At 37.7% G+C, this 288,358-nt stretch overlaps 5 protein-coding genes, 1 long non-coding RNA gene and 2 pseudogenes across 8 annotated transcripts in view; 3 read left to right on the top strand and 5 right to left on the bottom strand.

Annotated features, from left to right (window-relative positions):
• Positions 1 to 21,478: 21,478 nt before the first annotated feature.
• Positions 21,479 to 22,457, bottom strand: LOC101719496 (maspardin pseudogene; annotated as a pseudogene).
• Positions 22,458 to 35,811: 13,354 nt separating this feature from the next.
• On the top strand, positions 35,812 to 54,166 carry Birc3 (baculoviral IAP repeat containing 3). Of its 2 annotated transcripts, XM_004870797.3 has the most exons (9): positions 35,812 to 36,027; positions 40,190 to 42,412; positions 42,513 to 42,612; positions 45,619 to 45,697; positions 46,474 to 46,522; positions 48,969 to 49,211; positions 52,390 to 52,644; positions 53,209 to 53,250; positions 53,830 to 54,166. In XM_004870797.3, the coding sequence occupies exons 2-9, from the start codon at positions 41,461 to 41,463 to the stop codon at positions 54,021 to 54,023; spliced, it is 1,914 nt and encodes a 637-aa protein (XP_004870854.1). In that variant the 5' UTR covers positions 35,812 to 36,027; positions 40,190 to 41,460; the 3' UTR covers positions 54,024 to 54,166. The 2 variants fall into 2 exon arrangements, with proteins under 2 accessions (XP_004870854.1, XP_087068459.1); XM_087212333.1 differs by lacking the exon at positions 35,812 to 36,027 and having other exon boundaries at positions 41,539 to 42,412.
• Positions 54,167 to 57,239: 3,073 nt separating this feature from the next.
• Positions 57,240 to 60,461, top strand: LOC147827901 (uncharacterized). Its single transcript, XR_015451636.1, has 2 exons — positions 57,240 to 57,357; positions 59,320 to 60,461. It is a non-coding gene; the product is annotated as an uncharacterized LOC147827901 (long non-coding RNA).
• A 2,242-nt stretch (positions 60,462 to 62,703) lies between these two features.
• On the top strand, positions 62,704 to 94,129 carry Birc2 (baculoviral IAP repeat containing 2). Of its 2 annotated transcripts, none has more exons than XM_004870796.4 (9): positions 62,704 to 62,856; positions 63,967 to 66,013; positions 66,104 to 66,203; positions 83,131 to 83,209; positions 83,825 to 83,873; positions 87,538 to 87,780; positions 92,688 to 92,942; positions 93,191 to 93,232; positions 93,332 to 94,129. In XM_004870796.4, the coding sequence occupies exons 2-9, from the start codon at positions 65,119 to 65,121 to the stop codon at positions 93,523 to 93,525; spliced, it is 1,857 nt and encodes a 618-aa protein (XP_004870853.1). In that variant the 5' UTR covers positions 62,704 to 62,856; positions 63,967 to 65,118; the 3' UTR covers positions 93,526 to 94,129. The 2 variants fall into 2 exon arrangements, with proteins under 2 accessions (XP_004870853.1, XP_087068460.1); XM_087212334.1 differs by having other exon boundaries at positions 92,865 to 92,942.
• On the bottom strand, positions 89,288 to 90,129 carry LOC110346941 (chromobox protein homolog 3 pseudogene; annotated as a pseudogene).
• Positions 94,130 to 107,429: 13,300 nt separating the features above from the next.
• On the bottom strand, positions 107,430 to 157,110 carry Tmem123 (transmembrane protein 123). The gene is made up of 5 exons (XM_021249030.2): positions 156,718 to 157,110; positions 153,192 to 153,248; positions 112,425 to 112,691; positions 112,059 to 112,206; positions 107,430 to 109,892 (listed from the first exon to the last, which is right to left on the bottom strand). Exons 1-5 carry the CDS (start codon positions 156,803 to 156,805, stop codon positions 109,868 to 109,870), a joined length of 585 nt encoding a protein of 194 aa, XP_021104689.2. The 5' UTR covers positions 156,806 to 157,110; the 3' UTR covers positions 107,430 to 109,867.
• A 48,997-nt stretch (positions 157,111 to 206,107) lies between these two features.
• Positions 206,108 to 225,950, bottom strand: Mmp7 (matrix metallopeptidase 7). Its single transcript, XM_004870795.2, has 6 exons — positions 225,787 to 225,950; positions 222,803 to 223,029; positions 222,571 to 222,719; positions 212,127 to 212,255; positions 209,480 to 209,641; positions 206,108 to 206,356 (listed from the first exon to the last, which is right to left on the bottom strand). The coding sequence occupies exons 1-6, from the start codon at positions 225,901 to 225,903 to the stop codon at positions 206,340 to 206,342; spliced, it is 801 nt and encodes a 266-aa protein (XP_004870852.2). The 5' UTR covers positions 225,904 to 225,950; the 3' UTR covers positions 206,108 to 206,339.
• A 23,766-nt stretch (positions 225,951 to 249,716) lies between these two features.
• The window catches only part of Mmp20 (matrix metallopeptidase 20), a 43,584-nt gene continuing 4,942 nt past the window's right edge, over positions 249,717 to 288,358 (bottom strand). Inside the window, exons 2-10 of the mRNA XM_004870794.4 lie at positions 286,786 to 287,033; positions 282,844 to 282,992; positions 280,701 to 280,826; positions 279,804 to 279,965; positions 277,519 to 277,660; positions 267,289 to 267,425; positions 266,107 to 266,263; positions 252,252 to 252,355; positions 249,717 to 250,963 (exon numbers count right to left, since the gene is read on the bottom strand). Coding sequence (XP_004870851.1) covers positions 250,863 to 250,963; positions 252,252 to 252,355; positions 266,107 to 266,263; positions 267,289 to 267,425; positions 277,519 to 277,660; positions 279,804 to 279,965; positions 280,701 to 280,826; positions 282,844 to 282,992; positions 286,786 to 287,033 — 1,326 coding nt within the window. The 3' untranslated portion in view covers positions 249,717 to 250,862. The remainder of the gene's footprint in view (positions 250,964 to 252,251; positions 252,356 to 266,106; positions 266,264 to 267,288; positions 267,426 to 277,518; positions 277,661 to 279,803; positions 279,966 to 280,700; positions 280,827 to 282,843; positions 282,993 to 286,785; positions 287,034 to 288,358) is intronic.

Here is a 288,358-nt window from a genome sequence, read left to right on the forward strand (position 1 = left end):
CTAAAAGTAATTAAGAGAGACAAAGATGGTCACTACATCCTTGTAAAGGGAACAATCCAAGAGGAAGAGATGACAATCCTAAATGTATATGTACCAAATATGAATGCCCCCAACTATACAAAACAAATATTAATGGACATGAAAAACCAAATAAGCACTAATACAATAGTAGTGGGGGACCTCAATACCCCTCTATCACAAATAGACAGATCATGTAGACAAAAAATTAACAAGAAAATTCTAGAACTGAACCAAGCTATTGAACAAATGGACTTAATAGATGTTTACAGAGTGTTCCACTTCACAAAATCAAAATACACATTCTTTTCAGCTGCACACATGTTATTCTCCAAAATAGACCACATGCTAGCTCATAGGACGTGTCTAAATAAATGTAAAAGAATTGAAGTTACTCCCTGTATATTATCAGACCATAGTGCAATAAAATTGGAGATCAATAACATAAGAAACTGCAAAACCCCCCAAACACATGAAAACTGAACAAAACCCTCATGAACAACCAATGGGTCCCAGAGGAAATTAAAGAAGAAATTAGACAGTTTCTACAAGTAAATGATAATGCCAGTACAACATACAGGAATCTATGGGACACAATGAAAGCAGTTCTAAGTGGAAAATTCATAGCAGTGAATACTCATATTAGGAAAACAGAGAGAACTCAGGTAAAAAACCTAATGCAGAACGTCAAGCTCCTGGAAAAAGAAGAGCATAACAAACCCAAAGCTCATACAAGAGAGCAAATTATAAAGATCCAAGCAGAAATCAGTGCAATGGAGACTAAGAGAATGATACAAAAAATTAATGAATCAAAGAGTTGGTTTTATGAAAGAATAAATAAAATTGATAAACCTTTAGCCAAACTTATCAAAGAAAGGAAAGAAAAGGCACAAATCTATGCAATTAAGAATGAAAAAGGTGAAGTCACAACAGACCCAGCAGAAATCCAGAGGATCATCAGTATGTACTTTGAGAACCTGTACTGTAATAAAATGAGAAACAGAAGAAATGGACAGATTCCTAGATACATATGAATTGCCAAAATTAAATGAAGAAAATATAGAAATTCTAAACACCCCAATTACAATGAGTGAAATTGAAAATGTAATAAAAAATTTACTAAGAAAAAAAGCCCAGGTCCTGATGGCTTCACTGCTGAATTCTACAAGACATTTAAAGAAGAACTATCGCCATTACTCTTTAAACTCATCAAGAATTGAAAGGGAACCATGACTTCCAAATTCATTCCTAGAGGCAAGTGTTACTTTGATTCCAAAACCAGGGAAAGACCCAACCCAAAAAGAGAACTACAGGCCAATCTCCCTAATGAACATAGATGCAAAAGTCCTCAACAAGATACTTGCAAACAGAATACAGAGGGTCATCAAGAAGATCATACACCCTGACCAAGTCAGATTTAGCCCAGTGATGCAAGGATGGTTCAACATCCGTAAATCAATAAATGTAATACACTATATTAACAGAGTGAAGCACAAAAACCATATGATCATCTGAATAGATGCAGAAAAGGCATTCAACAAAATCCAACACCCATTCATGATAAAAAAAAAAAGCCATGTAGAAAATTGGAATAGAAGGTCTTTATCTCAACCTGAATAAGGCTATCTATAAAAAACCAACAGCCAACATCATACTAAATGGTCAAAAGCTGAAAACTTTCATGCTAAAATCAGGAACAAGACAAGAATGCCCACTATCACCACTCTTGTTCAATATTGTTCTGGAAACATTAGCCACAGCAATTAGAAAAGAGAAAGAAATAAAAGGAATAAAGATAGGAAAGGAAGAAGTTAAATGGTCATTATTTGCTGATGATATGATACTTTATATAGAAGACCCAAAAAACTCCACCAAAAGACTTCTAGACTTAATTGACAGATTCAGTAGAGTAGCTGGATACAAGGTCACCAATCAAAAAACAACAGCCTTCTTATACACAAATAACAGACTCACTGAGAGAGAAATTAGGGAAACAATTCCTTTTACAATAGCATCCAAAAAAATGAAATATCTAGGAATCAACCTAACAAAGGAAGGAAAAGACCTCTACACTGAAAACTGCAGCACTCTGAAAAAGGAGATCAAGGAGGATATAAGAAAATGGAAAGACATCCCTTGTTCCTGGGTAGGAAGAAACAATATAGTGAAAATGGCCATACTTCCAAAAATACTATATAGAGTCAATGCAATGCCAATTGAAATTCCAACAATATACTTCACAGAACTAGAGAAAACAACCCAAAAATTCATTTGGAACCAGAAGAGACCTAGACTAGCAAAAGCAATTCTAGGCAACATAGACATGGCGGGGGGTATCACAACCCCCAACTTGAAACTATACTACAAAGCTACTGTGATAAAAACAGCATGGTACTGGCAAAGAAACAGACCTGAGGATCAGTGGAATAGATTAGAAGATGCAGAAACTACTCTAGACATACTCAGCCACCTCATCTTTGACAAAGGAGCCAACCACCCTCATTGGAGGAAAGATAGCCTCTTTAATAAATTATGGTATTGGAAAAACTGGATTTCAACCTGCCAAAGATTAAAACTAGACCCATACCTATCACCATGCACTAAACTAAGATTGAAGTCGATTAAAGATCTAAATATTAAGACAGAAACAGTAACCTTGCTGGAAGATAAATTAGATAGAACCCTTGAAGACATTGGCATAGGAAAAGACTTTATGAACAAAACCTCAGTAGCACGGGAACTAGCCGAAAGAATCAACAACTGGGATCTCATCTTATTAAAAATCTTCTGTGCTGGGTGTGGTGGCACATGCTTGTAATCCCAGCACTCAGGAGGCTGAGGCAGGAAGATTGCTGCGAGTTCAAGGCCAGCCTGGGCTACACAGTGAGTTCATGGCCAGCCTGAACTACAAAGGGAGACCCTGACTCAAAAAAATAAAAAAATAAAAAGCTTCTGCACTGCAAGTGAAACCACCAACAGAGCTAAGAGAACCTACAATGTGGGAAAAATTTTTAGCAGCTGTACCTCAGACAAAGGACTACTATCTAGAATATATAAAGAATTGAAAAAAATCAGACCCCTCAAATTTGAAGACCCAATTCAAAAATGGGCATGTGAAATGAACAGACATTTCTCAGACAAAGAAGTAAAAGCAGCAAATAAATATATGAAAAAATGTTCAACATCATTGGTCATTCGAGAGATGCAAATGAAAACAACACTGAGATTCCACCTCAAACCAGAAAGAATGGCTGCTATCAAGAAATCAACCAATATCAAATGCTAGTGGGAGTGTGGGGAGAAAGGAACCCTTTTCCATTGTTGGTGGGAGTGTAGACTGGTGCAACCACTGTGGAAATCTGTATGGAGACACCTCAAAGAACTAGGACTGGAGGTCCCATTTGACCCAGCTATTCCCCTGCTGGGGATCTTCCCAAAAGAATTAAAAGAATCTTACCACAGCGATATATGTGCAACGGTGTTTATAGCGGCACAGTTTGTAATCATGAAAACTTGGAAACAGCCCAAGTGCCCATCAACTGGAAACTGGATAAAGAAGATTTTTTTTATAAAATGGAGTACTACTCAGCCATAAAGAATGAGAAACTAGAGACATTTATAGCTAAATTGATCCATATTGAGGCCCTACTCTTAAGTGAAATAAATAGGACACACATGTGTAAATACCGAATAGTTTCTCTAGTGTGAGAAATTGAAAGTGTAAATAAGGATTAAAATGATTAAAGTGAATAATTGTAATTTGAAATAGGAAGCAAAAGTCTAAAGGGGTAGAGGTGGTCTGAGGGGAAGGAGAAAGGAAAGAAGGGAAAGGAAAAATTATGAGAAAAGAAAAAAAAATGGACACAAAGTCTATGTAAATAGGGAAGGGTGGAGGGGGTGAAGGGCACACAGGTAATGGGGAAAAAATAAAAACCAAGATGCATCATGTACAGGTACAAGCACCCAATGATAAGTGTAAAAGTATTGTATACCTAAACTGTACCAATAAAAGAATTTAAGCAAAAAAAATTTCATTATAATTACATATGTGTTTTTATATTTATTTTAAAAGCAGAACTGTTGTAGCTACCCTAAAATGGTGGGCTAGAGCCTCCCAATTTTGTTTTGGGTGCAAAGATTGATGATGCTCTTCCCCCATCTCCAGCCCCAGGAGGCATGAAAGGTTTATTAATCATATAATGAGGCTTTCTGGGGAGAGCAGGTCCAAGAATGGTTGGAGAGAGCGGCAATCAGTGACTGGTTCCAGCTCTATTGAGTTAGGGGCGGGGTCCTCGGGGACCAGGGCTCGTGCAGCTTGGAATTCACTGTGTTGAAGGAGGATGCACACAAGGTTGATCAGCTTGCCTGCATGTGGGACAGGAGAGGGAACAGGTGGGGTCCAGAAGCTGTCAGCAAGCATCAAAAATGGAGCCAGATTCTATAAGGAGACTTTTAAAAACCTCGTGTTTGGGCTGGGGAAGGAACTTAGTAGTAAAGGATTTGCTTGTCATGCATGACGTCCTGGGTTCAATCCCCAGAACCTCAAAAAAAAAACCCAAAACATTCAACAAAACAAAACAAACAAACAAACGGACTGTAATCCCAGCACTCTAGGAGGCTGAGGAAGGAGAACCCCAAATCTGAACCCAGCTTGGGCAATTTAGTAAGTTAGCAAGAACTTGTCATGAAAAACAGAAAATTGGGATGCAGCTCAGTGTGATGGCCCTGAGTTCAATCCCCAATACTGCAAAAAGCAAAACAGAAGTCTAAAATGTTTACACTGTAATTTATTATTTTAAGGTATTTCCTAGCAACAGAAAAACAAGCACATTTTATCAGTTTATACTCTTAGAAATTTTAATTGAAGAGAAGGAAAGTACTTGAGATAGTGTAAAATAAATTAAAATACCATACAAAAAGGACTTTCAGAAGCTGCTTTACCCGACATGTAATCTGTCCATCTTTTCTCCATTGAAAGATAATTTTCACTTTTTCCAAAAAAGTAAACAAATAGCTCAATGTACTTATTTTTTACCTTCCAAGTTTTAGACATCTGAACTAAGTCAGTTGCCAAATGCTAGACTACCACTGTGGCTCGGGCCTCCTCTGTTCTCCTTTAGAATGTAAATCTCGCTAGGGACTAGAGTATAGAATCTCTTCTATTCACTGTTTACAGTTAAATAGTATCTGAAACATAGTAGATGTATTATAAATGTTGAATGATGAATAGGTATTACTGATGGGTAAATACTGATGGGTAAATACCGACTGATGGATGGAGAATGGCTGAAGTTCAAGTGAGCTGCCACTAGATGGCAGTGTTTACCTGTGTCTGTGCCACAAATTTTCACAGTATCTACATTACTGTCCAGAGTACAGTGGTGTCTACTTCAGGATCACATCAACCACAAATGCCTGAACTTCCCTAATTCAATCCCTTGTTACTGCTCCTTCCTCTCCATCCAGTGTTCCAGTGTGTTTAGAATAATGAGGTTTTTCCCTTTGAAAATAATTCTAGGTATTATCTACTGTATTTCAAGTCTTCAATTTTTTAGGCTGATGAAATGGAGGACAAGCAAGGCTCAGGCCTCACAGTGGTAGGATAGCTCTCTGAAATTAATTAAGTTGAGATATTTTAAGTTTGGGAACCAAAAATAAAGATAGTACCCCCAGGCCAAGTGCATTGGTGCAGACTGATAATCCAAGCTTCTCGGGAGCCTTAAAGCAAGAGGATGGCAATAGGGCAAGAGTCCATCTCAAAAATAAGTAGACAAGATAGTACCTTGAGCCGTGTCTTCATGAGCACACACTACAGATGATCTCCTGTGGCACATCTGCCATCTCCGTCCTGGACACAGCTAGGTACCCTGTTCCCCGTGTGCTGTCACTGACTTGGGTCCATCCATGTCTCCACATCGCTTTCTCCCTTTTGTGAGGTGCTGGGGATGGAACCCAGGGCTTGGGAATGCTGGGTAAGCCCAGTCCTATGTTTATGTTTTACTCCTGGAGAAGCTATGAGATTACCTTGCTTTCTGCAAATCAACTAGCTCTGCCATTTTCATCCTTAAACTGAGTCTCTTTCTCCAGTGTTACCTCAGGGAACATGAGTATATTTCTTAGTACAGCTTGCAGCCCACAATAAATGTCTGATAATGAGTAATTTCCTTCTCTTCCTCTGTAACAGAGATAAAGAAAGTTTTGTGGGAACACAGAGGAAGGAGCAGCTAACTATACCAATTTCCTGAAAACTCTGCAAGGAAAGTGATACTGGAATTGGGACTGGAACGATGGAGAAGTTTGGAGACAGAGAAAGAAAGTCTTGGGCGAAGGCAAAACAGAGAGGCACCAGCTGGATCCTTCAGGGAGTGGATGCTGGGAGGAGTCTAGAGTGTAGGAGGCTCATCAGGAGGTAACACTGATGAAAATAAAAGGCGCTGTAATAGGTGCTATTCAAATTTTATATTTCCTCCAGAGTTAGTTTCATTAATTTGTCTTCCAAGGTACTTCTATAGAAGTTGTCAAATTTATTTCAAAACAGATTTTTGAAATATGCTTTCTATATCCTTTTAAATTCTGTAAAATCTGTGGTAATGTCTCCTAGATCTTGATACTGTAATTTTAAAAAGACATAATTGATATTGTGTAACAGGAAGAAAAGGTCTAAAGGTGCAGGGGAAGTGGGAGGGGTAGGAGAAAGGAAAAAAGGGAAAAGAAAAAATATGAGAAAAGGAAAAAAATGGAAACAAAGTCTTTGCAAATAGGGAAGGGTGGAGGGAGTGAAGGGAGGGCAAGGGAAGGGGAAAAAAATAAGAACCAAGAAACTCATGTAATGCTACAAGATCCCAATGATGAATGTAACTGTATTTTATACTGAAAATGTACCAAAAAACTTCATGAGAGAAAAAAAAGAAAAAAGAAAGAAAAGGCACTGGAATCGGAATCGGCAGGAGAGCAGCAGACAAGTCTCCACCCACCCAAATAGAAGCACTGGGGCTGGTTGGCCTGTTTGATGAAACCTGTGTTTTGTAGAATGTCCAGGCCAAGGCCCTGAAGAGGGGCAGGGCAGGGTCCTGAGGGCAGCAGCAGCTGGAGGCTGTCAGCCAGGCACACTCTTGGTCCCATACAGCAGGTTTGCCCCTGCAGGGAGATCTGTGGTGCACACCCACTTGTCTGCTGCAAGAAGCATTTTGTTCTACTTGCTCTGGCTGTGGAAAGCGTTGTCACTAGGACAGACCCTGTGTGAAGAGCTTTCTTCATGGGTTCTCTTCTGGTGCCACTTCAGGCTTACATTGGCAGTGGCCGTAGGCTGAGCCAGCAGAAGTTCCTCCAGGGAGCAGCCTCGGTGAGATCTAGAGACAGAGAAGTAGAGGATGAAAGATGAAATGGAACTGGCAGCCTCTAGTCAATGTGTTAGTGATCACTGGGCATGGTGGTGCACATCTGTGGTCCCAGCTACTCAGGAGGCAGAAGTGGGAGGACCACAAGTTCGAACCCAGCCCAGGCAACTTAGTGAGACCTAGCTCAAAATAAAAAATAAAAGGGGTAGGGGGGCCGGGGATGTAGCTCAGTGGCACTGTGCCTGCCTTGCAAGTGCAAGGTCCTGAGTTTGATCCCTGGTACCAAAATAAAAAGGGCTAGGGATGTAGCTCAGTGGTAGAGTACCTTTGGGTTCCATACCTAGTACTGGGGAAAAGGAAAAGGAAAAGTTAATGACCATAACTGTTCAGTACTCTTGAAAGGGAACCTTTAGAGGTAACCAGGGTAATTGCTGTGATGTAATTGTCCTGTCTGGAATTTTTATGCCTTCTTATTTGTCTTGGTCAGGTTGTTATGACAGATTTTGGTATCCTGGGCACCTAAAACAATGAACACTTATTTCCAACATTTCGAGAGGCTAGAACTCCAAAACGGAGATCCTGGCCAGTCCCATGGCTGGTAAAGGCCAGTTTCCTGGTGTGCAGATGTCCATGGTATCCTGGCATGGCAGGGAGAGGAAGCGAGCTCTCTTGTCTCTGAAGGGCACGAATCCCAGCCGTGAAAGTCCACACTCGTGACCTAATTTCCACCCATCAGTCCCGCCGCCTAGTACCATTACACTGGGGACTAGGATTGCCACACACGAGTCTGTGTTGGGGACACCAGCATTCGGCCCACAATGCCACCGAACTAAGAGTTAAGTGAAGGCACCTTTCCATGGCCTCCAAGGTCCTGCCCAACTTGGCCTGGCCTGGCCTGAGCCTCTGGTGCTGTGCTTCTCCTCCAGGGTGGTGTGGCCCCCAGGGGACACTTGGCAATGTCTAGTGACAGTTTTGGTTGTCAATTCTGCTAGCTAGTGGGTTGAGGCCAGGCTGCTTCGTCCCATCCTTCCATGCACAGGACAGCTCCCAGCCCAGCTGTCCCAGTGCTGAGGCCGAGACCCTGCTCTCCCTGCTTCTCCACCTTTCCCATCGCTGCCACACTCCTCATACATGCAGCCACGTTTCGCCCACTAGCTGGAAGCTCGTCTTCCCCTTACTCTGCCAGTTAGTGCTCCCTCGGGTCTCAGCCCAGCCACAGCTTCTCTGTGAGGAGCAAGCTCTGCGCAGTCCACAGAAAGCCGCCTTCCAGAGAGAAGGGGCAGACCCTGTCACAAGGACAACATTCATGAGCCACTTTAAAGCTTGGCACCTGATACAGGGAATGCTGTGGGAGGAAGCAGGAGGATTGGTCTTCTCCAGTACTTTCCAGTCAGAAGAAGGCCATATGACTTTTCCTTCCTTCCTTCCTTCCTTCCTTCCTTCCTTCCTTCCTTCCTTCCTTCCTTCCTTCCTTCTATTTTGTTTTGTTTTGTTTTGGTTTGGTTTGGTTTGGTTTTTGAGACAGGGTCTTGCTATGTAGTTCAAACTGGCCTCAAACTCACTATGTACCCCAGGCGAGCCTCAAACTTGCAGCAATCCTCCTGCCTCAGCTTCCTGAGTGCTGAGATTACAGATGTGCACCACCATATCTGGCATTTTCTTCTCTCTCATTTGTTACTAAATATACAGTGTCACATCTTCTATTCTTGTCACTCAGAGGGATGGGATTCAGCACAATATCAACTCATTAGTATTTCTGTCTAAACATTATGCTGAGCTGTAAACTACAAAAAAATAATTAACCACAAACACAATTACAGTTTATGTAGGTGTTTAGAAATCTGAGACATTTAAAAAAGCTAACATTTTAAAAAATGCTTGACATTTCCTAAAATAGCTTGACCTTTTATAACTATATGTGTTTTCATATTTAGGATGAAATTATGCTCTGGATTTACTTTGAAATACTTCAGACATTTTTTTTTCTTGAGTTTCAGTCTAAGGCTATACATATTAACAAAAAGAAAAAAAACACACCAGGAAGCTGTAGCACTTTTTTTTAACATAAAAAAACAAACAAAAAACACTGGGTGTGGTGTCACATGCCTGCAATCCCAGAACTCTGGGAGGCTAAGGCAGGAAGATCACCAGTTTGAGCCCAGACAAGGCAACTTAGCAATTTAGCAAGAGTTTGTCTCAAAATAAAAAATAAAAGAGCTAGAGATGTAGCTTAATGTAAAGATCCTGAGTTCAATCCCTCATATGAAAAAACAAACAAAACAAAACAACAAAAAAAATACCACAGACCTGAGCCATCACAGCCAGTTTTTGCTTTCTGCTAGTAGGTGCTAACAATACCATTAAACAAAAGTTCACTGTTTCATGTTTTAAGTGTAACAAACTATGTGAAGAAGTCCATTGAGCTTGTGGGAGAATACATTTATAGGTTTATTTTTGGAAAATTCACTGCTGGTAGTTCGATTAAAATGACAACATTCAGAGGTCCATTTTTGCTGTAATGCTCCAACAGAAAATACCTAATCATAAATGTAGTTATTAATGTCAGAGGACAGAGGGGGGGGTGGCCTTTCCTGTCTGTCATGACGATTCATGACTGACTCCCTGTAACAAAACCCAGGTGAACAACAATAGCACGTTTGCTTGATCACAGTTTGTGTGACACAGGAGCCTTCAGCTTGCAGATCCAACCATAATGGGGAAAGCTGTCTGACTTTATGCTTCAGTTCACTCCAGTGGACAGCTGGGTAGAAATGAGATTGGACAAACAGGGTGTGAGCCAGTGGAAAGCCAGAGGTTTGTCCATTCAGATTCTTCCTGGCCCCCTTGGTTCAGTATTTTTTCCTCCCGGGTATGAACGTATTAATGGGCTTACGACCAACTCTTAACCAGAAAGGTGGGAAAAGGCTAAAGTAATAACTTTAGTTTTTATGGGTGGCTTTGGGGAAAATGGGTTCTAATTCTGTGCTTCTTCTAAGGGTAGAGATATTCTGGTTTCTGTGACTCACTTCAAGGTAGAATGAAGGATGAGAGAGGTGGGCAAGAGAAGCTCAGAGAAAAGCTGCTCCTGCAACCTTCACGCTGGGTGTTGTTTTCTGAGTCTCAATGATGGTCCATCTTCAAAAATGGTATCAAGAAACAATGCATATAAAAATAAGATAAAATTCTGTATGTCACCAATATATTAAAGTAACTTGATATGGACTCAGTGACGCTGCTTCTTGAAATTTGTACCAGCATACAATATTAGACAAATGACCAAGAAATGATTGGATAAGAAGTTTATCCCTGTTTAAAACACTATATTAGTGGCCATACCATGGCATTCCCATCCAATGAATCATTGTGTAAGCATAAAAATGATGGTGTAGCGCTGTGTTTATTGGATACCACGGAAAGGTATCAATGCAATATAATTGAATTACAAATGGAGACCACATTTTTGTGATATAATACCTAATTTAAAGAATTGAATGATGTGAAATAGTCACCAAACTGATGAGTGCCTCAAGATGATGTGATTACTTATGATTTTTATTTTCTGATTATGTGATCCTGACAAAAAATACAGCCTTTGGGGCCGGGGATTTAGCTCAGTGCTTCAGGTGCCTGCCTGAAACTACAGGCAGAAGCAACGGAACCTACAGGCAGAACCTACAGCCTACCAGAACCTACAGCTGAAGCTACACCGCAGCTTTCTGAGTGGCAAGGACTACATATGCCTGCTGCTGTACCAGCTCATGGTGATGCAGTTTTAAACCACAAATCTCAACTGTTGGAATCTTCTTGAGTTCTAAGAATATTATATAATTTCCTGGTTATAAATTATAGATTTCTACTGTCTGTAAAATTGGTGTGTAGTGTCCTCATCCAATCTGTTTATTTTGTGATTATTTTATAGTGTTAGAGATTAAACTCACAGCCTTGCTCATGCTAAGCAAGTGCTCTACCACTGAACTCCACCCAATCCCCAATGTGTGTGTGTGTGTGTGTGTGTGTGTGTGTGTGTGTGTGTGTGTGTGACTGGGAATTGAAGCCCCGGCCTTATCACTGAGTTACATTCTCAAACCTTTTTTATTTTTAATTTTGAGGCAGGGTCTCACTAAGTTGGCAAGTTTCCCAGACTGGGCTCTTACTTACTTACAACCCTTCTGACTGAACCTCCTAGAGTGCTGGAATTATAGGAGCATGCCACCATCCCTGGTCCCAGTCTATTTTAAATTCTACTTGTGTATTACAAAGGACAGATTTGATGTCAGACTCTGAGGCATTTTCCAAATCTTCTTTAGGAGAAAAGAATCTGTTGGATTGAACATAGATGCAAAATAGTATCTTCTACTCTGTGTCCATTTTTGCCACAAAGATATGGTAAGAGCTGTTATCAAGTGCTTTGATGAAATTCAGACATCTACAGCATTACCACCAGTTTCGTGAGTTTACCAAAACAGGAAGTGGGGTGTGTTGGGTCCAGATTGTTCTGTATGATTGCAAGTTATTTGTTATCTTCTGGTGATCACTACTTCATTTTCTAAAACCTCACACCTTACCCTTTGATAAATGCCTAGGATGTTTATTAAATTTATTTAACCTGAGTTACCTGAGAATCTCCTTTTTTTCTCTCACTGAAAATTAGAATGATGGCTCATTTCCAGTTCTGCTATTTTGTGATTTTAAAAAATAATTATGTCAATGGTTAAGTAATATCTTCTGCAATTTTTGTTCTTTGTTTTTTGTTTTTCTTTTGTTTGCTTATTTGTTTTGTTTTTTTTGAAAGAGTCTTACTACATAGTCCAGGCTGGCCTTGAACTCACTATGTAGCCCAGGCTGGGCTTGAACTTGTAGTGATCCTCCTTCTCCAGCCTCCTGACATTAAATCCCCTCCTGGGATTACAGGCATGTGCCACCATGCCTGACGTTTTTGTTTTGAAAGTCATTTGTCCAAGAGAAGAAACAAGAATTATTCTTTGCTTTTTCATAGCCTCCCCATTTATCTGGATCTCTGTTTCCTTACTAGTGTTTGCTCCACCCTATTCACCTGACCTTGCAGGGGAGTTCACCTGGTCTGGGGGAAGAAGCATTGACCAAGTAGCTGCTGTTGGAAGTTGGAGCCAAACACTCAAAGATGGACAACAGCAGCCTGAATAAGCTGAACGCAGTGAGGACAACAAGATGAGTCTGAGCCTGTATCCCTTGAAAGGATGAAAAGTCCACTGCATAGCTCAACGTTTAATCCAGAAGCAAGCCAGGACCAAGCAAATATGGTTTAAGGCAAGTGTGTCACATACGGTAGCCACTAGCCACATGGGCTCGTAAGAACTTGAAATGCAGTTGGCACCCCTGAGGAAATAGACTTTTAATTTCAGTTTAATTTTAACATACTTAAATTAAAAATTGAATAAATTAAAATATTTTCCCATTCATAGAACTCACATCACGTTGATAGGACCACCTTTTACACTAATCATTGCATCATCATACTGTACTGTGCATTCACATCACATAAACACATCACCAATGTATTTGGTGTGGACGAAATGGCTTAAATGATTTTTATGTGATTATTTGAACATTTATGCACAAGTTCCACTGATACGTATATAAATTGTACATAAAAATAGATGAAATAGAAACACTTTAATACATATTTATATTTAATACATATTTATAACAATTATATTATTGTTGTAGATTTTAAAATATGGAAGAACCTTAAATTTAAAGTTAAAGTGTACTTGGGCTGGCGACTTAGCTCAGTGGTTCCCCCACCTGCCTCACAAACACAAGTTCTCGAGTTCGATCCCTGGTACCCAAAAAAAAAAAAAATTAAAGTGTACTAATGATATAGACTCAAGAGAAGATGCAGAAACCAGTACTACAACTGGAACAATAAAGACAAAAAAAAGACTGGAAGAAAATCTCAAATTTCACATGAGTGCCAATTGCAATTTGTTGTGGCAGAGCAAAATGAAAAATGTGTTTGCTTGTATAAAAACTTTTAAAATAATAGATACTACTAGGGACATTTTAAGAAACTACATAGTAAACTTGATGAGTTTGCTCTAAGAGTCAAAAACAGAAATGTCAATAGATGAAATTAGTCCCCTGAAGTCCAAATTAAATATCCAACAAAAATATTAGAAGGTCTCGAGTGCTCTTCATTTCTTCAGTGATGCTGTATTTTAATGAGTACACAGTGCTTTTCACATGGCATCTATTGTGAGTTGGTTTTGAAGCCATTTGGTATTATTCCAGCTGGAGTGATTGCTACTCTCTATTCCTTTGGGGTGGCTTTGCCAACAGAGAACAGCTTCCATTCTATCCCAATCTGCGTTGCTGTCTATGTCCACACAGCATACAGAACACGACTCCATTGGTGAATATACCATTACCATATTTGTCATGGAAATAAGGTGTGGCTTTCTAGTGGCTGTGCCTTGCCACTGTTTGCCAAGTGCTTCAAATTCAGAGGTGATTTAATATGTTCTTGGCTTGTATTCTAGCACAAAAACCAAAACCATTTTTAGATGGTGACATGTTAAAAGAAATTTTGTTAGAAAATTATTAGGAAAAGAGTAATAATAATATTTTATAAGAAGTAAAATATTTCCAACTAAGCCACCAAACAATTGCCCATAGCATAGAAACCTTTAAAAATAATATTAAAAAAGCAATTGATTAAAAATTCAAACAAGTCCTTTAGTTTTAAATGAATCATGCCCAATTAACAATTTTTTATGTTTTGTCTCAAACATGCTCAAATTTACAAAGTGCTTTCACTTCATAGACTAAAAAGTTCAAGGTGTAAAGTAGAAATAGCTGAATCTTTTACAACTGTCAAAGAAAGATTTCGGTTATATATGGAAAAAAGTTTCTCTTGTGATGGAGGTACTTCACCTATTAGATCAAATTTCTGGATTTATAGTATTTTGTTTTGCTTTGCTTTTTGTTGGGTGTTTCTTTTGATGTGGTGCTGGTGCTTGAACCCAGGGTCTCATACATGCTAGGCAAATGCTGTACCACTGAGCTACAACTTCAGCCTTAGATTTACAAGAATTTTGACAAAGACTATTTCCACTATTGTTTTCTTTCATCATTTAATACATACTGAAATTACATGTGCTTAGTTTTCTGAATTAGATTCATGGAAGGTGTAATGTGTACAATTATTAAAAGTGTTGAAGCCAGGTACCATGGTGTAAGCCTGTACTCCCAGCTCCTCAGGAGACTGAGGCAGGAAGATTCTAGGTTTGAGTCCAGCCCAGGTAACATAACAAGACCTGTCTAAACAAACAAACAAATAAACAAACGAACATTGTTCAGTATAGACATGCAAATGGATCAGTGCCTGTTTATGGACCTGTTGAAAGAAATAGAAGACGAATTTAAAAATATTGTACTGTTTGCTAATTGGTGGAGTTGTAAAAGAATTTTACTCTCTTGTTAACTCCAATTCAAAATTTTCTTGAAACAAAGGAATATTTGCCGAATTTTTACTTATCAATCAAAGACAAAACCTGGCAGCTGGATTTTCTTTTCTTCCTCATAGCCACACAGACTCATTACCCCAGCAGCAGGCAATGTTGGTTCCCAGCAGTGATGGCTCCCAGGGGAGATTTTCCTAAGGCTTCTCTCAGCATCCTGAGGGGCTACCTGATGACTTGATATGAAAGTACAGGACCTGACCCCTTCAGTTAAAGAAATTTTTGCGGTGTTATCTCAGTTTCAGAGTTTCCTGTAAGACTTGAGACATCTGTTTCAACTGCATGATGATTCAATTTCTACCTTTGCTCAATCAATCTTGCTTCATTCATTCCTTTATAGGCATCCTCTCTGGGATCACTCCCGTATAAGCCAGGTTATGCCCACCATCTCGATTTCAGGGGCTGTTTTCCGGAGAAGGCAACCTATAACCTATAACAGTCACACACACACAGACAATTCTGCTCTTTTCTCTCAAGGTCCCTGTTTCTTACTTTATCAGTCACTTCTTCCATTGGTTATAAGGAAGGTCTAATCTTACCACTTCCTCTGTCTAATAAGATGAAATTTATCAACAAGGTAAGACAAGAGCTATCTTTAGAATATTCTTAAGAATGATCATCATGGATGCATTTAAGTTTGCTATCAGATTTCTGAATAGTTAGAGCCCATGTAACCAATATGTCTTACTATTATGGACAGTTAAGTTAGGTAGTAGAAATATTATAGGCAGTCAGACAGGGCTAGGCCCTCGAGGAAGTCAGTGTAGAAGTTGAGAACACATTACAACTGTGGCTGGATGCACATCTGTCAAAGGTCAGGCCTCAAGATAAAGATAGAATGAGCAAGCTTACATATCTCCCCAAGGGATAAGAAAATTGGTATCACCTGGTTCAATAAAGTCTACATAGACATCAGTCACCCGGGTGGGTGACTAGGACCTCTTGATCCATCTCTTCCTAAAAACGTCTTTGTTCTTTCCATGTACACTTGCTACATGACCTACTTCCCTGTTGTATCAATATTACTTAAGTGGCTATACTTCTTTTTTTTTTTTTGGTGTCAGGGATCGAATTTGGGACCTTGCGCTGGTGAGGCAGGCACCAGAACCACTGAGCTAAATCCCCAGCCAATACTTCTAATCTTATTGGTTGATTATAGTTTTGACCCACCTTGTGATTTTGTTCTATAAAACTTCTCTTGAGAAGTGGATTCTTTGGCAACCCACTTTCATGTCCCTTCCTGTCTCTCAGGAGCTATCTCGCTCAATAAATTTTTCCTACTCTTAAAAACTGTGTTGTTCCTTAGAATTCATTCTTTGATTTTGGGGAACATGAACTTGGTGTATCTGATATCTAGCAGCTTGGGAGTTACATTATTTCCTGTATATCATCACCACTTTGGGTTATAATGTTGATATTTTTCCTATGTCATAGCAGTGCATACTTACTAGGATCATTGACCTTAGCCACATTCAGAAATTTTTTTACCCATCAGACAAAAATTGTTGGGCAGAGTCGAAAGACTCCTAATCATGTCAAATAACAGCTGTTTTCACAATCTTTTACTAATGAAACCTGACATTTCTAGTGTTCTCAGCTCTAAGTCAATGTACTGTCATTTTAATTTATATAAACAAATACTTTCCATTTGTTTCTACAAATTTTCCAAGGGAAAATGTGTGTCAGTATACCCCTAAAGCAAGTTTATTTACTTTCCCACTTCCTACACCTGAATTTTCAAGTATAAATAAGATAATATGAAGTCACTTTTAATTATTGTATCCTGTAGACCATTTTTAAAAACAAAGTCTTGCTCTAGACTCCAAGCTAGCCTCGAATTTCAGGCTGGTCTCAAATTTGTGATCCTCCTATCTCAGCCTCCATAGTGCTGGCATTACAGTCATGTGCCATCCTGCCTGTCTATAGAACATTGTTGACAAGTTCAGGGCAGGAGCCAGATTTCTTTTTTTCTTTTTTTTTAAATTAATTTTATTGGTACATTTTAGGTATGCAATATAATGATATTTATCACTGGAAATTTGCACCTTTACATAATCTTTCTTGGTTCTTATTTTGTCCCCATTCCCCTGCCCTCAATTCAAACCCCTCCATCCCGCCCTATTTACAAAGACTTTGTTTCCATTTTTTCATTTCCTCATATTAATTCCATTCCCTATTTTCCTTTCCCCTACCCCTCCCACTTCCCCTTCACTTTTGCCCCTTTTCTTCCTATTTCACATTATCTATTATGCCTTTTAGTCCTTATTTACACTTTCAATTTCTCACACTAGAGAAACTATTTAGTATTTACACATGTGTGTCCTATTATTTCACTTAAGAGTATCGCCTCAATGTGCATCCATTTAGCTATAAAGGTCTTTAATTTCTCATTTTTTATAGCTGAGTAGTACTCCATTTTATTTAAAAAAACACATTTTCTTTATCCAGTTGATGGGCAACTGGGCTGTTTCCAAGTTTCAGCTATTACAAATTGTTCTGCTATGAACATGGGTGGACATACATCCCTGCAGGATGATTCTTTTAATTCTTTGGGAAAAATACCCAGCAGGGGAATAGCTGGGTCAAATGGGACTTCCAGTCCTAGTTCTTTGAGGTATCTCCATACTGATTTCCAAAGTGGTTGCACCAGTCTACATTCCCACCACCAGTGGAGTAGGGTTCCTCTTTCCCCACAGCCCTGCTAGCATTTGTTATTGGTTGATTTCATGACAGCAGGCATTCTTTCTGGGGTGAGGTGGAATCTCAACATTGTTTTCATCTGGATCTCTCTAATGACCAGTGATGTTGAACATTTTTTCATGTATTTATTTGCTATTTCTACTTCTTTGTCTGAGAAATGTCTGTTCATTTCAGATGCCCATTTTTGGACTGGGTCTTTAAATTTGGGAGGTCTGATTTTTTAAAGTTTTTTATAGATTCTAGATAGTAGACTTTTGTCTGAGGAACAGCAGGTGAAGATTTTTTCCCCACATTGTGGGTTGTCTCTTCACACTGCTGGTGGTTTCTCTTGCTGTGCAGAAGCTTTTTAATAAGAAGAGATCCCACTTGTTGATTGTTTGTGCTAGTTCATGGGGAACTGAGGTTTTGTTCATAAAATCTTTTCCTACACCAATGTCTTCAAGAGTTCTGCCTAACCTCTGTTCCAGCCTGTTCAGCATTTCTGTTTTAATATTTAGATCTTTAATCCATTTCAATTTTATTTTAGTGAATGGTGAGAGATATAGGTCTAGTTTTGACCTTTGGCAAGTTGAAACCCAATTTTTTCAGCACCATTTATTAAATAGGCTGTCTTTCCTCCAGTGAGGGTGTTTGGCTCCTTTGATGATGTGGCATCTTTGACAATGGAGCCAACCACCCTCATTGGTTGACTACCACAAAGAATCAACCACTGGGACCTCATCTTATTAAAAAGCTTCTGCACTGCAAGAGAAACCACCAACAGAGCTAAGAGACAACCTACAATGTGGGAAAAAAATTTTATCAGCTGTTCCTCAGACAAAGGTCTACTATCTAGAATCTATAAAAAACTAGAATATATAAAGAACTGAAAAAAATCAGACCCCCCAAATTTGAAGACTCAATCCAAAAACAGGAATCTGAAATGAATAGACATTCCTCAGACAAAGAAGTAGAAATAGCAAATAAACATGAAAAAATGTTCAGCATCTTTGGTCATTCGAGAGATGCACATGAAAACAATGCTGAGATTTCACCTCACCCCAGAAAGAATCGCTGCTATCAAGAAATCAACCAATAACAAATCCTGGTGGGGATGCAAGGAGAAAGGAACCCTTCTCCATTGTTGGTGGGAGTGCAGGCTGGTGCAACCACTGTGGAAATCAGTATGGAGATACCTCAAAGAACTAGGACTAGAGGTCCCATTTGACCCAGCTATTCCCCTGCTGGGGATCTTCCCAAAAGAATTAAAAGAATCATACCACAGTGATATATGTGCACCCATGTTTATAGTGGCACAGTTTGTAATTGTGAAAACTTGGAAACAGCCCAAGGGCCCATCAACTGGAAACTGGATAAAGAAGATGTGTTCTTTTTATAAAATGGAGTACTACTCAGGCATAAAGAGTAAGAAACGAGATATTTATAGCTAAATGGATGCATATTGAGGCCATACTCTAAAGTGAAATAAATAGGACACACGTGTAAATACCGAATAGTTTCAGAAACTGAAAGTGTAAATAAGGATTAAAATGATTAAAACGAATAATTGATAATTTGAAATAGGAAGAAAAGGTCCAAAGTGGTAGGGGAAGTGGAACAGGAAGGGGAAAGGAAAGAAGGGAAAGGAAAAATTATGAGAAAGGAAAAAATGGAAACAAAGTCTTTGTAAATAGGGAAAGGTGGAGGGGAGAAAGGGAGCACTGGTAATGGGGGAAACAAATAAGAACCAAGATACATCATGTACAGATACAACCACCAATAATAAATGTAAATGTATTTATTGTATACCTAAAATGTACCAATAAAAGAATTTAGGCAAAAAAGAAAAAGAAAAAAAAGAAAGATGAGGTGGCTGAGGGTGTCTGGAGTTGTTTCTTCATCTTCTAATCTATTCCACTGGTCCTTGGGTCTGTTTCTTTGCCAGTACCATGCTCTTTTTATTACAGTAGCTTTGTAGTACAGTTTCAAGGTGGGGGTCGTGATACCCCCTGCCATGTCTCAGTTGCCTAGAATTGCTTTTGCTATTCTAGGTCTCTTCTTGTTCCAAATAAATTTTTGAAATGTTTTCTCAGGGTCCGTGAAGTATGCTGTTGGGATTTCAATTGGGATTGCATTGAATCTATATAGCAATTTTGGAAGTATGGCCATTTTCACTATATTGATTCTGCCTACCCAGGAGCAAGGGATGTCTTTCCATTTTCTGATACCCTCTTCAATCTCTCTTTTCAGAGTGCCATAGTTTTCAGAGAAGAGGTCTTTGATTTCTTTTATTGGGTTGATTCTTAGGTATTTCAGTTTTTTTGATGCTATTGCGAAAGGAATTATTTGCCCTATTTCTCTCTCAGTGAGTCTGTTGTTCATGTAGAGGAAAGCTATTGATTTCTGTGTGTTGACCTTGTATCCAGCTACTCTACTGAATTTGGTTATTAAGTCTATAAGACTTTTGGTGAAATTCTTGGGGTCTTCTATATAGAGTATCATATCATCTGCAAATAATGACAATTTGACATCTTTATTTCCTATCTTCCTTTTATTTCTTTCTCTTGTCCAATTGCTGTGGCTAATGTTTCCAAAAACTACATTGAACAGGAGTGGTGATAGTAGACATCCTTGTTCCTGATTTTAGTGTGAAGGATTTCAGTTTTTGATCATTTAGTATGATATTGACTGTTGGTTTTTCATAGATGGCTTTTATCAGATTGAAGTAGAGACTGTCTGTTCCAATTTTTTGTAAGGTTGTTTTCATAAATCCATGTTGGATTTTGAATGCTTTTTCTGCATCTATTGAGATGATCATATGGTTTTTGTCCTTGGATGTAGTATATCACATTTATTGATTTGCATATATTGAACCATTCCTGCATCCCTGGGATGAATCCCACTTACTTGGTCAGAGTGTATGATCTTCTTGATGATCTGCATTTTATTTGCCAGTATCTTATTAAGGATTTTTGCATCTATGTTCATTAGAGAGATTGAGCTATAGTTTTCTTTTTTGGTTGGGTTTTTCTCTGGTTTGGGGATCAAGGTGATGCTTGCTTCCAGGAATGGATTCTGGAGTATTGCTTCCCTTTCAATTTCATTAAAGAGTTTAAACAGTAATGGCAGTAGTTCTTCTCTAAATGTCTTGTAGAATTCAGCAGTGAAGCCATCAGGACCCGGGCTTTTCTTAGTTGGTAAGTTTTTAATTACACTTTCTATTTCATTGATTGATATTGGGTTGTTTAGAATTTTTAGGTCTTCTTTGTTCAACTTTGGTAATTCATATGTATCTAGGAATCTGTCCATTTCTTCTGTGTTGTCCGTCTTATTGGTGTATAGTTTCTTGAAGTAGGTATTGCTGATCCTCTGGATTTCTGCTGGGTCTGCTGTAATTTCTTTTCTTTTCACTGACATTGAATTTTTATTCCAAATGACTGTATGATGTCTAGAAAGACAACTGCTGACAGTCAAAACAGTGCATTTAATTAGAAATTAAAAGTAGTTGATTTGCAAGTGAGCCAATAACAGAGTGCTAGTCTGGCACTGTGACAATGGTTATGAGCCAAAAGCACTAAAATAAACCGTGTCCTTCTGATACATAATCCTGATGTGTGGCATTTATGGTAAATAACATAAAAAGCAAGAAAGAAGACAGGAAAGGAAAAGAAAAAAAATCCCCAAACCTCAAAAATTAACATTCACTTAGGAATACAGTAGTGAAAACTGCTGGTAGCAAAATTTTCACTGTTAAAATGAGTCTTCCAAAGGACTTCTTCAAATTGAAAAGCTAAAAAAACTGAAGAGGGAACTGTTACACTGGCTTAGAAGTGCTGCCCCCGTCAGTCCCACTTCCAAAGCACAGTGAGAACCCGGGCCTCAAGGAGGCCAGCGGTGGCGCTGACATCACTGATTGTACATGAACACGCTGGGCCACCTTATTCACGGTGACAGCCACCTCTACTGCTCCTCCTGGCTGATGCTGAGGTTGCCCTTCTGCACCTCTAGCTCCTCCACACTGACCATGGACGGGTCAATGGCAGCATATTTGGTTCCGTGGATTGCAGCAAATGTATCTATACGTAAAGATTCACCTCTGCGCTTCTGCACAGGTAGGGGAAGTTGCCTCCTGTTTTAAGGTGCGCTCTCCGGGCATTAGGGTACATTTTGTACATTTCTTCTTTAGCTTCAGTTGAAAGCGCGCTCTGGTCAAACACATCCATAATGGTTACAGGAATGCCCCAAATTTTATGAGGTTTCACATAAGAATTCTGACAATTCAGGGTCAGACTTGAAGCCAGGTCACTCGGACCCAGACTTTCCAGCCTGTCCACCATGAAATCAATGGCATCAGCCATCATAGGGTCCACTGGGCCAGATGAAAAGTTTCCAAGAACTATTTTTTTGAGCATGAATGCAGGCATCAGCCAAAAGCTGTTTGCAGTCCAAGTCTGGTTGAAGATAGAGGTGTCACTGAAGGAATTGGAGAGGATGAGGGAATGGACTCTAGGAGATTTGAGTGTATTCAGCAAATTTCTGGGCCAAAAAGCCTTCCAAAGAAGCCCCAAACAGATGGTCTTTATCCACTTGTCAATGGTCTAGAAGTTTTCTGAATCCATCACAGAATTCAAGGTGGTCCCAATAAACCGGATACTGCAAAGCTATAACCCGGTAACCCCATCCAGTCAAAGCCAAAATCTGCTGAAAAAATACGTCCCCCGTTCCCCTGACAGGAGGCAGAAATATGAAAGGACACCTGATATTTCTGGGACCCGCATCGTAGAGCGACCATATTTTACTGTCATCATCATCTACGATAATCTTTTTAAGGGGAACTGTACTTCTAAACCAGTTATAATCAAGAGAGTCTTTAATCTCTCCCATGATTAGCTGAAATGGAGGTTAACCCTGCTGTGGCCACCCCCACGTCGCCTTCCCTCCTGCCGAGGGCAGCTCCAGGGTACCGCTCCAGCGTGGGTGGCACCAGCTGCTGGAGTGGAAAGCCAAATACCCGTATGCGGCTGTGGGGTCACACAGGAGGCAGGCTTCCGGGGGCGGGGCGAGCGGCTGAGCTGCCCAGGCCGCTGTGCTCCCTCCTCCCCAGCTACCCAGTCCCACTTCTGGTTCCATTGTAATTTCATCCTTTTCATTCCTAATTGCATGGATTTGGGCCTTTTCTTTCCTTTTTCTGATAAGGTTGGTTAAGGGTTTGTCAATTTTGTTTATTCTTTCGAAGAACCAACTCTTGGCTTCACTTTTTTTGTATCGTTCTTTTAGTCTCCATTATATTGATTTCTGCTCTGATCTTTATGATTTCTTCCCTTGTATGAGCTTTGGGTTTGTCCTGCTCTTCTTTTTCTAGAAGCTTGAGGTTCAGCATCAGGTTGTTTAATTGGGCTTGTTTTCCTAATGTGAGTATTCATTGCTATGAATTTCCCTCGTAAGACTGCTTTCATTGTGTCCCATAGATTCCAATATGTTGTACTGTCATTGTCATTTAATTGTAGGAACTGTCTGATTTCTTCTTTAATTTCGCCTGTGACCTATTGGTTATTCAGAAGGATGTTTTTGATTTCCATGTGTTTATGAAATTCTTGCATTTCTTTTGCAATTGATCTCCAATTTCATTGCACCATGGTCTGATAATATACAAGAGATAACTTCAGTTCCTTTGCACTTACTTAAACATGTTCTACGAGTGAGTATGTGGTCTATTTTGGAGAACAACCCATGTGTAGCTGAGCAGAATGTGTATTTTGATTTTCTGGGGTGGAACACTCTGTAAACATCTGTTAAGTTCATTTGTTCAAGAGTTTGATTGAGTGCTAGTATTCCGTTGCTTATTTTTTGTCTAGTTGATCTATCTATTTGTGACAGTGGGGTACTGAGGTTCCCCGCTACTATTGTATTAGTGCTTATTTGATTTTTCTTGTCCGTTAGTATTTGTTTTATATGGTTAAGTGCACTAGTGTTTGATGCATATATATTTATGATTGTCATCTCTTCCTGTTGGATTTTCCCTTTACAAAGATGTAATGTCCTTCTTTGTCTCTTTTAATCACTGTTGGTTTGAAATTCACTTGATCTGTAAAGAGGATAGCTACTGCTTTTTTTCGAGTTCTTGTCACATGAAGTATTGTTTTCCACCCTTTAACTTTCAGTCTATGAGTTTCTTTTTGAATTAAGTATGTTTCCTATATGCAGAATTTGTTGGATCTTGCTTCTTGACCCATTCTGCTGGTCTGTTTCTTTTGATTGGTGAATTGAGCCCATTAACATTGATGGTTATAACTGATACCTATTGACTTATTATTGTCTTGACTTTTTCTTTTTGTTGGATTCTCCCCCTTTGCATTTAATTTCTTGTCATGCCTGATGGTTTCATTCTGCTGGGCTTCCTGGGGTTGTGATCCTCATTGTCTTTTCCTAGGATATTGTCTAAAAGTTTTTGGAGTGCTGATTTGGTATTCATGAAGTTCCTCAGCTACTCTCTGTCATGAAAGTATCTTATTTCTCCATCAATTTTGAAAGATAGTTTTTCAGGGTACATCAGTCTGGGTTGGAGGCTGTTTACCTTTAGGGCTTGAAATATATCACTCTAAGCTCTTCTTGCCTTGAGGGTTTGCATTGAGAAGTCTCTTGTGATTCTGATAGCCTTTCCTTTGTACATAATTTGTTTCTTTTCTCTAACTGCTTGTAGAACTTTGTTCTTCTGTTGGGTTTCTGGAATCTTAACTATTATGTGCCTATGTGTAGATTTTTTTTTTTTTTGATCAAGGCTATTTGGAGTCCTATGTGCCTCACTTATCTGTATGTCAAGTTCTTTTCCCCTCCTTGGGAAGTTTTCTGCCATCACTTCTGTGAACAGTTTTTTTATGTCATCTGCACTCTCTCCTGTTTCTTCATTGACTCCAATCAGCCTTATGTTATTCTTCTTTGCATCGTCTAGCAGCTGCTGGATTGATTTCTCATGGTCCCATACAATTTTAAAGAAATTTTTCTTTTCCTGGTCACTAATTGCAATCTTATCTTCTATATCTGAAATTCTGTCCTCACATTGGCTCATTCTGCTGCGTAAACTTTCAATTGAGTTTTTAATCTCCTGGAAATCTGTTTGCTTCTGTTTTATGGATTCCATTTGTTTCCTATGTTGGGGTTCCATCATGTTCCTCAGATCCTCTAGTTTTTAATCTGTGTCCTCTCTAGATTTATTAATTATGTCTTGCACTATGGGCACAATCTCTGCTGTTGTCTGAGAAATTATTTCTGATTTCAATTTTTCCAGATCCTCTTTTGTTGCCCGTTCAGGGAGTCCAGGTGTTTGTGTATTAGATTTTTCCATCTCATTTCCCTTTGGGGTTGCTTTAGGTGATCTGGAAGTTTGGGACTTATTTACGTGTCTTCTCATTTCAACGGGGAGGGGGGGATGTCCTGCTGGCACTTGTGTGGCTTACCTCCTGGGTGCTGTGTGTGTGTGGGGGGCTCTGGTCCTCCGCGCTGGGGGCAGTGGTACAGCAGCCTGCAAGGCTCCTCTCTTTTTTTCTTTAACAATGGCTTTGCCACCTACCAAAATAAGTGACATTTTCCTAGTTTAATCTTCAGGCTATACAGGAAATCATATGAAATGAGAAAAGGTAAGAATTTGATTTATTTTCTATTTTCTGGTCTTTATAGGAGAGTAAATGTCAGATTTGTAGCTATTTTGTTGACAAATGATTTATGGAAAACACTGTTACATGTTTTACTCAATTGTGTAATATAGAGTATTATTATAAACACCTTATAATAAATAAGAGACTACTCGGATGTTTGACAGCTACTCTAGTTTTCACAATATCCTTGTGATACAGGGTGATGCAATCTTTTGACCCAGAGATGGTAGAAACTAGATTGGGCCTATTATGGCAAGCATGCATGCTCCTATAATTTAAGATGGGAAGCCATTAAGAATGGGGCAGGAAGTCAGCATTAGAGTTTTTCTCTACATATACAGCTCTTTGGATGTCATCTCTCTTGTGCAACCTCCTCCAGTCTTAGCTCAGTTCTCTTGCTCTAAACAAGCATCCCTGGTCTGATAGTGCCATGTTCTAACCATCAAAGGGACTGTAAGTCCCAGCAGTGGAACTGTCAGAGGGATCATTAGTCCAGCTTATTTGGCTTCTGTAAAAATTGGTTGGTGCTAGGGCCAATGCTTAATGCTTTTAAACCTTAAATCATGAATGAGCCTTGTAGATCTTCCCATGTACCTAACCCCCCAAGTGCTATGAAAGCTACTAACAGCTTTCACCAATGACCTACTCCAGAGACTTATCTTTGGCAGAATGTGAGGCTAGAACTACTACCACAGCTGCTGCAGCTCTGATATTCTGCTAGTAAAAGATATCGAAGGACATAAATGGAATAGATATACTTTATCATATGTTTCTCTTCATTCGGCTACAGGTAACAATGTTTCATATAAATGATTGACTTTTCTAGCAGTTGAGGCCCTGAATTTAATTCCTATTATTGCAAAAACTATAAAAGTTGTTGACTTTTAATCAGTTCTTATATCCTCTACATACTTAAGTATTATATCCTATCTGTGTTATTTTGGTATTTTAATTTTCTTATTTCCATGTTTGGATATTCTTTTTCATCCTCAACTAATCTTATCATTTCTCTAATATTTCTTCATAATTTGTTTTATGTGAAGATTCATAGGAAAAGGGATTATTTGTTTCATCTTTCACTCTTGAAATATTCCAATATTTCTTTCTTTCCAGTTTTCTCCTCCTCCTCCTCTTCCTACTCCTCTTCCTTCTCCTCTTCCATCTTTTTTTCTGGGACTGGGGATTAATCCAGGGCCTTCACACTGAGCTACATCCTAGCCCTTTTTTATTTTGAGACAGGATTTTGCAAAGTCTCTAAATTGCCTAGGCTGGGCTTAAATTTGTGGTCTTCCTGCCTCAGGCTCTCAGAGGGCTGAGACTGATTCTTATTCTTTATTTGTGTTTCTTCATTATAAACCACTCCCTAATCTTTAGGGGTTTTTTTTCATTTTCAGCTTCTGCTAATGCAGTTCTCCCTTGGTACCCATGGAGATGAGGATTGGATCTGGGACTCCCTGTGGATATTAAAGTCACAGATCCTCAATGTCGGTTACATAAAATGGTATAGTATTTACGTATATTCTGTGAGCTTCCTATATATTTTAAATCATCTCTGGATCACTTATAACAACTAATATAATACAAACACTAGTAGATAGTTGTTATACTATATTATTTAGGGAATAGTGACAAGAAAAAATTGGTACATGTTGAGTATGGCTGCAATTTAAAAAGTTTTTTTGATTCACATTTCATAGACTCTGTGGTTGTGTAGCTCAAATCTCACAGGGGACAACTGTAGATAGCACTAGGCTTAGAGACAAAGACTTTGGATTTGAAGTTCAGGATTCTCTTCACTGTACTACACTGAGAATCAGAGTTGCAGTCAAAGGATCACCTGTACTCTGCTCTTAGAACTCCTGGCATCTCCAGAGTTCCTTTTCTCCACACTATCTAAAGGGAGATAACATAATCTACAATTTCTGCAGTTTGTCACCAAAACATCAGTCATAGTCAAGAAGTAGCTCCGTGGTAGGGTGCTTGTATGATTCCTGGGATCCAATTTCCAGAAATGAATAAAGATGACAGCTATATGGAAAAATTACTTTCTATGTGAAGAAACAATAGAATAGGCCTCATGTTCCAAAGAAGAAAATGTACAGACTCATATGTTGACATTAATGGATAAAAACTTTAAAATAATTATTTAAAATATATTAAAGAACTTACTTGGTAAAAAAAAATGATGAAAGTGCCTGAAGAATTGGAAAACAGTGGCAGTTTTCAATTTTTTTTTTGAGTCAGCATTCAGGTCTGTACCTAAGAGTGGGATTGCTAGGTCATGTGGTAATTCTATGTTTAAATTTTTGAGGCACTGTCAAGCTTTTTTCCACAGTGACAGAAACATTTTCCATTTCCACAAGCAATGCTCAAATGTTCCAGTTTCTCCATATTCTTACAAAGACATGTTCCACTTCTAGATCTTCTCATGTCAAAATAAGATGTATAAAAATGAATGTATAAAAAGTGAGAGGAACATAAATGACAACTTTATAAGGCTCTTTGCCATACCAGAACTAGTATAATATTAATTCCAAATAGACATTGATAAGTTATGGATACTATTGCATGAACATGTAAAAAATAGCTAAAACATCTATAGAAGAGTCAAATGGAAAATTATAAAATAGCTAACCCAAAAGGAAGCAATACAAAAAGAACAAAGATCATATGAGAAAATTAGTATAAATAAAAAGATGGTAGACTTCAATCATATCAATAAGTATATCATTCATATCAATAAGTATATTAAGCATAAATAAAACTTCAATTATAAGACAGAACTCATAATACTGGTTTAATAAAAGATAAGACCTCACATATGTACCATTTTATGAGATGGACATTTTCAGTATAAGTAGATACATCAATTGAATGTAAAAGGATAGAAAAAGATAGGAAAGGCAACATTCCTCAGTGAAGAAGAATGATGGTGTTCCTTTAACCTCAGACTAGACTTCAAGAAAAACAATATTACCAGAGTCAAACCATAACCACACATGATGATAAGAATTTATCAGACAGACACAGCAGGCCTGAGGACATAGGTACCCCATAGCAGAAATTTATAATACAATAAGCAAAAACTGGCAGAAATAAAATAGTAGATAAATCCACAGTCATTATTAGGAAGATACAACACCAATACAAGACAAATGCTTTCAGAAACTAAAGGAAGTAGACACACGTATTTTATATACTTTTATGAGGCCATCATAGCTTGGCTGCTAAATCCTATAATGGCAGTAAAAAGCTATTACAGAATAGAGATATAATGATTTTCAGCAAGAAGCTGGACGTGGTGGTACATGACTGTAACCCCAGCATTCTTGGAGGCTGAGGCAGGGGGATCACAAATTTGATCTCAGCCTGGGCAACTTAGGGAAACCCTGTCTCAAAGTAAAAAGTTAAAAAAGGACTGGGGATGTAACTTAGTGTGAATAGGTTCAGTCCCCGCACTGGAAAAAAAGAAAGGAAAATTTAATTGTTTTTATCTCTAGATGATAAGATTATTTACCTAGATATCCAGAAGAATCTAAAAACAAAAATAAGTAGATTTAGCAAAGAAAAGGGAAATATGAAAGAGAAATCCATTTTATTTCTGTATACTAGCCACAAACAATTGAAAACACAGTGAAAACCATGATTAACATTTGAAAAGTTAAATTAAAAAATAGCATGTATAATAGCATTAGTAAATGTGAAATATTTACAAATAAACAAGAAAGTTGTAGAAGATACTTGCATTGAAAATAAAGAAGTTAAAGAAGACAAAACTGTACATGGGAGCACATCCCTGTAATCCCACCTACTCAGGAGGCTGAAGCAGGACAATTACAAGCTCAAGGTTAGGCTGAGCAATGTGTTTGTTTTGTTTGTTTTGTTTTTTGCTTAAATTCCTTTATTGGTACAGTTTAGGTATACAATATGTTTACATTTATCATTGGGTGCTTGTACCTGTACATGATGTATCTTGGTTCTTATTTTTTCCCCATTCCCTGTGCTCCCTTCACCCCCTCCACCCTTTCCTATTTACAAAGACTTTGTTTCCATATTTTCCTTTCCCTTCTACCCTTTCCCCTTCCTCTCCCACTTCCCCTACCCCTTTGGACCTTTTCTTCCTATTTCAAATTTTCAATTATTTGTTTTAATCATTTTAATCCTTATTTACACTTTCAGTTTCTCAAACTAGAGAAACTATTCAGTATTTACACATGTGTGTCCTATTTATTTCACTTTCGAGTATGGCCTCAATATGCATCTGTATAGCTATAAATGTTTCTAGTTTCTCGTTCTTTATGGCTGAGTAGCACTCTATTTTATTAAAAAAACCACATCTTCTTTATCCAGTTTCCAGTTGATGGGCACTTGGGCTGTTTCCAAGCTTTTGCTATTACAAACTGTGCTGCTATAAAAAGGGGTACATGTATATCACTGTGGTATGATTCTTTTAATTCTTTTGGGAAGATCCCCAGCAGGGGAATAGCTGGATCAAATGGGACCTCTAGTTCTAGTTTTTTGAGGTATCTCCATACTGATTTCCACAGTGGTTGCACCAGCCTGCACTCCCACCAACAATGGAGAAGGGTTCCTTTCTCCCTACACCCCTACCAGCATTTTTTTTGGGGGGGTACCAGGGATTGAACTCAGGTCCTTGTGCTTGCGGGACAGGTGGCAGAACCACTGAGCTAAATCCCTGGCCCTCCATGAGCATTTGTTATTGGTTGATTTCTTGATAGCAGCTATTCTTTCTGGGGTGAGGTGGAATCTCAGTGTTGCTTTCATGTGCATCTCTTGAATGACCAGTGATGCTGAACACTTTTTCATATGTTTATTTGCTGCTTTTACTTCTTTGAGAAATGTGTGCTCATTTCAGATGCCCATTTTTGAATTGGGTCTTTAAATTTGAGGGGGGTCTGATTTTTTTCAGTTCTTTATATATTCTAGATAGTAGTCCTTTGTCTGAGGTACAGCTGCTAAAATTTTTTTCCACATTGTAGGTTGTCTCTTCACACAGTTAGTGGTTTCTCTTGCAGTGGAGAAGCTTTTTAATAAGATGAAATCCCAGTTGTTGATTCTTTGTGCTAGTTCCTGTGCAACTGAGGTTATGTTCATAAAGTCTTTTCCTATGCCAATGTCTTCAAGAGTTCTACCTAACTTATCTTCCAGCAAGTTTAGTGTTTCTATTTTAATATTTAGATCTTTAATCCACTTTGATCTTAGTTTAATGCATGGTGATAGGTATGGGTCTAGTTTTAATCTTTGGCAGGTTGAAATCCAGTTTTTCCAACACCATTTATTAAATAGGCTATCTTTCCTCCAGTAAGGGTGGTTGGCTCCTTTGTCAAAGATGAGGTGGCTGAGTATGTCTAGAGTTGTTTCTGCATCTTCTAATCTATTCCACTGATCCTCAGGTCTGTTTCTTTGCCAGTACCATGCTGTTTTTATCACAGTAGCTTTGTAGTTTAGTTTCAAGTTGGGTATTGTGATACTCCCAGCCATGTCTCTGTTGCCTAGAGTTGCTTTTGCTAGTCTAGGTCTCTTCTGGTTCCAAATGAATTTTTGGGTTGTTTTCTCTAGTTCTGTGAAGTATATTGTTGGAATTTCAATTGGCATTGCATTGAATCTATATAGCAGTTTTGGAAGTATGGCCATTTTCACTATATTGTTTCTTCCTACCCAGGAACAAGGGATGTCTTTCCATTTTCTTATATCCTCTTCGATCTCTTTTTTCAGAATGTTGTAGTTTTCAGTGTAGAGGTCTTTTGCTTCCTTTGTTAGATTGAATCCTAGATATTTCATTTTTTTGGATGCTATTGTAAAAGGAATTGTTTCCCTAATTTCTCTCTCAGTAAGTCTGTTATTTATGTATAAGAAGGCTATTGTTTTTGAGTGTTGACCTTGTATCCAGCTACTCTACTGAATCTGTCAATTAAGTCTAGAAGTCTTTTGGCAGAGTTTTTTGGGTCTTCTATGTATCATATTATCAGCAAATAATAACAGATTAACTTCTTCCTTTCCTGTCTTTATTCCTTTTATTTCTTTCTCTTTTCTAATTGCTGTGGCTAATGTTTCCAGAACTATATTGAACAAGAGTGGTGATAGTGGGCATCTTTGTCTTGTTTCTGATTTTAGCATGAAAGTTTTCAGTTTTTGACCATTTAGTATGACATTGGCTGTTGGTTTTTCATAGATATAGGCTGAGCAATTTAGATTCTATCTCAAAAAAAAAAAAGTCTTAGGTAGTATCCTTGCTTAGTGTGCACAAGGGCCTGAATTTAATCCTTAGCACTGCAAGATAAATAGATTGATAGTAAAAAAATATGGCAGACAAATAGCAAGAAGGATACATCATGTTCCTTTATAAGATTGAATAGCTGGACAGAGTAGCATGTGTCTGTAATCATAGCACTCTGGGAGGCTAAGGCAGGAAGATCCAAGTTCGAGCCTAGTCTGGGAAATTTATGAAGACCTTGTCTCAAAGCAGTTTTTAAAAGGCCTGAGAAATATAGCTGTCAACATTCTCAAATAGATCTATTGACTGATTTGAACTGAATGCTAATTAAATTCCCAACAGCTTCTTAAAAAGATAGTTATAAGACAGTTCTAAAAGGTATCTGAAAACTCAAAGGATTTAGAATAGCCATGACAATGGTGAAGAACTTATACTGATATCATTGTTCACTAAAGAGATACAGTGATCAATACAGTATATGTTATTGGCAGAAGGATAAATAAATTAACAGAACAGAGCACAGAAACAGATCTGCATATATATGTTCAGTTGATTTTGTGGGGCTGGTGGTAAGGATTGAACTCTGGGTCTTTGCGCTGAGTTACATTCCCAGCATTTAAAAAATTTTTATTTTGAGATGAGATTTCACTAAATTAATAAAATTGCCCAGGCTGGGCTTGAACTTGTGATCCTCCTGTCTCAGCCTCCCAAAGTGCTGGGATTACAGGCGTGTATCACTATGTGCTGCTGTTCAGTTAATTTTTGACAAAAATACTAAAGCAAGTCAAGGGGAAGTGGCTCTTTTTAAATAAGTTGTAACATCATTTAGAGAAAAAATAGACATTGACCTTTGCTTCATAGTATATGCAAAAATGAATTTGTGATGAATCATAGCTCTAAATGTGAAAGTAAGTATCACAAAGTTTCTAGAAGAGATCAGAAAATTCTCATTATCTTGGGTGCAAAAAGACTTCTTACATAGTACTGAAATGCACTGTACATGAAAGATAAAAATTGTAAGTTGTACTTCATAGGATTAAAATAACCTACTCATCAAAAGAAACCATTAATAAAGTAGTAAGGGCAAATTGCATATGGGGAGAAAATGTTCACAGTATGCATACAAAGAACTCATATATAGAATATGAAAGAAATTCCCTTAAAACAGTAATTAAGTCAATTCAATTTCAAAAATGGGCAGAAGATTTGAACAGGCACCTCGTGATGGCCTCATGGTAAATTCTGCTAGACAATTGAATGATATATCTGAATTGTTAAGAAGTAGGGCTGGGGATTTAGCTCAGTGGTTCCACCGCCTGCCTCGCAAGCTAAGGACCTGAGCTCGATCTCCGGTACCAAAAAAAAAAAAAAAAAAGGAAGTATATGAAAATATGATCAACATCATTAATCACCAGGGAACTAAAAATCAAAAGGATAATGCAATGTCACTTTATAGTTGAAGAGCTAAAATTAACAAAGCTGATGGTACTAAGTCTTGGAAAGAATGTGTACCAACCACAACTCATACATTGCCGGTGGGAATTTAAAATGCTGCAAATACTGTAAAACTTTTTGCCATCTCTAATAAAAATACACATATCCAGTGGTAATTTCTTACTCAGATATTGAACAAAAATGAATTCATAGATTGACAAAAAGACTTGAACTAAAGTGTTCATGGTTTCTTTTTTTACAATTGATTGCCCCAAGAATACCTCAAATGTCCATCAGCTGGAGAATGGATAAACAAACTATAGTGTATAGAATAGTGGAAAACTACTATGTAATAATAAGAAAACCCTACTGATACATACTCCAGTATTGATAAAGCTAAAAAATATGGTGACTGGAATAAGCCAGTATGAATACCTTCTCTATTATCCCAAACTAAATTTATGGTGATTGAAACCCAAATCGTGGTTGTGGATAATGGGGTGACTACTGGGAGACAGGTAGCTTGATGTGACTGGAAAAGACCATGAAGGAATTTTCTTTTCTTTTTTTTTTTTTGGTACCAGGAATCGAACTCAGGACCTTGCGCTTGTGGCGGAACCACTGAGCTAAATCCCTGGCCCCAAAGTTTATTTTATTTAATTAAATTAATTAATTAATTTATTTTTGTTTTGATACTGGGGATCAAACTTGGGTCCTTGTGCTTGCACAGCAGACGGCAAAACCACTGAGCTAAATTCCCGGCCCTTTAAAGGAATTTTCTGAAGTGACAGAATACGTTTCTTTTTTTTGTTTTTTTTTCCTTAAATTCTTTTATTGGTACATTTTAGGTATACAATACATTTACATTTCTCAATGGGAACTTATACCTTTACATGATGTATCTTGATTCTTATTTTTTCCCCATTCCCTGCTCTCCCTTCACTCCCCCTTCCCCATTTACATAGACTTTGTTTCCATTTTTTCCATTTCTCATAATTTTTCCTTTCCCTTCTTTCCTGTCCCCTACCCCTCCCACTTCCCCTACCCCTTTGGACCTTACAAAATGTTTGTGATCTTGACCTGGTCAATCGTTATGTGAGTTTATTATTCATCTATCAAAAGTCATGGAGGTGTGCACTTAAGATCTGTGCACTTGGCACTTCTGAGTTATATTTCATTACCATATTTAGGAGAAATTTCAAGTAAGCCACAATTTATAAGAGACAAATTTCATCATTTTGAGAACAGGTCTAGAGTAGTGTTTCGTCCTAAATTTGATCTCCGTTAGCTCTTATTTAAGGCTGGTCTCATTGTATTTTATTTACAAGTTGCTACAAAGTTGTCAACAGACCAGGAAATTCCTAGCATTTACAATGACAGTGTTCCCTGAGAGATTTCACTTTCACTTTTAGATCTAGATTCCTGAGCAGAATTTTTCTTTCACCCATGCTAGGCTAGCACTCTACCACTGAGCTACATCACTAGACCTGGGTAGAATTTTTATATATAAAAATTTTTTAAGTGAGAAAGGATTAGGCTGAAATTGAAGCTTTTACAGCATTCTTGTAGACAAAGCTCCCATCAACAAAACATGAGTATCTTCAAGGGAAAAATACTTTTGGTTACATAATAATAGGACATTGGTGCAAACACATTTATATTAGGAGTTTATCAGAATTCTCAAAGCCGGGAGTGAAGCGAAAACCCTCTTCCTCCACTTGCACACACATTGATTGGCACTATAAGAAAACTGCCAAAGTAGAAGTAATAATGGCTTTGTGTCTACCCTGACATTGTTAAGAAAATTAACATCTCCTTAATTATTGTTGTCTCTAAGGCAGGAGGATCCCTTGAGCCCAGGAGCTTCAGGCCAGCCCAGGCAACATAGAAGACCCTTGTCTCTCCAGCCCACTCTCCCCGAAAGGCAAGGGAATACAGATATTTTTCACAGTTCTTCTGGTGAGTATATGACCAAAACTGTGTGAGGACCTCAAAATGTTTTCAGTAATCTCCAGTGAGTTGAAAATGGCTTTGAGAAAGTCTTGAACTAAGGAGGCTCAAAAGTGGACTGAAATCTCCCTGTGACGCATAAGCTTAGTCTTTCTGATGTAATTCCAACTGGAAATGTAGCCAAATCCACCCAGACCAGAAGACACCCAGTACAGTCTGTTTTGTTCTGAATGTGCTGGATTCCAATTCCACAGGATAATGAAATCCAGAATAACTTCATGGGATATGTCTTTGATTTACTGGAAGATAGAAAAATCACATGATGAACTCTGCCAATCACCTTGGCACAGTTACCTTGGGACAGTTGGCCTTAAAGTTGCTTAAATTTACTACTCAGAGAGAGATTGTGGAGTAAAATAGAGCAATTCAGTTAGACTCAAATAAGTCAGGCTTCTGTCAGAAAACGTTAATGAAATTTAGAGACCTCCCCTGTAAGATAAAGGCTCTAGAAGGAATTTTGGTTTTTCCATCTCAGTACATCCCAGGACTTTCACACTGAGCTCCAGACTAGCCCTTTTTATTTTGAACAATGTCTCACTAAGTCACCAAATTGCCCATGCTGGACTCAAACTTGGGGACCTTTTGCCTCAGCCTCCCAGAGAGCTGGGGTTACAGGCCTGACTCCTTTCTTGATCAAAACAAAAACTGAAAATAATCAGAACGATTTAAATTTTTTTCAATTTTTTTTTAATGTTGAACTTTCTTTAGCTTTAGAAGAAAAGAAAAAAAAAATCTAGCCTTTCACCTGTTAAGTACCGGGCGGATGGAGACTAGAGGATGGGGGTTCTGGCCTCTTCCCGTCAGGCTGACCGATGATCTCTATATCTGTTGTCAAGATTTCCTCTGACCCACGAACCAAGAACAGAGGTCTTTCAGTAAATGCCACGATAACACGCTACGGTTGAGTCACGCCTGTAGGGTCATGGAAATCCCCTAATGGGCCTGCTAGGGGAAGCGTGTGTGGTTAGTACCGCTGGAGTTCCCCTAAGTCTAAAAGGAAAGCACCAGCGCACATGCAAACCACCGGGAGAAGGGCAGGACGTCAAGCTTTTAAAGGCAGCAGGGGACTCGGCCCACAGCGGACAGGCCTGGCGACAGGTGTGAAGAAGACGCGGCTCGACCTTGCTGGTGCGCCGCGGCCGCTGGACAGCGCTGCTGTGAGGGTACGCGCGTGCGTGTGCGCTCCTCGCGCGCGGGCCTGCGGCTGGCTGCGGGGCGGGAGGGCCTGGCGGTGGCGGATCCGGGGCGCGGGGGGACGCGCGGTTACAAGCACCGCGTAGAGGTTGGTTCCTGCTTGCACGGGGCGGTTAGGGGCCAGCACAAAAGTGGTTCCAGGTGCGCCCGGGCGCCTCTTCCCCTGGCGCGCTGTCCCGGGGAGGGTGACCCTGAGGGCTGGCACCGCGCCGTCTTCGCCCACCCCCACTTCCCTTCTGCCTTCCTGCTAAGTGCTCAATTTCCATTTCACTTTTGGGGTGAGCCTGTGGAATGTTGGAGCCTTGACGTTTTAATTTGATTGTCAGTGTTACTGGCCCTTTGTAGGTGCTAGATAAGCTTCAGGACAGAGCTTAAAGCAGAGACGTGTGGTGTAGCGAGGGCTCAGTAAAATATTTAATGATCAAATGGAATAGGGCTCCCAAGTAGTGGCAGGAAGACAGCAGGTATGTGTGACAGCAGATATGTTATTTTCCTGATGGACACCCAGCATTGTTCCGTAACCAGTCAGTAAATTGCTGGAGGTATTTACCTGATGCTAAAGTAACAATAATATTAAATTTGTATTTGTTGGTAACAGTGTTGCTACCTGCTATAAGCTAGGTTGCCCTCTGAAGATTTTACATGTATTTTAATGTTTAAATTTTGACTCTCTTAAGCAAGAACCAAAATGTTTCCATTTGACAATAAGGAAACTGAGGCTCATGGAGACTTATTCGCCCAAGGTCAAACTCCTGGTAAAGAGGGACTAATATGTACTGGAAATCCAAACACCTGACTTTAAAACCTGATGTTAAAGCATCACCAAGCACACTCTCTGCTCATGAATGTAAAGCTGATGTCCTTACTGCTATGTAAATGAGGATACTGTTTCCATGCAGGACTCAGGCAAGTCTGCTGACATTTACTTCCCCAACAGAAAGTCCGCTATGCCAAGCTCTGTGGATGTCACAGGCAGGGAGGCTGGTACAAAAATAAAACACTGTTCCTGTTCTGAAGGAGTCACAGGCTAGGAAGAGGCAGAGAGGAAAGACATTCTTACCCTCCAGGGTGGCAGAGATGGACATGCTGAGTGCCCCAGAGAGTAGGGACAGTCAGCTGCTCTGGTGTCAAGTAAATTGCCCACCAGAAATGGTAGAGTAAGGAGAGGAGATTGCAGACCTGAGCCCATCTGAGAAGGAACCACTAGAAAGGAAAGAGGAATTCTATGACAGTTGAATTGGAGAAGCCAAGGGAATGGAGCGTTTCTAAAAGGAAGTCTGCCTCAGTTACAGTTTCAAATTTTTTCATTGGTTTTGTCAAAGAGTTTTTGGTTTTGTTTTGTTTTGAGTTTGCAATACTGGAGATTAAACCCAGGATCTTTGCACTGAGCTACATCCTCAGACCTCTAAAGAAAAAACAATTTTTTAAAAAGATTTTGAGACAAGGTGTCTCTAAATTGCTAAGTTTTCTAGGCTGGGCTCAAACTTGAGATCCTCCTGTGTCAAACTCCCATAGCACTGGGATTACAGGAGTGTGCCGCTACACCAGTTTAATATTTTTTTTTTTTACTGCCAGTTTAGTTTTAGTTTTAGTTTAGTTTTAATTTTTTGAGACAGGGTCTCTCACTTTGTAGTCCAGGCTGGCCCTGAACTCACTATGTAACCCAGCTTGACCTAAAATTTGGACTCCTCCTGGCTCAGCCTCCTGAGTGCTAGGATTACAGGTGTGCACCATTGTCCCTGGCTGAGGGTATTTTTAAAGGATGCTGGCTTAAGGAGTAAGTGGGAGTTGGGGAAGTGGAAACATTCACTATGGACACAAGTTCATTTTGTTTGGCTGCATGAGATACAAGAAAGTTGGTAGAGTGGAAAGCAGGATTGAAAGACGATATTTGTTTGCTTGATTTCATTTGAAAGCTGAGGTAGAGTTCAGCATGATTGTTATGTGGAAGGAAAAGGACCAGGAGAGAGTGAGAGTTGAGGAAGTGAAGGGAGATAGAAAAGAGTAAGAGCAAGATTTCTGAGGTAATGGGAGAGGATGGGATCCCATAAAGAGGCAGCAAGTAAGTTGTGAGCAAAAAGCATGGATCCCAGAATGTGAAAGGTTACTGCTCAGCGATGTCTCTGAGAATGAAATCCAGTGAAGTGAAAATGGGGATAGATGCTGAAGGGCTGCATGGGGAAGGGTTCGGAAGCTGACCCGGGTCAGGTGGAATTACTACGGGACTAGGAAGTGGAAACTCCACCGAAGGTCCCAGCTGCCAGGGTTCATCATTCAGAAGGTGAGGTGGTGGGAATGGCTAAGACAGAGGTTAAACTTTCATTTTGTTACTTTTGATAGGCACAGTTATTACAGTGATTTTATGCTCCTCCTGATTCTACTGTCAAAGAAACAATAGAGCTCAGTCACTGATAAATAGCAAGTAGCAGTCACTGTAGCAGGGAGCCAGAGTACAGTGCCCAAATGGGGAGCGCGTGCCCTTTCTAAAGAGTACGGCTGTCCCTGGCTCTATGTGATTGCTGCTGTTCGAGAGCACAGAGCCAGTGCTGCCAGCTATTCTCACTTCAGAAGTGCGAAATCTAGAATGCTATGGGAAGTCGCACATTTAAAAATGTTAGTAATTAACTATAAGATTTTAAAATAAGGATAGTAGTGCATGCCTATAATCCGAACACTCTGGAGGCTGATGCAGGAGGGTCTCCTGTTTGAGGCCAGCACAAGTTATGTAGTGAGAACCTGTCTCAGAAAACAAAAACAAACAAGCAAAACTGTGCATGGTGCACACTCAGGATGCTGAGGCAGGAGGATTGTTACCAAGAGGGTAGCCTGAGTTACATAGCAAGTTCAAAGCCAACCTCAGCTACAAGACCTTGTCTCAAAAAGAAGAAAAAAAGATTAAAAAATACTATGGCCTGACAGGTGTGGTAGTGCACACCTGTAATTCCTGTACTTGGGAGGCTGAGGCAGGAGGATCGCTGTGAGTTTGAAGCCAGCCTGAGCTGTATAGTGAGTTCAAAGCCAGCCCAGATTACATAGTGAGACCCTGTGTCAAAAAAAAAAAAAATATATATATATATACATACGTATATGTATGTGTATATATATATACTGGCCCAAGAAAAAATTTATTTAGTAATCTGGTGAAATTCAAATAAGGTATGTGGATTAATTAACAGCATTGTATTCATGTTAATTTTTGTTTTTTATAATTATACTAGGGTAATATAAGATTAATTTTGAAGAAGGTGACTGTAGAGTTGTGTTTCTTCTAAGCATAAATTAATTTTTTAAAAGTTTAAAAATTGGCAAACTACTGTAATCCAGTTTTGTGGTGGCCAAATATAAGATGTCTACTGGTCACCAGTTTGAAACCTTTAGTCTTTGTATGGGATTTCCTGGCCCTTCGGTGCCTAGTACAGTTCTCTTTTCTGTTCTGTTCTATTCTTTTTTCTGTGTGTGTAGCTGGGGATTAAACCCTGGGCTTTGGGCATGTTAGGCAACCAGTAGGCTATATTTTCAGCCCGAATTACTATAGCATCTTGTATGTGGTAGACAATTAATCAACACTAATACTCTATTTTGGAGAAAATAGTTTTAATTTTTTTTTAGTGTTTAGTTTATACATACATGTGAAAGCAAAATCAATCACCACTATGAACAGAAAAAAATTCCCTTTTAAATTCTATTCTGTCGTGGGGGAGGGGTACCAGGGGTTGAACTTAGGACGTTGTGCTTGTGAGACAAGAGTGGTGCCACTGAGCTAAATCCCCAGCCTTTAGTCTGTGATTCTTTAAGGTAGTAAAACTGGTGCTAGCACGCAGCTGAGGCTTCTGGATGGTAACAGCTAAAAGATTTCCTGATGTGCTGCAGGACTCACAAATAAAATCTAATTACATACTACTTTGTCCCCCACCTGCCACCTCTGAAAGCAGCTTTAAGGGCATCTTTGCCGATGATGCTTTGTGTGCTTGAGTCCCACATTGTAGACTGACTGAGAAAGAGATCAATTGATAAGTCCACACAGACAGGTGAACACATAGTGCCTGGAGAAAGCGTTTTAAGAAAAAGATAATTGTGTTACCTTTGTAAATTATTTGATTTTTAAAACTCTCTCTCTTTCTTTTTAAACAGGCTTACAAAGGACGAAAACTATTCTACTACTTCTAGGCTTTTTTTCAGTTTCTTCTATAAATCAAAACACTTCAAAATGGAGGCCTAAAACTCTAAAAAGGGACTTAGTCTAATCTTGGGAGGTAGTTTTGTGCATGAAAAAACAAATTAATAGCTAATTGGATTTTTTAGTTTAACGTCCAAACAATGTTAATTTAAAAATATAATTATATGAGATATAACTGTAATGATTTTGATTTTCAATTTGATTTGTGGAAGTAAAGCGATTATAGTGGAGGCATCTTATTGAAGCACTCTTTTCACAGTTGGCTGGGCAGTCTCCCACACACTTCTCTATAGAGCTGAAAAAAGTATGTGCATTTGGTAAAGATTTAAAAATGAGTGACAGTTACCCAGAACAAAGAGATGATCAACCTTCTCCAAGATTAGAGAAATATTCAAATGAAGCCTTTGACATATTAAAGGACTTCTGCGATGACAAAGAATGTCAAGATCAAAAGTTTTTGATAGATAGCACAAATTTAGAAAAAGCAAAAAAGGTAAACATGAGGATTAGTGAAGAAATTATCCACTGTGTACAAGTTTAAAATTTATTTTGTTCAAATCGGCTGTTATCTCTGGGGATGATGAACCTGAGAATGGATGGTTCAGTGGTTACATCTGGGGAAATGAACAAATTTACTCAGAAAGAAAACTTATATAAAGAAAAATTTTGTAACAGTGTATAAAAGTTTTGGCCATTGAAGGGAATAATAAAGTTAGGCACAATAACTTATTGTAAGGGAAGTAATCATTGGTAACAAGCTGTGATGTTTCTCTTGCTACCTGGAAACCAAGTGTTGAAATCGGCACCATAGTTGCAATTCACTGGTAGGAAAAGCACAATGACTTGTCTATTGGTAGTTGCTAGAACAATGGTAGAACATAGCTTTCCATCATGAAAATCTAGCTTTGTGAGTCAGACACCTGATATGCAGGTTGAGTGAATGCTATGGGGATGCATCCTTGAGACCTGGAGAAGCTGACCTACTCCTGAAGATATCCAAAACAAAATGGCATACTGATGACCTAAAACACTTTATGCTTCCATGCAGGATTTTAGTTTTCATCACAGGTTATTATGTAGCATCATATGTACATTGTACATATAAAGATTATGCAAAGGTACACTTGTACATAATTGTCCCTTAAAATATAACTGTATAGGATTTAGAACCTCACCAAGCTGAAACCCTAAATGTACAGAAGAAATTAAAGAGTTCTCATTTTTGATGTTCAGCTTAGTAGTCACACTGATTAAATCAAAAGCCATGCACAAAACTACCTCCCCAGAGAAAGACTGGTCCCTTTTCCTCCCCATCCACTTCATTATGAATGTAGTAGAAAATAGCCCCTTCTTATCAAGTTTGATGAAAAGTGCCAACATGTTTGAGTTGAAGTATGACTTTTCATGTGAACTCTACAGAATGTCCACATATTCAACTTTCCCTGCTGGTGTTCCTGTCTCAGAAAGGAGTCTTGCTCGTGCTGGTTTCTATTACACTGATGTGAAAGACAAGGTCAAATGCTTCTGTTGTGGCCTGATGCTGGATAACTGGAAACAAGGAGACAATCCTATAGAAAAGCATAAAAAGTTATATCCCAGCTGCATCTTTGTTCAGAATCTAACTTCAGTTAACAATTTGGAAGCTAACTCTCAGCCTTCTTATTCTTCTTCAGTAACAAATTTCACACATTCACTACTTCCAAGTTTGGAAAATAGTGGCTATTTCAGTGGGTCTTATTCAAGCTTTCCATCAAGTCCTGTAAACTTCAGAGCAAATCAAGATTTTTCTGCCTTGAGGACAAGTCCCTACCACTCTGCAATGAGTACTGAAAAAGCCAGATTACTCACTTATCAAATGTGGCCATTGACTTTTCTGTCACCGACAGATCTTGCCAAAGCAGGCTTTTACTATATAGGACCTGGAGACAGAGTAGCTTGCTTTGCCTGCGGTGGAAAACTGAGCAATTGGGAACCAAAGGATGATGCGATGTCAGAACACCGGAGACATTTTCCCAACTGCCCTTTTTTAGGAAATCAGCTTCAAAATACTTCCAGATACACTGTTTCTAATTTAAGTATGCAGACCCATGCAGCCCGCTTCAAAACATTCTTTAACTGGCCTTCAGGTGTTCTAGTTCATCCTGAACAGCTTGCAAGTGCAGGTTTTTATTATGTGGGTAAGAAATTTAATTTGACAATTTAAACAATGCAAAATGTTCTATATATTTTAGTGGACAAATTATATGTATTCATAAGCTTTGGTGACATTAATTTTAGGTCATAGTGACGATGTCAAGTGCTTTTGCTGTGATGGTGGACTGAGGTGTTGGGAACTGGGAGATGATCCATGGGTAGAACATGCCAAGTGGTTTCCAAGGTAATTGTTTTGAAATTCTCTTTGCATACTTTTTTGTCATCATATGGGTTTTCTTTGTTTACCTTATAATCAGCTGTTAGATTATTCTGTCTTTGTTCCAAAGATACATTTGTGAGTAAGTTTAGATCAGGTTACTTAGAAAAATTATAATTTGAAAGATTTTAATGGATTTAAGGTGAAGAAGAAATAGGTTTGGGATATTTTGAATTTTTTAGAAATATATTTAAAATGTCTCTAATTTCTCATTTTTTATGACTGAGTAGTATTCCATTTTATAAAAAACTCACATTTTCTTTATCCAGTCTCCAGTTGATGGGTGATTGGGCTGCTTCCAAGTTTTAGCTATCACAAATTGTGCTGCTATGAACATGGGTGCACATATATCACTGTGGCACAATTCTTTTAATTCTCTGGGGGAAGATACCCAGCAGGAGAATAGCTGGGTCAAATGGGACTTCCAGTCCTAGTTCTTTGAGGTATCTCCATACTGATTGCCACAGTGGTTTAGAAATTAGAGACATTTATAGCTAAATGGATGTACATTGAGGCGATACTCTTAAGTGAAATAAATAGGACACACGTGTAAATACTGAATAGTTTCTCTAGTGTGAGAAACTGAAAGTGTAAATAAGGACTAAAAGTTACAATAGATAATGTGAAATAGGAAGAAAAAGAGCAAAGGGGAAGGGGAAGCAGGAGGGGTAGGGGAAAGGAAAGAAGGGAATGGAATTAATATGAGAACATGAAAAAATGGAAATGAAGTATTTGTAAATAGAGCAGGATGGAGGGGTTTGAAGGGAGGGCAGGAGAAAGGGGAAAAAATAAGAACAGAGAGAGTATGTAAAGGTGCACATTTCCAATGATGAATGTCTTTATATTGTATACCTAAAATGTACCAATAAAAATTTTTAAAAAGAAAGAAATATATTTTAAAAATAAAACATACTCATAAAAAGTCACACATTGAAATAAAAGTACAGAGAAAATTAAAATGTCCAGCGACTAGCATCCATCCCCCAAACATCTCTTTAAATATATATATGGAAATGTATATAATTTTACATAGTAGTAGGACTAGTAGTAAATCAAACTCATTTAAATGTTATAAATAGTTTTGGACTTTTTTTTCCAGCCAATATCTATCTGGGACATATTTCATTCAATAGGCATTTAGTATTCTTTAATGGATCATCTATTGCCAGGCACTGTTCTAAGGGGCATATAAAATATTCAGCTCAACAAAACAAAGAACTTCTGATCTCATAAGCTCATTTTATAACAGAAAAGGACAGACGATTAATAATAAGTTATATAGCATTTGGAAGATAATTAGTCTCATGAATAAAAAGAAGAAAGAGGGGCCAGGGATTTAGCTCAGTGGCACCACACCTGCCTCGCAAGCGCAAGGTCCTAAGATGATCCCCGTTACCAAAAAAAAAGAGGACTGGGATGTAGCTCAGTGATAGGATACTGGCTGGGGGTTCAAATGCCACCACTGAGGGAGAAGAAGGAGAATAGAGTAAGGGAGAGGTGTTCAAAGCAAATTGTAATACTAAATAGGGTGGTCAGGGTAAATATAAATACATCTCATCTATTTTAATTATTACACAGCATTTTGTCTTACCATTTTGATTATTCTACACTCTTGAATGCTCTCCAATTTCATTTAAGACAGATCACCTATAATTACACTTTTAATAGTCAAAACTCTTATTTATTGATCACCAAACTCAGTATTCTAACATTTTCATTATATACATTTGTATATAGGACATTATTTTCATTTATAGCAGCTCTGTGCTCCCTCCCTCCCTTTTGTAAAGTTTTAAAATTGTAAAGATTATAAGGATCACATGCATGGTTTTAAAAAATTTCTTTCCATTTTGGTAGTTTTGAGAATATACAAAAAGAACAATAAATTTGCTTTAGTGGTATCGTTAATTCATTTTGTACTTAAGTTTGATAATGGCTGCATATTTTCTAGGAATTGAAAAACTTGTGATTATCTGACATTGGAAGATGTTTTGAGTTTTTTCATTCTTTCTCTGTTGTTCTTTTTTGTATATTTTCAGCTTTTAGACTGTCATAATTATGACTCAATCACTTAGAGAACTTTCTGTCTCCATGGTCTGTTTTCAAGGCATATTCTAGGGTATTTTTAAGAACCCTAGAATAACTGAAGAGAACAATGAGGAGTCTAAGTGGAGACAGCCTCACTTGACTGCAGTAAGGAGGCTGCAAGGTTCCTGACACCCACTTCAGCTGTGGCAAAATGTCAGTCACGCCCTCCTTGTCCACATCAGATTGCCTTCACTGTAGTTACCACTCCCTTGGGCTAAATGAAGAGGAAAGTGTTCATATTCATGTTTATTCTCATTTGAAATATTTACTAGTTTACAAATGACTAGATTTGCTCTGTTCCGATTAAGATAAAAATTTAGGGCTTTTCAAAAATTAGCTCAAGCAAGATACATGCCTGAGGCCCGGGGATTTAGCTAAGTGGTTCCACTGCCTGCCTCACAAGGGCAAGGACCCTGGTTCGATCCCTGGTACCAAAAAAAAAAGATACATGCCTGAAAATATAAGATAATAAAACTAATTTTGTAAAACATTCAAACCAGATGAAAAAAGTACTTGTAGTAAGATAAATTCATGTTAACTGCAACAGGTAGTACCTTAAAGAACAAATTTAAAAATTCATACTCAAAACAATTTGAATCCTATTAAAGGATATTTTATAGGTCAATTTTACAAAAAGAAAACTTTAAAAAAGAAAATAGAGTTAGCACAGGACTAGGATTTATTTATTCTTTAAACTTTAAGTTTAGAATCAGTGATTTTAAATGGTTCTGTGATTCGAGACAATCAGATTTCCAATGGAATAAACACGGATGAGGAATTTATTTATTTTTAATGTATTTTATTTTATTTTAATTTTTTAGGAATTTGTTATTAAATTCTTATTTTGCTTTTATAAAATAACTCTTTATTTTGTTTACATTTTAGGTGTGAGTACTTGATAAGAATTAAAGGACAAGAATTCATCAGTCAAGTTCAAGCCAGTTATCCTCATCTGCTTGAACAGGTAAAGAAGGGAAGGTTTTTAAAAAATTCATTGGTTACCAATAAAGAAATTATTTTCTGTTCATTACAGAGCAGTGTTTTAGTGAAAAGATAAAAGATATTTTTAAAACACAAAAGTCATTTTAAAAACATATTTTCTTTTTTCACAAAACTTAACATGATCCTAGAAAGTATTATTTTTCTGAGAAAAATAGATTATTAGTAACCTCCTGAAAAATAATATTTGCTGTGAAATTCAAGAATTTCTCCAATTAAGTTGCAATACTTAAACTATTTGAGGAAAAAGTAAGTTGGGATAGTAGCATTTAATAGCTTTGTTATATAAATTTTTCTTTAAAAGATTAAAGAAAGAGATATGAAATAAATGAATAAATGAAATAAATGAATGAAATGAAATGAAAAGAAAGTAAATAAAAACTTATATAATAAGTTGACGGTCAAAAACTTCCTAACCATGGTCAATGGAATCCATATAAGGTCTAATCTATCCCAAAGGGTAACACAGGGGACAGAGACTGGATAAAAGGCAAACTAACCATCTCGGAGACAACTGAAAAGCTATAGCCCTTTTTCTGCCTTCACAGACACAGAAACTGTTAATTTATGGCCTAGGGAATAACTTGTGAATGTAAATGAAATACTGCTTTTGATTAAAAATGATTGCTAGTGAGCAAGTCAGTTTGTAATTAATTGAATAAAATAGGCCTTCTGACTCATTTTATTGCAATGGGAACGATAAAGTTTATATTTTAACTTACATGTACTTTTTTTCTGTAGCTGTTGTCTACATCAGACACCCCCGAAGATGAAAATGTGGAGTCACCAAGTATGTACAAATGATAATTATTACTGCATTGAAATAGAACTACTTGGTATTGTTAAGATTGAAAGGTGATAATAATGTATATTTGTGTTGATCTGTAATTTGCAATGCATTTTCAAATGTACTATGTTAGGCCAGGGATTTAGCTCAGCAGCACAGCGCCTGACTGGCAAGCACAAGGTCCTGAGTTCGATCCCTGGTACCAAAAACAAAACAAAACAAAAAATCAATCAAAAGTACCATGTTAAACTTCACTGCATGTCAGAGTTGCCTGGAGAACTTTAAAAAATAGTGCAGATTTCTAGTTTAAGCTTTAGACCTACTGGATTCAATCCAGGTATATAAGGGTGGGGCTTGGGTATCTGTAGTTTTTCAGGGAGGGGGGTGTCCTGGGGATTGAACCAAGGGCTACATCCCAACCTTGGGCATCTGTAATTTTAACAAATAATGTGCACCTAGCCTAACCCTTGTCCTTGAACCAGTGTGGGAACAGATGTGCTGTGACATTAGACTGCTTATGTATTCCTTCTCTGGAATGGAGAAGTTAGAAAATACTGTTTCCATTCTTTAATAGGAAAACTATTAAATTAATAGATTCAGAGAAGTTAAGAGGTTTGTTTATTATCTTAAACCTTAAAGGGAATAAAGCAAATATTTGAACAAGTATTTCTATTCCTTTTTTTTTTTGGTACCAGAAATCAAACTCAGGACTTTGCATTTGCCAGCCAGGAGCAGCACTACTATTCCATTTTTAGTATGTGATTCAATTCAGTAAATATTTATTGTATTTTAGCTGTTCCCAGGGAAAGAAAACAGGATATGCATGACTCCCGCTCTCATGAGCTAATAATCCTAGGGATACTGATAAATACACAGATAAAAGGGATCTGGTAGGGGCAGTAGAGTGAGCTATGACAGTTCATGAGTGACAATTAACCCAGACTTGGAGGATCAGCAAAGGCTTTCTGGAGGAAGTACTTGTCTTAGCAGAGAACCCAAGGGAAAAGGACTCAATCAAGTGAGGGGAGGAAAAATACATTCCAGGCATAGGGAGCAGTATGTGAAAGGCCTAAGTGACATGGAATAGGCACATTGGATGAAATGAACAAAATTGTGTATGGACAGAAGCAGGAGTTGCAAATAGATAAAGGTGTGAAGCAGGCTAGCCATTAGACTGGTCAGCATTGCAGGGAGAATTTGATGCAAGAAGCGTCAGTTTGTGACTTCTAGGCTGGAATGCAGGATGCAAATAAGAGGCAAGAGATGAGGCTGAAGAGGTAAACTGGGTCCAGATTGTAGGAGAATTTATAAGCTGCAATTAAATTTTTAATTACAGTTGGGCATGGTGGTGTACATCAATATTCCAGCTATTCAGGCAGCTGAGAACTGAGGATCACAAATTTGAGGATAGCCTGGAAAATCTAGTGAGACCCTGTCTGAAATAAAATATAAAGGCACGGTGGCACCCACCTATAATTCCACCACTTGGGAGGCTAAGGAAGAAGGATCACTGTGAGTTTGAGGCCAGCCTGGGATACATAGTTCAAAGTCAGCCTGAACTACAAAGCAAGACCTTGTCTCAAAAAACAAACAAACAAAAAAACCCTAAAAAAAAAAGATAAGGGCAAAGTGTGTAGTTTAATGGTGGTGTATTTGCTTAACATGAGCGAGGGCCTGTGTTCAATCCCCAGTATCTCAAGCAAATAATCAAACACAATCTTTGAATTATATCCTAGCACAGTGGAATCTAATGCAATTTAAGGAATGTGACACAATCAGATTTGAAAAGTCATTCTGACTGCAGTGTTGAGAATGAGCTGGAAGGGAGCAATATTGTAGGAGGCCATTGCAGTAACAGAAGTGAATGATGACAATGGCCTCTTTTAAAAATATGTGAAAATGGGCTGGGGATTTAGCTCAGTGGTTCCGATGCCTGCTTCACAAGCGCAAGGATCCTAGTTTGATCCCCAGTATCCCCCCAAAATAAATAAATAAAATAAAACAATAAAATATGTGAAAATACATATTTGATTTATAAAGTTCATTTGTTCATTCAGTGTAGAGAAAATGAGTCTCAGTTCTCATGGGAGATGATCCTGAAATTTATGTTTCTTTCTCCTTCACTTGTATACTTATCCAGGTATGGCAGATAATGCATATTTTAATCTAAATACAATATTTCACATTCTTATTTTAGTGATGGAATATATATAGCATTTTAAATTTAACAATATTTGTATAAAATAGTATGTATATATTTTCTACATTTTTGATATTATAGTAATTTTCAGGGGTTTATTTGTTTTTTGTTTTTGTACGGGAGATTGAACTCAGGTCCTTGAGCTTGTGCAGCAGGCAGCGAAACCACTGGGCTAAATCCCCAGCCTATTTTCTGTTTTAAAAATGTACAGACTATCCTAACATGTATCAAATCCTGTGTTCCATACAGTTGTTCATTTTGGACCTGGAGAGAACCAATCAGAAGATGCAGTCATGATGAACACACCTGTGGTCAAAGCTGCTTTGGAAATGGGCTTTAGTCGACGCTTGGTAAAACAGACAGTTCAGAGTAAAATCCTAAGCACTGGAGACAATTATAACACCATCAGCGATCTTGTGTTAGATTTACTTAATGCAGAAGATGAAATAAGGGAAGAGGCGAAAGAAAGAGCAAATGAGGAAAAGGAATTAGGTCCGTATATTTATGAATATAGTTTCTTTTTCCATAAGGCTGTGCTATTACTCAGAAGTTCCTGAAAATATGCTTATCAGTGAGTCAGATTTTTCTTACATTTATTATCCTGAATTCAAATTCTGAAAATTTCTTCACATTAAAATCTATTGGAATTGCTCATTACATTGAAAATGTGTACCTTGAGTGAAAGTAATGCATCCTTTTCTTTAATTCATACTCTGGTTAGTTGACTTTGTATACAGTTACTCATAGCTCATTTTGATCCCGGGCTAGTTCCTCACTCCTTATGTTGTAAATTAGAATGAGGTCAGGGACTGTTATTAATTTAAATATTAGCATAAAAATATTCTCAGTCTTTGATTATAAATTAATGCACCAATTATGATTAAGTCCTCTACCTACCCACACCAGAACTGAGTTCCCGCTCAGTGTTTTTTCAGGTAAGTCCTAGAGTTCTGTGTTACATTGTGTCACGATAAGTTAACCATATTCTTCCACATTAGCCGCCTACTGTCCCATACTCTGTTCCTCTTGCAAAATCTCTCTTCCTCTGGGTAGGCCCATTGCCACCTGGGTGCTTTGACTGCTATTACCACTCTGACCTAGATGAAAAGAAATGCTGATCTCTCACTGCCACTCTTGCCCAAACATGGACCAAACCCCAAAATCCCTTCGGTATAGCTCAAAATAGACTGCCTCTTTTAACCAGTTCTCACGGAAGATTTACAGGTAACATAGGAACTATATCACAGATGACAATTTATAACTCTAAGTAGGTATTGATTTCTCTTGGTGCCCCTAGGCCCATCCTCCTAAATTTTTCTGCATAGCTTTTGATTTAGCTCTGTGTAGGTCTGACCAATTTACACAAATGGTTAAGAAAGTCCCAAATATGTTGCTGTTATCAAAGCTCAGGCCTCCAAGAAAGAGCAAAAAATTTGCACTTATCTTTGTTCAAGGCCATCTGGGATCCATTCCTCTGATAACTGACAGTCAGATTGTCCATTCTGTCCAACGATAAACCTCTCCAGCCCATAAAGAGAAATGTACCAGAACCTAGTAATATATCACCATACATTTACCAGTGTAAATGACTCACTTTCATATACCTCCCATACAGCAGCCACATAATTCAAGTTAATCCTCACTCAACTAGTCAAGCTTTCCTTTTCACTATAAAGATTAGGTAAGTACTTTTTTCCTAGTGTCTTCTCAGTCCCAGCCATCGGTTGTCAGCCTACAATTGCTCAAAGAAAACATTCACCTTCACATTTGGTGAGAGACCCGATAAAATCTAAAATCATCCACCAATATAAATATTTATATTTCTTTCATAGAAAATCAATCAAGTCTCCAGAGACCATTCCAAGTCAATAATCTACCAGGATTTACATTGCCAAAGAGAGCTCTTAGTGTCTCAGCCCCAGCCTCTGCCTCTTCCACCTGGCGTACTGTCTGTGCATAGCCCAAGCTCAAGAAACATTGTTTGATGAGTGAATGCTTTATAGTTTCCCAAGAACAAAGGGTGATTAATTTCTTGATGAGTATATAAATAGAGGTAATATTTTTCCAGAATAAAATAATAATGCACTTCAAAGATATATTCAGATCTTTATAACTTGTAAGCCATAATACAGTCTCTGACTTAAAAATGAGACTTTCGGGCTGGGGATTTAGCTCAGTGGTTCCACCACCTGCCTCACAAATGCAAGGACCTGAGTTTGACCCCTGGTACCCCCCCCCCAAAAGAGAGAGACTTTACCCAGGTACTAGCAATCAAATTGTATGAATTTCAGAGGGGCCGAGGTACAGCTTAGTAGTAAGGTACATGCCTAGCATACTTGAGGCAATGCACTGGGTTTGATCCTTAGCACCCAAACAAAATACAATTAGAAAAAAAAGTCTTAGACTGAAAAGCCAAAATATTTCAATACCAAGTATAAGTTATAGTTTTCTAATGCACGGTATTACTACTTCTCTAATGTAGATAATTTGACAATATATTGTTCTGAATGTTCTATGCCTATGGATATAACTTTTTTATTCCTACTCTTTAAATTACTGAGGCTTGGCTTTTTTCAACAGTTATTTATAGAGCCTTGATTTTGTGCCAGGCACTATTCTCGGTCCTAGTCCTTTCCTCATTTATTCTCAGAGTTTCAGTTACCTTCAAAATGGATATTTCTGGCCTTGACTTTTTGACCAAACACCATTTTTTCCCCTTTTGAGATAGTTCTATATTACTAGACAAAGTCAGTATATCTAAAACCTAACAGTCTCCCGAAGTGGTTCTTCTTCAGCCAGCCCCATTTCCGTTATGTTACAGAAATAACATTGTGGTAGGAAGTAAAAAGTCAAAACTAAATTAAAGAAATAGCTAATGGCTCATGGTAAGCTATATGGCGATTAATAAACATAGGTAATAAAATTATAGTCTCAAAGTATAAAATCTTTTTGCCAGTAGATACAAATCTAGGTCTTGAAGAAGAATAAGGAGATCCAATAGGACAAGAAGGTAGCTATTGACAAACAGCATATTGTTCAGAATGTGGTTAGTGCCTTTCTGCTCTTCCTGTAAATTGTTTAGGGAATGCCAATATGTCTGGTCTTGGCAAATAATTAAAATTTCCACTTAAAGTAGAATTAAAACAAATTTGTAGAAGAATTTATGGAAAATATTTTAATTCTCTTGATTTTACATTTCCCCAATTTCATTAGATTGGATTAAAATTTTGATTTGATTAGACTGTAACTTTCATTTGGTTTATGGTTTAAGGACAGGTACTACAGAATAGTTACAGCACAGATCATGACACCAGTCTGCCTCCGACTGAACTCTGTTAGTGAAGCATCGTTTGGCAACTTGTCTTACTGTAGCTTTATTTTCTCATCTGTTAAATGAGGGAATAAGTACCTATTCAAAGGGTTGTTGCAAAGATAGTGAAATGTGGCAATACATGCAAAATGTGTAGTGCAAGTGTTCAGGAAATGTTAGTCCTCATACTTAACATTATTTCTAGGTACAGAGAAGCAGGTATCCCCAAGCCTAACAGTCAATATCAGTGCTTGATTGTGAATTAAAGATGGTTTTCATTTGTTGGTGTACGTTGGTATGGAAAGAAGTTTGTGAGCACTATGAACATGTTTGTATTTGGATTTTTTTTTTTATATACAGAAGATCTATCACTAATCCGGAAGAATAGAATGACACTTTTTCAACACTTGACTTGTGTAATTCCAATCTTGAATAGTCTACTAATTGCAAAAGTGATTAATGAACAAGAACATGATGTTATCAAACAGAAAACACAGACATCTTTACAAGCAAGAGAACTCATTGATACTATTTTAATAAAAGGAAATATTGCTGCCACCATATTCAAAAACTCTCTACAAGAAATGGACCCAAAGTTATACAAGCATTTATTTGGTGAGTGCAAGAAAATTATTTTGGGAACTTTCTAGGACAACTGAAAATATACTCATGAATAATTGGCGATTACAGAAAATAACTTGATCTAATTTATAAATGTTAATTATGCAAAATTAAAGGCTTTTGTTGCCTTAAAATTGTGAGTTTTGGCCAAATATATGTGTGTGTGTGTGTGTGTGTGTGTGTGTGTGCGGGTGCGCAGGGATTGAACCCAGAGCCTTCACACTGAGCTACATCCCCAGCCCTATTTTATTTTTAATTTTGAAACAGAGTTTCATTACGTCTTGAGGTCAACCAAACTGGGCTTGAACCCCAAACTGGGCTTGTGAACCTTGTGCCTCAGCCTCCCCCAGTGCTGGGATAGAAGGCATTTAGAATCCATTTAGAATTAATGGATTAGGTAAATCATAATTTTAACTTTTATATTCATTGGGTTTCCTTAAAATTTTTTATTTGTTTACAGTTTGCCTGGCACCCAATATATTTTTTGTTAAAGCACACATTTTGTGGCTAAATAATAACCTTATTCATCATAGTAATATTTCTGTTTTTTTCTTTTAGTGCAACAAGACATAAAGTATATTCTCACAGAAGATATTTCAGGTAATAGTATTAACCCTTTAAACCAGTAGAAAACATTATTTTTATTTTTTTTCATTTAAGAAAAAGAAAATTGTTTTTTATTAAAAATTCTTTTTTCATGTGGTATTTACATTGGAGTACTACTCTGCCATAAAGAAAGATAAACTTGAGTCATTTGTAGGAAAGTGAATGAATGCACCTTATGATGATAATGTTAAGCAAAATAAATCAGACATACAGCTTAAATATCACACTGTTTCTTTTATATTAGAAACCCAGAGTAAACATAAAGACCAAAATAAAGGATAGATAATCGAAAATAGGGAGATCGATTATTCTCAAAGGGAAGGGGATCAAGAGATGGAGCAAGTGGGCCAGGGATTTAGCTCAGTGGTGTCGCTGCCTGCTATGAAGTGCAAGGACCCGAGTTCGATCCCCGGTACCAAAAAAAAAAAGAGAGATGGAGGAAGGGATAAGGGACAAATAAAAAGGAATTGGCATGTGTTAAATACATGTACCAACTCCACACAAAGAATGTAAACATTGTGTACTACATTCATGTACTAATAAACTAAAATAATAAAAAAATTCTTTTCCTAGATCTACCAATGGAAGAACAGTTGAGGAGACTACAAGAAGAAAGAACATGTAAAGTGTGTATGGACAAAGAAGTGTCCATAGTGTTTATTCCATGTGGTCATCTAGTAGTATGCAAAGATTGTGCCCCTTCTCTAAGAAAGTGCCCTATTTGTAGGAGTACAATCAAGGGTACAGTTCGTACATTTCTTTCATGAAAAAGATATAGAAATTTTTCTAAACTCTAGAATTAATCGATTAAGTGTATTATAATTTTAACTTTTATACTGATTTTATTTCCGTTAAAACTTATTTATTTATAACTCAGAAAATTTTATATAAAGACATTTATATAAATATATATGTCTTTGTCACTTTCCTCATTACTGGAGTAAAATATCTGACACCTGCAACTCAAAGGAGGGGAGGTTTATTTTGGCTTATGGTTTCAGAAGTTTTCAGTCCATGTTCAGAAGGCTTAAATAGAAACAGCATGGCTTAATAAAGGCTTAATAGAAACAGCATTGTGTAAGGATCATAGTAACCAGGAAGCAGAGAGAGTGAAGGAAGGAGCTAGCGAGGGAGATACACCCTCTTTCAGTGACCTGCTTCTTCCAGTCAGGCACCACTCTCCAATAGCATACTCAGCTGCTGAACTCATCAGTAAGTGATTCCAGTAAATGACTCAGTAAATGATGAGTACAGTGCCTCCATGATCCAGTCACAGCCTGCAGGTCCCACCAGTGAGCACATGAAGCCTTTGGGTACATTCTTGGTCCAAAACATAACATTCTACCTTGGTCCCCAAAAGACTCGTGTACATTGCTTTTTTCTTTGTGTGTGTGTGTGTGTGTGTGTGTGTGTGTGTGTGTTGCTAAGGATTTTGTACATGATAGCAAAGCATTCTACCACTGAGCTATATCCTTAGCCCCTTCCACATCTCTTTATGAAAAATGTACTTAGCCCATCTGTAAGAGTCACCAAAGTTTTAATAATTCCAGCATTGCTGAAAAGTCCAAATCCAAAGTCTTCTCCGAGACTGAAGGCAAACTCTTATCTGTGAGCCACTGTAAAACTCAAAAGGAAAGTTAAACACAGCCAGTATATAATGGCACAGGATAGACATTCCTATTCCAAAAGGGAGAAATAGCAGGGTAGAGAGGAATGGAACCAAAATGAGACCTAAACCCAGCATGGCAAACATGAAATCCCATAGCTTTGTGTCAAGCACCCAGGAAAAATGGTGACAAGATGTGAGTCCAAAGGGGTTGGGTGGCCCCTCTCCTATAGCATTGCTGGTTACAGCCCACATGGCCTCCCTCTTGGGTTGGCTCTGCTCACTGCCTGCAGCTTCTCTCCGATGGTCAGATTCCTGGCTTCACCATTTTCAGGGATCTCCACTGCATTTTTGGCTTCACACTCACATTTTCATGAAAGGGCCTCTCAGGGGCACACTGCCTGGCCTTCCAGGCCTTCTTTTGAAATCTGGGTGGAAGCTTCCCTGACCCATAACTATTGCATTCTGCATGCCCATAAAACTAGCATCAAGTGAATGACACCATGGTTTGCTGCCAATTTGCTCACCATAAAGGGTCGTGACCTATACTCTCATCACAATAGGCAGATTAATAAGAGAAAAACATAACAGACCTATTTGGCATAGTTTTATGTGACTTGGGAGCCTTCAGATTGAAGACTCCAAAGACCCAGGATGAACTATTTTTATACTTGAGTGAAGTAGAAACAGTGGGTAGAAATGTGATTGGGCAAAATGGGTATGAGCTAATGGATATATTCTGACTGTTCAGATTCCTATTGGTCCCTCAGTTGTAGTATTTCTTCCTCTATAGTATGAAAGCTTGCCCTCCCTCTCTCCTCTCCTCTCTTTTCTTCTGTACAAGGGATTGAATCCAGAGAGTTAGGCATACTAGGAAAACACTCTATTACTTAGCTACACTCCAGCCCTTTCTTCATTTTTATTTTTTATTTTGAGGCAGGGTCTCCCTAAGTCACCTAGACTGGCCTTGAACTCAGAATCCTCCTGCCTCAGCCTCCCAAATATCTAGGTTGCACCCACCTAGGTTTTAATGTCAAACTCCTACACAGAAAGACAGAGGAAAGTTAATAATTCTAGTTTTGGGGAATAATTCTGGCTTTGGGGAAAATGTGTCCAGGTTTCTAGGATTCACTTTGGGGAAGAGGAAGCTCAGGAGAAGTTTAGAAACTACTGCAGAGCCCTTCGTTTTGGCTATTGTTTTCTGATTCCCAATAACCAGAATGTTCTTTCATTTCCTCTTTCCTTGGCAAATTCCTTCATACTCCTCAGCCTGTTACTTTCTCAGAGTGCTTCTATGACTTCTCCCTTTTTAGTTATATCCCTTTGTCCTGTAATGGACACTTTTTTTTCATGACATATCACAATTTATATTTACACATTTATTTCTTCAGTGCCACATTCTAATGTCAAATAGAATTTTCACTAGCATGAGAAGTATGTGTTTTGTTTACTCCCATGTATCTAGGTCCTAGCAAGACTGACAGAAGAGGATCTTATTGAGTAAATAAATGAATGTCTTCCTGTGAGTGGAGGTTAGCTGTGAGGGGGGATTTCTTCCTCCTCCAACACCATTGTTGATAAAATACTAAGGCATAATCATTGAAAAACTGAGAATCATGGCCCAAATTCTGTAATCCTTTGGCTATTAAAAGGCATCTTTAGAGGGTGAAAGATAAACCTGGTTCAAAGAAAGTGGGACTTGGAATTATTTCTATCTGATAAGGCATGGCATTTTAACTCTGGAAAGAGCATAAGAAGGCACAGATATGCGCACTAGAATGTTAATATTAACAATAATACACTGACATTTATTGAACTGCATTGTACTGTCTTTATATTATCTTGAGACTTACTGCAATTTAAGAGAGAAAGAAGCAGAGATAAAAGGTGCAGGCTTTGGGTTCAAATCACAGCCAAAAAACTTGGGCAAATTATGAGAAGGTAATTTTTTTTTTTTTGGTCACCGGGAATCGAACTCAGGACCTTGCTCTTGCCAGGCAGGCACTGTGCCGCTGAGCCAAATCCCTGGCCCTTGGGCCAATTATGAAACATTTCTGTGCCTCCGTGTGTTCAGTCTCTCACACGATTATTTTCTGTGAAAATAATCACAGGAAAGGCTCTTCCTGGACTTCCATCAGCTTTTTGGAATTCTTTTTTATATCACTTGATAGGAAGTATATATAGAAAGAACAAAGTTCTTTCTCCCTTGTGTTTGCCAGCATGACTTCTATCTCCCCATTCCCGTCCCATCATGAGGGTTTTTAAAATTGAGTTCGGGGATCTGGGCGCAGAGGAAAGAGAAGTCATGACCACAAGGTGGCAGTAGCAAGGCAATGTGCGCCACAGTGGGCGGTGCTGGACAGGTTCCACGTAAGGAGGAAGTCTCACAGGGAACGCCTTTCCGACTCAGAGGTGTGGAGACACAGCCCGGCAACGAAAGAAGGAGAAGCAACTCCCTGGGAAGAGGGAACCACAGAGGAGCGTTCCTTGTCTAGGTGATGTTGCACAACAGAAAGATGAGAAGAGAACTTGGAAGGGCAGCAGAGGCTGGGGTCTCAATGGCCCCAGAATTTGTCTTTTCTTGTCTAGCAGATGTTAGATGCAGCTTCCTGGGGTATGGACAGCAGGCAGGCTCTAAACGGCTAAACATATGGTTATTTGGGTAAAGTAATTGGATGTGTACAAATCTGAGTGTGGAGCCAGGCGTGGTGGTACATGCCTGTAAACCCAGCAGTCAGGCAGCTGAGGCAGGGGGACAGTGAGTTTGAGGCCAGCCTGGGCTACATGGCGAGACCCTGACTCTGAATAAATAAATAGAGTTAGTTTACTAGTTAAGCCTGTAAGTAACATTTCTGTAAATTTTTAAAATCTGGCTTTTGATACAGATACCAGAGTTTTCAAACCACACGTATGTTCAGATTCTCAATATATCTTTCTGATAGTCAACTTGGCTGAGTCTTCATATATAAAATAAATAGATTAAATCAAGTGAGCTATGGGGTTCTTTCTAGTTCTAAAACCCTAATGAAAAATTTTATGAAAAAATTTAAAGACTTAACAAGAATTATATAGTAATTTTTTTAAAAAAACCGGATGGGTAATGCTTCATACGCTGTGACTAAAAGTTGGGGGGGGGTAGTCTGATGTGCCCAAATTTGCAAATTCTCATGTTTAGAATCCTGTTTATTTGAATGTTTTATATAAAATATGTTAAATATTCAGGAAAATATCCATTTGGTGTATGTACGTTCTGACAGAGTCTCCTTGACTAAACTTTAGTCAAGCTCCTCTGTTGATCCTCTCCCCCTCTTCACTCAGGCCCCATTAATCTGTCTGCCTTGCCTAAGTTAGTTCAGTGAGTAGCTCTCCCCCTTGATGTCTGATTCTTGATATCTGATCAGATTTCTCATTCTCTGCCTTTGATGTATAACCCTTCTGTCCTCAGCAAGAATCCTTCTACCTTCTATGTCTCTCCTCTTAGTACTTTTTTATCCGCTGATCCTTCTCACTGTGTATTAGTTTTAAATCCCCAGTTATCTTGGCTGTTTCAGAGTTGAGCCCAATCTCTCTCCCCATTGCAATGTTCTTACTGTAATAGTCATGAATAAAATCTTTCCAACCATTTTAACAAGTGTCAGAATATTTTTTCTTTAATAATACCATGTAACCAATCCTAATATTCTTTTATCTTTGCTTAATTTTATTATTTTTTTTTTGGTACCAGGGATCGAACTCTGGTCCTTGTGCTTGTGCAGCAGGCAGTGAAACCACTGAGCTAAATCCCCGGCCCTAGGTAATGTTTTATTTATTTTTAAAAATTAAGCAAAAATGGGATTTAGCTCAGTGGTTTCGCTGCCTGCTGCGCAAGCACAAGGACCCGAGTTCGATCCCCAGTACCAATAAATAAATAAATAAATAGATAGATAAAAAAAAAATTACCTGTATAGTTAATGCATAGGAAAAAATCTTCAGTCTCATAACAGGACAATGAAATTAAAGCTACTCTGAAAACTACAGTATCTTCTCACCGATTGGTAACAATCCAAATGTTGACAACATACTCTGCTTGGTGAAGCTACAGGGACAACAAGCCATTCACATAAATTACTGGCTGCCTTGCAAAATATCAACAGTCCCATGATGAGTATTTGCCTATATCCAGCAAAATTAATGCATGGTTTTATATTTAACAATTCAACTTCTGAAAATAAATCCAAAATAAGACATATGCCCATGACTATTTGTTCTAACACTATTTATAATAGAAAAGAACTGGACACCATTCAGATACTCAGGCATAGGAAAGTAGTTGAAAGTGTTGTGATACTAGTTTTGTATCAGATCAGAGGGAGTCTTCTGTATGACCCTAGTAATCTCTGCTTTTTGGTGGGGTGGAGAGGTGGAGAGCTCTGTAGATCTCGGTGGGGTGGGGTAAATTCCTTTCCTCTTTATTACAGACTGGCTCCCGCACAGATCTGGGCAGTACCAGTTCCAGCAGATACTTTCTCTGGTTGGATCTCTGCTTCAAGCCCACCACGGCATCTCTGCTGCGGGTGCAGCTCCAGCCTCACAGACGTGGAGTGGGTCAGCCTGCTGTGCTGTAAGGAAGTGTGGTCCTTCACATTATTTGGCTTAGTCCTCTATGACTGCTTTTTTCTCTTCATCAGGAAACAGAGCAGTTCTGCAGGACCATCCATTACAGATGGTTGTGCCAGTGGTGAAGACAAAAGAAGGCTTTGATTGCATTTTGAACCAGATTGTTTAAGTTGACTGTATTACAGTACTTCTTCACAATGGAGCAGCAAGCACAGATGAGAAATACCTTTCTACACTAGTACTGAGGGATCTTCAGATTTGAATATTAAGTGAAAAAGGTAGAGGGAATAGAAAAATATATGCAATTTTATTTTTAAAATGAAAAAATAAATCATAAAAAATGTTGAAGTCATTATGGAACAGGAAGGAGTAGAGGGGAGATAAGGATTTTGGAACAAAGGAAAGAGCTATACAATCAAAAGGGGTTAGAGCTGGAGGTGTGTAGCTCAGCAGGAGAGCACATGCTTAGCAAGTGTGAGGCCTTAGGCTCACTCCCCAGCACCAAAAAAAGAAAAGAGAGGAAGAAGTTGGGTGCAATTAAATAAAACCTAGAATCCCTGAATTTAAGTTGGAAATTTCAGTTTAAATAATGTATTTTATTAAAAAAAGAAAAAGACCAAACCAAACCAAATCATTTTACCCAGCACTGTCCACCAAACAAGTAACTCATTTATACCACCACAGTCCTTCAGATTGTGGTCTTTAAATAGTTTCCCATTAAAAGAAACAGCACTGTGATAAGCAGTATATGATATAATTTTTATACTTCCCCAGAAGTCAGTGTTATTCTTTTATAGTACAAAACGGACATGTTTGGGACACTGAGACTGAATAGGTGTCAAAAGAGCTGCAAAATGAAAAACAGAGAAATGTTAGCATATCAGAGACAAAAAGTCTGTGTTGTGAAATGGAAAGACAAAAAAGACATCTCCTTATTGTCAACTGTTCATAATACAGAAATGATAGAAATTGAAAGAAAAAAAGAAACAAAAAAAATACATTACTTATTGACTAGTTATCTTTTTCTCACTAATATATAATACTGATGTCATATAGCAAATTCGTATATACATATATGTGGGTGTCTTTAAAAAATTTTTCCTTTAATAAGTCTGTCTCATTTACTGTGGTTTTATTATATAACTTATCTTGTAGGCCATCTTTTCAGTCTTAGCTCCCTTCAAAATTGTCTTGGGTCCTGTATTTTTTTTCTATATAAATAGGAAAGATGTAGCCAGGTGTGCTGGTCAATACCTATAATCCCAGCACTCTGGGAGGCTGAGGCAGGAGGATTGCAATTTTGAGGCCAGCCTGGGTAACTTAGTGAGACCCTGTCTCAGAAAAAGAAAAAAAAAAAAAATGGGCAAAGGATATAGCTTAATGGTAGTGCACTTTCCTAGCATGTGGGAAGCCTGGGGTTCAATCCCCCCCCCCCCCCGCCCCGCAAAATAAAGAAAACCAGCAACTCTACATTGGCAGTATGAAAAGAAAGACTGAATAAAAGGAACAACTGAGTAAATGTTAATACTGGACTCCAAAGTTGTACACAATTAAAGACAATCAAGTACCTGAATGATAATCTATTTAGGGAGGCACTTGAGGCTTTTCAGTTTTTAAAATGCAAATTTCCCCTTACACTGAATGACATTTATTATCTTACTTTTCTTGGTCAGGACAACAGTGGAAAAAAAAAATCTTGAATTCAAAATGAGTATTTTTTTTTGTTAGAAAAGTGGCCCAATTTTTTTTTTTTTTTTTTTTTTTTTTTGGTACCAGGGATCGAACTCTGGTCCTTGCGCTTGTGCAGTATTTTTTTTTTTAACAAATGTTGCTATATATGTTTTCCCACATATATGAGGAATGTTCAGTAACTTTCCAAGAAACAGTAACTTGAACTAAATGCTGAACTGCTACTGTGACCCATATGCATTTTTTGCAAGTGTTTAGTCATTGGGAACCAGTGCATTTCTTTTCTCTGTATCACAACTGTTACGGAATACTTCTTACTATAAACATTTGAACAGAAGACCTCCTGTTCTATGACTGACTGGCAGGCAGAAATGACAGGGACCGGAAGTGGGAAATGGTTCAGGGTCCTGGAATTCCCCTGGCTGCCTAATCAAGTGGCTTATTTGTAAATTTTTGAAATGTTTGCCCCCTGGAGTTCCCCAGAGAAGAACGCATCTGATTTCATTGACAAAGACTGTCTTCCGCAGACTTAGAAGTTATTCAAAAAGTCGTTCGTACAACAAACACTGAATTCCAGGGGTCACATGACTAGAGAGAAGGAAGACAAAAGGCCTATGACTGTTAGTAAATCCAAGCATTTTTATTCACAATTTTTCTATCAGTTAACTAAATTTTTGATAGGCTTCTCGGTGGCTTATACACGATTATATGTATATGTGTATGTACACGACTGAATAAATTCCATTTTATTCAAATAGTCAAAAAATATTGAGAGTGAATATGGTTGCTGATGAGAATTTAAAATAAAGCCACTTTTAAAGATCAGTGTCGAGCCGGGGATTTAGCTCAGTGATTTGGCCGCCTGCCTCGCAAGCCCAAGGTCCGGAGTTGGTCCCGGTACCAAAAAACCCCCCAAAAAACCAGTGTCTCCAGAACATAAAACCAAAAGTTTAAAAACAAAATATACACTGATAGAGTATAACACACACTAAGTCTTCAACACTATTTGATGCTCTTTCCCAATGCTTCGCTTTTTTCAATTTATCTAGCGTTAGTGTGCTGAAGAAAAAACGGTTCCATTTACTTTATTGACGCCAAAAAAACATCCAAAAACAAAGAACCGCCAGTGCAGTAACTCCGCCGCACGGGTGGGGCTCTCAATCGCGGCGGACCAAGGCGCGTCCCGCGAGCCTCGGGCCTGGGGCATCTCCGCCGCGCGGCCCAAGACAGACGCAAGGGCTCACGGTTTGCCACGTCCCCTCGGACAAGGCTAGGGACACAGGGAGAGGGACGCCGGGAAGGTGCACTGCGCGGTTACACCCCCAAACACCTAATGGAGCGGAAGACCGCCTCGCCTAGTGGGCACACAGCGCAGCCTCCGGTGGGTGGCCTCGCGGCGCCGGGCCCGAGACTCCGACATGGGTCCCGGACGCCTGGTCTTCTCATAGTGAGCCGCGCACCACGCCGCGCACCACGCCGCACACCTCCGAGCGCCCTCGCGCGGCGTCTGGTGTAACTCCGCGACAGGACGTGCTGACGTCAGCGTACGTCGGCGTCGGCCCAGCTGGGGCGAGGGGTTTCGGGAACGCCCGAGGCGAAGTGGAGCTGGTGGATCCAGGCTGCGCTCTGGGCCTGCGCCGCTGCTCCCCAGGTCTGCGGAGGCCTGCGGGCGGCTGCCCCGTTTTCGTGTTTTCTGCACCGGCCCTACGGTGAGTGCAGCTCCTTCCGGGCCTGGGGCTCGCGGGCCTGAGGGGGTCCGCTTCCTTGAAGCTATTGCCAGGCGAGGGAGAATGGGCTTGCGGCCCCTCGGCCAAGCCAGGTTTGCCTGGGCGCTCTGCTTGTTACGCGCGCCCAGGAGTTTTTTTATTCGGAAATCCTGATTACAGGGCTTGGCGTCGACAAGGCTTTTTTTTTTTTTAAATGATTTGTTTTCCAACCTAGTGTGGCCACTGCCCACTTTTTCAGCCCCTGGACTTTTGACCAAAATACCGAAGTGTTTGCTTTTTGTGTGTGTATGTGTGTGGCAAGGCTTTAAATTTAGCCCTTGGTATTCCTTTAATATCTTAAAACGAAGACGGTTTTATGGCGGTGAAATGTCATATCTCAGATAGTTACCACTGCGCTATGCCACGTTAGTAGTATAGTGTGAGATACAAGAACTCCGGGAAGTTAATGGATGAATCCCATAGTTTCTTTTGATTTCCTTTCCAGTCTGTCTCCCCCACTTTCTCCTGCTACAGTTTGCCTATTCATATTGCCCGGACCAGTGTTTTACACACCGTCGTATTTTTGTTTTTGAGTTGCTTCCTGTGGTGGTTTTATGATTGTGAGGGAATGAGAGTCTTTAAGGGTTTACATTAGCTGAGTATTTCCTGATGTCTTTTAACTAGGCAAACCTGGAGAGACTTGACTTTAAAGAGTGCCATTCCCATCTAATTACTGCTGTGGGTTGAAGGGGTGTAGTGGAATCTTTTTTTCACCGCTGTACTTTTTTGCCTTCTGTAAATTACCAGAATTATTATCTTTAAATCAGAAAAGGGGAGTAGACCAAGGAAAGGTAATTTCCTGTGTGGAAATGTCCATCCGACTTTAAAGTTGTGTGTTAAAGACGTGCATAGTTAGTGCTGTGGGGGTTTTACGTGTATTTATTTTAATGAAGAGCTTTTCCAATTAGAAAGTTTTGATGACAAGTTGCTGGAATTCAGAGGTATCATCTAAAGTTTTAATCATTTTTTACTTTACTGAATAACTTGAGACTGTAAATTTTATTCGCCATGCCAATTATAGTTTTCTGAAATAACTTGTTTTTTTCTTTTCAGATTTACATCTCTGAAGAGTCTTCCTCTCCCCCATTTTCCTCTCTGCAGAAATAAATCCCATTGTGGAGACCCTAAAACTTTAAAAAGGGATACAATTTGAAGTTAAATTTTGTTTTCAGAAAGAAGCTTAGTAAATTACTGGTACATTATGTGTATGTAGTACTGTTGGTAATAACGATATTTTGTTAGACATTAATGATAAGAAAGATATGTCTTTTGATAAATTGATCCAAAATTACAGCATGCCCAGTATTATAACTGAATGGTCCTTAAATGAAAAGCAGGTTATTTAATTTTTAAAATGCTGTGGAAATTTTATGGTTAACTAGTTAAGTTTATGGATAAAATACCTTACTTAGTTGACCAGTTGTAATTGATACACACAATTAGGAAGAAAGACAATATAATGATACTTCAGGAAGTGGAAACAAGTGTAGATAATTTTAAACAAGAGTTAACAGTTTATAAGTACTAAGCAAAATTCATTTCGTATCACATAGATTCAATAAAGCTTCTCTTCCCCAAAAGTTATTTACTGAAGCTAATGTAACTTAAGTAAATACTTTGATGATAAGCTATGTGGAATTAGACTTTAGATAGTATGAGCAATTACTTTTGTTTGTTAGAATAAAGTGAGATTAATTTGGATGTCATATCAAAGAGCTTATAAGGGAAAAAAGCCTGCATTATAACCTTATTCTGGTGGCTTATCCAGTAATTGGCCTGATATTCAGACTTCATAGCTTATAACCAAAAGCACATTAAAGGCATAATTTAAGTATTTTATAGTTACCTAGAATTTTAAGAATATAAACTTTTTTGAAACATCAAAGAGTTTTAATATGTTCAAAAGTGTATAAAATTTTTCAGGTCTTTAGGTTAGTTATGCCAAATTATGAGCAAATATCACCTGGGTTACCTAAAAGAGTTAATCACCCCAAAGAGTACTAAGTAGTATCTTGGTAATTTAGGAGAGCGATTCATCATACCTGAGTGTACACAGATATAAATCCCATAAAGAAGGTGTAGTGAATTCTACATAAGTAGGAGTCTGTCATTTGATCCCTTTTTTATGGTAAAAATCTTAAGTGTGAAGAGATGAGAAATTTTATATGAAAAGTTTTAGCCATCAAAAAGTTCTATCATGCACTCATGAACAAAACTACCTCCCAAAGAGTTGTCCAAGGTCCCTCATATCAAAAAATTAAAAATATAATGGAAGAGAGCACAATCTTGCCAAATTGGACAGATGACAGCAAACAAAAAATGAAGTATGACTTTTCATGTGAACTCTACAGAATGTCTACGTATTCGGCTTTTCCCAGTGGTGTTCCTGTTTCAGAAAGGAGTCTTGCTCGTGCTGGTTTCTATTACACTGGTGTGAAAGACAAAGTCAAATGCTTCTGTTGTGGCCTGATGCTGGATAACTGGAAACAAGGAGACAATCCTATTGAAAAGCATAAACAGCTATACCCTAGCTGTAGCTTCATTCAGAATCTGATTTCAGCTAGCCTGCAGTCCACCTCTAAGAATAACTCTGCAGTGAAAAACAGCTTGGCACATTCATTATCTCCTACTTTGGAATATAGTGGCTCATTCAGTGGTTTTTGTTCCAACCTTTCACCAAACCCTCTTAACTCCAGAGCAGTGGAAGACTTCTCTCCAGTGAGGACTAACCCCTACAGTTATGCCATGAGTACTGAAGAAGCCAGATTTCTTACTTACAAGATGTGGCCATTAACCTTTTTGTCACCGTTAGACTTGGCAAAAGCTGGTTTTTATTATATAGGACCTGGAGATAGGGTCGCCTGCTTTGCTTGTGGTGGAAAGCTAAGTAACTGGGAGCCAAAGGATGATGCTATGTCAGAACACCGGAGACATTTTCCCAACTGCCCATTTTTGGAAAATTCTCTGGAAATGCTGAGATTTAGTATTTCAAATCTGAGCATGCAGACACATGCTGCTCGAATGAGAACATTTATATACTGGCCATCTACTGTTCCAGTTCAGCCCGAGCAGCTTGCAAGTGCTGGTTTTTATTTTGTTGGTGAGAAACTAACAAATAGCTGTACATTTTATCTAGTTCATTTTGATTATTGGAACATGCATTAGTGTTTGGTCTTTATTTTCCCTTTAGGTCGAAACGATGATGTCAAATGCTTTTGTTGTGATGGCGGTTTGAGGTGTTGGGAATCTGGAGATGATCCATGGGTAGAGCATGCCAAGTGGTTTCCAAGGTAATTACTTTTTTTATTTTTCTCTTTTTTTTTTTTGGTGCCAGGCATTGAACTCAGGACCTTGCACATGCTAGACACATGCTCTTCCACTGGAGTATACCCTGTCCCCAGACAAGGAAATTGTTTTGAAGAAGTGTTCCTCTACAAAAGTTTACCCCTAAGGGAAGTAGATACGCTTACATGATTAAGTCAGATTTTAAATTACATATAGCAGCCTGTCATATCGTTGCTAAATTAGTCTTTTGAAAGACCAGATTTTCATTAAAATGTTCTGCAGTCTTCTGTATACTTCTTTTGTAAGCCATGCACTTGGTATATAATTTAAAATTTTTGTTGACACATTTATAGTTATGACCATTTCTTTTACAGAGGACTTACATATTGCAAGTATGTAATCAGAAGAAAAAGAGCATAATTTAGAAAAAAGATAAAGGAAGAGGAAAACAAGAAAAAATATAAATCTGGGTGTGGTGGCGCATGCCTATAATCCTAGCACTTAGGAGGCTGAGGGGGGTGGATTGCTGTGAGTTCAGGCCAGCCAGAACTGCATAGTGAGAACTTGTCTCAAAAAACCAAATCCCCCCCCCCAAAATAGATGTGGGAATAAGGCAGATATAAAAATGCATAAAAATAAAATCTTACCTGACTGCTGATTTATTTATAATTATACATTATCTTTTCTTTGCAATTTTACCTTATGATATGTCACTCAGCCACTGTGTCTCTAGCAGTCTCTCTCCTGAATTTTTTTTCAGTGCTGATGGTCAAACCCAGGGCCTTTTTTTCTTTTTTTTGTACTAGACTGTACTCTGCCAGTGAGCTACTTTACAGGCTATTTACCTGTTACTTATATTGCTGCTAGGGGTTGAATCCAGTGGTACTATACCACTGAGCTACAGCCCACACCCTTTTTCAAAAATTTTTTGAGATAGCATCTCCCTAAGTTGCTCAGGCTGGCCTTCACACATTTTCAACAAGGCCATAATTTATATGTCTTGCTGCCAGGTGGCTTGAACCACTAGTAGTACATGCATGATTACCCCACTGGGTGGCTTTTTATTAATTTTATTAGTAAAAAGACTAATAAAAGTGATTAGATCCATTTGTATCACCAGTGCTACAAGCTGCCCCATGGGACCATCATGTATGTATGGTCATGTATGGTGGTTCAGGCCAGCAGGAATGTGTTAAACTTGTGATCTCAGAAGACCTCAGTCTTCTGAGTAGTTGGGACTACAGACATGTTTTACTGTGCCTGGCCTAGCTCTTTATTCTTACTTATAGCCTAGAAATAAGTTGGAGTGTTAGTTGAGTAGAATTACAAATTCTATCTTTGTGATTAAGTAGCTACGTGAACTTGGACCTCACTTGTAAAATGAACAGGTAGGGTTAGGTGTTTTTATTTCATTGTGATAAAATGTACATAAAATTTACCATTTGAAGTATTTATTTCCGTGGCAGTAAATACATTCATACTGTTCTGCAGTCATCACCACTGTCATCTGCAGAATTTTATCTTCTCAAACTGAAACTCTTTACCCATTACACACTAACTCCCCATTACTCCCTCACCTTTCCCCCCAGTAGCCACTGTTCTGCTTTCTGTCCCTATGAGCTTGACTACTTTAGGTACCACATATAATTGGAATTGTACAATACAATGTTTTGACCTGTGAATGTATTTCACAATACTGAAGAATTTTTGGAATTTTTTCAGGAAATTAAGAAATCCTTTTGTCATTTTTATATGATTTATGATAAAAATTTGAAGTAACAAATATTTTTGTAGATTAATACATTTCAAGTCTGGGTTTTTTTTGTTTTTTTTTTTGGTACCGGGGATCAAACTCGGGTCCTTGCGCTTGCACAATACATTTTAAATTTCCATCACTAATGTGCATAATATTTAAAGCAAATTTTGATTTTTTTTTTTACTTTAAAAAGTGATGTTAATTTACTTAAAATTATTAATTATGTAAGACAAAACATGTTAGAATTTCAAATGACTTAATTATGTTTGGCTGTATGGAATTATATATGTATAATTTCTTCTTTTTGCTGTTTTTATTAAGATGAGGTCTCTGTATTGCCCAGAGTGGTTTTGAAACTTGTGGACTCAAGTGATCCTCAGCCTCCCAAGTAGCTAGGACTACAGGCATGTGCCACAGTGCCTGGGTTATATATGTGTATAATTTGAAATTTACTTCGTGTTATAATTAATCAAAAAGACAAAAATAGCTTCCAAATTCTGATGTGTGGTGTATTTTGTGATTTATAAAAAAATTCTTGGTTTTGTAATTTATATTTTGTTTTAAATGGTTAACTAAAGATTTAGGAGTGCTTTTTATAGGTACTTCTTTGAAAACAGTAGATTTCAGTTGTAAATAATCTTTAATCTCAGTAAATGAAAAACCAAAATGGAGAGTCATTATCACTATATTTTAGCACATTTATTAAATGTTTGGGTGCCCAGATGTTCCTACTATTTTAGATGAGGATATAACAGTGAACAAGATGGACCGAAATTTGTCCTCATGGGATTTATTGGAGCAAAGGGATATATGGAGCAACCAGAATTTGTTATACTTTCCATCTTTAATGATTATAAATATAAATCTGTTGAACAATAAAAATAATAGAAAAGTATGTAGAGGTCAGACATGCAGAGATGACTAGCTTTGTCATTGGAGCGATCATCTTGAATCTTGAGCATGTGTATATGTTCTCTGTTAACTTGTATACATATTTATTATATTTACTTTGAACCTCTCAAAGTACTGTTTTAAAGGGGAAGGAATAATTTTGTTTATTCACTTATAATAAGTTAAGGTTATTGATTTATAATTTACATACATTTCAATTAATGAGGATTTTCTTTTCTTTTTGGGGGGCAGTACTGTGGATTGAACCCAGGGTCTTGCACCTGCTAGGCTAGCCCTGTACCACTGAGCTACATACCCTGCCCTTTCCCTTCTTTTTAACTTTGTTTTGAAACAGGGTCTCTCTGAATTGGCAAGAACTCTTTGAACTTGCTAGCCTCAGCCCCCTCATGTAATTCGGATTACAGACAATGCATTGTGCCTGGCACTTTCAGGTTTTTTTGTTCTTTTTGTTTTGTCTTGCTGTGTAGTCCAGGCTGACACCCATGATCTTCCTCCTTCAACCCTTAGTGCTAGAATTATATGAGTTTTAATGCATAGTGTCATATGACCACTACTAAGAAATAGAACAATTCCATCACCTCAGAAAACTTCTTTATGCTCTTTTATAGCCAGTCTCTCCCATCCCAGATCCTAGCAACTGCAAATCTATTCTCTGTTCCTGTAGTTTTGCCATTTCTAGAATGTCATATAATGTCATATAAATGGAATAATGTCATTCAAAATGGAATAAATCATATAGTTTGTAGCTGGAGTCTGATATCTTTACTTAGCACAGTGTATTTGAGACATATCCATGTTTGTGTTATAAGTAATTTTATGTTTTTGCTGAATTGTATTCTGTTAGATGATTATACCGGTTTGCTCATTTACTAGTTGAAGGACATTTGAGTTTCCAGTTGAGAAAAATCATAAAGCAACTCTAGACATATATAAACATTATGTAAACATGTTTTAATTTCACTTACAGATGAAATTGTTGGGTTGTATAAGTGTTGCTTTTATTTATTTTTTAATTTTTTAAGTGTTGCTTTTATTCATTGTTTTTTTTGTTTTGTTTTGTTTTGTGGTAACAGGGATCGAACTCAGGGCCTTGTGCTTCCAAGGCAGGCACAGTGCCACTGAGCTAAAGCCCCAGCCCCAAGTGTTGCTTTTAAACTTTACAAGAAACTGCCAAATTGTTTTCTGACATGACCGTACCATTTTCAATTCCCACTGGCAGTGTGTGAGACTAAAAGGTGTTACACCTTCTTGCTAATGCTTGGCATTGTCAGTCTTTTACTCATTCTTGTGGGTGGATAGTGGCATCTCCTTGTGATTTTAATTATTTCCCAAAGCATACTGATTTTGAGCATGTTATGTGCTTATTTGCCATCTGTACATCTTTAAAGTGTTTGTTCAAATGTTTGCCCATGAAAAATCTTTAATTAAATTAAAATTAATCCTGCTGGGGATTTAGCTCAGTGGTGCTGCACCTGCCTGCCAAGTGCAAGATCCTGAGTTCCATCCCCGGTACCAAAAAAGAAAAAGAAAAAATCCTAAAAATCTAATTAAAGTTAGTGAAATTATAAAAGGTTTTAAAGAGTTAAGTTTTGGGAGTTGATGTATTCTGGATGCAAGTCCTTTATCCTTGTTTTTTGCACACTTTGTGTTTTTTTTAAAATTAATTTTATTGGTACATTTTAATTATACAAAATAATGGTATTCATCATTGGAGATTTGTACCTTTACGTAACATATCTTGATTCTTTTTTTCCCCCATTCCCCTGCACTCCCTTCAACCTCTCCACCCCTCTCTATTTACAAAGAATTTGTTTCCGTTTTTTTTTCATTTTCTCATGTTAATTCCTTTCCCTTCTTTCCTTTCTCCTACCCCTCTTACTTCCACTTCCCCTTTGCACCTCTTCTTCCTATTTCACATTATCTATTATACCTTTTGATCTTTATTTACACTTTAAGTTTTTCACAACAGAAACTATTCAGTATTTACACATGTGTGTCCTATTTGTTTCATCTCAGAGTATGGCCTCAATGTGCATCCATTTAGGTATAAATGTCTCCAATTTCTCATTCTTTATGTCTTGAGTAATACTCCATTTTAGAAAAAAGCTACATTTTCTTTATTCAGTCTCCAGTTGATGGGCAACTGGGCTGTTTCCAAGTTTGAGCTATTACAATCTGTGCTGCTGTGAACATGGGTGCACCTATATTGCTGTGATATGATTCTTTTAATTCTTTTGGGAAGATACCCATCAGGGGAATAGTTGAGTCAAATGGGACTTCCAGTCCTAGTTCTTTGAGGTATCTCCATACTGATATCCAAAGTGGTTGCACCAGTTTACACTCCCACCAGCAGTGGAGCAGTATTCCTCTTTCCCCACAGCCCCGCCAGCATTTGTTATTGATTGATTTCATGATAGCAGCCATTCTTTCTGGGGTGAGGTGGAATCTCAGCTTTGTTTTCATTTGCATCTCTTGAATGACCAGTGATGTTGAACATTTTTTCATATGTTTATTTGCTATTTCTACTTCTTTGAGAAATATCTGTTCATTTCAGATGCCCATTTTTGGATTGGGTCTTTAAATTTGATTTTTTTAAGGTCTGATTTTTTTAAGTTCTTTATACTAGGTAGTAGACCTTTGAGGAACAGTTGGTGAAAAATTTTTTTCCACATTGTAGGTTGTCTCTTCACACAGTGGTTTCTCTTGCAGTGCAGAAGCTTGTTAATAAGAAGAGATCCCACTTGTGGATTGTTTGTGCTAGTTCACATGCAGCTGAAGTTTTGTTCATAAAATCCTTTCCTACACTGATGTCTTCAAGAGTTCTACCTAACCTCTGTTCCAGCCAGTTCAGCGTTTCTATTTTAATATTTAGATCTTTAATCCATTTTGATTTTAGTTTAGTGCATGTTGATAGGTGTGGGTCTAGTTTTAATCCTTGGCAAGTTGAAACCCAATTTTTCCAGCACCATTGATTAAAGAGGCTATCTTTCCTCCAGTGAGGGTGTTTGGCTCCTTTGTCAAAGATGAGGTGGCTGAGTGTGTCTGGAGTTGTTTCTGCATCTTCTAATCTGTTCCACTGGTCCTCAGGTCTGTTTCTTTGCCAGTACCATGCTGTTTTTACCACAGTAGCTTTGTAGTATAGTTGCAGGTTGGGGATTGTGATACCCCCTGCCATGTCTCTGTTGCCTAGAATTGCTTTTGCTATTCTAGGTCTTTCCTTGCTCCAAATGAATTTTTGGATTGTTTTCTCAAGGTCCGTGAAGTATGCTGCTGGGATTTCAATTGGGATTACATTGAATCTATATAGCAGTTTTGGAAGTATGGCCATTTTCACTATGTTTGTTCTTCCTACCCAGGAGCAAGGGATGTCTTTCCATTTTCTGATATCCTCTTCAATCTCTCTTTTTCAGAGTGCTATAGTTTTCAGAGTACAGGTCTTTGATTTATTTCTTCAGGTTGATTCATAGGTATTTCAATTTTATGGATTCTATTGTGAGGGGAATTATTTGCCCCATTTCTCTGTTGTTTGTCTAGAGGAAAATGTTGACCTTGTATCCAGCTACTCTACTGAATTTGGTTATTAAGTCTAGAAGACTTTTGGTGGAGTTCTTGGGGTCTTCTATATAGAGTATCATGTCATCTGTAGATAATGACAGTTTGACTTATTCATTTCCCATCTTTATTACTTTTCTTTCTCTTGTCTAATTGCTGCGGCTAATGTTTCCAAAACTATTGAACAGGAGTGGTGATAGTGCACATCCTTGTCTTGTTTCTGATTTTAGTGTGAAGGATTTCAGTTTTTTGACCATTTAGCATGATATTGGCTTTTAGTTTTTCATAGATAGCTATTATCAGGTTGATGTAGAGAATGTCTGTTCTAATCTTTTGTAGAGTTTTTTTTATCATGAATGTGAGTTGGATTTTGTTGAACAATTTTTCTGCATCTGTTGAGATGATCATGTGGTTTTTGTCCTTGGCTCTATTAATATAGTGTATTACATTTATTGATTTGCCTATGTTGAACCATCCCTGCATCCCTCGGATGAATCCCGCTTGGTCAGGGTGTATGATCCTCTTGATAATCTTCTGCATTCTATTTGCCAGTATCTTATTAAGGATTTTTGCATCTGTGTTCATTAGTGAGATTGGCCTGTAGTTCTTTTTTTCGGTTGGGTTTTTCTCTGGTTTGGGGATCAAGGTGATGCTTGCTTCTAGGAATGAATTTGGGAGTATTGCTTCCCTTTCAATTTCATTGAAGTGTTTAAACAGTAGTGGCAGTAGTTTTTCCCTAAATGTCTTATCAAATTCAGCAGTGAAGCCATCAGGACCTGGGTTTTTCTTAGTTGTAAGTTTTTAATTATGTTTTTAATTTTGTTGATTGGTATTTGGTTGTTTAGAATTTTTAGGTCTTCATTCAACTTTGGCAATTCATATATATCTAGGAATCTGTCCATTTCTTCTGCGTTTTCCATCTTATTGATGTATGGGTTCTCAAAGTAGGTATTGATCCTCTGGATTTCTTTTGAGTCTGCTGTAATTTCACCCTTTTCATTCCTAATTGCATGGATTTGGGCCTTTTCTGTCCTTTTTTTGATAAGGTTGGCTAAGGGGTTTGTCAATTTTGTTCATTCTTTCAAAGAACCAACTCTTTGCTTCATTGATTTTTTTTTTTTTTTTTTTTTTGGTACTGGGGATTGAATTTGGGACCTTGTGCTTGTGAGGCAGGCAGCAGTGGCACCACTGAGCTAGATTCCCCAGCCCTGCTTCATTGATTTTTTTGTATCATTCTCTTAGTCTCCATTGCGTTGATTTAACTCTGATCTTTATAATTTGTTCCCTTCTATGAGCTTTGTGTTTGTCCTGCTCTTTTTTTTCTAGAAGTTTGAGGTTCAGCATCAGGTTGTTTATTTGAGCTCGCTCTTTTTTCCTTATATGAGTATTCACTGCTATGAATTTCCCTCATAAGACTGCTTTCATTGTGTCCCATAGATTTCAATATGTTTTATTGACATTGTCATTTAATTGTAGAAACTGTCTCATTTCTTCTTTAATTTCCTTTGTGACCCATGGTTTATTCAGAAGTGTGTTGTTCAATTTCCATGTGTTTATGAAATTTTGCAGTTTCTTTTGCTATTGATCTCTAATTTCATCGCACTGTGGCCTCATAATATATAGGAGATACCTTGAATTCCTTTGCACTTATTTAAACATGTTCTATGAACAAGTATGTGGTTTATTTTGGAGAACAACCCATGTGCAGCTGTAAAGAATGTGTATTCTGATTTTGTGGGGTGGAACACTCTGTAAACATCTGTTAAGTTCATTTGTTCAAGAGTTTGAGTTGTAGTATTTCGTTGTTTATTTTCTGTTGAGTTGATCTATTTGTGACAGTGGGGTATGGAGGCCCCCCGGTACTATTTTATTGGGGCTTATTTGACTTTTCATGTCTGTTAGTATTTGTTTTATATAGTTGGGAGCCCTAGTATTTGGTGAGTATATATTTGTGATTGTCATCTCTTCCTCTTGGATTTTTTCCCTTTAAAAGTACATAGTGTCCTCCTTTGTCCCTCTTAATCAGTGTTGGTTTGAAATCCATTTGATCTGCAAATAGGATAGCTACTTCTGCTTTTTTGGGGGCTATTGTCGCATGGAGTATTGTTTTCCACCCTGTAACTTTCAGTCTATGAGTTTCTTTTTTTTTTTGGTATCGGGAATTGAACTTAGGACCTTGTGCTTGCGAGGCGGGTACGGTGCCACTGAGCTAAATCCCCAGCCTATGAGTTTCTTTTCGAATTAAGTGTGTTTCTTATATCCAGCATATTATTGGATTTTGATTCTTGACCCATTCTGCCAGTCTATTTTATTTTTTTATTTTTTTTTTGGTACTGGGGATCAAACTCGGGTCCTTGCGCTTACACAGCAGCCAGTGAAACCACTGAGCTAAATCCCTGGCCCCAGTCTATTTTTTTTGATTGGTGAATTGAGACCATTAACATTAATGGGTATAACTGATATGTGTTGACTTCTCCTTGTCACGATTTTTTCTTTTTGTTGGATTCTTCCCCTTTGCATTTAATTTCTTGTCATGCCTGATGGATTCATTCTGCTGGGCTTCCTGGGGTTGTGATCCTCATTGTCTTTTCCTAGGTTATTTTCTAAAATTTTTTGGAGTGCTGGTTTGGTATTCATGAAGTTCCTCAGCTACTCTCTGTCATGAAAGTATCTTATTTCTCCATCAATTTTGAAAGGTAATTTTGCAGGGTAAATCAATCTGGGTTGGAGGCTGTTTTCCTTTAGGGCTTAAAATATATCTCTCCAAGCTCTTGCCTTGAGGGCTTGTGTTGAAAAGTCTGCTGTGATTCTGATGAGCTTTCCTTTGTATGTGATTTGTTTCTTTTCTCCAAATGCTTGTAGAACTTTGTTCTTCTGTTAGGTTTCTGGAATCTTAACTTTTATATGCCTAGGTTTAGATTTTTTTGATCAAGGCTAGTTGAAGTCCTATATGCCTCACTTATCTGTATGTCAAGTTCTTTCCCCCTGCTTGGGAAGTTTTCTGCCATTACTTCTGTGAACAGTTTTTTTGTGTGTTGTCTACACTCTCTTGTTTCTTTATTGACTCTGATCAGTCTTACATTATTCTTTACATCATCTACCAGCTGCTGAATTGAGTTCTTGTGTTGTTTTACCTTTTTGGGGGGGAGGGGTACTGGAGATTGAACTCGGGTCCTTGCCGCTTGCGCAGCAGGTGGCAAAACCACTGAGCTAAATCCCCGGCCCCCTTACCATTTTTAATAAATGTTTTTTTCCTGCTCACTAATTGCAATCCTATCTTCTATATCTGAATTCTGTCCTCACATTGGTGCACTCTGCTGCATAACCTTTCAATGGAGTTTTCAATCTGTAAATCTATTTGCATCTGTTTTATGGATTCCATTTGTTTTCTGTGTTGGGATTCCATCATGTTCCTCAGCTCCTCTGCATTTTTTTAATCTGTGTCTGCTCTAGATTTATTAATCACGTCTTGGACTATGGACACAATCTCTGTTGTTATCTGAGAAATTATTTCTTATTTCATTTTTTCCAGATCCTCTTTCATTGCCATTTCAGGGAGTCCTGGTGTTTGTGTATTGGATTGTTCCATCTTGTTTCTCTTTGGGGTTGCCTTAGGTGATCTGGAAGTCTGATTTTGAGACTTGTTTGCATGTCTTCTCATGTCAACAGATGCAGGCTGCTGCGCCTTTGTTGAGGTGACTTTTTGCTCACCCAGTGGCTTTCAATTCTCAGCAAGCCACCAAGAGGCCTTTTCTCTGCTGCTCACCCTGACACCAATTCCTGGGTTCAGTGTGGGGGCCTTCTGCACCCCTGTACTGTCCTGTTGTTCCAGCAGGGTTCTGGCTGGGGCCTGTGAACACTTGGGATGGTACCTAGGCATGCCTCTGGCTAGTGCTTGCCCTCCTACATGGCTGCTGTCTGTGAGGGCCTTTGGCTGGGCGCTGTGTACCCCAGTTGCTGGTGTCTGGGTGGGCTTCTGTCTAGGGTCTTCGCACAGTTACTAGTGCTATCAGGGTGGAACTCTGGCTGTTGCTTGTGTGTCTGTGCAGCTCTTTTCCAGGTGGGTCTTTGGCTGGGGCCTGTGGGCCCAAGCAGCCAGGGTCATGGTGGGGCCCTGACTGGACCTTCCTGCAACCCTGCTGCTCTGGTCCACACTGACTTCTTACTGCTTTGTGTTTGATTTTTCAGTTTTACTGAGATATAAGTAATAAAGTATATATATTTCAAAGAGTACATGTGATGGTTTGATATATGCATACATTGTGGATATGCATATCCATCACTTCACACAGTAATCTTTTGTGAAACTGCTTAAGATCTACTCTCCCCAAATTATACAGTATTAAATATATCACCATGTTATACAATTTGGTCTTCATAACTTACTTGTCTTCCAGCTGAAGATTTGTATTTTCCATCTACCCATTTTTCATACCTGCTGACATTTCTGTGAATTTGACTTTTTTTTTACATTGCACATATACATATATATATATTTGATTTATTTCACTTAGCATGAAGCCCTTTGGGTTCGTTAATTTTGTTGAAAATCACATTAATGTTGTCGAAGAGATCTCCTTTTTATGACTGGATTGTGTATACTCCATTGTATATATACACCTCATTTTCTGTATATGTTCATCATTAGTCATTGAAATTATCTTCATTCTTGACTATTGTGAATAATACTGCAGTGAACATGGTACTAGAGATACATCTTCAATATACTGATGTCATTTTCTTCAGATATTTTCTGAGAAGTGGTATTGCTGGATTATATGGTAATTCTATTTTTGATTTTTTAGGGAAGCTCTGTATTTTCCATAAAGGCTGTACTTATTTACCCTCCCTCCACAATATGTGAGGGTTTTCTTTCTTTCATAACCTAACCAGCGTCCTAGTAGGTGTGAGGTGATATGTTATTGGGATTTTAATTTGTGTTTCCCTCATGGTTAGTGACAGTGAGCACCTTTTTCATACTGTTCATTTGTATGTCCTTGGAAAAGTACCTATTTAGTACTTTGACCCAGTTTTAAATGTGATTTGTTTTTTCTTTTTTGCTCTTGAGTTGTATTTGCTATTAAGTTTTGTTACTGAGTAGTATGAATTCCTTACATTTTGAGATGTTAACCCCTTATCAGACATATGATTGGCAAATATTTTCTCCCATTTTAAAAGGTAGCATTTTGGTTTTGTTGAGTGTTTCCTTTGCTGTGTAGAAGTTTTAGTTTGATATATACCTCTCCTCTTGGTGTCATATCCAAAAACCTCATTCAAAGACCAGTATGAGGAAGCTTTTTCCCTGTGTTTTGTAGAGGTTTTTTTTTGGTTTTGTTTTGTTTTACAGTTTTAGATCTTAGTCTTTATTCATTTCAATCCCCACCTCCCCTTAAGTACTGTGGATTGAACCCAGGGGCCTTCACACTGAGCTGCTACATCCTCAGCCTTTTATTTTTTGAGACAGAGTCTTGCTGAGTCAGTAAGTTGCCTGGACTGGTCTCTAATTTGTGATCCCTCTGCCTCAGCCTCCCAACTGGGATTACAGGCATGTGCCACCATGCCTGTCTTCCAGTTAATTTTTTTGGAAGTGATACAAGATAGGAATCTAGTTTTTTCTTTTTTTGTCTGTGATACCCAGTTTTCACAGCACCATTTATTGAAGAGACCATCTCTTCTACATTTTATGTTCTTGTCAAAGATTATTTGATGTATGTAGGTTGACTATGGATTTATTTCTGTGCTCTCTTCTCTCTGTTTTTATAACTGTTATGATTAATACAGTTTTATAATATAGTTTGAAATCAGTAAATGTTAATCTTCAAGTTTTGTTATTTCTCAAGATTGCTTTGGCTGCATCCTGCCTTTTGTAGTTTCATATGAATTTTAGGATTGTTTTTTCTATTTCTGTGAAAAGTGACATTGGAATTTTGATAGGGATTATATTGAATTTATAGATTGCTTTGGGTAGTATGAATGTTATAAAAATTCTTTTAATCGACAAACATGGAATATCTTTATTTGTGTCATCTTTTAATTTTTCATCAGTGTCTCATATTTTTCAGTTTCCAGGTATTTCACCTTATTGGTTAGATTTATTCATAAATATTTCATTGTTTTTGATGCTGTTATAAATAGCGTTGCTTTGAGATATTTTGCTGTTGACTTGTATGTTGATTATGTGTTTTGTAACTTTACTGAATTCAGTTATTCAAACAGATTTCTTTTTTGGTGGAGTCTTAAGGCTTTGGTATATATATATAAGATCATTTTTTCTACAGATGATTTTATTTTCTATTTGATTTAGATGCTTTTGTTTTGTTTTGTTTTGGTTCTTGCCTAATTAATCTGGCTAGAACTTTCAGTTCTGTGTTGAATAGAAGTGGTAAGTGTAAGCATTCTTGTCTTGTTCATCATCTTAAAGAAAACGTTTTCAGCCTTTCATCGTTGCTTATTGCTTTCTTTTTTTTTTTTTTTTTTGGTACCAGGGATTGAACTCAGGACCTTGCTCTTGCAAGGCAGGTGCTGTGCCACTGAGCTAAATCCCAGCCCCAATATATGGCCTTTTTGTTGAGGTACATTCTTTCTATACTTGATCTGTTGAGAATTTCATGAACGGCTGTTGAATTTTGTCATGTTTTTTCTGCATCTCATGAGATGATCATATGATTTTTATTTTCTCTGTATATGTGGTGTGTCACATTTATTGATTTGTGTATATTAAATCATCCTTGCATCACAGGGATAAATGCTACTTGATCATTTGCATATGAGATGTGATTGAAAAATATGGTGTTTAATTTTTTAAAAAAATTTACAGCAAATGACACAGAGCCATTAATCCACTTCAAAATACTCCCCTTCACTGCAAACATACTTATTCCATCATTCTTGGCATTTTCTGAAGCAAAGTCTTCTTTCATGAGGGTTTTTAGTTGTGCTATTGTGACTGCCTCTATGCCTTGAATCAGTTCAAAATGCTTACCTTTAATGGTCATTTTGACTTTGGGGAAGAGCCAGGAGTTGTGTGGTGCTAGATCCAGTGGATAATGTTTTTTACAAGTCTGTCTTTCTGTTGGATGGCACTCAGCAGCATTATTCACCTTTTTTTTAAATATCTCATAAAAACACTTACAAAAAAGATTTCCAGAACTGCTTCCAAAAGCAGCAAAAAATGTGTTTGATGGGGGGGGCGATATTTTGAGGGGGACTAATGGCAATGTGTCTTTACTATAATAGTATTTTAAAAATTTTAACTATGCATCATATATTTTGATCAATTCATATATAATACTTTTAATATGCTAATGAATTTGGTTTGTTAGTATTTTATTAAGGATTTTTTTGGAAGTAATGAGGATTAAATCAAAGGCCTTTGCACTGGAGTAGCTATGTCCTCAGCCCTTTATAATTTTGAGACAGAGTCTCATTAAGTTCCCTAGCCTGGCCTGGAACTTGGGATCTTCCTGCCTGAGCCTCCCAGAATGCTAGAATTACAGGCATGTGCCACCATACTTAGCTTATTAAGGATCCTTATATCTTTGTTCATTTGGGGATAGTACCCTATCGTTTTCTTAGAGTATCTTTATGTGGCTTTGGTATTAGGGTAATGCCAGCTTTATAAAGTGGCATTAAAAGTGGTATATAAAGTATTACTTCTCTTCATTTTTTCTTTTAAGAGTTTGAGAAGGCTTGGCATTAATTCTTTAAATGTTGGCTGTGATTCTGCTGTTAAGCTATGTGGTCTTGGGCTTTTCTTTTTTACAAGATTTTTGATTACTGATTTAATCTGTTTACTATTTATAGGTCTGTTCCGATGTTCTATTCCATGATTTTAGTTATGAAAGGTACATTTCTAGGAATGTATCCACTTTTTCTAGATTATCCAATTTGCTATATATAAGTTTATAGCAGTCTCTTAAGATTTTTTGTATTTCTGTATCATTTTTTGTATTTTGTGTATCTGTCCTTTGTTGAAGTTGTGGTATTGAAATCCCTATTATTTAAGGATTTCTAACCTCTGTTGAACTTCTCGTTTTCTTAATGTGTTATTTTCCTGATTTCATTGTGTTGTCTGTGTTCTTTGGAAACTCACTCAGCTTTCTTGGATTTCTTAAAACAATTATGAATTCCTTGCCTAGCAGCATAGATCGCCCTTTCTTTTGGGTTGGTTCCTGCAAAATTGTGTTCCTTTGGTAGTGTCATGTTTTCTTGTTCTGTTTTGTTTTCTTTTTCTTGTGGCCTTCCATTAATATCTGTGCATTTAATGGAGCAGTTACTCTTCCAGACATTAGGGTCTGGTTCTGTTGGGGAAAGACCTTTACCTGTGCATAGGTGTAAAGATTCTAGCTTGTAGGGTGTTGATGCTTCTGGCACCATGGGAGATCCAGTGGCAATCTGTGGAGCTCTATTAGCTGAAGTCAATTGTCAGCAAGGCTTATAGGGACCTTAGAGTCCAAAGCAGCAGCAAGGCTGTTGGACAGTTGATCTCTTTTTCTCTCATGGGTAATATCATGGCTTATGGGGTCCATTCTGGCACCATTTCTGACTTGTGGACAGTTATGATTGTGTTTGTGGTGGTGTCTGATGTATGCATTCCTCTAGAGGAGTCACAGAGCCAGGGTCCAGTATGTGGGTCCATGCATACGGAGAGATAGTTTCTCTGAGGTCCAAGGTAATGGCTGTCCTGCAGCAGTGGTAACTTCTGCCTGAGGCATAGGTACCTAATGAGCAGTCTCAGAGCCAGGTCTCGAGCACAGATGTGTGCAAAGCTGGGGGCCTCAAGAGCACATGAGTGGCTGTGGAGCAGGGATCTGACATGCCGGTGCACATGGAGTATGTGCATGTCTGGGGTCCAAAGCATGCATGGGGGAGTAACTGGGCTGCCTTCCCCTGGATGGTGCAGCAGCTGCTCCTTTTGGGGCGGAGACATATAACAGCCTTCCTCTCCAGGGAGTCTGCAGTAGCAGTACTTACTCCTTATCACAGTGATAGAAGCCATCAGTGTATTCTGGGTGTTGCTGGGTTCAACACTAATGAGCACTATAAGATCCTTCACTGTGAAACCTGCAGGAAATCTGTGGTTGTCTCAGGCTGTTGGTGTCATCAGTGGCAAAGGCTGTAGGGGTCTTCCCCAGAGTAGTCAGCTGGTGACGATGATGCATCCAACCCATAGTTGATACAGATAGCTCCTGCCCGTCTTTATTCCTGTTTCCAGGTGTCTCTGCTAAGGTCCTCTCCCCAGTGATCCTTTTTGTGTATTCCGTTGTTCTATTTTTTTCCTTCACTATATTGCTATAGGTTAATTAGACTATTGAGACTTCCCAGGATTATCTTTATTCATAGATAGCTGTCTTGTTTTTTGTGGCAGGAAGAAGGCTAGCAACTGTTATTCTGCCATCTTGCTTATGTCATTCTTGTAAACTTTCAATCTTTGGCTTGTCATTTCTTCAGTAGTGTCTCTTTTTTTTTTCCAATAGTGTCTTTTGAAGATATGGGGTTTTTTTTCTTTTTCTTTTTTTTTTTTTGGTACCAGGGATTGAACTCAGAACCTTGTGCTTGTGAGGCAGGTGGCAGAACCACTGAGCTAAATCCCTGGCCCTGAAGATGATATATTTTTAATTTTAATGATAACATTTTATCAGTTGATGGTAAATTCCTCCCTCCCTCCCTCTCTGCTTCCATTCTTCCCTTTTTCCCCTTCTTGCCATCCTGCCTTTCATGCTGGGGATTGAATCCAGGGCCTCATGTATGCTAATAAGAACATGCTCTACCACTGAGCTATACCATACCCAGTCCTAGTATCTTAGAATTTTTCACCTAATGTAAGGGCACAAGGATTTTTCTCTTATATTTTCTTCTTGAAGTTTTCTTGTTTTATGTCTTATGTTTTAGTTTAATGTTATGTATTGTATGAGCATAGTTCAAAGTTTTATGCTTTTGTTTGGGGAGGGTTTTTTTGCATATACATATTCATTTGTCTAGCACCATTTGTTGAAAAAAATAGGTAGAATGGCAGTAGATGTTACATGAACTTCCTGGAAACACCTCTGAGAAGACTCTGAGTTTCAAGACATGTACTTGAGAAATATTGTCACAGTATGTATAGATGAAAATATTTGATTTTATATTTTCTGAAAAGAGTGAGGTGGATTGTGCTTCACATGAAATAGGACCATGAACATTGGAGAAAGATTAGCAGTTCTTATATTTTGAAGGATAAAATTTTAGGGGCATTGAGTTACAGTTTCTGAAATAATTAAACCTGGAAAGTAAATTGTCTGCACTTGATCTTAGCCAAAAGGCCCAAGAAGCAATTGAAAGTAAATTGTCTGTAACAGAATTTTTCAAGAGTCAACTTGTGCCCTTTTCTAGGTCCAGACCTTTTCTTTTTTTGGTTGCTGTGTTAATGGAATGATAATATTGGAATTATCAAAAACACAGTAAGGGGCCAGGGATTTAGCTCAGTGGTTCCAGCGTCTGCCTTGCAAGCGCAAGGTCCCACGTTTGATCCCTGATACCCCCAGAAAAACACAGTAAGAATGTGTGTTTTATGATAACTTTTTTCTGTTAGTTACATATAGCTACTGGATTGTGATATAAAATGTTTTTGTTTGGGTTATAATCAAGAAGGTTTGTAAACCACTTAATCTAAAATGATCAAGTTACATTTTTCATAAGAAATAACTTAAAATATTTTTCCTCTTATATTTTAGGTGTGAGTTCTTGATACGCATGAAAGGGCAGGAGTTTGTTGATGAGATTCAAGCTAGATATCCTCATCTTCTTGAACAAGTAAATACATTTTAAAAATTAACAATTTTGAATTCTATATAATTCAGAAATACTACTAGAAATGATACTTGGATCTTCTTTCTTTGTGCTGAGGATTGAACTCAAGGCCTTATACATGCTAGGCAAGATTTCTACCATTGAGCTACACCCTCAGGTCTTATTTTCTTACTAACTTTAGTTATATATTTTGTATTCATATTAATGACACCTCTGATATTTATTTTTGTCACCAACTTGTTTCTTCAAAAAGTATTTTTTGTTTCTAGTTTTTAAAAAAAATTATTCCTCCTGCCGCTGTGATGGAGTTGAAGAAGGAGCTTTAGTCTCTCTTCTTTCTTTTCGAGAATACAAACAAACAAACAATACTTGAGACCTTTTGAGAGTAACTCAACTGAAATCTTACTTTCCAAATGGATCAAGGAACCATTATGTCTTCCTACTCTCCTTGAATCAGGAGAAATAGATGAAGTTTAAGGAAAGCTGTATGCTAATTATTATAAAACAAAGCAATATGAAGTGTATATATTTACTTAAAGTAACCTTGTCTGATGCTATTCATATTATATTGTTCAAGGTTTCTGACTTTTACCCATTAACTTTTCTTCTGTTTCATAGCTATTGTCAACTTCAGATACTCCTGGAGAAGAAAATATTGATCCACCAAGTATGTATGAAAGTATTTCAAGTATAGAGTGAGAATTTTTATAAGAATGTTCAGTCTAAAAATATGTAAATGTATGGGCTAGAGATTTAGCTCAGTGACACTGCCCCTGCCTTGCAAGGTCCTGAGTTTGATCCCTGTTACAAAAAAATATATATAGGGCCAGGGATTTAGCTCAGTGGTACCACTGCCTGCCTTGTAAGCACAAGGTCCAGAGTTCGATCCCTGGTACCAAAAAAAAAAAAAAATAGTAAATGGAAAAGGTGGTATTTCTGAAGTCACAGGAAAAAATACTGGGCAGTTAACTAATAAAATATTAGGTATCGGGCCGGGAATTTGGCTCAGTGGTTCTGCCGCCTCCTTCGTAAGCGCAAGGTCCTGAGTTTGAGCCCAGGTACCAAAAAAATAAATAAATAAATAAAATATTTTAACTTCTAAGATTTTAAATTCTAAGATTTAACTTCTAAGATTCATGGCATTTTAAAGTGTCTAGTTTTACTTGTCTTCCAAGTGCTGACATTTCACCTGGGAGACAATTCACAAGCAAAAAAACAGCATCACATAGCTCACACCAATGAAATGACAAGTGCAAATAAACCCTCTATAGAGGAAGTGGTGGCTGTGAGCTGGCATGAGTTAGAAAAGGCCCAGTTCACATGATTTAAGAATTGAGCTAGATGTTAGGTGGTAAGATCAGATATATAATATTTCAGTGCAAGGATGTCTTTGGAGTAGAATTTAATTTTAGCCACCTCCTTGAGTAGTTAAATGTCTGCTATGTACATAATAGTAATCCTTTGATATGCTAATCACATCTAGAAAGAATATTGGCAGATTTGTAACTGGAACAGAGAAAGGTAACCAAGATATATGAGTCCCAGATAACCTGACTCACAGGGATCAGGTAAAGGATTGATATTTGAAAGGAAGGAGTAACTGGGTATGTGATAACTATCTTCTATGTAATGGAACTGTGAAAGATTAAGTGGAGGTGCTAACTGTTCTTACTTAAAATTTATAACCACTGCTGTAAAGTGGGCTGCCTTGCAATCCCACCATAGTTCCCTATTAAAATCACTTTGCCTCTCTTGAAAATGACTATTTCACATTTTCTTCATAAGTTGCCGCTCTTTCCCACCTTACTCTTAGTTCATGGCCTACCTTCACAGAGAAAATAAAAACTTTTTTGTCTTCCACCAGTAAAACTATCAGTCTACATTATATATCCGTGTTTTCTTCTTTTGTAAAGCATGACTGTTCTTGCCCTTAATCTGAGCCAACCCTTCCACTTGCTCTGTGGATTCTATTCTCTACCATTTACTTAGGAGTGTTCTTTCCCTCTTGTCATGGACACCAAGAACTGCTGTGTTAGCAAATCTGTTACTTGTTAACATTTGATATAATTCTTATTTAAGAATTATATAATAATTATATTAACACACCCTCTTAATACACCCTTCTTAACACATCCTCTCTGCTTGACTTTTCTGATACATTCGCTTGGTTTTCTCCTACTTCTTTGGTTGATCTTGAATAATTTCTTTGCTGACTGCTGCTTTTTCAGACTTCTAAATAATGGAGTACCCTTCATGCCCAGCGCAAATTTTTCTATTTCCTAGCCTCAGACTGAAGTGTTCAACTCCCTGCTTTGATCTTGCAGATACTTATTGTCTGTAATAGATGTCTCACAGTTAATATGCTAAAATTTCCCCCCATCCTTCTTCCCTCATTTGCTCCTTTCCCATCTTAGTGGTATTTGCTAAGTTTAAAAAGTTTATATCATACCCAATTCCTCTTTTCTTCAGTTTGTATAGTTAATTGATTAGAAATCTTTGTCATACCTTTGTAATATATCCTAAATCTACTTATCATCTCTACCAGTATCAGCCTAGTCCTTGCAGTTATCATTTTCTGCCATATCTTAAGTGTCCTCAGTTTCATTTTACCTCATAAAAGTTCATCTCCAGAGTCACCTTTTTTCCTGCTTAAAACCCTCTGGAATATTTTATCAACTTAGAATAAAATACAATATAAACTGCTTGCAAGGCTCTCCATCAAATGGGCATTTTCCTTTTTGATTTTCTGCCTTCTGTTTCTTTTTTTTTTGGCACCGGACATCGAACTCAGGACCATGTGCTTGCAAGGCAGGCGGCAGAACCACTAAGCTAAATCCATGGACCTTGCCTTCTGTTTCTTGACTATGTCAAGCTTTTCCTGTGTTTTAAGGCTTTCATACTTGCTGTTGTCTTCGCCTAGATTTCTTGCAGATGTTCCTGTAGTTTACTCCTTGTCATTCAGATCGTGAGGTTTTTGCTTGCTTGTTTTTTGAGGTGCTAGGGATTGAGCTTTGTTTTGGCTTGTCTCTTCAGAGAGCCATATATTTGATCAAGGTTGCTCACAACACATTTTCAACATTGTACATTTATATGTTTTATTATAGCAGTTTTCCAGCAGATGGCAGTAGTGTCTCAATTATGTCTAATTTCACTGCTGTGCCATATGAACTAGTATTGACCCTACCCATTAAATGAAAATGCTTCCCTGACCACCCTATCTAAAAGGGCCTCCTGCTAGTTTTTTTAATCACCTTACATTTTTTTAGAGTGTCATTCTCTAACTAGAATTCATACTATTTTTGCTTACTGGTTTTGTGTTTTAATTTTTTTTATTTTGGTGTTTTTGACACAAGGTCTTGCTACTTAGTTCATGCTGGCCTTAAGCTACTCACTGTAGTACAGGCTGGCCTCGAACTTGTGGCAGTCATCCTGCCTCAGCCTTTGGAGTGCTGGGATTATAGGTATGAGCCACCATGCCCAACTAGTTTTGTATTTTTTTGTTTTTTGCGGTTTTTTGGGTGACAGTTTCCTTATTAACCCAGGTTGGCCTCAAACTCTCAATCCCACTGCTTTAGCCTGGTGAGTGCCGGGACTGTAGGCGTGTGCCATTCTACCTAGCTTGTTTATTTTTTTAACCACGTTTTTGGCTACATCTTTACGCATATTTTGGGTGAACTAGTCTTTTACTTTACTATACTTCCCATCTTTATTTTCTGTTTCAACTGTCCACATGTTTGGATTCTATTCATTCATTCCTCCTTTTAAAATATTTTGGTGCTGAGGACTGAATGCAGAACCTTGTGCTTGCTAGGCAAGCGCTCTACCACTGAGCTAAATCCCCAACCCTACGATCCTATTCATTCTTTAAATCCAGACTGTGTGTGTCTGTGTGTGTCTGTCCGTCCATGTTGCTGGGGATCAAGTCCAGTCTCTTAATGCTACCTTTTCTGTAAAGTCTTTGCAGTTTCCCCCACTTTCCTGGCTAAGGGTAATTTCTCACTCATAAGTTTGTATAACATATTGATATCCAAAAATGAATATATATATCAGAATTATTTGGGGGAATTTAAAAAGGATACAGATTCCTAATCCTTCTAGAGAATTTTTCATTAGCCCTGGAATATAGTCTGCAAAGTAATGTTTAAAAAAACTTACATATTATACTCTCAACCATTATCAAATTCAAATTTTTATTGGAGTTCCAGGTATTGATACATGTAGTTAATGTCCTTACCCATGATATGAGAGTAAATGATGAGCATAAAGTTTGTGCCATGTTTTTCTCCATAGTTTTAAATTTGAGGAATATTCGCACATGTCTTTTCAAATAGTTGTACATTTTGGACCTGGAGAAAGTTCTTCAGAAGATGCCATCATGATGAATACCCCTGTGGTTAAAGCTGCTTTGGAAATGGGTTTTAACAGAAGCCTGGTGAAGCAGACAGTTCAGAGTAAAATCCTAACAACCGGAGAGAACTACAAAACAGTTAATGATATTGTGTCAGCACTTCTTAATGCTGAAGATGAAAGAAGAGAAGAGGAGAAGGAAAGACAAGCTGAAGAAATTGCATCAGGTATTTGGAATATTAGTTACCTACATTTTTTCCAACAGGGCTCATAACACTGTCTTATGTTGCAGGGCAGCATCCTTGTCTCATGCCCACTAACACCTGGTAACACATCTCAGTCATTTGTAAATGATCTTGTCTGCCCCTTCTAGCTGCCTCTCTTTGAGAACCATCGAATCTAGTATTTTTTGTGATTATTTTCTGTTAACATTCTCTGATTGGGCCAGGGATTTAGCTCAGTGGCGCTCTGCCTGCCTCAAAAGTGCAAGGTCCTAAATTTGATCCCCAGTACCACAAAAAAAAAAAAATCTGATTTATGCTAATCAGAAAAGTTTAGCATAATCTCTTTTCTTGAGCTGTATTGCATTTCTTCTTTATATATAACATCTAAATTGTTCTTAAAAGCAAGATTTTAAAGTTGGATACAGATCTTATTTTTGCTTTTTAAGAAAATTATTTTAAATGACTTTTTTTTTTGGTACTAGGGATCAAACTCAGGACCTTGTGCTTGCAAGGCAGGTGGTGGAACCACTGAGCTAAATCCCCGGTCCTAAGTCATATATTTTTTTAAAATATAAAACTATTTATTGACCACTGCTCACCATTATTTACAATAAAGTAAACAATATACAGTAGGATAATATTCTGACTACTACAAAGCTCTTTTTCTGGCTTTTGCTGAAACGGTAACCCAAAAACTGAAGATTGAGCCTACATGTAAGGAACAATTTGGGGTCAAGAAAAACATGCAGGTCAATAATTTAGATTATAAATTTGTTCACTCATTTATTCAGCAGGTCCTAAATTGTGACCACCTCTAGTCACTCAGTAGGTTTCCATGAGCCAAGTCTTAGACATCCATGAATTCTGACTTTTTTTTTTTTTTTCTGACTTTAAATACAGATTTCAACTTGTTGTAAGGGAATGGGTCATGAGAAATCCTTAATGTTCCCTTAACAAGTCTTCCTTAGCTAATTCAAACAAACCAGGTTTTGACTAGTTACCATATTTGGGTGGGGAAGTTGTTGGTAGTGATACACAGTTTTTTTTTAGGAATTTTGCAAGCAAACTGCTTGCAAAATTTTTGTAACTAAACACACGGATATGTATTCTGATATGGCTGTTTTGAAAATACCCACTTTAAGCTGTCCAATTAACCACAGAATCATCTATTTAACTTGAAAGGTTATGGCTTCAGGAAAACTTTCAATTTAATTGTGATTTATTTCTTAGGTTGCTCAAAATGATAGCGTCTCAAACATGGGTTTATCACCCATAGTTTTTGTTTTGGTGAATGTTTAAAAAAACAAAAACATTTACATAAGTATTTTATTTATATACACACAAACAAAAAACTCAGAATGGTCCTTAAGCATGTGAGCTAAAAATGAGTTCTGTTTGAGTTTGATTATGGATAATTTTCCCAATATTTAGAAAAGCAGAGGAAATCTATCAAATGCTGTTTTCTGATAAAGGAAGCAACTACAGAAAGCTTTTTATTTGTTCAGAGTAACTAGTGCTATTGATGTGAAACAAACAAAACCCAGCAACTTCCCCAAATACTTTCACAACCAACATATTAAACTTGATTTTCATTAGAATGCTGGTTTTTTCACACTAGTGAATTAAACACCAAGACCCATATTTTATATATATAAATGATGTAAGTTGTTGAGTTTCATCTTCTGGACAAGAATGTAAGTTAGTTTCTCTTCATAAAAAGCAGTTACAATTTGAGGACATTTCATATTTGCCTCTTTTGCCATCACCAAATCAGCCACATTTTAATCTTTCCATTTCATGAGAAACATCAATTCTCCACTAACTGTCTGTGGCACCAATTATTCATTCAGGATCAAGACTTTTACCAAATCCTCTAGGTTTGTCAGCAGCATCTCTTTTCTTCTTTGATTTGCTATCATCAGATTCACTGTCAGAAAAAGATTTTCTTTTTGTACTGTGTTTTTCTTTACCAGCTTTTTGAGAATTAAGAAATGCTTCAATTAATTGTGGACAATCTAAATTTTCTTCAGGTTTCCATGTACTGTCAGCATCTGTAAATCCCTTCCACTTCAGAAAATACTCCACCTTCCCATTCACTACATGACGGTCCAGTACTTTTTCTACCACAAATTCTTTAGGCTCTGCTTCCTCAACTTTTTTACTTTTTCCATTTTGTTTCTTTCCCATTTTTTGCAATGTAGTTTTATTGGAGGCCATTTTGTATTGCAGACTTGCAGAGCTATTATTCACTGCCTAGGTGGGATGCTCGTGTCTCAGGTCCACAGGGTCTTGCCTGCGCTCCTGCAGCTGCACTCACATCTGACAAGAGGGGGCTGGGGCACTGCACAGGCTGGATAGATGACGCCCTTTAAGTCATATTTTTAATATGGTATTTCATTCAGTAATACTTCCTAAGTGATTCTTATACAAAAATAGAACTTATAAGATGGGCATGGTGGTTGGTGCACACCTGTAATCCTACCAGTCTGCAAGGCTGAGGCAGGGGAATTATAAATTTGAGGCCAGCCCAGGTAATCCTGTCTCCAAAAACAATAAATAAATAAAAAGGGTTTGTGTTGTAGTTCAGTTGTGGAGGCCATAGATCCAATTCTCCATACAAAAAGAAAAACAAAAAACAAAAGCAAAACAAAAACTTATGATGAATTCCTAGATCTCGATGAGAACCCCCCACCCAACCCCAAGGATAATAGGGAACTGATTTTGGTATTCATCTAGATTATATTGTCTCATTCTCCAAAACAAGTCTTTTGAGTAATCACTTATTCCTTCAACAAATACTTATGGAACACTGGAACACAAGCACCAGTGATAAATATTATTATATTATATTATATTATACAATATTATATTGTTAATTATTGTAATTTCTCTCCAGGAGCATATAGACTAGCTGGGAAGACTTAAGAGCCAGCAAAGAGGTATAGGTTGTGTATATAGTATGAATTGGGATATTAGGTTGGAAGTTAGTTTTGTTTTTAAGCTTATAAGTAAAGACAAAAAAAAATGTTTTTAAGACTACAATAATGTGTGGCCATGGAGCACAAAGGTTTAAGAACTTAATTTCTAGATTGAGACAGAGATGTTTATATTTAAATTCTGACTTCCATCAACTTCTAGATTGGCAGTTTATCCAACTAGACCTCAGCTTTTAAGTCTGTGAAATAGGGATAATAATAGTGCCAATCCTGTAGGGTTGCTGTAGGAATTAAATAAGATGTTGCAAGTAACTTTAACACAGTGCCTCATACATGAAAAACATTTTTTTCTGTTCAGTAGATGTTTTTGTTTTGCTTTGATGCTGGAATTATGCTATGTGCCTAAGCACGAGTTCTACCACTCACTCAGTCCTTCTATCAAATATATTATTTGGGAACAGGGACTAGAGATGACTTGGTGAAAGACTTAGTGAAAGGGCCTCAAAAAATGAAAAGATTAAGGATTGTTAAGCAGTAATGAAGCCCAGGTAAGGTTATTTGAAATCACTATAGTAAATCTAGTTATCTTAGATTTGTGACTTTCTCCTACTTTGTAGAGATCAGAAAATAGTCTTGATTTATGTGTTTTGGGTGGATTAATGGGGGAAAAACCCAAGTAAGGAATAGAAAAAAGAGTTAACCATGCTGAGAAGAGAATACTGTTGAAACACCTGACTGATACCTAGGTTAGAATGGGAGATAAACAAACCAAGACAGTGCTTGTGCTAATAGAATCAGGAATGGCATGGGGATCTTGGAAAGGTGAAGAACAAATTTGTTAGCAGTGATGCAAATTATTAGGGTAGAAGGGTAGGTTGTGGTCAGAGAAGGAAATTTCATAGTTTCAAGATGAATAAAGCAGTTTACGTCTAGAAAAATAAAGGGGAAGGAAACTGAACTTCTTTTTATAATTTATTTCTCATTAAACTTGTATATTGTAGTGGTGTAAATTAAACGTTTTTTGGAAAGTGTGAAAATAGGCAATTTTATAGTGGTTGGGGCACCAAAAAAAGGAACTTTGTTAATACCTGAAGAATTCATGTCCATATTCCATAAATGTAGTAAATTAACTATAGAATTTTAAGTGATTTGAGGTTAAAGGAAAAACTTTTGCTTTTAATAAGATCAAGCTTGATTTGATGTAATGATTTTTTTTTAAATTGGCATAAAACGATGATAGCTATGTGCCAGATGTTGTGCTAAATGCTTTATAACTACAAATATTTGATCCTCTAACTGAAGAACTACTGTTATTGTCTGTATTTTACAGTAGGAATCTGAGGCATATGGAGGGATGTTGGGGCACGTGGCTAGTAAGTGGCTCATCTTGCACAGGAGCCTGGGTCTGTCTTGACTTCACAGCTCAAGATCTGCATCACTGAAGTTCTGTGGGATGCTGAAAAGAACACCTGGCTTGGCAACTTATTCTGTGTCCTTGTATAAGTCACTAATTCTATTCTGACTCTTTTCTTCTCAATTTGAAAATGAGAGACAGTAATACTTGCCTTGTTTAATTACCAATATATTTATATCAAATGAAAATTAAATGCGAGTATTTATAAAAAAGAAAAGTGACAATGCAAATAGAAATTAGTATTAATTCCATGCTGAGAGGAATATAGGTGGGAAATTTTTATTATCCTCTTAAAATTTTCTGCGTATTTTCAACAGAGTAAAAGAAAAGCAGGGCTCTTTCTTAAAAATTATTGAAATAGACCTTGTATGTACTTTATATGTCTTGCTTTAATCTTCTGACAGTTTTCCAAATTACAGACATTAAAGTACAAACAAATCATTTTCTTAGTTTTCAAGCTCTAGTGCCTAAATTGTTTGTAGGTTGGTTGTTAGTGACTATATGAGTGTGTTGGAGGAGTTTAAAATCTAATGGACTTTCTTCTTTCTTTCAAAATGAAGATGACTTGTCGTTAATTCGGAAGAATAGAATGGCTCTCTTTCAACAGTTGACAAGTGTCCTTCCTGTCCTGGATAATCTTTTAAAGACCAATGTAATTAATAAACAGGAACATGATATTATTAAACAAAAAACACAAATACCTTTACAAGCAAGAGAACTGATTGATACCATTTTAGTTAAAGGAAATGCTGCAGCCAACATCTTCAAAAACTGCCTGAAAGAAATTGATTCTGCATTATATGAGAACTTATTTGGTGAGTTTATTGGGAAAATTATTTTAGAAATCCTTAGGATTATGTTCATCTCTCTGCTTGATAAGCAGAATAAATCCAATTAGTAAACTGTACTAATTCCACTTGTTCCAAAAAAGTGATGTCTCATTGTCTAAAATATAATAGTTCTTGATAATATACAGGTTGAATCTATATTATTCAGTAGATAGGTGAAAAACATAGCTTTGTATTTGGTAAAGTGATGTTTTTTATATGCTTTTTTTCCTCAGTGGAAAAGAATATGAAGTATATTCCAACAGAAGATGTTTCAGGTAAAGTAGAATTAAGACCAACACGACATATTAACCCTTATTTTTCTTAGGAGAAGTAAAGTGGAAACTGAATTTCACTAAAGTTCTTTTTGTTATTAGGCCTGTCATTGGAAGAACAGTTGAGGAGGTTGCAAGAAGAAAGAACCTGTAAAGTGTGTATGGACAAAGAAGTTTCTATTGTATTCATTCCTTGCGGTCATCTGGTAGTATGCCAGGAATGTGCCCCTTCTCTAAGAAAGTGCCCTATTTGCAGGGGTATAATTAAAGGTACAGTTCGTACATTTCTCTCATAAAACAAAATAGGTTAATATTGGCCTGTATAGAAAAGTCTTTGAACTATTATTGAACATTAGAAACCATTTGAAACAAAAAAAGAATTATTGGTTCTTCACCTGTTAACATTCATGTTCTAGTCTGCTTTGGTATTAATAACCTTGTTTCAAAAAAGATAGTATTATATATTTAATCTTAATGTTTAGTTGCAGGGGAAGGTTTATGTTTGATGGCCTAAATTAGTATGTATGTGTGATCATAGGAGTTAAACATAGTGTGCTTGTTTGGATCATTTTAGGAGTTATTATTAGATTTGGTATTAAAGCTTTGTGTACTAAAAGTGTAGTTTGAAAGTACAGTACTAGAAACCAGTAGCTCTAGAATTCGTCAGAGTTATGGTGCCAAATTATTTTTTGGTCCTTTTAACTTATGTTGTAAAATAAGTACTATCCTGTTACTGGTAAAGAAGATTTCCCCTAATTTGTGAGCAATGTCTTAGTAAAGTATGTTAAAAGGAATTGCATCATCAAAATGTGTTTTCTACCCTGATTTAGAAAAGCACTTTTCATATATTTTTATTGTACACAGTTGCTATTAATTAAAAAATTAAATTCATGAAACAAACTGGTTTTTAAAAATATGATTTATATGAATCCCCATTGTGGTTGCTTTATATAAGATAGACATATTGAATGAAAACTGAATCAGTTTCAAAATTTCTTAATAATAAAATTAGGTAAGTCCACATTAGGATTTGCAAAACAGTATAATTGCCCTTTTTGCATAGGTGGTGATGGAGTGAGGAAGGTGGGATACAGATAAGGTCCTCCTTCATGGGCAGAGTTACACTTGACCTTTCCCAGCTCCAGCTGTGGGATTGGCTTTTGGGGCCAGGTAGAAAAGGAGATTTAATATTAAAACTTGCCATTTATTTCTTCTCTTTTCACAAGTCTTTTAGATCTTTTTAAATAGAGAGTACACTGGGAAGGGTGAGTGAAAATTTCTGTCTTCCAATCTCTTCTGTTTGTTTTCCTCCTGATTTTCTGATATGTGTATGTAGTCTGAATGTATACACCTAGGTTCAAGACCTTATGTCAACAAGAGAAAATCATTCCCTTCCATTTTTGAGGGAATGTAAAGAAGCAACTTTTTAACTCCCCATAATTTAATATGGAATTCTTTTCTCCATGCTACCTAAGAAACCCTTAACTTGTTGACTACCATTCCATAAGTCAAAGGACAACTAACTGTTAGCTTTGAAGACAGAACTAAATTTTTTCTGGAAGTGTAACATTTCATGAATATCTCCTACATATTTACCACATTAGAAATGAAAAAGCTGAGCATAATGGCACATACCTGTAATTCTTCCACTTGGAGGCTGAGATGTGAGGATCACTGTGAGTTTAAGGCCTTCCTGAACTACAAAGTGAGACTCTCTTTAAAAAAAATTGGATTGTGGTTTTCTTGTGGTATGTTTATGTAGCTTTGGTGTCAGGGTAATTCTGGGCTCATAAAATGAGTTAGGAAGTGTTCCTTCTTAGTTGATTTTTTTTTTTAATTACCCTTGAGTACAGAATATAGGAGGTTCTGAGAAAATGTCTTCCTGATTTCCCTTCTCAATCTCAAAGTAACTTGGGGATGTAGCTCTGTGGTGACGCACCTGCCTGGTCCTGAGTTCGATCATCGGTTCAAAAGTCTAATAAAAGTTAAACAAGCAGTACAGGACAGTATGTCCCAAGAGAACTTTTATTACATCTCCTCCTCTCAGCTTTTTCTTTTTAAATCGTTCTGGAGATTGAATTCAGGGCCTCATGCATGCTAAATGTGTACTCTATCACTGAGCTACACATATCACAGCTTCTTGATGCAGCAGCAGCATGGTAAAAGTTTGCATAAAAGAAGTAGCACTTTAACTGGCTTTGAAATGTTTTAAAAAAGTGATTATGCAAAATATATTATTTATTGAACTTGGAAATGCCTCTGAGTAGTTCGGAAGTAGTTGGGAAGTGATAAATCTAAACACTTTTGGACAACAGGCCATCTTTTCCTGAGAAAAGGAAAGGGAAAGAAAAGGGTTAGAATGTAGGGGTGCATGTTGGTGGAAGATATAGGTGATGGTCCTGCTACAAGAAAAGACTAGGTGCTGAGTTCTTCCATCCACATTAAAAATCTAGAAGGCGGAGGATTTAGCTCAGTGGTTCCACCGCCTGCCTCACAAGCTCAAGGTCCTGAGTTCAGTCTCCGGTACCAAAAAAAAAAATCTTCTAGGACTTAATCTCAAGTCTCCAGCTCATTTTCCTCTCAAGAGTTGAGGTTTTCAGCTATTTATATACAATGATATCTGTTAAACTGTTCTCTCCTTTACTATAAACACAAAATCCGATCAAACAAAAGCAGAATAGATATAAAATTTATCAAATATTTGTATTTATCAAATGTTCCATTTTTTCTTTTTTCTTTTTTTTGGTACCAGGATCAAAGTCAGGACCTTGTGCTTGCCAGGCAGGCATGGCACCACTGAGCTAAATCCCTGGCCCTGCAAATGTTCCATTTTAAATAAGCATTATTTCTTTGGAACTTGTCAGTGTGCACCCACTTATACAATACATGAAACTATTAAGATAAGAGACTTTCTTTTGAAATGTTTTCAGAGGATATAATGAAAGACTATTTGCTATAAATATATTTAATGAAAATGTAGTTTGTGTATACCATATACTATTTCAAATATGGACTTGATTTTTTGCATAGAACAAAAATTTAGTTTTCCTATATATTAAAAGTGATTAAGCTATGGATTTGAAGTATATTTGCACACATAAAACTGACAAAGGATTTATGTTTGCTTTAATAGATGTGAAACTATAGTTCAACAAAAAAGAAAGCCCATTAGAGAAATGGGCACAACATGTGAATTGGCATTTCACAAGAGTATAGCCAAATGGCCAACAAGTATGTGAAAAGGTATTATCAGGGAAATGCAAAAATCAAACTGCAGTGGTAAACTACTACATACTTAAACAAAATGACTAAAATTCAGGACTAATAAATCAAGTGGCCGGGGATTTAGTTCAGTGGTTCTGCCACCTGCCTCGCAAGTGCAGGGTCCTGAGTTTGATCCCCAGTACCAAAAAACAAAACAAAAAAAAAATCAAGTGTTGGTGAGAGTATGGAACAAAAGACTCAGACTTCCATGTGCCTGCAAACTGAACTGCTTTTGAAAACTACTTAGCATTATCTGTGAAAGCTGCACACACACATAAACTCTTATGACCCAGCAATTGTAGGCCTAGGTATATATACAAAAAAATGCATGCAAATTTGTACCAAAGGCCATATGCAAGATACTAGCTCCCCCTGGCATTATTTGTAATAACCAAATACTGGAAAACCCCAAGTGTGCACTACATAAATTGATGTGATCATGGTGGAACTAAATCAATGAATATAACATTATGGATTAATCACAGAAATATTAAGTGAAAACTAGATGCAAAAGAAACATGGTTCTGCTACTTAATGTTCTAAAATAGGCAGTACTAATCTATGGTATTAGAAGGCAGGTGGTTTTACTTTTGGGGAGGTAGAGGGGAGTTACTGGGGAAGTTGGGGATTTCTGGAGTCCTGATGTTTTTTGACCTGGCTGGACATTAAAGAGGTTTGTTTACTTTGTAATAATTCATTTTGTTTACTTTAAAACTTTTTAATTGATGAGTATTTTATGTATTCATGGTATACAGCATGTTTTGATATATGTATATGTTGTGGAATCATCAAGTGACGCTACTTAATATTCATATTACCTCATACCATTTTTTGATGTGAGAAAACTTAAAATCTATTTTCTTAGCAGTTTTTAAGTATTCAGATTTCTTGCTTATTCTTATCTAAGTTAAATTTTGTATCCTTTGACCAACATTTCCCAATCTCCTCCGATCCACCACTGCCTATCCTTTCATAACTACTGTTCTACTTTCTGCTTCTGTGATTTCAGTTTTTTTAGATTTTACATGTGGCACCATGTGGTATTTGTCTTTCTGTACCTGGGTTATTTCACTTAAAAAGTCTTCCAGGTTTATGCTTGTTTCACAAATGATAGGATAAGTAATATTCCATTATGTTTATATAGCACTTTTTCTGTATTCATCTGCTCCTGGACATGTAGGTTGATGTGCATTTTGGCTATTGTGAATGATGCTTCAGTGAACGTGGAAATGCAAATCTCAACATATTGACTTCATTTCCTTCAAATACTATATTTACCCTGAAGTGATACTGCTAGATCATATGGTACTCTTTTTTTTTCCCCCCCCATTAACTTTATTGGTACATTTTAGGTATACAATACAGTTACATTCATCATTGGGATCTTGTACCATTACATGAGTATCTTGGTTCTTTTTTTTTTTCCCCCTTCCCTTGCCCTCCCTTCACGCCCTCCACCCTTCCCTATTTGCAAAGACCTTGTTTCCATTTTTTTCCTCTTCTCATATTCTTTCCTTTCCCTTTTTTCCCTTCCCCTACCCCTCCCAATTCCCCTGCTCTTTAGACCTTTTCTTCCTGTTACACAATATCAGTTATACAATTTTTAAATTACAATATTAAGATCTAGGAGACATTACCACAGATTTTACAGAATTTAAGAGGATATAGAAAGCATATTACAAAAATCTTTTTTGAAATAAATTTGACAACTTCTAAGAAGTAACTTTGGAAGACAGATTAATGTAACTAACTCTGGAGGAAATATAAAATCTGAATAGCACCTATTAAAGAAAGTATATTCCTAGCTTGAAAACCTACCTATGTGAAAACAGCAGGTTCATAAACATTTTAACTGATAAATTATATCAAACATTTAAAGCAGAAAAAAGAAGGAACACTTCTCCCCTCATTTTAGGAAATCAACATTGTGCTAATCCTAAAACTGGATAAAGATAATAGAAGAAAAAGTATGAACATAGATAGAAATTTGTTTAACAAGACAAACTCTTAGAAGTCAGATCTGGCAGGATGTAGAAAGTGGTTTTGTTATAGGGATGGCAGTGTTGGTTCAGCATTGGAAGATCCACCCCCAAAAGTCATCATTTTAACAGAGGAAAGGAGAAAGCCAGCCATATGATCCTGTCACTAGTTGGAGAAAGAGTATTGGACTAAATTCTACAGCTGTTCATGGTAAAAGCTATCAGGAGACTAGCAGTAGAACAGAACCTTCTCAACAGATCAAAGACATGTACTCCATACTTCCAACAAAAACTCCTTCTATGAATGGAGAAGATACAATGCTTTCCCCCCTAAAGTGGGGAACAAGGGCATATATGTCTACTCTTCATCTGTCCATTAGACTTTGAAACATAGGTCTAAACCCAAATAGTCTGGCAATAAAATGACACAACTAGGATAGGATTGGCATGGCAGAAGCAAAATCTTTATATGTAGATGAAATGACCATCTACAGAGAAAATACTAAAAAATCTCTAGGAGCCCCTAGAACTTGTACTTGAATTTAGCAGGATTAGAAAACACAAGGTATATATAAAAATTCAGGTCTTTGTATACTTGCTATAAATGAAGACCTGGATATTGAAATTTAAAAGTTATGTAGGAGTACAAAGGACTCAGAAAAGGCAAAAACAGTGTTGGAAGATGTTTAGCACCCAATTTTAAGACTTCTTCTAAAGCTACAGTAATCAAGGCAGTTGGTGTAAGGAAAGACATGTAGATCTTTGGAATAAAACAGAGAATCTAGAAATAGAACCACACATATGTGGTCCACTGAGTTTTGAAAGATTATTTAACATTAGCATTTTATAGAATATAAACTCGATTGAAGAGCCGAGGAAGAGATAGTGTCTTCATCAAATGGCACTAGAACACCTGGTATCCGTATATAAAAATATTAACCTCAACCCTTTTTTTCCATACATGAAAATAACTTATTGTTTTTCTGATTTTATTATTTTTCTGATTCTAGAATTGCACACTATTCCTTGTGCTATACTGCCTATTTATCATCTTTTTATGTCTACATTTTAATTGGGTTGTCTATTATTGAGCTCTAAGAATTCTTTATATATTCTGCTCATAGGTTATATGCATTGTAAATATGGTCTGTTTAAGGACTACTTTTCATTTTAATGATGTCATTTAAAGTTCTAAATTTTGATGGAATCTCATCAATTTTTTTTCTTTTATACATCATGGTTTTTGTATCCTAGGTAGTTCTTGCCTACCCTGAATTCATAATTATTTTCCCTTATAATTTCTTCTTAAAGTTTTATACTTTTAGGCTTTCTCATTTAGGTTCATAGATCCCTTCAAGTTATGATCATATGGTACTCTTAATTTTTAATTTTTTGAGGAACCTGTCTACTGTTACAGTCATATTAATTTACACTCCCACTAACAGTGTACAAAGGTTCCCAGCCTTGGCAAAACGTTCTCTTTGATAATTACTGTCCTAACATGTAAGATTGTATGTCATTCTGGTTTTAATTTGTATTTCTCTGATTAGTTATGCTGAACTTTTTTCATATACGTGTTGGCCATTTATGTTTTCTTTAGAAAAAACATTTACTTAGGTATTTTGTTCAGTTTTAAGGAGCTGTTTGTTTTCCTACTATTGAGTTGCTTGAGTTCTTATGTATTTTGGATATAACTCCTTATGACATGTAAAATCTGGAAATTTCTCATACTAAGGTACAGTATTAAGTTTTTTGAAATCTTTATTTTTTGATGTAGGCCTTTATCGCTGTAAACTTCCCACTAAGAACTGCTTTTTAGTATGTTTTAGTTTTCACCTGAGAGTTTTGTTTTGTATTGTAGTTCAGGCTGGCCTTGAACTCACTATATAGCCCAAGCTGGCCTTGAATTTGCAGAGATCCTCCTGCCTTACGCCTCCTGAGTGATGGGGATTTAAAGGTGTGCACCAGCTGTTTTGAGATATTAAAACAATTTTAGTTTCTTCTTTGACCCATCCTTCTTTGACTCATTGTTCAGGTGCCTGTTTAACTTCCACTTTATTTGTGAATTTCTCAAAATTCTTCTGTTATTGATATCTAGTTTCATACCACCATGGTCAAAAGAGATATTTGGTATAATTTCAGTCTTCTTAATTTGTTGAGACTTGTTTTTGTGACTTAATATACAATCTATCATGGATTTCTTTATGTGCTCTTGAAAAGAAAAGTATAATTCTGCTTTGGATGGAATGTTCTGTATGTCTGTTAGATCCATTTGGTCTAACATGTATTTCATACCCTATATTTTCTTATTGATTATCTGTCTAGATGACTGTTGACAGTATGATATTGAACTTTCCTACCATTACTGTATTACAGCATATATTTAGTTGCTCCTCTGGTGGGTACATATATAATTGTTATATATCCTTGATGAATTCACCCCTCCATTATATACAGTAATGGCCTTGTTTCTTTTTACAGTTTTTAACTCAGTCTGTTTGACCTGTGTATAAATGTTTCCATTTGAATGCAATTTTTCCCCATCCCTTTATTTTCAAACTGTGTCTCTTTACTGGTATAGTCTCTTGTAGGTAGCATGAAGTTAGGTTTTGTTCTTTTAATTCAGTCAGTGTTGTGATTGGAGATGTTAATTTATATTTAAAATAAGTTCAGCATCCCAGATTTGAAAATCTGAAGTCTGAAATTCTCCAAAATCTGAAATTTCCTGAGTCCTTATGTGACACCACAAGTGGGAAATACCATACCTGACCACATGTGACATGTTGCAGTCAAAACACAGGCACATTAAAAATATTCTATAAAATTACCAACAGGCTATGTGTACAAGGTGTGTAAGAAACAGATGAATTTCTTGTTTATACTTGTATTCCATCCCCAGGATACTGCATTACGTAAAATACAAATGTTCCAAAATGTGAAATCCGAACCACTTTTGTTCTCAAGCATTTCAGACAAGCCTGTATTGATAAGGAATTTTGTTGTTTGTAGATCTTTGTTTCTTCATGTCTTCCTGTGGCCCTTTGTGATTAGATGATTTTCTTTAGTAGTATGGTTTCTTTTTTTCTTTTGTGGATCTACCGCTAGCTTTTGCTTTGTGGTTACCATGAGGCTTACTTATCATTTTATAGTTACAACTGGATATATTAAGCTGATAGCTTTCATGAAATAACATATCAACACCTGCTCCATTTGTCTTTGATATCCATTTGTCTTTGATATCCATTTGTTTTATATCTCCCTTAACAAATTAGTGTGGTTATCATTTGTAATAGTTTTCTCTTTTAACATTCATACTAAAGATAGGTGATTTTACACAGCTACCATTCAAGTATTCTGAATTTGATTATGTACTTTTATTTTTTTGTGAGGTACTGGGGACGGAACCCACGACCTTTAAACTTGAGCTGTATCTTCAGTCTTCCTTTTCTTTGTGACTTTGAGACTGGGTCTCACTAATTCACTCAGGCTGAGTTTGAACTTGGAATCCTCCTCTGAGTCTCCCACAGCTGGTATTATAGGCATGCACCACCATGCCCAACTTGACTATGTACTTTTACCAAATGAGGTTTATATATATCTCCATGTTTTTTTCTTTCACCTTGAACTGCCTCCTTTAACATGTCTTATAAGGCAGGTTTAGTGGTGATATATGCCAGTAGCTTTTGTTTGGGAAAGTCTTTCCATTTGTGAAGCACAGCATTGGCAGTTAAAATATTTTGTTTGGCAGCCTGTCCCTTCAGAACCTTGAGTATATCCAACTCCCTTCTGGCTCACAAGGTTTCTGCTGAGAAACTGTGATAGGACAGATACCCTCATGGGACTGGAAACATTTAAATTTCTTAGGCCTTCATCCATGACCTGTTACCCACTAACAATGGAGATATCTCACACTAACAATGTATGAAATGCACCCTTCCCCTTATCCTGTACTCTTACTTCAAGAACCAGATGTACTCTCATAGTAAGAAGGGGCTCCAGCATGTCTCCAAGGGTAAGGATGGCTGTAATCTGTATCTAGTAAGAAATCCCCAAAACATGAGGCCATATTCATGACCTAATGGAAAAACACCAGCCCCTCATCCACACCAGTGAAAGCATAAAAGTAGGCCTGTTCCTTTATTACAGCAGTCTTGATCATCTGGGCTGTGGCTCCTTTAGCTCCTCAAACTAAAGCCCCATTCCTATTTTTTCTTTTTTGTCTAATAAATCTATGTATTTCATTGACTCATCTTTTTTTTTTTTTTTTTCATTGACACACCCTGAAATCCTTAGTGATTAAAGTCAACCGACTTACTGTGTGTTCCAAGTTGGAATTCCCATCTCCTCTTTGGGGGACCTCCTAGGAATCCATTGAGTATCATGCCAATTTTGTGATTTTCATCCAAATTAAGAACCCTTGGTTGATTAGTAACAAAGTCCGATAGCAAAATTATGTGATATGCTGCATATATGTGGATATGCTTCTTGTGACTTTTAGCATCTCTGTGTGACAGTTTTATTATTTCTTGGTGTATTCCTATTTGAATTGAATCTGATGTGCAACTTTGATCTTTCTCTACCTGGATATCTGTATCTTCTTCCAGATTGGGGAGTTTTCAGCTAGTATTTTTTTAAGCTCTTTTTCTTTAAATCTCGTAATTCATTTTTTTCCTAATACTCTCTTGAATTGTGTAGAATGTCTTTTCACCTTTTTTCTTTCTTTTTTGTACCGGGGATCAAATTTGGGTCCTTGTGCTTGTAGGGCAGGTGGCGGAACCACTGAGCTAAATCCCCAGCCCTTTTCACCTTTTTTTCTTACCGTGATATATAAAATAAGTTGGCCCTTCACATCTGCAGGTTCCACATCTGTGGACTGAAAATATTCAAGAAAAATAAAAATTATTTATAACAACAATTGTTATAGCAATAAGCATGTTATACTGTAAAAAAATATGGCATAACTACTACATAGCATTTTCATTGTATTAGGTATTATAAGTAATCTAGAGATGATTTGACATTTACAGAACAATTATATAGATTATATATTATTAATACAATACCCATTTATATAAAGGGCTTGATCATCTGTCCTTGATCAGATTTTGGTATCTGAGTTCGGGGCCTGGAACTGATCTCCAGTAGATACCAAGGTTGTTTTCAAACAACCTTTCTTCAAGTTCACATGTTCTTTATTCTGGATAATTAGTTCTCCTGTGGTCATGCTACTGTGGTTTTGGGTAAGTATCCCCCAAAGGGACACACAGTAAAGGCTTGGTCTTCAGCTCGTGCTGCTTTTGGAAGGTGGTGGAATCTTTGGGATGTGGGGCATAGCAAGAGGAAGTCTGGTCATTGGGGGTGTATCCTTGAAGGTAATACTGGTGCTCCCCTCCTGTTTTTTTCTTCATAGCTTCCATAGGTGAGCAGCTTCTTCTATCATATGCTTATACTACAGTTCATTGCCATGTCACAGGTCCAAAAGCAACAAACCACCATGGATGAAACCTTCAAAACTGAGCCAAAGGAAGCCTTTTCTCCTTTTATGTTATCTCAACTCTTTTCATAATGTAAAGCTAACACATTCTTTTCATTATTATTTTAGTTCAAGAATTTTAATTTCAGTTTCTTTGTAAGAATTTCTCATGTCATTTGTTTTCCTGATTTTGAATTGTGTTTTCTTGACATTTGGTGATTTTCCTTAAAATAGTAATCTTGGACTGTCAGGTTTTCCTAAAAAAACCATAAAATGGCCGATACATTTAAAAAATGCTCAATGTAACTGACCAACAGAGAAATGCAAATTAAAACCATCTTACACTTGTTTAAAATGGTTATCAGAGGTGAACAATACAAAGTTTTGGGATGGCTGTAAAGCAAAGGAAAAATTTGCACAATGAGAGTCTGTACATTAGTACAGCCATTATGAAAACACTAGGAAGGTGCCTCAAAAAATTAAAAATATGGGTGTTCCATGATCCAATAATCCTTTGGGGTTCGCTATTGGGAAACTTGTTTATTTGGTGCTCCTATGTTGTGGCAGTTAAGCTGAATTGTCGGCGTAATTGGCTTGAAAGCTGCCTAGGGTATTGGGAAAGCACACTTTTCGGTGGGTCATGGGTGACCTTGCCTGGCCCCTTCCTCTCTGGCGCTCTTCCTCTGCTCTGCTTCCTGGCTGCCATGAACTAAACAGTTTCCCTCCACCATGCTCTTCCACCACTATGTTTCTGCCTTAGAGCCAAAAGTAGACGGAAACCTCTGAAAACTGTTAGCTAAATTAAACCTCTCCTCCTCTAAATTGTGGGTGTTGAATATTTTGTCTACTGATGTGAAAACTGATTAATACATCTTCTTGATTTTTAATGGTTTTTGTTACCGTATGTTGGTTTCTATGTATTTGGTGAAACAGTCACCTCTTGCAGATTTTTTATAGGCTGGTTTTGGGGCAAGACTTTCCCGTGTGGGATACATGGTTATGGCTGGGTGGGATGCAGTGGTTCTACCACTAGCAAGGGTATGGCAGCCTAGTTTCTGTGCAGCTCTGTCAACTGAGGTCAGTTTTGACAAGCACTCCAGGGACCCTCAAAGTCAATGCATGTGCAAGGGCTTTTGGGGTCTTTGGTAGTTTGTCCATTAGGATCCTCCTGATCTCTTTGTCTCCCACTGGGGAAGTTGTGGCTTAGGAAATTCTTGGTATTGGGTTTGCAGGCCTATTTGTGTTGACAGGGGCACTGCTGTCTGATGAGTGACACCTGTGGAGGGACTATGGCTCTAAAGCCTGAAGCATGGACATATGTGGACAAGATCATGGCTTTGGGGTCTAGGGTGATAATGGCATAGGTTCCCAGGGAACAGGCACCTTCACTGATAAGTTAGTAATGTTACGTGGCATGGAGCTTATGAAGCAGCCAGGGAGCTGGGCGTGAGCATATGCATGCACCAAGCAACAGTAGATAGGGTCAAGGTGAGGCCTTTGTAGTGTCTGAGATGATGTCCAGGGTGTGGTCATGGCGACCAGGTGTGAGCTTTGGTTTTTTTGAGGTGTGGGTATGTAAGCATAGTCTTAGGGTCAGGATCTAGAACATGGTTTAGCTCTCAGTGTTAGGTGAACTAGTGTCTGGCATATGGACATGCAGACTTAGCTCTGGGACTCACAGTACAAGTTAGCTTGCTGTGGCAATGGCTCCGAGGTCTCAGGCTTGGGTAGGTAGAGTGTGGCCTTACAGCCTGGGTTTGGAGTGTAGGCACTTGCATAGAGGCCACAGTTTTGGGTGTTTGGTACATGTAGGGTCAGGAGAGGTAGGAGCTGTGGTCCTAGAGTAATGTGCTAGTGGCATTTTCATGGGTATGAGGGTTATGGCCCCCTCCCCATCTCTGGGCTCCTCTGATGGGAAAGGCTGTTACCTTAGTGGTACAGTCCAGTTGGTTGATAGTCTCTACTTTCTAGTTTTGTTTTGTTTTTTTTTTTCCACTTTTTTTTTTTTTTTGGTACCAGGGATCGAACTTGGGTCCTTGCGCTTTCAAGGCAAGTGACAGAACCACTGAGCTAAATTCCCAGCCCCTGGTTTTGTTTTTAGCTGCCTCCTTGTGCATCAAGTATACTCTCATCAGTAATCCTTTGTGTGTGGACAATCTGTTTTGCTCTACTGTGTTGCTACAGATTCTTAAATGGGCCCTTGAGTTTTCCCAGGATTATTATAATTTATGTATGTGTGTATATTTTTTGGGGGGAGGGAACAAAGGTGGTATCTCCTACCCTGCCTTTTTTGTGATGTTACCAGCCAATATTTCTGTGTACTTCTGATTTAATGTAGGTTATTTTTGGCATGTATAATATATACTTTCACCTTTTTTTTTTTTTTAAAGCTGTTAGCTAAAATCTAAGAGGGTCTTTCCCCTCAAGACAGACATAATCTTTATGGATAAAAACAAGACATTCAGACCTAAAGTTGGTAAACTCTGTCCACAGTGAAGACACAGGAAAGTGGAGAACGAAGAACTGTGAGCAAAAGGTACTGTTAAAATGATTTCCCTCCCTTGGAATAAAGCACTAACTTTATTAATAGGACATATATTTACTATCCCTGACAGTTTCTGCTATTGGCTTGAATTGCTAACCCTTTAAAAACACATGCTGGAATTTGTATTGGGAGGCAGGACCTTTCAGAAGTGTTTAGGTCACGAGAGCTCTGCCCTCATTCATAGACTAACATTGTTCTTGTGGGGCCAGGTTCATTCCCTCTTTCTCCCTCTGCCATGTGATGACGTACAAGTCCCCTGCCAGCTGCTGTACCCTTAGACATCCTAGTCTGCAGAACTGAGCGCCAAAAAGTTCCCAAGTAGTTTGAACCCTATGAAGTACACATGGGAAAGAGTAACATACTGAAGATCACAGAGCTTAGTAAATAGTAGAGCAAGAGTTAAACCCAAGCAATCTGACTTCAGAGTGTACCCATAGAAGGGTACTTTTTGTTATATAAGGGATTTCCTTAAGATACCCTTTTTATTTTAATCTTACATATAAATTATAGCTAGTTATAAAGAAGAAAAAGGTAGTTGAAAGTATTTACATTAATGTATTTGTAGCCAGTTTATCTATAGAATGGTATAATCTATTTTGAATATCTTCTAGCAAAATAAAGCAGTGGCAGGGTCACATGATAATCCTTGACCAGTGGTTCATAAACTCTGGTGTAGAGTGCTGAACTCCACCTAGACCTCAGAGCTAAGAAAACTAGAGACACTGAGACAGGAGCATTGTAAATCTAAGCCCAGCCTCCGCAACTTCGTTGGACACTTGTCTAAAAGGGCTGGGATGTATGTCAGTGCGAAGGCCCTGGGTTCTATGTCTATTACTGCCCCCCCTGGGGGGGGGGCTTTGCAGCTGCTGCTTGTGCAAAGTTTCAGCTTATATTTTTCCTGTTAATTTCTCTTGCATTTAACAAACTAAGACCAAACACTTACATGGAGAACAAATTTTATTTTAAAAATAGATCTCAGTAACAATGAAATACCAAAAGCTGGTCATTATAATAGAAAAACAAAAGGTAAGAGGAGTTTGCTTTACTTTTTTTCTGAAAATACAGAATTAACTACCATAATATACTGCCAACTCTCACTTGCTTTATTGGAATTATTCCTTTTATGGATTATCCAAGGATATTTAAAAATCAGTGGCTTCTGCATGATATTTAGACATACATCTGTATTTTTATCTTCAAGTAAATACATTCTCAAGAAATACAAAGAAAACTGGGCACTTGCTTAAGCATAAGCATAATTAGGAAGATTATGCTTAGGAAATGTACCCAAAGGAATACATAATTTTGCATTACTGTTTCTGTAGATTAAAAAAAACTTGTATTCAAAGTACTAGTATTTGAAAGTAACAAATTATACTACTTATATACAGAGAAAAGACATAACTATATTATTTCCAACCCCAAAAGAAGAGGAAACTTCCTGGTAATTTAAAAGTGGTTTTCTAGCTGCAAAGTGCTAAAGAAGTATTCAAGAAAAACTTCAGGCTCGTACTGATATGCCAAGAATGTGAGAAACAAAAGAAGGTAAAAGCCCTCATCACTATAAAGTCTGTTTTAACTATATTTACAAAGAAGTGAAAGCAGTGGTTGCAAGACCAGTTAAGGCCAAGTTAGCAACACGCAACTTACCCATCAGCCCACATTTCTCTTCAAACTAGCTAACCATGTATGTTTCATAATTTGATCATATTTTAGAGAAGGATATCATCTATAATCACATCCGTTGTCCGTAACACACAACAAATAGAAATTATCCTTTTGTAACAAAATTCTTAATACCTGGCATTCTCTGCAAACCAAAAGCTGACCACAAAGTTATATTTTATTCCTATTAAAAGTGTTGGTACATGTTCCTTAGGAGATCTTAGCTCATTTTTAGATTTGTGAAAACTGGTGTAATTTACTTTGGCCCTGTAAGATAAAAGTATCTTGGTATTTAATGACTGAATGCCTCTTTTGTTAAAACTTGACCCTGAGTTTAAGTTCTAGAATATAAACTTAAAACTAAACCACTCCAAAATACACTGCCTAATATTGGTGTTTGTATAATACTGTGCTTTTTTTCTCTTCATTACCACAGTGCATTTGAAAGTAGCTCCCCTTCAGCAATGGAGTAAGACGAGTGTACTAGAATACCCAACATAAGGAAGCAGGAAATATCCTGTCTAAAGTAAGCATTTACTCCAAAATACATTTATTTAAAGTATAAAAATGTTATTTCCCTAGTTCTCTTAAAATTGACAGTGTATGAAGTGCAGCATTTTCACCCTGCAGGTAGAATAGCTTGGGGTGGAAACTCCCATAATCCCTGGTTTAATAAACAGCAAAAATCTATAATTCTGACAATACAGTTCTAAGTATTGTTTTGGAATTTTTTTTAATTTCTAGATATTGAAAGCAGCTCTACATTCTTTTAAAATATTCACTAAATATAAAATTAAAATTAATAAGTGAATAGGAAATAAAAGCCATTTCCAGTAGTAACAAATATTCTCACAGTAGCAAATAATCTAGTATCTAGTTTTTCCTATGCCAGTCTTACAGTTGAATCCCTAAAACACCATTTTTAACAGTGCAGTTTGCCTAAATTATATAAAGAAAATTATATCAACTAACACTGAAATCGTAAAAGAAGTTATTAATAAAAATACAAGCTTTTTAAATTCTCCACTGGGTCTCTACTACAGCAAAGGACACATACTGGTTGGGGTTTTATTTTGAAGATTCTGTTTCTAGACCAAATACTGTACTTCAAAATATAAAATATTGAAGCTTGCTTAAATTATGCTTGAGACCTAGTTTACGCAATTATGTAATTTCTACTTATGGCATTAGTAATTAGGGTATATCCAGCTCTGAAAAGCACTGAAGTTCTTCGTGTGAGCAACAAACACTCAAAATCCCGAGAGCTGTACTGACCTCCTTAATTGTAAACACAGATGGCATCCTGCCCTTCAGTGATATGATTCAGTTATTGGTCCTGGGTGACCAGTGCCACAAAACCATGAGATAGTAGTTGTCTTACTGTATTGTATTTGCTAAATGTGAATATAATCACTGTATAAATTATTTGTAAGCTTCAAATATTCATTTAAATGTTTAAGACATTTTTACCTTTAGTAATGATGAGGAATCTTCACATATTTATGCAATACATCATATACATGGTCCGTTTATACTTTTTTTTTGGGTACCGGGGATCGAACTCAGGTCCTTGCACTTGCGCAGCAGGCGGTGAAACCACTGAGCTAAATCCCCGGCTCCGTTTATACTACTTTTAAGAGAACACTGTTTTAAACTAATAAACCAAAATTATAGAGCTGCATCAGTCTTCTTTCCTTGGTTCTTGTATTTCCTTAAATGATGGCATCATGTTCATCACTGTAATATTTGCAAGGAAACTAACATTAGAACAATTTCAAGTTTCACAGAATTGTCTTTGCTGTTTCCTGTCTAGTATATCCAAGTGATTAAGGCTATCAAACTAGTCTCTGCTTCTTAGCTCGTATGTCTTAGTTGGCAATTATAATCCTTTTAAGCTATTAAAACCTTTTAAAAAGGAAAACAAGTTTAAGGTTACACTTTACATTCATATCTCATTTAATCATCACAGTAACTGTGCGCAAGACATTTTTCTTTCATTATTCAACTCTGTGAAGAATCAGAAGCTAAGCCTGCATGTGAACACTCTTTATCTTCAGTGCCTGAGCTCTTAACCACACCTCATTTACATAAGCATAAGAAAGCACCCTGCTGGGCATGAACAGAACCAGACTCAAAATATGTCTGAGACTGGGGAGGGCAAGGAAATGGAGTTGCCATTCAATGGGTGTAAAGTTTCACTTAGGGGAGATGTTTAAGTTCTAGACTAACACTGTAAATACATGTACTTAAATTTTAGTTAAGAAGATTGATTTCACGTTAAATATTCTTAAAATAATTTTTAAAATGCATATACACACACAACTAAGTTTGTCTGCTTCAACTCTCATCTTTTACCATTTCATTCCACTGTCTCCATGCAAATCCAAGAAACAAAAGGAGCTAAAGTTTTAATCGGTGTTATTACCCACATAAATGAAAATTAGAAGTGCTCGTTAATACTGACGATCTCAGTTTATTTAATGGGGCATTTAAGTCCTGACCTATGGGATGCCATTTTTTTATAGCTTCAAAAAACTTGTGGCTTTAAAATGAACTTTTAAAAAATGTAGCACTAAAATAACAAAGCCAATTAATCATAAACCTGTACATGAGCAATTTACTTTGGGCAGAGAAGGATAACAGGAACATATTTCATAAATCTATCCTTGACAAACACTGGTCTGACTCTGATATTTTATCATAATTAAAGATATGCATAAATGATCAAAACTTACATGTTCAAAATAGGTACCTTTCTCACTATGTAAAAATCAATTCAAAATGGATCAAAGACCTGCATACAAGACCTGAAACCTTGAAATTGCTACATGAAACATAAGGGAAATACTTCAAAATATAGGCACAGGGAATGACTTCCTCAACAGGAGGCCACTAACTCAGGAAATAGCAAGAATCAGCAAATGAGATTATATCAAAAAGCTTTACACAGCCAAGGGAAAACAGAGTAAAGAAAAACTATAGAATGGGAGGAATTTTTTTGCCACCAACAGAGGTTTACTCTCTAGAATATATAAAGATCAGGGGCTGGGGATTTAGCTCAGTGGCACCTCACCTGCATCACAAGCACAAGGTTGTGAGTTCGATCCCCAGGACCAAAAATATATATATATATATATATATATAAAAAACATTTATTTAGCCACAATCCAGTCAATAAATAGAAAAATGAATGGGACAGATAATTCTCAAAAGAAATAGTGGCTAATAATTATATGAAAATATTCAACATCTTTAGCCTTCAGGGAAATGCAAATCAAAACAGAATGCTTGTCAGCAAGAATACAAAAAAATAATGCTGGTGAGGTATTCAGGGGGTTGGGGGTAGAAGCCTTTCTACACCATTGGTGGGAATGTAAATTGGCACAACCACTATGGAAATTCTTCAAAAAACTAAAAATAGAACTACCATATGACCTAGCCATACCACTTCACAGTATATACCTGAAATACCAGCATGCTTATGTTTATTGTGGCACAGTTCACGATAGCCCACAAACAGGTGAATAAAGAAAACACGGTCTATGCAATGGAGTAACGGAAAATGTGTCTACAACGGAGTGTTATTCAGCCATAAAGGATGAAATGTAATTTGCAAGAAAATGGATGAACTGTAGAACAATATGTTAAGTGAAATAAGCCAGACTCAGACAAGTATCATACATTTTCCCTAATATGTGGAAGCTAGGGGGGAAAAAGATGACATGAAAGTAGAAGGGAGACTGTTAGACAAGAGGAAAGGGATCATGGGAAGGGATTGTGGGGAGGGTGGATATGATCAAAGTATGTCATATGCATCTATCAAAATGCCACAGTAAAACTCTTGCTTTGTAAAGTGAATATGCACTAATAATATATATAGGGAAAAAAACATGAAAAACTTACATGGTTCTATACCGAATGCCTCTTCTTGAATAATACATTTTGCATCCAATGTAAAGAATAGATAAAACTCCCAGTGTCAATACAATACCACCAACAAAGCTGCCAGTATCAAATTTTGATCCTCTATTTTCTTTAGAATGAACAGTTGCTGTGACCAGAAGAAAAAAAAAACTAGTGTTAGTGCTTTAAAAAACAAAACAAAAACACTGTAACTAAAACTTCCAGGATTTCTGTGAAAGAACATTGACATGGAAATGAGAAAAATTTAGGCACAGAAAAGTCTATATATTTTTGTAGAATAGAATGATATGGCATTTAACAACTTATTTGCAGCACAGAAAAAGTAGGTCGACTTTTAATACATACTGGTTAGCAGTGTCACCAAACTACTGTGGGTTGTGGTCATCATAGGTGTTGACATCTGGGATACGTTTTGTGAAATACTTGTTGTTTTAGTTGTAGACTTTGAGGTGGTGGGAGTTGTTGTATTGGTTGAGACTCCTGGTGTTGCCATTTTAGAAGTAGATTTCATGGTGACAGCTGTCATATTGATTGAGACCAAGGAAACTGTAGTTAATGGTTTCACGGTGCTGCTGCTGTTAGATGTGCTTGTATTGCTGGAAGGCATAGTCTCTGCAAGGATGTCAAGAAATATTAAAATTGGTGCTATGCTTTAGGGAAAAAGATCCCACTGTACTGAGACTTTCATAGTTACACAGAGGGAGTTTAACAAATATAGCAGTATGAAAGAATTTAGTCCACAGAGGCTCTGCACTACCCTGCAATAAAATATCTCAAACCAGTAAGATACTCAACAGAAACTAGACCAAATTTATATAAAGCTAGGAATTTTTGTGAACGAATAAAGATTAAACCCAGAAGACTGTGTTCCTTCAGTGCAAGGGCAGTATGCTTAGGTCAATGGTGTCTGAACATCTTACCATATTTCATGTTACATAAAAGATTTTCAACAAGTATTTGTTAACTGAATGAATAAACCAGTGAGCCTAGAAAAGAGTTTTTAAAGTTCAAGCTTCTCTGCCACATATTTTCAAGGACTCCGAAGATAATTTGTAGCTGAATGATTCTAACCTTGACCCCTCCCCAGTGGATATGGGCATGCATAAACGACTCTTTATATGGGCAAAAACAACTTCCCACAATGTATCAAAATGAAATGCCCTCAAAGAATTTTGTACTGGTAATAATTTTCCACGGTGGGAAGGATATATTTCTGAAAGCTCTAGAAATCCAAAGGCCAGTTTTACAAGGGAGAATCATTAGTGATGATTTAAAATAAACATTTAAATGGGCCGGGGATTTAGCTCAGTGGTTCCAGCGCCTGCCTTACAGATGCAAAGTCCCAAGTTTGATCCCCGATACCCCCAAAATTAAAACAGCTCCTACATTAAATGAATTTTTATTAGTACACGATAAAAGGGATAGGTATTGATTATGTCAACACTCCTTAAAAATAAAAGTGATTTTCTCATTCAAGTAAAAGTTTTCTTTTTAGGGGGAGAGGGCATATAACATCATGTGGCCAAAAGTAAACTTTCCTACATTAACAATATTTTATCTTTTTCAAAGGTCCACAATTTATAGTTAATTTATTTTCAGGTTTATTGGTTCCCTGCGTTGCCTATGTATTCCCAAACAGTAAACATTAAAAACAAAAAAACAAGTAGCTATTAAGCTTGCCATTCTCTCCTTTTTTCAGCTCCAGTGCTTTCAGGTTCCCTGTACTACTGCTGCTGCTGTGGACCAAACGTGATTATTTCATATATTATTGTCCTGTCTTTCACAACTACTTTGGATTTCTTTCCTTTTCCTCTTCCTCCTTCTGTCCCTCCTTCATTTCTTCCCTTCCATCCCTTATGGTGGGAATTGAATCCAAAGCCTTAAACATGCTAAGTAAGCTCTCTGCCACTGAACTACAACCCCTAATCCTTTTAAAATTTTAAGACAGGCTCTCACTAAGTTGCCCAGGCTGGCCTGAAACTTACAATTCTGCCTCAGTATCCTCAGTAGATGGAATTACAGGCGTGTGCCACCACACCTGGGTTATTTTTGAAAGATTTCAGTATTCCAACCTAACTGTACAGGCTGGTTGTAATAGTGTTGTTTCTCTGCCTGTCAGCTTTTGCTATACTCAAATTCCTACTCCATTCCCTCAACATTAGGTCTTTTCCACAGAGTTTAAAAAGGCCACAGGAATTAATGCCTTTATACTACACTACATAGACAAATACAGTTATCCGAGTAGCTACCATACTTAAAACTAATTTTTTATTCAATTTTCAATGTTCTCTAACAGTATATTGTAGCATTGGAATAATCACATTTAAACTGCTGAATGAATTTTATTGTAGTAAAATTAAATACTGAAGAGTCAGCATTTATATCCTACCTTTATACAGAATGATCCTTGCAGAATAAAACAACACAATTCTGCTTTTGGATTCAGTGCACACACAAAGGCTACTCATCCCCTCTGCATAAGACTTTAATTTTAGAGACTGTACAGTCACGTGGGCGAAAATGGGAAGCTGTAATTTTTCCTTCACTAAGGAAATCCAAATGAGCTAAGAAATAAGTAGCTGAAGTTTTCTACAAACACAAAACATGCCAGAGAAATTTTGTATTAAACTTTGTTTTAACACGTTTAAATGTGTGAACTGCAAAGCAAGGATAATCTCTTCAAGGTTAGAACTCCTATCTGGTGACCCAACTCCCTTGTTCTGAAATATAATTAAAGTCATTTCTTTTCCTCTACATATGATAAGCACCTCAAATCTGGTCTTCATCCCTCTTTTAACTGTTTAGTGACGGTACCTCCAGAAGGAGCAAAGTTAACACTGAGATATCAGAAACACTGTCCATGCATGTGAGCCCTACTGACTGCCCGTCTTAGCCTCTCATCTCCTGTAGCCTCAGCTGAAAAGGCCCAACAGAATATGTTGCTAGAGGGTGTCTACTCCCATCTCTGCCTATGGAGAGAACAGAATGCTGTTCCTCATCACACATCAAACTAGATAGGCATCAAAGGAACTACTGTACCTAAAGAGCTGGACAAGTACCTCCTGCACTTAAATAGCCTCAGATGAGGATCTGACTCATGCCTACAGGTGAGATGTATGGCTGAGCCACAATCTACCTTCTATACTCCACTGACACCAAAGGTTCTTGCTTCCCGTGAGCCAGAGTGGGCTTGGGGATGCCTTAAAAGATGGCTTCCCAAAGTGTGCACTGTAGTCAGAGAAAACCAGCAGAGGGCGGAGCACACAGAGCAAGGGGTGTCCCCACCCCCCACCGGGCTAGGGCATGACAGGGTTGTATCCACAGAGTTGTAGGGTAGGGCAGGAGGCTTCAGCAGGGGACTCTGCACTTTGCCAGGAACTTGCCAAAAACAACCACACAACTGCCAGTCATCACCCTACTGGCTTTTTTCTCTTAAGCCCCTCATTACGGGGTCCAGGCAAGCAGAAGATCAAAGAAGACCAGAACAAGGAAGCCAACAATGTCAGCTTTCCCACTGCAAGCTGCAAACCTGAAGCAGCCTGGGCTGACAAAGGGGAATTCCAATTTCAAATCACTGTAGAACTTCATTATTTTGATGATATTCTGGACAGCAATTGCACCCTAGTACATAGAACTTAATAAACCGGACGAACTATGTATAATACTTCAGCCAGTGGCGGGGAGGGGGGGGTGCCACCAGACAAAGGGTACATGTGACACAGCTGTAAAGGTTGAACTGTAACCCCCAAATTCTTATGTTGAACTCCTAATGCCCAGTACCTCAAAATGTGACCTTATTTTGAGAGTCTTTTTAAAAGAGATCATCAAGTTAAAATAAGCCATAAAAAGTCTGTAATCCTTTATGGTAGCCTTATAAAAAGGGAAAAATTGGGAGACACACATGGAGCACAGCACTTAAACCCAAAGACACACAGATCAGGTGAGGCTTTTATAAACTGAGAAATCCCAAAGACTGCCAGCAAGTTACAAGAAGCTGGGCAAGAACCATGGAACACTCTCACAAGGCCCACTGATGGAAGTAACCCTGTTGGCCTGATCTCCCACTCTAGCCTGCAGAGCTATGGGTCAATACATTTAAGCCATCAGCCTGTGGTACTCGGTTAGAGCTGCCCTAGCAAACTGGTACACTCAGCTTCAGAGCTGTTTTCCCTTATAACTGGCATCAGTTGTACGTGCTGTGCTGAGCCTATTCCTTTTACTACTCCTTTCCTCTGAAACTAATCACTGACACAAATTAAGTCAGTAGATACTTGAGAAACTAGTCTCAAGACCTGTTAAATACAACATGAGATCTTCTATAGACTTCAATCAGAAGTATTAAGGATTTCTTGGTCTTAAATAATTATGGAAAAAATGAAGAGAAGGGCTGTAACAATTGCATCCATACACGTTCTTTTCCAGCAGCTGCACAACAAAAAAAGAACAGGCATACAGATATGATAATGTTTTGGGATGGCTATAAAAATATTCAATCCAATCTCTTTTTTTTTTTTGGTACCAGGGATCGAATTCCAGACCTTGCACTTATGAGGCAGGCGGCGGAACCACTGAGCTAAATCCCTGGCCCATAAACTATTTCTTTAAATGCCTGTTTCCTTTTTTGTGGGGAAGGAGTATGGGGGATCAAACTCATGACTCATGACCTTGTGCTTGCTAGGCAGAGACGATGCCAATGAACTAAATCCCCAGCCCCTCAATCTGTTTTGTAGTAAAGACACTTCTCAACCCCAGTTGTTCTATGATAGAACGAGAGACTATTTACTGAGCTCTTCGCTTGACCAGGCCTGGTAATGTTTTCTAAGCACAGTGGGTAGGAGTTCAAGTTCTAGATGAGCTCATCTGTTTAATCTGCTGGGATATCTTCTTTTTTTTTTTTTTTTTTGGTACCGGGGATCAAACTCGGGTCTTTGTAATATCTTAAACAAGTTACTTAACCTCTCTGAGATTCACTATCCTGCATCTACAGAACACTGGTATCACAAGGGACTGGAAGAATTAAGGGTGATAATATGTGTCAAGCACTTTACCACAGTATCTGTGAGGGCAGAAATGCTCAGTGATATTTTTTTAATCATTAATTTCATTAAATGTAACTCCCCTACAGAGCTGCATTTTTATTGCTCCCAATGGGAAGCTGAAGCTCAGGTACAGTCGGATATCCATTTCCTATGGTTACCACAGTTACAATCTGAATGACATCCTTATAAAGAAGACCACTACTCCAGCTTATCGACACAAACAGCTCCCTGCCCCCCAAAAAACAGATGTCCCATGCCTCTTCTATTAACATTAGCTAGCCAACTTCTTATTGCAAAAAGGCCAAAGATACTCTGAAGCAGTCTACTTTTTCCTAGATCAAGTAAAAGTACTCATCAAAGTCTGGATTTATTCCAACTACCTGAGTATATTACTATACTACATTGAAGTAACTCCCCTATTACCCTGAGTCCAAATTAAGTGTAATTTTTCTTTTAATCTAATTATATCAAAAGTGACATCAAATACATAAAGCAGTTTTGAAAATATACATCCAATTTTAAGAACTCTCATAGATTGTTAAATGGGACAGTAGCAGAGTAGCTTTTCATTTCCAATTATAGTTGTCAAAAATACTGGGCTATTTCAGACATGGATCAAAAACTTCTGGTGCCACAGTTACTTTGAGGAGTCCATAATTCTAAGCATGGTTTGTAGTTTGGCAGAATTAAAGAATAAATACTTTTGTGTGGTTCTCAGAATTTTTTAAAAACATGAAAACCCTGAAAATCTCTCATAGAATAGAATAACATTTTTATAACTTTATCCTATCAACTAAGTATCAGTGTAATCCCAGAAATATTCATTAGTTAGGAAGCAAAAAGGCCTTCTTTCATTGCAGACATCAGACTCATTCTAAAAATTCTACATTTAATTTACTTAAGGGTCAAAAATGCACAGAATTGAAAAACCTGGATTTAGAAAAAAAAATCTAGATTAAAAATTAGAAAACTGTAGAATCTCATGATCATAAAATGTTCATTTTCTGAAAGTCAAATGTTAAAAATTCTTAAAATTTCTAAATTGAAAGCCTAAAATTTGAATCAGAAAACAATTATATAACAATTTCTGTCCACAGAAAAACAATTAGGATGTCTTAAGTAGTGTTTTCATTCCTATATTTTTACACTATCTTTTTCTCAACTTAAAATAATTATTAATATAACAGGATGCTTCTCTGGCAAGGAGTGAAAGGCATTTTTAGTCAAATCAATTATTTGCCTTAAAGACGAACTAACAACTGAAACTGCACTTCAGCCCTGTTGAAGAAATTGAAGGTTGATCTCGTTTATTCCCACAGCTGTATGGAAAGCTGCTGAGCATCATAGTTAATGGCCATTCTATTCCAATACCACAGAGCCCACACACAATTAGCAACCTCAGCTAATTATGAAAAAGGTATGAATCAACAGTTATAAAGAGGCGTTAAGCAAAAATGATAGTATTTTCCCTCTGTTTGTGCTCAAAACTGTCCAAGCCTGTCCTGCCATCCTTGCTCCCTACAGAATGAAAAAGACTTAGCTCTGATACTCCTCTCCAATACACTAGGGTTAGGCTGGCAGCTGAGTCCTCCCTCCTTTTCTAAACATTCGTTTAGTATGTACTCCATGGCAAAAACTCTGCTAGAAGGGTCTGTTGACACACACAAGATCTTTACTAGGAAGGTCTCATGCAGAAGACAGACAATACAGTTACAATCTGACAGGGTTGGGGCCAGTCCAATTTTCACCTTCTCTGTAGGCCTCTCCATTATCCTTTTTATTAAACATATATTTCTTATTTTTCTAAATATAGAAACGTCTTACATATATTTTTACTATTTAAAAATGAACATATGTAGTATAACATGGAATATATTTGGTCTTTATCCCTGGTCCCTGGCACAGAGCTCCAAAAACCTTCAAATTTTCTGAATGCTGAGAGTGTCTTATTAATCGAGCCCCATTTCATCATACCCGAGTTTATGCTACTGAGATAACTTAGGATAGGTCCTTAGCCATGGGATGGGGTTCCTCACCAAAAATTCACTCGCCAAAGTGATTTGCCTATAAAACTTTCGGCCCTTTCTGTAGACTTCTGGAAAGAGGACCGTCTGGAACAGGGGCTCCATGGATTAAACACAGGCCCTCACACACGTTGGGCAAGTGTTCCAACACTAACTTGCCTCCCCAGGCCAGATAATACTTTTTATCTCAGAAATTTTAGAACTTTTAAAGGTAGCATCTTTCCTAAATGTCAAAAGCCTATACATTTAGGAGCTTCTTTTAAGGTACATGCTCATCCACACCAAGAGAATGAACCTAGGAATGCTGCACTTTGTCAAAATTCTGTTAAAACAGTCATTTCCAAATGGTTCTTCCAAATAGGTATGTCCCAAGAGCTCACACATTCGAGTCTATGGCCTTTTTAGCTCTCATGCTCACTTCTAAAAATTAAAATACACACTCTACTAAAAAAGATTATTTACTCATTCATATTTTCAATCCTTGATTCTTCCATCCCATTCGTTCACTAAGTATTCAGTCCCCTACTCCATTTCAAGCACTGAGATATAAAGATAAACGTTCCCCACCCTCAACTACATGTCCTAGTGGAAGGGAAAGACAAGCAGAGACAGATCAGAGTACGTTCTGATAGCCCCAAAAGGATGAACAAAATCCTATACTAGCTAAAGCTCAATTCAATTAAATTCAGCAGTGAATTCTACAAATTTAGCTTTTCCATAATTTACTGTGTAATATTTATAAATTTATTGGCTTATTTTATATAAGACACAATGCTAAGTACTACAAGAAAAATGAAGGCAAAACCACAAAACATTTAATCTAGGATGGAGTATTAGACGTACATTTTGTATTACCCAAATACAGATATTTTATATAAGGCAGAGGAGATACAGATAGGATATAAATTTGGAAACAAGTTACTAAAGCTTAAAAGGAGAAAGAGTAGGGGAAGTGACTTTGAAGCAGGTCTTAGGTTGAAAAGGAAGTAGATAATAAGATAAAGAGGAAATTATTTTTAGGGAAGAAAACTACCAGAATGCAGATGCACAGAGGTACGGAGTTCTGGGAATCCTAAGAATCCCAGGTTAGCTGAAGTGTAGTGTGTGCATTAATATATTTTAACTGGAAGCTTATTATGATAGAATAGAGAATAGGGTATCAAAGGGCCCCAGTTCTCATAGGTTTATTAAGAAGTACAGCAATGACAAAGAAAAGAGATTCTCTTAATGACCTCTGAGTCCTCCAGAGGCACTCAAGCATTCTCAGGATAGAGGAATCAATAGTATGCTGCTTTTAGAGTGTTTTAAAATTTTATATTTAAAGATCATAATAGATCAAGGTCTATAAACTATAGAATGTAGGACAAATTCAATTGGTTTTTGTAAACAGTCTTACTGGAACACAGTCATGTTCATTCTTTTTATTTTCCATACCCGCTTTTGTACCACAATGACAAAACTGAGTACAGTTGCAAAAAAGACTACATGGCTCCAAAGTAAAAATATTTACTATTTTGTCTTTCACAAAAAAGTACATATAGTCACATCATTGCTCTGTTTAATAAATGCTAATAGTTTATTTAAAGGTCCTTGTGAGAATCAAATATATAAAAATTATGCACTACCGGAATCTTCTCTAACAACATTTGTGATTTCACACCCCATAATTACTAAAATAATTAATTAAAACAATCTAGAAAATACTCATTTTGGCTATAAGCTTCTTTCTTGGGAAAGTACAGTATCTACAGCATGTGGAACGTATAGCAGTTTATCTCCCTGGTATTCTCTCTGAGAGAAGTTTGTCATCACCAAATGCAGTTCTTGGACTGTACATGGGGAGACTTACTGTGGGACAGCGGTCCTCAACCCCAGCTGCTCAGCAGTCACCAGGGAGCATCTGAAAAGTAACATCAGGTGCCATTCTCCTGCCCTCATTTGTAACTGGTGTGACGTGGAGCTTAGGTGATTCTAGTGTACTATCAGGGTGCTGTATTATGGTACTGCCTATGGTAACTACCACTTAAGTCATGCAATGCATAATAACATTGATAGGTCTTCCACTACCTCAGTAGCTATTATGTATAGTAGCTGCCCTCTTCCTATGGTGCCTTGCCCCCTCCCCTGTGTGACGTCATGCCAAGATGGTTGCTCCCACCAAAGAACAAACCCTTCTTCCCAGCATGCCCCTGTTCCCGCCTAGAGAGTAACCTAATACTTCCTCAACTCCTACCACCTAGTGACGTCACTGGCTCCTCCATTCCCTAGTCACTACCTCACTCAACCCCGCCTCAGCTCCTACAAGTCCTACCCCAGTCTCTATAAAAGACTCTCCCTGCTCTGGCCATATTGCTTTTGTCTCTCCTTTGTTCAGAGACAGCCCGGCAGATCTATTCCCCTAATAAAGGCTTGTTGTGGCCTGGTCTGGTCTTGGTTTTCAGCCCTTTTACCTGACAAACATTTTGGTCAGTAACAGACCTAACATGACAGTGGTTCCATAAGATTATAATAAAGCTGAAAAATTCATATGGCCTGGTGATAACATGGTCAGGATAATGTAGCACAATACATTATTCACATGGTTGTGCTAGTAGTGATGATGGTGTAAACCTGCAAACATAATGGTCATGCACATAGAATTATGTACACACAGTACACAATACTTGATAACGTTACTGGTTTACATATTTACTATAATTTCTATGGTTATTTTTGGTGTTCTTTAACAAAGATTTATGCCACCAGCAACCTCATCTTCTGTATACTACACTGCCTGACTGAACCAAGAGGCCTCCTGAGGTGACTGAACTATACTACTCAGGTTGTAGATACATTCTGATGTCCATATAACAACAAGTCATCTGACTATTCCTTTGTTAGAATGCATCCTGTGGTTAACCAAGGCATGGCTGACTGTATTTGTAGCTGTTCATTCTGGCAGAACAATACCAGGAGTCCTCCCATTTTCCTAGAGGGACACATTCCAAGATCCCTGTGGATGTGAAACCTTGAATATAAGTGAACCCTATTTAGTACAGTGACACCATGACAGTCAATCTGATAAGACAGCTACTAAGAGACCAACAGGCAGGTAGTGTATACAGTGTGGATATGCTGGACAAAGGAAGATTCACATAGGGACAGCACAAAATCTCATCATGCTACTCTGAACAGCATACAATTTAAAACTTAGAAATTGTTTATTTGTGGAATTATCTCAGCAAAATCACGGATGGGGAGAGGCTACTATGTATACTGCACATACCATAATCATTCTCAATGATAAACTTATGCCACCTATCTAAAAGAGTGCCTGTTGTTCTAACAGGAAGGCATATGTTTACTTTCTCACAAAGTGTACAAAATTATGAATAAACAATTTAAATAGAAAGGTGGTAAAGGTGAGAATGAGGCAAGAAATGTTGTTTTATTCAAATTATTGTAAGAACCATCAAGAGATCTCATTCAATTATGGCCCTTACATTAGTACTAAAAAACCAGTTTTTATTTATTTATTTTGAGCACCTGAGGCAGCTTTTCCTATAATCTCACTCTCAACTAGACAAAAGGCTGAAAATGTCCAAATAGTCTGTAAATATTGTTATTATTTATAGAATTCTGACAGATTTTCCACAAGGTGTTACAGATTTGTTAGCTTTCCATTACTAAAATAAAGCACTTGAGGTGATTAACTTATAAAGAAAAAAGGTTTGTTTTGACCCAGAGTAGGAGGTTTCAGTCCATGATCAGTTGGCCCCCTGTGTGGACCTGTGGTGGACCTGTGGTGAGGCAGCAATCATGGCAGGAGTGCACAGGGGGCAAAACTGCTTACGTCATGGCCAAGCACATGGGAACGGCCATGGTTCCACAATCCCCTTGAGATCAGGCCCCCAAGGCCCTAAGGACCTCCAACAAGGCCCCAACTCTCAAAGGTTCCACCACCTCCCCACAGCACCACCCTTAGGACCAAACCTTTAACACGTGGACGTTAGGGGACATTCAAGATCCAAACTGTAGTATTCTGCCCTGCCCTTGAAGATTCATGTCTATCTCACAACTCAACATTGTATTCAGTCCATCCCCAATAGACCCACATTCTGCACTGTTCCAGCATTCCTCAAAAGCCCATGTCTAGTCTCCAAGACTCAAAGTAAAGTGAGCTGCGAGCCCCTATAAAAACCAAAAAGAATATTTACATACTTTCAAGATATAGGGGTAGGACAGGGATAAGGTAAATATTCCTATTCCAAAAGGGAGGAACAAGGGAACACAAAGGAGGGAATAACCCAAAGTAAAAGTGAAACCTAGGAGAACGTTAAATCCTACAATTCTGTGTCCCGCATCCAGGGCCTACTGTGGTGGGAGGTGGGTTCCCCAGGCCCGGGGCACCACCAGCCCTCCACCCTGGCTCGCTGCAGCCCACATGGCCACTCTCTTGGGAAGGTTTTGCATGCTGCCTATAGGTTCCCTTAGAAGACAATGGGCATTGCTAATGCCTCTACCTTCCTGGAGTCTCCATTGCAGCTCTGATTTCACTCCCACAGCTCCATGCATCGCTCTGCTTGCAGGGACTCTGATCCTCCATATCATGCCTGACCTCTTAGGCTTTCCTTTGAAATCTTAAGTCAAAGCCTCCAGGACCCTATAACTCTTGCATTCTGCATGCCTATGAAAACAGCATCACATGAACAACACCAACATCTGCTGCCATCAGGAACAGCACCTGGGCCTGCTTGAACAACAGCTGCAATGGCCTCTGAATGCCTTGTCAGCTGAATATGAGAAGCAATTCCCCAGGTCACCACCTTTCCCCCATAAAGGATTCTGCCCTGGCAAGTCTTTGAAACAACTGCATCTCTGAGATGCCCTTGAGGCGTCTTTCTTATAGTCACGGTGTGCTTGACTAGTTATTGACAGCAACTGCTGTAAATGTGCTTCTTTTCTGGCCAAGCTGCAAATGTTCCAAATCTATTTACTCTTATCTTTGCTCTCGATTCTCACTGTAAATTTAGGTATAAGTAGTCAGTGATACGCATGCTACAACCTGCATGCTGTACTGCCTTGAAATCTCCATCAGAAAAACTTTAAATTTGTCCTCCCATGTATCAGGGCATGAACAAAATGCACCTAAGTTCTCTGGCACGAAGCTGCAAGGATAGCTTCTAGTCATTTCCCAACAGAGTCATTTCCATCTGAAACTTAGGTAGGATATAATAAAAGACAAGTAGAAAGGAGACAAGGAAATCGTAACTAAAAAGTGTACTTTGTTAAGACTGCAACTTCTAGGACTTAGCAGAAGTCACACAAGACAGCCCCATGCCAACTAGATTTATATTCCTTTATGGCTAGATGGCTCCTTCCCTACTAGACACATTACCAGAAGGCCATAAATTGGCCCAATTAAGAGAGTAAACAAAAGGGTGATCTAATCCCAAGAATGTTTAAAGCACCTATTCAAAAACAAAACATGCCCATGAATGGGCTGGTACCCTTTTGGAGTGGGCATTTTGTTCCCTACCTTTTCACGCCCTCGAGAAAAGTATAAATTTACTCAGTTTCAAACTGTAATGCATCTCATTTCTGAGCGCCCACACCCCTCAAGTGCATCCTATAATCTCTTTGTCTAATAAACCTACTTCATACCTCTTTCTGACATAGCCCTGTAAATCCTTTTTTTTTTTTTTTGGTACCGGGGATCAACCTCTGGTCCTTGTGCTTGCGCAGCAGGTGGTGAAACTACTGAGCTAAATCCCTGGCCCTATCCCTGTAAATCCTTTTTCTGTGACTGGAGTCAGTGAACTTGCAGGGGTAGATTAAGTTTGGGAAATTCAGATCCAGCCTGGTGACAAAATGACATCGGTATCACCTTTACTGTGTGTGTATTCCTATCAGCATGCTGATTTTTAGGGCTCCACCAGAATCACCTGTTAAGCTCCATTCACAGCATTCTAGGTTTCCTCTACCCTGCTCCTCCACTAAACCAACTCCAAAGGCTCCTCAAAGTGGTCAAATATATAGTAACAGCAAACACCACCAATTCTCTATGTTAGCTTCATGTTACTATAACAAAACAAAGCCTACAAGAGACAGCCTACAAAGAGAAAAGGTTTACTTTGCTTTGGTTTGGGGGCTTTCAGTCTGCTGCTGAGAGCCTGTGATGAGGTACATCACGGCTGCACTGCAGGGTGGAGGGAAACCTCTCCCCTCACAGACAGGAAGCAAGGGGGCAGGGGGCTGCAGTCCCATGGTTCCTTTAGGGCCTACCCCCAATGACTTGAGTATCTCTAACACGGCTTCACCTCTCAAAGGTTCCACCACTGTCTGGAGCAATGCTACATAATTTCAGGGAAAAACCATTTGATTAGGCCTAGTTCTCCTGCCTGTAGGCCAGCTATGGCATTCCAAGACATAATTCCATTTTGGCCTCTGGTCACAAGTGAGACCTCAATGATCCCATGATCAGTGCTGCTCTGGGCAGCAAAGACAAAGACCCCTAGCTTGCAGCACCTTTTATTCAGTACATTGGGAGAAACAAATGTAACAAGTGAAATGCAGAGCACCTCACACTGGGATAAACAAGGTGTAACAAAAGACTGGGGGGCAGCAGAAATCCAAGAACAATGAGGAACTATGCAGATGAAGATTTGGTTCCTCCTAGGTTGTCTCCCACAGGTGTGATCTTGCCCTGGAGCATCACAGCATCAGGGAATCATTGAGGTCTCAGTTGTGACCAGAGGCCAAAATGGAATTATGTCTCAAAATGCCATAGCTGGCCTGTAGGCAGGAGAACTAGGCCTAATCAAATGGTTTTTCCCTAAAATTATGTAGCATTGCTCCGGACACACAACCTCCCAACAGTGCCATCTAGGACTAAACCTTTAACATACGGGCCTTTGGGGGACATTCAAGATCCTAGCTATAGCAAGTGTCAGAGGATGAATAAAGGTACTTAACACCTGCCAACTCTTGGAATAAAACATTCATTTAAAAGACCCAGGCCTGTAGGAAATGAACATACATTTTACATGTAATCTATGGGAAAACTAAAGGATTTTAAATTTAGAGAATGTAAAGGACTGCCCTTAAAAAGGGGGGGGGGTGTTTGCATATTGTGGTTCAAAAATCACCACCTCTCTAGAAATGATAAAGTTTATTGTTAGAAAGAATGGGCGTCTCCATTGGAGTAGCTATGGACTTGGGACATCTTCCCACGGAGACCTTATAGGTTCAAGCTTCACAAACACAAGTTTAGTGTGAAGCAGCTCCTGAGCTTGGTCTAAGAAAAACTTGGAATCCAAAGTTTTCTATTGCCGTGTAACCAGTTACCACAATTTTAGTACCTTAAAACATTCATTAGCTCACAGATGTGTAGGTCAGAAGTACAGATGGATCCAGTGGGTCTATGCTTAGGATTGCACAAAGGCTAGAATGAAGGCGCTAGCTGGGCTGGGCTTTTGTCTGGAGACACTGGCACAAATAAGCTTCGAAGCTTATTTAGGTCATTGGCAGCAACTGAGTCCTTGAGTCTGCTGGCATGAGTCTCCACTATCTTGCTCACTGTCAGGTGGGGTTGTGCTATGCTTCTTAAGGCTGCCAGCAGGCATGTGGCCCCTTCCATGTTCAAAGCCAGCAACGTTCATTCAGTCCATCTTAAATCTCTCACTTTTCTTTCTTCCACCATTCAGAAAACTCTCACTGTGATAGAACTCATGCTAGGCCCATCCAGATAATCTCTTTACCTACTGTAAGGTCAACTGGTTAGTGACCTTAATAACATGGAAAATCCTATTGCCATGTAGGACAATTGTAAGAATACAGTCACAGGCCAGGAATTTAGCTCACTGGTTTTGCGGCCTGCTGCGCAACTGCAAGGACCCAAGTTCTATCCCCAGTACAAAAAAAAGAATAAAGTCTCATATTAAATAATCAAGGGTGGGGATAATGCAAGGTAGAAAGTCACTGGGGCTCATTTTAAGATTCTGCCTACCAAACAATTTTGGAAAAGCTGACCTTGTTTTGTCAATTTAGGAAAAGTAAGCTTCTTAGGTGTCAAATGAGAGAAAGCATCAGCAACCTCTCACTAAATTCAACAGTTCAAAAGTAAGGAGAATAAAATTGGTCCCAATCATAGGCAGCCTAAAGTTCTCCAATGTGAATTGACTGAACATAATTGGGGTTTCTTTCTTCCTTTTTAAGGCTACAGAAATTTTCAAATAGGCCTTCAATTTAACAGAGGCCATATTTTTAAACAGTGATAGAGATTAAACTCAGGGCCCTACACATGATAGGCAAAACACTGAGCTATACTGCCAGCCGTTTGGGGCCAATATTTATGTATGTCCTGAGTAAGTACTTATTAGCTACAAGCTTATAACTAAATGTGATGGTGGCAGGTGAAGTGTGGCCAGAGGAGATGGGTCACTGAAGATGTGCCCTGGAAGGATCCCTCCCTAGATCTTGATCTTGATATCTCACCCCCCACCCCCCTTCTGCTTCCTTCAGCCATGCCATGAGCAACTTGCCTCTGCCATGCCTGTCTCTCATACCATTCTACCTTGGAACCAGGGGTCTGTAGACTAAAACTTCTACAAACTGTGAGCCAAAATAAACCCCTTCTCCTTTAAGTTGTGGGTATCAGATATTGTGTCTCAGGGATGAGGGAAGTAACTAAGACAGCTACCAATGTCAACTGTCAAACCAGGGTTAATCATGTATACCTGGACACAGAATTAATCCAACAGTATGAGGCAAGACAGATAACTTCTCAAGGATGAGGTGTACATGTTCATTTAGTAGCAAAGAAAATTACAAACTCTCATTTAGTTGCCCTTGGGCAGAAGTGTCCAGTCTGTTGGACAATGGTTTCTTTTAAAATATTCTTTAAACTACTGTTCAGTTGAGCATATGGCTCACAGAACTGCCTACCCCTGAAGACGTGAATATAAGATTGAGCTCAAGGAGTCTCTACTAAAAGAGCCTTAAGATGGCTGACGCAGGAATGGATTTATTAATTTAAAAGGAGAATTCATCTATTTATGAAAAAAATTATTGGCATGGATTAGAAGCATTTACTATTAGACTGAAGAGTAGTTCTGCCTGCACTTCTGCCTGGAAGGCAGCATTATTAATTCTGTCCCTCAGGTCCTTAACATGTCCTACCATGCTTGGAATGGCTTTTCTGGATTAGGTGGAAAATACTAATGTTGAGAGTATTCTTTAAGCAATTCTGGTAGTTTTTGTTTTTCATTCCAATTGCACACTGCAGCCAAATTTCTTTCTGTAGAAAGTCAGAAAATATATTGAAATATAATGGAAAAGGATGATTCTTATGTAGAAACATGCACTAAGACATTCTGTCTTAAAAACTGTTTGCCCCTCCAAACCTCCTTCCCCACTGTGTCTGGCCTGCTTTTTGCCCTGAGTGGTAAGACTCACATTATACTGACAGACCCTCTTTCCCCCCATGATTCTGGTTAGGTTTGGCCAAAGGAAAAGCATCAATACATTATTTTTCACTTTCTTATTAACATAACTAACATAACTGAAAGGATAGTAAATGTCTTTTACTGTTTAAGAATTGCTCTGACCTGGAATACGCTCACAAAGCTGAGATCTATGTACTCTATAAATACATGTCTGTCCTGCCAGTGTGTATTTAGTGATTATTTAGTGCTTATTCTGTACTACTCTTCTAATATTTTATAAATGTTAGCAATTTTTATAGTAACTCTATGAGGCAGATGTTGGTAGCCCCATCTTATAGATGAAACCAATGATACAAAGGCTGAGTAACTTGTCTAAGGACCCAAACTAATAAGAAATGGAACCAAGATTTAAAGTTAGTCTGTCTCTTTGAGTCAAATGTTCCTGCGCTTAATAACTTCTAGACTAACGCCACAAAGAGGAGTAGTGCTACAAAATAAAAAGCTTTGTTTGGGATGGGTGAGTGACTATTGTTGCTCCAATGTTAAACATTACCATATTGCTAGATAAGAATGATAAAACAGTGAATAGACTTTAGGTTAAAAAATAATATAAACACGCTCAGAATTACTCCAAGTATTTCATAAACTTCACCTGGATATTTACCAAACACGCCTAACGTTCCATATTCTACAAACCTGTGCACAAAAAATACTACCAGTGTGTCTCCATTGTAAAATACACATAAAGCATTAACAGTGACTTCTCATGCTCTTTGGTATCATTTCCTTGTCACAGAAGGGCTAATGTATGAGAGAAAATATCTGAAATATCTTTGAAATAACATTATTAGAGCTGTATTCCCAACTCTGAAAGGCCGCGCAGGTGGTGCTGCCAGTCAGTTACAGGAGAATTATGGCCTAAACATGGAAAATAAGCATGTGTAATGTGCAGCTGCCACATAAGAATTTGGTCATTAACAAGCTCAACACATCATGACAAAGAGTTATTCAGTCAGAAAAAAAAAAAGGAGGAAAAACTGTCTGCTCAAATGTCAGCACAAAAAATCCTAGATAGAGATGACAACTGCACAGCTTAGTATCTACTAGTAAATGATTTTAATCCTTATGTAAAGGCATCAAAACATCTAATATTTAATACCAAATACTTTGTTTTCCTACAAAACAAAGGAAAACTGCCAACCTTGCAATTATTGAAAATGTGCACATGCTTATTAGCAAAAGGTCCCAGATGCAAATGAGTTATCTACAAAAGCAGGAAGAAAGTACTAAACACCTGTCATGTGCAGTCACTGTGCTAGTGCTTTTCATGCTCTTTATTTTTAAATTTCACATGGTTTTCACAATAGCAACAAAAGGTAGGTTTGCTCCCCACAGTGAGAAAACTGACTCACCCCTAACTGCGGTTGGATATGGCTGAAAGTACCTCAGAGATCTTCATTCAGACTTGTCCCAGCCTGATATTCTTGTTACTCCTTTTGTCATTGTTCACTGATGAAAATCCGCCTGAAATCCACAGTCTACCATTTGATATTAACTGTAGGAACTGATTAGGTATTAATTTTCTAATGACTATCTTCACTGCACTGGAATTACCATCAATAAACAAATGTACACACTTAATCACAAATGTTGAAGCTTAAAAAATGCTTCTCAGGTTTATAAAAATTTAAGTATAAAATCAAGACCCTCACAATTTAAATTTTTATGTTTTGTTTTGGTGCTGTGAATTGAACCCAGGGCCTTGCACATGCTGAATATTTGTTCCACAATTGAGCTACACGCTTAGATCCCCTCATTTATATTCAGTAATACTGAAGGCCTACAAAAAGGTGGTAAGAATAAAAACATCTGCGGTCTTAACATCCTGATTAAGAAATAAAACTTTGCCAGTTAAGAAATCTCTGAAAGATATGCCCCTCCTCAATTTTGTTTTTTGGTACCAGGGATCGTTACTCAGGACTTTACATATGCGAGGGAGGCATGGTGTTGTAACCACCGCCCTGAATTTAAGGTTTTTCATTCTCATGTACTTCTTTATATTTTACTTCACACCATTATTTCTAAGCAGTATAATGTTATTTTTCACAGTTTAGATTTTACTAATCAGTACTATGCAAAATATATTTTCTACTGGCAAGCAAGAGTTCGTGAGTTCGATCCTTGGTTCCCCCCCCTAATATATATATTTTCTATTGTCTGCTTTTTGTATTCAACATAATTCATATATTTCTCAAAATATTAAAACATTTTATACTAAAAACTGTGTTTTAAGATACTTTACATTTTTATGCCTCTGACTACAAGCAATAATTAACTCTAATACCTTTCACAATGATCTACCCAAATGAAAAGCAAAACATAGGTCTGTACACATTCAGCCTCTTCTTTCTTTTAGAAAATCCAGCCCTTAAGTCCTTAGAATTCAACAACTACTGACTCAACAATCCCACATCTAGGAATGTAGTTAAATCCTAACTCAAGATACTACAGGTGTACATATATGTTCATGGCACATTGTTTAGAAGAGTAAAAATATCCCCTAGTTTAGACAAGGTTAAGGAAATTATTGTACATATCCATACTACTGAACACAATACAAATACAAAAATGAATGATATAGAGCTTGCTATGGCTTGTATGAGATGTCCCCCCAAAGCCTCATGCACTTAGAGATAGGGCTTTTTGGGCTGGGGGTTTAGCTCATTGCACCTAACTTGCAAGCACAAGGTCCTGAATTTGATCCCCGGCTGGATCTAGGGTATGTTATACTAGCATTAAGAGTGTATGGTACTAAATTTGTCCATTGATTGGAACTGGCATGTTCTGGGTGTGGATGGTTCTACGCAAAAGGCTTGTAGCCTAGATGGGATAAAAGGAAAAGGCAGGCTTATTTCACTGCTTGCTGGTTCTTGCCTGCCCTGCTATAAACTGTTTCTTCTCTGTGATGCCCCTCTGCCATGTCACCCTGCCTTGAAGCTATGGACTGAAACCTGTACAAACTGTGAGCTAAAATAAACCTTTTATCCTTTAACTTGTGAGTGTTGTGTATTTTGTCCCAGCAATAGGAAAAGTAAGCGATACAGAACTATACATACAGTACTGTAGTGGTTTTAAAATATATCCACAAATTCTTTAACATGCTTCCCTTCAAAAGGTGAAGCCAAATTCCATGTCCTATGTAGGTGGATCTAACTTAGAAACTGTCTTCTAAAAGACAGTATGACAGAAGTGATGCTATATGACTTCTGAAGCTGGGTTATAAAGGGTATTTTCTGCCCAGCTCTCCTCAGGATCATTTGGTGTCAAGGAAGCCCACCACTATGTTGTGAAGAGGCTCAAGCGGCCCTCTGGAGAACCTCTTATGGAGAAAAGCTGAGGCCTCCTGCCATTAGCCAGCCATGCTAGTCACCTAAGAAGTGAATCCTCTAACCCAGTCATGCCCTTGAGACTGCAGCCTCAAAGCAGACCCCATCTAAGCCACTACCAACTCCACATGCACAGGGACCATGAGACAGTGAGTATAATTTTAAACCATTAAGTTCTGGAGTTCTGTTATTTAGCAACAGATAACCAACCAATAATGTTCACACACACACACAAATAGTTCAGTAAAAAAAAGTGAGGCGCAGAACATTGTGTATATGCCTATTTTGTATATTCATACCATTTAACAGTAATTATTCCTGGGGCATTATGGGCAAAGAAAGGGAGGAAGGGACAGCATACTTTTTTGTTTTAGACACTCAAAAGATTAAGTCCATGCATTATTAATTTCTATAATAGTCTAAAGGCCTACAAAGACTTAAAACATAAATAAATATGAAAAATTTAAACCAGGCTGGGGATGTAACTTGGTGGCACAGCGCCTGCCTGGCAAGCACAAGGTCCTTAATTCAATTCCTGGTACCAGAAAAAAAAAAATTAAACCAACAGAGATTTTTTAAAAATCACCTCTCGTAAAAGAAAAGAACAAAATTACTTTAATTTCAGGCACATTGCTAACAAGTTCTATTATGTGGTTTCCTAGTTGACTGCTGATTAAAAGCAGAAAATTGAGGGAGGAACGGGCTATTAGAGGGAGGCATAATGCCAATACAAAGACACTGACTGTTGAGTCTGTCAGAAAAAAAGGAGATAAAGCTAAAATAAGCCATCTGAAGCCACTCAACTGAAGGAACAAAGACCCTCCATATCTACAAGTCTCAAAGAATATAACTGCCTCACAAGGGTATGATTATAAAAACAATGTTTATAAAGCAGTGAGTGGTTTATAAAGTATTCCACACACAACAAGCCTGACATCTACTACATAAGTATATTTACTGTCATTTTACAGATTGGAAGTAAACTTGGAAAGCAAGTGGAGCCAGGGCATAAGGACCATTCTAAGAGTTCAAACTTGATTTATGTAGATAATCCTATTTATCTGATTTAAAGGGGGGAGAGTCAAAGCTTGAAGCCTCGACAACCAGAATAATGGGTTCCCTCCAGACCAGCAACTCTGTGCTGATAGCATGCACACTAAGCAAGCTTTTCAGAAACAGTTTTGGTAAAAGACAAAAAAATCTGTTTTTATCATGGATTTCTGGGAAACATGGAGGTGGCAGAAAAACCTGTTTGTTAAAATGTAGAAGTAGAAATAAAAAATACCCTAATTTGTATCAATTTTTATTCTCAAGAGGGCAAGATATACTGCATGTGTCTCATTATCTGCCAATCACTTGAGATTCTCAAGAGGCAGCCAGGCTTATCAGAAGGAAAAGCACAGAATTCTGCATCAACGTGTCTTGTGCTTTAATTATGGCACAGCCATTTTTGCATAACTTTTTCCTCATCTCTACAATAAGGAAAATAATACTTACATGGTTATTGCGTGGATGCAAAAACAAGGGTGAAATACACTGCTCAATGCCTGGCAACAGCATTATGTTCAACAAATAGTTACCACTGTTTTTACCACCACTATTACTTTATGTGCATATAATAAAGACAGCCTGGACCTTCAGTGTGCACACCTACTTCTTTCCCCTCACCTGTGCTCATGTTGTGCCTTTCAGTGCTGTGTCTGGTTTTCCTCATCCATGGCTGAAGGTCATATCCAATCAGATGTGACTGGGTCAAGTGCTATTCCCTCTATGAGTTTCCTATCTGAAAGTAATCTCTCCCTCTTCAGAGTGCTCACTTATGTTAATGGCACCTTCACTATTGCACTTATATTATGGATATTTTTGTTTTTACTTCTTCAATTAAATTACAAGCATCATAATGGTGATGTCTATGTTTAGGTAAGTCTCTAGCTGTCAGTACCTGGGACACTGTCCTATGTCATTCTGTACATAAGGAGGTACAAAAAGAACATCTGTTGACTGACTATAGCAAAGGAATATCAGATGCTTATATGGCAGAATTATCACTCAACATCAATAAGGTCAGCTGGATTTTTATAGCTTTGAGTCTAAATAACTATGATATTCTAATCAGAACTCTGACTTCTGTACTCCTGACCATATTTGGATCATTTGTAATAATGATAACAGTGGACAGAGCATTTACTATGTATCAGGCACTATGTCCTCAGTGCTTTACAAACATGAACTCATTTAATCCTCACAATCACCCCCAGGAAGTCTTACTAGAAGGAAGCAGGGGCCGATTTTACAACCATATCGTAATTCCTTTCCTCCTACCTACACAAGAAAAAGGAAGGGCCAGGGATTTAGTTCAGTGGCACTGCGCCTGCCTGGCAAATGCAAGGTCCTGAGTTCAATCCCCGGTACCAAAAAAAAAAAAAAAGAAGGGCAGAGGAATGCTGTGGATGTGTGGTACAGCACTTACTTAGCATGCATGAGGTTCTAGGCTTGATTGCACTACTGCAAAAAAAAAAAAAAGAAAGAAAAGAGAAGAGAGAGAGAGAGGAGAGGGGAGGGGAGGAGGGGAGGGGAGGGGAGGGGAAAGCAGAGCAGAGCAAAGCTAAAAAGAAATCAGTCAGGGGTTGTAGTTCAGTGGCACCATGCCTGCCTGGCAAGAGCACAGTCGGTCCTGAGTTTGATGCTCAGGGGTGGGGCTGGGGGGTAAAAAAGAAATCAGTCAAAGCAGGAAGTAATGTTTTAACCTATAATGACCAAAAAAGAATGTGCTGACCACTACTCTTCAGAATTTACAAAGCACATTCATATACGCCCCCAACTTTTTTCAGTGGGGGCAGTAATAGGGATTGAACCTAGTCCTTTGCATTTGAGTTACATTCCTAGCCCTTTTACGATTATATTTTTGGAGACAGGATCTTGCTAAGTTGCCCAGACAGGATGGGCTCAAACTTGAAATCTTCCTGCCTCAGCCTCCTAAAGTGCTAGGATTTCAAGTATGCACCATACCTGGTTATACTGATATTTTACCTCAATAAATCTTCACAAAAACGCTATGTTTTACTTTGCATTGTATTTCTATTCACATCTTGGTAAACATTAAGGTATATTGCCCACAAGCAAAGGAGGTTTCTATCATCCCTTTTCCATAAATAATATCAACTAATCTACTGAAATGGTTTTAGTTGCTAACTAGTGTGAAAGCCAAACAAAATGGGCTCCTTATCTATAGGCACTGGACTTCCACAGGAAATACCTTGCCTGAGATCAACTATGGAGCAGGTACCTAGTGGATTTCCAAAGCATAGATAAAAAGATTGTTTTCAAAACAAAATAAATGAAAACTTTAAAACTCTTAGTAGAGAATTTTTTAGTATTAATTTCTTTGTAATAATCCCCACTTAAAGAGGCTGCTATATGTTCTAATTTTTTGGCAGTGCTGAGGACTGAACCCAGGGCCAAGTGCAGGCTAGGCAAGTGCTCTACCAACTGAACTACACTCCAAGCCCTAAATTATTAACTATCTCAATAGAGTTACCAAAGTTGCTTTTGACTATATTAATGGAAAAACAGTTTTCAATAAGATGCGCAAGGGATTTTGGTGTGCCTTTTGCTGTTGTGTTTAACAGAGAAAGCAAATTTACCCATTAGAAAATGATAAGATATACTGAATAAGCACATGGCATGATTTATACAAGCTTTGCCAGCCAAGCTAGCAGCAAGCAAAATACCCTCATAGGCATCTCCACATAAGTATATCAAGCTGAAGAGCTATTTGTGCAACCAACTATCTTCATAAGAGTTAAAGAAATCTGCTTTCATCATTTAAAAATAGCTTGTTTTTATTGTTGTTGTTGTTGGTACCAGGAATTGAACTCAGGACCTCACTCTTGCAAAGCAGGTAGCAGAACCACTGAGCTAAATCCCTGGCCTAAAAATAGCTTATTACATATAAAAGAAGTTTTTTGCAAGCCTCATGGTAATCACAAAGCAAAAATACATAATATACAAACCAAAAATAATATGCAAGAAATCAAAATGTACTACTAGGGTAAATCATTTAGCCACAAGGGAAAACTGCAAGAGAAGGAGAAATAAAGGAACTACAAAAAAGTAGAAAGTCACAAATTGGCTGTATTAAGACCTTACTTATCAATAAGTACCTTGAATATAAATGGATTAAATGTTTCACTGCCTGCCTTGCAAGTCCAAGGACCCGAGTTCAATCCGAGGTACCAAAAAAAAAAAGAAAAGAAAAAAGAAATGGATTAAATTCTCTAATTAAAAGAGAGTGACTGAATGGATTAAAGAAAAACAGAACCCAACTACATGTTGGAAGAAATTCACTTTACTTCTAAAAGTACACATGGACTAAAAGTGAAGAGAAGGAATAAGACATTCCATGCAAATGGAATCTTTAAAAAAATGAAGTAGCCATACTAATATCAGATAAAACAGACTACTAGAAGCAGCTAAGAAGTGACAAGGAAGGTCATTACACAGTGATAAAGAGCAGGGTCAATTCAGCAAGAGGAAATAATTATAAATATATGTGCATCAATATCAGAGCACCCAAAAATATGAAGTAAATATTAAAAGACCAAAATGGAGAGTATAGTAATAGTAATACAGTACAGTAACAGTTGAGGGATTTTCACACCACACTTTTAGCAATGGACATCAAGACAGAAAAATCAATACAGAAACCTCAGAGTTAACCTGAATCTCAACCTGAACAAATGGCCCTAATAGACATCTTCAGAACAATTCATCCAATAGCTGCTGAATACACATTTCACTCATTGGCACATGGGCCATTCTCTAAGATCAATCATATGATAGGCTACAAAACCAATGAACAAATTTTTTAAAATTTAGATTGTACAGATTATCTTTTCTAAAAATGCAATAAAAGGAGAAATCAAGGCCAGGCATGGTGGCACATGCCCATAATCCCAGCCCTTGGTAGGCTGAGGCACAAGGATTGCCACAAATTCAAGGACAGCCTGGACTACATGGTGAGTTCAAGACCAGCCAGAACTATATAGCCAGACCCTGTCTAAAATAACAAAAACTATAAAAATTACACAACTTACTTTTAACAAACCATGAATAAATAAGATATCAAGAAGGAAATTAAAAAATTTCTTGAAACAAATGAAAATAGAGACATAACATACCCAAACCTGAAGGATACAGCAAAAGCAGCATTAGCAGGACAGTTTATACAACAAACAAACAAAACAAACGTTAGTGAGGATATGGGGGAACACAAACCCTTCTACGCTATTGGTGGAATGGAAATTAGTACAACCACTATGAAAATCAGTATGGAGATTCCTCAAAAAACCCGAAATAGTTACCATTTGATCCGAACTTACACTCCTCTGTATATTCCCGAAAAAGTCAGGAGCATATACTACAGAAATGCTTGCATACCCATGTTTACTGCAGCACAATTCCTTAATAGGTAAGCTGTGGAAACAGCTGAGGTGCCTGTCAACAAATGAATGGATAAAAAAAAACCATGGTACACGTATATGCACAACGGAGTACCACTCAGACATAAAGAGGAATCAAATTATGTCATCTGCAGGAAAATGGATGGAATGGAGATCATCATGTTAAGCAAAATAAGCCACATCAGCAAGGAAAGTATTGCATGAGAAGTAATTACATATAGAATCGGTCAGGAAGGATAGGAGGTGATAGCGGATAAAGAAGACCAAAGTGTTTATATGCATGCATGAATATTCCCAAACAAAACCCACTATTCTATATAATATGCAGTAAAAGATTATTCACCATGATCAAGTGGCTTCATCCCAAGAAAGTAAGGGTAATTCAGTGTTCTCTAATCAGTGTGATACAAGACATCAACAGAATGAAGGACAAAAACCATACAGTTGTTTCAATGTAAAGAAAAAGCACTCCAAGCCAGTCATGGTGGTATGTGCCTCTAGTACTACCCCTTGGGAGGCTGAGGCAGGATAACTGCTCTGAGTTCAAGGCCAGCCTGGACTACACAGGAGACAGGGAGAGGGAGAAAGAGAGAGAAAGATGATGGAAGAGAGGGAGGGAGGGAGGGAGGGAAGAAAGAAGAGACAGGGGAGGGAGAAAAGGTGGGCATTTGATAAAACTCAACATCCTTTCAAAATAAAAACACTGAAAAAAATGAAGTTTAGAAGGTAAATACCTCAACATGATAAAGTCCATTTATACTAAAGCAACAGCAAACCTCACACTGAATGGGAAAACTGAAAAGCTTTCTCTGTTAAGAGTTGAAACAAGGCCGGGGATTTAGCTCAGTGGTTCCACCGCTTGCCTCGAAAGCACAAGGACACAAGTTTGATCCCGGTACCAAAAAAAGAGTTGAAACAAGACAAGAATACCTATTTTCACTACTCTTATTCAATGTCATGCTGAAGTCCTAATGAAGGCAATCAGGCAAGTAAAAGGATATCCATACTGGAAAAGAAGTAACGGAATGTCACTGTTTACAAATGACATGTCTCATAGAAAACCCCAGAAACGCCACCAAAAAAACAATTAGGACTGAAAAATAAATTCAACAAAGAAGCAGTAAACAAAATCTACATGCGAACATCAATAGTACTGCTATATGTGAATGGCATACTGTCTGAAGCAGAAATCAAGAAGGTAATTCTACTTAAAATAGCTTTAAAAATAACTAGGAATAAGTGTAACCAAAGAGGTGAAAGATCTCTACAATGACTAACATAGAAACAATGATGAAAGAAACTATTAAACTACTAGAGGAACATTTTCACTCTGGACACTGGGATGGGCAAGGATTTTTTTGGACAAGACCCCAAAAGCACAAGAAACAAAAGTGAAACTAGACAAATAGAATTACATCAAACTAAAAAGTTTCTGCACTGCACAAGGAACAACAAAGTGAAGAGACAACTTACGGAATGGGAGAAAATAGTTGCATATATACATCTTAAGAAGAGTCTGTGTTAGCTTTCTGTGGCAGTGATTTAGTAGGAGGAAAGCTTATATTTTGTCTCTGTTTCAGAGATTTCACAGTCACTTGTCCCCATCACTTTAGGAATGAGACTAGGCTGAAGAAGATGGCAGTAAGTGTGTGGTAACTGCGCACCTCATGGCAGACTGGGAAATAGAGAAAGTGAGCTCAGGGTATGCCCCGAATGATCTACAGTACTTTTTTCAGCTAGGCCCTGTCTCCTACAGTTTCTCCCACTTTCCCACAGTCTATTCAATTATGAACCCACCTATGGATTAGTCCATTGCTCAGATCAGAGCCCCCAGGACCCAGTCACTCCCTAAAGGCCCAGCTCTGAATATTACTGCAAAGGGGACCAAGCCTTCAACACGTGCACCTTTAAGGGACATTTTAAGATCCAAACCATAAAAAATTGATATCTAGAATATATAAGGAACTTCTAGAAACTCAACAGCAAAAAATCAAATAGCCTGATTAAAAAGTGGGCAATAGATTTTAAAGGACAATTTTCAAAAGATAAAAATGGCCAACAGGTACATGAAAAAATGGTCAACACCATTAACCATCAGGGAAATGCAAATCAAACCACAATGAGGTATCACCTCATTCCAGTAAGAATGGCTATTATATCAAGAAGATGCATATAATAAATTCTGGCAAGGATGTACAGAAAAGAGAACGCTTGCACACACTGGGAATGTAAATTACCCCAGGCATTATGGAAAACAGTATGGATAATGCTCAAAAAATTAAAAATAGAACTAATATATGAGACAGCCATCCCACTACTGTGTATTTATCCACAGGAAATGAAGTCAGTATTCCGAAAACCCATTGACACTTTTATGTTCATTTCAGCACTATTCACAACAGCCAAGAAATGAAAACAAGTTCAATGTATATCAACTGACAGGTTTTTTAAAATGTGGTATGAGTTCACAATGAAGTATTCTTGTCATAAAAAAGAATGAAATCCTGCCACTTGGGACAACCTAGACAGAACTGCAGCTCATTACGTTAAGTGAAATAAACTAGGCATAAAAAAGCAAGAACCACAAAATCTCACTCATACGTAGAATCTAAAAAAGTTAACCTGAAAAGCCAGGCATGTGCCAGGTGCCTTATTTGAAGGTAGAATGCTGGTTTCCAGAGACAGCCACAGGAACTGGGGAAGTGTGGGGAAACGCTGATCAATGGTAGGTACTAAGTTACAGTTACGAACAACCAAGAAGGTATCCTGTTGCACTGGACAGTGACTACAGGTAACAGTAATGCACTGTAAATTTGAAAAAACTATTAAAATATTTTGAAAGTGTTCACCATAAAAAAGTATGGATGTATTACTTTTTGAAAACTTTTTTTCACAACCTCGTCTCTGGCTGGAACACACTACTACATGTATCGTCATTCTTATCTAACTAGTCCACTGACAAACACTATTACTCAGAATTGGCTTTCTTACACAATATACACTTTTAAATGTCAAATGGCACCATGTAATCTCACACTTCAACTCAATCACTGCTTTCAGCACTGACTTTCCCTTGGGCTTTCTGATGATGAGTTTCACAAGACAGGCCCAGGTCCCTGCTGACATCTTAGGTGCCCAACAATCCCATGGGACAAGGCTAGAAGTGGGAGAAATGGAACAGGAAAGATACAGAATTTACATATAAGCATTCTGCCAGTTCACTTAAGAAGAAAATGAATATTTTCTCTATATTGAGATGCAGAAAAAAATACCCATATTCCCTATATAAAATTATCAGGGTAATTTTATGACAAGACATAAACCCGCTGGGAGAAAAAATGAAATGCACACAAGAAAGTGACTCAACCAAGCTATGTGCATGGAGTTTTGAGCTATAGCCTGAACTGTGCTCTTCTCACCCTTTCCAGGAATGTGATTCAATTTAAGTAAGTTAGTATTAACTAGCAAGAAAAACACAGGGAAATTTCAGACTTGATTTAAAACTAGTGTTCTTATCCTGAATATACTGTTGTACAATGTAATTGTGATATATAATTATGAACTGTGATATATAATCTATTCTGGGTTTTTTTAGGGGGGAGTTCAGTGCTAGGAATTGAACTTAGGGTCTCACACATGCTAAACAAGCACTCTACCACCAAGCTATGTCCACAGGCCCCATACTTTATTCTTCACAATAAAGAGTCATTCTTAAGTATTTTCCTGTCTAAACTTTGCTCTGTATCATAAATTAAATGGTCACCTAACAATTACTTTTTTTTTTGTATTAAATTCTTTTATTGGTACATTGTAGGTATACAACACAATTACATTTCTCATTGGGAACTTGTACCTTTACATGATGCATCTTGGTCCTTATTTTTTCCCCATTCCTAGCCCTCCCTTCACGCCCTCCACCCTTCCCTATTTACAAAGACTTTATTTCCATTTTTTCCATTTCTCATCATTTTTTCCTTTCCCTTCTTTCCTTTCCCCTGCCCCTCCCACTACCCCTACCCCTTTGGACCTTTTCTTCCTATTTTACATTATCGATTATTCATTCTAATCATTGGTACATTTTAGGTATACAATATAATGACATTCATCATTGGAAATTTGCACCTTTACATAGTCTCTCTTGGTTCTTATTTTTCACCCTTGCCCAGCCCTCCCTTCAACCCCTCCAGTCCTCCCTATTTACAAAGATTTTGTTCCTATTTTTCCATTTTCTCATATTAATCCCATTCCCTTCTATCCTTTCCCCTAGCCCTCCCACTTCTTTCCCCTTTGCCCCTTTTCTTCCTATTTCACATTACCTATTATACCTTTTAGTCCTTATTTACACTTTCAGTTTCTCACACCAGAGAAACTATTTGGTATTTACACATGTGTGTCCTATTTATTTCACTTAAGAGTATTGCCTCCATGTGCATCCACTTAGCTATAAATGTCTCTAATTTCTCATTTTTTATGGCTGAGTAGTACTCCATTTTATTAAAAAAACACATTTTCTTTATCCAGTCTCCAGTTGATGGGCATTGGGGCTGTTTCCAAGTTTTAGCTATTACAAACTGCGCTGCTACGAACATGGGTGCACATATATCACTGTGGTATGATTCTTTTAATTCTTTGGGGAAGATACCCAGCAGTGGAATAGTGGGGTCAAATGGGACTTCCAGTCCTAGTTCTTTGAGGTATCTCCATACTGATTTCCACAGTGCTTGCACCAGTCTACACTACCACCACCAGTGGAGCAGGGTTCCTCTTTCCCCACAGCCCCACCAGCATTTGTTATTGGTTGATTTCATGATAGCAGCCATTCTTTCTGGAGTGAAGTGGAATCTCAGCATTGTTTTCATTTGCATCTCTCGAATGACCAGTGATGTTGAACATTTTTTCATGTATTTATTTGCTATTTCTACTTCTTTGATCTGAGAAATGTCTGTTCATTTCAGATGCCCATTTTTGGATTGGGTCTTTAAATTTGGGAGGTCTGATCTTTTTAAGTTCTTTAGAGATTTGAGATAGTAGACCTTTGTCTGAGGAAGAGCAGGTGAACAATTACTTTTCAAAGCTAACTGAAAAAGACATTCTGAGATTCTTGGGAAATTATCCACTTCCAATTCAATACAACATTTTTGCCACGGCTCATGTGTCCACAGGGAACAAAACTGGCAAGTGCAAACTACTCGCCACGTTCTCTGGTCAGGCAAAATCTTTTCTACTGATTGTGGCTACAGGGCAGGTTATCTAGAACATCAGCTGTTTTTCCCTGCCTAGCTTCTATTCCTCAGTTTTTGTAAGAGCTCCCATTCTCTTTGAGGGAACCACCTCTCCTACACCCCAAATTTGGCCAACTTTGGCATTATAGTCCCTACCTCAGAGAAGAATGACTATTTTTTTTTTAAATTATCCAAGTAAGACAAAGATGAGGTTTCCTACTGATATATTTTTCTAAATTTTGTGGTCTCTCCATAATAAAATCCTAAGGAGGCCCTCGGAGTTCATCTTTATTAGATGTGATGTCATAAATTCTCTGATATTACACAACCCACTTAGAGACAGCAGGGGTAGAGTAGTTGGTCTTTGGAAGAGGGAAAAATGAAAGATTCCACAGTGACTTTCATTTTTCACCTTATCCTCCTATCTTCTCTTGTCTCCACTTGAAGGATCTGTTCTTCTGGTAAATTCCCATGGGCCCAGCAAAGTTAATGACTTGTTTTTGTTTTCTCACTAAATTCTGGAAACACATGTCACAGTGACACTACTGCCCACCCTTCTTTATGTCTTTCTCATGACCACAACCAAATGATCTCCAGAAAGCAGGGATTCCATCTTTTTTCACTACTGGATTGTATCCAAGTCTAACACTGTTTTAGGGATTTAGAAGCCACACACTGTTCACCAGTTATAGAGAATAAGCTATTTATCTTTAAGAGGAAGTGAGGAGATGAGAGCCACATTTTACAACTTTTAAAATTCACTCCCCCAAATTTTGTATTGTTTCTTTTTAAGAAATGTCTAAGTAGTGGCGCATGCCTGTAGTCACAGCACTCGGAGAGTGAGGTAGGAAGATCTCGAGTTCGAGGCCAGCCTGAACTACATAGTGAGTTCAAAGCCAACCTGAGCTACACAGCAAGACTCCGTCTCCAAAAAAAAGTCTAAAGCAGCTGAGCATGGTGGCACACGCCTATAATTCCACCTATTTAGGAGGTTGAGATGAAAGATGGCAAATTTGAGGGCAGCCTGGGAAATTTAGTGAGACTGACTAAAAATAAAAAGGCTGAGGGTATAATTCAGGGCTCTCTGGGTTCAATCCTCAGTACTGCAAAAAAAATAAAAATAAAAAAAATGAAAGTTTACAGTAGATTATGCTGATGAAAATTCAAACAGCAGTGACAAGATGACTTGGTATTTAAGTGCAATAACAGTCGTGATTTTGTTTTTTTAAAAGTCCTGATATGGGGCCGGGGATTTAGCTCTGTGGTTTTGCTGCCTGCCGCGCAAGCACAAGGACCCAAGTTCAATCCCCGGTACCAAAAACAAAACAAAACAAAACGAAACAAAAAATCCTCATATGTATACATAAAACATACAAAATCATTATGCACACCTTTATGACATAAGCAACACAAGTTTTCCTTAAGACAAAGTTTTAACCCACTTTACTCTGGAAAAAGGCATAAATGACTCATATTTCATTATTTGTAAGGTTACTATGTGCATTTTCTCTGTCTCTCTTTTTGTTATACTGTGAAGAATTAACAGGAATGAGATAAGACTGAGATGGTTAGGTTTAATGTCTTAGGAAAATTTCACAAATTAACCAAGAACAAGTGTTTTAAGAATATATATACTACGTTGATATAAATAGAATAAAAGTCTTATGAATGGACCTTTTGACTATTCTCCGTAGCTTTGCATATAACTAAGTCTTTTGGTTCTGAAGCGTCAAGGAAATTTTACATTTTGGGAGAGTTAGTCCTTATTAACACTCTTGACGACTAATGGGATTTTTATTCAATTTAAACAATGAAAATCACAAACACTGTATTTCTAGTATTAGTACTATTACTCTGTTCCCACTCTGCTGAAAAAAAATCAGTTTTCTGGACTATAGCTATGTCTTATTTTGGGGGGCTTTCATGAAGTAGCTGATACCACATCATGTTTTCAAAACCCAGTGAAAAAACAAGAATAAGGCACTGTGCCAGATCCACAGTTATCTCTTATATTTTCTGCATATCCTCACCAGTTATGACTTTATAGTTCCTATCCTGTCCCCCACTCTCACATAGCAGCCATATATTACACACCCTCAAGCAAAGGCCACTTAGGATGAGGCAGCCCCTTCAGCCGTTCTCTAGTCAATGATTCTCATCTTTAATTACACACTGGAACATTTTAATGCTACCCTGGGTGCATTTTTATGCTACCCTTCCCTTGACTCACATTTCTTACTGATCTTAATTAGGGCCCAGGCTATATTTTTAATATTTCAGGTAATTCTAATATACTGCCAAATTTGAGAAACATTACTCTAAAACTTTCTCCAGTTGTAAATTTTACAATGCTAAAAATTAAAATGATAGATAACCTAACTACGAGGTGATAATTTCCAAGATTCAAAGAGCCGTTTATCCTGCATGAATCTGGGTCTTTACTAACTGGGTCACACAGAGGAGCTAATACAGCCTGATTCGGGTACTGTCAATGTTCCACAACACCTCCATCGTTCTCAAAGATGAGGAAGAATAATACAAGTAGGGTTCTCATCACTCTCTAACCCCCATTCTCCTAACTTTCTCCACCTCAACTCACAAGGCTTTCACACTTCAGATGTAGCTCTGTCCACTCTGCCCCTTTGGGCTACTGTGATCTCAGCTGTTCTCTTAGTTTTTCCCCCTCTAAAATGAGCCCTCAGAAAAGGAGTGGGCAAGTGTTATGGTTTGTGTCTAGATGTTCCCCCAAAGCCTCATGTGGTCACAGGCTATTTTGGAGGTGGCTGAATCTAGAGTATGTGATTGATTCATGGTAGGGTTAGGCCCGAGGGGATTAGGATTAAGGACATGAGTGCTACCTACTCTAATCCTAGTAGTCTGGATAAAAGTGGCAGAAAGATGCTATTGAGGTCCCTTGTTGCTTCTGCTGTCTTCAGTCGCCATGAACTGTTACCCCTCTCCCACCCTGCCTTGGAGCCAGCCAATTATGGAGTGAAACCTCTACAAACTATATATAAGCCAAATAAACCCTTTCTCCTTTAACTTCGTGTGTTGAGTATTTTGTCTCAGCAATGAGAGAAAAGTAACTAATACACCAGATGTCTGATTTCCACTTAGACAATAAAACATTTGAGCTCAAACTCAAAATACCCAGCCAGCCATCCCTTCCTCTCACCTGCAATACCCACTCCATCAGCACAACACTGCTTTTCATGTCCACCACCCCCACCTTGTCCATCAGCTATCTGGATTTAAAGGCCCCTAATTCCAGCCTTTACTTTCTGAAATGTTAATCAAATCATAGGATTATTGACTTTAAAGTCCTGCAGTGCTTCCTGTTGCATTACAATCACTCCAAACTCTCTGCAAGACTTGGGCCACTCCCTGTGTTCCCCCAGTAAAGCCTCACAACAACCTTTCCTGTCACTTTTATTACCCTTTTACATGTCAGCACACTGCACAGAAGCTCCTGGCCTGCCAAAGGAGCCACACAACATAAACAACCCAAGCATCTTCCAAGGAAGCCCACCAGCATTAACCCTCCTCAGCAGTAAGACTGCCTGACACAGCAGGCCCTGGACGGAGGCAAGGTCCACTCCCACTTTGAGTCACTCTGTCCGCTGCCTTCTCTATATCGCTCCCACCATCAGGACTGTGTCAGAAGAGAAAAATCCAAGCTGCTACAGAATCTAATTATGGCCACTCTTCCTTTACCACGTAAGCCCTGTTCTCCGTAAACTGTGAAGGTAAAGGCCTGGGTGCAGGTGATTTACTCTGACCATGACATACCGGACTATCTTGCAGCTAACGTTGGGGCAGCACTCCAAACTACAGATTTCCTCCTCCCAGATTACTGGTTTATCCTTTACTGTTTAAACAGAAGTGCACACCAGCTCCTGGGTGCTGGTACATGGTGGTGATTGAAGTCAGCATTGGCCCTGAAAGAGATGATTTCCCTTCTGGTCAAGAAGGCATTTGGAGATGGCATAATGCAAACAGAGGTAAACAGTAAGCCATAGGATCAGAAGCTTCCTATCTGAAGGAAAAAAGATACAGGCAACCAAAATGAAGCATCCAGTACCAATCGTGGCCTCATTGTATCTCACACAAAGTCTGTTCCTAAGAACCTTACACATCTTGGAAAAATTATTCTTCATAAATCTGTATGTACTGCTCAACAATAATAGATTAAGTCACCAGTATTAGTCTGAAAAGAAGTCCTAAGACTTGAGAGCAGGCCAGCTATCTGCAGAAAAGCAGCATTTATTGAAAAAAAGAAAGGACAACAGGGCCAGGGATTTAGCTCAGTGGTGCTGCCCCCTGCCTCGCAAGCGCAAGGTCCTGAGTTTGATCCCCAGTACCAAAAAAAAAAAAAAGAGGTTAGAAAGGACAATAAAAAAATAAGTATATTCAATCCAAGATGAGCCCCTTCTATCAAACTAGTATTCAGACCCCACCATTTGTGCGCAGACCCTTCACAGCATTATCCAAAGAGGAACCAATAGTTAGGTAGGTGACTTTTCTGCCCTAGGTTTACTTTTTGGGGGCCTAAATTGTATCTTGTACATCACCTACTGTTTTTCCTGATTTAAAAACAAAAGGATAAAAATGCCCTAAACTTTTCATTTTTCTCTTAGTTCTGTTGCAGCCTTGTCCTTAGATTCTGGGATTTTTGCACGCTTTCTCAATGTGTGTGCTTCCCTCCTGTTTATCTCTCCTAAGCCCCATTCATCACAACCTCTCTCTGCTCCCACTATCCCAAAACCACATTCATAATTTCCTGGGTTTTCTCAGAACTCATACAATAGGCCAGTCACTCAGCCCTATCTCTTTAATCCTTAAAATGACTAAATGTTTAAAATATTAAATGTCCTCTATTACAATTCATGCCACAATAAAATACAACACCAGTTCTTGGCCTGAATTGGAAGCATTTCAGGTGCAATTCCGGCTCCTAATTATAACTTAAGGGTACAGTGATGCTGCAGGAAAAAAAATAACAAGACAGTCACAACTGATCATTATACCTATGGTCCTGGGAGTGTACTGTGATTTTGAATCACTACAGAATTTTAATGCAAGAAAAGCTAATGTCCACACAAAGAACAAAAGACCCAGAAAAGTTAACTAAGTTGCCAGAATCTGTATTTCTGGTCTATGTTTTTGATATCTAAAATATAATTCTTATATCTTAAGTATTTTTTCTAATTTCCTATATGTAAGAACATAACTGAATGAAGCGTAGGCCCACCTCCATATGCCAGCCATAGTTACTTGCTTACATTCCCTGGATACAAGAGAATCACTCCTGCTTCAGAGGATTCATATCAACTATTCATTCTGCCTGGAATACTGTTCTCTCTGGTATTGGCACACCTGACTCTCTCCTGTCCTACAGGTCTAGCACAAATGATCCCACCTTTGACTTCTTTCCTGACCAATCAATTCTAGACAGAACTTATGTCATGATTTAGATCTAAAAGGTCCCCACAAATTGTGTTCAGAAATGGGGCTTTTGGAAGGTAATCAGACCACGGTGGTGGTACTACACTCAGCAGCAAATTAATCCTTGGTGAGTTAATAAATGAATATCCTGTTAGGAGGTGAGGCCTGATTGGGAGAGGTAGATCACTGGGGGTATGCCCTTGTAGAGTATATCTCTCCGTGTCTTCCTGCTGTGTTTCCTGGCTGCTACAAGTTGAGCAACTTTCCTCTGCTAGGCCCTCTACCATGCCATTCTTGCCTTGGAGCATACTACAGACCCTGTAAAACTGTAAGCCAAAATAAACCTCTCCTATTTAAAGTGTGACTGTGAGGGCTGGAATTAGGAGCCTGTTAAGTGAGTCCAGACAGCTGATAGACAAGGTGGGAGTAGTGGACATGAAAAGCAGTGTTGTGCTGATGGAGTGGGTATTGCAGGTGAAAGGAAGGGATGGCTGGATGGGTATTTTGAGTTTGAGCTCAAATTTTTTACTGTCCAAGTACAGTGACTAATATACCTTCTCTAGTCATTCTCTACCACATTACCCATTAACTATTTACTTTTTAAAACCATGATCCAATACCATCTTTAGTATTACTTCCTTATAGTCTCTCTCCACCTGGTTATAAACTTCATGAGAGTGGACATTCATCTTATTTACCAATAAATGCCTGTGCCTACAACAGCCACTAGCAGAGTCATCAGTCCAAATAAACATCCGTTAGCTGAGTAAGTGAACAAAATAATGTATGATTATCCCACTCTACACTCCTTCAGACAAAAATCTAATGGCATTAAACATTACTACCAATTTTCAAATACAATATCAAAAACATGAATTGTACATAACTGTCTCTGAGGAACTGTAGCAGTTGAGTCTGAACAAATTCTTCACAACATTTAGAGAAATTCTTTGCTACGTGAAATCTCTAGTTGAAAACCAGTATGAATACTTGTATCTATGTCTGTCTGTCTTGCTACTGAACACCATTTGCATCAAAAGCAGCCTGTCAGGACAACTGATTTCCATCTGAAAAGTAGCTTGCAATTTCACAGGAAGTTTTTATCTAATTATTTCTTTTATACATAAAACATTTTACCTAAAATAAATAGAAGTATAGGATATGGAATATATACCTGTTAAATTCCTTCCACTTCAAATGGAAGTGTTCAAATGGAATGCATTATTATCTGAGTAAGCTTTTCCCAAATGTCCACTGCGCTCCTTTACAGTACCCTGGGTTCATGCAAGGTCTCTCTGTTCAGAATTGCTGTGGTCTCTGCCATGTCTGTGAATAAAAACCAATCCTACTAGAGGAGTCCAAATGACTGGGCCAAGGACAGGTTACCAAACCAGAGGCAATCATGTATGGATGGGGCATACCTGATTAAGAGGCGAACTGCTTTGGAACTAACTTGGTACAAATTACGTCCCCACTCACCATTCTATTGCAGCCAAAAGCTTCAGGCTGGATGGTGGTAATCTAACCTTCTCAGACTTCTCTTTTTTGGGGAAGTGTCAATACTAAGTAATAAGGGACAAGGCTGTATCCTGAATGATACTGAACTGTTGCTCTGGCTACCAAGATCTGTTCTCACTTCTGGACTGTGTGACATTTCCTTATAACCTTGCCCCAAAACCTATTAAGAAAAAGAATCTGGACATATGCCTTCCTTGTACCATAAAGAATAAACTTATCCATCCATAGATCCTTAAAAATAAATCCTATTACTATATATATGGGGGAAATTATTTTCTCTATATGCTGAATGGGCATCAAACAAGTCTCTGTAGACAAGCATGTCAAAAAGTATGGTTGTCCTCAATAAAAAAGTTGAACTGCCACATACAATTCAGTACTTTGGAAGTAACCTCCATTCCAAAAAAAAAAAAAAACAGCTAGGTAGTTGCATGGACCAGTACCTATATGTAAAATATATATAGCAGTGGCTTGAGCAATTATAAAAGATATATTTGATTCCAAAATTCACTTCAACCAACTGAAATATTCATATTTTTGTACCTACTATATACCAGATGAGGTGTGATCAAAATACAGTGACATTTAAATTTTAAAAATTTATTACAGTTCATTACACATTTCCATTCATCTCCCTCAAAATACTCCCCCTTGCTTCCAACATACATATCTCACCATTCTTGCCACTTTCTGAAGCAGTTCTGGAAGTCTTTTGTATCCTTACAAGGTGTGATAAAAAAATATCAATTCTGCTACCTAGTGTCATCCAACAGAAAGGTAGACTCATAAACATCATAGTGTGTCCTTATCCACCAGATCTGGCACCATGTGATTTCTGGCTCATCCTCAAAGTCAAACTGACCATGAAAGGTAAATGTTTTCAATTGATTCAGGTCCTGAAGGCAACCAAAAAAGTGCAACTAAAGACACTTGTGAAACAGGATTTCCAGAACTGCTTTAGAAAGTACCAAGAATGATAGGATCAGTGTGTCTAAAGTGAAGGAGAATATTTTGAAGGGAATTAATGGCACTATAGCAATGAGTTTTCCTGAAATTTTTAGAGAAATTTAAACACTCACCTTATTGTTTTTATTATATAGTGTAGTATTAGGCATTAGGATAAGTTATAGATTCTACTCTCTCTGAATTTAGGAGACCAAAACAAAGAGAAAAAGATTAATTGAATCCAAAGTAGTACACTCTATAAGTGACAGATACCTAGTATTCTAGGTAGTATGAGCAGTCCTCACTTTTTCCAACATATATTTTTTTCCTGGAACACGGTCTTAACGGAATTTGCCAAATAATCTTCCTACTGGTAGTGGTTCCAAATAAACTGTACTAAATAGCACCAAATAAACTGGTAAATGGTATATCTAAAATATGTCAATAATTAGAAGGGTCTCTATTACTATAAAACAAAAAACTTAAGCTTCATGTCCAATAATACACAAAGTTATCATACTTCATATGAGTTTTCAAAAGAGATGTAAGAATGACATAATGGTTATGAGAAGTGTTGTTACACACTGACCAAAAGTCATTTTTAATAGTTGTATTAGCTTATCTCTTTCTGAAAAAAAATTGGTGCAATGCTTTTTTTCTCAACAAATTTTTCTTTTCTAGAAGGAACATTTGATATCATCCCATAGACTCTGGAGCTGCCCTCAAAGCACTGCCCTGATTTTTAATAATCATTCACAGTTGATGTCAACAGTGCTATTTGTTCAGAAAAAAGCATTTTTAAAAACAAGGGCACACCACAGTTTCAGCACGTGATGAAAGATCCCACATTTTAAAATCCATGACATGGGCTGGGGATTTAGCTCAGTGGCACCACACCTGCCTCTCAAGGGCAAGGTCCTGAGTTTGATCCCTGGTACCAAAAATAAATAAATAAATAAATAAATAAATAAATAAAATCCATGATGCTCAGTTTCAAATCCTGAATGTAGCACTTACTGCCACGTGATCTTAACCATCCTGAGTTTCAATTTACTCAAGTGTAAAATGGTGATGATAGCCACTTCAGCACTATTTTAAAAATGTTTTGTAAACTGGAGCCATTTGATAAATGGTGGTTGTTGTTAATGTTATTATTGATAAAGTCATCTCTACTTTTTTTCTATCTTCTTGGTTTATCTAAAGTTAAAACTTCAGTAGTGAAGAATCAGATTCAATAAAGGCCAACAGGAAAAGACCTAACACTCTAATAAAGTATCTTTTAAAAAACCCTCTCATAAACATCCAACAATTACTATTCTATTTGAGATTAGTCCTTTTTCTCCCACACAAAATTTGTTCCATAGAATTACTAAAACTAGGGCCAGGGATTTAGCTCAGTGGTTCCGCTGCCTGCCTTGTAAGTTCCTGAGTTTGATCCCTAGTACCAACCCCCGCCCCCCAAAAAAAGACCTGTGTTTTCAGAATTTCTAAAACTAGAATAACAGCATATCCTGACTGTTCTACCAGATACCAGTATGAAAGGCAGACCAAAGAGGGAAACAGAACATGAGGTGCGTGGAACACTAGAATGCCCACAAGAAAGAAAATTCAACGAAGGCACACAATAATGTGAGTGAACTTAATGCCATTGAACTGCAGAACTAAAACTTAAAATCATAAAGTGTAAAGTAAAAAATTGTTAAAAACAATAAAATTTATGTTTTGTTTACTACAATTACAAAACAAAGAAAAACTCCAAAGAGTCATGGACTGGCCCGTTATGTATCCCTAGTGCTTGGAACATACCAGTGTGTTAGAGATACCCAATGAGTATTTGATGAAGTAGAGAAAATGGGTCTACTGAAAGGACATGTGTAACTTTTTCTGGTTTACAACTTAATCAACTATGAAAAATAAGGGTAACGAGAAAATATCCTAACCACTGCTTATGAGAAACATACTTTGTTGGTTTACTACTGACACTGATGTCTGCCTGGTTCCTGCATCTTTCCATACTACTGAACACAAGAGTCCCAAGGATTCCATTTGCCTCACACTGAAGGACAGAGAAAGGGTCTAAACAATTGTTTCAAAAGAGAAACAAGATGCCAGGTTGAAGTCTGTCGGTGGACATGTAAGCCACGTCCCTTGAGTCAGCCAAAGCATAGTGATGATGGCTGACCAGTTTAGAATGACTTGTTTCATTAGCAAGACCTGCAGACTTACATACTCATATTTCATATCCATAGGTAGAATATAAAATCTTCACATCTAAAATATGCTTCAAAACTCAGTATAAAATTCCAATATGCTTTTATTTATTATTTTTTATTTTTTTGGAACCAGGGATTGAACTCGGGTCCTTGTGCTTGCAAGACAGGCGGCAGAACCACTGAGCTAAATCCCCAGCCTAATATGCTTTTATTTTAAAAGTTACTCACAGCTTTGCTAGACAGAGACCACTAATCCAGCAAACTATCATTATTAATACCTGCAATGGACAGGTAGAGTATAGTGATTTGTAAATGAGTAACTCATGGTTAAAAGACAGGTCAGTACACTAGCTTACATGTCCTTCCCTGGCTGTTAACACTTCAGGTACTCTAAACAGAGGAAAATCCATTTCTTAGATCTTATAAAACTCACCTGATAGGTTACTACTGGAGCTGTGCAGAGGCACAGGAATCTCTGTATTTGGAGATTCTATTAAAAAAAAAAAAGAGAGAGATCCTGTTATGAAAGAACATTTAATATTAAACTAAGAACACTGGTAACATATTCCTTTCTGCCCTGCGGTGGTGTGGGGGGGGTATATTATTCCACAGGAAGTTCTACTTTTATCATGGTTGCTATGAAACATACCTTGAAGCTATCAGCAAATTTGAAATTGTACTATTGGATCTTGAAAGACAGAGGACATCTAGCTATGCAACAAACACAAGACTACTTACAATGTGCCAGTCAAATAGCTTTGCCAGAGTTCATTCATACACATGAAGGCAAAGAGGTAATGAGATGCACTGATTTCTGTTACTGATACCCCCCCACCTTCTGCATGGAGTGACCCATCTCAGCAGGGCCATTTCTACTCTCGGTGCCTGTAGGTCTTCATAATACCCCAAGGCTATGGAGAAATGAAATGGGTAGCTTTTCATCTTTTATTGTAAGTCTTCTCAGTATGATTTTTTGATTTTTAAACTAATTTTAACCTTAACATTTAGAAAAATTTTAAATTTATTTCCCAGTTAAGCAACTTTTCAGAGTGGCTCATTCACTTTGAATCTTTGTGTAATGGAAGATTAAGTACATATACCACCAAGGGAAAAGAGCAAGTGTATTATTGTGTACTTTTTACACAGATGAACCCTTTCCCACTTAAAAACAAAACAACATCAGAGAAAGTATGCAAGAACAATGTGGAGAAGTCTTTACCTCTTGTTCAACTATCTTCCTCAGACAAATATCTTCCTCTCGATGGGATTAAAATTCATTTATCATAAAAGGATACAGTGTAAGATTAAACTTGAAAAAGGGCAAGATCCGTAGACTACGTAAATGTATTTAGTAGCAGGTTATCAAATAATCATCAATATTTAAAGTGTTGTGGGCCTTGTGGGGAGCATGTTGCCTGTATTAGCTCATCTAACCCTACCTAACATTCTAAGACAGGAGTACTACTTTGCAGTGACAGGAACACAGAAGGCCACCCACCTAGTTAAGTGGCAGAGTCCGAATTTGCAGAAGGGTGGCTGATTCCAAAGCCTGCACATGAGTGCCAAAACAGAACTGCTGATTTTCTTCTTAAATTTACTCTTCCCAGTAATTGCATTACCAGCTGCTGAACCTCTACACCAAGAGGTCATCCTTTGATTGTTCCCCTCTTCTTGCTCCATGTATAGTCCATTAGTAAGTGATTGGTCTCAGCACCTAAATTCGTATCTCCATTTACCACTGTCATGTTTTTGCCTGGCCTGCTGCATAAACCTCTTGTTTTTGTCCTCCTGCTATTTTTACTATTGCTGGTTTGATTTCATGACAACCTACTCCAACCCTTGAATACACCGGTTTCTAAGCCACCTCAAGCCTTAGACTTTTCAGTGGTAATAGTAAAAAAAATCCCTTCTCTCCCCAAGCTTGCTAAAGGTGAGTTCTGTCACTATTTGCCATGAAAATGACTTCCCTTCCCTTCTACTAATGCCCTTCACTGGATTATCATGATCTATCCTGTTTGGTGATTTGTTCACAGTCTCCCCTGCCTTCAGCTGAGGATATTTATAAAATTATGCAGTAGAATGAATAATATTTTAAAAGCAGAATTTCAATGATGTTTTTATCTTTTCCCATAATATTCTAGACAATGGCAGTATTGTGGAATTAAAAGCATCACCTATTTTAAGAGCCAACATCACCTCAAGTGGCTTAGTGGTGACATGGTTAAAGAGTTTGGTTTCTGATCTGAGCTCAAATATGTATTAGTTGTTTTACTTTAAATCTGCTTATCTCTAAGCCTCTGCTTACCTACCTATAAAATGGGGATAATACTGTAAGGATTCAAGGGGATGATTTATGGGCCTCCATTGACATAGGATGGGATGCACAGAAAATGTGTCCGGCAAACATTAAGCTATTAGTGTGTTAAAAATCAGTATACCTCATAAAGTTATAAAATCACTATATGTACCTTGTAAAATCACTTTATACCAATTATACATTTATAAAGACTAAAACGGTTACTCATTTTTTTGAGAAGTCTTTTTTGAACCTTCTTTTCATCTACTTTCAAGGTAACAGTCTGCAGAAATGAATTCCAGCTCACTTTGGATATATGAATTCATGAAATCAGGGTTCTCCTAGAGTAGAAAATCTCAACTTTTCCAAACAGCATCAACCTCAAAGGGTAAATTAATGAATAGCACAGTGAGTGTGAAAAATAGGGCACACAAAAAGTATGTTATGAGGGCAAAGAAATCAAGGGCACACCTACTTTCTTTAATCAGTAATTCAATAGAAAAACAACACAAAGGTTTACTTTAACACACAAAGCAAATGATTTTTAAAAATGAAGACCTTCTCCCACAATTAGAATAAAATTTGCACCAAAGTAGTAGACATTTTACTGATCCTTCTTTTCTTAAATTATCTCCAAAGTAGGTCTACAAAGTCAATCTGTTACACGTACAATTAATTCAGCAAACAAACCAACACAAAGTTCAGCAAAACAGTACACCTACATTATTCCAGCACAAGCCAGGTGTTGTGCCCAAATCGTCCTGACTATGCAAATCGATCTCATTATCAATTGCTGGGTAAAACTAATCTAAGGCTAAATATACAGAGGATAAGTAGAATTTAAAACCATGCAAACCTTCGTTCACTTAAAGCAATTTAGTTTATTTGATCATTACCAGATGCTTCGATTTCTCTAGTACTTGACAAAGGGAAATACCGTATCTAAGAATTTACACAGCAAAGCCCAACTTCCTGGACTCAGCCCAAAAGTTTTTTTCAAAGTCTCTAACGGGCCAAAGCCCTAAAGGGCAACAAAAATCCCCTAAACGGGAGCGAAATGTCAACGTCATTTTGTCAGGACCTTACTGACAAGCCTGGGGCTCCTGACGCCCGGGCAGCCGAGATGTTCAGGCTGACTCACCCTCAGCCTCGCCCCCGTGGGGCGAGCGGGCGCGCTCACCGAAGGCTCCCACCAACCTCCCGGGCCCCGAAGTCTAACTTGAGTCGTCTGAGGGCCCTTCTGACTGTTACCCTTTCGGACATTACCCAAGTAGACGATGCTTGAAAGATTCTCCAACTAACTGGTAGACATGATTCTGCTGGGAATCGGTAGACATATTTTTCAACCCAACTCGTCCTGTTTACCAATGGAAACCTTAGATAAACTCTAACCCGCAACAAACACGAACTTCAGGGCCACAAAACCGATTTTCGCCCTCCGGACGGCCAGTCCAGGGCTAATAACAGGTTACACCTACCCCTCCCGGCCTGCGACTGCCGCTTCCAGACACCCTGGGAAGAGCCCGGCTCGTCCGGGAGGGCCCGGGGTCAAGGGAAGGCCAGCCGGAGCCTCAGTTTCCCCAACCCGGTCCCGGCTCCTCCGCGTGGGCCGCGCAGGTCTTTCCACTCGAGAGCCCAACTTCGCCCGGGACCCGAGACTCACCCAGCAGCTGGGCGGCCCTCGCGAGCGCCAGCACCTGGAGCACCCCCAGGAGCAGGGCGGCCCGAGCGCCCGGCGCACCGAAGCCCATTGTTCGGGGCAGAAACGCGGCCTCGTGGGCCCCGAGCGTGGAGAAAGCGGCGGCGAGAGAGGCCCTGCGCGCACGCGACTCGGCCCCCGTCCTTCTCCGCCTGCACTTGCCGGCGCCGAAGCCCGGGTGACCGAACAGAGAGAGCTCCGGGCCGGGCCGGGCCGGGCCGGGCCGGGGCGGGGCGCGGGGCGTGGTGAGCTAGTCCGCGCGCCGCCTTTCTTTTCCGAGGGGCAGGGTGGCTGCGCTGGATCCCCGCGAGCGCCGCCGCCGCTCCGGATACTGAGCTCTCCGGGCTGCGCGGGCCCGGAAGGAAGTGTTGAGAGTAGTTTCGGGGTGGGGAGTGGGGTGCGTGCGGCGCGGTCTGAGGGGAGAGTTGCGGGACGGCAGGGAAGGGGATCAAAAGGAGAAACCTGACTGGCGGGATTCGCTCTGAGGAGTCCTGGCAACGGAGCTCCCCGATCAGGTGACCCTGACCTAAAGGGTCGGCGAAGTCGTTACTTAAAAGTGAAGCAGCCAAGGTCTTCGTACCCCAGTAGTATCTCACCGTCTCCGCAAAGACGTGAGTGCTGTGGACGGCGGGGCCGCCGAGGAGCTGGTTCCTCCTCTCTTCGCAAGGTGTACAGCCACGGAGGCCTGGGACAAGCGAGCAGACCTAGTCCCTCCTCTCCCTGGTGTCTGCTTTCCGGGTTCGAAGGGAATAGTAGCTGTACGGTTCTGGGCTAATTTCTTCTTAAGGCCTTGGGGCCAGTGCTACACACTTGTCTTGACTCGCCAGTGTGCCTGAAGTCTGCATTTTGGTTTTCTGCTCAGAACTTGAAGTGACTTGTGGATGCAGGAGAATGACAAAGATTGGGTCCTTGTTTGGGTAGGAACACTTAGCTGAGGTGGAGGACTGAAAGATCCAGGGCTTTAAAAGCAGGTAAATTCCCATTTTGCAGTGCTTAATGGTGCATATCTTTGGTCCCTGACCCAAATTTTATGACATAAAAACTTTTTTTTTTTTTGGTACCCGGGATCAAACTCAGGACCTTGCGCTTGTGAGGCAGGCAGGCGCGGCGCCACTGATCTAAATCCCAGGTCCAAGATAGTACTTTTTGACAGCATGCAAATCTTGTCAGTATAGATGTGATTGATCACAGAGATTTACAGGGCAGTTTAAATTTAAAAGACTTCATCTGTGGATTCACATCATTCAACCTACAGATACTTCCCAGCATCTCTACCATGGGCAAAAGCAAGCACTGCATATGTAGGTTTGAATTGCTCTGTTTCATTGAGGAATCTGGAGCTTCAGTGTATCTCCACCCTGGGAATCTGAGGTGGAATAAGAGCTGTTTCCAGAGGTGAAAAGTGCTATGCTCCCCCATATAAATGTTGAAACCGAATCCCCAGGAAGATGGTATAAGAGGTGGAAGCTTTTGGGGGGTAAATGAAATTAGTGCCTTTATAAAAAGGCCTGAGGGAATTCTCACACACCTGCCATGTGAAGAGACCGTAAGAAAATGCAGTCTATGAAGCAGAGAGCCTTAACCAGGTGTCGAGTCAGTTGATGTCTTGAAGTTGGACTTAACAGTCTCCAAAACTGTGACAAATTTCTGTTGCTTACAAATTACCCTAAGGTATTTTGTTATAGCAACAACAGTGGACCAAGATAAGTGTGAAGACAAGATGTCATTCGACAATTTTTCCTGGGACTGAGTTTAATGGAAACATCCTCAGATCTTTTTTTGCTGTCTGATTGACACACCATAGTGTGAATGACTGCTCAGCTTTATCCAGACAACTCTAACCACCAAACCACTCAGAGGTCTCCAAACATATTAGGGCTTTCTATGCTTTAGTGTCTGCTCCTGTCGCTGTCAAAGAAATATGAAAGTTGTCAGAACTAAAATTGAGTCACTGGTGTTTACCATTAAAAAAAAAAAAAAGTAAAGCTAGGAGACTACAAAGGAAGGGTTTTTACCAATGATTGCCTGGTAGTGACTATCACAAAAGATTGCCAGAACCATAAGTGCAAAGGCCACTACAATCTTATACAAAAAGTACTTCTGCCTACCAACTGTTCAACCTTGGATTGATGCCACTCTTGTTATTAATGATTGTGGCTAAGGATTACTGTTTCAAAATATCTGATGTAATCTTTATTTTTTGTCTTTAAAAACTTTTGCTTGCCTCAACCTTCTTTGAATACACCCTTAGTTTACTATTGCATGTGTATTCCCATTGCAGTGCTCTGCTGTTATTGCAATGCTGTTCCAAAATAAGTATTATTTACTGGAGAATCTCTCTGATTTTTAAAACTTTAGTTTGACACTCCTTTTGCCCAAGATGCTTTCTGATAGCCCCCCCCACACACACACACCTGGGTAGTTTTCATAGTTCACAAGATTTCCTTCACATCTTACCTTCTCCCCAGTCACCCGGGAAGGGCTTAGTGCTCTGATCCTTTTGTTCATACTTCCATCAGCTTACTCTCCCCACGTCTATCCTCATTACCTGTAATTTGCTTTCTACACAGTGTGATCATTTTAAATAGAAGTCAGATCATGCCATTCCCTGCCACCTGACTGAATCCAAAACTATGTCTGCATGGCCTTATGTAACATGGTCCTTGACTGCCCGTCCCACCTAATTTTCTACTCCCCCATTCACTTCTCAGCTCCAGCCTCCTTGCTGGAAATACCAAGAAATACCAAGTCATTTCCCATCTCAGAAGCTTTTTGCGTGCTGATCCTTCATCAGGTCTCTACTTGTCTCAGAAAAGCCTTTCTTCCATACTGTAGTTCACAGCATTATCTTTGCAGCATCTAGCACTATTTATCATTATTCTCAATTATATATTTATTCTTTGTCTTTCCTAGAAGGACTTAAATTCCATGAGAACAAAAGACTTTGAATGCATATATTCAATCTAGCTCCTGTCACATATTGCTACAGTGCAGCGGATACTTGTCATATTTATGGTTGCCTATCATCTTTTGAATAACTCCCCTTTATTTAGAACTCAGAATTCCCAGCCTTTTTCTCATTTGGGTTCAAGAATGTTACTTTGGCCTTGTAAGTCAGGTTCATCCATGTGAAACTTAAGTTCAGGTATGAATAACCGGAAAAAGCTGCTACAAAGAGAAACAGAGGCAGCTGGCTTTGTTGGTTTCTCCTTAGTTGCAAGATTCAGTGTCTGATTCAGACAAAAATGGCACTGGAGAGATGTTTCTCATGGAGCCAGTTTTTTACTGGGTTTGTTTATTATTCTTGGAAGCTTAGTCACAGTTCTGAATCTCTGTATTTTCCAGCAATCCAAGAGGTAACCAATATCAACACTATCTTTCTTCCTGCGACATCAGTGACTCAACAGCTTTTCTTTTTCACAACTAAGCATCCTGACTATACAGGATTGTGAATCTTTTTCCTCTAGCAAGCTACAATCTCCATAACATGATTTGCCAGCTGTTTTGTTGGATGCTTAGTGCACAATGGACCATGTCCTCACAAAGCTTATAGTCTAGTAGCAAAATTGATACATACATAGTTATAGCAGACCTAAATGCTATGTCACGTGTCCCAGTGGACTGGATGTACCATTGAAAGCTCTAAAAGGTTTGCCATCACTCTGCTGTGTGGTGGTAATGAGAAAGTACACACTGGAAGAAATATTTGTCTTTATCTTTGTACCGAGAGCCTCACATGCTCCATCATATAGAAGGTGTTTAATTTATATTACGGAATAAATTTTGGGTGGAGATAAATAGAAAAAAATCTTGTGCCTTTCCCCTTCAGAGATGTTCTTTTTCATCCATCTTGTATTGCCTGTATGTCTGTGTCTTTGACTTAGGGCCATCTGAAGGTGGTTCAGGGGTTGGAAAACTTCAATCATTCAATATTTGCAAATTTATTGAATAAATGACATGTACTAGGTGCTGGGAAACAATGAATAACAGCTCCAGCAGCCTCATAAAGAGGCAAAAAACCCTCAGCGATGAGTTTAAAAGTGAGTTGATTTCTATTCACAAAGACAAAAAGTAGAATGGTGGTTACCAGGGAATGGAGGGTGGGGTGGAGAATGAGAAAGGAAATTGTTTAATGTGGAGAGAGTTTTAATATTGCAAGATGAAAAGAGTTATGGAGATGTATGGTGATTATTACACAACAGTGTGAATGTACTTGATGAGGAAGGATAGAAGAAATTAAGATAGGTAGAAAGGAAACAGTAAACTTGTAATTTTAAAATTGTACTTTTAAGAAGACTCCGGGAATGGATATGAGCAAAAATGCATTATACACATTGAACACCCCCAAAAATGTGAAACTAGAGGGCAGGGTGGCTGAAGGCAAGTAAGAAGAGGGTAAAAAGATCAAATTATGTTATACACATGTACAGATGTGCCAAAATGAAACACACTAATCTGTGTACCAGTAAAAGAGTGGAAGGGGAACTGTGGCTTTAGGACACCAGAACACAAAGTTACCCTAAGTTACAATACTTTTTTTTTTTTTTTTTTGGAATTCTAGGCCTGATTTTTCCCTTCCAGGCTTTCTTCTAAATTTCCAAGAGTCTTAAAAGATAGAATAAATCTGTATATTGGGCCATCTGAAACTATATATTCACAAATAAACAGCACTATTAATTGTGTACCATTATCTTTAAACTTGAAACACATGCAATAGTTTGCATTCTAACCTAGCCCACTAATGGATAACTTAACAGATACTACGAATACACATACTAGATCAGTGCTGGCAGACCTTTTAGAGCTTTCAGTGATGCAAACAGCCCTAGATCATTATCTTGAGGAATTCCCAGTAACCATATTAATACTCCCATCTCCAGACCATAAAGTACCTCACCTCTCAAATGCCCACACTCCTTTCTGAGTATGTACTTCTTTATAAATCTGTCTATGGCCCAGACTAGTGCATCCTGAAGTGATTTTCTGTGATGATAGTTTATAAACCCACTTGATGGGTAAGGCAGTTGAGGTCTCTATCTTTTCTCTGTGGGACTGCACTTACCCACAAGAACAATAAAATTTAAAAATATTGATTGGAGGAACAAAGTCAATTACTTTCCACATAGAAATGGCAGAACTTGCTTTTGTTATGATTTACAAAACATACAGAAATTTCATGTTTTCCCAGTGAAATTTGCTTATCCACAGTACATTTTTATTCTTTTTATTCAGGTGATCGTAGAAAGCTCATCTCATTTGCTGTCCCCAGATAGTTACTTCTAGCTATGTATAAATCAGACTTTTAGATAAATCGATATTTCCATGAAGAAAGAATTGGAAGCTGCCTGGCTTTGAGAGGGAGATAGCTGCAAATTAGGCAAAGCTGTGGAAAGATTTAACAAAAGAGTGTAAATTGGCCTGTGTCCATTTCCCTTTTTCTGCCAATTTTCTGTCAACTTAGATTTTAGCAGATCGACAACACAGTATAAACTGTGATGAAATCTTCATGATGAATTTCAGTGATTTAGATGGATTTCAGTGGCTTTACTTTCTTTTCTCTGAGTTCTAGAACCTTCTCCCCTTTTTTGTACATTCTCCTTCTCTTTTTACTTTTCCCATCTTGCTCTTTCATCAGAGTACAAATGTAACTGGCATTGCAAAATGGAACTTTAAAAGTTAGATTTTTTTCCCCTTTGGAGGCAAGTGGCTTTCAAACTTCCAGAGGCCTAAGGCATAAATGGCTCCCCTACCTGTCCACTACCAAGAGGAATGGGCAGAATATTCAGATCCTGGAACCTGGAGGTCAAGCCCAATTTCATTCTCTTAGGCAAGGGAGGGAGAGGTCTGGATCCAGGAAGGGATGAAACTAGTTTTGAAAGGTCTATGCCATTGTATTCTCTCTCACACTGTTCCTTGTTATAAGAGAGCCCAACACACCTGTACATGGGGAGGTGGTAGTTTGAGCAAATAGGCTCTTCTCCTCGGAGCTGGCTTTGAATAAATCTGTTTTTCTTTTACCCATATATGGCCCCTTTGATTTGGTCAGGGAAAGCAGATGAACCTGAGGGTATGAGCCCAACTGGCCAATAACATAAACTGCAGCCGGAGTGTGAATTTAGTTAATTAATCCAAAAGAATCAATTGAATATCCATTTTGTGTTCAATACTGTATAGGATCCTTGATTGAGTAAAGAGCAAAAGTAAAAATAAAACAAAAAATAAATAGAAAACAATGAAGTCCTACACAGTTGGATTTTCCTCTTGAAACAAGAAGGTCAGAAAAGAAAAAGTTCTGGGTGGACTGAAGTTTTAAAGCAATGATTTCTCAAAAAGGAAGAGAAGAGTAGTGCTTGAATCCAAAGGATGAACTGGGTGGGAGGTGGTGATGGGGTGAGTTTTCAGTGTTAATTCTAGGCAGGCTTAGGCCTTGCTACCAGGACAACAGGAAGGTGAGCAGGCTGAATTCACAGTTTTCAACCCCTGTGGGCATAAGGAAGTCCCAGGGCCTTTCTGTTGTTAAGTGTTAGATTTCTTTTCAGCCCCTACTTTGACTCTTATTTCTTCTCTATGCATTACAGGGACTCAGCCTATTTTTCTTTCCTGTTTAAAGCCACTGTCACCTGTCCTGTCCTTTGGGGTTCTTGTTTCTTCAGGACTATATATGGAGCTGATTTAAGTCCTCAGCATTCCTGCTTGCTGCTGCCCCTGAACATGAGCACTTTTCAGAACAAGGATTTCATTATTACTCATAATAGAGAAATTGAAAAAAGATAAACAAGTTATTGTGGGGGAAGTTTGAAAAAGAAAAAGAAAAGAGGAAATAACATTTTTAGTCCCTTCTCAGTATTTCCTGTCTTTCATCTTTCATCTGGGAATGGAGGAGTAGGCTTACCATTCATTCAATGAAGAGAAGTTTGAGCAGCTGACAACACACAGACACATCCTGATAACTAGCAATGTGTTGTGCCAAGAAAACAGCAATAAGCTGGAGAGCAATTGGGTGGCACTTTAGAATGCATAGTTATGAACTCCTTTATAGCAGGCAGCAGTTAAAATGAGCCCTTAAAAGGAGCCATGTGAAACCTAGGGGAAAGTACATGTCAACCAGCTGGGTGTGTTGGGGGAACAGGAAGTCTGTGAGCCTGAACCTTGGTGAACAAGCTCAGCAATGTGTAAAATGAGGTCTGGGGCTTTTCAGATGGGGATTTTAAGGCTTTAAAAAAATAGATGGTGGGTGGGTGGACTGGGAATGTAGCTCAGTGGTAGCACTCCTGCATAGAATGCATGAAGATGAAGATGACACCAGCTGACATAGAGTGGAAAAAAAATAGAAAGAGGATGAGTGCTTAGGAGGCCATTATTCAAGGCTTGGACTAGTGTAGAGGTAGTGAAAGTGGAAGAAATGTATGTATTTTCAGTGTGGATTGAGAGTAAGTCAGTTGAATACTGTGGTTGAAGGATAGACAAATTAAGGTTAAATTTTTGTTTTGTTTTTTTTGGTACCGGGGATTGAACTCGGGTCCTTGCGCTTGCACAGCAGGCAGCAAAACCACTGAGCTAATTCCCTGGCCCAAGGTTAAATTTTTGTGGCATGCCTAAGTGGCTCCAAATCCCATATCACACTTTAAAAATTTTATCTTTCTGTCCTTCTTTTATAACTGAGTATCTCATAGCAGCCTCCATCAAGAATGCATACAGAGGGCTGGGGATGTAGTTCAGTGGTGGCAAACCTGCCTAGCAAGAGCAAGGTCCTGAGTTCAATCCCTGGTATAGGGGAGCAGGGGGGATGCATACAGATATAGGCAACATTAAAGAGTTTCAGTGGTCCTCTATTGATATCTACAGAGTCAAGGGGTACTAAGCAGTAGTGAAGTAGATTAGGGCTGGGGCAAACCAGGTAACTAACTTGGCAGATGCCAATGGTTGTTGTGTCAATGGTCATAAAAACCCATGACTGACAAGTTGAGCAAGATATTTTCTAAAAATAGAGGACCTGTGCAGAACGTGGGACCCAAAATGACATCAGGCTTACAGCTGAGCATGGTGCACCAGTTAGAAAAGTGCTATTTTCAGCTGGGTGTGGCAGCACACACCTATAATCCCAGCACTCAGCAGGTTGAGGCAGGAGAATCATTGTGAGTTGGAGGCCAGCCTGAACTACATAGCAAGAGCCTGTCTTTAAAAAAAAAAGTGCTATTTTCAATCCCTCATTTGAATCAGGCACTGTTTGTCGAACCAGTCAGAAGATTGCTCTTTTCAATCCTTATTTTCATGTGGGTGCAACCAATCAAGACACTGTTCCTGACCCTTCACTTGTATCTCATGGGAAACCAAGTGTATTTTTCAACAGGACAGTTTATTCCTGGTGTGACACCAAGTAAGTTTTTTTTAGGACAAATGTCCCAATGTCTTATTTGCATGACAGGGAAGCCAACTTGGGACATAAAAGACTCTTTTCCCTTTATCCTCAGAGCCACTGTGGGCCTTTTTGCCAGCCCACTCTCGTCCTGTAGAGCACATCTCTTTTTCCCTTCAGTAAATGTACATCTTCACTTCCTTTTCTGTGTGTCTTGTTCAATTTTTTGTTCAGGACACCAAGGACCTGGAAAGAAGCTCCATGGGACCCATCGTCTGGTAATAGTAGAGGTTATCGCTGAGTGCTGTGACCTAAGTCTATCTCATATAAAAGTGCACTTCAAGTGTTATTTGGGAAAGAGCAAAATGAGAAATAATTAAACAGAGTCATCGTAGTGCTAGGCAAATAAATTCTTTCTACAAGTCTTCTCTATAAAACAGAACATGATTTTAATGTGGGTAAGGATTGATAAAGATAATATGTATGGAAAACAACACAAAATGGTAGGAAAGTCAGATTTTTCACGCAAATTTATACAGAAAAGTGGAGAGAGCAATTAAATCTTCTCTTAATGACAAAAAGATGTAACTTGTGATAGAGAGCTCTGAGCAAATTCCAGAGGTCAATGTATATAGTTTCAAGGGTCAGACAGCCCATGACTTCACATTGTAAAATTGAAAGGTCAGACCATTTTTATTAGGCCTATTAACGTGGTCAAGATGACACCCTAAAAAAGGGAAAGTGGGTAGCCCTTGACCTCTCCAAAGAAAATGTCATCATTTTACCCTTATAGTTGCCATATATTTCCCCAAAGACCTTTCATGTAACCTACTCTAAATAAAATGATTTCATTATTAAGTGTAAAGAAAATAAGAGAAAGAACATCACAGTGCTACTGGCCACTTGGGTTTATACCCTTAGGTTCATTTGCCACTGACCAAATCAAAGGAAGCATAATGCAGTATTTTGGTAAAAAGGAAAAAGGATTTATTTAAAGCTAGCTCTAAGGAGATGGAGGAGCCTATTTGGCTCAAATCACAATTTCATTGTGTACGGGCAGGTAAGGGTCTTTTATAGTAAGGAACAGAGGGAAGGGGGAACACAGAGATAATGCAGATCTCACACTGCTTTATCACTCCCAGCCATCTTCAGCTTCTTGACTCCTTTCTTGTGGAAGGGAAAGTAGGTTTCTGTCTTCTGGGGCAGGTGTCTGTTTATTCTGTCACTGCTTTTGGGCTGAGGAGAGGAGGGGGTGTTGGTTATGTGCTCAGCAGGGGGAAGCTTAGAGCAGTTGCTTATCTCTAAAAGAAATAAATCTAACTTTTAAAGTTCAATTTTGCAGTGTTGGTTACAATAGCGTAAACGTTTGTGATCTCCTACCTCCTCTCTTTAGCCCCAACACCTATCACCTTCCAAGAAAGGGGCTAAATCTACTAATTCCCTTCATGGGAATTTGTGATACAGAATTAGGGGAGAAATGAAGTGAGCTCAAGTAAGAAGAACAAATGCTAAGATGTTGCAAAGGACTGTGATTTACTAGCAGAAAGGAAGAAAAAATAGAAGTTGAAGGAAAGAGGAAGCAAAGCAAAGATAAGAATCACAAGGGATCAAGTTCAGACAGAATTTTGATTGGAGATTTTGAGAAGCAATGAAAATAATCAAATTACTGGGCTGGGGATTTAGCTCAGTGGTTCCGCAGCCTGCCTTGAAAGTTCAAGGTCCTGAGTTTGGTCCCAGGTGCGAAAAAAAAAAGAATCAAATTACTTTTAAATGCTTATTTTTTGTGTGTGCTGAGGATCAGACCCAGGGCCTACACATCCCAGACAAATGTTCCACTACTGAGCCACATCCCCAGCCCAAAATGTTTTTGATTACTAGGTTTCTTGAAAGGTGAAGCTCTACCAAAACTGGGTCCACCGGGTCAGGTTGAATTATCGCTTACAGAGATCCTGAGGCCTACTAACCTTGAAGATGGTATGAAATCAATAGAGATAGTCCAGAATTTCTTTACTGAGTACCTACTGTATTTGCAGCATTCTATGATACATGGAAGAAGAAACAATATGTGGTCATGGCTCTGAAGCTCTGATATTTAGATAAATTATACTTTCCCATGCGGAAGGGTAGTAATAACATACCATCAAAAGGGATGTCACAAGATGATGAAGGCTGTCAAGTTGGCAGGGAGTAATAATTAAATGTATTTGGGTGCTTTCTAGAACTTAATATCCATTTTTCTTATTCTATTTTTAAACTTACTCTCAAAATTGTAATAATTTTCTTAAGCTTTAAGATTCTAGAATTCTAACCATATGTACCAAACAAAACCACCATCTCTCAAAAAAGAAAAGACCAGAAAAAGGTGATCGGAGGTTAGTAGTCATTTTTCAGGTTGATTGGTCTATAGGTGATTTTTTTTTTCTTTTCACTTTTCTGAATTTTCTAATTTTTCTAAAACAGTGTGTATTCCATCTCAAGAAATTTATTTTAAAAAGTGTTCATTTGGAATTGAACATCTAATAATGACTTAAACCCAAGTTTCCATGACTACTCTATAATTAGATATCAGGCTAAAGACAGGTATGATTTAATTTTCTCTTAGAGCTTCAGCCTGAGGAAACAAGAACAAAGGAAAACAAGATTCTCTCCGTGATGGACAGAAAAATCCAAACTTAGCCAAATTCTGTCTCCTAAATATATCATGTAATCTATTTTCCAATGGCCTAGTCTTTGTTGCTGCCATTTGCTTGATTATTTGAATTAAACCTTAATGGAGTTAATCTTGGAAAGAAGTCTGTATTGGGAGTTGAGGTACCTGGTTTCTGACATCTGCTATATAACTGACTTTCTGTGTATATAGCTAAGCTATCTAACTGATTTTGTCCTTGGTTTCTGTATCTTAAATCTAGGAATTGACATGCATTGCTAATGGGGATGTAAAATGATGCAGCTACTGGGGAAATCAGTTTGGTGGTCCTTCAAAAATTAAATATAGAATTAAAATATGTATTAGTCAGCTTTCCCATTGCTGGGACATAATATCTGACACCACAATTTGTAAGAGGAGAGGTTTAATTTGGCTTGGGGTTTAGAGTTTCAGTCCATGATCACCTGGCTCCAAGGCAGAAATGGCCCTGTGGGAGGGCAAGGTGGAGGAAAGCTGCTCACCTCATGGCAGCCAGGAAGCAGAGAGGAAGCAGGAAGGATTTGGGGTGGGAGATATATCCTCCAAGGTTGTGCCCCCAATGACACCCCTCTTCTAACCAGGCCCCACCTTCTAATAGCACATTTAGCTGTGAACTTATTAATAGATTAATCCTCTGATAAATATAGTGCTTTCATGATCCAATTACCTTTTAAAAGCCTACCTCAAGAAAAGCCTCAGCTCTGAACACGTGAGACTTTTGGGGAACATTCTAGATCTAAACTATAACATCACATTTACTGGCAATTCTACTCCTACCAAAAGAATAGAAACCAGGGATCTGACACTCAAACCAATACTTGTACACAAAAGCTCAATATCCAAAAAGTAGAAACAACCCAAGTGTCCATCAACAAATAAATGGATAATCAAAATGTGTTCATGTACAATAGAATATTATTCAGCTATAAAAAAGAATGAAGCACTATACATGCTACAACATGGATAAACCTTCAAAAAATCATGCTAAGTGAAATAAGCAAGACACAAAAGGAAGAAATTAAATCATTCCATTTATGTGAGATACATACAATAGGCAAAGTAATAGGGACAAAAAATAGATTGGAGATTACCAGGAACTGGGGAGATAGGAGAGAGACATTATAGCTTAATGGTCACAAAGCTTCTGTGGGAAGGTGAAAACTTTGGGAAATAGCTAGTAGTGATGGCACACAACGCTGTGAGTGTAATTAATATCACAGAATTGTACACTTGAAATTGGTTAAAATGGCAAATTATGTATTGTATATGTAACCACAATAAAATTAAATTTAATTAGATATTTCTACACTGTATTTGAACTCAAATATTCTATAATACCATAGTCAAAGGGCTAAGGGAAGAAGGAACTAATCTGGGTCTTAAAGGATATGCTAGAATTTGTGTACTAGACTGTGAAGATGTTAAAACCCGAAAATGACAAATGGGGAGGCTGCAGGCCAAATGCAGCTGTGATATGTGTTTTTGTTTGACTTTTGCAGAGTTTACCAACACAGCATTTGGGATTTAAAAAAATTAGTTGATAAAACTCTAAGACCTGGGGGTGGTGATATAAGAGTTCTGATTTCTATATCTCTTGAAACAATGAAAAGTCTGGTCATACCAAACCTAGCCTCCTAGTTGGACTCATGCAACAGCTGGTCCCTTTAGGCAGAATTTGAATGCTCCATAAAATCCCTCTGGTACTTTATTGTCTTATTTGCAGGTGGCCTCATTACTTTCTGGAATTTGCACGTGATTTTGTGGTCCCTGGCATATGATCAGGTGAATTGTTTGAGAGCCCTATTCCTGGGTTGTCAATTTCTTTAACGTGTTAAAGATTTTTTTCTTTTAGTTCCTTTCTTGCCTTATCTCAAATAGGAAAATGACTATTCTGTGCTACACATAAGGTTTCAGATTTCTCAAACCTACGCAAATACATGTGAGTAATTTTGTTAGCAGAGTTCTAAGGAATAGAGATTTTTTTGTGCATGCAGCTTCTGAAGTTGGATCACTGTTTCCTACAACATTTAAACATTTTATAACTACTTTTAAGACCTTTAATTTTATTGGTTTTATTTTTCATTTCAAAAAGAGTCAAAAGTACCACATTGTTGCAGAATTTAAGAGACTGGAGAGACCAATGGGTGAAACAGGAGGATTTATTTAGGTGCAAATGGCCCAGTGGGCTTGTATCCAAAGGCTGAGACTGGACAAAGAAGAGGCTCTAGTTTCATAAGTGTGGCTAAAAGGGTTGGTCTTCCTGGTAGCACGAAACTTTCCGTGGGCAAGCGAGTGTACAGAAGCAGGACAGAGGTAGTTAATCAAGTGAGGGTTTTGCAACTTAGCATATCTTGGTGGAAAAAAACCAGGATTTTATAGAAGCAAGGAGTAATAAAACCTTACATATAGAAACAAAGTTAACAACAGCCATAGGGAAGGAGGAAGTCTGGGGAGTAACTGCTTAAGGTTGGGGAGACTTATTTTCTTTTTTTAAAAAAAGTTCTCCTTCAACATTAGTGTTGAAAAAATTTAAACAACACACAGATGTACATAATGTAAAAAAGAAAAAAGTTCTTCCTGTTTTACCTGTCAGAGATAACCATAGTTAGCAGGTGGGTATTTTCTTTGCAGACCCTTGTTTTTTATGTATGTATGTATGTATTTATTTTTTGGGACTGGGGATCGAACTCGGGTCCTTGCGCTTGCGAGGCAGGTGGCGGAAACAATGAACTAAATCCTTGGCCCCACCCTTGTTTTTTAAAGTTTGTTTTAGTTTATGTTTTTTGGACATGCAGTTATTTATAAATTTGGGAGCTGAGGGTGTAACCTAGTGATAGAGTATGTGCTGCATGCACAGTGTTCTGGGTTCCATGCCCTGCACACTCCCTCAAAAGATTATGTATTTATATGAATATAGAAACATACAACATATAACCTGTTTCCCCGATAAAAAATTATAGTGTATTTACTGTGTTGCAAACTTTTTATTTGACAATATATAGTACATATTTTTCCATGTATATAAATACGTATGCTTCATTGTGATGACTACATATCATTCATAGTGAATATGGATGCAATTTATTTAAACATCTCATTCTTCACAGATATTTAAGTTATCTCTGATTCTTAGTAACAAATTTAATAGCACTATGGACATCTTTGGGTTAATATGGCAATGGGTAAAAATCTACTTCTGAGGAGTAGATTCTTAGAAATGGGATTATTTACTCAAGGAGCATGTGTTTTAAAATTTTAATCTATATTGGAAAGTGTCCGTTAAAGTTTACATCCCTACTTTTGCTGTCACTGAATATACATGCATCTTCTGCTTTTGTCAGTATGCTAGGCAAATGACAGTGTCTCTTGTGACATTTCCCTTCTTATTAAATGAGGGGGAACATCTTTATTTACATTTATTAGCCATTTATATTTCCTCTTCTGGGAATTATCTGTTTATATTCTCAGTTGCTTAACTCTTACATTGAACTATGGACATGCAAATATTTAATCAGAAATTATCTCTGTGTGTACATACTAAGGGATGTTTCAAAACCTTCCTCCTGGGTTGAGGTGTATGTTTCTTTCCTGCCTAGTGTGTAAGTTTCTTCTTCATGTGGTTTGTAGCTATCTGAGTCAAGCAAGCATCAGACCGGAAACATTGGTTCTTTACCTAGAACACTGGCTAGGTCCAGTTCATAATTTAAAAAGAGATACAGAGGTTACTTAGGGCCCTTTAGAAGTTCACAATCTAATGATGCAGAGAGGAGCACCAGATATGAAATACTCATGAGAGTGTATATAACAAAACAATAGAAATCACTTGCCTTTGGGGAGTGCTTTCAGTTTCAATTCTTTTTAAAAATTTTTATTTTTACATGTTTAATTGAATAGCATAAAACAAAATGAAAAAAAAAAACGTCAGGACAAACTGTCACTGTCATTTTTTTTTGCAGGGAGAAATCAGTAACAAATTAACAAGAAAACATTCTAAGGCCATCCCAAAGTAGCTGGCCTACAGGTTAAGATTCAAATCCCAAAATTAAGTATTATCCTACTTAATCTACAAATGAAAAATAGTGCAAAGTTTATCCTATCTAGTATGAGAATTTTCACATGGAATATATCGTAATTTGTGAGAAACAAGATACATATATAAATAATATATTAGGTTAAAAAATGTAAGTACCATAACACTGTAACAAGTTCAAGAGGAAACAAATAAAATGAAAATGTGGGGACTGGACTGTGAAACTGGAAAGAGCTCCAAGAAAGACAACAGAAAGATGAAGAAGGGAATGAAAAGGCTTTTTGTGGGTGGGAGACTATAATGTGAAGAGATAGGACAAATGAGTGAGACTCTCTCTTGGAAAAAAAGCCAGTTCCAGTTACATTGTGCAAGTATTTGGAATACTCAGAAAGTAAGAGTGAATAATCCCCTATAAATCTCCTTTCTTCTGAGCACCATACTTATTAGCTTTTTTGGTGTGTGTAGTACTGGGGATTGAATCCAGAGCCTTTGCAATGAGCTACATCCTCAGCCTTTTTATACATTTTGAAACAGGGTCTTGGTAGGTCACTAGGTTGCCCAGGCTGGACTCAAATTTGTGATCTACTTGTCTCAGCCTCCCAAATGCTGGGATTACAAAAATGTGCCACCACACCTGATTTATGCTCTCATTTTTTATCAGCAATATCTTACTACTGGTTCATATTAAGTTTGAGACAAACCTACATTTTCTGGTGCTTTCATATAGATTGCAAAAACAATACGTTAGATCTGAACCACTCTGCTCCAGTTTTAGTCACAATGATGTCCATTGACTCATTGGTTTATTTTCTGCTATAACATTCCAGAGACAAGTGCTCATGATGTATTAGAGCTGTGGTAGGTGATGAGAAGACAAAGATGGATATCTGAAAAAAATCTAGTGAAATACTTACTTAGCAAGAATATATGAGTACCCCATACTCAGGAGTAGCATATCCAGATTTCAATTTTTTTTTTTTTTTTTTTGGTACTGGGGATCGAACTTGGGTTCAGATTTCAATCTTTTTAGAGCCTCTCAATCATCACCCTTGTTAATAATGAAAGTCAGCTTGCAAAGGTTCTCTACAAATTTCATGAGTCTGCTGGGACACAACTGGTGTATGTGCTACATTAGGCAAATGTTACTCCTGGATCAGTGGCAAGTATTAGGTGAAGCCTAAGGCATGTGGCTAGCTGGTCTCCCATGGCTCAGGAATGCTCTAAATGGTGGGTGAAATCTCATGTGCACACACCTTACAACACACCACAGCTAAGGAGTCTTGGTACATACGCCCTGGCTTCTACTGTGCTTGCTGAACTCAAGTGTTAGAGAATATGATATTATAGGAGGTGCAGGACATAGCACTGATTGTCCTGTTTGTCTCAGGATGTCACATTCTTTGTGGCCGAGGCCAGCTGGCTTCCTGGCCCCTTGCATAGTCTCCTTGCTGGAGGGCCCCCAAAGTAGCCTGCTGGTGCCTGAGACCCCAGGGACTTGTGAGCTGAGCTGAGTCTAAGAGATGGTGATTCCATTTTCAGTCACAACAGCCTCAGTTTTTATCTGTATCATATTTTGTTTTACTTGTTCACACAAGCAATGCATGCTTCAGCAGAAGAAAGGAGTTTTACTGAGCAAGATATTTTTTTTCTTGCTAAACCAGTCAGTTCACATGACCCTCTGGCATACTAGAAAAGTGGTGTGGCTCTGATGATGGTGGCATTACAGCCTAATCTAGCTGAACACCTGTTACTTCTTTGGATGTTCATATTGTTTAAATTGTTTTATTTTGTATCATGGTGTTTTATTTTTCCTATAAATTATAAATGTAACAGTAATAAAGTGACTTAGGTGAGAATAATTTTCAGTTTGCCAAATTTCTATATTAATAAAAAATTTGTATTTCCACCATGTCAGTGAACTAGTTTGTTAGGTTGACTTTGGAGTTAAAGAAACTGGGTAGTATGATGGATGAACACTGTTGGTATGTGTTAGAAGGTGAAGCTTTTGATCTAATTTCTGCTTCTTCTAAATGTGGAGCAAAAACCATGAATTTGTGGGCTCCAATTAGGAACAGAGGGAGATTTCATTTAGCAAGAGAGTCTTTAATGTCTTATGCAACAGCTAAAACAACCATAGCAACCCTGGAACCAAACCTGTGAATTCAAAGGACACACTGAGTGCAAAGCTCAGACATGCTCAGCTACACACCTACCTTTCTATTTGCACAAACTCATTGTGTCACCCGACAGACAGCCTGACTGAATCTGTCCTTTTCTGTATCAACAAACCTAAATCACCTATTGGAACCTCATTTCTTCACCTGTAATATGAAGATAATTATAGCTCCTGTGTCATAAGAATGTTAGAAAGAAGAAATGAGACGATTCATAGAAAATCTTATCTGTTGTGTCTGGCATAATAACTCTTCAGTGAATGTTAGTAGTCGCTAACTTTTGTGTGCTTTTTTTGGGGGGGGGGATCCTGGGGATTGATCCTTCAATAAAATAATGAGGTAGCTAGGATTTTTTTAGAGGCTAAAATTCTCTCCCAAGTGCTCTACTACTGAGCTACACCCCAGCCCCTAGTTCTCTCTTTAAAGTAGTTTCTCTCAGAGTTACTTGGGCTTGGTTTTCATATGATCTCTCCTGCCACTGAAAAACAAGCATGGGATCATGTTGAAAAGAATTGCTAATTTATAACTACTGTCATTATTAGGTGTCAAATAATATTAATAATTTAAATAACAATTATAATTTTATAATATGAACATTATATAGCACTTATTGTATGAAAGTCCATGTTCTTAAGAGCATTACAGATATTCATTAATTCAGCCCCTAACAAGGAGTATTCCGTTGTTATCACTCCCATTTTATGGATGAAGAGGGTCAGGGCATGTGACACACAGCTAGTAAACGGCAACCAGGTTTTAACCCAGGTAGTTTGGACCTAAATTCATGCTCTTAAATATTTTCTACTAATTTATAAGAATTGCATATACTTCTGAGTACTTATTCACTTTAACCAAAGATTTGAATATTTAAAAAATTCTGGGAAGAGCCTGCTACAGTGGCACATGCCTGTAATCCCTGCGGCTCAGGAGGCTGAGGTAGGAGGATCACAAGTTCAAGGACGGGCTGGGCAAATTAGCAAGACTCTGTCTCAAAATAAAAATTAAAAACCTTGGGGAAGTGTTTCAATGATAGAATGCTTGTGGGTTGAATCCATATTTCTAAAAGAAATAAAAGTAAGAAGAAAAAAAAAGCTGGGGAGGTAGTTCACTGGTAGTGTACTCGCCTAGCATGTTTCAATCCCCAATACCTGAAAACAAAGGAACAGCAATGAACAAAAACTGAGTAACTCTGAGTAACTTTAGAAAAATAAATTTAAAAAATGCAAGAAGAAAAGTTAAAAAGACTGCAATAAGTGGAGAGAAAGTACTAAATAAAGGAAGCATTTTAAAAACTGAAAATTGCAAAAATCCATAAGAATATTAAATAGAATCCCAGACACAGATTTGTGCTCTGGACAGTGTATGACTCTTGATATCCCAGCTGACTCACAGGGATATGCAGTAAGCAAGACTTCAGTAAAATTGACAAGCATGTTAGGATTTTTCAGAGGGTAACTAGAAACACAAACAGTTCAAGGAAGTTGGCTTTCACTACTGTGTACACTGGCCAAACCAACTGCTGGTTTCCAAGTGCTTGAGAAGCCCTGGTGACCTGACAGCTCACCTGAGATAAGGATTTGAACAGCAGACTCCTGTGAAGTCTGGAAGACCTAACAGCTGGAAATTCTGGTGCCCTCTTGTGTCTTTTCCTCACTCTTTTCTTCTGGAAGCCAATCATTACCAAATCCTATCCATGCTACATCCCAAGAATTCATCGCTCCTGGTCTTCAACCCTTCAGCCATTGACTTTGTCATTAGTAACCAATAGTCACCTGAGATTTCTCTCTGCCTAAGTTCTACCTCCCTCTAGTCAATGATCCTCAGTTTTTTCCAAATTCACCCTCTGTGCTGTGCATCTTTCTCTTTTATCTTCCTCTGTCATCCAAGTACCCTCTACTCTGCCATCTTGGCCGGGCTCTTCCATATCCTGTTGGGTTACTTCCTTCTGTGTCTGTCCCCTGACTGTGATGATGGCACTATTATTGTAATACCTCTTCTTAATTTACTCATCCTTCGTTTATTAAGCATCTTCATTCTAGACACTCTGCTAGTAGGAAAAAAAAAGGTTAAATAAAGCAGTTTCTAGTAGAGATAATTGATAAACCCTGGGTAGGACTATGTTATGATTTATATCTAGAATGTTCCCCCAAATCTTCCTTTGTTCAGAGGTGGGGCTTTTGGAAGGTGTTTGGATTTTGACAATGGTATAGCTAACTTGCTGTTAGGAGGTTGGACCCAGTTGGATATGAATCACTTGGGGCAAGACCTGGAAGGATTTATCTCCCTCTCTCACTCCTCCCTTTGCCCTCTGCTTCCTGGCTGCCACAGGATGAGCAGCTTTCCTACACTAGACCCTTCCACCATTCCCTTTCTGCCTTGGAGACAGCTGACCATAGACTAAAAACCATCAACCAAAATTGACTCTTCTCCTTTAAGCTTTGGGTGTTCAGTATTTTGTCCCAGGAGTGAGAAAGTAACTAAAATAGGTTTAGTAATTCTTTTCTTACTTCCTGTGAAAGAGAAAGGCAGGTGAGCAGTGTGCTGACTTTGGGTTTCTGACCAGGGCAATTGGGTAATGACTCTAATTACTGAGATAGAAACACTGAAGGGCAGCATGACACAAGTTAATTGATTCTGTCTGTAGCATCTGGAACTTGAGTTATATGTAGCAAGACAGGGAAAAATCAGGCAGGAATTTGAAGTAGCAGTCTGAGAGAGAATGAGCAGGCAGCTACAACTTCTGGCTATTAGAAGGGGAAAGTAAATCAGGCTGTATCATTTGAGATAAGGAAGCAGGATGCATGAGTAATCTGGATGAGACCAGTACAAGTAAAGATGGCCACAGATCTGGCTGAAAGTTGACCCTTAACTGCATTATACCCCTCATCACAGTGCATTTACATAGTAAGATCTCCACACATTTTAAAGCACATTTTGAGCTGTGCGCAAATTGGTAAAAGACTTCCCCTTTTTGCTAAAGGCTCCCACCCTTTCCTGAAATAGAATCCCATGAAGGATTAATTACATTTCTTTGACACCCTACAAAAATGAAAGCATCCTTTGTTAGGGGCTCTCTGTGGAGTAGTCAGCTTTGCTACCCTTAACTATGCTACTCTGCCTATGGTGTTGCCTGCTGTACTTCTCTTCTGTAATAAATTTGCACTTTAGAACTGTTGTTCATCTTACCTGTGGCTAAATGCCCATCCTAACTAATGACCGTAGGACACTCAAAAGGATGTGCAGTAGACTGTCACATACGCAAGTTGCTGTTCTGTAGTGAGGGAGGGCTGGAGAGTCACAGCAGGACAGATAGCTACCCCAGAGCATTTGGAAAGTGAAATGTGTCTTTTCCAGAGATTAACCACAACAAGACAGGGCAGGAGGAATAATACTACAGCTCAGCCTTGGCAAGCTGGCCCAGCTTCTGAGGCCAACAGCAGAAATGGAAGCTGGTGAGCAGTGTGGTGTTAGAAATTTGGGCATGGTTGGTATGTGGCAGTAGAAAGTCTGGAACAGTGATCAAAGAATGATCAACAGAGAGGTCTTCCCACTAGGGGTGGTCCCTCAGCTACTGAATCTAAACCTGGAGTCAGGAATTTACTATGTTGCTACAAATTTGAGTTGAAGCCCAGAAATTCAAGTATGTAAGAAACATCACATTTCTTTATGACCCAAGGATAAGCCTAAATGTTGACTTCAAGTTACCAGGGCTGGGAGGAATGTGAATGTAAATTATCCCACCAGCTTTGCAGCCCCACCCTAGTCACATTACCTCCTGTGCCAAGGTTCCAGAGGCCTTGCCCAGTCCTTAGTCATCTCTCTACCCAGCTACTGCTCACTTGCCCATTGTCTGTGTCTGCCCAATCCTGTCAGGTCTGGCAGCTCCTGGCAATTTCCCTGACACATTTAGGACACTAGAATATTTGGCAAAGCTCTGAAACCCAGTGCCCAGGGTTCTATTTCCCTAGATGAACCAAGAACCTCCTGGCTGAAGTCTTTATGTTTCCTGGTGAGGACCAGGAGTAGAGGATAGATCCTACTTCTAGACCCATAGACTTCTTTTCCCCTTTATGCCAAAGACCTCAATCTGTTGTCTGGGTAGGTGTTTCTCTCTTGTTCTTTCACCACACATTTTCATGGTTAATCAGCTCCATAACTTGAAAAATGTGTTCCTCTTTGCTCCGGGAAAAAGAGGGCATAGTTCATCAAAGACAAGGGAAGATTCTTGCATTTCCTTTTCTAGAACATCAAAGAAAGGGAAGAAAAACAAAAACAGTTAAGATTTTGCACTGAAACAGTGTCTGTATTTACATCCTGCTACATGTTAGTGGAGGGGAGGAGTGGGCAAGTGCTAGGAAGATCACAGGTCTCTGAGAGATGGAATGAACAAGATGATTAGTGGTACAGGTGATCTGGAGGAGAAGTGCTGAAGGCGATGTCTTTGATCTTGGGCTTATCTGACTTTTTTTTTTGTACCGGGGATCGAACTCTGGACCTTGTGCTTCCGAGGAAGACAACGGAACCACTGAGATAAATCCCCGGCCCCATACCTGACTTTTAGTGTATGATATTGCAAGGAGGCTGTGCTAATGGCCCTAGATCAAACCTGAAATACACCCATTTGCCTAGTAGTTAGGGCCACAGGTAGTCGGGGGGTCTGAGGGGGACGGGGGCAGACGCTCACTGTGTCGCCTCATATATACTTTCTCACTTCTAGTTGAGACAGCGTTGGAATTCTTTTGCAGTTGAATCTGGGTGCCTGGCTCTTTGCTATAATCTGTGGATTACTGGGGATGGTTGGTGCTACATTCAACTGACTTTATTTTTTAAAGAATTGAACAGCTTACTGGGTTTATTTCACTGGGTCTTCAAATTCCTCCAGGTAAATGTTACTATTTCCATTCTGCCAATGGAAATCTTGAATCTCAGACAGACCAAGTGAATTTACCATAGTAATACATTTAATATGTGGGGTCAAACCCATGTGAATTATGCAGGTTCATCTGAGTGGATAATTTATTGCCTAGTAGTGACATTTAAAGGATGACAGAGGCTGCAATTAATAATTATGCCAAGACTATCAGAGTAAACTGGAGTTCTTCTGTATGATCAACCTGTTTTTTCTCTACTTCTGTTAACTCATTTTTAAATTTTTATTTTTATGTGGAGGTTAGGCAACTATGCCAATTTTTACTTTTATTTTTTACCTTTTTGGTGCTAGGGATTGAACCCAGGTCCTCATACATGCTATGCAATTGCTCTACCACTGATCTACACTCCCAACCCTTATGTTTTTATTAACTTTTAAAAGAATAAATTGTACTTTTTGTAATCATTTCTACTTTAAAAAATTTCATTTCACTCATTTGAAAATTTAGTTTTATTATTTCCTTCCTTTCTCAAAGAGCAGACCACTACTTCCCTTTATGAAGCCAATGTAATCCTAGCATCAAGACTTGATAAGAGTAGTGCAATAAAGCAGATACAGACCAGTCTCATTGAATATGGATGAAAGTATCAATATGCACTAGCTTTTAATGATGAAAGGAATATAATATATAATGACTACAAAAATATAAAAATGAGAACAACAATAAATAGAGCAGGTATGGTGGAGCATGCCTGCAATCCTAGATTCTAGAGAGGTTAAGGCAGGTCACAAGTTTGAGCCAGCCTGCATATCTTAGCAAGACCCGGTCTCAAAATAAAATAAATAGAAAAAGGGATGGGCATGTAGCTCAGTGTTAGAGCTCAGCCTGAATTGAGAATGGGTGATTTTTATACTGACCACACCTGATGGGAAAATCTAAAAGGGCAGAATTTATAGAAAAAAAGCAATGCAAGGCTTTTAGCCAATGTGACTTTCAGGGACAAACATGAAGCAAGTCATGAGTTAGTATCCAGAAATTTTTGTTTGTTTTGTTTTGTGTATATCTTTCATATTATCTCATGGGAAAGGCAATAAAAAAGACTTTGGGAACATATAAACAAGGCTTTACATCCAAGCACCATCACATACTCTCTATAAGAATTTCCTCATTTATGAAATGAAGAAAATAATATCTGCCTTTCAGAGTAGCTATAACAATCAAGAACATAAATATCTAGGCTGGATTGTAGATGGTTGTACATTCTTTGTCATGTACTCCATTAAGAGATGTATTTATTTTAATTAATTCCTTCCTGTGACAAATATTTAATGGGTGCCTACTATATGTCACATGTTTTGGGTATTGAATAAAACTGATAAACTCCCTGCCTGGAAGCAATTAAACTGTGACCTTTCAATCATTGTTAGTGATTTAGTGGCTATTAAGATAACTAGAATATTAGAGTCTAGCTAAAAAAGGACGAATTCTGTCATACAAACAAGTAAAAATGAGATTCAAAGGAAATCCACCATAAGTAAGTTATAACTAGTATTTTCTAAATATTAATCCTTAAACAAGCTGAATAGTGGGGCTGGGGATTTAGCTCAGTGGTTCCGCCGCCTGCCTCGCAAATGCAAGGTCCCAAATTTGATCCCCAGTACCACAAAACAAAGCAAAACAAAAAACCCCCCCAAAAACCAAGCTGAATAGAAATCATTTAGCTATTTCAAATTTAAATTAGCCTCTAATTTATCTATCATTTTTATTTCTATCACCATCTTCTGGAAGATGTGTAAAATGAAAAATTAAATTGAGTGAGTTAAGTCAAATAAATATTCATTAATTCTATGGACACTTTAACAAATATTTGTTGGACAATTTTTATGTGGTAGTAATTATGCTAAACTTTAAATTTCTAACTGTGAACAGTTTAGATAGTCTCTACTTTTTCTGCCAAGAATTCAGCTTTTCAAATCAGTTTTATAGGGAAAGAGGTGAAACTTGGAAAAAAGAATGTACTGAATTATAGTAATCACATTTTCTACAAAGGATGATTCCTTATATTAACAGATTATAAACTATCTACTTTGATGTAGATTATTTCCCGAATCATATAATCTAGTTATTGATAACTGAAAAAGTTGTACTTAGGTATTGTTAAGTTCTAATAGAATTTCAATCCATTATTTAAATCTCCCAACCTTTTCTATATAGTTACTTATTTTTATTCAGGGCTAGATAAACTTGTAATATGAGAGGTAAGAGGAAGAAATCTGTCAAATGTCTTTGTATGATACCCAGGTACTTCTCAAGGTCTCTTTCAAGTTAATGTTTAGTACACACACATACACAGAAAACAGATCTGACATTCACTACCAACAACGGGCAGGATAATGAATACACTTTTTATTTGTAACCAAGGAGACTGTTTTTTGGTCCTAAAGTACTTAATCCCCATGAAGATGCCTCAGCAGATGACAACAGGTACAAAATACTGTGCTATTCCTCTAACATTTAACTCATTGTCCTTTGGTAATCATGATTCCATGTCTGTTCTTCATGAGTTAAAGTTGCAAAAGGCAGTAGTAGGTCACAGCTCTACCCCAACTGGGTCAGGCAAGTGCAATTCTCTATCCCCTATGCTTGCTTGTAACGGAAGGAGTAGCTGTTTCACACACTTAGAATGATCTATGAATCAGGGCCAGGATCATATCTTATGATAGCCTGCTACAGTTGTAAAAAACTTTATAATTATTATTATTTGAGGCAGGATCTTGCTATGTAGTTCAGGGTGAACTTGAATTCATTATGTAGCCTAAACTGGCCTCAGACTCATGGTGATCCTCTTGCCTCAGCCTCCCAAGTGCTGAGATTACAGGTGTGTGCCACTACATCTGGCAGGAAACACGAATTTTACCCCAAAGAAACTGTTGTTTCTTTGTTCCTTAGGGTCATGGTCTAAAGCAGTGATGGTGAATCTTTTAGAGACCGAGTGTCAAACTGCAACCCCAAACCCACCTATTTATTGCACAGTGCCAACACTGCAATTAAATCTGAATACTGAGGTTTTAGTTTAGAAAAAACCCCTCCATATTAACATCTTTTATCTAAAAACACAATAACATGTGTGCCATAGCTTCCCCATCATGGGTCTGTAGATTCAAGTCATCTGGATGTAACACTAGCTCTGAATTCTCTGATGCTGGGGAATTGACTCCTGGGATGACTCCTGTGATGACCAAAGGAGGGTACAAATTAGAATTTATCTTTGCTGATTCATACAGCATTTTTGTTGTAACAAGTATACCTTCTGGTTAGAATTAATAATTGTCTTCCGGTGTGACAGATGTTTTCGTCAGAGGTAGGGCGACCCCATGTGGCAATTTAGAGACATAACTAAATTCTTTGTCCTGTCTGGCTTCAAGGTAGGAGTGTGTAACACCTCATTTTAACTCTTGGAGCGTTTGTGATTACTTTTATGAGTAGAATGTGGCAGAAGTGATGCTATATGACTTCTAAGGCTACAGCCAAAAAGACGTACAACTTAGGATCTGCGTGCTGGAGATGTGTGTACACAATATGATTGAGAGTCCCAACTGAGCTACATTTCCAGCCATCTGCCCTAAAGCAACAGACATGTGAGCGAAGCCACTTTGGGTCCTCCAAACATGAATGTGATACTTGATCTTGATTGTCAATTTGATTGGCTTGTGAAACACGTAGGGGATTAATAAAGCACACTTTTGGATGTATCTGGATGGGTCATGGACATTTCCTCTCTGGTGTTCTTCCCTTGCCCTCTGCTTCCTGGATACTATGAGTTGAACAGCTTTCTGCTTCCATACCCTTCTGCCATGATGTTTCTGTCTGTCTCAGAGCCAGCCAACCAGGGGCTGACACTTCTCAAACTGTGAGCTAAAATAGACCTCTCCTTTAAGTTGTGGGTGTCAAGTATTTTGTTCCAGCAATGGGAAAGGATCACCCAGGGGAGTCTTGCATGACTTCCTAACTTGCAGAATCATGAAATATAAGAAAATTATTGTTGTTTTTGAGCCACTATTTAGTGTAGCCTCTCCCCCAGGTTGGGGCAAGTACTTTACCACTTAGCCCCAGTTCCAGTCTATATTTAAAGTAGTTTTTATGCAACAATAATTGGTCATTTCTGGTCTTAATTCAGGCCTTCCAAAAGCAGATCCCATGGCAGGATTGGAAATGTAAAAGATGAGATTTGGGGGGAAATACCTATGAAAGATACAGGTGGAAGGAGTGAAGTAAGGAGAGAAAAACTTAGACCATAATGCAGGTCTAGAATCTCAAATAGAAGAATTAGTTAGGCAGAATCCATTGTTACAACACAATTTTAAGAAAGGTGTGATCAAGCTGGTGGAGAATCCTGTTAGAAAAATTATGTTTATCCAGGATATTTGATGGTCATCTAATTTGGACTTGAGTGTTATCTGTGGCATGATAAAATTGGTAGAATGTAGATCAGAAACTAATTTAAATAACTAAAAGATCCAGGGTTGGTGGCTCAAGCCTAGAATCTCAACTTCTCTGGCGGCTATGTCAGGAGGATCTCAAGTTCAAGGCTAGCGAGCAATTTAGAGAGCTCCTGTCTCAAAAACAAAAATTAAAAAAGTGTTCAGGATGCAGCTCAGGGTTCTCTGGGTTCAATGCTCAGTGCCACAAATTAAAACATCAAATCAAAAATTAAAAAAACAATAAAACTCTTACAGAACCTCAATAGTAAGACTGTCTCCCTCTCACATTATATATTCCTCTATTATAACTCCTAAAACATTATATTATTTTTTACACAGCTCTGTTATTCATCAGAGTTTGAGATTCTTGGAATTAGGGTCTATGTATTTTTGCCTTTGTGTCCCTCATCACTCCCTGAGTTCCTGCCCAAGAAATGCTTGAATGGCTGACAGAATCATGTGTCCTGTGTTGTTTTCAGAATAAATTGCAGTTCTCTCAATTTATTTATAAGGAATTCATTGTTGATGATGGAAATAGTATCCTTCTAAATTTACTTTGTGGCCTTCCATGTGGCTACACTCACTTTCTTCTCACCAGTACAGTGTAATCTCTACTGAGTAATCACCCCAAGTCCTGTTTGGGGACTGGATTCATCTCAAAGTCCAAGACCCTGGTGATGGGCTCTCCTCTCCATTAGGTGTCAGGGTGGCTCCTTCAAGTTCTGTACAGCGTGCACTGGGAAGAGGTGCACAGGTGCCTGCTCTGACTACAAAGGGAGAAAGGAAAATCTGCTGTGAGGCTAAGAGCCGAAACTGACTTCAATTTATCATATAAATCTTCCTTTAAGTCTTCAGTGGGCTCCAGAGTTCTGAACTAGTTGCATCAAGATTCTGTCTAGTTTAGGAGACAGATTTCTGGGGATTCCTACACTTCCATCTCTCCATTCTCTGTGAGTCTTTCTAAAGTTCTTATTTTTCTTCATTTATAGGACATCAATTATACAGTAATAGATAACTTGCTCTTAAGTATTTTATATGTTTATCCCCTTATGGGTGAGGTATATATTCCAAGATCTCCAGTGAATGCCTGAATCCATGGATAGTCCTGAACCTTATGCTATGTTGTATATAACTATGATAAAATTAATTTATTAATTAGATACAGTAAGACATTAACAACAACGAATACTTAATTAGAATAATTAAATAATATATTGTAATAAAACTTACATGAATGTATAAAATTTCTTATTGTAGTGTACTTACCCTTCTCAGGATGTTGCGAGGTGATACAATGCCTACAAGTGACATGAATGACATAGGCATTGTGATGCAGCAACACAAGATTGTGATGCTTTATCAGTTAATCTGATAACCAAGATGGCCAACTTTTTATTAGTGTCTTCTCTAAGTTCACTGATGGTTTTGTTTATTGAGTTCTCTATCTGTTTACTTATATCATCTTTGAGCTTGCTGAACATCTTATTGACACATTTTTGGTCTCTTTAATCATCTTACATAATTCAGCTGTTTGTCTTTTTAATTTCTTCCTCATCAATGCCCCATGGGGAGCAACAACCCCTCCTTTGTGGGGGTTAGGAGTTTTTGAAGGCATTTTCTTGCCTTTTCTCATGTTTCTATTTTTTCTTTTATTTTTTGAGTGTGCCTCTGAGGGTGGCAGGTTGGTCACAGTGGAAAGACTGTGTTGCTAGTATGGAGAGCTTTTTATTTAGTGCCTGCTTTTCAGGGATGTACTCTGGCTGTGGCTAACTATAGGCCTTTTCCTCCGTTCCAAGATCCAACCACCTCTGTTAATTTGGGAGGGGAGTGTGCACTGTCATTTGCCTAGCAGCCATGGAAATGAACCATATTAGTTTTAATGACACATAGACAAGACAGTTATTGGCATACAGTAAAAACTAATTAATAGCAACAACTATGCCAACCTGGCAATAGCAAAAAAAAATCAGCAACAATAAGAGTCAAAGACAAACTAGACATTGAAATACCATAAGAACCAATAAAAGCTACTACTGTACCATCCTTAACCATAGAAAATATATCTAAAATTATGATACAGATTCCAAAACAAAGCGAACATTCCCATACTGTAAATATCTACTAAATGCAACAACTATATCACCATTAACAATAGAATAGAATTAAACAATAATAGCATGGAGTTAACTAAATAAATATCAATAATTCTTAATGGTAATACTAGTAAAGATGGAACAGGTGGGGAATGGGACAGCAAAAGACATAAAATTTCAAACATCAAGAAAAGGAAGATGAGAAAGAAAACTAAGATAAAGGATATTATTAAGGATTAAATGGAAATTAAGAGAATTGGATAAAAGAAGAGAACAAGAAGAAAAATACAGAGCAAAATGAAGAAAAAGAAAGAGGAAAAAAGAAAAAAATCCATAAACTCACAAAAAATGTAGAGGAAGAAGAAGAAAAGAAAAAGAAGAAAAGAAATGAATAAAAATTATTCCTGCATGTTTTTGGTACTGGGGATCAAACTCGGGACCTTGTGCTTGCAAGGCAGGCGCTGGAACCACTGAGCTAAATCCCCAGCCCCACCTGCATGTTTTTGAATGAGTCACTTCTTTCCAGAGTCTGCAGTGTTGGAATCCACCAGATGTGGGGGAGGTCTAGAGAGCCACTGCTTTGCCTTGTTTTGTGTTCATTCTCACGTATATGTGTGTGAATGTAGATCCTGGTCCATCTCTCCAGCTGGACATGGCCTGGCAATGGCATCTGCCCTAGGGCTCTAGTTACTCTGGCTGCTCTCATTTCTGTGTTCTTCTGTGAGCCCCAAGTCATGTCTTTTTTCACCTAGTTCTATGGCCGGTGAGGTTGTGTGGTTTCCCCCACCCAGAGTCCCCTCTGTCCTTACACCTCACGTTGTGACCACCATCCAAGCCAAGGTGCACCCCTTATCACTTTGGTAGACAGAGAAAGCAAACAGACCACTGAGTTATGTGCTGGATACAGGAAGCAGGGCAGGGGTTGAGGGGATATTAAATAGTCTGCTAAACTAATGCCAACGCTTTCAGAACCAGTTCCCCCACCAAAAATCCTGTATGATAACCTCTTAACTTGGAGGACAAGGCCCCCATGTACTTCCCAGGGTGAGCTTAAACTTTTCAGCTATGTCTAGCTGGCACTCTCAGCTGTCTTTTGGCTGTCTCCCATCCAGTAACTGGGTTGCAGTAAAATCCTGCAGTGACACTAGAAACCCTGAAGTATAGTTGTTTTGTAGCTCAGTCTTAAGCAAATAACCCCTCCCCAAAATGGCTCCTGATTAAATGCTCTCAAATATAGGGGTGTTGCACTGGATTTCTTCTCCAACTCTAGCCTGCCATGTGGAAGGGGTCAATTCCAGAGTAAAACCACATGCTGTTTTTGCAGTTTATAACTGAGGGCCTTTCTTGGGGCTAGCGCTGATGGCCTGGTCTATTGCTTCTCCCTGGAGCTGCTGACCCTCTTCAGGCTTAGGCTTACCTTGTATTAGTAGAGACAGGTACCCCTCCCCAGAGCCAAGGTTCTTTCCTGATGGCTTCATTCTCTCTCTCTCTGTGTGTGTGTGTGTGTGTGTGTGTGTGTTGTGCTCCATTTCTCTACCTTCTCTGTAGTTGCAATTTTTTCTATCAGCTCCCTCTTTATTCTTAGAAATCTACATTTTTTCCTTCACCAAGCTGTTGTTTTCCAGTTGCCGTGATTCCAAGGCTATGTTTTGCTGTTGGTGTCTACACTGTCATTCTTAATTCTCTATTCTTGGCACTTTCTCAAGCAGTTTTGGAGGTCATGTATTGTGAGTATTTTAGCTGCACTGTGGTGGCTATCTCAATGTCCTGAATTGATTCAAATTTACCCTTCATGGTTATTTTGACTTTAGGAGAAAAGCTGAAAGTCACATGGTGCCAGATCTGGTGAACAAGGTGGATGAGGACACATCATAGTATGTTTACAAGCCCGACTTTCTGTTGGATGGCACTCAGCAGCAACACTCACCAAATTTTTTATTGTGTCTTGTAAAGACACATATGAAAGAGGACTTTCAGAACTGCTTCAGAAAGTGGAAAGAATGATGGCATAAGTGTGTTTGAAGCAAGGGGGAGTATTTTGAGGGGGATTAATGGCAATGTCTCTTTTTTTTTTTTGGCTTTGAGACAGGGTTTCACTATGTAGTTTAGGCTGGACTTGAACTCACTATGCAGCACAGTCTGGCCTTGAACTCATAGCAATCTTCCTGCCTCAGCCTCCCAAGTGCTGGTATTACAAGCATGCACCACTACACCTGACTCTAATGGTAATATATCTTTTTTTATTTTTTTGGTACCGGGGATTGAACCTGGGTCCTTCCACTTGTGAGGCAGGCCGCGGAACCACTGAGCTAGATCCCCGGCCCGGTAATATGTCTTTTACTCTAATAAACTTAAAAAAAAAATTAAACATTCACTGTATATTTTGATCACCCTTTATATTTTTACATTGCTGTCATTGATAAAATTTATATTTCTTTTTATAGCCATAATTAAATTGTGTGAATTTTATATGTTTGCTGATACTGAATTTTTTTTTGTATTAAATTCTTTTATTGGTACATTGTAGGTATACAACACAATTACATTTCTCATTGGGAATTGTACCTTTATATAATGCATCTTGGTTCTTATTTTTTCCCCATTCCTAGCCCTCCCTTCATGCCCTCCACCCTTCCCTATTTACAAAGACTTTATTTCCATTTTTTCCATTTCTCATCATTTTTTCCTTTCCCTTCTTTCCTTTCCCCTGCCCCTCTCACTACCCCTACCCCTTTGGACCTTTTCTTCCTATTTTACATTATCGATTATTCATTGTAATCATTGGTACATTTTAGGTACAATATAATGACATTCATCATTGGAAATTTGCACCTTTACATAGTCTCTCTTGGTTCTTATTTTTCACCCTTGTCCAACCCTCCCTTCAACCCCTCCAGTCCTTCCTATTTACAAAGATTTTGTTCCTATTTTTCCATTTTCTCATATTAATCCCATTCCCTTCTATCCTTTCCCCTAGCCCTCCCACTTCCTTCCCCTTTGCCCCTTTTCTTCCTATTTCACATTACCTATTATATATTTAGTCCTTATTTACACTTTCAGTTTCTCACACCAGAGAAACTATTCAGTATTTACACATGTGTGTCCTATTTATTTCACTTAAGAGTATTGCCTCAATATGCATCCACTTAGCTATAAATGTCTCTAATTTCTCATTTTTTATGGCTGAGTAGTACTCCATTTTATAAAAAAAAACACATTTTCTTTATCCAGTCTCCAGTTGATGGGCATTTGGGCTATTTCCAAGTTTTAGCTATCACAAACTGTGCTGCTATGAACATGGGTGCACATATATCACTGTGGTATGATTCTTTTAATTCTTTGGGGAAGATACCCAGAAGTGGAATAGTGGGGTCAAATGGGACTTCCAGTCCTAGTTCTTTGAGGTATCTCCATACTGATTTCCACAGTGCTTGCACCAGTCTACACTCCCACCAGCAGTGCAGCAGGGTTCCTCTTTGCCCACAGCCCCGCCAGCATTTGTTATTGGTTGATTTCATGATAGCAGCCATTCTTTCTGGAGTGAAGTGGAATCTCAGTGTTGTTTTCATTTGCATCTCTTGAATGACCAGTGATGTTGAACATTTTTTCATGTATTTATTTGCTATTTCTACTTCTTTGATCTGAGAAATGTCTGTTCATTTCAGATGCCCATTTTTGGATTGGGTCTTTAAATTTGGGAGGTCTGATCTTTTTAAGTTCTTTATAGATTTGAGATAGTAGACCTTTGTCTGAGGAAGAGCAGGAGAAGATTTTTTCCCACATTGTGGGTTGTCTCTTCACACTGCTGGTGGTTTCTCTTGCTGTGCAGAAGCTTTTTAATAAGAAGAGATCCCATTTGTTGATTGTTTGTGCTAGTTCACGGGCAACTGAGGTTTTCTTCATAAAATCTTTTCCTACACTGATGTCTTCAAGGGTTCTACCTAACCTCTGTTCCAACTGGTTCAGAGTTTCTATTTTAATATTTAGATCTTTAATCCATTTTGATTTTACTTTAGTGCATGGTGAGAGATATAGGTCTAGTTTTAATCTTTGGCAAGTTGAAGCCCAATTTTTCCAGCACCATTTATTAAAGAGGCTATCTTTCCTCCAGTGAGGGTGTTTGGCTCCTTTGTCGAAGATGAGATGGCTGAGTGTGTCTGGCTTTGTTTCTGCATCTTCTAATCTGTTCCACTGGTCCTCCAGTCTGTTTCTTTGCCAGTACCATGCTGTTTTTAGCACAGTAGCTTTGTAGTAGAGTTGCAGGTTGGGGATTGTGATACCCCCTGCCATGTCTCTGTTACCTAGAATTGCTTTTGCTATTCTGAGTCTCCTCATGCTCCAAATGAATTTTTGGATTGTTTTCTCGAGGTCTATGAAGTATGCTGCTGGGATCTCAATTGGAATTGCATTAAATCTATATAGCAGTTTTGGAAGTATGGCCATTTTCACTCTATTAATCCTTCCTACCCAGGAGCAGGGGATGTCTGTCCATTTTCTGATATCATCTTCAATCTCTCTTTTCAGAGTGCCATAGTTTTCAGAGAAGAGGTCTTTGATTTCTTTTGTTAGGATGATTCCTAGGTATTTCAGTTTTTTGGATGCTATTGTGAAAGGAATTGTTTTACCTATTTCTCTCTCAGTGAGTCTGTCATTCGTGTAGCGGAAAGCTATTGATTTTTGTGTGTTGACCTTGTCACCAGCTACTTGACTGAATTTGGTTATTAAGTCTAGAAGACTTTTGGTGGAGTTCTTGGGGTCTTCTATATAGAGTATCATGTCATCTGCAAATAATGACAATTTGACTTCTTCATTTCCTATCTTTATTCCTTTTATTTCTTTCTCTTGTCTAATTGCCATGGCTAATGTTTCCAGAACTATATTGAACAAGAGTGGTGATAGTGGACATCCTTGTCTTGTTCCTGATTTTAGTGTTAAGGATTTCAGTTTTTGACCATTTAGTATGATACTGGCTGTTGGTTTTTCATAGATGGATTCTATCAGTTTGAGGTAGAGACCATCTATTCCAATTTTTTGTATGGTTTTTATCATAAATGCATGTTGGATTTTGTCAAATGCTTTTTCTGCACCTATGGAGATAATCATATGGTTTTTGTCCTTGGCTCTATTGATATAGTGTATTACATTGATTGATTTGCATATGTTGAACCATCCCTGCATCCCTGGACGAATCCCATTTGGTCAGAGTATATGATCTTCTTGATGATTTTCTGCATTCTATTTGCCAGTATCTTACTAAGGATTTTTGCATCTATGTTCATTAGTGAGATTGGCCTATGGTTCTCTTTCTCAGTTGGGTCTTTCTCTGTTTTGGGGATCAAGGTGATGCTTGCTTCCAGGAATGAATTTGGGAGTATTGCTTCCTTTCAATTTCATTGAAGAGTTTAAACAGTAGTGGCAGTAGTTCCTCTCTAAATGTCTTGTAGAATTCAGCAGTGAAGCCATCAGGACCTGGGCTTTTCTTAGATGGTAAGTTTTTAATTATGTTTTCAATTTCATTGATTGGTACTGGGTTGTTTACAATTTATAGGTCTTCTTCGTTCAACTTTGGTAATTCATATGTATCTAGGAATCTGTCCATTTCTTCTGTGTTTTCCATCTTATTGGCGTATAGGTTCTTGAAGTAGGTATTGATGATCATCTGGATTTCTCCTGGGTCTGTTGTAATTTCACCCTTTTTATTCCTAATTGCATGGATTTGGGCCTTTTCTTTCCTTTTTCTGACAAGGTTGGCTAAAGGTTTGTCAATTTTGTTGATTCTTTCGAAGAGCCAACTCTTGGCTTCATTGATTTTTTGTTTCGTTCTCTTAGTCTCCATTGCATTGATTTCTGCTCTGATCTTTATAATTTCCTCCCTTGTATGAGCTTTAGGTTTGTCCTGCTCTTCTTTTTCTAGAAGCTTGAGGTTCAGCATCAGGTTCTTTAATTGTGCTCGTTCTGTTTTCCTAATATGCGTATTCACTGCTATGAATTTCCCTCATAAGACTGCTTTCATTGTGTCCCATAGATTCCGATATGTTGTATTGTCATTGTCATTTAATTGAAGGAACTGTCTGATTTCTTCTTTAATTTCCTCTGTGACCCATTGGTTATTCAGAAGTGTGTTGTTCAATTTCCATGTGTTTATGAAATTTTTTGAGTTTCTTTTGCTATGGATCTCCAATTTCATTGCACTATGGTCTGATAATGTACAGGGGATAACTTCAATTCCTTTGCACTTAGTTAAACATGTTCTATGTGTGAGTATGTGGTCTATTTTGGAGAATGACCCATGTGCAGCTGAGAAGAATGTGTATTCTGATTTTGTGGGGTGGAACACTCTGTAAACATCTGTTAAGTTCATTTGTTCAAGAGTTTGATTGAGTTCTAGTATTTCATTACTTATTTTTAGTGTAGTTGATCTATCTATTTGTGACAGTGGGGTGTTGAGGTCCCCCACTACAATTGTATTAGTGCATATATGACTTTTCATGTCCGTTAGTATTTGTTTTATACAGTTGGGTGCATTAGTGTTTGGTGCATAGATATTTATAATTGTCATCTCTTCCTCTTGGATTCTTCCCTTTACAAGGATGTAGTGTCCTTCTTCATCTCTCTTAATCAGTGTTGGTTTGAAATCTACTTGATCTGCCAAGAGGATAGCTACTCCTGCTTTTTTTTGGGTTCCTGTCACATGCAGTATTGTTTTCCACCCTTTAACTTTCAGTCTATGAGTTTCCTTTTGAATTAAGCGTGTTTCTTGTATGCAGCATATTGTTGGATTTTGCTTCTTCACCCATTCTGCCAGTCTATTTGTTTTGATTGGTGAATTGAGACCATTAACACTGATGGTTATAACAGAAACATATTGACTTGTCATTGCCATGACTTTTTCTTTTTGTTGGGTTCTCCCCCTTTACCTTTATTTTCTTGTCATGCCAGATGGGTTCATTCTGCTTTGCTTCCTGGGGTTGTGATCCTCAATGTCTATTCCTAGGATATTGTGTAAAATTCTTTGGAGTGCTGGTTTGGCATTCATGAAGTTCCTAAGGTGTTCTTTGTTATGAAAGTATCTTATTTCTCCATCCATTTTGAAAGATAGTTTTTCAGGGTACATCAATCTGGGTTGGAGGCTGTTTTCTTTTAGGGCTTGGAATATGTCACTCCAAGCCCTTCTTGCCTTGATGGTTTGTGTTGAGAAGTCTGCTGTGATTCTCATGGGCTTTCCTTTGTATGTGATTTGTTTCTTTTCTCTAACTGCTTGGAGAACTTTGTTCTTCTGTTGTGTTTCTGGAATCTTAACAATTATATGCCTATGTGTAGATTTTTTTTTGATCAAGGCTATTTGGAGTCCTATATGCCTCACTTATCCATATGTGAAGCTCTTTTCCCCTGCTTGGGAAATTTTCTGCCATTATTTCTGTGAAGAGATTTTTTTATGTCATCTGCACTCTCTCCTGTTTCTTCATTGAGCCCAATCAGTCTTATGTTATTCTTTTTTGCATCATCTAGCAGCTGCTGGATTGATTTCTCATGTTCCCTTATAATTTTGAAGCAATTTTTCTTTTCCTGGTCACTAATTGCCATCTTATCTTCTATATCTGAAATTCTGTCCTCATATTGGCTCATTCTTCTGTGTAGACTTTCAGTGGAGTTTTTCCTCTCTTGGAAATCTATTTGCATGTGTTTTATGGATTCCATTTCTTTCTTATGTTGGGATTTCATCATGTTCCTCAGCTCCTCTCTAGATTTATTAATCATGTCTTGCACTAAGGGCACAATTTCTCCTGTTATCTGAGAAATTATTTCTGATTTCATTTTTTCCAGATCCCCTTTTGTTGCCAGTTCAGTGGGTCCAGGTGGTTGAGTATCAGAGGGTTCCATCTCATTTCCCTTTGGGGTTGCTGTAGGTGATCTGGAAGTCTGGTTTTGAGACTTATTTACGTGTTTTCTCATTTCAACTGGGGCGGGGGTCTGTTAGCGCCTGCACGGATTACCTCCTGAGCTGGGTGAGGTGGGACAGGGGCCGGGAGCAGCGGTAGGGATGGTGACCCAAAAGCCCTTTCCTGTGGGCTGGGAGCAGCCGGAAGGATGGTGGCCGGGAAACCCCTTCCTCTGGAACAGGAGCAGCGGGATGGTGGCTCAGAAGCCCCTCCCTCTGGGCCGGGAGCGGTGGGAGTGATGGTGGCCCGGAAGCCCCTTCCTCTGGGCCAGGAGCAGTGGGACAGAAGGTGGCCCAAAAGCCCTTTCCTCTGGACTGGGAGCAGTGGGAGGGATGGTGACCGGGAAGCCCCTTCCTCTGGACCAGGAGCAGTGGGAGGGCAGCTCAGAAGCCCCTACCTCTGGGCCAGGAACAGTGGGACTCAGTACCTTGGTTTGGTGGTCTGGTGTCCTCTGCGTCTTTGTATTGTGGAATCAGGTGGCTGCCTGTCTGCAGCGGGGTGATTCGGTGTCTTCCGCCTGACTCAGGACCTCGGTACGGCTTGCACACACCTGCCTGTCTGCAGCGGGCTGATTCAGCGTGTTCTGTGCGATTCAGGACCTAGATAGGGCATGGACAGACCTGCCTGTCTGCAGCGGGGTGATTCGGCCTGCTGATTCTGAATATTGAAAAATCAATAAGCATTTAAATATATCACAGCATATATATTATTCATTCCAGGGCCAAGTGGTGAACCATGACTTACATTTCCTCCTTCTTTGTAAATCCCCCATGCCTCTCAAAGGAGATTTCCGCTCAATTTTAAATGAATTCTCTTTTTCTTCCACTCCTCTAATTACTCAAAATCATGTCACATTTGACATGTTATATTTGGAGCATGATTTTTATTTTAACTCCTTATTCTACCTGTATTTTCTTTTTTTTTTAGAATTCATTCATTTTATTGTATCTACCTATATTTTGATTGCCTTTTCTTCCTGTGAGAGAATATGCATCTTCACCACATCCTAATATTTTCCAGATTTTTACTCATCATTCCATACATTCTTAGAAGTGATTTCATTTTTCTTAAAGAACATCTTTTTAAGATTCCATTGACTATTCTAATTTAGACTGGTTCTTTTCTAGCCCTGGTGAAGAGCTATAATTTTAAGATTCCTTTTTGGCCATCTCTGTGTCTCACATTTTCTTTCTTATGTTTCATCCCGTGCACTTTCTCTATATCTTAATTCAGCTCCTCAGAAAAGTGCTCAAGAGGTAGATTTTCTGAACTCCAGTTGTTCAAGTTTGAGGATTTTTTTTGTACTGGGCATCAAACTCAGGACCTTGCACTTGTGAGGCAGGTGTACTGCCACTGAGCTAAATCCCAGGCCCAAATTTGAAATTTTGTCTACATATTTGTATCAAATTTCCAGGTGTGTCATAATAACATGTCACATATTGTGTGGCTTAAACCAGCAGGTATTTATTGTCTCATAGCTTTGTGGGACAGAAGGCCAAATTTGAGATATTGGCAGTTATTTCCTCATGAAGGATCTGAGGGAAAATCCATCCCATGACTCTCATAGCTTTGGGTGGATGCTACCAAACCTTGGAATTCCTTAGCTTGCTCCTGCATCTCTCCAATATCTATCTCTGTTGTCATTTGATATTCTTTTTGTGTGTCTTTGTATCTTCACATGACCTTCTTATAAAGACAATAGATTTAGAACTCATTTCAATCCATTATGCCTCATTTTAACTTGTACTTCTGTAAAGACTATTTCACAATAAAATCAGATTGACAGATAATTCAGTTTAAAACTATGCTGAATTTGTGGTTTGGCTGGTTATAGGATTCTAAAATCAAAACAATTCATCCTTAGAACCTTGAAGACTTTGCTTCAGTCTGGGTTAGAATCATATTTGCTGATGAGAAATTTGATGCTGTTTTAATTCTGCTTCTTATGTTGGTGTTCTAATTTAAAAAAATCTTGGCTTATCATTAAAATCTCTTTATCCTTAGTGTTCAGAAATTCTAACATGATGTGGATTATTTCAATTTGAAGATTTGTGTCTCCTCAAAGAGTCTCCCTTTCTCAGAAATGAAAAATGTTCCATTATTGCTTTGAGTAACTTATTTTCTTTATTTCAGCATTCTCTACTTTTGGAAATATTATTGTCTCTTATATCAGATAGAGTTCAATAAAAAGAAGAACATCCAGAGTGGTATAATGTGAAGGACTTATTATTGGTATTCGACCTTACAATGTTGTGGGAACTTGTGAGAAAGTCATTAGCTGTTTCTTATGAATCTGGTGCTGAGCTTGCTGTTATGTATAGTTATGGGGGTTAATAAATGTGAAGCAGGGAAAGCAGGACAAACCAAGACCCATGAAGAACAGCTGGAACCTCTGTCCATCATTCAACCCTATTGCCAAGTCTTCAACTTTGTTGTGTGGGTGGCCTGCAAAAGATGCTGATATTCTTGTTGTGGAGCCATATTCATGCCTGGGTTAGGATTTAAAGTTGAGGAGATTTCCGGGAAGATGGCAGAACAGTAAGCATCAATAAATCAACCCCTCCAAGATTCAGAATCCAAACACTGATTAGAAGTGACAAAGAATGTCCCTACATACTTGTTAAGGGAACATTCCATGAGGAAGAGATAATAATCATGAATATATATGTGCCAAGTACTGGCACAGCTATTTAAAACAAACACTAATGGATATGAAAAATTAGATAAGTACTAATGCGATTGCAGTGGGGACCTCAATACTCCATTGTCACAAATAGACAGATCAACTAGACACAAAATCAACAGAGAAATATCAGAGCTGAACCAAACCTTTGAATAAATGGACACAGTAGATATCTACAGAGTGTTCCACCCAACAACAACAGAATACACATTGGACTTTCTCCAAAATAGACCACATACAACATGCTTAAGTAAATGGAAAGGAATTGAAATTATCCTATGCATATTATCAGATCATAGTGCAACGAAACTGGAAATCAATGCCAAAAGAAGCCACAAAAACTACATAAACAAATGGAAATAAATAACACTCTTCTTAACAACCAGTGGGTCACAGATGGAATTAAAGAAGAACTTAGTTTAAACGATAATGCCAATATGACATACTAGAACTACTGGAACATAATGAAAGTCTTATAAGTGAAATTTATAGCAGTGAATTCCCACATCAGACAAACAGAGGTCAAATAAATAACCTAATGTTGAACTTCAAGCCTCTAGCAATAGAAGAGCACAATACAAAGAATCAATGAACCAAAGAGTTGGTTCTTTGAAAGATTAAATAAAATAGACAAAACTTTAGCCAACCTTATCAGAAAAGGAAAGAAAAGTCCCAAATCCATGCAACTAAGAATGAAAAAGGGTGAAATCACAACAGATTCTGCAGAGATCTAGAAGATCATCAATATCCAATTTGAGAACCTGTACTCTAATAAGATGGAAAACTCAGAAGAAATTGACAGATTCCTAGACACATGAATTGCCAAAGCTGAATCAAGAAGATATAAAAATTCTAAATATTCAATATCAGTCAGTGAAATTGAAGACGTAATTAAAAATCTTACCAATGAAGAAAAGCCCAGATCCTGATGGATTCACTGCTGAAATCTACAAAAATTTAGAGAAGTTCTAATGCCTCTACTCCTCAAACTCTTTAATGAAATTAAAAGGGAATCGATATTCCTAAACTCATTCTTGGAAGCAAGCATTACCTTGATAACAAATACAATGCAACAAATCACCATAAAGATTATACACCATGACCAAGTAGGATTCATCCCAGGGATGCAGCGATGTTTCAACATGGGCAAATCAATGCATGTAATACACCACCTTAACAGAACCAAGAACAAAAACCACATGATCATCTCAACAGATGCAGAAAAAGCATTTGACAAAGTCCAACATCCACCTTTTACAATAGCATCAAGGAAAATGAGATACTTAGGAATCAATCTAACAAAGGAAGTGAAAGACTTATACATTGGAAACTACAGTCCTCTGAAAAAAGGAGATAGAAGAGGGCATCAGAAAATGGAAAGATATCTGCTGTTCTTGGATAGGCAGAACCAATATAGTGAAGATGGCCATACTTCCAAAACTCTTATACAGATTTAATGCAATCCCAATCAATATACCAATAGCATACTTCACAAAACTAGAGAAAACAATCCTAAAATTCATCTGGAACCAGAAGAGATCTAGAATAGCAAAAACAATTCTAGGCAAGACAGGGGCATCACAATTCCTGATTTGAAGTTGTACTACAAAGCTACTGTGATAAAAACAGCATGGTGCTGGCAAACAAACAAAATAAACAGACCTGAGAATCAATGGAATGGAAAGGGAGATGCAGAAACAGTTCCAAGCACACTCAGCTACCTTACCTTTGTTAAGGGGGCCGAATACCTTTACTGGAAGAAAGATGGTATCTTTAATAAACGGTGCTGGGAAAACTGGCTTTCCACATGCCAAAAATTGAACCTAGACCCATATATCTCACCATGCATTAAATTAAAATTGAAATAGATCAATGATCTAAATATTAAAACAGAAACAAACTGATGAAAGATAGACTAGGTAGAAGTCTTGAAGACAAGTGTAAGCAAAGACTTTAAGAACAAAAGCCCAATTGCACAGGAAACCTTACAAAGACTCAACAACTGGGATCACATCAAATGAAAAGGTTTTTCACAGCAAAAGAAACCACCAACATTGGGAAGAGACAACCACAGAATGGGAAAAATTTTTACCAGGTACTCCTCAATCAAAGGACTAATATCTAGAATATACAAAGAACTCAAAACCAAAACCCAAACAAAACAAAAACCACAATAATAATAATAAAAAAACCAGACCTCTGAAATTTAAAGACCCAATCCAAAAATGGGCATCTGAAATGAATAGACACTTCTCAGATGAAGAAGTACAAATAGCAAATAAATATATGGAAAAATGTTCAGCATCACTGGTCATTTGGGAAAGGCAAAGCAAAACAACACTGAGATTCCATCTCACTCTAGAAAGAATGGCTTCTAGCAATAAATCAACCAAACGCTTTGAGACTGTGTGGAAAAAGAAACCCTTCTCCATGGCTGTTGAGAACATAAATTGGTACAACCACTGTGGAAATCAGTATGGAGATTCTTCCAAAAATAAAAACTAAAGGTTCAATTTGACCCAGGTGTTCCCCTTCTAGGAATCTTCCCATAAGAGTTAAAAGCATCATACCACAGTGATATATGCATGCCCATGTTTATAGCAGCACAATTTATAATAGCTAAATCTTGCAAACAGCCCATATGCCAATCAACAGGTGAATGGATAAAAGAACATGGTATTTGTATACAATGGAGTACTACTCTGCCATAAAGAAGGATGAGCATCAACTGTTTTTAGGTAAATAGATGCACTTCCAGATAATAATCTAAAGTGAAATGAGTTGGACACACAGATATAAATGTCACATTGTTTCTCTCATGTGAGAAATCCAAAAGATAAATGAGGAGAGATACTGGAAAGTAGAAAGAGCATGTTCAAGTGTGAGGGACACAAGAGAGGGGGCAAGGAGAAGGGAAGAAAAGGAAAAGGAAAAAAAAGATAATGGAAGGAAAAAACAGAAACAATACTTTTGTAAATGGGGAGAGGAAAAAGGGTTGAAGGGAGGGGAAGGGAATGGGAAAAAAGAAGAATTAAGATATATTATGTATAGGTACAAATTTCCTATGATGAATGTGATCATTATATATGACAAATATGTGTGAATTAAAAAAATTATTGAAAGAAAAAAGTATTTAGAGAAGTTGAAAGAAGAGATCGTGTGGGATCTGGAGCTATAGGTCTTGAAGCATATTTTTTGCCCATGGTGCAACAGCTCTGTAAATTGTGTGTGAGCCGCAATAACTAAAAATATATGGAGAAAGGAATTCTGGGAAATAAAGTATAGCTTAGACAAATCGGCATATTCCAAAGCCACCAAGGTTGGCTGTTAGACTGCCAGAATTGATTTTTTTCTTCTTTTTCCTAATTTTTTGTTTTTCAGAACTCCATGCTGGGCCTATTCTTTTATCTTCACATTATTTTAAAATTATATTTCTATTTCAGCAATCAGATTTTCAGTTTTCATGAAAACTTGTTTTCTGTTCATTTTAAAACAACATCTTATTGTTGTTTATGTATGTAAGTAATATCTTCTCAAATTGCCCTGAAAATTTTTTTCTTAAATCTCTTTTGCTCTCTAATTTATTTTGGCTTTGAGATGAACTCTATTGTTGCTGCAAAATTTCCTCAAATATCTAGTGCTTGGTTCCCTAATTAAATTTTTTTTCTCATTAAGTTTATTGGTACATTTTCGGTATAAAATAGTTACATTCATCATTGGGATCTTGTACCTTTACACGAGTATCTTGGTTCTTATTTTTTTCCCCTTCTCTTGCCCTCCCTTCAACCCCTCCACCCTTCCCTATTTGCAAAGACCTTGTTTCCATTTTTTTTCCCTCTTCTCATATTTTGTCCTTTCCCTTTTTTCCCTTCCCCTACCCCTCCCAATTCCCCTGCTCTTTTAGACCTTTTCTTCCTGTTACACAATGTTAGTTATACATTTTTAAAATTACAATATTAAGATCTAGGAGACATTACCATAGATTTTACAGAATTTAAAAGGATATAGAAAGCATATTACAAAAATCGTTTTTGAAATAAATTTGACAACTTCTAAGAAGTGCCTTGGAAGACAAATTAATGACACTAACTCTGGAGGAAATATAAAATTTGAATAGCACCTATTAAAGAAAGTATATTCCTAGCTTGAAAACCTACCTATATGACAACAGCAGGCTCATAAACATTTTAACTGATAAATTATATCAAACATTTAAAGCAGAAAAAAGAAGAAACACTTCTCCCCTCATTTTAGGAACTCAACATTGTGCTAATCCTAAAACTGGATAAAGATAATAGAAGAAAAAGTATGAACATAGATAGAAATTTGTTTAACAAAACAAACTCTTAGAAGTCAGATCTGGCAGGATGTAGAAAGTGGTTTTGTTATAGGGATGGCAGTGTTGGTTCAGCATTGGAAGATCCACCCCCAAAAGTCATCATTTTAACATAGGAAAGGCAAAAGCCATATGATCTTGTCACTAGTTGGAGAAAAAGGATTGGACTAAATTCTACAGCTGTTCATGGTAAAAGCTACCAGGAGCCTAGAAGTAGAACAGAAACTTCTCAACAGATTAAAGACATGCACTCCATACTTCCAGCGAGAATGCCTTATATAAATGGAGAAAATACAATGCTTTCTCCTTAAGGTGGGGAACAAGGGCAGATACGCTTACTCTTTATCTGTGCATTAAACTTTGAAACCTAGTCCCCACCAAAATAGTCTGGCAATAAAATGACACAACTAGGATAGGATTGGCATGGCAGAAGCAAAGTCTTTGTATGTAGATGAAATGATCATCTACAGAGAAAATACTAAGAAATCTCTAGGAGCCCCTAGAACTTGTACTTGAATTTAGCAGGATTAGAAAACACAAGGTATATATAAAAATTCAGGTCTGTGTATACTTGCTATAAATGAAGACCTGGATATTGAAATTTTAAAGTTATGTAGGAGTACAAAGGACTCAGAAAAGCCAAAAACAGTGTTGGAAGATGTTTAGCACCCAATTTTAAGACTTCTTCTAAAGCTGCAGTAATCAAGGCAGTTGGTGTAAGGAAAGACATGTAGATCATTGGAATAAAACAGAGAATCTAGAAATAGAACCACACATATGTGGTCCACTGAGTTTTGAAAGATTATTTAACATTAACATTTTATAGAATGTAAACTCAATTCAAGAGCAGAGGAACAGATAGTGTTTTCAGCAAATGGCACTAGAACACCGGGTATCCATATATAAAAAATTAACCTCAATCCTTTTTTTCCACACATGAAAATAACTTGAAGGGATCTATGAACCTAAATAAGAAAGCCTAAAAGTATAAAACTTTAAGAAGAAATTATAAGGGAAAATATTTATGAATTCAGGGTAGGCAAGAACTACCTAGGATGCAAAAAACATGATGTATAAAAGATAAAAAAATGATAAATGAGATTCCATCAAAATTTAGAACTTTAAATGACATCATTAAAATGAAAAGTAGTCCTTAAACAGACCATATTTACAATACATATAACCTATGAGCAGAATATATAAAGAATTCTTAGAGCTCATTAATAGACAACCCAATAAAAATGTAGACATAAGAAGATGATAAATAGCCAGTATAGCACAAGGAATGGTGTGCAATTCTAGAATCAGAAAAATACTAATCAGTACAATAACAAGATTGAATTATACACTCATTAGGGAGATGAAGTCAAAAGTTTTAAAAGCCTTGTCATGACTTTTTCTTTTTGTTGGATTCTCCCCCTTTGTGTTTAATTTGTCATACCCATTGGATTCATTCTGCTGGGTTTCCTGGGGTTGTGATCCTCATTATCTTTTCCTAGGGTATTGTCTAAAATTTTTTGGAGTGCCAGTTTGGTATTCATGAAGTTCCTGAGGTGCTCTTTGTCATGAAAGTATCTTATTTCTCCATCCATTTTGAAAGATAGTTTTGCAGGGTACATCAATCTGGGTTGGAGGCTGTTTTCCTTTAGGGCTTGAAATACATCACTGCAAGCTCTTCTTGCCTTGAGGGTTTGCACTGAGAAGTCTGCTGTGATTCTGATGGGCTTTCCTTTGTATGTGATTTGTTTCTTTGCTCTCACTGCTTGTAGAATTTTATTCTGTTGGATTTCTGGAATCCTAACTATTATATGCCTATGTGTAGATTTTTTTTGATTAAGGCTAGCTGGAGTCCTATATGCCTCACTTATTTGTATGTCAAGTTCTTTACCCCTCCTTGGGAAATTTTCTGCCATCACTTCTGTGAACAGTTTTTTTATGTCATCTGTACTCTCTCCTCTTTCTTCATTGACTCCAATCAATCTTATGTTATTCTTCTTTGCATTGTCTAGCAGCTGCTGGATTGATTTCTCGTGTTCTCTTACAATTTTAAAGCAATTTTTCTTTTCCTCCTCACTAATTGCGATTTTATCTTCTATATGTGATATTCCATCCTCACATTGGTTCATTCTGCTACACAGACTTTTGATGGAGTTTTTAATCCTTTGGAAATCTGTTTGTATCTGTTTTATGGATTCCATTTGTTTCCTATTTTGGGATTCCATCACGTTCCTCAGATCCTCTATTTTTTTTATCTGTGTCCTCTCTAGATTTATTAATCATGTCTTGCACCATGAGCAAAATCTTTGCTGTTATCTGAGTAATTATTTCTGATTTCATTTTTCCCAGATCCTCTTTTGTTGCCAGTTCAGAGAGTCCAGGTGTTTGAGTATCAGATTGTTCCATCTTGTTTCCTTTTGGGGTTGCTGTAGGTGATCCGGAAGTCTGTTTTTGAGACTTGTTTACGTGTCTTCTCATTTCCATGGGGGTGGGGGGTGGGGTGGTGCTTCTGGCGCCCATGCGGCTCACCTTCTCTCCCCTAGGAGCTTGGGATGGCAGCGGGGGAGCTTCCTTCCGGGTTCTGGGACTGTCTGAGCTTCTCTGCCCTGGGAGCCTCCCTAATTAAATTTAATAGTGGGATAATAAGAAAGCTGAGTAGAGTTTAGATGTATATGGATGGATCTTTTTCCCTGGTGTATTTAATGTAGGATGAGGTCGTGAATGACATAGTCTTCTATACCCTAACGTCAATGCCAAAACAGGTACTTTGTTTACAGGTACAAAAATCTACTCTAAATGTTGTGTTCTATCTTAAAATATTTAAAAAAATCTATTTAGCAGAGAACACTTTGACATTTTTGCCTGGAAGAAAATATCTGGCTTTCTACTATTTTTCTTGGAGGCATGCAGTGAGGCTAAGTGTCAGATACAGTTGATTCCCTCATTTAATTTTTCTCCTTGCCTTCATTAAACCTTCTACCTGGATTTCAAAACTTCTGTGGAGTTATGAAACTTAGCTACCATTGCCACTTTTTGGACTCTTCACATATCCAAGGCTGAGGCTGACAACTTTTCATCTGTTGGCTATATTAGGTTTTGCAGATCGTTTTTGAGAAATCCCTGGTCCACTGGGACCTCTGCCTATTGTTTTATCCCCTCACCACCACTTAAGTGGAATCTCTGAGGGGAAGAAAAGCAAAGTTATTTGCTCTGACCTCTTTCTTAAACTGGAATTTATTAATTTTAAATTAAAAAATGAATTTACAAATTGCAAACAAATCTTACGAACTTCTATGTATACATTGTATCTTGGCTTTGGTACACATGTGGTTTTTATTCTGTAAAATATGAAAATTCTTTCCTCAAATAAGTGTCAAAAACGGCTAATGTCACATTAATCTTTTACTAGTTTTCCTTTTCCGTGGGATGGTACAGGATTAGAGGATGGTAGAAGTCCAGGATGAAAATAAAAAAGGTGGAAAAGACACTAAGTATAGAGCAATGAAAAATAATTTATTTTCTTCAGCTCAGAGGTTCTCAATTGGGGGCTATTTTTCCCCTTAAGGGACATTTGACAATGTTGAAGACAATTTTGTTGTCACAACTAAGAATATTCTGATGGAATCTAAGGATAGAGGTTAGGGATTACTGCTAATAATGCTATGAAATACAGGATGGTCCTCACCACAAAGAATGATCCTATAAAAAATGCCAATAGCACTGAAGTTAAGTATCATTTGTCTTGTGCAACAATGTGGATATACTTAATCCTAACCTGTACACTTAAAAAATGTTTAAGAGGGTAAATTTTGTCATGTGTATTTTACTATAACTTTAAGAAAAAAATAACCTGGGTCCTTATGTCCTCGAAAAATTTCTATTTACAAGTCAGCTTCATGGTATTTTGATAGAAATAAGAAAATTTGACTTCAATGCCCATAGCTTAACTTCATTGTCAAGACTGAAGAGGTGAAATACACAACAGAGGTCACATGTAGATGCATAGAAGAGCCAGCCAAATAGTTGTGCAAGGGCCTCTCTGGGCCTGGAAAACTTGTAGTATCCTAAGTGACAGCTTGTGAAGATTGTGCACAAAGGGGAGAGGCAGTTCCCAGGCCCCTAAAGTATAGTGAAGGAATATTAGTCATATAAAAACAAGAGGTATCAGGGCCGAAGATTTAGCTTAGTGGTGCTGTGCCTGCCTCTCAAGCTGAAGGGGTCCTGAGTTTGATCCCTGGTACTGAGAAAAAAAAAAAGGTAGCAACTTCAACTGCAAGAAAATAGTGCCTCCTGCTGGTTAAAGCGAAAACAACAGCAAAACAAACATGCTTAAATCGTAACTATATTTGCTTACTATGAATCTTTTGGTTTGTTTTGTCATCTACAAAATGAGGAACTTGGATTCAATGACTTATAACTTCCTTTTCATTGTAATGAAATGGAAGAGTCCTTGTTTTCGAAGTCTTTGAATGTTCATATACACTTCGTATTTTGCCTGGGATTATGGATTCTCCTCATTTGATTTGTCCCTAGAATATCTTTCTAATGACTGTCATGGTTATTCTGAGTTTTGTAATACTGATCTGTTTTGGATAAGAAAAATCTTTAGGGAAAAATTTAAAAAGTGAACACATCTTTTTAGGGTATGTGTGGGGGATAATTTATATTAGTAAGAATGTAAATTTCATTTTTTTCAATTCATAAGAAAAACCGTGCATCCATGAATGTGAGGAGAATGGAGGAGGAAGAAAGGAAAGGCTGAAGTGGCAAAGCTCTTGCCAGCTATGTGTCTTTCTCTGGGGCTTAGCCCCAAGTAGAGATGCTTCACCCAGAGAATCAAACAGATGAGTCTCAGTACACACACTTACGGGAGAGCCCTAGCATGACATCAGGAAAACAAATTGCTACAGCAGTCAAAAGAGAGGTCTACCATGTGCTTTTTTTTTTTTTTTTTTTTTTTGGTACCGGGGATTGAACTCAGGATCTTGAGCTTGAGAGGCAGGCACAGTGCCACTCAAGAGAAAGGTCTAAGGACCAGAGGACTGGAGAAGGATGAGATAGAAGGCTGCAGTCTGCAGAGGCAGGCAACCAGAAAGAAATTCCTGACGTGGGTAGGTAAAGGTGTGAAGGATGGGGGTAATATCCAACCTTAGTTTTGTTTAGTTTCCTTTTGTGCAATGCAAAATCTGACTATTGGTGCAAATCTTTTGTAACGTCTACAGTCTCTCCTGTAGGACTGATTTAGAGAAAAAGAAAAGAGGGCAAGTCTGATGTCTGTGCTGGCAGGGAGCAGAGGAAAGGGGACCCAGAGAATGGCTGAACAGGAGAGGTAGAGGTGCATGAACTTGGAGCTGGAATTGGCTATGACGTGAAATCCTTGGGAATTCACAGACATTGTATAGGCAGAATTGGACTTCCAGAAGGTGCAAGGAGAGCTTGGGCCAAAGGATGATTTGTACTTAGTATAATTCCGGGTTACACTAATGAATAATACAGAGGTGGGACTTCTACTTTGTGCTTTTGGTGATAGGATGAGGTATACCTGAAAATTCTAAAATCAGGTGGTTTTTTTTAGTCTTATTCTTTGATTTCACCATATAATATGCCTTCCCTTTCTACAGAAAAAGTCCTCTCAAGTATAAGTAATTTCATGATGAAATAAAAGTTTTACTTATTTTTGTATATAACATTTATTGACATCTACCAACTGAATGTTGCCTGAAGACAGTAACACACGAGTAAGGCCAACTCATGTTATAAAGGAGTTTATCCTCAGAGGAAGGGGGAGATGGCCCCAAAGCAACCACAACCCAAGGAAGAATGAAGTAAATGCTGGACTGAGTACAGAAGAGTGTCAGTTAATTCTGCTTGGGTAATATTAATACAGAATCCAATTAATGAATGAATGGATATTCTTTCTGAAGTTTCTATCTTTTTCTTTAATCACTTCTCTTTCCTGTTAAGGAAAAAAATAAAAACATTCTGACATGGTATAAAATGCATAAAAACCATCTTACAATCTTATAAACACAGAAAATTTTGCACATGGTATGTATAGTCTATCATTTGCCTAGCTCTGATTTCTGAGCCTGGGACAAAGGTTTTGAAGAACCGCCCGCAAGGGCTGAAAAAGCATCTTGTACATCTGATCCTGAGGATCAGATACCTTTGTGTTTTGTCTCTTCGATTTTATTAGCTGTGTGACCCTGAATAAATTACTCTACTATGTAACCTCTTTTAAAGCTACCAATCTGTAAAATGAGGATAATGTGGATAATAATGCCTTACTAGATTGTTGTTAGGTTAAGTGAGTTAATTCATGTGACATTCTTGGTACACTGTAAGTACCTGGTACATTTTAGCTATTAATTTTATTTTTCTGAAAATAGCATTGGGAGTCTTGTGTCCATCATTCATTGTCTTTTGAATCTGTATTTTTTGCTCATTTCCTTCTTTAGTGGTATTTGGGATCCAGGGCTCGTATTACTTTTGGATTAATGAACTCCCTAAATGTATAACCTACATAATTAAATCTTACATTCATTTGTCCAGGAATTTTTTGCCGACCTGTACTAAGGGTGCCTCTTTCTGTAATACTTAAGGATTTAACACACCAATCAGTTTTCTTCCTCTCAAAGTTAATTACATGGCCTCAGATCTTTTTTTTAACCCTTTTGTATTTTTCTCAAGATTCTAAAATGGTTGAGGAATTACATAGAATATTCTATGACTTTCTCGCTTTTGTATAAGGGAAGGGTAGGATATTCTGCTTTGATGGGGCTAACTTCACCAATAACAGCCAGTGTTTTGTGAGTCTCATGGGTGCAGCAGGTTTTTATGTAGGATCTTTAAGGTTTAGTTACACAGATTTTTTTCCAGAGTGTGTTGTCTAAAGAGTTATTTTGTGTGATTTCAGTGATATTCCATAAAACTGGTTATCATTTAGGAACCACTGTGTTAGATAGTGCTTGTTTAAAGTGTGGAGTCCATAGTTTGAGGCTGCCCAGGGCTTAGTGAACAGTAATTTAGATCTTTATAAAAATAATTTTACAACTTATTTGTGGAAAATAAAATGGCAATTTGAACATTATTAAATTAGACCTTGAAGGCATGGAAGAGAAGATAATTCTTCCTCTCTGCTCATAGATATAGAAGGGAGGCTGAGGACAGCCAGGGCAGGCCAGGGCGGTCTCTACAGCTCCAGGGCAGCGGTGGCCCAGCCAGCTGTGGGTCTGGGACTCTCCACTCCCAGCTCCGTGCTGTTCTCCAACTCTTGTTCTACTGCAACCAATGCCTGCAGCTCACTGCTACTACTTGCTTTTATTACTTCTATGAGCTAAGTGTTATTTCTTACTCAATTAAAAAAAATAAATTGGGGGGGGCACAGTAGATTGAATCCAGAGCCTTTGCACTGAGGTGCATCCCCAGCCCTTTTTTACTTTGAGGTTGAGACAGGGTCTTGCTAAGTTGTTGAATTGCACAGGCTGATCCTCCTGCCTCAGCCTCCCAGAGTGCTGGGATCACAGGTGAAATTAATTGTTTTTTTTTAACATCATTTAATAAAAATGAAGAACGTTTCATTATCAAAAAAGCACAATAAATAACATGATAAAATAGTGTCAATATTTTTAAAAGAGCTTATTAAATGTTAAATACCTTACAAAAAAAGATAGTGCTTGTTTAGTATTCCTTAATATCTTATGCATCTGAAACATAGTACATAGTGTTTCTTGAGGTTATTTCTCCATAGCATTCTTTTTGGGGAATCACCTTGTAGAACTAGGATTCTAGGAACATGGTTTAGGAATTACAGATTTATAGTAAATTTTAAGTTCAGCTGACAGGTCAAAGCCATTTTTCTACAGGAGTAAATTTTCTCTAAAGATGTAAACTATGATGTGGAACCACTTTCATTGCTCTTTTAATCATTCAAAGACTTTCATGTGATCTTTTTGCAGTGTATTCTTATTATATATATCCATATATAATTTCTGATATTTTGATTTTTGTCAGGTAAGTTGGATTATATTTGCTGACTTAGAGATGTAATTCTATATTCTATTGTCTAGATTACTTAAAAAACTTCTAGGTAGTAAAATAAAACTTATTAGGTAGTGAAAGACAAGGATATATGGTAGAAAGAGTATGAAATCACACATACCTAGTTTGGAATCATTGCTCAAGAATTTGGCAGTTATATGACTTTGGACAATTAGCCTCTTTTAAACCTTCTTAGTCTCATCTTTATCTAAAGACATGGATTTTTAAAAATCCTTGTCCTTTGATTATTTTCTCAAATACTATTTTTGACTTCAAAGAAATTTAAATCAGCGTACTTTAAAAAAAACTGAATGTGAAACTTAAAACAAGTGTAGAATGGGACATGAGATGTTTATAAGCTGAGATGATATAAACCTGAGATGTTTATAAGACCAACAATTATAGCAGTGGGTGTCCATAGTTAGCCACTTTCCGCATGTGTATATGTAAGCAGGAACACTGGGTCACTTTTAATCATTGGGGCCAAATTCTTGGGTATGCGCAGTGATGGAGGATGGTATTCTGTTCTTTCAGTCCATTCCCAGAAGGGGACACTCGCCTAAAGTACCTGAACTGATCAAGTAGGAACAGTGAGTGGGAGCTTGAGGACCTTGATAATGCCATTTTCATAATTTCACCACATGATAACATATTACTAAAGTTTAAAACTTAAAATGAGTGTAACTTTGTACTCATAAAATAATCTCATTAAAGTTGAGTATCTAGCATCTAGTTTCTCTCCTCAGTAGGCTTTAAAATTTTAAAAAAAGTTGGTTTGAGACAGGGTCTCACTATATAGTTCAGGTTGACCTTGAACTCACTATGTAGCCCGGGCTGACCTCAAACTCTTGGCATTCCTCCTGCCTCAGCCTCCCCAGTGCTGAGATTACAGGCATGTGCCACCATGCCCAGCTCTCAGTAGGGTTTTAGATGTGAGTTCCAGTGTGGTTTTCCAGATAAATAGTCATTTCCCAGCATCTCTTAAACCTATTCAAGGTGAAAATGTGAAATCTTCTTTACTTGAAATTATAAATATTACCATATAATTCCTGAATGCTTTCAACATCATCCCTTGCAAGTTTGAAACTTTGAAAATCTGCAATTTCATATGTTGGATACATCACAGCATTAGGGTTATTGGAGTGACTCAAACCCAGAGAATGGCCAAGTTCATGAGTTGCAGCATATAGGAAGTTATTTCCTACAACCAAAGAAGTGACATACAGTGACTCTGGAAATAATTATAAAAATACCTATAACATAGTATATAATGTAACAATAAAAAATAAAAGCAACTATATGGATACCTACCTCTCAATCTACTGTAGTTTATTTCTGGGCCTTCAAAAGTATGGAGGGGTTAAAGAAAGAATCAGATAGTAGTGTTTTAATATCACCACTACTCCTGCTTATTAAAATATGTTTTTATTTGCCACTTTGATTCTTTTATAATCACTCAAGCAGTAATATTCTATTTGGAAAGAAAAGCTTTATTTTTTATTTTATTTTTTTTTTGGTACCGGGGATCGAACTCGGGTCCTTGCACTTGTGCAGCAGGTGGTGAAACCACTGAGCTAAATCCCCGGCCCTAGAAAGAAAAGCTTTAAATCACTAAGACCTGGATTTATAATATAGTTCCACTACTTGACTAGCTGGTCGATACTGGACAAATTAATTGATATTGCTTAGTCTTAGTTGCTTTTCTATTAAATAGAGATAAAAATTCTTACACTACAGATTTTCATGATAATTAAAATTTCCCAATATCTGGAAAATAATGGCTAGGCAATAAATGATTATGACTTTGAATGTCAGAAGAGAGAAAGTTAGCATTGAGCAAGCCAAGATTGAAAGGCAAGATGTTCAGGCAATGCTGGGATTTAAAAAAAAATTTTAGTATAAAATAGTACTGTGTGTGTGTGTGTGTGTGTGTGTGTGTGTGTATACACACACATATATATGAGTTGTGACAAAAATATATGGTGAACGTTTAAATATAAAATGTATTACAGTAAAGGACATATTGCCCTTAAGCCCTCTCAAAATAGTCCCCTCACTTTGAACAAAGTGTGTCACTATTCTTGCCACTTTCCAAATCAGTTCTGGAAGCACTCTTTCGTGAATGTCTTCATGAGCTTTGATAAAAAAATTGTTGAATGAGGCTGCTGCGTGTCATCCCACTGAAAGGTGGGATCATAAAAACATTAAAGTGTGTCCAGTGCATCCTCATCCATCTTATTCATTAGATCTGGCACTGTGCAACTTCTGGATTTTCCCTAAATTCAAAACAACACGTAAATGTTTTGAATTGATTCATGACATTGAGGCAGCTACAACAGTGCAACTAAACACACTCATGAAAGTGGCAAGAATGATGGGCTAAGTGTGTTGAATTGAGGAAGAGTATTATGAAGGGAATCAATGGCAATGTGTCATCTAATTTAATACATTTTAAAAAATTTGGACATTCATTGTATTTTTCGATCACATCCTGTATCTTTAGAGTTCTTTTCCTCATTCATGCATGTAGAAAATCTTTGTAAGTAATGGAGAAATTATGAATAAGCCTGTGAGTTTTCAGGAATTACCTGAACTTCAATTGTGTTGCGCTAGATTGAAGGAAGCTATATTTAACCTAACTTGAGTGGGAAGAAAGAATGAAAAATACATGCAAGGTGTGGAAGGGAGACAGCATCTCTATATCATATAGGTTAAGTTTTCACTACTTGGTTTGAACTGTGGTAAATTCCATTTTCAAAACACAAGTACTAATTTCTCTTTCTCAGCCAGATAATAGCTATTTTTCTAAAGAAGTATTGTCTCCAGTTAGGATCATTTATGCCAAGGCTGTACTTCATGAACTGAGATAGTCCTATTAAAAGGAGGGTAATAATATGTAGTTCTTGTTTATTGTCTTCTTTTGTTTAAAAAATCTGTTCATCTTTTGCCTCTGGTTTTTGTGGATTCAAATACTAATTTGAAAGCAGAATAAATTATATAGTCATTTAATAAAATAAGTATGGATTAGTGAAGAGAAAATTTAATATTTTTGATGAAGTACCAGGATGCTGTTTTATAAGATGAAGAGAAAAACCCCTCAGTTCCCTGTTCGTTTGTAATTTCCTACTTTGTAAAGTGATGAAAGTAATGGCTTGGGAGTTGTTTTTTTAACAACAGTGAATAACCCCAGAATTATATATAATTCTTAAATATTATAGTCTCTAGTCCTCTTTGTTTTCAATTTGACACATTTATTTTTGGAAAATATGAAAAAAGCTATAATTTGTTGAATTATTAATGTATTCCAGCACTGTGCTAAGCACTGTATAAGCCATTATTTCATTTAATTCAAACAACATTTCAGATGGGAACTACTGCTATTCCCATCTCACAAAGAGGAAATTGAGGCTCAGAGAAGTTAAAAGATTTGCCCAAGGACACACCGAGAGTAACTGGTAGAGACACAGCAAATTGAACCCAGTGCTACTTGACTCTATGACCTGAGCTTTCATCTTCTGTATTTGTAACATTACAAATATATTAAATAAGTTTATAGCATTTCAAGCACATAGTACAGTGGTTAGCACTGAAGGCCCTGGTAATTATTATAAATTAAAGCAATAGAATTAGCACAAATTTGGGATTCTAAAAAGGGTGGGTAGTAGAATGGACATGGGATGCTATACCTAGACTGCTGCCATCAGTCCAGTATTCATCCTTGTCAAAATGAACATCTCCTCCTAAGCCTGGCCCAGGTGGAAAGGCATGAGCTAGTATGTTTCCTGGTCCGTCAAATGGGTTGAAGTCACCATGAGCTGCAAGAAAATGGGACAGTTTTCCTTCAAGACTGAATTTTTCTGTAGTTATTCTATGTTTTTACTTTATTTATTTATTTTCCCCCATTAACTTTATTGGTACATTTTAGGTATAAAATACAGTTACATTCATCATTGGGATCTTGTACCATTACATGAGTATCTTGGTTCTTATTTTTTTCCCCTTCCCTTGCCCTCCCTTCACTCCCTCCACCCTTCCCTATTTGCAAAGACCTTGTTCCAATTTTTTCCCTCTTCTCATATTTTTTCCTTTCCCTTTTTTCCCTTCCCCTACCCCTCCCAATTCCCCTGCTCTTTTAGACCTTTTCTTCCTGTTACACAATATCAGTTATACATTTTTTAAATTACAATATTAAGATCTAGGAGACATTACCATAGATTTTACAGAATTTAAAAGGATATAGAAAGCATATTACAAAAATTGTTTTTGAAACAAATTTGACAACTTCTAAGAAGTGCCTTGGAAGACAAATTAATGACACTAACTCTGGAGGAAATATAAAATTTGAATAGCACCTATTAAAGAAAGTATATTCCTAGCTTGAAAACCTACCTATATGACAACAGCAGGCTCATAAACATTTTAACTGATAAATTATATCAAACATTTAAAGCAGAAAAAAGAAGGAGCACTTCTCCCCTCATTTTAGGAACTCAACATTGTGCTAATCCTAAAGCTGGATAAAGATAATAGAAGAAAAAAGTATGAACATAGATAGAAATTTGTTTAACAAGACAAACTCTTAGAAGTCAGATCTGGCAGGATGTAGAAAGTGGTTTTATTATAGGGATGGCAGTGCTGGTTCAGCATTGGAAGATCCACCCCCAAAAGTCATCATTTTAACAGAGGAAAGGAGAAAGCCATATGATCCTGTCACTAATTGGAGAAAGAGTATTGGATTAAATTCTACAGCTGTTCATGGTAAAAGCTATCAGGAGACTAGCAGTAGAACAGAACCTTCTCAACAGATCAAAGACATGTACTCCATACTTCCAACAAAAACTCCTTCTATGAATGGAGAAGATCCCCCTAAAGTGGGGAATAAGGGCAGATATGCCTACTCTTCATCTGTCCATTAGACTTTGAAACATAGGTCTAAATCCAAATAGTCTGGCAATAAAATGACACAACTAGGATAGGATTGGCATGGCAGAAGCAAAGTCTTTGTATGTAGATGAAATGATCATCTACAGAGAAAATACTAAGAAATCTCTAGGAGCTCCTAGAACTTGTACTTGAATTTAGCAGGATTAGAAAACACAAGGTATATATAAAAATTCAGGTCTGTGTATACTTGCTATAAATGATGTACTGGATATTGAAATTTAAAAGTTATGTAGGAGTACAAAGGACCCAGAAAAGCCAAAACCAAAAAGAAAAACAGTGTTGGAAGACGTTTAGCACCCAATTTTAAGACTTCTTCTAAAGCTACAGTAATGTAGGCAGTGTTGGTGTAAGGAACGACATATAGATCACTGGAATAAAACAGAGAATCTAGAAATAGAACCACACATATATGGTCCACTGAATTTTAAAGATTATTTAACATTAGCATCTTATAGAAAATAAACTCCATTCAAGAGCCGAGGAAGAGACAGTGTCTTCAGCAAATAGCACTAGAACATCTAGTATCCGTATATAAAAAATTAACCTCAATAACTTGAAAGGATCTATGAACCTAAATAAGAAAGCCTAAAAGTATAAAACTTTAAGAAGAAATTATAAGGGAAAATATTTATGAATTCAGGGTAGGCAAGAACTACCTAGGATACAAAAAACATGATGTATAAAAGATAAAAAAATGATAAATGAGATTCCATCAAAATTTAGAACTTTAAATGACATCATTAAAATGAAAAGTAGTCCTTAAACAGACCATATTTACAATGCATATAACCTATGAGCAGAATATATAAAGAATTCTTAGAGCTCATTAATAGACAACCCAATTAAAATGTAGACATAAGAAGATGATAAATAGCCAGTATAGCACAAGGAATGGTGTGCAATTCTAGAATCAGAAAAATACTAATCAGTACAATAATAAGACTGAATTATACACTCATTAGGGAGATGAAGTCAAAAGTTTTAAAAGCCTTGTCATGACTTTTTCTTTTTGTTGTATTCTCCCCCTTTGTGTTTAATTTGTCATACCCATTGGATTCATTCTGCTGGGTTTCCTGGGGTTGTGATCCTCATTGTCTTTTCCTAGGGTAGTGTCTAAAATTTTTTGGAGTGCCAGTTTGTTATTCATGAAGTTCCTGAGGTGCTCTTTGTCATGAAAGTATCTTATTTCTCCATCAGTTTTGAAAGATAGTTTTGCAGGGTACATCAGTCTGGGTTGGAGGCTGTTTTCCTTTAGGGCTTGAAATACATCACTGCAAGCTCTTCTTGCCTTGAGGGTTTGCATTGAGAAGTGTGCTGTGATTCTGATGGGCGTTCCTTTGCATGTGATTTGTTTCTTTGCTCTCACTGCTTGTAGAATTTTATTCTGTTGGATTTCTGGAATCCTAACTATTATATGCTTATGTGTAGATTTTTTTTGATTAAGGCTAGCTGGAGTCCTATATGCCTCACTTATCTGTATGTCAAGTTCTTTACCCCTTCTTGGGAAATTTTCTGCCATTACTTCTGTGAACAGTTTTTTTATGTCATCTGCACTCTCTCCTCTTTTTTCATTGACTCCAATCAATCTTATGTTATTCTTCTTTGCATTGTCTAGCAGCTGCTGGATTGATTTCTTGTGTTCCTTTACAATTTTAAAGTAATTTTTCTTTTCCTCCTCACTAATTACAATCTTATCTTCTATATGTGAAATTCCATCCTCACATTGGTTCATTCTGCTGTGCAGGCTTTCGATGGAGTTTTTAATCTCTTGGAAATCGGTTTGTATCTGTTTTATGGATTCCATTTGTTTCCTATTTTGGGATTCCATCACGTTCCTCAGATCCTCTATTTTTTATCTGTGTCCTCTCTAGATTTATTAATCACGTCTTGCACCATGAGAAAAATCTTTGCTGTTATCTGAGTAATTATTTCTGATTTCATTTTTCCCAGATCCTCTTTTGTTGCCAGTTCAGAGAGTCCAGGTGGTTGAGTATCAGATTGTTCCATCTTGTTTCCCTTTGAGGTTGCTGTAGGTGATCTGGCAGTCTGTTTTTGAGGCTTGTTTATGTGTCTTCTTATTTCCACAGTGTGTGTGGGGGTGCTTCTGGTGCCCATGCGGCTCACCTTCTCTGCCCTAGGAGCTTGGGATGCCAGTGGGGGAGCTTCCTTCTGGGTGCTGGGACTGGCTGAGCTACTCTGCCCTAGGAGCCTGGGATGGAGGTGGGGAGCTTCCTTCCATGTGCTGGGACCAGCTCACCTTCTTGGCCCTTGGAGCCTGGGATAACAGCAGGGAAGCTTCCTTCCAGGTGCTGGGACCAGCTCTGTGTTTTTACTTTATATGGTTATTAAGACTGGAAAGAACAACCCTGTCCAAATTCTCAACATTATTGGTACCAGCAGCCAGTTGCATACAAAGGGTACTTTGGCTGTTTATTTTCTTTCATTAGGACCACTACTCATGACTTATAACTCCCATGTACTGAAGGATTATTGCCTTCAGGGCTTTAAATGCATTTGTATCTAACTTATGGTTACATTTAAATGTTTGTTAAATTTGATCATTTAGTTTGGTTAGTGGGAGGGAGAATGAGTATGAGTAGTGCTTTCAAGCAAGTAATTGGTATACCATTTCATGTATCTTTTCTTTAAAATTAGCTTATTTCTGGCCGTTCCACCACTCCCAGCACCAAGGAACGGGCTTTCCAGCCACCGTTCCACTGCTTCCAGCCTAGAGGAGGTGAGCCGTGCGGGCACCAACAGCGCTCCCACCCCCATGCCCATCGAAATGAGAAGACAGGTAAACAAGTCTCAAAACCCGACTTCCAGGGCCGGGGATTTAGCTCAGTGGTTTTGCTGCCTGCTGCGCAATTAGGACCCAAGTTCGATCCCCGGTACCAAAAAAACCCCAAACCAAACCAAAACAAAAAAAATCCCAGACTTCCAGATCACCAACAGCAATCCCAAAGGAAAATGAGATGGAACACTCTGATATTCGACCACCTGGACTCCCTGAATTGGCAACAAAAGAGGATCTGGAAAAAAATGAAATCAGAAATAATTTCCCAGATAACAGCAGAGATTGTGCCCATAGTGCAAGACATGATTAATAAATCTAGAGAGGAGCGAGGAACATGATGGAATCCCAACATAGGAAACAAATGGAATCCATAAAACAGATACAAACAGATTTCCAGGAGATTAAAAACTCAATTGAAAGTTTACGCAGTAGAATGAGTCAATGTGAGGACAGAATTTCAGATATAGAAGATAAGATGGCAATTAGTGAGGAGGAAAAGAAAAATTGCTTTAAAATTATAAGGGACCACGAGAAATCAATCCAGCAGCTGCTAGACGATGCAAAGACGAATAACTTAAGACTGATTGGAGTCAATGAAGAAACAGGAGAGAGTGCAGATGACATAAAAAAATCTGTTCACAAAAGGGATATCAGAAAACTTCCCAAGGAGGGGAAAAGTACTTGACATACAGATAAGTGAGGCATATAGGACTCCAGCTAGCCTTGATCAAAAAAAATCTACACATAGGCATATAATTGCTAAGATTTCAGAAACTCAACAGAAGAATAAAGCTCTATAAGAAGTTAGAGAAAAGAAACAAATCACATACAAAGAAAAACCATCAGAATCACAGCAGACTTCGCAACACAAACCCTCAAGGCAAGAAGAGCTTGGAGTGATGTATTCCAAGCCCTAAAGGAAAACAGCCTCCTATCCAGACTGATGTAGCCTGCAAAACTATCTTTCAAAATTGATGGAGAAATAAGATATTTTCATGACAAAGAGCACCTTAGGAACTTCATGAATACCAAACCAGCACTCCAAAAAATTTTACACAATATCCTAGGGACAGACAATGAGGATCACAACCCAAGGAAGCACAGCAGAATGAATGCATCTGGCATGACAAGAAATTAAATGTAAAGGGGAGAACCCAACAAAAAGAAAAAGTCATGACAATGATAAGTCAGTATGTATGAGTTATAACCATCAATGTTAATGGTCTCAGGTCACCAATCAAAAGAAATAGACTGCCAGAATGGGTCAAGAAGCAAAATCCAACACTATGCTCCATACAAGAATCACAATTCAAAATGAAACTCATAGACTGAAAGATAAAGGGTGGAAAAAATACTCCATGCAACAGGAACCCCCCAAAAAGCAGGAGTAGCTATCCTCTTTGCAGATCAAGTTGATTTCAAACCAACACTGATTAAGAGAGACAAAGAAGGACACTACATCCTTGTAAAGGGAACAATCCAACAGGAAGAGATGACAATCATAAATATCTATGCACCAAACACTTGTGCACCCAACTATATAAAACAAATATTAACAGACATGAAAAGTCATATATGCACTAATACAATAGTAGTGGAGGATCTCAAAACCCCACTGTCACAAACAGATAGATCAACTGGACAAAAATAAGTAATGAAATACTAGAACTCAATCGAACTCTTGAACAAATGAACTTAACAGATGTTTACAGAGTGTTCCACCCCACAAAATCAGAATACACATTCTTCTCAGCTGCACATGGGTCATTCTCCAAAATAGACCACATACTCACACATAGAACATGTTTAACTAAGTGCAAAGGAATAGAAGTTATCCCCTGTACATTATCAGACCATAGTGCAATGAAATTGGAGATCCATAGCAAAAGAAACTCAAAAAATTTCATAAACACGTGGAAATTGAACAACACACTTCTGAATAACCAATGGGTCACAGAGGAAATTAAAGAAGAAATCAGACAGTTCCTTCAATTAAATGACAATGACAATACAACATATCGGAATCTATGGGACACAATGAAAGCAGTCTTATGAGGGAAATTCATAGCAGTGAATATGCATATTAGGGAAACAGAGCGAGCCCAATTAAACAACCTGATGCTGAACCTCAAATTTCTAGAAAAAGAAGAGCAGGACAAACCTAAAGCTCATACAAGGGAGGAAATTATAAAGATCAGAGCAGAAATCAATGCAATGGAGACTAAGAGAACGAAACAAAAAATCAGTGAAGCCAAGAGTTGGTTCTTTGAAAGAATCAACAAAATTGCAAACCCTTTGCCAACCTTATCAGAAAAAGGAAAAAAAAAAGGCCCAAATCCATGCAATTAGGAATAAAAAGGGTGAAATTACAACAGACCCAGGAGAAATCCAGATGATCATCAATACCTACTTCAAGAACCTATACGCCAATAAGATGGAAAACACAGAAGAAATGGACAGATTCCTAGATATGTATGAATTACCAAAGTTGAACGAAGAAGACCTATAAATTGTAAACAACCCAGTACCAATCAATGAAATTGAAAACATAATTAAAAACTTACCATCTAAGAAAAGCCCAGGTCCTGATGGCTTCACTGCTGAATTCTACAAGACATTTAGAGAGGAACTACTGCCACTACTGTTTAAACTCTTCAATGAAATTGAAAGGAAGCAATACTCCCAAATTCATTCCTGGAAGCAAGCATCACCTTGATCCCCAAAGCAGAGAAAGACCCAACCGAAAAATACAACTCTAGGCCAATCTCACTAATGAACATAGATGCAAAAATCCTTAGTAAGATACTGGCAAATAGAATGCAGAAAATCATCAAGAAGATCATACACTCTGACCAAATGGGATTCGTCCAGGGATGCAGGGATGGTTCAACATATGCAAATCAATCAGTGTAATACACTATATTAATAGAGCCAAGGACAAAAACCATATGATCATCTCAATAGATGTAGAAAAAGCATTTGACAAAATCCAACATGCAATTATGATAAAAACCATACAAAAAATTGGAATAGATGGTCTCTACCTCAATCTGATAGAAGCTATCTATGAAAAACCAACAGCCAATATCATACTAAATGGTCAAATACTGAAATCCTTCACACTAAAATCAGGAGCAAGACAAGGATGTCCACTATCACCACTCTTGTTCAATATCGTTTTGGAAACATTAGCCATGACAATTAGACAAGAGAAAGAACTAAAAGGAATAAAGATAGGAAATGAAGAAGTCAAATTGTCGTTATTTGCAGATGACATGATTCTCTATATAGAAGACCCCAAGAACTCCACCAAAAGTCTTCTAGACTTAATAACGAAATTCAGTAGAGCAGCTGGATACAAGATCAACATACGAAAATCAATAGCTTTCCTCTACATGAACAATAGATTCACTGAGAGAGAAAAAGGGCAAACAATTCCTTTTATAATAACATCCAAAATACTAAAATACCTAGGAATCAACCTAACGAAAGAAATCAAAGACCTCTTCTCTGAAAACTATAGCACTCTGAAAAGAGAGACTGAAGATGATATCAGAAAACGGACAGACATCCCCTGCTCCTGGGTAGGAAGGATCAACATAGTGAAAATGGCCATACTTCCAAAACTGTTGTATAGATTCAATGCAATCCCAATTGAAATCCCAGCCACATACTTCATGGACCTTGAAAAAAACAATCCAAAAATTCATTTGAAACAAGAAGAGACCCAGAATAGCAAAAGCACATCTAGGTAACAGAGACATGGCAGGGGGTATCACAATACCCAACTTGAAACTATACTACAAAGCTACTGTGATAAAACAGCATGGTACTGGCAAAGAAACAGACCTGAGGACCAGTGGAACAGATTAAAAGATACAGAAACAACTCCAGACACATTCAGCCATCTCATCTTCAATAAAGGAACCAAACACCCTCACTGGAGAAAAGATAGCCTCTTTAAGAAATGCTGCTGGAAAAATTGGGTTTCAACTTGTCAAAGATTAAAACTAGACCTGTATCTTTTACCATGCACTAAACTAAAATTGAAATGGATTAAAGATCTAAATATTAAAACAGTAACTCTGAACCAGCTGGAACAGAGGTTAGGTAGAACTCTTGAAGACATTGGTTTAGGAAAAGATTTTATGAACAAAACCTCAGTTGCCTGTGAACTAGCACAAAAAATCAACAAGTGGTATCACTTCTTATTAAAAAGCTTCTGCACATGAAGAGAAACCACTAGCAGTGTGAAGAGACACAATGTGGGAAAAAATCTTCAGCTGCTGTTCCTCAGACAAAGGTCTACTATCTTGAATCTATAAAGAACTTCAAAATATCAGCCCTCCCAAATTTAAAGACCTAGTCCAAAATGGGTATCTGAAATGAACAGACATTTCTCAGACAAAGAAGTAGAAATAGCAAATAAACATATGAAAAAATGGTCAACATCACTGGTCATTTGAGAGCTGCAAATGAAAACAACACTGAGATTCCACCTCACTCTGGAAAGAATGGCTGCTATCATGACATCAACCAATAACAAATGCTGGCGGGGCTTTGGGGAAAGAGGAACCCTGCTCCACTACTGGTGGGAGTGTAGACTAGTGCAACCACTGTGGAAATCTGTATGGAGGTACCTCAAAGAACTAGGACTAGAAGTCTCTTTTGACCCAGCTATTCCCCTGCAGGGTCTCTTCCCCAAAGAATTAAAAGAATCATACCACAGTGATATATGTGAACCTATGTTCACAGCAGCACAGTTTGTAATAGCTAAAACTTAGAAGCATCCCAATTGCCCATCAACTGGAGACTGGATAAAGAAAATGTGGTTTTTAAATAAAATGGAGTACTACTCAGCCATAAAAAATGAGAAATTAATGAAATTTGAATGGATGCACATTGAGGCGATACTCTTAAGTGAAATAAATAGGAAATACATGTGTAAATATCAAATAGTTTCTCTAGTGTGAAAAACTGAAAGTGTAAATAAGGACTAAAAATTATAATTTATAATGTGAAATAGGAAGAAAAGGGGCAAAGGGGAAGGGGAAGTTGGAGGGGTAAAGGAAAGGAAAGAAGGGAATGGAATTAATATGAGAAAATGTAAAAATGGAAACAAAATCTTTGTAAATAGGGAGGGACGGAGGGGTTGAAGAGAGCGCAGGGAAAGGGGGAAAAATAAGAACTAAGAGAGATTATGTAAAGGTGCAAATTTCCAACGATGAATGTCATTATTTTGTATACCTAAAATGTACCATTAAAATAAAGTTTAAAAAAATTAGCTTATTTCTTGTGAGCATAGTAGATGTCTCTTAGAGAACCATGCTCAAAGTCTTTTAAAGTGTATTTTCATAGTCCTTTTATTTGCAGTGCAGATCTATTTATCCTCAATGTGTACCAGGTTGCATTCAGTTTATCTAATTCTTGGAAGTCTTGTAGCTGCTATTCATGCTTTCCATAGTATTTTCTTTAGTGTCACTAATATCATGGGGTCAAATTCAAGTTTTGGCTAAATTCATAGTACCCAGGCAGTTCAATATTAGAATAGAACACAATGGAAAACATCTCCCCCCTAAATGTGTACCATAAAATCCTAACAATTAAGAGCAGCTTGTGTATATGTTTTATATAGCTTCAAGGGTATTTAATATGAAAGTCTCCATTTTCTATTTTCTTGCTACATGAAAGACATTAGCAACAGGCCATACAAGCTATCCTACCTCTTGGGAGTCACTTGAAGTTTCTGAAAGCTATAACCCCTTCTCTTAGTTTAATGATGATATTAGCTAAATTTAAACATATATATATATATATATATATATACACACACACACACAGACACATAATATATATGTATATATATATAATTATGTATGTAATGACTTATGCTACAAAATTAGCGCTGGCAAATTTTTTCTATAAAGTGTCAGGTAATAATAATTAGTTCAAGCTTTGTGGACTTGAGGTAGTCTATCACAACTGTAGCTCATCTGAAAATGGCTGTAAGACAATGGGTAAGTGAAGGAATGTGGCTGTGTTCCATAAAACTTTATTTACAAAAACTCATGGTGAGCTGGTTTTGGGTCATGAGTCATAATTTACCAATTGCTGCAATAAAAAGTGTCTCTAATTTAACAAGTTAGAAAAATTATAAAAATATTACTATGTATATTATTTCTATTTCTGTATATTTCATTAAAGGAGCTTTTCTTTTGTGGTGCTGGGACTGAAATCAGGGCTCTGCACATGATAAGCACATGTTTTAATACTGAGGTGTGCCTGCAATCCCTATGAAAGGTGGTAAGCCTTCAAAAGAGTACAGCACTTGCATAAAGAACAAACAGATAAAAGAGCACACAGGCTTAGTCTACAGGAATTATCCTTACCTCCTCTTGCAAATCCAATCTCGATATCAGCTGTTCCAAACCTAATTCTCCTGAAACTCAGTGGGATCTCCTTGCTCCACAGGCTTAAAGCCTTTGCCACTATTTCATCCACTTTGATACGTGGTAAGTCGGAAGTATACGATATAATCCTAATAGTGAACAATAAAACAATAATTATTCTCCTACTAAAAGGACTTTATAGTTTTGCTAAATTAGCCAAAGCAAAACTAACCTGTATGTGATTACATTGGAAGTCCATTTTGGCTTATTTGTGAATAGTGAATATGCTGCAACATCTGGCACTCCGCATCTGGGCTTCTGCATTATTTCTATGATATAAGAACTTAACTTTCCAGTTAAAGGTAGGTGAAAGAACTTTTGCATCACCTTGAGTTTGTCTTTGAAACTGTTGGCATCCTTTGTTTTTGAATCAAGAAAATAAAATCTCTGGAGATAGTCCTATTAAAAAGAAGGTGAAGTCAATAATCTGTAGTTCTTGTTTATTGTCTTCTTTTATTTCAGAAGTCTATACATCTTTTGCCTGTGGCTCTTGTGGATTCAAATACTGATTTGAAGACAGGGTAATTGTATAGTCACTTAATAAAATAAGTATGTACTAGTGAAGAGAAATATGAAGCACTAACATGCCATTTCATAAGCTAAAGAGAAAATCTTTCAGTTTCTCTTTTTTATCCATTAAATTTTTTGAGGAGAAACCTATTACACATTTTACAGAGCCTGGATTTGTTCTTAGAACAATCAGGAAGAATGTCCCACTGTATCTTCAAGAGCCACCCCAAGACCCCTTTGGTGTTATAGACTCTGTGGGGAGATCTGAAGTCCACCAGCCCATCTAAAATCCTGCTGAGCTCTGGTCCAGCTAAAGGTTAAAGGGTCATAACGCTTCAGTCTGGGAAAGGACATGAGCATATTGTTAGTTTAATAAGTTTGAATTGTCTAGGGCAAGAAATCAGAACTCATAGCATCCAAATGATTAGCTCGGGTTCATACATGAAGTTAGGAGAACTCGTTCTGACTTTCCTGACTTCAAGTTTTTCTTTCCTTCTCTCTGCCTTTTCCAATCCCAGTCCCTCTCTTCACTCTTAAATCCCTTCTAAAACCCCTCCTGGAGGTGGCAGAAGAAAGCAGGGCTTCCCAGATCTATTCCATGCACAGGTGAATCCTTGGGAATTTCTTAGAGTTTCCTAGTATCTAGAGATAAGAATGGGAACTCATCAGTTAGAATGTATAAAAATAAGTTAAAAGAGAATGAACTAATAACTGCTGCAAAAAAATAAGAACATTTTAAAAGCATATATTAGTGTTAGGTAATTACATATTTATTTCAACCACCCCGTGAAGCAGCTATGGCACTGCTACCTCTGTTTTACATATAAAGAAATATGACTCAAAGAAATGAAATAGCTTGCATAAGGTCAGTCCGAAGACACTTGTATTCTAATTCTAAAGCCATTTTATTAGAAAAATGTATAGGCTTATATAAGGGATGAGCATATTGTTGTTGGAATGATTTAAACATTGGCCCACTAATTTGCAGTCAGTATTGGAGTGGATGATAATGATTATTTGTATTTTACATAAATAACCTTATTAATATTATGTCTTCTTTATTGCTACCAATGAATGTGTTTCATTCAATACAATAAATACTTATTGTTAATCTGTGACAATTACAAATTAATTCCTTATTTAAAAACAAATAACTGATTTTACCCCTTCTAGAGCTATAGACTTACAAATAAAAGAAATGTCTCTGCATTCTTGAGATTAACTTTTCTGTTTTTCCATAAGCCTGCTAACCACTTTCTTGAGGAAATCTGCATGCTAAATAAGGGGGCTTGATACTCTTGTCAATGCAGTCCTACTGGAGAATCCATTAATTATATAAAGATTATTGTTTTGGATGTAAAAAACAGTTAAATGTTAGTAATTTCATATAGTTTAATCTAATCTAATATTGAACCTTTTAAAAATCCAAGTTAATGTGAAATAAAATTTGATTTTTCTTTGCTTAAAGCTTAAATTTATACATAATCCTTAAGAGTAATTACCCTGGGCTGGGGATTTAGCTCCCTGGTTTCACCTCCTGCTGCGCAAGCGCAAGGACCCGGGTTCGATCCCCGGTACCAAAAAAAACCAAAACATATATATATACATATATATACGTATATATATACACACACACACATATATATATGTGTATATATATATACGTATATATATACACATATATATGTATATACATATATATACACATATATATGTATATACATATATATATACACATATATATATACATGTGTGTGTATATATATATATATATATATATGTATATATGTTGGAAAAAAACCCCATTATTTTTGGGCTAGAAAAACCTGTCCTTGATTCTTCTCTCTACCACTTGAATAAAAGGAATCAACAGCTTCCATTTCTTCTTTTTTCCTTCAGGATAGAGCTAAAAGGTAAATGACATGGTATATATAGAAGTACTTTATAATCAGTAATTGTTAATATACATGCTAATTGGTATTATCATGTTGTTCACTAGAATAATCCTGTGTGGTGTAGAACACATATTATTATTATGTCCATTGAATACATGAGAAAACAAATTCAGAAATTTATTTTTTGCCTAGCATCATTGGCTTGTGGCAAAGCTATAACTTTTTTTTGGTGCCAGGGATTGAATTTGGGACCTTGCACTTGTGAGGCAGGCAGTGGCAGGCACCACTGAGCCAAATCCCCGGCTTGCAAAGCTATAAATTCTACCCATAGTTTCTGACTTCCAATTTCTCTGGTACAAATAATTATTATCTTAAGAGGCCACATTCTAAGTACTTTAAGAAAAGAATTTCAAGTTATAATAAATAAGAATAAAACTTCAATTTATTATGTGTGAACCATGTTCAGGTAGTGTGTTAAAAGCATTTAACACACCCATTTGGTGACATAATTGTCTCCAAAGTCCAAATTGGAAAATTGAAGATAAGAGATGTTTAAAAAAATTCTTAAATTTTTCTGGGGAGGTCTTAAAGCCTGCTCTGAATGGCTACTTGATGAAAATAATTGCCTTTACAAGCAGAAACATTATGACAAGAAAATTCATTGCAAGAGTAACATGGGAGGAGAAAATAGTTGAAAAACACAATTCTAATGCTGATGGTGAGGCCACTAAGCCCCAGGTGAGTGACGTACCTGTGCCTGTTCCCACTTCAGTTTATTCATGTCCCCCGCCTCCTGGGGCAGTGGCAGGGCGAAATGGCTGGGCAGCAGATACATAACCCACAGCAGGGTGAGCGGCATCGCTGCCATCAAGCCACAGCTGTTCCCAGACCTGTGAAAGGTTTGAAGTTTTCTGCTAGTGGCTGGAGAAATTTATAGCGTCTCAGTCCTGAGTGTGGAAATAGGTGACTCATGAGTGTTTTCTTTCTTTTTAGAAAGTATGTATTATTTTTCATTAACAACGAGGAAGTATTGTGTCTCTTATTGGCAGGAAGCACACAATGTATTTATCTTTCAAAGGATTTTTTTTTTCCTGTCTGATGTTTAATTGAATCCATGAGAAATGTACTTATTTGTAACAGTCAAATTACTATTGTATAAGTATTCTCATTTAAAAAGTTTTGGGGCACATCACTCAGGTTATTATTGTGTTAGATATCGATAAGGCATTTTTCTAAAAAAATCAAATATCTGAAAAAGTAAAATTACAAATAATATTGTTAAGCAAATACTGTAACAATCAACAAAGTCAAGAAACAGAACAATGCTTACATCCTGTGGTTCTTTATGGAGAAGGAAGATGGTAGGAGCGGTGATGGGAAAACAGAGCTGCACATACTTTATCACTTCTCCTTCCAGGTACCTCAGCCAAACAGTGAAAATCCCTTTTGTTAAGTGCACTTTTAAGCAAGCTGTTTCTTTCTTTTCTTTCTTTTTTTGGTTTTGGTACCAGAGATCGAACTCAGGACCTTGGACTTGGGAGGCAGGCGGCAGAACTACTGAGCTAAATCCCCGGCCCTGTTTCTTTTCTTAGTAGTCAAGACTGCTTTTAAATTTTCTTGAATTGCATAAAAAAAATTGAACAAACGAAACTCTTCAAGCATGGGCTTGACTTGATCATTTGCTGTTTCTATAGTAACAGATTTCTCCAAAGCTAGACGTTTATCTTGGAAGTCACTTTATCCAATCTTTTTCTTTCAATTACTTTGATTCCAAGTGTTACCCAGCTACAGTTAAGGCTGTGGTGGTCCTCAATACACACAAAAGGTTACTGTACATGTATCAATTAAAAACTCACTATCTAGAGGTTCTGGTTCAACTAGTTTATTGAGCCAAGATTGAGGGCAGATTAATTTATTTCCCTAAGGTCACAGCTAGTTAATATTGGCCATGACTCAATTCTGTACTTTTTCTGTCCTATCATACAATCATTTTGTAATGGGTCTATCTTCTTCACTGTATTATATATTTCTTGTGAGAACAGTAGTGCTTATAAGTACAATGCATGATGGGAGACACCTCAAATATACTGGAGCTTAAAAACTTAATTATTTAGATATCTTTTATATTACCTGAGGTAGAGCACTGTGTATAAACATAGGTAAAGTATTGAGTTCAGTTAGTTATACTTTCTCTCTTTACAGAGATGCTTTGATTCTGGCAGTCACTGTTCAACTAGAGTATTTGTTATGTTTACTGTCTATAACAGGTAGTCAATAAAGCAGAATAAATTAATATTTTTAGACTTGGATCAGCTAATAATGAAGTTACATGAGATATTTAGAGATCTTTACATTAAATTAAAACCAAGCACATTCCCTCAGAGAATCAGACAAGCCACAGACAGGGAGAAAATATTTGAAAAAGATACATCTGATAAAGGACTATTATCCAAAATATATAAAGAACTTTTAAAATTCAACAATAAGAAAACAACCTAATTTAAAATTGCACCAAATACACCTCACCAAAGAAGATACACAAATGTCAAATAAGCATAAAAGATGTTCCATGTAATATGTCATTTAAAAACATAAATTAAAATACAGTGAGATACCACTACTCTTCATCCCCTTTGGAAAAGCTAAAATCCAAAATACTGACAATACTGCTGGATGTGCTGGCTGTTGGGAATGCAAGATGGCACAGTCACTTTGAAAGAGATTTGGCCATTTCTAGCAAAATTAAACATCCTCATATCATATAATTCTTCAATTACCCTCCTTGGTATCTACTCAAAGGAGACAAAAACTTAAGCTTACACAAAAAACCTACGCACAATGTGTTTATACCAGCTTTATTCATAATTGCCAAAACTTGGAAGCACCCAAGATATCCTTCAGTAGGTGAACTGATAAATAAACCTTTGGTGCTTCCAGACAATGGAATATTATTCAGCAGTTACAAATAAATAAGCTATTAAGCCATGTAAAGAAATGGGAGAATCTTAAATGTATGCAACTAAGTGAACCAAGGCAATATGAAAAGGCTAAATATTGTATGATTCCAACTATATGACAGTCTAGAAAAATTGAGGAGACAATATAATGATCAGTGATTCCAAGGATAGGGTGGGGTAAAGGGAGGTAAAGGATGAATAGGTAAATATAAAAGATGTTCAGGACAGTATAAATACTTTGCCATGTTACTGTGATGGGGAGATGTCATTATACATTTGTATAAACCCATATGATGTACAACACCAAGAGTGAGTCCTAATGCAAACTGTGGATGTGGGAAGGGAAGAGGAGCATGGTTGGAGTAGAGAGCATTTAATATGGCTAGAGTTGGGGGCAGGGAGTGGATGCAAAACTATTTGGGATCTAGCTGTTGAGAGCTAGTCTTGTATGGCAGAGAGGTTGCATTTTATTCCAAGGGTAATGAAGACATATTTTAAAGGAAGAAAGATGATCAGATCTGTAATGTGAAAAAATATTAAAGGCTGTTCTGAATTTAATTCTTTTTTTTTTTTTTTTGTACTGGGGATCAAACTTGGGACCTTGCGCTTGCAAGGCAGGTGGCAGAACTACTGAGCTAAATCCTCAGCCCCGGCTGTTCTGAATTTAAACAGATTGAAGAAAGACAGATGACTTCCTGCAGAGGCTTATTAAAGGCTGACAGACCAAGCAGAAAGTTAATAGAATAATCCTGGTGAGTGAGGGAGAATGAGGCCTTAAACAAAGACTGTGACCATAAGAATGGAAAAGAGGAAGTAAATTGAAGACATATCTAGAAAGTAGGATGGAGGAAAAATAAATTTAAACAAAACAAAACTTGAGAGGTGGTTGGTTGTAGGAGTGAGGAAGAAAGAATGAGAGATGATTTGAGCTTAATGGGTAATGCTGCTATTCTGGAGACAAGACTTACAGGAGAAGGAACAAGGAGTGGACTTTTCTAGTGCAACAGGAGCTTAGTTGTAGTTGAAGAATGACATCAACAGGGCCAGGGATTTAGCTCAGTGGCACCATGCCTGCCTTGCAAGCACAAGGTTCTGAGTTTGATTCCCGGTGCAAAAAAAAAAAGAATGACATCAACATCGGACTTGAATTTGAGGTTTTAGCATTGGCAACGCATGTCTGGATCTCACAAGAGTGATCTGGTCTGAAGATACCGGTTGTGAATGACTTTCTTTAAAATAAAGAGAACAATATTATTTTAATGGGGAATATAAAATATACATAATTAAAATTTACCATTTTAACCATTTTTTATGTTTATTGTCCATTGTTCATTTTGTGTATCTTTGGAGAAATGTCTCTTCAGGTCCTTTGCTCATATTTTTGGTTAGGTTGGTTTTTTGTTGTTGCATTGTGGGAATTCTAGAGTTCCTTGTATAGTATATTCTAGACATTAAATCAAATACATGATTTACAAATATTTTATCTCATTCTATAGGCTATCTTCACTTTCTAGATAATGTCCTTTGATGCACAAAAGTTTATAATTCTTTATAATTTTGATGATTTATTTATCTATCTTTTGATTGTTTGTATTTTTGATGACCTAAGAACTAACTGCTAAATTCAAGGTAGTAAAGATTTGCCCCTAAGTTTTCTTCTAAGAGATTTGTGGTATTAGCTCTTTTATTTAGATCATTGATTTACATGCTTTGTTTTTGATAACTTTTTTTTGTACCTTTGATTTTTCCTTGCTATGTATGATTTCTGCTTTTAGTCTGGTGATCTGACCAGATTATCTTAATTTGCTGTCATGTTAAAGGAAAATCAGTCCTATCAATTTCCTCCTGTGTGACAGTGACAAAATATTTCACTTTTCTAAAATTTGTCTTTCTTACCTTAAAAATGGAACTAGTCCTTTTCTCTTAGGGTTATGGAGAAGATTGACTGACAAGATTAATTGTACGAAAGACTTAGCAGTGTTTTTGGAGCACAGAAAGAGGTTAGTAAATGATAACTAGTATCAATGTCATTGTCATTATTATGATGTGAATTTTTATATACTGCAACTTTCTTTCTTTCCCCTTTATGAGCATGGCATGGGGATTAGACAAATATAGACTAAAAACAGAAGGTTTAAATGATTTTGTTCTGATAATTTTACTGAAACTCTTAATGGCAATATTTTCTGTGAGATACAAGGAAGCAGGTGTCTTAAATATTACACTGTAATGTGTAATAATGAACCAAAGGAATCTCCTTATGATAGGATCTATTACCTTTTTAAATAAGGAAAAGACAGAGTGTTATCAGTATAACCTTTGGGTATACAGTATAAACAACAGAAGATACCCATGGGAAAATGTCACAAGGATTGAAACAGGATAAATCAGGTGTTAGGTCAAGTGCAGCAACTTTAATTTTTAAATCTGTGGAACTATTAAGTGATACAACTTTAATTTTAAATGTGGTGAAACATTTTATATTCAGGAGGAGGATTTATAAAGAGGAAGAAAGGCAGTAGGGTACTTTAGTGGATATAGCTGATGATATAAATGACCCTCTCACTGCGTTTCGGCCTGAAGTGACTGGACAAGGTGATGTCTAACACTGTTGCAAAGTAAGTGTAAGCTACTGCAGGATCATTGCCTCTTAGTGCAAATAAAATAATATTTTATTTTGTGATCTAAAGATAGAGAGAAGCAAACAATTTATTTCAGATTGTGTCTGAAATTGTGATGACAAGAGTCACTCTGAGTAATTACTGAGTATCTGAGAATAATTTGTTTCAATCAATTACTTTGAGAGTATTTGACTCCTTTTCCATTTTCTGATTGACATTGAAAATTAATTAGACTGATGGCTTAGAGCCAAAACAGTTACTGGGAATTTTTATTGTGTTATATACATCCACAGTTTGAGCAGCTTGCAGAGCTAAAATCAGCTATTATTTTCATAGAAATCCAAACATCTTAGGGCTTGAGCTGACTCCAGTGAAGCCATTTGCTTATAGCCACTCTGTCCATAAGGCAGTTCTTAGGCATTAGCTAGACCATATCCTCTGATTCTTTTCAGGTCAAATTTGTGGTTCACCAGGGTAATGGCTTTACTCAGTTTTTTAAAAATGTAGTTATTAAATAGGGAACTTGCTAATTTAAGCCTGGACTGGAGCCAGTTCTGGAATCAATCTGGGGTTATGCCTTCTTTTGGCCCTTTGCCTTGTTTCCCATCACAGCTACATCCTCCTCAGTTTCCCAGCTCACTAGTGCTTGTTCTTCCTTCATCCTCTCTTAGGATCTACATAGGTTGATCGCTTCTCAGCCTTTTGGCTAAGATCAAGTGTAGGATCTACATAGGTTGTCTCTACTTCAGTGTGACCTTTGGCCTCCATGAGCATTCCCGCAAGGTAATTACATCTTAATCCTGCATCTGTAATTGGGAATGGTTAATGGTTATCTCTTTGTCAAGAAATGTCAGGCATCAGTGAATAAGTAAGGATAATTTAGGGGAAAGAGAGTCTTCCTGACTGCTGCTATCTCCATTACAGTTCTGCCTACTTTGTCAATGCCTGGAGATGGTGTTTTTCTATCACCTAAAGACAGTCTTATCACCAATTTCTTATTGCCTATAACTGGGCTTCTCAAAGCTTTCCACTCAGGTGCTTTGGAGTATGGTACAAAGTATCTCACTGCATTAGTCACTTTCCCATCACTGGGACAAAATACCTGACACTTGCAACTGAAAGGAGGAGAGGCTTATTTTGTCTCACAGTTTCAGAAGGTTCAGTCCATTGTTGTCTGGCTCTAAGGCAGAAAGAGCAAGGAGGAAGGGAATGGCAGAGGAAAGCTGCTCACTTCATGACAAACATGAAGCAGAGATACAGAAGAGAGGACCCAGAGACAAGAATCCACCTGTCCAGGTCATGCTTCCTATGACTCACCTCCAACCAAGTCCCAACGCCTAATAGCATGCGAACTCATCAATGGATTAATCCTCTGATGAGTAAAGTACCCCATGATTCAATCATCTTTCAAATGCTTGCTTCTGAACACGTGAGATGTTTTAGATCTAAACCATAATATTCGCCATGGGGGGATTTCTTTGATATGTTTAATTTGCAATGAGACCTGTAAAATTTGTATTTAACTCACAATATGTATTTAATAAAAATGTTTTTTTGTCAATTTTTAAGCAGAAAGACAATAAAGGAATTAGCAAACCATTTTTCAGGCAAAATGAATTTTGAGGTACTATTTTAATGCTGTTTGTATATAATCTTCACAATCATATGAGGTAGAAATTGTTTATCCCATTTTATAGATGAAGAATCTGAGGCACAGAGAGCTTTAGTCTTTTGCAAGGTTGTACAAGCTACTGAATGTTGGAATTAGAATTTAAACCCAGACAAAACCTGACTCCTGTATTTAGGAATCCAGATTTAACCACTTCTGAGTTTTTACTACTTTATTGCTCCTATTTTGTCTTTCCACTACCCTCCACCCTCCCATCTCTCATTTACTTGTAAGGTGTGAGTGTCTTATATTTGTTAAACTGTAATGTGAGCATAAAGACAAAGTTACTTAACATGGGATTAAAGGATTTTTAGGCTCTCATGCTTACCTTTCCAGTATCATTTCCCCCCTCTTCCTCTTTTTGCTTAATTCTCTAGTTATTCCAAGCTGGCTAGGCTTCCTGTACCTATTCTGCTGAATCTTTCCCACCTCATTTCTCATCCTCTCTTCACTGCATTCTGTCCAGACAACTTAGCTGCTTGGTGAAGTCTTATCTGTCCTTTACAGTGTCCTAGATGTTGTGTTTTCTCAATGCTGCAAAGAAATATTCATGCTTTCCACTACAAAACTTAAACTTTAGCACATATGTCTAGACTCTAAAACCTCCAAGGACAGAAATTGTCCCACCTCACTCATCTCTGACCCCACACACTAAAGGACACAGTGTTTATTTCTGCAGTTGATGTAGATAATGGGTATGAGCAGGTCTTGTTCTCATTTTGGAATATGAGTTATGAGGGTCATACAAGCTTGGATCAGTCTACTGCCATCTTGTTTTCCCCTGGAGGAAAACTTATTGGAGAATAAAACTGAACAGAGGTCTTCAGGTTTCCAATCACATCATTTGAATCTCTTTAACCAAATTGAAAGTGAGCTGTATGGCTTGGATGTCCTAGTTATACAAGTTGGTAAATTCCTCATATCTTTTGGCTGTTTGTTATTGGTGGAGTTAGTACATATGTGTTGATTTTCTGAAACATTCAGCCAGATAAGTCCTTGATAATACGGGAAGTTATTATTTATTATACCTATTTTATTCCCAAAGTTCATAGCTAGTAAGTGGCAGTGGTGGGATGTGAAGCCAGGCCTGCTGGTCTAAGCTCATTTTCTCTCCAATATTTCAGCTACCTCTTTTTCACCAATTCAGTGACTTAGTTATTCATTCTCCAAACATATGCTTAGTGTTTGTGTCATGCCAGATACACACTAGGTGCTAGGTGTTAGGAGTACAGAGCCACATGACAGATTTCCAACTAGGTTTTTGTGTCACTGTGATCATCAACATTCATAATGAATAGGCAATAATATAGCTTGAGCAACTGAATTACTATCTGGTCCAATTCTCCCCGTATATACCCTTGTAACAAGGCTCTTTTGAAACTGTTCTTTGCTCTCTGCCCCTTCTTTTTTGCTTTCTGCCTTTTCTTAATCCTTTTGACTGAAAAGAACTCTTCTTTAAGATTTTAGTTAACTAGCTGCTAGAGGCTGAAGTCCATTGTGCTGTTGCTAGTGGAGAATAGGAAAGGAGATGTATCCCTAGATGTCAAAGATGTGCGTACAAAGCCTTCTTGTTCATTATAACTTTTTTTTCTCCTATAAAAGTACTCTGATACATGTTTGAGGTGAAAAGAAGCCCCTTAGGGCTGGCTTTGAATAAACCTGATTCTTTCCAACTCTCATCTTCTGAATTTTTGGTTCCTTGAAGAGGCAGACATCACAGACATTTGAACACTCTGAGCCCAGCATGCTTATAAAAGACTGCCTACTCCTGGTGACTGTGACAGGGACACACTCTGGGAGACAAGGACAGCAAATTCTCCAAACCCACTGCCACTGTCCAACTTATGGTCTTTAATATCTCTTCTTTGAGTCTTTGTATGAGATTTAATTAATTCATTTTCTTACCATTCATAAAAGTTATGCTATGTAGCCTGATTTTGTAGTAGGACTGGGTGATTAATGAATAATAAGGCCTAGAATCTTCCCTCAAGAAACTGGCAGTTTGGTTGAAACAGACTTACAAAATTTAAATGGTCTGTGTAAGGATAAAGGTGCTTGCTGAGGTAAAGAAATACAGAAGAGAAGATTTAAGATTTAGCACGTTCTTAGTAGCTGATGGCTCGAGGGCAATGAAGGCAAATCCATATTTATACCCCATCATCAGCCCTAAAAAGCATGAGTTGCTGCGCTCACAGGGCAGAAGGGGTCTGACTGAATTATCTTATCATCAAGAGACTGGTTGGTTCTCTCTTAGGATGGTACCAAACTAAGGGCTGAGTTTCAGTTTTTAATGCTGGCAAGTCAGAGCTTCAGCAGCAGCAGCAGGTAGATCAGCCGTAGTCAGGCTGAGGAAGAGCCTCCATACCTGTTATCATGGCTGTGTTCAGGGGCCCATTGTGTCTATGGGTAGCTGAGGACAGAGGCTGGCCCACCGCTCATGTCTCACTGAGACATGATGATTTGCATATTTTTGCTTACTTAAGTGCATTCAAGTGCTACTTTCCCAGAAATCGTTTTCTTTTTTCTTATAATCTTATTATCTTTCATCTTTTAGATCATGACAAACCAGTCAAGTGACTTATAATTACTCAAGAATCCACCTGTATTCTTATCTATGATGACTTCACTTTCCCTGCAGACTCAGGTGGCCACTGTTTATCATCATCAACATCAACACAAAATGCTCTCCATGCTCTGTCTACTGAAGGCATTACTTCTCCCTATTATTTCTCAGAGTTAACCGTGTGTGAGGCTAACGTGTTGCAGTAGTCCATTCTTTTCAGTCAGATGGGCGTGAATTTTTTTTGTTCTACTTAGTGAAGTTACTTGATGAAGGGTAGCAGAGTCATAACCACCGTCAACATGATTTGACAGACAGGGAGAGTGAGTCATAACAAGTTTTCAGTAACTTGTTAGTAAGTGGTAGAGCCAAGTTTTAAACCCAGTCTGATACAAAATCCCATACTCTATATGGTCAAACGGCTTTCTCAATTCTCCTGCATTATTAAACTTTTTGGTAAGTATGCACATGAATATAATATCGTTCTGGACATGCCGCCCCAAAATATGACTGTAGGAGACCAGAAGATTCCACTCCAAGTATATTTCATTAGCATAGGGATTATTTTTGAGCTGATAATTTGGGAAACAGCAGACACAGGTGACACTTTGAAAACAGAGTAAAGATTACCCTTTTTGTAAGAATTACAAAATGTTTATTTGTAAATGAATGTCTCTGTACCAAGAGGAGAAGGATAACTTTAAATTAATAGAAATTCTTATCAAGGGAGAAGGCGCCAACAAATCTTAACAAATCTTATCTTTGGTTACCTGCTTTTCCAGGGCATCTTCCCATTACTGCCCCCACCTCTTTTATGTTTGTTTCATTTGAATAAGGTACTTAAGCCTGAGTTCAACACTAACCCTTTAAGATTTATCCATTTTTCCAGGCATCTGCCATATGCATATGAGGTATATTGTTAGATTATTTTTTTCTTGTTATTCTGCCTTTTGTCACAGGGGTCTATCCCAATCAAGAATTATGAAAGGCAGAGAGAAAATTATTTTTCCTCCCCAGTAAATATGTGTTGCTTATGTATTTTTAATAAATTTTAAAAAATGACTAAGAAATAGAAATAAGAAAGAAATAATTTTCAAGAAAGCCTAGTATTCTTTCATAAAACAGCTTTATTGAAATATAATTTACATACCATAAAATTTACCCACAATGGTTGTTGGTTTTCAAACAAATTAATTTTATTGGTACATTTTAGGTATACAATATAATGACATTCATCATTGGAGATTTGTACCTTTACATAATATATCTTGGTTCTTATTCTTTCCTCATTCTCCTGCCCTTCTTTCAACCCCTCAGTTGTTGGTTTTTAAAAGAAAGCAACAAGTTTAGCGTTTTGCTTTAGCTCATAGAATTTTCAAATTTACTCTGAAATTTACTTTAGTATCAAATGATTTGTTTTGACTAAAGTCACTAATAATTATTAAACACCTATGGAGGAGAAGGCTTTGGGGGAATAAAGATATGCATCTTAAAAGTTCCTTACCCACCCTTAAACTTAATGCCTGATTTTAAAAATTATTTGAATTTGATTATATTTAGTCTTTTTTCTCTTGATTTAAATCATGATTGAATTGGATATCATATCACTGAATGTTCTTTTTATTTTTGAGTGTCATTTAATGACAGATTAACTACTTTTGCTATCAGGATTTTTTTCTTATTTTGTTTTGAAGAAATTGTATTCACTTGTGGTAAAGAAAATACTTCTGTAATGTTTAATGCACTCTGTGGAAGTAATTACAGCATCGTGTCTTAACTAGTCATTTCTGTCTGAGGATTTCCCAAGGTCTTCATTGCAGTCAGAAGGGTTCCCCTTGTCAACATGAAACTTGACCAGTTCTCTTTTCCAGGAACCACTCTACTGACTGAACTTGCCCCATCCCCGTGTCTCGCCCTCATCACACACTGGCCTGAAATGACACCATGTCTCCAAACATTACTAGCAGAGTTATTTTGTACAGGGAACAGTTCTTTTTCCTTAGGGACTAAATTTGACATTTGATTACAAGTAAGACAGAGAATTGGGAAAACAGAGAGGAGTTCCTGGTAGGTTGTAAGAAGTGCAGGTGGCAGCGTGAGGGTTGGTGTAGCACCTGTGATAGATTTGACCACATGTGTAAGTCTCTTGAGGCAATGACCATGTCTGACCCTGCTTTGTGTTCACAGAACATACAGGAGGCAGTAGAAAGAATATGGACTTTGAAATCAGGTACAGATTTATCACTTGGGCAGGTGATTTCACTTCTCTCAGCCTAAGTTTGCACCTTCAAAATGGGTCTATCTACAAATTTTGAAACAATTCTTATCTCTGGTCCCCTGAGTCTTAGTGATTATTTTTCATGGTGCCTCCAGGACAAAATAAATATCCCATAGTACTTTTTATTAAGTATTTAGGTCTAAATCAACATATTATTTATATTCCAATAACTTGGTAGCTATTTAAAAAATAATACACTACCTAAATTAAAAGGAAAAATAATATTGTATTTTGTATTTTATTATTAACCAATCAAAATGCCTTACCCGTGGGATGTGTGTACCTTTTGGATATTGAACAATATCTGTATTTTTGGAATAAGATCCACATTGATTTTGACATAGTGCTTACTTTTTTAAAAAAATCAAATTAACTGCAGAAAATCCAGCTTTATGAATTTTGATGTTATCTAAAAAAATGTAGCATGATCTCTTATTAAAATTGTGAACTACCTTGACAAGTAGTTTTTTCAATGTCCAAAAAATGTTGAGTGTCATTGTATTTCCTTTGAAAATTTAGAATATTGTGTAAACTCACTTCTGGAGTGTGATTTGCCTCAGTATACAGTATGGGAACAATACAGTTGAGAAAATTTAAGTGCAAGGATGTATGTAGTAGTGATCAAGCAGTAAGTGATATATTGTAGGTGCTCAATAAATAAAGCTATAGGTACATGCTTGTTGGAGGAAGGGGAAAGAGACAGAGCAAGAGGGGGATTCACGAGAATATAGTCCAGAAGTTGATTCAGTAATTATTCCCTTCAAAAATAAAGCCCCTTCAATCTGATAAGACCAGCTCCTCTATGTATACCTCTTGCCTTTGCACTTACACCTTCCATACGATATCCTTTCACACACACACACACACACACACACACCCAAACACACACACACCCACACCCTGGGGTGCTCATATAGGCAAAACGGCACTGTTAAAACCTCGAAATTCTACTCAGAAGATGTAGGGTGGTATTTCAGTTTTGCTGTTGAGTAACTTCAGGGAATTATGTAGCTTCTCTGAGCCTCAAATGAAGATGAAGTAGATTGAGGACATTTTCAGTTTATAGTTTATTGCAAACCAAGTGCTGGTCTGAAACCAAAACTTAGCCTGAGAGTCTGGGTGGAGAAGAGGAAGAGGTGGTGCTCACAGTAACTGGACAGCCCCAACCAGGATAAACAGGGCAATTATTTCTCAGCTTCACCTGATGGTTACTAGATTTTCCAAAGATGTCAATTATTTCTAATACTTTATGAGAATCCTAATTTTTAAGCATCAGCTAATTAAATAAATAAAACACAATAGTATAAGGTCCAATGCCACGAAGTTGAAATACGACATATCTTTTTTTTTTTGGTGCCAGAGATCGAACTTGGGACCTTGAGCTTGTGAGTCAAACACCGGAATCACTGAGCTAAATCCCTGGCAGAAATACAACTTATCTTTAGGACCACCTTTCCAACACTAGAGCCAGTCCAATTGCTTTATCTCGGTTGACAGAGGCAAGAACAAACCTCATATACATGGTCCATAAAATGAATCATTTTTTAACATCAGCTTCCTCTGTATGAAAATTATTTCCAGTAATAATAATCAGGAATAAAATGATATCCTAAAGTATGATGCTGTGACCTGCTGAGCATTTTGGACAAAAGGAAAATGGAAAGTCTTAAAGGCTCCCTTGAAATCAAGGTCTTCATAACTTTGCCTTGATTAGCTTCTGATTTTCTCCACAAGCCCAGGGAGGGGTTATCTCTGAAGTTTTCTTATCTGACTTAAGGAACTTCTTCCAAAAGATAGAAAATTACTTTAAACTCCCTTGGGTTAGCTTTTCATCATGAAAATAAAATGCCTGAGATAATCAACTTATAAAAAGAAAAGGTTTGTTTTTACTCAGAGTTCTTACATTTCTGTCCATGAGGGATTGGACCTGTTGCTTTGGGCCTGTGATAAGGCAGCGGATCATGGCGGGAGCATATGGCAAAGCAAACGCACCTAAATCATGAGCCAGGAAGCAAAGAGAGTATGTCCACAGAGTCCTATAAGCCCTCCAACAGCATATCCCTAGTGACCTGAGAGCTGCCTGTTTTGCAAGTTGATAATTTTCCTTTAAAATAATTAATTTTTCTCTACAATTGCCTGTAGCACCTCTTCCTTTCTCCCCTATGAAGAGGTCATTTAAGCTTCGCCTATCTTGACCCATCTTTGGGTTTCATATTTTGTGTATCTCCTGTGTACACATGCGCATTAATAAATTAGTTTGGATTTCTTCTGTTATTCTATTTTCAGTATGTTTCAGCAGACTTAATTATTGAATTTTCACAGGGATCAACTGAATTTCCTTACCAAATGAAAACAAGAATATCAATTATCAAAGAAGTACAGAAAGTAAAAACTCAGTTACTGATCATTTTATAACCATGCCAAGAAAACAAATAATAAATAAATATTTCAGTACGCACTAATATTGAAAAAAGGAAAAAAATTATACCTCATAATAATCTACCATGGTAATGAATGTTAGTTTTTGTTTTTGAGCCTAACTTCATCATAGTGTATCTTTGCATACTCATTTAAAAAAATATGTCAATCTATCTTTATTCAAGGTTAATTGAAGATCCTTTTTATTAATTTTAATTTTGAAAAATTTTTTTCACATGGATCAACAAATAGACAAGGAAAGTCTCAAACATAACTATAAGTTTATCAAAATCAGAGATTCTTATTGCATATTAATTCTAGAAATCATAATTCCCATTTCTTTGGGATCAATTGTAGCAACTTTCATGTGTCTCCATAGTTGAAAAATTTTAAATGCCAGTATTAACTGTGTGTCCCAGCCTGATGCATTGGCATATGCCTGTAATCCAAGCTACTTGGGAGGCTGAGGCAGGAGGATCACAAGTACAAGGTCAGCCTGGGAAACTTCACATGACCCTGTATCAGAATAAAAAGTTGAAAAGGTTTGGAACGTAGCTCAGTAGTAGAGCATGTGCCTAACATGCATGAGGTCCTGGGTTCAATCCTCAGTACTGCAATACCAAAATCCAAAAACACAAAACCTCAAAATCTATGTGTTACAGATAGTGACAGAATTTTGATGGAATTCAAATTCTGCTTCATCATCTATAGTCCTGTGTTCCTATGGATTATTTGGAAATTGCTATTTAAACTCAGGAGTGTGTAAGTACTACAGGAATTGGAGAAATAAATTGTGCCAGAGTGAGCATGAGCCTTTATGAATTTACTTTTGAAATGTATGTGTGTAGCTATATCTTCATTTGTTCAAGCTTAACTACATAGCTAATTTTTGAAATTAGCTCCCATGTGGGATGCAATATCTATGCAAGATAAAAAATAAAACGTACTAATTTGAAGTGTACATATACCATCTGTTTAGCATAGACCCATACAAGATCTCTGGGTGAGGAAGATTTTGTCAATGATATCTAGAATTGCTGGCACATGGTGATAATAAAAAGCAGATGGAGTTTCAATATGAAAAGAGGCTGCAAGTGTAGAGACAAGACGAAATTTTCTTTCTGCCCTCTGAAGGTTTGCTGGAATAAACTGACAAAGATAAATAGGAGAAAAAGCATAGGAATTCATTAATGTACAAAAGGAGAAAGAGACAGGAGTACTGATGCACCCCTCTTTTGTTTTATAGGAGAGGGGGAAAGAGGAGAATGTTGTCAATTTTGAGAAGTAGTAAGTAATTTTTAGGGGAATTCAGTGGGCTTGGAGAATGTGTCCATTGTTGACCGGCCTGGGACAAAGGCTTTTTGCCCTGCAGAAGAGATAATGGTTTGTAAAGGACTTTCTTTGGAATGGAGAAATGGAAGACAAAGCTGTGTGACAGAAGTCTCTCTAAGTGTGTTGACAGACTTCTGTCTCTCTTCCTGGGATATGAGTTTAGATAATGGAAACTCAGGGAAGAAACCAGAAGGAATTATTTCTTCCATGAGGTCCAGACTTTGAGCAGACAAGGAAATTTGCAGAAAGCCTCTCTCTGAGGTGGGAGGGAGAGAAATAGGGATGATCAGAGGGAGCTGATTCTGAGACAGGACCTAAGGTTTATCAGCATGTCAAGGTACCAGTCTTTGGGATATCATTTTTTTTTGAGACAGGGTTTCACCATATAGTTAGGCTGGCCTTGAACTTACTATGTAGCCCAAGGTGGCTTCTGAACTCACGGTGATCCTCCTGCCTGAGCCTCCCAAGTGCTGGCACTATACGTGTGCACCACCATACCCGCCTAGGATATCATTTTCTAACCCCAACACAAGTCATTGAAGAGCACAGAACTTATCAGCAGAAGTCCTGGAGAACAACCTAGGCTTCTTATTCTCTGGTACTGAGCAGCAGATTAGGCATCATTAGACCATGAGGCACGCCCTCCAGGGCTTTAAAAGTGAAATAGAAATAACAGCTATTTATTAATATTATGCCAATGGCTAACTGATTACTTATGAGGAACTAGGCATTGTGTTAAACTAATTATCTAGATTTCCTCAATTTCCACAACAATAATTATATGATTCCAATTTTGCAGATGAGAAAATTGAGGCCTAGAGAAAGAAATAATCTGCCCCATGTCACACAGCTCTTACTGGTTTGATGACAGACCTCACAGACTGGTGAGCTGTTAATAAGATGATTGTCACTGGAAAGGTAAAGGTGGGACAAAGCACACTGAACAGTTCTGACTTAGGAGCTGTGGGCACCTGCTGCAATCACTGCCATCTTCCTTCTTACCCCACCTACCTCACAAGTCACCATTTCACTTTAGGGTTCTGAGCTTTAAGAAAGGTGAATTCTAAATCTGTACTGTGACAATCTATGGGATTTGCAGGCATGTTATTTAACCTTCATTGCTTATGAATAACATCATCAAAGGCTCTTCCAGGAGTGAAGCATGAAAACCTTATAATGATAGCATGTTGATTCTAGCAACTCCCCGAATTCCAGAGAAGACGTGGGTATCTTTCTCAGACTGCAAAATCCTGCGTGTCTCTAGATCTTTCACAGGTTGTCTGGGAGATTTTTGAAGATACCTTTTCTCAAGCATCTGGTCCTTGGTCATGAAGTGCTCACCAGCAAACATGACCACTTTGTACTGATATTTTCTTCTCATCTATCAGTTGTTATTCTCTTCACTCATGGCTATGATAGTTGGCTGGAAACTTTGCTCTTCTTTCACAGTATTCTTGAAGTTATTCACTTTCAGTATTTTGCTTTCTAGTATTCTTATTTTTTATTTCTGTTCTCCCTACTTTGGAGGGTAGAGCAGAATGGATTTCTGTAAAGACTAATTATTAACATGATACTTTCATAAATTAATAGGCCACAAATATATTTAATAAACACAGGATGACATATTAAATGAGACATTTGTTTCTCATCTTCTTCTCTCCTTTCTTGGAAACCTATCTCCAGATCTCATTATCTTCTTACCTCTTATGTCTCCTATAGACAAAAGAAAACTTTCTTTCTGATTTCTGAAGGTTCCGTAATTAAGTTTATGAAACAAACTTACAATAGAGAAATGAACAAGAGAAAAATCCATTTTAATTATATGCATATGCATAGAGTCCCACAAAATATGAAACTTTTGGATGGGCCAAAAGTTTTGAATGATTGAAGTTTTTAACAACATCTGAGTTACAGAAAGAAATAGTGGTTTGGGGTTTCTTGTGGAAGATGGCTATAAGTTAAGGGAAGAGGAGTAGGGAAATGCTTGGTGAACAAAGGTTTTCTTTTTAATGTAGGTAAAATTCTTTCATGTAATAAATTTTTTTTGGTTCTGGGGATCGAACTCAGAATCTTGCACTTGCCAGGCAGGCATGGTACCATTGAGCTATATCCCCAGCCAAAAAAAATTGTTTTGAAGTAGTCCTCAGGGGAATAGGGGGTAGTCTGTGAGAAACCCCCTGGGTGTGACATTTCCTCTCTGAGTTAACTTTTCTTGGTTAATGCGATTCCTAGAGAGGGGGCTTGTGAGAGTTGAATTCCTTTCTGGAGGATAAAGGAACTTGAGAGAAAATCCCTCCCTATACTTGGGAGGAATAAGAGGGAATGGAGATAGAATGGCAGAAGGTGAGAAAGACTGCGGTTCTAATTTAGTGCCAAAGCTCCATACTTTGGGGTATCATTTTCTGATCCCCAACATCCTTCTTCTGATACACTTTTGGAGGACTTGTGATAAGGCATAAATATTAAGAGCTAGACTGCCATTGGGGTATCTTATTTGGCACCTGCATTTTTGGGGAAACTACAACTCTGTAGGGACTTGGAATTTTTGTTTTTGGACCACGGATCAACTCAAGACCTTGCGCTTGTGAGGCAGGCATGGTGCCACTGAGCGAAATCCCCAGCCCAGGGACTTGGAATTTGAAGAACAAGTTCTGATCATTCTTCTGTGCTTATTTGTGTAAAATTAGGCAAAAAATATTAACGTCCATGGACCTTGCTCATATGCTTGTTAGGTGCCAGTAATGATCCCATCTGCTGGAGCAACTCTGATAAACTCTCAGCATAGAGTAGGGAACCAAAAAAATTTCTTTGACAAGGACCATAGAAATCGGACCTAATCTCTCAAAAGTAAATATATCTTGAAGTTAAAAGTATGTTTGGGGGCTGGGGATGTAGCTCAGCGGCATAGTGCCTGCCTGGCAAGTTCAAGCCTCTGAGTCCCATTCCTGTTACCAAAAAAAAGTATGTTTAGATCTTTTGAATGTTGTAAGGTTTTGTTATTTAAACTTTCTTGATGTATTTGCTCCAAAATCCAGAGTGTCTAATTTTACCACAGGGAGTAGTAGAGAAAAGAATGTTTTGGATCCTCTGATATGTCCAGTCCTTAAATTGAGCTTTTGTTTTATGCCAGAGGCATGATTTCTCTCTAGGTGACTATGTCATTAAGACGTATTTGTACCTATGAATGAGGAGAAAAAAGAGCCTCAGGTTGGATGTTTGCTCAGGAAATGGAAAAAGTAGATTATTAACTGCCCTTCTACCTGAAGGTTCCTGGGGGGAGGAAAACACTAGTACTTTTACCATGAAACTAAAACATTTGAATTGGAAACTCTGAAGATGTTAAATAATTTCTGAGATTTGAGTTACTGCTGGTTTAGTTGGAATCCTAGAGTGAGCAATTTTCTTATGAGAATGCCATTTATGGCATTTTGATTTTGAAAGTCTAAGAAATTGAAAATGGAGGTAAAGGAAGCTAAATCAATCTATGTAATAATTAATAGGAATTGTATATTTTTCCTGCTGGTCTTGAGGAAGTAATCAGAGTCTTCAAATTTGGAGAAGTGGGAAAAGAAGAAAACAGGCAGAACAAAGAATAGGCCATCACAACTGTGGCAGACTAGGGCCTAAAAAGAGAAACAATCAGGAAAGGATATTGTGATGAGACTGGCCAGGGAAGGTTACAAGAAGGAAGTATGATAGTCATTTGTGTGTTGTTTCCTTTTCTGGACTCCAGTCTCCCTCTTAAACTTGCAATAAACCCACTGCTGCCATTGACATTGTAAAGTGGTGAGTTGAATGTCAGGGAAGATGAGCTATGTCCACATTGAAGGAAATCCCCGGCCCAGGAAGGGTGACAAGTACAGATAATTTTGACCATGGTCAGGGAAGGAGTTTGGAGAGGAGAGGATGAGTAGAGTGTGAAGATAGGCAGCCCCCTAACATGGACATTCTCAGAAGGATTTGGATACTGTGAGATTGTAGAGGGAAAGCGATAATTTGAGGCCCAGTTCAGAACAGGGCTCTCATTTTTGTATTTGGATGCTAAAGAACAGCTTGGCCTCAGAGGTGGGAATTTGGACACGAGCTAAAATGTAATGCTCTAAGCTAGTTCAGAGAAGTGTCCATCAAAAGGGTAAGACAAGGTCCTGTCCTGGGTCTTAAAGAAGCAAATTGAGTCTCCCAGGGCTTTCCTCTCTCACAGGAGTCAAGAGTTCAAAGAGATGGGCTGGGAATTTAGCTCAGTGGTTCTGCCGCCTGCCTCGCAAGCTCAAGGACCCAAGTTCGATCCCTGTTCAAAGAGAGGAAAACTGATGATCTGTACACAAAACCACTCCACCTGTGGGTTGTGGAGGCTCAGGGCATCCTGCCCAGTCTGCAAGGTGAGGCTTTTCAAAGACACTGTGAGCATTTTAAAAGAAATTCCCATCAGTGTGGTGACCAGTGATAGACAAGGACCTGTGGAATGAGGAAGAGGGGAGAAAAGTCTCACTTAGGAACAATAAACGCAATGAAAGAACAAAGAGGTGAGCTCCAGAAGAAACAGTTTAGTAATTTTTCCCCTGGGAAAGGTAAAATGTGTGTAAAAATTCCTTCTTCCTTGAGGACACTGAGGTCAGTATTAGATTCTGAGAGCTCTAGAGAATCAGATGCCTCATGGTTATGGATGTCACTATGAACACAGGGGGCTGCAAACACTGAGGGCAGAGTGAGCCAGGTGCACAGACCTCTTGGCTTTATGTGTTCCTCACTTCCCAGGCTTGCCCAAGCCAAACTTCCTTCCTCTTAAATCACCGGAGCCTTCCCATGCTGACGCCAGCTGGAAGCCTCCTGGCTCTTCTCCTTAGCCCTCAGCAGAGTTGTCTGTTGATTTATGCATAAGATGAAATGCTGCTCTTCTTTCAGTGTTCATGAGAGATATTTATCATATATGTTTGCTCTGTTTGCTTCTGCACTGAAGCATCTCTACCCCTGATCAGCCTCTTTTTAGATCTATGACTGGGATAAGCACGCTTAACCATAGCATGGAGAGAGCAGTGATACCTACCTCACTGAATGGCACAGAGCAAATGAAACAACATGTACAAACCATTTAAACAGCACCTAGTACATAATAAATCATTTTTTTCATGTAAAACAGATCATTTAATAAAAGTCAATAAAACACAACATTTATTACAGTGCATGCACATTAGGACAATTACAATCATCTTGAAAATGATTTAATAGTATATATTAAAGCTAAACATATGCATAGATCACAGCCGAACAATTACATTTCCAGGTATATATTTCCCTCAGTGTATAGATAGCAATCATCTATCATTGCATAACAAATTCAGATATGGAAATCTGTCTAAAATTTAGCAAAGTGACATACTGTAATCATTGGGCAGTGGAATGTGCTTCTACATCCTCTGCTCTGTAGAGGCTGTTACTACTTTTATTAACCAATCTCAAAAGCTGAAATTATTTATCATGCAATGCAGTCCTAAGATTTTTTTCAAGAATAAACAAATTGCTAACTATGTATACCATCATGGTTTTTCCTATTGCAGATAATCAGAGATAGATTTATGTGATATTTGGGGTTGAGCCCAGGAACTCACACATGTTCTACCATTGACCTACATCCCTAGACTGAAAAAATTTTAAATTTTGAGACAGGGTGCTGCCAAATTGCCCAGTCTGGCCTCAAACTCTCAATCCACCTGCCTCAGCCTCCTGAGTAGCTAGGATTGCAGGGTGTGCTACCTTGCCCTTGATATAGATATAATATAACATTTCTCAACTATTCTATTGCAATTTTCTCATTGACTTTCTTCTTTCCTTTTCTTTTTTGGTTTTACTTTCTTGTCAGAACAGCTACATTGTGCAACAAAATTTACTTCCAAACCTGTTAAATAATATATCGGATTAGAGGTACATTTGTTACACAAACATGAATGGAGAAGATATTAAAATGAACATATAAGCATTAAAGACTCTTCTTTTGAACCTGAAGCCATTTATTAATGTCTCACCATAACTTATGCAAGCTTCTCAATTCTGCTTCTATTTCAATTTCAAGAGTCTAAGTATTGAAAATGGAGCTGAGATTATGGTAGTTTAATGCTAGCAAGTCACTTGGGGATGAGATAATACCAAAGACAGGCTTGGCAAATAGAAACCCATCAGAGGGTGTTATTCTTTTCCTCCTCAGGCCTATTGGAGAAAAATACAAAAACCCTTATGTCCTGAGAGCCCTAGAGAATCAGATGCCTCATGGTTATGGACGTCACTGTGAACACATGGGGGCTGCAAACACTGAGAGCAGAGTGAGCTCTTCTGTGCTCCATTATGGGCATTGAAAAGTCTAATCTATTGGCCAGAATTATTTATTTTCTCTCAAATGGCATTTTGCTAGGCAATTTTAGCTATGGATATTCATAAAGAACCTTCAGTATCATTGTCTAATAGAGGAAATGACTAAAAGTGGAATAAAGAAAAAAATACCTGGTTGATACATAAATAAAGAAACCATGACGACCTTGTGATCGTTTAAAAATAGTACACACAGAATTGCCGTCTGCATTGTGATATGGAAGTCTAAGATGTTTCCAGAAAAGCATTTGGAAAGAAATAGCTGTCTCAGTAGGTAAAGTTGGCTCTGCCGTTCAGATTAGGCTAAGTGGAAGGGAGATGGGTTCTAGAAAATTTCATGGATTCTGTTAGGGAAAAACCCCACTGGGGCCAATCCCATCAGCCTTCTGTAGCATTTTTGGTGCTTTGAAAGGGCTCTGCTCACAGTCATCACTGATATTACTAGGACAATGGAGAGACTGCCAGAAAATGAACTCTGTTCTCCTTACTCTTGACCCTCAAAACAGTTGTTAAACCACATTTTCTTCAAAACAGTTACTTGAAAGCCACTTTTGTACTCTCAGGCCAAGTGAAGAGTAAAATTGTTCTTTGGCCTCTATAAGAGATTGGTTCCAGGACCCCTGTGAATGCTATTATCTGTGAATGCACAAATTCCTTACATAAAATGTAATCTCTGCATGTAACTTATGCAATCCTCCTGTAGATGTTAAATCATCTCTAGATTACTTGTAAAACCCTAATACAATGCAAATGTCATGTAAATAGTTGTATAGTATTGTTTAGAAAAAAAATCTGTACATGCTCTAGACTGATGTATTTATTTTAAAAAATACTTTCCATCCTTGCTTAGTTAAATCTGTTGACTGGGAATCTGTAAATATGGAAGGCCAGCTGTATATATTATAAAATATTGTTTACATGGTTCTTATATCACATTGAATAAGTGCTCTGACTTATGATGCATAATCACCATTTCTTGAGCTTTAGAGAGACTATATCTTCCCAAAATGTACACTGATGTACCTGGGATCCAGGTGCATTCTAATTCAAGAAAGAAATATTATTTTCGAGAGAGGGATATATATATAACTTAACTTGGAATTTGGACAAGAAAAAATTCAGGTCATTGATTATCAATTTACATTTTATTACAGTTCATTAGGTCTTTAGCTATCTCAAGGGATATATAAAAATTCTGCATAATATCTCAAAACAAAACTAATTCTAATTATTTTTTAAAAATTATAGGGCCCCTATAGGGAGGAACTACTATGAGCATTGCATATTTTAAGTCATATATGTAAACTTCTAAATATCCCCAGGAAGTAAGACTCATTCTAATTCCAATTTTACAAAAGAGGAAATGAAGACAAGAGAGACTAGAGAACTTGAGCAATATCATATAGCTAAAAATGGGAGATGTAGGGCATGAATCCAGCCAGTCTGTCCTCTGGGGATGTGGTGTATGGCTTTCAGCAACATCTGTCCGTGCAGTGAACTGTCCTCCGTGTGCAGCTCCTTCTCTCGCGCTGGACACGGGGCGGGGGGACATCTGTCTGGTTGCTCAGTACCAGATATCTTAAGGCTGATGCTTCATTGCCATCTTGTCCCCGTCACAGCTGCCAGGATGTAGGAGCTTCATGGATTATCACACCACTTTGGTATCCTTATTTATTTTTTAAAATGTTACAATTTTATTGAGATATAATTCACATAACATACAATGCACTCATTTAAAGTGTACAACTCAATGGCTTTTAATTTACTCACACAGTTGTATAACCATCACCATCACCAGTTTTAAAACATTTTCATCACCCTCCCAAAAGCCCTGTACCCATTAGCAGTCACATCCTGTTATCTCCTTCCAACAACTCCTGATAAGCACAAGTCCGTTTTCTGTCTCTATGGATTTTCCTATTATGAACATTTCGTATAAATAGAATCATACAAATATGTGATTTTTTGTGTCTGGTTTCTTTTACTTAGCATGATGTTTTCAAGCTTCATCTATAATATAGCATGTATTAATACTTCATTTCTTTTTATTGTTGAATTACATTCCATTTTCTGATATTACCACATTTTATTTATCCATTAATCACATGCTAGAATGTTTCCACTTTTGGTCATTATGAATAATGCTGCCATGAATGTTTCAAGTTTTCCTGTGGGCATGTTTTAATTTCTCAGATATATACTAAGTAGTGGAACTTCTGTGTCTATCTTTAACCTTTCTGAGGAATTGCCAGACTGTTTTCCTCTTTGCTTATTGATAGTAAGAAGTTCTTACCAGTTTTTGAAAAAGTGACTTTTCTTCTCTGTAGAGGCACCTTGACATTGCAAAGCAAGGAAAACAGCTGCTGTCTTCAGCAAATACTCAATATCTGTTTGGCTATAAATAGCTACTTCCAGTAACAGAAACCAAATGGAGAGTTTAGAGTACCTCAAGCAACTGCTTCATTTCTTTTTAATATTGTCTTTTTAGTGAGTAGATATAAAAAATTTAATAAATAGTGTTAACAATTATATTTACTTCTGTTAAAAACTGTCAGTGTTCTAAGAAGTTTGTGAGGTACATTACGTACATTTCATCATTCAATTTTAGAGCCCTTAAAATGTTTTAGAATCTTTGCATTCTTAAGGGTAAGTTTTAAAAAGTTACAAGAAAGACAGCTATAATTTCATCTGTACTGATTACTAGGTAGGAGGAAAAAAGATTTAGCTTAAAGTTAGAAAAATTAAAATTAAAAATGAACTCCCTTATATACAAAACTATTCAGAAGAAATTTAGATGGGTCAAAGATAACTCCATTGAGGGTATTATTAGGAAACAGAAGAGATCACTGTTGTCATTTTTTGTGGGTTTGTGTACACATACTATTTTAGAATTTACATTTTCCATAGGTACACAGACTTTGTTGCCAAATAAAATGTTACAGAGGCTGGTAAAGAGTAACAGAAAAGAGAAATAAAGAACTATTCTAATGTAATATTTTTATTGGCTTTTGTTAAAGTATTTTCCTGTTGCAAAGTACCAATCTGTTGTCGAGTATGAAAATTCATTTGAATGTTTCTCTACCATGACCCATGTCAGAGACGATTAAGTAGACACAGAGTCAAATAAAATAAGAAACAAACCTTATGTCATTTTTGTTTATGATATGGTTAAAGTAATAATGAGTATATTTATATTCATTATAATAAATGATGGCCAAAAAGTCATTGTCTGCAAAGATTAGTAATAATATGAATGGTATTGGTATTTCTAGTATAATAACTATATGTCAGGGAATGTACAAGTAGGCTTCTACCTGGAAATAAAAAAACCCAACTGATCAATTTGCTGTGGAGTATATTAGGTAAGAAAAAAATAAGTGTCTAACTGTGAAATACATTAGGTTGATTCATATTTTGTGTACAGTTGGCTTGATTTCTCTTTAGGATTAAAATTCTGAATGTACAACTATGAAAATTTGGAAACATTATTGTTTTCAATGAACTCTAACTTGCACGTAGAACTGTAGGCCATGGGAAGAATCCCTATTGTACATTCTGCTTTAGTCCTTAAAATTGAGTTATCAGTTGCTTGTAGTCATTTTCATTCTTTGGAAAAGATGAGGCTTTTCCATTTAGCAACCAATCCAGGAACTAGATTTCACCACACTGACCACGTCTTCCTTTTCTATATCATACTTGTATGTTTTTGGTCCTGAAAAGAAGTAAATGTAGCCTAAAAGAGACAAAGTTGAAATTGTGGTTACTAACAATGACTTGGGGAGGATTTATAATTACAACTTTTTTGAGGTGGCACCAATGTGGAGTTGGGAATTTGTCAAGTGGCAGTTAGCCTGTCTTCCACATAGTTCCTCCATGCCCTAGAATTCAGCACCTCTAATTTTGCAGCCATTTCTCACCTTTCTCTTTTGTTCCAGCCAGACTAAGGTCTTCACTATGGGATCACCCAACAAGCCATCCTCACTTATGCTTTGTAGTTCTTGTCATGCTATTCTCTTTAAAGAAGCCATCTCTCCTGTTCTTTCCCTGGTGAAATCTCCACCCAATGCTCAAAACTGGATAACATGTCATGAAATCTTCACCTACTGCTGTTAAGACTAATCTTTTCTTTCTCAGACCATCTCTTGCAGTTATCATGACATTTCCTGTACAATTCCATGATCAATTTGCTGACTTATATATTATCATGTTTTCCACTAATTTTACCTGTTTTGGGTGGCTGCACATTTCCCCAAGAAGTTCACCATTCCATGACAGCAGAGGCCATGTCTGGACCTGTCTTTGTGTTTCTGAACAGTGTCCAGCTATATGCTATATACTCAAGAAGAACATGTTGACTGACTCATTCTGAAGATTCAATTAAATTTATCCAACTCAGTTTAATTTTACTTTCCTAACTATGTGTTGAGTTTTAAGAGTTTGGTGATAGGAAAAAGGCACTGGGAAGGTTGAGATGATGTCTATCTCATTTTATTTTCTCCCCACAATCTCAAGACTATTTTTAAAAGATGAAGAAGCTTATTGATATATTGTGTGGGCTTATTCTTATATTGTGTGGGCTTTGTGATCTAGCTGACTAATGGAAGGAAGCTGAACTTTTATTTTTCCTTTTTGGTACTTGGGATTGAATCCAGGGTCTTTACATTGGGCTAGACCCCAGCTTTTTTTTTTTTTTTTTGAGACAGGGTTTTGCTTGTCCAAGCTGGGCATGAATTTGGCAATCCTCCTGCCCCAGCTTCCCATAATGCTGGGTTTACAGGCATGCACCACCACTCCCAGCTTGTATTTTTAAAACTTTCTACCAGAAAAGAGAGAAACATAATGGCAGACCTTTTATAATTCCTCTTTCTAGTAATTAATCTAGTTAGCGAAACTTATAAGAGGGTCCAGAGCCAAATATAAGAAATACTGACTCCCACTTGGAAATATATTTTGTTGTGTTAAAGCAAAGCCCAAATTTTGTTAAAATTTCCACAAAGAAAACTTTTGGTGGAAACACTCACCATTTAATTCTACAGCAGCATCTATTTGTCCATGTACGCCTGAAAATTCTTCTTCAGTACTCTTTGGGTAGTCTTTTTCCATTTTCCTTTTTCGTTCATCATAGCTGGAAGACATATTATTTTATAAATAAAAGTAATACAAAGTTTTTGTTGATTGTAGATGACAGTGTGATAGTCAGCTATATTTATCCAGGTCTGACTTATGACTTATTTTAGATGTCTGTCTGTCTTCCTGTCTGTCTCTCTCTGTACACACACATATACACACACTTATATATGAGTTTCTTAGCTAACTAAACAAAGCCTTTTATAGGGAGTTTTATTCATGGGGTTGGTGTACATACCCATGGAGAAAAGGTTGAACAAACAATGTATATGGAATTAATAAATGAATGTGAGAGCAATCAGTAAATAAGAATCATTAATAATCTGTAATAAGTGATTCTGTGATAAGTGATTCTGTAATAAGTGTAATAAGTGATTCTATAATCAGTAATAAGTGATTCTGTAAAGTGCCTTTTCAGTCAGTTTAATTGAATTTCACTACTTTTGTTTCCTGGAAAGAGTACATGACTGACCAAAGGGTAAATTAGCTTTCTTTTTCTGGATCAATATTAACACATCTTTTTGTGATCTAGTTATATCTTGTAAAGAAGACTGTAACTTGCATGAATCAACATGACTATATGAACTCATCATTAAGCAAAGATGACTCCTACCTCTTTGGTAAGACTTCATTTAACACATAAGAAAGTCCCTTCTTTGTTAGCACAGAGTTCCACATGGGGACATTCCCAGGTGCACACCTCATTCCTTTTCCACCCAAAGGTCAGATAATTTTTTTTCTGGGCTACTGGGTAGTTTCCTGTGGCAGCAGGTCACACCTGCCATCTCCTGAGATATGTTTTTCATATGGCTATGATTTCATAGGTCAGGGGACACAAATCTCATGATATTTAGCAGGAGTCAAACTTTGAGAAAGTATTCAGGCTGAAATTGACTAGGGCTCTTTTTTTTTTTGTTTGTTTTTTTTTTTTTTTTTGAGCTGCTTCTCAGAGTGTTAGGGTTAGGAATGGAAAGTAATTCCCCTAACATTTCAATATAGTTACTATAACATATTAATATTTTATTTAAACCTTCTATGTAGACATTAGGAAGTCAGGGGCCTACATACCTGACACAAGATTAACTACTCCTCAATTTATCAAATAAGAACATTGCTCAAACTATCAAAAACTATTACTATCTGTCTTCATTATGATTTCACAAAGAAGATAGACTTTATCATCAAAAAGGCGGAAAAGACATAAACTCAGAGTAAAAGACAGTTCTTGGCAACAGTCTGTCTCTATGCTCATACAGAACGTGCCAATCACATTTATAATATTGTGGTGTTGTTCTTATTTTGCCATGACCTGGTGAAAACTTTGAGGTGTCCTAGCCCTTTGTGGACAGATATTTGGGGATTTCTGTTTAGAACAGCAAGCACAACACATCATTTCAGATGGTTCTGGGTTTGAGTTTCTGATTCTGCTATTGGTTGGCTCTGTGATCAGGAGAATATGATCTGAACTTTGAAGCCTGGTTTTCTCATCAGGAAAATAGTGGCCATGAGGGCAATTTATATACACACATATCACATGCTTGGCTCATGTGGCACCCAGGACAGGTCCCACTCATAAGACCCTGTGGTTTATTTTGTCCCCAAGAACTATTAGCTCTGACTTGATAGTATGAGGTTGAATGAACTTTGAGATTTGATCTGGGATCCTAAGTCAACAATGAGTTTAATCTTTAATCTTTCTTTTGTGTTTCCTTTTAATCTTTAAACACACTTCATCAGATAAAATTTTGCAGTGCTAGACAAGGTTGAGAGGAAGTAGAAAAGAGAGGGCTAGAACATGTTGGAGATGGTCCAGAAAACCAGGTGAGGAAAAGCATCTACTGGTGTTGAGGATTTGGCCAAGATTATAAAAGAAAAGAAATTACCTGACAGATTAGAATCATGGGCATTTTAACTGACAATAAATAAATGGTGAAGAGAATTGAAGAATAAATATGTGTGGTAAATATATGTGTAAATATATGTGGTAAATTTAGATTTAAAGGGCATGAAATGTAGCTTCAGTTCAACTTTTTAGCTGTGTGATCATGAGCCAATTAGGTAACTTCCCTGAAACACATTTTTTTTAAGCTATTAAACAAAGCTAACAATATTTATTTCTTAATATTGTGGAGAAGGCAGATGGATGAGTGAGGTAATACAAGAGAATAGAAGAAAATACCTAGCAAGATTCCTGATACATGGTAAGATATCAATACATATTGGCTAAATCTGAATATTAAAGAAATATTTTTATTTATAACCTACTGTACATTAGGTAGTTGCTAAAATCATTGGATATATTTTCTTGTCTTTGAGGTCTTGTTTGTGAAGTCTAACTATCAAACTAAAAATATTGATTTGCAACTATATTTCCTTTATGAGCAATTTTTTTTTATCATTTAATGTTGATTAAAGGGTATAGATAGGGCCGGGGATCTAGCTCAGTGGTGCTGCCACCTGCCTAGCAAGTGCAAGGTCCCAAGTTTGATCCCCAGTACCAAAAAAAAGGGGGTATAGATAGTAAATAAATTGTTGCTCACTTAAACCAGTTAAAGTTTGTTAGTAATATCATAATGATATCTGATATTTTTCAGACATATTATCTCACTCTCCATATTTGTAATCTAAGGTTTTAGGGTTTTGGTAAACTGTATATTTGTTTAAACTAAAATACATGCTTAGAAATTAGATTTATTAGGCATTTTCAGTGTTTCAATTGTGATGATTTTCTATCATATGTCAATGGTCTGAATCCATTCTGCCTCCTTTGAAGGACTAAATGGAGAGCTGAGTCTGCTGAAGGACTAAAAGAGAATGTGAGAAAGGATGGCAATAAGGGGAACTTATTGATAAAGTATCTAAGATGTGTTCAGGAAGTTTCTTTAAGGTGATCCTTCTAGTCTGAATCAGGAGGGACAATGGAAAGAAAAACCTCAAATTCCCCCTTGAAGATAATAATCAATTCTAGCCAGGAATCACATGGCTTTCATGGAGGAAGGGGCTTTTGTGATCTACACTGAGGAAAGGTGGGGGCCAGGGTGATCCAGAATGAAAGTATTATATAGATAGCTAAATTAGGTAAAAATATTATAGGCAGTCAGATAGGGATAGGTCCTTGAGAGACTCAGGACAAAGCTAAAAACACATCACAGCTATGGCTGGAGACACATCTATTGGAGACCAGGGCTCATGATAAAGATGAAATGACCAGGCTTGCATACTTCCTCAAAAGATAAACACTGGGCCTAATGAAGTCTAGATAGACATTAATCACCCTGGTGGGTGACATAGACCTCTGGACCCATCATTTCCTACAAAAAATCTTTGTCCTTTCCATGCACCATTGCTATGAGACTTGTTTCCCCATTGGATCACTATTAAGTGACTATACTTGTAACCTTTGTACCCAAGTGAGTTTTGCTCTATAAAACTCCTCTGTAAAGTGGGGTCCCTGACTACCCATTCTGGTCCTCTCCTGGAGCTATCCTCTCAATAAATATTTTCCTACTCTTAACCTCCATTGTTCCTAGAATTCATTCTTCAATTTTTATTTATTTTTATTTTTAAATTTTTATTTATTTATGTTTTTGGTACTGGGGATCGAACTCGGGTCCTTGTGCTTGTGCAGCAGGTGACAAAACCACTGAGCTAAATCCCTGGCCCCTATTCAATTTTTAGAGAACATGAACTCAGCGTATCAGACAGCTAACAGATTGGGAGATATAATATTTTCATATTTCATCTCCTGTATCAAAAGAAAAACAGTAGAGTTGAGAAGAGGCCAGGTATCACCCCAGACAAGTCAGGAAATGAGATCCTGTGAAGAAAACAACTGTAAGGAGATTCTTGAACGAAGGATTTATAACAACATGGAAAAATATCTATGCTATAACACTGAGTGAAAAAAGGTCAGAATACAAAATTGTATTCTTAAATACTTAAAGATGATGAAAACTCTGGAGAAATAAAAAGAAGAAAACAATACTAAATTGCTATCAAAAGATGTTGCAAGCATTGACCACTAGGTAAATTTCTCTCCCTTTCTTATTTTCAATGTTTTCCATAACAAACTTCACATGCTGTCCTTGGACCCCTTCTTGATGGGCAGCCTCATATCTCAGGGGGACAGTTCTACCTGGTAGATGGTGAATTCTCAATTGATCTTTCCAGCCTGAGTTCTTTCTGAGCATAAGACCTCTATGTCCAGCTCTCTTCTGGACATTTTCTCTCATGGATCTCACCATCATGTCAAACTAGAACTGCCCAAAATAGAACTCCTTTTTATTTCCCTAATTCTGCAGTACTTCTTAAGTTTGATTATTTTGAAAAATGTCAGAATCTAAATCCAAGATATGACATCCAGGCTGGGGATATATGTCAGTGGAGATGTTGAGATATTGCTTAACATGTGTGAGGCCCTGAACTGTGTTCCTAGCATCACAAAACAAAATAAAACAGTATGTTAAAAAATGACCCCCAACTAGTCAATCACCAAGATCTAAGTTTCTTCCTGTGTGAAAAGCAGTCAAATCTATCCTTTACTGTCTAACTCATCATCTCTGGCAGGCTTATTGCAGTATATTTTTCTTCTCTCTTTTATTTAACAATTCAATTAAAAAACTATATTAGCAGAATCATGTTGTTATCAAAACAGTCCATTTTAGAACACTGCCATCACTCCAAAGAGAAAGCTTATGCCTTTTAGTTATTCATCTTCAACTTCCCCTCCTCATTGCCCATGCCTTTCCAGCCCATGCAGTCTTAGGCAATCACTAATTTACTTTTTGTCTCTGTCAACTTGTCTATTCTGGACATTTCATATAAATGGAATCATATGTGTTTTTTGTGATTGACTTTTTTCACTTAGGATAATCTTTCAGATTCATCAGTATTGTAGCATGTACCAGCACTTCATTTTTATGGCCACTGCATGATCTTACCACATTTTATATATTGATTCAACACGATGGAAATTGAGTTTTCCCACACCACTGGGCTACTGTGAATAATGCTTCTATGAATATTTGTGGTTTTCATGTGTACATATGTTTTTATTTCTCTTAGGTATATATACCTATGAGTGGAATCCTGGACCAAATGATAATTCTGTATTAACTTTTTGAGTAATAAGACACTGTTTTCCAATATTGCTGCACTAATTTACAGCCCCATCAGCAATTGTATGGGGTTCTGATTTCTCCACAAAACAATACTTATAATTATTTGACTTTTTGAATATAGCTTCCTAGTTGGTATAAAGTAGTATCTAATTCTGGTTTTGACTTGCATTTACCCGATGACTATCAATGCTGAGCGTTTTTCCATATGTATATTGGCCATGGGTCCTTTGCCCATATTTTAACTTTTTTTTGTCTTTTTATTAATTGAATTATGGGTCCTTTATTCTAGATACAAACTCTGTCAGATATATGACTTACAAATATTTTCTCCCACTCCCAACTTTGTCATCTCACTTTCTTGACAGTGTCCTTTGAAGGGAAGACATTTTTAATTTTAATGAAATCCAATTTGCCTAATTTTTCCTTTTGGCTTGTGCTTATTTTTGTCATATCCAAGTACCCAGTGATAAATCCAAGGTCACTGGGATTTATCTCTACATTTTCCTTTAAGAATTTTATAGTTTTAGCACTTAAACATTTAAGATGTTTGCTTAATTTTGAGTTAATTTTCATATATGATGTGTGGTAAGGGTCCAACTCCGTGCTTTTATATATGGCTCTTCATTTGTCCTGGTACAATGTGTTGAAGAGACTATCATTTCCCTCAGTGAATGGCTTTAGCACCTTTCAAAAAACTAATTGGCCATAGACACATAGATTTATTTTTGGACTCTAAATTTTATTCTACTGATATGTATGTCTATCCTTCTGCCAGTATCATTCTATTTTCTTTACTTTTTAAAAATAAGTTTGAAATCAGGAAGTATAAGTTCTCAAAATTATTTTTCCTTTTCAAGATATTTTGACTGCTTAAGGTCCTCTGAATTTCCCTATGAATTTTAAGAAAATTTTGTCAAGTTGTACAAAAAAAGCCAGTGGTGTTCTGATTAATTTGGGAAGTATTGCTACCTTAAAAATATTAAGGTTTCTTATCCATGAACTTGAATTATCTTGCCATTTAGGTCTTCATGTCTTTCAACAATATTTTGTAGTTTTCAGAATAATAAGTTTTCCACTTCTTTTGTTAAATTTATTTAAAGAACTTTCATCTTTTTAATGCTATTATAAATTAATTGGTTTCTTAAATTATTCACTGAGGTATATAGAAATAAAATTGATCTTTGTATTCTGAACTCATGTTGCAACCTTGCTGAACTCATTTGTTCTAATAAATTTTTAGGTTATTCCTTAGGATTTTGTATTAAAAGATGTTATCATAAGCTGATAAAAATGTTTTGCTTACTTTCTTATCTAGATGATATTTATTTCAGTTATTCTTGCTTAATTGCCCTGATTAGAACCTCCAGTAAACCTTGAAAGGGAGTGGTAAGAGTGGAAACTTTGGTTTGTTCCTAATCTTAGTGAGGAAGGCAACCAATCACCACTGAGTATGGTATCAGCTGTGGATTTTCCATAGATGCTATTTATCAGATTGAAAGTTTCTCTTTTTTTTTTTTTTGGTACCGGGAATTGAACTCAGAGCCTCGAGCTTGCCAGGCAGGTGCTGTGCCGCTGAGCTACATCCCAGTCTTGAAAGTTTCTTTTTATTCCTAGTTTGTTGGGTGTTTTCTTTCTAAATCATAAAATGCTGTTAGATTTTGCCAAATGCCTTTTCTGTACCACCTGAGATGATCATGTAGTTTTATTTCTTATTCTATTGATATAGTGCTCACATTTTTTGCTTTCTGAATGTTAAAGCAGTCATATTTTTGGAAAACATTTCATATTGTCTGTGTGTATAACTTTTATATGTTGCTACATTTTGTTCACTAGTATTTTTGGAATATTTTGTAATCCATAGTCAACAATAGATACTGATCTGAGGATTTATTTTTTTACTATGTCTTTGCCTGATTTTGGTATCAGGGTAATGAATGCTAGCTTCAAACCCTGAGTTAGGCAGCTTTCTCTTTCATATTTTTTGAGAAGTTTGTGAAAAATTAGTATTTGTTTTTCTTTAAATATATTAGTAGAAATCACCACTGAAACCATTGGTGCTTGAGATTTTCTTTGGGGATAGTTTCTGATTGCTAATTCAATCTCTATTTATTTTAGGTCCATGCAGAGTATTTCTTCCTCATTCAGTTTCACTAGTTTGTATTTTTCTAGGAATTTGTCCACTTTATTTAAATTATCTAATTTATTGGTGTTTATTTATAGTACTTGTTCATAAGCTTTTTATTTCTGTAAGGTCAGTAGTAATGTACCCTCTATCATTTCTGATTTTAGTAATTTAAGTTTTCTCTTTTTCATTTGGTCACTATAGTAACAAATATGTCAGTTTTGTTGATCTCAAATTTATTCTCTATTCCATTTGTTTCCACTGTAATCATTATTATTTCCTGCTTTCTGCTTAGTTTAGTTATAATTTTCTGTGGATTTTCCAATGTACTAAAGTAAAAAGTTATTGATTTGAGATCTTTGTTCTTTCTTAATGTAGGCATTTACAGTTATAAGTTTCCTTCTGAGATTGTTTTCACTGTATCCCACAAGTTCTGATATATTGCATTTTAATTTTTATTTATTTCTTAATATTTTCATATCTGTTGTGACTTCTTCTTTAACCTTTTCCAGTTTTATAAGTATTTATACATTTTTCAGTTTTCCTTCTATATTGATTTCTAACTTTATGCCATTGTGATTAGTGAAGACACTCTGTATGACTTCAATTGCCTTAAATTTATTAAAACTTGTGGGCTAGCATGCCATCTATCCTGGAGAATATTCCATGGCACTTGAGAAAACTGTGTACTCTTTTCTTGTTTGTTGATGTCTGTTGGTTTGGAATACTTTTTCTTTTTGTTGACCTATTTGTTCTATATTATTATTAAAAGTAAAGTATTGAAGTCTGGCTATTCCAGCTGTACTGTTCATTTCTCTCTTCATTTGTATTTTTTGCTTCATAAATTTTGGGAGCTCTGTTGTTAGATTCATATATGTTTCAAATTGTTGTCTTCATGATAGATTTATCCTTATGTCATTATAAAATGCCCCTTTTTATCCTTAATAACATTTTTAATTTTAAAGTTTGTTTTGTCTGATATAATCCCTGAGTTTAGCCACTTAAGATTTCTTACAGTTGGGCTGGGGATTTAGCTCAATGGTTCCGCTTCCTGCTTCGCAAGTGGAAGGACCTGAGTTTGATGCCCAGTACCAAAAAGAAAAAAAAAAAAAGAGAGAGAGATTTCTTTCAGTTGTTATTTGCATGACATATTTTCCATCTTCTTACTTTCAACTAGTTGGATCTTTGAAACTAAAATGTGTCTCTTGTAGACAGCTGCAGTTGAATCTTCTTATTTTTAAACATCCAGTCTGATAACGGCTACTGTTTGATTGGTTTCATCCATTTATATTTGATATTACTGATAAAAGTGGGTGATGTCTTCTGTATTACTTTGTGTTTCCCCTGTGTCTCATGTCTTCTGTTCTCTCCATTCCTCCTTATTTATTTCTTTTGTATTAGTGAGAATTTCTAACATAACATTTTCCTTTATGATTACATTCACTACATTTGGTTAAATTATTTTGTTAGTGGTTGCTATAAGTCTCACCATACATCTTAGCTTACAAAAGTCTGCTTTGAATTCATACTAATTTAATTCTAATGAGATTCAGAAATGTTATTCCTAAATAGCTCTTTCCTTCCCCTCCCCTTGTAGTTTCATTGCTATACACACTATAATCTATGTATGCTACAAGCCCCAAAATAATTTGTATAATTATAGTTGTATATAATGTTTTTTAAAGAAGTTCAAAGAAGAGAGCAAGTATATATTTGTGACTTTTGTTATATTATCCTTCTTGTTTACCATGTCTGATTCTCTTCTTTTGTTTTGTGAATTTGAGTTACCATCTGGTTTTATTTCCTTATACAGTTCTGCTCCTCCCTACCTGCTCCGGGCTGCTGGCAAATATACTGTATTTCTACATAGTAGCCCCACCAATACAATTGTACGCATACTGTTTTATATAATTGACTTTTAAATCATCTAAGAAAAAGAAGAAATGTGCATTTATAATATGTTATGATTACATAATTATGTTGGTTAGTATTCTCTGTTTTCTGTGTGGGTGGGTTTGAATTATTCTCTGGGGTCCTTTGGTTTCAGCCTAAAAAATTTCCTTAGGTATTTCTTGTAAGGCAAATGTGCAAGCAACAAAATTTCTTAATTTGCTTATCTGAAAATGTTCTTGTTTCTCTTTATATTTAAAAGATAGTTGTGCTAGATATAGGATTCTTGATTGAAAACTTTTTCTTTGAGCTTTTCGCTGCCTTCTGTTCTAATTTACCTGGTTTCCAGTCATGTAACCTCTACTCCAGTCATATTGCCACCACAGTTATATTTTATAACACAAAATTATACTGAGGTAGTCTCTTATTCAAGATACTTAAACATGTACCTCTTTTCTGCAGAATAAATAGGGCTCTTCCTAGAAAGTCCTAGACCTATGTAATCTCTATGTATTTTGCTTCCCTTGGGCTGCATCTCTCCTTTAGCCTGAACCTTAGTCATAATGAGTGCTTGAGGTTTTCCCCATGATCACAGGCTATTTTGTGCCTCAGTGCTTTTGCTTCAACTGCTCTCTCTGCCTGGAATCCACCCACCTCACCCACCCTCTGCCTAGGAAACTCCCACACAATTCTTAAAATGGAACACAGTCATCACTTCCTCTGAGAATTCTTTCCCCATAGCTTTGCTAGAGTTGGCTGTTTTGGTCCCTAAAACAGTGTTCTATTAGAGCACTTTGGCTCTTAGATTTTGATAATTTATTTACTCTCATCATTGATAACATGAATTGAGTGATTACTATGTGACAGGCAGTTCATACTTTTCTCAAATTTAACACCATAGGGTAGGTACTATTCCTACTTCCATTTTACAGTTGATAACACTGAGAAGTAAAGGTCACTGACTCTCCATCATAAAGAATGATGAAAGTAATGGCATCCCATACTCCCCTGGATATAGCCAGTGCTTTGCTATAGGTAGGTGAGAGAGAATGTTTAACAGGAGAAATTAGCCACAGATGGTGGAAGTAATGTAGAGAAAGAAAAACTGACTGAAGCATTATGCCTGCTGGATAGATAAAAGAGAAAAATAAAAACAAATGTATATGTGAAGAAGCAGCCCCTGTTGGCAGAGTTTAACTGATATGTCACTTGGTAATGTACAATACCATGGCATCAACATGATCAAGCCTCCTTCTGAAGTTCACCGTATGGTATGGTTCTCTGTGTTACTACTACATGACATGACACCTACTGGCCCCAAGTCACCTCTCAATCCTGTACAGAGGAAGTTCTTTAATTATTTTCTCATGTGTTGTACTCACTGAAGCTGGGTCTAAATCCTATAAATTGTAGGAGCTCATAGAGCAATTTTCTGATAATAAGCATATTTTTATTTTGTTTATGTCACAGACTGAACTAGCATCAGGACTAAAGAAGAAGCCAAGATGTGACTAAGGAAAGTAAGAACTAACACACTCTCAGTACAAGTCAAGATAGAAAGATTCTGATTCCATGACTTGAAGCTTGTGGGCGTCTATGTTTTTCAGGATGGTCATGTACTTATATAAAACTTCACCTGTCTCCTTTGCCCTTCCCCTCCAGCTTCCTCCTCTTTTCTGCTTAGAACAGAGATGTATATACTGGCCACCTTACATCAGGAGGCAACCAGGAGAGTGGAAGCCATCTGACAAGAACAAGGGGGCAAAATGTTAGAAGGAATTTGGGCCTCCACTGACCTCAGACCCACAATTTGGCTCTAAGTCTGTTGAACTTCAGACATTTTTACATACATGAAAACCAAATCCTTGTGTGTTTTAGCTATACTTAAATTGCTGTCTATTACCAGCAGCTAACCGCAAAACTAACACTAGACTTCACATGACAACAAGTTGTCATACATGTGAGGCCCTGAAAAGCTTGGTGTGCAGAATTCAGGAGGGGTTATGGCCTTAGTAGGGCTGATGTGACAGTCTTGCATTTGAACTATAGGTTGGGCTATTTGTGCATTAAACAGTGCATGTATTGGAGTGTGTGAGTAGAAGATTCTTACTCCTGAAAGGATTGTCTATACTTTGCCAAAAGCAGTATTCAAAAGGAATTTCTTTTTGACCAATTCTTTGGATTGCTGCCAGGAGGAATACTGAGGTTTAAGCAATCATTTGTAAACTATCGCAGCTTTTACTATGGCAATTATTTAATTACCATATAGACTCCCACTATCACTGAACATTTATTCTTTTTGAGCAGCTATTATACACCATGTACTGTGTTGAGTGTCTGTGTGCACTGTGCCACTTACCACACTGGGAGGGTTAAAAATGCTTACTGTGCTTTACTTTACTAACAAGTAATATGAGCTCCTTGACATTTGGGTTAATGTCCTAGATCAACTTTTTAATGACTCCTTTTATCTAGATTGCTGAAAAGTCCTTCTTAACAGACATTCACAGGGACCCAGCTGGATAGGTACAGGATTATTTCCTCTGGGGGTTCAGACATTAAAATCAGAGACACTCTCCTTCCCCAAACTCCAATATACAGAGAATTTTAAATCTCTACCCTCATCATCTCTATCCTCTTTTGTTAGCTGTGAAGCCTCAAACCAACCTGGGTGGCAGTACATGCTTTACAGAGGGTACTCGAAGGCACAGATTAGTCCAAAGATCAGGGAATAAGTGGAGAAGAGAGCTCACGTGATAGTGGATAATCCCCCCAATGAGAATCAGCCTGTAATATTCTTTGAGAAATTGCCTGAATTATCCTCATGCAAATGTCTTAACACTCCCACATACACGCTTATATGTGCATCCCTCCATCTCATTCCCTGAATATCTATGATGGAATCTTAATATCATCTATATCTCATTTCCCCTAATGGGAATCTCAATACCTATTTCCTGCACATAAGCACTGTGATTATAGCCTCCTTATTTTAAAGACAGCCTTTTACAATACAATCATCACTCAGCAGTTACTAGTGACTCAGCTAATGAATTTCTCGATTATGTTTTAGATAGGAAGGTCTGGCAGAAAAATAACTAGCTTAGTGGTTTGAATGTTGACCTGGAAGTGACAGCTCATGATAGCCCAAGACACTTTGAGCAATGCTTCCAGGGACCTTAGTGGATGAGAAAAGTCAGCAGAGTTCACATTTGTTTGAAATTCTTTTTTAAAAAATAAAAGTTTCATTCTCCTGAAATATATCTGTGCTTCAGTTATATTACTTTCTTAGCTTCAAATTGGGGAAGATAATGAGTCAGGTGGAAGATGACAAAGTGTGCTTTTTATAAGTTTCTTTCTCTCTTTCTTTACTTCTTTCTTTCTTTCCTTCCTTCTTTCTTTTTTTTTGGTATTGAACTCAGGACCTCAAGCTTGCTAGGTATGCCATGGCATCACTGAGCTAAATCCCTGGTCTCTTTCTTCCTTCCCTCCCTCCTTCCCTCCCTCCCTCCCTCCCTCCTTTCTTTCTTTCTTTCTTTCTTTCTTTCTTTCTTTCTTTCTTTCTTTCTTTCTTTCTTTCTTTCTTTCTTTCTTTCTTTCTCTCTTTCTTTCTTTCTTTCTTTTTTCCAGTACCAAGGATCAATCTCAGGACCTTGTGCTTGAGAGGCAGGCACTTTGCCACTGAGCTAAATCACCAGCCCTTTTATAAATTTCTTTTATGCCACACAAATGGTTATTTAACATAGGTGATATAAAACAAAGTGAAAGCTCTTAGATGAAAGTTGGGTGTTCTCCTGATTTCCTCCACACCCTCTCATAGGTATAAAAATGTTTTGCAAAGTCATTTACTTATAATCTGCTTTTGCTTCTGCTTTGAAATTCAGGGAAGCAGATAATGCCAAAGACAGAAGTAAGACTAGGGAAAAGTATTTAGAAATAGGGGTGGTCTTTGAAGGAGATTGGCAAAGAGCTGCAATCATTCCTCAAAATCAGTCAACTAAGGGTTGAAACCTAGTAAGTGAATGAGGTGTAGCCCAGTGTCAAGTATCTGGGTGACAGATCACACCTTATTTGGATCTGCTTATAATAAAACCCTGAAGAACTGGCATGAATATTATATAAGGTCCTCTTTGGATAAGAATCTTAATGTTCTATGCTAGGTAAAAGGACTTATCAATAAAGCCTTTTCTTTTCACCGGACTTTCTGTCAAAGAGTTTCACATTCAGGGCCACATCCATTTTTTCACAAACCACAGAGAATTACAGAATGAACTTTATGCTTATGTAACAGTGGAGTCCTTATTGGCATCCTTATTGGGTAGTTAGGTACTTAGAGATGCTATATCTACTTTTTTTGGTCACCATGGTACACTTCATTAGTTTATTTGAAAGATCAAGATGTTTGATGTCCTAGAAATCAAACAATGGGATTATTTAATGAATATTTTACTTACCATTTGGACGGTTTTGTATTTTAAGGATCAGTCGATGGCCATCTTGCAGATGGCCAAGAAGAGTCAATAAGCCTATTATAAGCTTGCCTTGCATTCATTTAGGCAAAAGATTTTTTTCCCTTCCAGTGAATATAACTAGACAATAAAAGGATAAAATCCATACCTGTAGTATTCATCTCCCACAAAGAAAAGGGTCTTCTGTGGTTTCTTGAGATACACAGCAGCATCTATTCGCTGCACACGCCTTGGGAACCCAAAGTCATAAATAGTCCGAGGAGGACCTTGGATTTGGAATCCTCTTGTTATCCAGTAGTGGGGGCCTGAAAACAGAAATTAAGGTTTATAAAATCTCTCTACCACTTAGTGATACATGTCAGTCATGAAAATTTCTATGCAGGATCCTAAATGGGACTAGTTCATGGGGGATATTTGCCATGGCTAAATCCAATAGGAGATGTATGTCTCTATTCAACTCAGCAACAGACTTCTAACTTCCAGGTAGGAAAAATCTCTAGTTATGCTTAAGAAAGCAGTAATCTTAATACAATTGTGCCTTACATTTAACACATTTATTTTTTTCAAGATACCTTTTATTTATCATATAATTTCACCTTCATATATCCATGTAAGAGAAGAGGCAAGTGACATGCAAATGCTGTGACTCTCACTTAAATTGGTAAAAGTCTTTTACTCTTATCTCTCAGTATCAAGAAAATATAAGCAGGGGTAGGGTTGTAGCTCAGTGGTAGAGCACTGGCTTAGCATGTGAAAGACACTGGGTTCAGTCCCTAGAACCACAAAAAAAGAAAAAAAATATATGTAAACAAAAACTGATAGTTATCATGTATTGAATAACTTTGATTGGTTAGCTATTATTGTAGCACATCTTCAAGGTTGATATTACTATAATCATTTTGCAGAGGAAGAAATCAAGCTCATGGCAATTAGATAACTTGTCAAAGCCACTCAAATAATAAAGGGCTAAAGCCAGAGAGTGGTATCATGAGTGTCCACCTCTTGAAGTCACAGGTGCCTTCCTCTCCTAGCTTCTTCTGACCATGGCACTGCAGCTGGAGTACTATTTAATGTTAAAGGCTCTTAGTGCAATATGCCATGCCACTCTCAGCAGAGGGGGCAGGGACCAGGTTTCAGGCTCCTTGACTATGGTCACTTAGTATGCTGCCTCTCTAAACTCAAAGGCTGGGTTAGAACAGTTGATAGTCACCGTTATTCCCATCACTGTTACAACAGGGTAGGGTGGCATTTTGTACCCAATCTGACATATTCCAAATAGATGGGGCCAGGCATTTGTGCCTTTTCTTTCTTTGAGGGGTCTGTAGAGTACCTTTGAAGAAGTAAGCAACACCCCTCTCAGCCACTTCATAAGCTGCATCCACATTGGACATGAGCTGGGGGAAGGAGCTGGTGATGGTGCTGGGCCGAATCTCTGCCAACAAGTGAACCTGCCGTCTCCAGAAAATCCTAAGAAACCAAGAACAAGGCTTGATTTAGATCAAATTGTGGACTGTGAGACACACTTCAGAGGCCACTGCTAAATCCCCTGTTCTTTTGCTGTATTAAAAAAAACCCCACATTCTTTTTTTGCCCTATGAAGTTTCTTCTCCCTTTTCATTGTCTTAGCATCTCTGTGATTCCCTTTCCTTCATTTATTTAAGGATATTCAAAACATCAAGGATATTGCAAGGAAATAGCACTAATGACCTATCCAGTAAAGCTCTGCACCCCTCTTTCAAATATTATTTGACACAAATTTCTATTTCCTGTTCTGACCTTTTAAAAATTAAAAATCTCAAGAAGATAAATAGAAGAAGATGAACATGATAAATATTGTATAAATGAACCAAATGTTTGTGTTTGGGAGATGTTAATTATTTCCTGTAGAAACAGGAAAACATTAATAATCATAAATTCTAGTGTTGCTGCTATAATTATCTATTGGAAGTATTTGCATCTTTGAGTTTGATGGCCAACAGAAAACCTAATATATACATATTATTTTCAGGTTTAGCAATGTATTCATCCACTAATCAAATGTTATTTTCATAAAATTGTCACAGTATACACATGAAGGTGCTGGGCTGAATTTCCAGTGTAAATATTGCTCATTCTGCATTTTGGAGATGAAAACCCTTTTTATAAAACATGTATAGGAAAAAAAACATATATAGGAGGAGGGAGGGCAGAGGGAGGGAAGGGAAAGTGATTAAAAAAAGAAGCAAGATGTATTACATACATGTACCTACTCCCCAAGATGATTGTAAATCGCATGTTCTGCAAATGTGTACTAATAAAAATAAAAAATTAATAAAACAAATAAAACATGTATAGCTTATTTGGCTACTTAGAAGCCCATAATTAATGGACAAAATTATTTGTAAACAGATAAACTGTAATAAAGTTTTGACATTCAACATGTAGTTTAGACACTCCCCAAATCTTATGTTGAGTTTCTATGGAGCATTCTTCACGAGGTTCTGTGGTAGATATCAAGGATGACACACTGAATAAGACCGAGGTCCCCTCTTCAACATGTTTTCAGTCTGGTAGTAGAGACTGATAAATAACCAGGTAATTATGAGTCAGTGATCAGTGGTGTTATACAGTTAAGTTCAGGTGCTCTGACGACATAGCAAAAGGATTTCTCACCACATTTAGGGAGTAAGTGAAACATCCCAGGTGAGGAAATTTAAATTGATGATAAAATCTCAAAGAGATATATTGAGAAGAGAAAAATATTTCTCCATGTTTCCTAAGAGTTATGATGCAGAAGAAAAAACTCATGGTGTTTCAGAAAATGTAGGCTAGAATTCCAGCCCTGGTGCTGCTCAGCATCTCCAAACCTAGTTTCATTTCTTAAGTGAGAATAATCATTCCCTCGCCAATGTCATGAGATTTTAGGAGGATGAAATGAGATAATGTATGTAAAAGTGCATTATAAACTCTAAAGTTTCATATGGATAGATTCTATCCATTTTTATAAATTATTTGCCTAGTTTCCCATTAATTGAACACCAACTATGGACAATAAACAGGGTGGAGAGGGTCCACTTAGGGTACACTTCTTCCTCCAGACCCAAAATATAACAGCCTTATCTGGAACACATGTATTACCAGATGGAAAACTAAGACCCAGAAAGGCTGATGGGCTCAAAGTTCATGTGGTTGTTAGGGGCAGGCAGAACCTGAACTAAACTTCAGCTGTCTTGATTTTTATCACATATTCTGTCTCATCTACTTGCTCATTCTCAGTCTTATGATCTCTGATTTTTCTTTGTTTTTAACTTGAGTTTTTGTCCCATGAGACCTGGACTTTTCTGAAGGTCAAAGAAACTACTTCTCCCTTCTCTTTTCTTTCCATCACTTCAAAATGAGCATGGTTTTAGGTTCCCAGAAAGAGTTCAGCAACTGTTTCTTGAGTTAATTGGGAACCTGGTGAGGAATCTGAGATCAAGTGTTTTCCACTTGATGGAATTTAATCATAGTGCTGAAATGCTGACTCTGTCCAAGGCACTGCACTAAGGAGTAGAGTGCGCATTTCAAGGGTTTGTCATGGTCAGGATGAGGACAGGGGGAAAAGGTGGGAAGAACATAGCAAACAGATCCTCCAACAACTAGACTCTGTCTGAATTATGTTTGGTGAGGGTTAGCCAACTTCCCTCTGCTTTCTCCTTGTGCATCTTAAGGGGGAGGGGGCTTTCCTTCACTTCTCATTTAAATATCAATAAGGAATTCTAGGCAAAATTAGGTCCTATCCCTTATGAGACACTGACGTCTTCAATCACTCAATATAAGAAGTGATTAAGAGGGCAGAAAAAACAAAACATACTTTGGAATTTTTCACAGGTGGTAGAATCTAAATTTCTGACTAAATAAATCTTGATTTAGGATACTGTGGGGATTACAAAAGCTAAATTGAAGTAGTCATTCTCAATTAAATATGATTTCATGCCCTGGGGGACATTTGGCAATGGTTGGTGACAATTTTGGTTGTCACAACTAAAGTTGGGCAGTGCTAGAAGAACCAGGAATACCATTAAATCCCCTCATTGTCAGGACAGCCCAACATAATGGGCTTACTTGGCTCAAAATAGCAGTAGTGTCAAAATTAAGAAATACTAGTTTCAGCACTGTTATGATAGATATATCACAGTGTATATATTGTATGCATAAGATGAAAATAAATATCACTCATGGAAATCATTACAAATTCTGAAAGGAACTTGTAATCATGAAAATTTCCATAAATTAATGAAGAAAAAAAATTACAACTGGTAGGAAATAAAACAAAAGAAAATATTCTCAGAGAATTTACAACTTTAGAGCTAATGTACAGTACATTTAGAGCTATTATATATTTTTACTGTATTTTATCATACTAAAAATTAATTAAAATTGAACAAAAAAACCTAGCAAATAACCTTCTAATAATCTGTAAATGGATTTAAAATATAATTAAAAAAAAACCCCTCCTCTGAGCTTGTTGTAAAAGAACAGCAGCAGTATATATTAGGACTGAGTAATAAAAACAGATAAACAGATCACATCAATAGTCTGTAATGTGATCTTTGATAAGGAGGGCAAAACAATGAAGCTTCTGATATTATAGACCAATGATTAGATATTTAGCTGCTCTATTGATCTTTGTGTACCCAGTAGCTAACACATACCTGGCACATAATCAGGGTTTAATAAATATTTGTTGCCTCAATAAGTGGGTGCCAGAGGGTTGAGCAGGAAATATTGGATCAGCACATTTCATATTCTCTGAAATTTTCATTTGCTTTTGCTATAGAATTGTAACTAATTCATCAAATTTGAAATGAAGTTATTGAAAACCTCTCCCTGGCCTCTTGCAGCTCTTGTCCTTTGAACTTTTTGGGTTTAAGATCATGTATTACTCATTCTTTTATCCTGGGGTTTATCATAGTGCCTGGTGCATCTTGATACATATTGTTGAATCTTTTTTTTTTTTTCCAGTACTAGGGATCGAACTCAGTCCCTTCACCATGCAAAGTACACATTTTACCACTGAGGTAAACTTTTGTTCTTTTGTGTTATACCCACCCAACTCCACTTCCAACACCTAAGCTGGCCCCATTACTCTTCCCTTTCCAAGGGATGCCTTCACCTCCCATTTGCTGGACTATCAAGGCAATTCAGTCCCAGCTGAATGATTGCCCTCATTTTCTCTCCTCTTCAACCCCATTCTCTTTGACCTGCCATTCTGTTTCCTGGCATTTTCCTGTCAATTTGTTTCCTACTTTCAGGAGAAAGGTAGATTTCTTCTTTCTATCTTTCTGATGCTCTCAATTTAATTGCTGCTTACTCCCCTCAGATCAGGTAATATGGCATAATGAAAGAAACAAGGGATGCTTAGATACTTTTTCCCCACCAAATAAGTGAGTCATTTAATTTTTTGAGTACTCAATTTCCTTCTGTCAAATAAGAGAGAGAATAATACCTTACACAGTTACTACAAATGATCAATTGACACAATGCATATGAAAATGTTTTATAAACTGGTCTATTCTTACAATTATTAGTAGATTCTTAAAATGTTTTTATTCTACACATTTATTAATGCATGATATGTAAAATTTAAATATGGAGTTTGGCGATGTAGGTAAATTTCCTTCTGAAGTTGTTTCTCCGGAAATTTTGAGGTACACGTGATCATGACATTGGCTGAGAAGCCGTCTGCTTTTTGGGTTCACTAATCAGGGCTGCATATTTCAGAATGCTTCAGAAGCCAAGAAATCAACCATGAATCATCCTCTTTACTGAACCCAAGAAAAGTACAGCTCATAAAATTAAAAACCCAGGTGTAGACAGTTATGTGAGTTAAAAATAGTCAAGCTGTACAGCGTGCCCTTAAATTAAGAGTGTTTACATCCACCTGAGGAGCCTGTCAGGATCCATATTAATAAGTCATAACCTGTGAAGATGTAAAAGGCCCCATTCGCACTCAAAAGGAGAGAGTTCAGAAGAAATGACAGAGTCAGAGATCTTAGTTCACTTGGTCCTTTGTCTAAATTCTTAACACATCAGCGAACTGGTCTAAGTGAATACGATACTATATACTGACCTTCAATGAAGCAACCTTATAGCCAGAAAAGATACAGCCCCAGGGAAAGTATGAAGGAGGAACACTTGTTGGGGTTTTCCTCAAGCCATGAGATCTGGGAAATGTGACATTCAAATGCTCTAACCACAGTGGTTACAGATTTTACTGTCCCTCCTTCCTATAGAATTTTGCTTTTCTCTTTCTTCATGGCTTTTTTTCATGTTTTCAAACATGAACATTTCCCATCTTTGAAATCCTCTTTTGACCGTGCTGACTTTGCCAGCTATTATCTTAACTCCCTTTATTAGCAACAAGATTCTCCAGTGGATCTATAGCTACTATTTTCATCACCCCCCATCCCCATTTGCTCTGTAACTCTTCCTGACCTGCCCTAACCCTCACTCCTCTGCTGTGACCACATCCCATAATTATCCTGGCCAATCAGTCTCTTTTCTTCAGTCCTCTGGTGACCTCAGCAGCATTTTCCACCGTTGGTCATTTGAAACAAAACAAACTCCAAAAGTAAAATAAGCCTCCTTTCCCTGATTTATTTGGTGTTCTACCACAGGGATTTTGTGTCTGATGTCAAGCAGACTGAGGATAACATTCCAGCTGGGAACAATAACAGTGCGGATTAAATGAGTAAATGTGTGTAACCTGCTTAGCATAATTCAGAGCTCATCATAGATGTCAGCTATTATTATTGCTGTTGTTACTACTAATTTTAGAATGCTGCCTCACTCTGCTCTTTATTCAATGCTTTTCCTCACCGTTATCATTTCTGAGGCTCATTCCCTAGATTTCCTTGCTTTCTCTTCATTCTCTCTTCAGATCTGTTACCCAGGCTCACGTCTTTAACTGCCTTCTCCATGTGAGAGAATCAAAGTGCATGAGATCTCCAGCTGCCACCTCTTGCTGAGCTAGCTTATTTAAATAAAATCCCACTAGAACTGTCAGCACTTTAAATCGGATACATCTGACATGACTTCTTTATGTGTCCAACAAACCCTCTCTACTTTTCTGATATAAATAATATCATTATAATACTCTGAGCCATGTGGCTATTTCCTCTTTTGACTCTTCTTTTCCATTGTTCTGGCCAAATTAGTGTCTCAATTCTGCTGGTGAATGTTCCAGAATGCCCCTTACATCTGTCTTTCTCGTCAATTCCTATTTGCATAACCCTTAGAAATGTTTTTTTACAAAATTGTAAGATATATAGTATTTTTTTAAATGTAACAGTTATTTTTATAAAGTAAACTTATTTTTGAGGAAAATAATCCTCCATGTGGGTGGTAGTCCAATCTGCAGGCAGAGTCTGAGGACAACCTGGAAATGCTTTTCCTACTAATTCAAGTGTGTAACAATCAAAAAGCATATGCTCATTCAAGTTAAAATTCAGTGCTTAGCAGTTTGTTTCATAGCCAGCAGATGGTCCCTGTTAGTGATAGGATAGATTCTGAATAGGAGTTAGAAGCCCTGGCCTGAAGTGGATGCTCTGTAGTACTGAGAGACCTGGGCCTAGTTACCTTATCTTTAAAAGGAAGGATTTGGACATGATCAACCATTATGCTTGCTCCATTTGTAAAATCTATTATTCTTTTAAAATCTGAATGCGACTGTGATATTCTTGACTTTATCCTTAAAAGTATATTGGGTAAAACCCAACTAGTATGAAAGAAGCAAATATAATTTTAGCATGGCTGCAAATCCAGTCATTTCTCTCTTCTCTTCCCTAGAACATTGGAACGTGCTTATATGCACTATACAGAGTATCCAGCATCCTCAGGGAGACTTCAAAAGGTATTACATCCTATCTTGCTTTGGAAACAAGCTGTGTGAATATTTTCTCACAGCTTGAAATGTCTGGGGAATTCCAGGCTGATGAGCGGGAGAGAGCAGACACGAGCCCTTTCATAATCAGTGGCTCCCTGGTTGCCATTATAACTGTGATTTAAAAGAACTCTTTGTTCTTTGTCCAGGCTGGGACTTTTGGTGACAGCCAGTAGGAGATCAGAGCTATAGAGTCATGGAATTCCATCTCTGGATGGCACCTCTGGAGGTTGCAGAGCAGGCAGGAGCATGGGCTCTGGAGTGTGACAGCAGAGATGTGGACCCCAGCCTCAACCGTCACTAGCTATGTGCTCCTGAACAAGCTGCTTATTCCTTCTCTGCCTTATAAAGAGAGAATACTTTCTAACTCACAGGGATTTGATAACAAAATGTTTAGTGCAATAAGTACTGAACACATTGAAGTCACTGTTTTCATAGGACAACACCCTCATTTTACAGAGGACAAAGAGGCTCATGGACTGTGGTGAGTTAGAGGCAAATCCCAGTCCTTACCACTGCCCTGCTGATGCCTCTTCCTAGTTCTTTGGAATTATCTGCCCTACCACAATAGCTCATCACATTCTTAGTCAGCCCTCTCCTCCCCTCTAATCCCTCCCCTGATTATTCATTTCTAGATGCTTCTTACATCTATGTCTCCTTTCTATTTCACTATCACTCTCAGAATTCATAGTCAAGACTATGATTATCAACTGATGAATGTTACAGTTTGATAGAGAGGTATTTGTTTGGTTTTGCTTCTTAAAGAATTATAATTGAATGAAATTGCTGACCTCACTGCCTTTTTTGTCTCCACTGCCACCACTGATATTTACCAAAAGAATAAGCTACACTCTACACGATGCTTAGTGCATTTCTTCATTGCTGAGTGAGTGCTACGTGCTCTTTCAGTGTCTGACAGTGTTGTCGTCTGGCGAAGCCAGTGCTCCTTAGCCTTGTGTCCCAAGCTCCTCCTGCCCTATACCTCGCTTGCCACCTCTGGGCCATTGCCTATCAATTCTGCTTGGTTTATTTTTCAGTGAAGTGAAAGCTGCCAATGCCAAGATGTTCAACTATGTTAGATACAAACCAAGGCAGAGCTGGGAGCTCACAACGGAGGGGATCTTATGCTTGCGTGTCAGAGCTAAGAACTACTTCAAGAATTCTTTGACGGCACAAAAACATTCCAGACAAGTTGCTTCTATGAAGACATCTCCCCAGCAACAATTAGTGCTATCATTGAGTAATCTCCAGCTTCTGCAATGAGCCTCCGTGACTAATCAACTTTGTTTCAGATATTTTTCTCCCCTTGTTCTCACCTCCTCAGATGCCCTTGTGATTTTCTACAGCAAGTGTCCTGGATTACAGTCCCCTTCTTATTCCTGAATAAACTTGCTGTTTGTTTAGAGAGACTTTCTTTCTGCTGTTATTTTAGGTTGACAATAATACTCAATAGAAATGACATCAATGATTATAAGTCTTAAAAAATTTAAAAATAGTAAGAATAAATAAAAAGAAATCAACTGGGTTTTCTAAATACCCCAAGTTGTCTCTAAGCTTTTGTGCCACAGTACATATTTTTTTATTCTCACTTCTAAAAATAGCAACTGCCATTTATTGTGCAATTTCTATGTGTCTTGAATGTTAAGTGCCCAAGGCCACCTTCTTAGCAAGAGGAGAGCCAAGATTTAAGCCTGCTTAGTCAGAGAAGAAAGCCTGGGCTCCTGAGCTCTGCTCTAATTTGCCTTTAAAAACTAAATACCTGTCTGTTCTTGAAGATTTAGTTCAGGATGTTCCTAATTTTTAAAAATTGGAAATAATACAGGTGCTCATAAGTATGAGATTGGTTAAAAAAGTAATCCTATATCTATTCATTGCAATATTATGTAATATATAAAAATAAAAATTTATTTAAAACAAAATATTGTTGAGTGAAAAATTTTATAAATCAACACAACTAGTAAAATCTTATATTTTTGGAAATCCTTGCCATGGTCTCTTATTTATAACACATATCTTTCAATTCAGAGAAAAGCCCCGGGAGGATATAGAACAGCATGCTTAGCTATTTCTTCATTCTGTGTTAAGGACTGAATGTTTGTGTCCCCCCAGTTGTATGCTGAAGCTCTGACTCCCATTTTGATGGCATTTGGACACTGGCTTCAGGGAGATAATGAGGTTTAGATGAAGTGACGGAGGTGAGGTCCTGGTGATGGAATTTAGTGTCCTGATAAAAAGAGACACCAGAAAGTGTGTCTGCTTTTTCTCCCTCTTTCCCTCCATGCTTAAAAAGAGGTCATGTGAGCATGGTGAGAAGTTGGCTGCCTACAGGAAACCAAAGGAAGAGGCCTCAGGATGAAACCTACCTTGTAAGCACTTTGGCTTGTAGAAGTGTGAGAAGTTAATTTGTTTATGCTACCAGATCTAAGGTATTTTGTCAGGGCAGCTCAAGTGGATTAATGTATTTTGGGTGTAAGATTCTGTGCAAATGACGCTTTCTTTTTATATTTTGTTACTCTCTTTTTTTCCTGAATGAACAAAATCACTCACATTAATAGCTTAAAGATCTCTTCTCAAAAGAAACACGAAAATTTTCAGACATCATCTCCTTAATAATCTCTCTCTGGACCTCCCCAGGTGCTTTTTCTCTGTTTTATCTCATAGCTCTACCTTTTATAGCATATGTCACACTGTCTTGGAATGATTTTTGGATATACTTTCTCATTCAATTATGAGATATGCAAAGGTAGAATGAGTGTCTATTTTTATGCCTGTAGATACTACAAGAGTGCTTCATACCCAATATAGGCTAAATGAACATTTTTCTAGTGAAGAAAAAAATGTCATACACACACATTCCTGAGCTTCTCTGTCTGTTCTGGTGTGATTGAACTCTGTCTCCAGTAATGGGAGGAATATAGGTTAAGTGTTGCTGTTTCTCTTTTTCTCCTCAGAAAGAAATAATTACAATTTCCAGTTTCATGGAGACAGCAGCCATACTCCCTGAAAAGCCAGACTGTGACAGAAAGGAATCTGTTTTATCTATGCTATCTGATCATTAACTGATGTGGGAAAGCTGAAAGGCCTTGAAAAAGAGAAGTTTAAGAAGAGTGCTTACCTTAGAATCATCCTCTCACTTATATATCCATCCATCAGTCCATCCATCCACCCTTCCATTCATCCATCTATATGTTCAACTGTTCAGCTAGCCAACATTCATTCACTGAAGAATATTTATTGAGTACTTACTAAGTGCTCTTACTAGCCACATAGTAGTACACAAAAAAACACCACATGACTTTGATTTGATATCTTAGCTCAGCCACTTAACTGTCACCTCGGGAAATTTGCTTCTTTTCTTTGAGCTACCTTCTTCCTCTGTAAATTGGAGATTATAATCTCTACAGTGAAGAGTTAGAAGAAATACTATACATATGTGGAAAGAACCTAGCACAGCACTAAGGCCATACTAGGTGCTCCACAAACACTAGCTTTGGAAGTTTTATATGTACCCAAAACCTCTGTTGCCCACACTACCATCACTAAAGACACTAGTTCTGCCTGGTGTTCAGACATGCCAGCAACAAAGACCTCCAGGGTGATGGTAGTCTGGAGGTGAGCTGAGGCCTGACAAGAGCTGTTGGTATGTTTTAGGCTTACCGATCCTTGAAGAACAGAAGCTCCTTTCCTAGCATTGTCACGGCATCAAAGGATGAGAGGGAGTCACAGACATCAGGGATGGATGGCTTGTGAGGGGGTACGTGGGGAATAGTAGGTTTTCCCAGGAATGGTTTCCGAGGTCCTAGGATTCAAAGTCTCTTGGTCAAAATCATACCAGGAATTTAGAGTTTGCACATTTCTGCTCTAGAGACCTGGGAGAACATGTACAGGTTCACTCTGTGAATGACCACGTCATAAAGACATGGCTGTCAACGACAGATAGACCTTTGTTTGAATCTTGGCTTCCCTACTTGCTGAGTTGTGTGATTTGAGGCAAATATATTAACTTTTTAAAGTCTCAGCTTCCTCAACTGTAAAATAAGAATGGTAATTACAGGATTTACTTCTGAAGAGTGTTGCAAGAATTAAATGATATCTGTAAAGCTTGGCACATAGTAGATGTTTACAGAATTGTTTCTATTCTTTTATTGTCATTAATAGCTTCCTTGGTAGCTACAGGTTCTCTGAATTAGAAATATACTGCAATTAAAATTTGTTCTTAATTATTTCTTTGTAATTAAATTATTTTTGCCATGAAGATTAGAACTTTCTAATTTTTTCCATATAGTCCTTGGCATCCTGCACTTTGCTCAAGTCTTTCTTGAAGTGCTGAGGACAGACTGAGTGGAGCTGAAGTCCACAGGATGTTTGCTTTTTAAAGGTATCTTCTGGGGGATCTGTTTGTGCAACTGGGACCCATTTTGGGGAGGGGAGCTGCTGATGTTTGCTTCCCCCACTGCATCTGCCAGCTATAGAAGACTGACCTGGGGTTGCCTTAATCATTGTCCCTGGAAGACCCCAGCTCTTTGATGAAGCTTGTGGTAGCCCAAGGTGAGAATCAGGGAAGGAATGAGGAAAGGGGAAGAGTGCAGGGCCCGATCAGGGACAGAGATAGATTGAGATCCAGGATAGAGGAGGGGTCTGGAATGGGATGAGGGTCGGAGGTGAGGCTTTGGAAGAAGATGGAAAACTGGAAATATGGTGAAGATCAGTAGAAGGTGGTCAGGAGTAGTCGAAGTGCCTGCTCCCTGGCAACACAAAGCCATATTTTCACCTTTTGCTCCCCTCTATATAAATGACCATGTCAAAATGTGTGCTTTGGCTCCTGGCCTGTCGAGACTGGCATCAGACAAGTATATGGGCTTGTCCCTTCTTGGTGGCTCGTGAGAATTGCTTCACTTTGGCATTCTGCCATGGATGCTCTGAAGAATTTGTAAAATTGAGACATTCACAGCATTACCCTGTCCCTTATAGTTCAGTGGAAATGGCACCTAACCCTCTGGAAATTAACCCTTTGGATTAATTCTGTCTTTTGTGCCTTGGGTGATGTCTATCTGCAGATGTGTGCACCTCTTTTAGTCAGCTGGTTGGCCTGCAAATAGGCAAGGGCCACTGGGAGATGTGGCCCTCCAGATCCGTTAGGCCCAGAGGATGGGGAGAGGTTCTGACAGGCAGAGACTGGAGAAGCTGGTCTCCAAGGCCTGGGTGAACCCCCCCCATTTCTTTTTGCTTTTTTATTCATTAAACAGAAATTGTCAAAGTATAAGGATATTTGAAGATTCCTTCTCATGTATTGTTTTGTTCTTAAGGAAAACTGGGTATAGAATTTCTCATAATCCTTTCTTACCTTTTGAAAGAATGTTAACAAGAGATAATTTTGAATATCTTAGGATCCTTAACTGTTTTTGACCCTCAGCTTTCTCAGTTATCAAGTGAGGAGAACACTTCATACCCTACAGCCTTGTCATGAGGGTGGCATGAGATGATACATGTGATCACAGTCCATAAATTGCAGATTGTACATACACCTGAGTGGTGGAGTTATATTGTCACCATAGCTATTTTTAGGAATAGGCCACTTATCTGCAAGCAGGTAAGCATGATATATATGAACTATAAAATATGTCCATGTTCTTCCATTGTGTAACTTTTGACCTACTGGAAAAACAAATGGTTGTATGTTCTATGTCCAGCCATGGCCAGAATATTTTGGAGGAAAGATGCAAAATTTAGTTGTACATATTAAAAAAGAAAAAAGAAAGGAATCTTTATAACTGGTAATCTCTATAACTGAGCTCTTCACAAAAAGATATCATCAGGGCTGAGGTCTATAGCATAATCTTTACCTATGCCGGTAGCTCCTGGAAAAATGGACTTTCTTTAAGTTGGAGACTGAATGCCTGTCACTTTCAGGGTTAGTGGTCAAAGAAGTGTAGTCATCATACCGTACAAGGCCTGGATCCCTTTCACATCATCCTTAGGGAGGCGGAATCCATAGGGATTCTTGTACTTATAAGTTGGATACATCAGTGCTGATGGATCTGTGGAATGGGCCAGGCCCAGGGCATGGCCAAATTCATGAGCAGCAACAGTAAATAAATTGAAACCTAAACAATATGAGAAAGAAAGACAGCATCAACACAGGTTTCTGTTTTCTCAATCGTCTGTCTTTACAGGAGAATTTATGCCCCAAACATATCCTGTATTATTCAAAGTTTGGCACACCATTCTGACACTTAGTTTTGCTGATTTCAATCTAGTTCTTTTCCCCCTGTTAGGGTTGGGGAAGATACTTGATATAGGAGGGCCTTGAATGAATTTTGAAATGAATGAAATTTGCAGTAATATACAAATTTGAACTACCATTGCTTGACTAGTTTTCTGCTATCACAGCCTACTCCTTTTCATGCACACATTTCACACTGAAGATTTCCAGATGACCTGCATGTTATTCTGGAATTTTCATTCCCATCCCCATGATGCATCTCAAGATACACTGGTTCCCTCAGGTCATTTCTGAATGTGGCCTTTTTCCAAGCACTAGTAAGCAACAATAAATGCTACATAGTTGACAAAAAGAGAGTTGTGTGTTGAGGAGGGGATTGCTGGTTCTTGAGATTATATATACTAGGAATCAGAGATCATCAGACAAATCTACAGTATAATCTTTAGTGGATCTTTTCCCTTATGGTGTTCCCCTGTGGATTTTTGGCTTACTTGTTTTTCCTAGCCAGCCCCCCTAGTTAAAGGGTGGCTTGGGACGTTGAACCTCAAGGTTTCATGATGGAGGCCCAGAAGAAGGTACAATATTTTCCAGGTTATGGTGAATTGTGCATATATACCATTCATCCCCAAAGTCCACTTCTCAGCATTGTCGAAATGTGTATCTCCTCCCAGGCCTTCTCCAGGTGCAAATGCATGGGCTAGAGTCCCTCGAGGCCCATCAAATGGGTAGGAGTCTCCGTGATCTAAACAACAGGAAATGCCAACATGGTCAAGTCCTAACATTTCAGAGGCACAGAGAATGGATATTGTGAATAGCACTGATGCTTAAGTTTACTTTTTATATAGATTTTTTTTATAGTAAGAAGTTCACTTATCAATGAATGCCTATTGAAAAACAAAAAGGACTATTTAATGCTTCATTGATGCATTAAAATTAGAAAACAGTATTATTCTCTTTACCAGGATGCAGAGCATATGGTGGATTATAGCTATGCTATATATTACAAAAGGAGAAAGAACACAAGGAGTCTCTACAGCAGCCTGGTCCACTGATTGGAATGTGAACCTGTTGGCAGAAGGAGCTTTCAAAATACAATTAGCTGAGGCAGCAGTAGTAAATTGAATAAGCCTGTGGTTTTTGTTTCTATCACATAATACAATTCAATTTAAGAAAGTATCAAAAAAGACAATCTCTGTAACTTTGTTATGCCCTCATGTATAAAACTCGTGCAAGTAATAAAGGAAAACCTTAACCTCTAAAGTTTTACATACAGTAGTACCTTGGTTCACAAACTTTATTCTAAGATTTGGAAAAGATGACCACGTTTGCGTTTGCATTGGAAAGATGACCTTGGTCATTTTTGTCACCTGATGCGGAGTTTGGAAACAAAAGCAAAATTTTTCCAAATCCATCAGTTTGCAAACCAAACTATTTGTAAACAAAAGCATGCATGGACCTAGGTACTACTTTTGTTTTACTATCTGTATTTTAATTAACAGCTCATGAAGAGAAAAGGAAGAAGGACCAAATGAGCAATGTAGTAGAAGCTACATTTCACAGTTTTTTTACCATGGTAATTTTTAACCAGTTTTATAAAAATCAAAACAAAGTTTGGGTAGACTATTTCTCAAGTCTGAGTCCAATGCAGTTCAATCAGGTTGCATGTCCTGAGGACTCATTGCAACAGGGGCCTCGCCAGCCTTTGTGTTAGGGGACAGGGCACACCTTGAAAAATCAAGAGAGAGCCACACATTAATTCCATGTCCCCCGAAGCTGCTCTGAGTCACACTCTCCTGCCACTTCACCAAGTGGCTTTCATCCTCTGTAAGACACAGAACTTTCCAAGGGTTAGGTTACATTTAGGGCCATTTCTAAAGAGATTGGACTCAAGACTTGCTTGATCTCTCTCCTAACTCCTAAGGATGTTTTTCCACAGGACATCATATTAAAATTAAGATCAGTACTTGAAATATCAAGGTCTCTTAGAAACATTGTCTGTGGAGCGGAAGAGACAGTGTTTCTCATTTATCTTAACTGTTAGGAAGCTAAGGAGGGAAAGGAACCCCATGGGCCATTTGGCCCTCCCTTATCTGGTGTTTCTCTGAAAAAGGGCTCAGAGCTCTCCACCATTCCCTGTGCAAACTCATGCCATACTCATTCCAGGGTAAGAGAGAGGATGAAGAAGGGGGCAAGTTGGAATCCAAACTCCCATGTACTTCTCAAAAGGTACAGGGGAAAAGGGGAAAAGCTACAGGGGAAAAGCTGCATTGGGGTCACTGTGAAACTTATTTCCTTCAGTGAGGACCCAAGGTGGGGGATTCTTGGCTAATGTGAAAGAGGGTGCCAAAGATTATCCTGGAAAGTGATGAGGTCAGGTGGCCTCCTAGCCAATGGGAAAGTGTCCCCTGAACCCCTGTACCAGGAATGGAACTGAGGACCTTGTGCTTGCCAGGCAGTTGTGGCACCACTAAACTACATCCCTGGCCCACCAATGAGAAAATGAAATCTGACAGAATTTGTCCCCTAATGGGATAAAACCATATTGAAAGCTTGCTATGGTGAGTCTGTCTTAGTGAGTATGATGATGACAAGAAACGCCAGGAACTCCTTTTGTTCTGTTTTGTGGCCAGATGAAGATCATGATTTTTCCAAGGTTTTGGCCTCTGCCTGTCACAACACTGTGGTGGAGGACTGTGCTTTAAAGATGTAGAAGGAACAGTTCTTTACTTTAGTAGACAGAATCCAAGAAGCACCAGTACCTCCAGTTTCAAAAGATACCATAATATCTGCTTCTCCTGAGTTTATTCTAACAAAGTTCAGAGGAACAGCACTGCTCCAGGCCTGCAATGCCATCTGTATTGCTCTGTCCACCTCAGCAGGACTCATGGAAGAGGCGTATTTGGATATTCTGTGAAAAGAAAAGAGACATGTTTTCTTTCCAATAAACACTCCTAAGTGAAGAAGGTACATATGGTCTTATAGTTTGTATTAAAAACTAAAGGGTGGAGCATAAATCTATAATTTAGATTTTTCTTCCAAATGATAAATTTTTATTTTTCTTTCATATAGGTTGCTGCATGTTTAAGAACAAGACACATTAAGGAGAGAAATGAGAGACATTTGAGATGATCTGGTACTAAAAAAGCGTGGCTTCCATTGTTATTATACTGAAATTAATTTTAAAGAATAATACTTGTGAAATGTTACAATTAGTAAGAAGTTCATTTTCTACAATGGTTTTAATTGAGAAGATCTCTTTTACCTCAAAAGGGATTGAAAAAATTCAATTATAAAAATATAGCTGTGCACTTTTGGGGCTTTACAAATTCTCATTCAAAGGCCAGCAGGTTTCCCCCAGACCTGTTGGGGAATGTTTTTCTTAACATATTCTATTCTGAAAGAAAGAGGAAATTCTAGCTTTAAGAAAGATGCTCACTGGATCTGAAAAGAGGTTAAGCACTGTAGCAAGTTCTGGTACGATAATGACATTTAAAGGCAAAAAAAATATAGTGCTTTTTGGACAATTAGGGGGTGGAGACAGAGTTGGCAATTCTCCCAGGCTTTGTGCTCTGGGACCTTGGGTTGGGCTGCAATAATCGGTGCAAATAAGAAACAAGGTCTGTAAGAGTCAACTTTGGGAGCAGATCCAAACCTACTTTCTGTCTTTCTCCAGCTCCTACTCCATCCTTGCACATAATAAATGTTCAGGAAGTGCTTGATAAATTAAAAAATAAAAGCTAGCTATTTAGGGCCCACACAGTGACTTTCAAACCTTAGGACCTGTGATAACTACCTAGGGAGCCAGTGAAAAGTGCAGGTGTGGTCCAGAAACATGCCTTTTAGCAATCATTCTAGGTTATTCTGATGCAGGAGTGACAATTTCAACCAGGAACCAACAGTGGTAATCCCAAGGTCCAGAAAAGAAGGACCATGTCCCACAGACAGGATGGTCAACAGCTCAGTTCAGGACATGGAGGGGAAAGAAGAAGGATCTCTTTAACCCAGGAGTTGGGGCCAAAAGAAGAAAGCTATGGAGTCAAAGGAGAAGACTAGCAAGACTCTTAAAAGGACTATTTAATGCTTTCCAAATATGTGTACTTCACTTTACAATACAAACCTGTGATTTAGCTCAACTTTGCATAGTTGGTACCTTGAAATTTCTTCACATTATAGATAAGTCAGCCATTTCTTTGAGCTGATTATGCATGCTGAGCTGGAAAAGACATGGGTGGAGAAAAGGATAACACCAGAAAGGGAAGAGAAAGTGGACAAAATTCTGACCGAAGGTCTGTTGATTGAAAAAAGCAATAGTAATCATTGCTAATATTCTTTGGAGACATATTCTATGCTAGCATGGTTCTAAACACTTTTAATATGAAATGTTGTCTACTCTTCAAACATCCCAGGAGAAGTAGGTAATCACTATCTTTATCGTATATGTTTGTGATTAATCAGGATTTGGGTCCAGTTCCATCCGACTTCAAAGCTTATGCACATAAGCACTATTTTCTATTTTTTTCTTTTAAAATCATCTGGGTTTTGTTAAGTTACTCTGAAACCCAGGAACTACACAAATAGAGCACTAAGTTGGTCTCTAGTGTCTTTTTGGTAGGGAGGGGACAGAGGACTTGTTTGAGAGCCATGACTAGACAGGCAGTGTGGGTGTGCAGAGAGATTCGGGGTTGCCTGACTCACAGCGAAATGTTATACTTCCTCAAGGGGTCAGGCTTCTTGTTGCTGCGTGCAAGGCTAAAATTCTAGGGCACAGTTTAAGAAAACTATGAAAAGACTGGACGTTTTCTCTCACTCTAGCGCTTTGATTCTTTTGTTCAGAGCGCCACCTTATGGATTTGTAAGCATACAGCAGGTTAAAAAAAGGCTTCACCGAGTCCTCTGGCTCGGTGTGGTCACTCGCATGGACACATGTGGTCGCTCACTGGTACTGGAACAGCTTAACAACCAGTTTTACTGGGGACAAGGAAATTCTCCTGATTTGTATGGTTTGCTGATTCTTGAGTTGTAAATATTCTTACTACAGCGAATTTTAAACTACGACCTTGCTACCCTTGACTGCAGCATTGAGAAGAGAGCAGGGATACACCATTGTACAGCATTTCTACAATACTGACAAGATTGATATACACAGAGGTGTGAGTACTGGAAATAATGAAATATGGTAAAGTAGAAAGTGATATATTTTGATTACTTTTGCTTTGAAGTACAACTGATTTGTAAATGTTACACAGTAGTTTAATAATGGTTGTATCCTAGCAACCAGCTCACAGCAGTCATAGAAATTTAACAACTCGCTCCAAAATTCCTGACATTTTTAAGATTGGCTCCTGTAAGTTGTTAGGAGCCAGATGCAGCACACCAATACTTAGACGATTGCAAGAGTCCAACCAACCTTTCCTCATCTCCAAATATTGTCCAGATGTGCTCATCCTAAAAGTGCAATCTGATTCTGATGCTGGCCTGACTTTCCACTGTCTGCGGGTGAAGTCCTAACTCCCTAAGGTCATATCTAGCTGTCTTTCGAGCTGCCCCTTCAGCCTCATTCCCTGCCGCTCCCCTCCCTGGCCCCTGTACTCCAGTGCATGATGGTCCTAGGGCACCGGTTGGGCACCTGTTGCCCAACAGGACAGGCATTCCTGTCTCTACTGTGTGCTTGGTTTACTTTCCTACTTGGGAAACCCCTAACATTTGTAATACCTGGAGATCAACTGTTAACAGAGGTCACTCTTTTCCAAACCTCATCCGTCTGGAGTGAGTGAGGCTCACATCAGGCACCATCCAGTCCCCTCAGGTCACCCACAGGCTGAGTGGTGAGCAATATGGGTCATGCAACCCTCAGTTGGATTAGCACATGGGTGAGTCTTTGCTGGCCCCAGAAACGGGTCCAGGGTGCAAGAGTTGGGAATTCTGGCCTTGATACCCAGAGCACAAGGAGCAAGGGCAAAGGCTCCTGTTGGGGGTAACCAGTTGGTCTAAATAGGAAAACACCAGAGGTTGGAAGGAGGAGAGGGCCCAGGAAGGAAGTAGGGGATGGGTATTGCTACTTTGCCTTCAAATCTGGTCCAGATGTCACTGCCAGTCCCTGATAACTTGATGCCTCCAATCCCGCTGTGTGCTCTCAGAGTTCTCAGCTTAGACCTGTATTTCCTCTTCAGAGAGTCACAGCTCTCTGCATGTCTATATCCTCCTAAGGTTTGGAAAAGTGACCTATTCAGCTTTATGGCCCCCAAATTGAATGCCTATGGCAGATAATAAATCATCAGTAAATGATTTTTGGAATCGATGAAAAAAATAATTCACTAAAGAGTGAGTTTTATTTTTCTTATTAAACAGATTATTTTAAGAAAATGGTTGGTGCTGCTATTAATTCCATACTAGATTATTTTTTAAAAGAGATTAAAGCATTGTTTCTAACTGAAAAAATGGTCTGTAATGCCTAAAATGGCCAGTCATTGAGATAATCCTGAGATTTTTTATCTTCAGGTGAATTAACCATTGTCATTGTCTAACAGACCTAGAAAGTTCTTATTCTTTCTTATGGTTATGGGGAGTTGTGATTTTTATACAGATCAGAGGAAGATACTTTTTAAAAGATAAGGAAGAGAGAGAGAGAGATTGTTTCTCTCCAAATTTGGAAAATATGAAAATATGTTTCTCTTTGAATTTTGAAAATATGTTCTCATTACCTGTATGTTAAAGTATTTTTTTCCCATTTGGGTTCACCTGGGAAGAGGCGATAGTTTGCCACATCAGGAACTCCACAGCGAGGCTTCTTAATCACATCCATCGTGTTCTGGTCTAACTTCCCAGTAACTTGGAGCCCAAAGAATGCTTGCAGCTCCTTAATCTTCTTTACCATGGGATTGCCTCCTCTTGAAACCATCTCACCAACCTGGAGACTTCCTTTCTTTGTGTAATACTTGTCAAGATATGCCTGAAATGGAGAGGCAGGCTGACAGGTCTATGGCATAGATTCTTGCTCAAGTAAGATGGGGACACAATCTTCTTGACATAAAAATAGCATGTAGAATATATTCTTATTTTTGAAAAAATTGCACATTTTGCATAGATACATATCCTAAGTTATTAATGATTATCTTTGAGTAGTGCAGCTCCTAGGTTATTTTTCTTTTATCCACTTGCATTTTATAGTTTTTTCTACAATAAATCTCACAATAATGCATTATTGCTTTCTTTTTAAAATAATTAAAAAATAATGGAGAATGATGTGAACATTTTCCCTATGGACCAAATATTTGTCATTGAAGAGCTTTACCCAGTTTGCAAGATGAGGGCTCTGATTGCTTTGGTAAACAGTATTTTACTATTTTCATTATGTTTAATGTGAATCAGTGTGTTTTTAACTCTCAGAGGCATTGTATGCCAACCTTTAATGTCAGCTGAGGCTTTTCATCAGTGCAAGTATGTTGTGGGGTGGGTTTGTATTCATGGGACAAGTTTCCTACAGGAGGCTTTTTAGCTCTCAACATAAAAAAACTGAACCATAAGTTATAAAGCTTCATTTGCACACACAGGAAACCCCTGTGTAGACTGTTCAGAAACACTTTTTTATGACTCAGGGCTGGGGTTAGGGAAAAAAAGTAAGTGAGGTAGGGCCATGCAGTTTCCTGACTGAGGCCTGCCTTCTTGGCCTAGGAATTTCACTTACTTGACTTATTTCAGGAGAATAACCAAAGAGCAGCTAAAGATTTATACATATTTTAACATTTATAAGTTTTTACGTACATAGTCTAGAGCTGCTTAGTTATTAGACATAAATAACATATTATCTCTACATTAGCCATGTATTTATTTACATATTAAATATAAATTATTTGTATTATTTATTTGGATACTATAGAAACATACAAAAATAAAATCTGGAAGAGAGCCTAATATTTTACAATAGGATATTTGTTAGGTACAGTATTATATATTTATGTGATACAAAACTAGGACACTACTAAGATCATATTTTTGTATATTTGAAAAGTAAATATTTAATGGCATAGAAAGTGCTCTCACTATAATGGTAATGTACTCAGAAAAGCAGAGGAGAAATCTTTATAGCAATTACAATCACAATTTCATAAGTAAACCAAATACTCTCCACAAGAAATAATGAAAGGAAGTGTATCTAAATATTAATATTGGTTATCTCTGAGTGGTGAAATTATAGGTGACTATGAATTTTTTATCTTTTACTATATCTAAAAGTTTTCAACAGGGATCACGGACTGTTAATGTTAAGGAAAGCAG

Source organism: Heterocephalus glaber, unplaced genomic scaffold, assembly GCF_053883595.1.
Source record: "Heterocephalus glaber isolate CG9 unplaced genomic scaffold, H.glaber_assembly_v1.0 deba00001429, whole genome shotgun sequence".
Classification (NCBI taxonomy): Eukaryota; Metazoa; Chordata; class Mammalia; order Rodentia; family Bathyergidae; genus Heterocephalus; species Heterocephalus glaber.

Bases quoted from the DNA above. Each gene is read 5' to 3' on its own strand.
- Mmp7 (XM_004870795.2), bottom strand. From the start codon at position 225,903: ATGGCAGCGATGCCGCTCACCCTGCTGTGGGTTATGTATCTGCTGCCC. The intron at 222,720-222,802 runs GTTAGTTTTGCT...GTTCACTATTAG, and splicing joins TCCAATGTAATCACATACAG to GATTATATCGTATACTTCCG. The intron at 209,642-212,126 runs GTATAGCATCCC...CTTTGGTTGTAG, and splicing joins GACTGATGGCAGCAGTCTAG to GAAATAACTTCCTATATGCT.
- Tmem123 (XM_021249030.2), bottom strand. From the start codon at position 156,805: ATGGGCTTCGGTGCGCCGGGCGCTCGGGCCGCCCTGCTCCTGGGGGTG. The intron at 153,249-156,717 runs GTGAGTCTCGGG...TTTTTTTAATAG, and splicing joins GAGGGCCGCCCAGCTGCTGG to AATCTCCAAATACAGAGATT. The intron at 109,893-112,058 runs GTAAGTTTTTCA...CAAATATTACAG, and splicing joins GGCATTCGGTATAGAACCAT to TGATGAACATGATGCCATCA.
- Birc3 (XM_004870797.3), top strand. From the start codon at position 41,461: ATGTTCAGCTTAGTAGTCACACTGATTAAATCAAAAGCCATGCACAAA. The intron at 42,613-45,618 runs GTAATTGTTTTG...TTTACATTTTAG, and splicing joins CATGCCAAGTGGTTTCCAAG to GTGTGAGTACTTGATAAGAA. The intron at 53,251-53,829 runs GTAATAGTATTA...TTCTTTTCCTAG, and splicing joins TCTCACAGAAGATATTTCAG to ATCTACCAATGGAAGAACAG.
- Birc2 (XM_004870796.4), top strand. From the start codon at position 65,119: ATGAACAAAACTACCTCCCAAAGAGTTGTCCAAGGTCCCTCATATCAA. The intron at 92,943-93,190 runs GTGAGTTTATTG...TTTTTTCCTCAG, and splicing joins ATTATATGAGAACTTATTTG to TGGAAAAGAATATGAAGTAT. The intron at 93,233-93,331 runs GTAAAGTAGAAT...TTTTGTTATTAG, and splicing joins TCCAACAGAAGATGTTTCAG to GCCTGTCATTGGAAGAACAG.